Here is a 286,908-nt window from a genome sequence, read left to right as displayed (position 1 = left end):
TTCAGCTTACCACCCCCAGACGGACGGCCAAACGGAAGTCCTTAATCGTACCTTGGAACATTACCTTCGATGCTTTTCAACTGATAAACCCACCAAATGGTTCTCTCTTCTTCCTTGGGCGAAATGTTGGTATAACACAAGCTTTCAATCTGCCATTAAAATGTCTCTATACCAGGCCATTTATGGAATTGAACCGCCAACCATTTGCATGTATATGCCTGGTTCCTCGACGGTCCACTTAGTGGATGAGGCGTTACAAAACCGGGACAAGCTAATAGGCCTTTTGCTAACCAACCTCTAACTTGCCCAAAACAGAATGAAACAAGTTTGATACCAAGCATATTGAAAGGGAGTTTAACATCGACGATTGGGTTTATTTGAAACTGCAGCCATACCGTCAGCACTCAGTGGCTACTCGGCCAATAAACAAGCTAGTACCCAAGTTCTATGGGCCATTCCAGATAACAAAGTGCATCGGCTCAGTCGCATACCAACTCCGTTTACCTCCAGACTCCAAAATCCACCTCGTGTTCCACGTATCACTCCTCAAACCAAAACTCGGCAGTGCTTCTCCCCCACTCTCTGACTTGCCCCCTATTGACTCATCTGGGGTTCTGCAATGGCAACTAGAAGCAATACTGGAACGCGACATGTTCAAGAAGAAAAACAGAGCTGTGACAAAATGGTTGATCAAGTGGGCTGGCCTACCCACTGAAATAGCTATCTGGATTTCACGGCTTGAAGACAGGCCTGTTTTCAAGGGGAAGTTCTTGAGCCTAGCTACTTATGCGTGAAGCTTAATACTATTTCTCTTGCAGATGAGTCGTACCAGCCCTATCTCTAGGCCCATATCCATACAGCTAGGGTTACCTGTTATGGGGAATATATATATATATATATATATATATATATATATATATATATAATAAAGAGAGCTGAAAGACTCATGAAAATGATTGAATGAAAGTTACCTTTTTTTCCTCAATTCTTCTTCCCTTTCCTCTTTTAATTTTGGCATAAATGTCAAAGTGGTCCTTGTGTTATAGCTATATGGCCAATTTAGTCCCCTTGTTTTTTATTTGGCTAATTTAGTCCTTGTATTTGTCTATGTTAGCCAATTAAGGACATTTTATTCAATGTCTTTTAAAAAATTCATAAGAAAAATTATATGATATATAATTACCCTTTCTCTTTACAGAAAAATGAAAGTCAATGAGAAATAACACATATAAGAGATAAAACTTCCAATCTGAAAAATGATTAAGGTTGTGACATAGAAAATAGAGGGGGTAATGTTAAGGAGGAGGTCAGACAGTTGGGAGGAGAATAGATATTTTTTAATTTTTAAATATTTTAAATCAAAATAAATAATTTTATAAATAAGTTTATAATATTTTATAAATTTATTTTTTAGAAATTAGATGGATTGTACTTAATTGACTAACAGAGATAAACACAAGAATCAAATTAGTCAAATTGAAAACAGGGACTAAATTGACTCAATGACTAACATTTAAGCCTTTAATTTTTGTACTGTTTCCTATTAAAGTTATCCTTTTAGCCACTTGAGTCTACTGGGCGTACCAGAAATGGAGAGAATTTGAAGAACCTGTAGCAGTGGTAATAGGGGAGCTCTCTGATTTTAAAGAATCACAGGAGAGCTCTTCCCTACTGCAGAATTAGATTTTCGCCCTCAAATATGGTGTGATTTGAGACCAGTAGAATCGCTTCAACTGAGATTTGAAAGCAAAAAAGAGCGATAGAAGTAGATTTCGTGACTGAGATGGCAAGGTCGGAGTGGGAGAGAAGGCGGCGTTTTGAGAGCGAGACAAAGCGAGAGAGACCGAAGCAGAGAATTGTGAGAAAGAAAAACGGAAACGGAAGGAAAAAGTGGAGAAGAAAAGTCGAAGCAGTCGACGCACAGTTTTTTTCCCTTTGCTTCTCTTTTTTCGTCTCTCTGCTTCTTCCCTTATGCTCTCTGTCTTCTCGCCCTTTCCTTTTCTGTCTTCTCTCCCTTCCGTCTCGTCTTTCTTTTGTCACTGTGTCCCTTTTCAAAACCAACCCGTGGAAAAACGGACCAGGATCCTCTCCTGAGCTAAGGATGAGGATCCTCCTCATCAAGGGATGTGGGCCGTTGAATGAAAATCCAACGGCTACAATTATTATAACTTTAAAGGGACCCCCTGTTTGTAGCCGTTGGATTTTCATCCAACGGCCCACACTCATTGATGAGGAGGATCCTCATCCTTAGCTCAGGAGAGGATCCTGGTCCTGGAAAAACAAACACTTCTCCAACCACTTCCTCTTTTTCTTTTCTTTTTTATTATTTTTTTCTTTTCTTTTTCCACATTCAAAACTTTTCCTTTTTTTATTATTTTTTTCTTTTTTCTACATCAAAAGAAATATTTCATTGTAGCCGAAACACGAGTGGTATATCACGTGTTTATATAGAAGTGGTGATAAATTTTATTTTTTAAATTATTAACTTTTTAACACACATATCCCACTATTTGTATAGTGAAATATGATATACCATCAATGTACCGGTCACACTAAAGAATCTTTCCCACACCAGAAACCTTTCCCTTTCCCGTCCATTTTCCCATTTCTCTCTTTTTCTTCCACCTTTTGACCTTTCTTCTTCCTTTTGTGCATTTTTTTCTTCCTTTTGTCATTTTCTTGCATCTTTTGTGCATTTTCTCTGCTGCAATCACGCAGCTCGTATGATGAAATGAAGGCCAAAATGGCCAATTCACTATAAAATCCCACCAAAATAAGAAAACGGTGAAGCAAATGAGGAGCAAATTCGTCCACACACTATAGATCAATAGTAACTAAAAAACTGAATTTCTCAACTGCAGTGAAATAAATAATTAATGTGGCTATTGAAACATGGAGAACATAAAAATTTCAATGCCTGTGCCTCTTGTGTGTAGCTAGCTAGGATACCGAGACAGGGACTTGGATCCTCTCCTGACCAAATGACTTGGATGACTATAATTATTATAATTTTAAAAGGATCTTCTTATTTGTAACCGTTAGATTTTCATCCATCAGTCTAAATCCTTTAGTTAGGAGGATCCTCTCCTTGGGCTCATGAGAGGATCCAAGTCGCTGAGACAGCGTGATATAAGTACTTCGCAGGCTCATGGGAAGCTTAGGAATTTTTATTGCAGATATTTTTTATCACTTTCATAATTAATAAAACTCAAGAAAATTTAACTATATATAGGTTCACAAATACCAGAAACAACATTCTGATTAAGTCAGTTATTAATTCGTATTGCGTTTAAGCACGGCAAGAGAAACAATAGTCTTCCCCGACTCAAATTTGGAGGGTCGCTCTTCAACTTTCTTATGATATAAGTTGAAGAGTTCATCTATGATTTCTTCTCCAAAGTGCTGCTTGATGTGTTCTTCATGAACTGCTCTAACGTGAGATGTAGATAATAAGGCATTAGAGAGACTGCTATTTGGAAACATATTTGGTAAAACTTCCATTCTCTCAATGCTAAAGTATCCAGTTCTTTCTACAGCAACTTCTAGCTCTTGGGGAGACATGATATACACAGGTATGTTAAATGAATCTAATTTCCCTTCATCAACCACTCCCTGCATGTACAAAAAACATATTGAAGCCACAGAGAAAATATATGCTCTTGTATGACAAAAAATTCTCTTATTGGTAATTTTTACATGCATGGTTCTCTATCTTATAGCATTATTTGGTTTTTATAAAGATTAGTGATTATTGTTATGGTAAAAATATAGGGAATGAGTTTGAATTATTTATTAAGCTGATTTTGGATCTAGCATTTGTCTAGTAATAGAACATTTTGTTGTCAGTATGTTCCTATATATATATATATATAAGCTTTTTATGATAAGGACATCTTTCTAAGTGTACACCATAATATTTTTCAATGATCAGAACCGTCTATCATTTAGGTACTCATTCAAAGATCATCTTAGCAAAAAAACATCCAATTCTAAAATTGTTTGGTCATCTAAAATGAAAAAAAAAAAAAAAAGACTCTTAGATAAAAAGTAAAATGAAAATGCCGATAGTTAATGGTACGGATTTAGCTTACTTTTGGCATGGGTAACCCTTGAAAGAGCTTCCAAAAACTGAATGTTTGAGACCGTCAAATCACATCCAAAATATAAGATGCCTTTTGCCATTTAGTACTACGGTTTAATAATATTTCTCTTCACTTGTAAGTGAGAGGTATTAGGTTTTATTTTCGTCAAAGGCAAATTTGAATCACATTATTGCTAGCCTATTGTGAGACTTAGCCTACTTTCCCATCTAGCTCCCATCCCTTTTGTGTTGATAATATCGTTTGTTCAAAACAAAGAAACAAAGATGTCCTTAATTTATTAAAGTTAAAGTAAGGACAAAACGTAGCTGAGTGTTGATGATGGCTTACCTTTCTGGCCATGTCTATGAGGCAAGATCCCAAAGTTTCATAGGTTATATTTGCCAGAGTATGAGAATGAGGGGTACCATTGGGGCGACATGGAATGATAAGCACCATCAATCCTCCATACACAATCTCTTGTGCCCTTGCATTAAGAAAACGCTCCATGTCCAAAGCATGTTGAGTTTCATAAGCCCTTGTCACTTCAGTTGTGGAACTTGAGTAATAGATTTTTCCTTTATTCCAAGCTGGACTCTCTTTGTTCCCTATCTCTTTTGGTACTCTAGAAAGCCAGTGATTGGAAAAAGAACAATGAAAAAGGTGAATGGAAGCATTAGGAAATATCCTACCGTAGAACGAACCAGGCACACCTGCGGCATAGTATTGCCTGTTCTGAGGGAGGGATTTGAAGAGCATGTTAAAATCATTTGTGGTTTGATCGTTGAAGAAAACTTGAAATTTGGGGATTTGATGAGAACTCAGCCCCTGGCTTTGGTACTTAAGTTGCACAGTTTCGAGTATGTTGTCAACCGCGAAAAATGTATTTGGCCCAGTAGAGCAACCTAAATCTGCAATGCGAAAGGTGTTGCAGGATGATAAAAAGAATGTCTGTATGTCAAGCTTTTCTGCAATTTCCTCTCTTACAACTTCTTGGGAAGAATTCACCGCTATTTTCTGAAAAAAAAAGTTAGATCGGATGATACATGGTAAAATTTAGAGTAATCTTAGAGGTACCAAATTTGTGTATCAAATACGCTGGGGATGCCACATCATGCAATTAATTAATAAAATCTTCCTACATCTTCAACAAAAACATTAAAAAGCCATTTGGAAAAAGCATACTCCATCTATGAACATCACCATCCAAGTTCTGAAACATTCTTGAATCCTTATACTAACTAAAGTACCGTTGACAAGAAAAGAAAAAAAATACTAACAAAAGTACTTAAAAAAAGAGCAAGAAATTTTGTTGCTTTTGCATGCTAAGATTGAAGGTTACAGATTAAGAAGAAACCTGAAAAGTGGAGTTGTTGGCATAGCTGTTAGGGCCATCTCCTGCCTTCATCGGATAGGCTTCAGACAACTTGTTAGTATCCTCTACTGCAGCCATCTCTCCCTCTCTCTCTCTCTCTCTCTCTCTCTCTCTCTCTCTCTCTCTCTCTCTCTCTCTCTCTCTCTCTCTCTCTCTCTCTCTCTCTCTCTCTCTCTCTCTCTGTTTGTTTAGGAGTTGGGAAGAGAGAACAAAATTGGCAAACGGGCATTGAAATTGGATATTAGGGATCTTTGTTATTATATCCACACTACTTTTTTTTTTTTGGAACAAATAACCACACTACTATTGGAAACTAATAAAAACAAATTGTTGTTCTGATTGGTGATAAGGGTTAATAAAATCGACCCACGATAAGTGATGGTCGCAGTTTTTAATTAGCCTAAAGAATTTGTACGTGGGAGAGTTAGAAAGACTACATTTTGGTTTTACAAAAAAAAAAAAAAAAAAAGTTAGGAAAATCATATTTTATATAACATATTTAAATTATCTCTCAAATAGATGTATATGATCCACAATCAAGCAAGTCTTAGATCTATTAGAGAGGTAGTTTTTTTTTTTCTTTGACAAGCGATAGGTTAATTTAAACCACGGGGAGAGAATTCAAACACAGAACATTGGGTGTAAGAGCAAATGCTCTTAACCAACTGAACTATAAGTCACTTGCTGTTAAAGAGGTAATTTAGATGTGATATTCCTAACAATTACCTTTCTAAAACGCCCATTATATCCTATTTTTCGTTCATCGTAGTGGTACCATCAGTTTCTTAAACTTATGAATGACATCTTAGAAATGTTCTAGCTACATACTTTTTGGGCACCTCTTAAGTGGCCTTATGATTTATTTTGTTTTTTTGTATTTTTTTTCTACTTTTCAACTATGGAGTTAGATTAAATTACTTATAGGACTCAGTAATTGATAATAATTGATAAGATCGCTTTCAAATGAATAATGGAGAAAAGTACTTAGAGAAAAATAAGACGAAGAAGAGTGATGTAAAATTTAAAATATATTAGTATATATGGAGCAAAAGAAAAGAAGGAGAATTTATCGTTTATAGCCGAAATTTAACACTTAAATTCAAAAATGTCACTTTTTATAAAAATTATTTTTTATGGCTAAAATCTCATGTCAATTTACCAAAGTACCCTCAAAAAAAAAAAAAAAACCAAACGCCAAAGAGATTTTCTTTATGTTCCTTCTTCTTTGATCTTTTTCATTTTAATGGTTTTATTATTTTCATATCCCAATTCGAATTCGGAAAAGATAGAAAGAGGAGCATGATGAAATTAAACATTTTATGAAGAGGTATTTATTCTGATGAAAATTAAGTTAATAAAATTATCAATTTCATTTCTTAATTTACAAGCCTACAATCAAGATAATGATGGAAATTCACATACACTTTTTTTTTTTAACGAACGATAACAACTTCTTATTTTGGCAGCTTTATAGCACAAGTCTCAAAGGATAGGCTTATCCCGATGTCCATCGCGCCACGTGGTAGCCCTTAATTAGTGGTAGAGACCTAGAATGAGACGTAAAAGTAGTCAAAGTAGCACTCGGGAGGCACGGTTGGATAACCAAGGCCGAGTAGGATGCTTGGCCTACATCATTTTGACAGAACACACCTTTTTGGTTGTAAACCTGTCACTTTGTCGTCGAATGTTAAGTTGATAGGTGGAGGTGTGTCAGCATGCTAGTCTACATATGTGACACGTTGAAGAGATCCAAGGTTGGGAGGTTCATTAAGTGCCAATAAAAGTGGTGAGGGCCTCCTGTATTGGGGTCGGACAACTAGAAAGTGAGAGAGCACATGTTTTAGCCAAGCGTTATTTTAGTTTTGAAATCAATAGAATCCGAGCAACATAATGAATGTAGCCCAATTTTAAGGGGCGGACCACTTAAATCTTTGGGTCAATTTTGTTGCAGTCCATACCCAAAGCCTACCAAGGGTCCGGTATTTTAATTTGTTAACCTGCAAATTTTGAGCGTTAACAACCCCCACCACCACCACAACTAGCAGAGCCGCTCCTGTTTCTCTTCAGCCTCTCATTCAACTCACTAAAACTCTCCATCGATAGTGGTGCCCACGAAGCAACTTGGAAACTCGCTCATTGTCGTTGCAGAGCCAGACCTTCTTCGCTTCTCGCTTCTTCACTGCCACTTCGTTCATCAATATGTTAATTGGGACGGTGAACAGGTTTTTCAGCTGGATGTATGGGATTTAAAGTAAATGTTTTATGAGGATTGAAATGAACTAACAGATGTATGTCATTTAATTTAAATAATAAGTAAATGTATGATGTTGAAATGTTTAAAGATGTTGTATGAAGTTGCAATTGAACACAAACATGACTGGACAATATGTAAAAATGCGGATGTGCAAGGTTGGGTTGAGGACATGAAACGGTAGCCTGATTCTGCAAGCAGTTTTGCGGGAGGAGTCAGTTAGATGGACAGGTACTTATTCAAAATTCAAGGGTAGTGCAAACAGAAGCAGTTTTGTAGCTTATTTTATTCAAAATTCAATGCAGCTAATGTTATTCATTTTTTTATTTTTTTTTTGCAGGAAATGCTCAATATGAAAGGTGCAAGAAAAAAAGAAAAGAACCGACAACGCTTTACAAAAATTATTGTGGTGGCAAATTTCCGCCATCTTCAGTCTTGACAAAATTGTACTTACAAAACATATAAACACCATTGATCAACGGTCAAAGCCACACTACCAGAAATTTGGCATTGCTCAACGAAATTTTGCTTGACGAACAACATTTCGTCGGACAACGATATTGGACCCAACAAATTTTACAGTTGGTCGGGCAAAAGTGGTCAACGTTTTGATTTTTTGATAGAGAGGTTTTAGGTGACGAAGCCAATTCGTTGGGCAAGGATTGGCTCTAAGGACAAAATTGGTGCGTATTACTCCACATCTTGGTCGACGAAATTTAAGTTCGTGGGCTAATGTTATCTTGCCCGACGAATATTTTTGGGCAAAGTGTAACAATAACCTATAAAAAAACACGGATACTTTTTAAGTCGACGGTTAAACTATATGGTTCCTCTTCTCGTACTTAGTCTTTTGATTTTTATCGCCAATGCTACTCCTTTCTGTAATTTCAGCGGCCGTCATGAAAGGTGGAGACTTTATATTTATTTTTTTAATAAAAAAACAAATTTAGCCAGACGAATATTTTCGTCTAGCAAACTTTATACATATATTTATTTATTTATTTATTTTTAATTTTGGTTTTCAACAATTGTCCAACGACAATTTCGTCAAGTCAAGTTTTTAGTATTATTTAATTTGGTGCGAGGCAACGAAAACTCGTAGTCGGGCAAGATAATTTCGTTGGGTCAAAACGGTCAACGCATATTTACCTGATAACATTATTCGTAGGGCAAATTCTGTTTCACCTGACAAATTGCTATTTTTGTTGGTTAAAACTTCGAGCGACGGGTTTTGCACGACCAATCTTTTCCGACGAATCCGTCGGCTAAAGTTTATGGTGATGAAAACCATTTTGACCCGACAAAACTTTTCCATCTAGGAAGGTGTTATTTTTGTAGTGATAGCTTTTGAAATAAATAATTCAAACCCAATATTAGCTAATCTGTTGGTCCCATTCTATCTATAGCTATCAAGTTATGCTTTCCATCTTTACTGCTTAATTAGGGTTGACGATGAGGGTGCAATCAAATTTCTATATATGTGAGATCTGGTTTTGAGCAAGTGGTGATGATCGTACGTAGTGATGAGGGGAGTTTCAATTCATACTATCTTGGTGCAAAAGCAAAAGCTACCCACATATTGGGTTGGATTAATATATATCTATCTCAAACTCAATGTTATCTCATTTTTAATTGTACAATCATCATTACCATACATGGCTAACCTTCCGCCTCAATCCATCGTTTCTCTTTAAACGAAGCAATATGTCTACAATCATCATTACTACAAGAAGGTTGGTGGTTATTATTGAGAGTTGTCCCACATTGCTGAGGGACAAGGTTTGCTATGTGCTTATATAATCTTGGGTTATTCCTCATATGGCCAATTGGTTTTATGGTGGAACCCCAATTTCATCATGGTATCAGAGCAAGGTTGTCCACGTGTGAAGCCCAACGGCCACACGTGCTCCACGTCACCCAGTTGTTGTCCACGTGTAGGCTTGAAAATCCGCCACATGTGAGGGGGCGTGTTGAGAGTTGTCCCACATTGGTGAGGGACAAGGTTTGCTATGTGCTTATATGATCTTGGACTACTCCTCATATGGCCAATTGGTTTTATGGTGGAACCCCAATTTCATCAGTTATATGGTAAATGTCATATTACAATGTCAAGGTAGGTTATTGGTTATACGGGATTATATTACACTAGCAATGTTGATGATTGCACCATGGACATCTTATTACAAAATAGGCAAGTTATTACAAGGGGACGTCATGAAATTACACAACATCTTAATTCACTTATGGTCTCCCTACCTTAATGTATAATGGGATTACAACATAACGTTAACATTTAACGTATGAATTACAAGAAAGGTAATGTTATGCTATGTAATTGTTCAAACTTACACTCCAAAATTACATAATAAACAGATCGTTGTATTTAATTACACATAATGAAGTCGGTATTACTATAACAAGGTTGGCCTTTACGTTGTAAACATCATAATACACTGTAAAGTAAGATATATATATATATATATATATATATATATATATATATATATATATTATACATGGACGTGATTGCATTACACTATCAACGTTCAAATTAAATGATACCGATGATACCCCTTCCTTATTAGAACACCATAGACTAACCCTAATTTAAAAAATAAAAAAAATTCTTAATTACTTTTAGTATATATGTCTTAAATTTTTAACTTTTGAACTTAATAATGCACCAAGTAATAACCATCTTTTGTGTTAACTTGTTTAACTAACTTTTATTTAATTGATGAATGAGGAAGAGGAAATACTCGTTGGGTGTGGCTGAACTTAATCCCAGAATAAGCGTAGGTGATTGACGACTAGCTAATAGAATTCTCACACCTCGATAGGGTCAGGTATAAGAGCCAAATTAAGCAATGAGAAGACTCTAAGTGGTAAGTCGTCGGTTCCATGTCTCATCTTTGTTTTAGCAGGCATGGGAGAACTTGTGATATTTAATATATGCCTGCAGCATTACCCTCTGGCAGTTGTACTCGACTCGCACAGGTACTGGTTTTATATACTACGTATAACTAAAGGGACGTGCACATTATATGATCATAAACTCAATTATGGTATATCTAGTATTCAAAGTTTGCCTCAATTTGATACTGGTCTCGTGGGCAGTGCTTTACCCCTAGATGTCCAATCATGATAAAATTCGCAGCACACTGGTACTACCTTTTTTCCAATACAAGTTCAGGGGAAAGTCGAACACAAATGGAGTATGAATTAATGAATGTGTAAACTAAAGATGTTATATTATTCTCAGCCTTTTACTGTTGTTGAATTAAAGAAGAATTCGATGTAAAGCAAAGACTAGGAACTAACTTGATCAAAAGGTTCTCCCGTAATTCTCGCATTACATTTCGAAATGTATCGAGAATTGGCTCCAGTTGGCTCCAGTGAGCATGGTCAGGGTCATTATCATTCAACAGATTTTCTTTGCTTAGGTAGGGACATCGAATTAGAATAATTAACTGAAAGTTCTCCTCTTTCTTTTTTATACGACAGTAATTAGAGTTAGTCGAGGTGGAATAGCTTTATATGGCGGATTAATCGAAAGTATCAAAAGTAATTAAAAAGAAAGAAACTGATCATTTTTTTTTTCATTAAAGAATAAATTGATGTTTAAAAGTATCAAAAGTGATCTTTCGACATAAAAAAAAATTACTTTGTAAGCATAGTTGTGGGTAACATATACACACTAGGGCTATGTTGAAAAAATTGGTAACTCCTACATGTAAGCCTAGTGGAAAGTGAGCAAAAGTTTGGAATCTGAATCCAAGCTTGAACTCCAATAGATGCATTCCTTGAGCTGGCCACCAATGCTACTTTCGCATGCCGTTTGATCTGAAGACCAGAAATACATAGTTGCTTCTTGTGGTACTAGGGAGGCATGAAAATGAAAATTAAGTTGCTATAAATGTGTGGTGGGAGGCTTCCAATGTTAAAAAAAAAAAAAAAAAAAAAAACTGTAGTATTAGTAATTTTCCTTTTTGGATAAGTTCATAATTTATACATATTTTACATCAAATTCACTAGTCTTTTGTTAGTTAGTTTCTTATCTTTTTGAACTATTTACTTTGTTCTTGTGTTTTGTAAGATTTTTCAAGCAAATAAGAGAAAAGAAGCACCAGGGAGATTTTAAATAACAAATTCGTCAAAACCACCTCTGTAAATCAGCTAAATTTTACAGTGAATTAATAACAACTCATAATGAACTAGAGAATAAGCCTTTATGCTTGAAAAGTCACCGTTGTCTATTTTCTAGAGCATTTTACAGTTTTCTAGAAGAAATTATGTCAATTTTAATATTGAAAGGTTACCAAGAAGCAGAGCAGTTTGTAACTGAAAAAACAATAAATACAATAAATCCTAAGAGCCAAAACTGTTACAGCCTAGAAACCAAAGGCTTCATTCCTAATTGGCTTTAATTAGAATTGAATCCTTATGATGGTGAAAAAACCCTATAACACAATCGAAAAGGCAGCAACCGAAAGAGGGGGACGAATGAGCAGACCTCATTGTATTCTTTTCTTTCAGTTTTTTCTAAACTCCTGAAACTTTTGAATTTCTTTTGCTTTCGTAATCATGTAACTAAATATGATTACAAATTTGTTAAGACATTTTGTTTGAATTTCTGTTTGCTTCCTAAATCCGCCATGGTGCCTTGCGGGCATGCCGGGGATTTGCTCACATACGAGATTGGTGGGGTGCGGGCGTGCCACTACTAGATGCCGCTAGTAGACGGGATTTGAATTATTGAGGTTGCGCCTGAGTTTGACTTCGAACCAAGAGTTTGTGCCATTTGAGTGGGAGTTGCTCAAATTAAGGTTCTTTGTTTGCCTTAAAAATAAGGACTTTACTTATATGGAGAGATAGAACAATATGTAAATGACAAGGTTGCTTGGAAATATAAATGACAGAGGAAAATGACTAATATTGCAGATTGCTTGTAATTTATATGACTGGAAATGAGTACATAAAAGCTACAAATCAGATCGATACTACAAGTGAGTAGCAGAGCTAATAAACAAGAAAAGCAAAGGATGCCTGGCTAAAAATAAATGTCTACAAGGAAGCTGATGAGCTAATTTGAGTAGAGTTTTGATTGGTTGTTTTGAGTGTCCATAATCCTTGTGCTTGTGCTCCTTTATATAGAGGTCTGGAAGAAACCCCCTGCTGAGGTTTTTGTACTTGCCTGAAAGAAGCTTGGGCAGCTTGTATTGTGAAATATTTAGACTAAGCAAGTTTGAATCTCCACCACATATCTCCACCACTTGTAATAAATTAATAATAAAAAGAAGCAAGTTGTCTTCTTTCACATGCTTCCTGCAAGAATGCCTGCATGTTTTTCCAATCTACTGGAAGGCATGCAAATCTCCACCACCCAAACAAATTGGAGAAACAATATTATAATGTCCACTTCCAGGCAATTTTCCTAAGCTAGCCTTCTTGCATAATAATCCTCCAAATGCCATATTTTACCCCAATGACCCAAATAAGTAAAAATGGGCATATTTTGAGTGCAAACAGTGCCCCCCAAGTTTTATAAATTTGAGCAAAGTTTGTGAAACTTACAACTCCACTGCTGCCAAGAATGATGTCGAAGGAAGAGGCACGTCTACCTCTTCGGTCTTTCTGTTGTTGATAACTTCGGCAAGAGGAGCAAGGCAAATTGGAAAGAATGTTGTCTAGCTTGTGCTCCTTCTCGTTGATACCAAAAAAACGTGGGAGCATCCTTGTTGATTACAAAAATGGTAAACTAAAAAAATGCCCGAAGTCGGGCAAACTGGAAAAGAAATGAATAACTTGGGCAACTATTTCCTATATCTTTTTCTTTTTGCCTCTTTATATATATATATATATATATATATATATATATATATATATATATATGGTATATAAAGTTCTTTCGGGCAGAGCACCTTTTTTTACTCTTTAATTATAAGATATATATAGTACTATTGGGTAATAGTGACAGACAGACAGGGAGAAAGAGAAAAAAGGGAAAAGAAAGAAAAAAGAGAAGGGAAGAGGGACCGACACTCTTTCTGGCAACAAAGATCATAAGAGACAAGGAAAACAAGAGGAAAGATAGAGAAATAAGAGAAAGAAAATGAAAGAAAATGACAGCCACTTGGGCTTCGGGCTACAAGAAGAAAAGCAGCCAGTCTTATATTATAATATAAGATATATTTTTTTGTTTCTTTTCAGTACTTTTCTACTATATGTATATATATATCCCACTTGGTCAAAATAAAGACAACAGACTTTAACAGACACGGAGAAAGAGAAAGGAAAAGAAATAAAAAGAGAATGAGACAGAGGAAGAGAAAGAAATAACAAAAAATAAAAAAGAAGAAAAAGGGAGAGACCCTCTTTCGGACCAAAGGAAAACAGAAGAGATAAGAGGGAGAAACAGGAAGAAAAATGAAGAAAAGGAAGACGACAGGGAAAGAGATAGATCCTTACAGTCTTGTATGATTAGTGCTCACACACTCCTCTCCCTAGCCAGCAAAAATCCAGATTTCTCTTCCCATACTGAAAGATAATCAGATTGCATTTGTTGCTCACTTATCTGTTCTATTGAGCTGTACTGGAATTTGCTCTGCTGGTTGATGTTCTTCGCCCAAGCTGCGACTCCAAGACACCACCCATGTATTCGTTCTGGAGCCACAACGCCACCCCAGGCTCATGGGATTGCCTCGCGCTGTCTTCCCCATTTTTGATTTTTTCGCTGCTCGCCTCATTTTGACAGATTCATCTTTCGCAAAATTTCCATCTAGTCGTTAAGGAAAAGGCCTGCTCCATTGAAGCATGAGTCATAGTTTGGGAAGAGTATAATATCCTGATGGCGTCATCTTGGATGGCAGAAGGACCGAGAAAAGCTCCGTCGGTCATTCAGGAAAACTTCAAAAACAGTTTTCTGTACTCTTCCTCCAACCCCGGCTATTCAACTTAATCTGAGAACCCAAATAAGAAGATCAGGTGGCCATTGATTTTTAGACGACTTGTTGATGGGAACACCGTTGATCAGAGCTGGTGAATGGTTACCAACAGCTCGTTTTGTAATGGAGGAAGCATGTTGCTGTAACTGCCGCATGTCACTAATCTTTGATTGCTGCCTAAGCAAAGACTACATCGTGCTGGAATGTGGACCGTTTATGTGCTCTTGACCAATGAATTGGGGATTCTAAAGCCTTTTAATTTCATCAAATTACTTTTATGCCCAGGGCCACTTCCTCTTTGTGATTTTGTCGGGCAAGGTTGTAACTCCATTAGGGATTAGCGGGCAAGATAGCCCAGTCGGGCAAGATATTCATGCTCTAGTGACAACGGCTTCCAATGGGTTCATTCTTTCGTACGGCTCCTCCTTTTACAAATGGCCATGACTTCTTATCTTTGGGATATATGAGTGATAGGAGCATATTTATGCGACTTAGTTGGCTTGTTCTTGTGCATTTATGTCGTGTTTCCTTAGTTATTTTAATGTTTAAAGTCATTTTCGTGTGTTTTCAGATTTTAAGGACAAAGTAGGCAAGAAGATGCATTTTGGAGCATTTTGGAGCAAAATGGAGCTTGGAATGCATGTCACATATTTGGAACCAAGGTTTGGACGAAATTGAAGACTTAAAGAGGCTAAGAATGTGAAGAATTAGTGTACAAAGGATCAAGAACTCAGCCACAAAAGGACACACATCCTTGCCGTGCAATCCACATAGCATTCCCTTTGGATTCCCATGCATGCTTAATCATCCTTGTCCCCTAAAATATTTCTGATTTCATGCCTCAATACACTCAATTATCACACTCAATTGCTGCATACCTCTTGTTCCCTTCACCCATCAGATTTCACACAACTTTCACAACCATTCCATGCACCAATTGATGCTCCATCATCCACATTTGGGATCCAATGCTGTGTGCAACACATGTTGCTGCACCTTTGACTAATTTCTGAAACATTTCACCTCCCCTTTTCATTTCCATGCAATGAACACAATCATTCATGCTCCCTAGCTGAAATACCACTCCATTTTACCCTCCATACTTTGCATCATTGCTCCATTTTCATCCTTGGACCATTGCACACCACAAATTCACCCTCCTTGCTGTGCATTTCCCCCACTACCTAATCTGATTCTCTAGGGTTTTTGGGGCCTATATAAACATGTTTACAACCCTTGGCAAAGGGTTGAACCTCCCATATTCATCATTCATGCAGAAAATTCGTCAATTCTCACCCTAGGCAGCAAAACACCCTAAAAACACCATTCTAGTGCCCAGAAAACATAACAGCCATTCCACCCTTTTTGCCGAGTTTTCCACCACCCTCCAACCATCAAACACTCCTCCACACTCACCCTAAACCTTTCCATACCATTCCCCATCCATTCTACACCATAAAACTACCCAAAACCTGTCCACAACCCAATCTGCCGCAAGCAAGGGAAAGGAGGAATCTTGGATGCACTTGCTGCCAAGTTGGAGCATTCTAGGTGTTTTCTTTCTTTGGATTTTAATGTCTAATTCATGTAATCTTTGTGTTGCTTTAAGTATGATTGGCTAATTTTGTTTTGGTTAAGGGTGGATTCAAAACCATGATTATATATGTGAAATAAGTTGATTACTTTCAGTTATCGTTGTATAAGTTGTGAATACAATTTGCTTAACCGTTTGATTTAGAACTTATTCTTGTATGTTGGTTGAGAGTGCACGCTTAATTTGCATGCTTGAATTTGATGCTAGGATATAAATTTGTTTCACCTAATCGTTATGAATTTATATTCGTAAGTACTGAAGGTCGCTAGTCACGATCGTGTTAAGTAGATTCCTGGCAAGAGTATCATGCTTTTCATAGTTACGAATGCCTTGTTGATGCTTACGATTTCCAAAGAACGTAATGATTCTAACTTGTGTCTTTATCATGCTGTTCATATAAAGAACTTGTTAGGAATAATTTGTTTGCGATGCATATTCATCCAATTCAATGATTCTAGGGAAATCTGAAGGTTAATTTAAGCAGACCTAATTAACTTGGAGTGTCGAGATTCATAACTTATTCAATTGATAACTGGAAATCGATTTAGGTTGCATATATTTCATGTGTGGAGAAGAACCCCTTAGCCATTCCATCATCCATTGATTCTTCATAACTTTGTATTACAATCTGTTTCTCTTACAATCTGCCATTTAAGTTTATTTTCGTCCAAATCAATTCCCCAATTATTTTGAATTCCTAGATTAATTGGAAAGTGTGTTGGTTTATGTTTTTAAGTGTTTTGGTACAAGTTAAAACCCAAATTCGTCCAATTTGATGCTTTGTGTTCAAAACTGCCCAGAAAGTGTTTTTAAGGCAATTTTGAATCTTTTGATTGCTGTTTTGAGTTTTTGGTTTGTTTTAGTATTTTAAACGTGAGTTTTGCATTCTTTGAGTCTAATCTAGTGCTTTAAACTTTGTTTTTACATTTCTAAATCAGTTTTCAAGTGTTTAGCAATCCCTCCTAATCCCCGGTCTAGAACGATCCCTATTTACATACTTTGCTACAATTGATAAAAAGAGGGTTTAATTTTGTGTGTTAACTTATTTTTCACATCAATAAGCATCATATATTTGCTCCACTTCCCAAGTCGCTCGATTGCTGCCATTGTCTTGAGTTCCACCAAGAATATTGCCAGAACTTCTTCAAGAGTGGTTGATCTCCATACATTGTTCGCCAAAGCCCTCCGGCAAGATTGTGGCTTTCGTCGGGCACCAACAATTGGGCAAGATAACCCTATGCTCCTTTTGCAATAGCCATTGAGAAGCTATTTGATAAGTTTTTTAGCAGGAAAGCCATAGTTTTGGCTCTTATGAAGCTCCTCATTCCATGAATCAACTGCTCAGATCCTTATATTTTCTGTTTTTTTTTTTATATATAGCTCACAACCCAATTTGGGCAACATAAAGAAAGAGAGAACAAGAAAAAGAAAAGGAAAGAAAAAGAAAGAAAGGAAAAACAAAAGAAAGAGAGAGAGAGAACGCCCTTTCGGGCTGACTGAAACAACAAAAGAAAGGAACAAAGAAAGAGAAAGACAGAGCCCCCCAGCAAGAAAGCCAGACAAAAACAAGAAAGCAAAATCTTTTTGTGGTTTTTGGAATTTTTAAATTTTTATATCTTTTCTTTGTGTCTTTTCTTTTCAATACATATATATATATATATATATATATATATATATATATATATATATAAAATCTCCATCCCCCTACTATAACATATATGTACATACAGCCCCTGTCGGGCAAAACACTTTTATCATATAATATAATATAATAAATATAGATACATAGATATAAAAGTAACCCTTTCGGGCAGCAGAAAGACATGTGAGAGAGAGACAGGAAGGAAAAGAAAGGAAGAAAGAAAGAAAGAAAAAAAAGAAAAGGAAAAGGAGAAGAAGGGTACTGGAGAAAATGCACAAAAGAATAACACAAAAGAAAGCCATTTGGGCAAATTGGATGAAGCCCCTTGGCTGCTCAAGTGTTATTTTTCTCTCAACACTCAAATCTTTTTCTCTTTTTAAAATTGAGTGTAGAGAGATCATACCCACCATTTAAATTGGCCATGCCATATAGCTTGGGAACCATAGGAGGTGGTCATTCATGTTTGATCCCAAGCTTTGTCCTCTTTGAGATCTCGATGCAGACAACATGCTCGTGTTGGCGGGGAAGAATGTAGGAGCTATTTTCTTCTTCTTCAGGCTCCACATGAGGTGTGGGCTCGTGCCCCCCGAGCGTTGGTGTTTGGCCTACAATAGCCACAAGCTCCATCTTAGCCGTTATCGGTTTTGATATGTCGGCTTGGTCTTCTACAACCATATCTATTTTCATAGATTTTCATTGGGTGGGGCCATTGTTTGGCCTTCATCAACGTGTATGATCTGTTCTTCCTTGGTTGTAGTAGGGTGAGTGTGCTTTGTAGAGGGGATTTGACACATTTGATCTATCAACTTTCTCAAAGTTTCTCCAAAAGTTGTATAGCTTTCCTCCACCTTTCTAAAACACTTAGTCACCTCTTCACCATATTCGATGCTTGCCATATGGAGTTTGGACACCTTCTCTAATTTGCCCACATCTTCTCTGCAGAGCTTTTCATCCGGATGATCATGAGTTGGCATTTCATATATTGGCTCTATGTACTCATTGGAAGCCTTTTGATACTCAAAGCCATTGGTTGGCCTATCATAGTATTCAAAAGTGTGATTGTCTTCAAAAGAATAATAACCTTCATCATAGCCATAAGTTGGCCAATCTTCAAGATTATTATTTATTTGATGGCCATTAGTTGGCCGACAATCATATTCCAGGGGACTTGAGTATTCTTCAGCCATGTACCCATAAGTTGGCAACTCATAGGTTGGCTCTATGTGATAGCCATAGCTTAGGCGTTCTTCAACACCGCCATCCTCCTCATACTCCGAAAAAACAGAAAAATCATGAACATAAGGATTGTTCATGATCTAACTTCATATAAGGATCCCACCGGGCGTGCCAAAATATGTTTGCTCCGTAAATCCGCCATGGTGCCTTGCGGGCATGCCGAGGATTTGCTCACATATGAGATTGGTGGGGTGCGGGCGTGCCACTATTAGATGCTGCTAGTAGACGAGATTTGAATGATTGAGGTTGCGCCTGAGTTTGACTTTGAACCAAGAGATTGTGCCATTTGAGTGGGAGTTGCTCAAATTAAGGTTCTTTGTTTGCCTTAAAAATAAGGACTTTACTTATATGGAGAGATAGAACAATATGTAAATGACAAGGTTGCTTGGAAATATAAATGACAGAGGAAAGTGACTAATATTGCAGATTGCTTGTAATTTATATGACTGGAAATGAGTACATAAAAGCTACAAATCAGATCGATACTACAAGTGAGTAGCAGAGCTAATAAACAAGAAAAGCAAAGGATGCCTAGCTAAAAATAAATGTCTACAAGGAAGCTGATGAGCTAGCCTTCTTGCATAATAATCCTCCAAATGCCATATTTTACCCCAATGACCCAAATAAGTAAAAATGGGCGTATTTTGAGTGTAAACAATTTCTTCTATCAATGGATGGAAATTGACTCACTATCTATATTAGTTAGTGATTAATTCTTAAGTATATGACTTCTTTGTATGCATACTTAGTAAGCATATATAAAATTCTAGTGCTATGAGTGCCTGCCCTTACCAAATGAGATCCTACATATTTTCAAGAGTAATGCTTGATAATTACAATTAACAAGTGAACCAATTTCTATTAATTATGATGCCCAGTGATGATTCAAACTCTTTTACTACTTAATGATTTCTACTTGTTAATCTGTAACGGCGATAGAGAGTGTTTCCGAAAGTTGTTTTGAAAAACAACATAAATACAACTTCTACTACGATATTTTGGGCGAGCATAAACCATTAGGCCAGTCGGCCGGTCATTGCAACTTCTTTGGCACCTACGGTAGAGATCGGAGGTATTTGGCCCCCAAAAGGGATTGGGGTTTTAGATCCTTGGCTCCGAGGTATACTCAAATCTTTAGTTTTATACTTGTTTGGGTTAATATTTAACTTTGGGCTTAGAGGAGAGAAAGCCCAAAAGAGTTCAATAAGAAGAGTTTCGCTCGAAGCCCAGACCGTCCATCTCAAGACCAGTTGGCGTTCCCCCATTAATGCAAAAGTTAGGTGCTTACAAGAGAAGTGACAACTGTTGAAAATCAACCTACTCTTAGCCCAAAAGTACTTTTTAGTGGCAATACAAGTAAAATACTGATGAGTCACTATCCTTCAATTGCTTTTGGGCAAGAACAAAGCCACAGGCGGTCGGACTAATTCGTCTATAAAAGGAGGAAGAGGGCCCAGAGACAAGGACACTCAACCAATCAAACAAACAAACATACAACTTGTCTATCAGCCAAGCAAATACCCAGAAAGTAGTGCTTTGTCTAGACTCTGCACCCTGTTTAGCCTTAGATTTCCTTTGAAAGACATCTTTTGTCTATGTAAATGCTTTGCTACATTTTCCTAAATGTTGTAGTATCGATCCATCGTGTATAAACTCATTTCCAGTCATCTCCTTTAATACTCAATCCTTTTGTAAACTGCAAAGAGAAGACACCGCAAGATGTTTAACCTTGCCCGACAAGGTGAAATCTTGCCCGACTCTCTTTGTTTTTGTCTTTCAATTAATAGATCTGTTGTTATAATGCATTCCCCAGTTTATATTCAAGTTATTTCTGGTCATTTGATGATCCAAAGCCCAACAGTTCTCAGATATGGTTCACTTAGTCTTTTAATTAAGATTGGAATGAATTAAACTGATGACTTGATCAGATATGGACCTTCACCCCTCGAGCATACAAGATAACTAAAAGTCTTTGATCTCAAGGCATAGAAAAGAACTTAATGTAAACTTAACCCACCTACAACAATCCTTTGATAAACAAGAAGTCAGAAATAACTTGGGACGCAAGTAATCTGCTTAAAACACACTTGTTTTACATCCGCCTAAACACCTAGTTGGTTTTGATTACGAGTCTCAAGGCCTACACCTAAGGCCCCATAAAGGCACCTTTTAGAACTAACTTTGTTCTCCTCTTGCAGTATTGTGACAAGCAGGAACCCGACAATCAACCAAAGTGCCAACTCCTCGAGGAGCTGTGTGCTCGAGCTAGGAACGCCCACCAGTCAGATTTCCTGCCCGAACAATACTCTACTCGTTCCTTGAAGGTCCAATTAATTAATAGTAATTGGAGGACGGTTAGTGTCTGTTCTGCATGACTCTGGAACGTTATAGCTAAGGAGCGGATTTCAGGGTCCCTTGACTTGCCATCTTTCTCTTATATTAGTATTATAAGTCACTTCTATGTCTTTGTATGCAAAGGGGTGTAGGTTGCTTTCTATGATCTTATATGCTTATTAACACCATTCTAGATTACATGCTTGGAACTAAATTAAGTCTACATAAGAAAGAGTAATAAGTTGTGTCCTAGCATTGAATTAACCTAAGCATCTTTATCTAGAAACAGAGGAATTTGAATGAAATAGAACATATTTGCATGATTATGTGGTGGTGGATAGCAATCCCCCTAGCTTGTTTTTCTTAATTTATGAACTAAACCTTTTTTCATTATTTCACTTTTGTTTATGTCCTGTTTTTATTGGATTTTATTAAAATTACCAAATCAACTCATAAAATCCCAAAAATTTGTGTGAGTGTACCTCCTCTGTGTATCTAGTATATGCATACAAATCTTCGTTGAATTTATATAAGTGAAAGTCAGTTTAATAAAGAATTTTCGGTGACTAGTCAGTAGGAATAACAATCCAGTTTTTTGTAACATTTCAGGTAGTTAGATAAGATAATCCTTTGGGGGAAGTTTTTCTATGCTACTGTTGACAAATCTTACTGTTAATAAGGACCATCAATAGGTGGTTGGTGTATTATTTTGTGGTATGCTTTTATTACTATTATGATGATATTCTTGGAGGCGGTGAGTACAAATGAAGCTAATTAAGACCCATGAAGAGAGTTCAAACCCCAACCCACCCCCCCCCCTCCCCTCTCTCCTCCTCCTCCTCCTCCAACCATGTGTTTTTCTCTTCAAAAAATTTGGGGGTCATCTACTTTCATCATCCAAAAAAAAAAAAAAAAAAAAAAACCAAGAACTTGTTTGATAACTATTTTTTTTTTACTTTCTAATTTTCTTTTGCTCATATATAAAAAGCAGAAACTTGTTTGATATTTTAAAATTAAAAATAAAAAATAAAAAACTGGTTTTAGTTTTCGTTTTGTAAGAAAGTTGGAAATGATGTTTTTTATTTAAGTTAAAATTGTAAATGTGAGGACATAGAATGAAAGGGCATGTCATAATGAGTCTGGAGTATTTTGTTAATGAATTTTGAGTCGTTAGGTCTCGACTCTCGAGGCCTGTCTGAAAGTCTAGGTAGGCTTGTCAATTTGTTGCATGACCAGTCAATCGGACGAGAAATAATAAAAAACAATAAGTTTCGAGTTGACTCGTTAATAAGTCAAGTCGTTATTCGGTCTTCCGGTAACATTTTGGATTATTATTTGGTCATTCGTTATCATTTCGGGTCGTTATAGTTCACAAGTTAATTAACAACCCGTTAAGCTAAAATAACGGTATAAAGCATAAACAACACAAACACAAACTATTTGTCAGGTCTAGACAATATGCACGGCAATTTATTGTATAACCCACTAAACTGATACGAAATGACACCCATCAACGAGTCGGTCCATTATCCGGCCACCTATTAAGAACATGTTAAGACAATGGGCTTGACGTGACATAATCTATCAAAATAACGGGTATTATACAAAAATAATACGAACACGACAAATATGACATGTTTGTCAGGGCTAAATCCTGAGCTCTTATTGGATCATAATTAATTGCAATAGTCAAGCCGCAGAGTCACTAAGTCACATGGTTCTAAATAGTTGGGTTTTGAGACTACAGAGCGATCCATGTTTACCGAATTGGTGACTGAGAAAATAGACCATAAAAAGATGAAAACGAAAACAAAAGCTTGAAATTTATTTTAGAGAGAGAAAATTTGGCTTGATTTTAATTTTTTTTTCTTTTGATAACTGAACAGTTATTAGATAAGTTTTAATTTTCAATAAAGTGAAAATGATATCTCAAAAGGAAATAATTACAAGGCAGATCTTAAATTTAAAAATTTCATAGTTGAATGATGAGCCATAGTCTAGGTGGTGAGGGATGGCCGGTGAAATAAAATTAGAATCTTTGATGAAATAAAATTAGAATCTTTGTTTAATACATACTTAGATTTTAGTTAAGCACACATAAAGATTTGTGAAACAATTTGCTATTATTTGTGTGATATAATATGCATGAGGCTATTTCTAATGCACCAAAAATTTGGTAGCAAGAGTTGTATTTGATTCTCAATTTGACTTAGGGGTGTGATATCCACACACCCCATTTTACTTCTCACACACCTTTTTAATTTTCGACCGTCGGATCGGATGAATTGAAAAAGATCAACGAACATAAATTATCATGAGATATGTGAGAAGTAAAATAGGGTATGTGGATAGCACACCCCTTTGACTTAATATGTCTACAACGTATGGAAAATGTTGGGACCCATATAACCTTCGTTCTATATGCAAAGTCTCGTTTGAATTTGGATGTAACTTGCGAGTTAAAAAGTGAGAACTCCCACTTTTCAAAGATATATAAGTTCTGTTTTTTTATATTGGAGATAGTCTGAGAAAATTAATTTTTAAGTTGATTGGGTCAATTTTTATGACCATGCATAATTTGTAGAGGTACAATGAAGTAACATTTTTGTTTAAACAAATAAAGTAACGTTCTTAAAAGGGTAATGTCAGGAAGACTAAATTTGCAAAATAAATGATGTGTCACCAATAAGAATAAGCATATTTATCAATGTGTAAGTAATAAATCAATCATCAACTTTCATGTTTTTTAGTTTTCAAAATTTTATCTACAAATTTAGTCTCTATAACATTACTCTTCTTAAAACTTAAAAGGGAATAGAAAATAAAACGTGATTATTATTATTATTATTATTATTGCTGTTTTGCTGTTTGTAATAATGAAAATTTGTTTGATTACTGATTGTGCTCAATGGTTTCAATCTTTCCTACTAAGCGAAGCATTCTTTGGCTCATATACCCTCATAGCCTAGCCTACTAGCCAAACCCCACACAACAAAACAAAGCAACCTCTCTCTCTCTCTCTCTCTCTCTCTCTCTCTCTCTCTCTCTCTCTCTCTCTCTGCAGTTTAAAAACCTTCCAAAAACCCCATTCCCATGTAAGAGGGTTAGAGCTCCAAATCATATATCTCTCTCTTTCTCTCTCTCAATATTATTTATGGAGCATGATCAGGACCAAGAAGCTCTATTTCATTCATACCCTTGTGCATACTACGTGCAAAGCCCATCCACCAACTCCCATTCCAACAGTGCTGATATCCGAAACCCCATCCCGGAATCTGAATTCCACTCCCCAACACGACCCGATCCAGCAAACCCAACCCTTCATGAAGAGGCCACTCGCTTCACTCTCTCGCACTACTTGTCCTCCCGTGGATCCAGTCACTCATTCCTGCACCAAAAAAAGATCTCCTTTGATGCACGTAGTAATGGCACAGGGACCGATAATTGCGAAAACCGTCTGGTTATCGTCAAAGGTAGTGATGATCACTTTGGCGATGAAGATGATGACGAGGAGTATTATTATGTGGTTGGGAAAAGATCGGGGTGGTGGAAGAGGTATTGTTCATATCGATATTCGGATTCGTTTGTATGGATACTTTTGCAAATAAGTTGGAGGGCTATGTTGAGTTTGTGTATCGCACTGCTTGTGTTTTACGTTGTTACAAAGCCCCCACCACCCAAAGTGTCTATTCAGGTACGTTCATCAATCTCTCGAAAAAGTACTCTATTTTAGTTTCAAAACTATGCGTATGTATTAAATCTAGCACTTATATATCACAAAAGATTCACCATACTAGGTGTATGTATTGCATGATTTGCTTCAGCTGGATTTGCAAGTGGCTAGCTAGTAGCATGCACGCCACATATTATTATGGTGGTAATTGAGGACACATGATTATGGCGAATAGAATATAAATACCTAATGAAGAACTATAAAGTGAACGTATGATCACAAATATAATAACACAATATATTTTCACCTTAAAAAAAAAAAAAAGAGAACTAGGAATTATGCCAATTGAATATATGATTAGTGGCCTTTCTGCCCAATTTGTTGCCAGAAGTTATTTTAACTTGTCTTGTAAAATAGGAAATTTAGTTTATACATATCAGAAAAATAAAATTGAAATTACGAAATGCAATGACCATTTTTTCATTTTTAAGTCTGATCAATAGTGATTTCCTTTCTTTTTTATTAGTTTGAGTTCAAGTTACCTTTCAGAAAGACAAATATATATATATATATATATATATATCATTTTTTTTCCCTTTTGATAAAAAATTATGTGATGTACATTTAATTTATTAGCCTATGTTTGCAGGTGTTTTAGTTAGCATCTTGTTTGCTTTTTAAACTTTTACCGAAACCTAAATAAAACAGAATTCATTAGTTCCTAATCTTGAAAATATGTTAAATGAAATTTGCCCTTTGTAAGTTGAGGATTATCTTTTCTACGTTGTACTGTTGTGTATGAAGAAAAAGAAAACCAAGAAATTATGATAAGATTGGAAACAGGCATTAAATTACTTCATATTTGCTGGATATGAGCTTGGGATACGCGCGTTAAGCCGAATAAAGAAGAAGCACAATCATGAGACTCAAAGCATAAAGCCAATGGTAGACATTGACTTAGTCAAGTTAATTAGAGTAGTTTGCATTTTTTTTACACTCAAGTGAATATTGCTTTCTATAATTTAAATAAGTTTAATGCAGATATCTTATTATATATAAATAAAATTAAAAACACAAAACAACTAAACTTGAATCACCTAAAATAGCTCACATATTGCTAAAATATCCTCTTGGTGACTACATGATCAAGAAATGCATAATGAGTCGCCCTTAGCTAGGCTACGTTTGGTGTGGAGACAGAGAACTTGGAAATGAGAAAATGTTGCCTTCTAATGTTTGGTAAGTTCATGTTTGAGAGATGATTTTCTAGCCATAGGAAAATAGGGAAAAAGTGAAATCCCACCCCTCCCCCCCCCCCCCCCCCCCCCCCCGCGGCGCGCGCTTGCGTATTCACTTTCCTTCCTCATGAAAAAAAAAAAAAAAAAACACTGATAGAAATATGTATCGTTACCAAACATAGGAAAGGAATTTTGCATTTTCTCTCTCCCAGGAAGAGAATGGGAAATCATTTCTCATGAATTCCTTTTTGCGTACCAAATGCAACACTAGATTGGATATCAAGGGTTAAGTTTTTTTTTAGTAAAACAACAAAGTCAATCCCACCTCAATATTGCTATCATGAGAAAAAACAATGAAGTAGATTATTAAAAAAGCAGAAAAGTACAATTTGTTAAGTGGGACATAAAGTCTAAAAACTCTGAGAATGATATCAACCATAACAAACAAAACCTCCAACAATCAATGCAAGTTATGAAAAAGGTAACAAAAGATAACCTATTGAAAGTGAGTGTGGAAGACCTCAATAATCACGATGAAAATACTACAAAAGAATTTAGGAGAGTCCCACCAAACAAGACCAGTAAAAAAGAAACCATGATTGGCAAGGGCATCAACAACTTGATTACCTTCCCTATATATGTGAGAAGGCCAAAATGCATTTGGAAAATTCTATGCGAGTTCTTCCACTCCATTCTCAATTGCCAAGTTACCAGTTGCGAAGAGCGTAAGAAGTCAGAACCAAAGCAGAATCAACTTCCTACCAAATAAAATCCAAATCCCGAACTGAAGCTAATTCAATAGCTTTAATAGCACTATTCCCTTTGCCACAACAGAGCTAGGAATCTTCGGTTAGAACAAAAAGCTCCAAGAACTGGCATTTAAAATCCCGAAACACACCACTAGAACCAACACGACTGAAACCACTCTTTCATCATCACTATTTAAATTAACCCACCATATGATTGGGAAGAAGCCAACACAGCTCTAAACTAATGGGGGCTCGACGAGCCTTAAATGTAAAACCAAATCTCTTCAACACACATAAATCATGAAATCATTATTCATACAACAAGCTTCTATTTGAATAATGGATCTGACCAACAATAAGCTTAAAAGCATAATCAATATTCATTCTAACTTCTTCATGCCGGGCTTGGTTTCTCTAGTACCAAATACACCAGAAAGTAGAAACAAAAGTTGCCAACCACAAACCTCGTAATTGAGAACTCTTATTCAAGGCCAATCCGCGCAATGAAAACTTTCTAATAAGGAGCCATGAAGTGTATCCATTATCCAAGCCAAAAACATTCCAAATATGTTGCCTAACTGACATGATAAAAGTGCATGTAACAAATGTTGGGGCTTAAAAAGTCTTCACTACTTTGGAGATGTTTATCTCACGAAGAACAATGTAAAGCAGCGGAATTGATAGACAAGAGAAAGAAAGAACACTCAAAATATTACACAAATTTTTTATTCTCACACAAACATTTTTTTTTACAGAAATAATAGTGTATTTCATTAATCAACATGAATCATTACAAGGGTGTCATTGGGTACATAGCTTCAGTGACAAAAAAATTGATCTGAAGTGAATTACACAAATAGACAAATAAGAAGAAACCCCTAAATGACAACCACAAGAGCTAACATACAACCGCCAAGCCCACAAGAGCTACCAATACAGATCTGTTACAATAAACGATAGCAGCAACAGAGAAATACAGACAACCACAACGGACATAGCTAAAAAGCAAGGCCACAAAAAATCATCGCGAAAAAGCGAGATCACATCAAGTCATCGTTTTGTTAGCAAACGAGACTACCAAAACGGATCGCACAACGAAGACCAATTTGACCAAAACAAACAGTGACACCACGGTTGTTACATTTATATGCAATGACTATGACTAAGAGAACGTAACCTTATAAATTGTGCTTCTAATTGACCCGAACTTCTCCCACGAATTTGTTAAAGACTCCCAATGATCTGCCTCCATTACTAACTTCATAATTAATGTGCTTGAGTCTTGTTGATGCACAAAACCGGAGGTCTTGGAACAACGTAAATCCGACCGTGAATCTGCAAGTAATGTAAATAACACAAGATATATCGTGGTTCACCCCAAGGTTTGGGCTACGTCCACACTGATTGTATTATATTTCTCTGAAAAGTGAGGGAGAGAGAGAGCTTAGAGCTTAGGGGATGTGAAGAGGCTTCATCAATGGCCTCCCCTAATTGTGAGGGTGAGGGGTCCTTTTATAGAATAAGGACTCCTCACTTATTATATATTTGCCCATTCCTTTATCACATAATTACATTTAAGTCCCCCGAGTATTTATACGAGGCCCTAAATATGGTATAAACAGTAGTCCCCCAAGTCTTCAGTCAAGAGAGTCTTTTGGCTGGAGACTTAAAATTCAGTCCATGTGTGGGCCGAAGTAACTAGATATTGTCTTGAACTGATGCTCAATATGAGGCGGTGCTCAATCTGAAATGATGCTCATCTAGAAGTAGCACATGCTGCGAGGCTGCTTGACTTGTGGCTTATGTTGCTTTGGTTGGCTCAGCTTGCGGCGTTTGAAGGTGAGGGAGTCCCTTTTTATAGAATAAGGGCTCGCTCCTCAATACATGAATGATGGGCTAAAGTTGATGCTCTCTAATGATGGTGAGGGAGTCCCTTTTATAGAATAAGGGCTCGTTCCTCAATACATAAATGATGGGCTAGAGTTGATGCTCGCGGCGAGACGGTTGCTCAGTAGGCGGCGATGCTCTTTAATGGTGATGAGGGAGTCCCTTTTATAGAATAAGGGCTCGCTCCTCAATACATAAGTGATGGGTTATGAGTGATGCTCGCGGCGAGGCGGTTGCCCAGCTGGCGATGTTGCTCTCTAATGATGGTGAAGGAGTCCCTTTTATAAAATAAGAGCTCGCTCTTCAGTACATGAATAATGGGTGCTCTCTAATGAAAGTGAGGGAGTCCTTTTTATAGAATAAGGGCTCGCCCCTCCATACATAAGTAATGGGCTAAGTCCCCCAAGTATTTTTCATGAGGCCCAGTTGAGGCCCAATATATGGTGTATAGTGTAGTCCCCCAAGTCTTCGGTCAATAGAGTATGTTGGCTTGAGACTTCAAATTAAATCCATGTATAGGCCGAAGTGGCGGTGGTTCGGAGGCGGTATTTGTATACCTTGCACTGAAGCTTTGTAAGTGAAGCTTTGAAGCTAGAGCTTTGTAAATGAAGCTTTTGAAGCTAGAGCTTTTGTAAATGGAACTTTTGAAGCTGTAGCTCTGTAAATGAAGCTTTTGAAGCTGATTGACATGAGTGATACTCATGAATGTTTATGTTGACTGACATGAGTGATGCTCATGAATGTTGTCATGAGTGATGCTCATGAATTTTAACATGAGTGATGCTCATGAATGTTGACATGAATGATGGTCATGAATGTTTATGTATGATTGTCATGAGTGATGCTCATGAATGTTTTATGTATGAATGTCATGAGTGATGCTCATGAATGTTTATGTATGAGTGACATGAGTAATGCTTATGTATAATTTGGAGTACTGGGCGTACTTTTAATCACCTGGTTGGTGGCATGAAGGAAAGTACGGGTTGTACATTTCATTACTTGGTTGGTGGCATGAATGACTAGTTGCCAAATGATATTAGAGTACGGGTTGTACATTTCATCACCTGGTTGGTGGCATGAATGGCTAGTTACCAAATGATATTAGAGTACGGGTTGTACATTTGATCACATGGTTGGTGATAATAGCGGCGGGTTACCAAATAATTATGGAGTACTGGGCGTATTTTTGACCACCTGGTTGGTGGTAATAGCGGCGAGTTGCCGAATAATTGTGGAGTACTGGGTGTACCTTTGATGACCTGGTTAGTGCTATTTCGAGCTTATGGGCTTTCGCCTTTTGCAACATGCCAGCCCATTTGTTTTGGGCCTTAGCCTTTTTTTTTTTTTTTTTTTTTTTTTTACACTTGGTATGATACTGGGGATACAGATGGTGATAACAGTACATATACCAGCAAAAAATAAAAATAATGTCTGCGGTGCCCGCGTATGCATGCATATCTTCGCTTTCTCCACTTTCTCTTCTTTTGTGCTGTCCACTCTCTTTGTGCTTTTAAAGATACATCACAGATGACCTATCATCACACCTCCACTTTTCTAACAGTGCTGCCCTCTTTCTTTTTCCTCTTCTTTATGGTAAGGCATAATGAGTGGGATCCTGAGTAATGGACCCATCCACTGGTTTTTTAGGTCAGGCATGGGAACAAACCAGAGCTGGCACCCATCTCGAATGATTGTCCCGTCCAATACATTTATCATGGGCAGGGGAAAGGCAGGCTGAAAACCTGGCTTCTTCGGGTTTCACCATTGGTTTCCACGGGAGGCCCACTTCCACACTAATATTTGAAGAATAAGTATAATAATAGATATTATTAAAACTATCTTGCTTTAAGAAAACGTGGCCAACATCTTGTAATAAAAGAAGGCTTATCTTCTATGGTTTGGAGAGTGGGATTGTGGGCTGGTAGATAGTGGGATAGTGTCCAACAAACAAAGTTGATGCCGTTGATGCTTTGTCAGTGCTGCAAAGTTGATGCTCTATCGGTATTTCATGAGCCCACCGTTGCAAGAAAGCTCTGCTTTCAGTTCATAGGAAAATAACATACCGCTTCGCCACTCTTCTCCAAACACTCGCAGCTGACTGAGCAGATCATCACTGGCTTTGATTTCCACTTGTTGAAGGACAATGAACCGAGAATCCCAGCTTTCATGAGTTGTAGTTTTCTTACGCCCAGATAAACTAGAACTTCTATCAAGAGAAGAAGACAAAGAACCGGTTTTCAGCCCACTAGTGACTGTAGGTGTTCGAGCTGATGAGGAAGAAAGCTTTGAGGCCGACTTCCTGACTCCACTGCTAGCACTACTTATCCAATGAGGAAGTCGCCCTTCTTGAAGAGGAGGATGAAGTGGACAGTGCAAGTTTGACAGCAGGCTTCCTGACAGTCTCTTGTTTACTTACACTCACATTTGACAAGGATGATTTATTCAGACTCCGGTCTAATGGCGATCCTGAAACCGACTTTCTAACTTCTGAAACACTGATTCTAGTCGAAGATTTAGTAGTAGCAGCTGAATGCAATGAACTCATTCTAAGCTCTGGGAAAGACAGCCTGATAGGATCCGCGAGCCAGACCCATACAGGAGGTCGTCGAATCTTGGAGTATGAGAGGACGCCGTTTTGGGGAAGGAAACACCTGGATCTCCAGCCCCTGCTGTAATTGGTCCACTTGTGGAGGACTCCGACAACGGTGGCCTCAGATCCCGATGCTCGGTCGGCGGTATTAGCTTCAGATCTGACCTGCGCCAGACTCGTCGGGAGGCTCCGGGTCCGGGACAACGAGATCTCCGACGATTAGTCACCGAGACCTTCGAGCGTGATGCAGCAGAGCGGGAGCATTTCTTCGACCCGTATTTTTGCAACTGGGGGTAGACACCCCCGCTTCTTCTTTGCAATCGCCCGTCGGTGGTAGCTGGTTCACGTCGATGCCCCCCAGGAACGATCGGGGCCCACCCCGACACCCCTCCGAGTTAGAATTTAGATCTCATATTTAGCTGAAAGCGGTTGCTGCTTTGATTGTTATGGGTGTGAGGAAAATTCAAGCTGAGACCAAGACCCAAACGTGTATGCTTCCAAGTGGTTGTGCCACATTTTGCTGCAGTGGTGTAGTAGTACGGGTTTTGCAGTGACTGTTTATGTGTTTGGTTTTTGGGTTTTTGCAGATTCACGGCGGAGGTGAAAAATTAAGAGAAAACCGACATAACTTTTTGTGTCGATTCCCACAGACGGCGCCAAATGTTGATGCACAAAACCGGAAGTCTTGGAACAACGTAAATCCGACCGTGAATCCGCAAGTAATGTAAATAACACAAGATATATCGTGGTTCACCCCAAGGTTTAGGCTACGTCCACACTGATTGTATTATATTTCTCTGAGAAGTGAGGGAGAGAGAGCTTAGAGCTTAGGGGATGTGAAGAGGCTTCATCAATGGCCTCCCCTAATTGTGAGGGTGAGGGGTCCTTTTATAGAATAAGGACTCCTCACTTATTACATATTTGCCCCTTCCTTTATCACATAATTACATTTAAGTCCTCCGAATATTTATACGAGGTCTAAATACGAGGCCCTAAATATGGTATAAACAAGTCTCACAAAAGAAAAAACCGTAATGTTCTATCATGGGAACACAATGTTCTAATTCCCAGGCTACAAGGATTAAAAGCCACAAAATGAACTAAATCAATAAAATTAGTAACACTCACAAGCTTACAAATCCTAAGAGCATCTTCAAGGCAAAGATGTAAACCTGTAATAACACTTTTACCTTCATATGACATCTTTATTGAACTATTTTATTGTGTAAAACTATTTTGCTCTAGTGAAAGTTTGTGAAGTCTCGAAACTGCAGATGGCAGGAATTGACCAATTTGGGCTTGGGGAAGGAGTGGATGGCTCGGGCGTCACAACTAAGTTCCTTACCTGCAATTGTTCCATAAATCTCATAATAGAGAACAAGTCTAAGCTCTTTAGCCTCCACATTCGTCCTCCAGCGATGGAAATGTGCTTCGGCCGGCTACCTTTTGCACTATCACATGTAAGTATACGTGTGTGTGTGTGTGTGTATTTGCTCAATTTTGTGCCTCATTTAACTTGTCACATACATTTAAATTTAATTACATTGGTGTTTGCTTAAATTGCCTGTTTGTAAATAGAAAGACTCGTGTCTGATTGTGTAGTCTAGATTAACGGTTTGACAAAAGAATTTTCCACACGCACACACACATGTGTTCATGATATGTCAATTTGTTCCGGTCCACCAGTCATTATTCAAAGTTTTCAGGGACCAAAGCTATATGCTGAGAGTGGGTCATCAAAATTCAAGTTATATGTTGGAACAAGGAATAAGCCTGTGTATGGTGCTGGAAGAAGCATGGACGATATGCTCAAATCAGGGAAGGGTTTGCCGTTGGTGCTTCGTGTGAAACTGAGCTCAAGTTTTTGGGTCGTTAGGAATCTCATAAAACCTAAATTTCATCACCAAGCAGAATGTTTGTTGGTCCTTGATAGGGCATATGACAAAAAGCATCGTACTCAGGCATACAGTAGCACCTGCATGATGACTTGAAAGAAGATGAGGGATTCATATATATGTTGTCCGGACACAAGCCAGTGCCGTCCGGTTAAGTAAATTCATATGTTGTATTTGTTATGTATTTAAGCCTGATGTCGTTAATTTTATAAAAGGATTTAAACCCAACGTCATAAACAAATTATCATATTGGATCCTAATTACATTTTTTTCCCTTAAGTTTGAGACTTTGAGGTACAAATGTCGGCATTTCTATCCACTATGCACAATTTAATTAGTGAGTGGCTCATACTCATAGTAAATTATTAGATTGCTTTTTTCGTTGCCACTATACATTAGTTGGCTGTTGTAGGTAGGTAAATTGAGAATGAGTTTTTTTTTTTGGCGCTCCAAAAAAATGTCATGAAAATATAACAAAAAATTTGTATATGGAATACTATTTGTAAGGATATGAATTTTTTTGGAGTACTATTTATAACAAAAAATTGTGATGTCATTTTGTTCAAAATTATTCTGCTTTGATTTAGTGCACTTTATATTATTTTCAATCAATTTTTTTTTAAATACTTCTACTTTCATTGTTTTGGTTTGTGCTAGTTGTGTGGTTGTAACTCAAATTGTCCATGTATCAAGTTTTCTATCTTCTTGTGTTTGCATCTAAATATAGGTGAAATTGGACTATTTATTGTAAATTTAGCCGTTTGCAATTACGAAGCTTTTTGAGTTTTAAAGTACAAATACAAAAGTTTAACTTACTTTTGCATACAATACATATGTAGCAAAAATAAATAAATAAATCATTTGATTTTAAGATATTTTTTTTAGCTAGCCCACCCATAAAATAATTTATGGCTCCACCAAGCGGGTCGGAGTGGCGTAGTGGCGAATTGGTAATGGTTTGGCCGGCGACAGGTTTGGCAAGTAGAATGGTTAGGTTGGTCAGGACGACGAAGGCTGGTGGTCTTGTGGGAGATGGTGGTGGTGCATAGTAGGTGCATTCAACAGCGTTGCGGTTCTAAATTTTTCAGAGGAACAACGGCTTTGCAAAGAGGAAGAGGTTTTTGGGGTTGTTTTTTAATAACTTGGCTACAACGACGTCCTTTTAAAAAAAATTAAAATCTGCTAAATGCATTACTGGCTACTTCTTCCACCTCTAGTTTGTTATTTTCTTTTTTGGGACAGCAAATTGCACGGAAGAAAAATTGATATATATGAATATGAGTGGTTTTCATCTTTTCAATGTAGTGGAAATGGCAACATTGTGTCTTCCACGCGATAGTTGTATGCAGTCTTCTTAGTTTAATCATGTAGTGTGCTGATATCGTGGCTTCCACACGAAAGTGGAATGCTTTTCTTATTTTCCCTTTTAATTCTAAATAATGTTAGGAAGATAAAAATTTCAAATTAAATTAGTAAATTAGATGATTTGTCATTAATATAAAATAAGCACGTTAATTAACATTGTCATTATGCATATTTTTTCGATAAAATTTCATCTTCTCTCACAACATAGTCTGATTAATTTGAGTATTAATTTAATTCGAACACCCAGTTTTGGTCATAGTTATGGTGGGTTTTTTAAATTATGTGTTATCGTAGGTATAAGAAATTGGCATACGCACATTGTACTCCTAAGACCACTATATCTGTTATGGAAATTGTTGTTGTTGTGAAGCCAGGTACTCATGTCATTGGGTATTGACATAAACAATGAATTTAACGCATCTTGTTTATGGACTAGCCAATTATATAATACATGGCTCACAATGCTTAGCCGGTAAAATTAGGTCACCACGGGAGAATGGCAATGAATTCCAGGCATGGAGTATTGGAAATCCTACGTAGCCCACATTTGGAAAGAGTTCCGATAGCTACCAGCTAGAAGCACTTCAATTTGCACAAACTATACAAATATAAATAAAAACATACTTTATAGCTAGCTTATGTTGATGGTGGATTATCCACCTTTTCAGAATCTAACAAAAAATATTCGTGAGTTTTACCAAATGTATGCACGGTTGAAATATCACAAATTAACCGCATTTATGAGAAAAGAAAAGTTTAAATATCTCAACCTCACTTCTACTAATACCAAGATATTTTATAATAAAACTCCACACTTATCAAACTATGCATGTGGTAATTAACAAGTTTGAAACAATACCGGTGTTAAAGTAGGCCTATGGCACATCTCTCTGATAATTCGACGTGCACTCTTTGGCCAAGGTATTGCGATGCTGTCTTTCAATCATTTGACACTTATTCAATTCACTAGTGATGTTTCTGAAGTTTATTTCTTGTGTGCCACTTTTTCTTCTCTTAAAAGGATGAGTTTTGTTCCCTCTGTGTGTTCGTGTGGGTTGAGCAATATTCATTTTTTATTTTCCTTTCATTTTTTTAATTTGGGAGGGATTAGAAAGGTAGAGGAAGAGTACTTATATAAAGCGAAGGTAGGAGGGCTTTTGTGGTAGTGAGCTATCTATCAAAAGGAAGTTGGTGAAAAGGAAAGCTTCGCAATTGCTAGCCCTCTCAGTACAAAGAACAGTAAGAGCAAAGGTATGGCCCGTTACTTGCAAAAGAGAAGCTCCTTTCCCTTTCTTTCAATCTATTTACATTCCAAATTTGGATAGGTATATATGTATAAGGATTATTATTGGCACACCAAAAATCTAAGAATAATCCTAGCTGCACCTTATGCATCAAATGATGTGACACCAATTAATTTATATTTTAGGGTGAAGTGTCGATTTAGTCCTTAAACTATCACCTCAGTGAAAATTAGGTCTCTGAATTATTTTTTTTTTTGGTAAAATAAGTTCCTAAATTCATTAAAAATTGCTAATTTCATCCCTACTATTATATTCAAAGCTATTTTATCCAATTTTTCGTCAACTTGAGGTGGCACTTGACACACGTTAGAGTGTAATACCTTCATTTTCTTGCCTATAAGCCCTTAACATTTCATATAAGTTACGAATTTAACTTCTAATTTACCCTACAAAGTTAACTCCATACACTATTTCTTTATGAAAAATTATTAATCTGCCCTCTAATGTGTGTTACATGCAAGTAAAGTGACTTAAATTGACGGAAAATTGAATATAGTAGCTTCGAATCTAATATTAGGGATGTAATTAGTAGATTTTTATAATTCAATGACTAATTTTTCTAAAAAAAATAATAATTTAGAAACCTAATTTTCACTCAGGTGATAATTCAGGGACTAAATTGGCAGTTCACCCTATATTTTAATTTAAGTTAGAATTTGATTAATAATTGTAATTAAAATTTGATTGGTTCCACATTTTGGTGCAAGAATTTGCCGTATGTATCACACCTAAAATCTAAATGTGCACTCCAAACTTCTATAGTTAGAAAAAAAAGTACTCATAGTGCACAATTCGACTTCTAGAGTGTCAATAATAGTTTTCTATTGTTGGAGTGCCAATTGGATGTTTTAATGATTTTGAATTTGTCTAATTTTTTGCATTGATGATCTATGAATGATGTATAAAAATATTGATAGTTTAGACAGTTAAAAAAATTACAAAATGAAGTGTTCAGTTAAAAAAATTATAAAATGAAGTGTTCCTTGATAAGCTTATTTGATGAACACTCAAACTATATATTTATATATGTGTGTGTGTGTGTTTCTTTCATGTTCTTTCTCTTCTATGCATGCATAATTCATCTTTCCTGGCATATACACATGCATAATATGCATTGATTTGTATATGCGTTGCAAGCCTTGCAACGCTAAGAAGCTCCAATTCAGGGGGCTAGCTACTACTGTGGTAGAATTAGAATTTTAAGTTTGTGTTGATTTGTATATGTGTTGCAAGCCTTGCAACGCGAAGAAGCTCCAATTCAGGGGACTAGGGATATACTACTGTGGAAGAGCTAGAATTTTAAGTTTGTGTAGAATCTATGGTCCAGGGATAATATCGGGTATACAGTTTGTATGTGGCGTAACTAGACACTTTAATCCCAAAGCATTGGTGGGCCGTCCACAATAGTCTTCTAAAAATCTATCGCTTTGGGGTCCTACAAAACACAAGTGCTCCTCGGTCTATTGGAACCCATACGCACGAATCCCGAACTGGACGGTCCAGTACAGAGAGTTGAATATAGGGCTAGGGTGAGTAGAATACTATAATCATTTGAGTTATAAAATCTTCATTACTCCTGAAAAGTTTAAAATTTTGGATATATTTATCAATATTATTCACCATCATATTCGATTGCCGATAACATTATTGTTTGATACTGAAATATTGCCGTCTAATATCATAACGCACTTATAAATTATAAACATGATTTTACACCACACGTAGCAATGCTATGGTCTCGCCCAAAAAAATTAATTGTACATAGTCCTCTTTTAATTAAACCTAGTTTCACATAAGACAGGTTGAAGCTACTTTTTCATGGAAGGTTCAGAAGACATATGGACATAAGTATCGTTCTCTCTCTCTCTCTCTTTCTCTCATCTTTTAAGTGTCATAAGTTTTGTTGGTACTCGATATAGAAAACACCTGCCGTAATGCTTTCTGGTACTAACCAGGGATTGTAAACCCAAGGGAGGTATATATGTGCAGGAATCGAGATCCTCTTCGATTTAATTGACTATTGGAACCCTTACGTACGAATCCCGTACTGGACGGTCAAGTACGGAAATACCTGGTTAATATAACTAACTAAATAGACTCACTGTAGTCAATGATGAGTTAAAAATGTTCTGTACGCCCGTCTCTCTAGAGATTGCCAGTTTTTGAGTTAATAATTATGAGCGTGCGATTATATAATGACTTTTTTCGTTGCAATGTTTACTGTTTTTTTCTTTTCCTTCACAATCACAATGCTGCTGGGTTACGTAGCTTCCATGCACTACTTACATTCTTGGCCAAATCCACTACTATATAGTACATAACTATATGCAATGCGCATTGTGGAAGTTTGAAATAACTTTTTGTTACATGTGGAATAATAAATTACATAGCTTGTGTTCTAAATATTGATAAATAAAAAAAAATATTCCTCTAGGGCTCAAACAATCACCTTCGAAATTCAAATGCTCCTTCCCTAAATTAATTAGTTTGAAAAGCAGAAAAGTAAACTCAGAATGTAGCAACTCTTTTATTACATGGAAATTACCTCATAACAAATTTCCATGATATCTGGCTTCATAATGAACAATTTTTTTTGATATAGTAAAATGAAACGACTGTAAATGATAATTGCTTACTTGAATATTGTGATTTCTTTTAGGAAGTGATTATTTATTTGTACTTTTAAACTCTTACAATGATGAAAAAATAAAAATAAATAACTTTGCTTTCTTTTTATGTTCCCCTCAACTATTTTCACCATGATAGAAATATGGCTTTATCAAAACACATGTTCAATGGTTTTGAAAGGGTCTTATTTTTATTTTAAAAAAAAACTAATATATATTCCTAAAATATAACCCACTGCTTAATAGATTTATAAACTAAAAAAAAAAAAAAATTAAATACAAATGATATTGAGTGAAAGGAGAGTTGAATATTGGACTAGGGTGCATGATTACACTTGAATTATAAGCTCCTTGCTACACCTGAAAAGTTTAGAATATCTATTAATAATAGTCATGATCATATTCTATAATCGATAACATTATTGTATGATACTGAAACATCATTGCCTAATGTAATATTGTACGCATTAATTTTACATGCGCGAATTTATACCACATGTAGCAATGCTATAGTCTCGCACAAAAAATTACTTGTAGATAGTCATCGATTAATTAAACCTAGTTTCACACAAGAGACAAGTCGAATCTTCTTTTTTCATGCAAGGTTCGGAAGACATAATTAAACCTAGTTTCACACAAGAGACAAGTCGAATCTTCTTTTTTCATGCAAGGTTCAGAAGACATGGACATGAGGATCATTCTGTCTCTCTCTCTCTCTCTCTCTCTCTCTCTCTCTCTCTTTAACTTTATGTGTGATTATTTAGATGATAAATAAGACTCATGTTTTGTTGGCATTCAATATAGAAAACACCTGCCGTAATGCTTTGTGGTACTAACCAGGGATCGTAAACCCAAGGGAGGTATATATATGTGCAGGAATCGAGATCCTTACGGATCTATTCGGACCAGTTATTTTAAATTCTATCTATTTCATTGGTTCATCTTACACAAATTAAGGGTTCAGATCTCTCTCTCTCTCTCTTTCTTGAACTGTCCAAATTTTTCGATTCGTTGGTTTCTAACTACGATCTTCAAAAAAGATCTGAATTCCATGTGCACAATATCCAAGTTTGGTCACACCTATATATCTTGTCCCTTCCCTCTTCGACATTGCATGATCCTAAAAGTGATCTAGTTCATTGTGAGGCTAAACTCACCCCCTCCCTTTAGTGTAGATAATATTTTTTCTAAAAGAAAAAAAAAGGGTTATTATATGATATTTGTCCTTGCCCGATCCCATTTTGCCAAGTGGAAATTTGTAACACTTTAGGCACAAGACTCAAATGTAAGTCTTAAATGTACAAAATTAATATTTAAAAATTTAAAAACTATCATTGACACTTTGTCATGGTCTAGTGGTATTCCTCTTCACTTTTAAGTGAAATGTCTTAAGTTCTATTCTTGCCAAAAGCGAATTTGAACCACAATTAATGCTAGCTCATTATAAGGCTAAGTCCACCCCTTCTCCCTTAGTTATCACTCTAAATAGTTATCACTTCTCCCTAATTAAAAAAAATAAAAAAATACGCGATGACCATTTGAGAATACTAATAGATTTTTCCCCACAAACTTTGAATTATCACCAGTTAATATATGGATTACCTGCCAATTACATATTTATTAGACTGTATACATGGAAGGTAATCTTGCAGGTTTTTATAAAGAGTTGAATTACTCTATATAATTTATAGTAGAATTTCTTATAGTATAAATATAGGTCAACATACATGTGAATCACATGCTCCATGTCACCCAATCTGTGTTGTTCGCATACTAGGCTTGAACATGTCTGTGAATCAGGCTTGAGGATGCGAAGAGTGACCCAAATTAGAAGTTTACCAAACCTTAGATGTGCTTATAATGAGTTGAGTTACTCCACATATTTGTTTGATACTCCCTCTGTATATTTGGATTACTTGCCAATTATATGCAAAATTGATAGTTTTATTTGTTTATATATTTATTTATTTTTGTCAAAAGCAATTTTAGTATCTAATTGGCATGGCATGTAATCTTTACCTATATATATGAGACGGATCTGTGACATCACTTTTTTATACAATTTTTTGTGTGCCCACTTTGTAATGTATTTTGACGATCCAAACCGTCTATCTCTTAATACATCATTCATAGATTTTTTTTAAATACCTTTTTTTTTAAATTATTACTATTAATGGGAAGAGGAAGAATTTGAAACTATTACAAGGATTTAGAAAATGGGAGAGTTTCAAATTGGGAACGCATGGGTAGAAACCCAAAACCCAATCCAGTAGGATATTGAACCACATGCAACATCATTCATAGATCATCCTTGCAAAAATTTAGACAAATCCAAAACCATTAAGACATTCATTTGTAGTCAAGAAAATGGACAAACACGGTTCCACAAAGAAACCCTAAACTCTTAACCCAACGGTCATATGGTTTTAGATTTAGGTGATTTTGGTAGACATAAGCTTTGAAGGAAGACCTAAAAGATAAACGATTCGGATTGTTGAAATACATTATAAGTGGGCCCCACAAAAACCTCGTTTTTGTCTTTGTTTTTTTTGTCTTTTGGGACTCAAATTATGCTATACTTATCTACACTTGCTAGGCATTATAATTAACCATTGGTAACATTCTTTTTTCTTTTCAATAAATTTGGGATGCAATGTTGTCAAATTATCAATTTAATATATATGGTGACATAACATACCATTTTGTATTTACAAATGGCTTGTATCTCATTAGTTAAGAGTATCCACTCCTGTCCCTCTTACTTTTCCTCCTCTCCTTTAGCCTGTATATATGTATATATATTCAGGAAATTTTTCTTTGAAGCATTTCGTCCACTTTATTAATTATTTTGTGGTGGAAGCTGGTTTTTACTCTTAACTCTAGCATTGAAAGTTCGTTACTGAGTGAATATACAATTCACACAACGCGTCTTTGCTCACGCACTTGAAGCAAATGCTAGCAGAGTCCCTCCTCCAACTTTGATTATCTCACAAAGATTGGCATTTTTATAAGCAAAAAGAAATCATGTTGGAACTTAGAACAGCTGCTTCTGTTGACAGATGTTCAGTCTACCCGAAACATCATAACTGAGGAAGGTTCTATCACTGATATGGTGCTATAAAATCCAACTTGAGCTTATACTGTTTTGTGTGTCCTCCTGGAGTCATTTCTCAGGCATTACATTTACATAGAAGGTTTATTTATTTTCTCTCTTAATTAATTTGAGGTTTGCATTTGGTATGTGATTCTTGCTCTTGGAGAATTAAACTGAGCTTGGATTGTGCAGACCTAGGCTTATCTAAGTTTGCGAAAGCAGTGTGGCTCTCTATCTGCACCCAAGTTTGAGTCCCTTTTTCCATAGCTTAGATAGTTTAGTGGAGATTGTCCCATTGTTTGTCGAAAAAGAAACTGAGGTTGGACTGTGAGACAGTACTGCATTTGTATAGTGATATCAAAAGCTCAAGTGAATTGGCCTCATTAGAAAGTTTTATTTTATTTTTGAAATTGCAGTATCAACTTAAGCATGGCTGAGGAGCAAGATGTGCATGAGCCAGTGAGCAAGTGGAAGATTCCTGTTGGTGTTTTCTTCAAAGATGCAAGGTATACAGTTTCACATTTACCATATTTTAATTAGTACTTTGCTCTCTCTAATTTTATTTCTTCTTTGGGGACACCCTTTGTTACTGTTGGTGTTTTCTTCAAAGATGCAAGGTATACAGTTTCACATTTACCATATTTTAATTAGTACTTTGCTCTCTCTAATTTTATTTCTTCTTTGGGGACACCCTTTGTTATCTTTATTTAAGGCTATAAGGGTAAAGTGCTAATTGATGTTTGCTTTTTTGAACGTGATTGCAGGCGTGTTTTCAAATGGGATACGCTCGGGAAGGAGATATTACAGATTGCATTCCCTGCCGCTCTCGCTGTAGCTGCTGATCCAGTTGCTTCTTTGATTGACACAGCATTCATTGGTCATATAGGTGAACATGCCTTTGCTTCATGTCTTGATTATTAAAGGTGCTTACATTGGCATGCATTGTAGAATTATCAAACAGACGGGCTATAGGCCCATGGCTCACTTCCAACAACACCGATACTGTCCCCATCTTGGTAATTACCACCTACACAATCTATCAGGTGTGGAGTTTTATCACAAACGGCTTCGGTGTTAGTTGGAGTGGGGTGAGGATATTTAAACTATAATTTCTCTTTTTGTATAGCCGATGTGGGATTCAACATGCATCAATTTTTAGGAAACAATTTTGGTTAATTATAAGTAATTGTCTGCATGTTCACAATAAAATAAAATAAAAAATAAATAAAAACCTTGTATCGTACGGAGTTAGGCAACATTGATCAGTGTTGTACTAAAAATTCACTAGTTATAGTATTATCCAAAGCCACTGTCATCAGTTCTGTTCGAGTGACCTTTGCTTGATGTGGAGTGACTTGAAAGATATATTTTGTGTTCTATAGGTCCAGTGGAGCTTGCAGCAGCAGGAGTATCTATTGCCCTATTCAACCAGGCTTCAAGGATTACTATATTCCCATTAGTCAGTATTACGACTTCCTTTGTTGCCGAGGAAGATACTGTTGCGAAAATGAACGTGGAATCTGCGAAAGGTGAGAAGCGGGAAAAGAATTCAGATATGCTTGATGGCATGGAAAAAGGGGCTTCCAAACCAAAAGGTGATGATACACCTCAAAATGGTAAGCATCTAGGAAAGTTTTCACCTCAAAACAGTGGGATGGAAGAGGCTTCAACTGATGATATTGAGCGTGGGGAAGCGGGAAAAGGTGCCGCTGAAGCGAAAAGTGAGAGCTCGGACGAGGGACTAGCGAAAAATACTGATTCAAAGAAAGTCATATCGGAAAATGTTAAGCCTGAGATTGCAGAGAACGGTGCTGCTAAGAACAGTGTTCAACTAGAAAGTGGTACTCTTTCTCTCTCTTAAGCTCTAGGCTCTAGCTCACCCCCATTAGAACCCCAAGGTCAAATTAAGAATATCTTAAATAAAAATATGCATTGTTGTTTCTTGATTAGGTTCCAAAACCACTATGGAAAAGCGTCCGTCAGATCTGATGAACAACAGTTTGAAGATAAAAATCAGGAAAAAGAAGCGACATATTGCTTCAGCGTCAACAGCACTCATCTTTGGGGCAATATTAGGCCTTTTACAAGCTATTTTTCTCATGCTTACAGCCAAAGTTCTCCTTGGTGTGATGGGGGTGAAACCGGTAAGTGATTCATTTTTATTAGCTCCGTCTATATTGAATGAGGGAAAGAATTACAGCTCATGTTATGGAGCAGGGTTCCCCTATGCTAGCCCCGGCAAAGAAGTACTTGACAATAAGGTCGATCGGTGCACCTGCAGTTCTTCTCACATTGGCCATGCAAGGGATCTTCCGCGGCTTTAAGGATACAAAAACTCCTTTATATGTCATTGGTAGGCCAAAATCTCTGTTCCGATTTCCCAACACCCCAACACCACCCCCCACCCCTCCCCCCCCCCCCCCCCCTCTCTTTTTCCTCTCTCATTATCCTCAGATATGATTAAACACAAGAAATAGAACCCTATAGTGATTGAAAAGTCTAATTACTCGAGTTTATTTGTTCATTTGTTTCGTATTGTAGTTGTCGGATACGCAATTAACATTGCCTTGGATCCATTACTCATCTTTGTCTGCGGTTTGGGCATCAGAGGTGCAGCTATTGCACATGTTCTTTCTCAGTGAGTAGTGTCACTCTTGTTGCATATTTTCAACTGCTGTAGAAATCTCGCTGTTCATACATTTTTAACTCGATTTGGTGCATCATTTCTAAGATTAAAATGTTTGAAATGGTTTTAGGTACTTGATGGCACTGGTACTCTTCATAATCTTAACCAAAAAAATTGATCTCTTACCTCCAAGTCTTAAAGATTTGCAGTTTGGTCGGTTTCTGAAGAACGGTAATGAGCTTAATTCTTGGTAACTCAAACCAGTATTATAGTTAGCATAATTCATCTGACCTCCATCCCTCAATATTCCAAAAATGATAATTGGAATGCATATTTAGACAATATTTATGGTTGTTTGAGTACCAATTTTTCCTTGAACTTGGCCACAGGAACTCTATTGTTGGCTAGGGTGGTTGCTGTGACATTCTGTGTGACCTTGGCCGCATCCCTAGCAGCGCGGCTAGGACCAACTCCAATGGCTGCATTTCAGACTTGCTTGCAGGTCTGGTTGACATCATCTCTTCTTGCTGATGGTTTGGCGGTTGCAGGACAGGTATATCTTTCCTTTTTTTTTTCTTTCTCATTTAAAACAAGAGCATAAATATAAGCGTGACTTAAAAGGCAGAAATGTTTACTACTTATTCAAACAATCTTTGTGTGTACTTTCTCATTAGGCTATTCTAGCATGTGCATTTGCTGAGAAAGACTACAAAAAGGCCGCAGCTACTGCAACCCGGGTTTTACAGGTTCCTCATTCTCTACACGCAGTTGAAAAATCTATCAACCATAAACGCTTCATCATTTGAACAACCAATTTATTTACTTTTTTGCACTAATTTGTGAAAATGTTTTGCAGATGAGCTTTATTCTTGGTGTGGGGCTTGCTCTTCTTGTTGGAATTGGTCTGTATTTTGGAGCTGGAGTCTTTTCTAGAGATGTTAACGTTTTGCACCTTATAAAGATTGGCCTCCCGGTATTTAAATTCAGCTCTTCTAAAACTCCAAATCTTCATTTACTATAATTATTACTTTTATTTTTTTTAGGATGAAAATAGTCATCAACTAATTTGTTTTCTACTCACCAGTTTGTTGCAGCTACGCAACCGATCAATTCGCTGTCTTTTGTGTTTGATGGTGTGAACTTTGGAGCATCTGATTTTGCATATTCTGCATACTCATTGGTAAGTTTCTTTACAATGAACCTTTCCAAATTCCCTTTTCACAAGTTGAGTTACTAGCTAATTATCCAAATTATTTCTTTGTTGCTTCTCAGGTTCTGGTTGCCATAGCAAGCATTGTATCCTTGTTCCTCCTCTCAAAATCCCATGGTTTTGTTGGGATCTGGATTGCGTTAACCATTTATATGGCGTTACGTGCATTTGCTGGTGTATGGAGGTAATTATCCTTCCATCTATTTTTTTAGAACTAACAATGGGAGTGGAGATTCGTAATTGTTATCTGTTACAATATTAGGAAGAGAAATATCACTAGAACAATAATTTCATTATTTTATCAATTGATCGAGGAAGGGAATTCAAAATTGAGACCTCTTCCAACAATTAATGCTTTCCACGTTATGATTTGAATTACTTGAACTGAGCTAGGTTGCTATATACTACATTTGCAGGATGGGGACTGGAACAGGACCTTGGCGTTTTCTCAAGGGTCGTTCACCACAATAGGTTTGTCAGCCTAGTAATACAGGAATACTTAAGTTTAGGGTCGTTCACTCGTTACGCTTGTCTTTTTTTCATTCCTGTTATGAGTACAGGCATAAACACTCGACTTAGTTTCTATGCATTTTTGCCTCATTTTGTATCATGGTGACCTGTCAAAAGATGTTTGTGTTTATGTAATATTGCACTATATAGTTTTTAGTCATTATACTTGGTGCCTCTCTTTGGAGGAGATGGATTCATTGGAATAAAACGGCCGACCCATTTTTTTTTACTCTATATGATCTACCAATGACAAAAGAAGCAAACAGAGGATCATTCATCCGCAACCCCCTCTCCCTCTCTCTCTCTCTCTCTCTCTCTCTCTCTCTCTCTCTCTCTCTCTCTCTCTCTCAATAATATTTGCTAATCAATCTATTCTAAATCATGAAAAACGTAATTTTAATTTGGATGCCGTGAGAGCAAGTCCACCCCTAAGGACTTTGTGCCAGCACCCAGCGCATTTATCCACTCAAGTGAACAGTAATAGACTGGAGTGAACAGTAATAGACTGGATTGAACAATAATAGGCCAAGGCATCTCCACCCCTAAAAAAATGCGCTGGCACCCAGCGCATTTATTTGGTGTGTTTTTTTTTTTTAAGTTTATTTCGAATAAGAATTTTTAACCAATTTCAGATAAAATTTCAAATAAACTTAAAAAAAAACACACTAAAATAAAATTACATAAACTCATCAAATAAACTATAAAAAAACACACTAAAATGAAATTACATAAACTCATCAAATACACTTTATTCTTCAACCACAAGCTTTTTGGTATTTTTTTTCACACAAAAAGTATATGAAAGCTTTGGTAGAAAGTGTAGAAAATATTGAAATGTGGTGTAAGGTGGAAGATGAGGGTTAGGTATTCATAAATAAAAAAATAATTTTTTTTTAAAATTTTATGTATTTTTTAATAATTTTTCTGTATTTTTTAATAAATATTAATTTAGTTAATTAACGTGGACCGTTGATCTGTGATCGGACGGTCCAGTTTAAAAGTCAAATTTAAATTTTTTTTACCATTAGAAATCCAACGGTCTAGAAAAACTAGCCGTTGGAAATCCAATGGCATATAGCGTGACACGTCGCCTCTCCTTTGAGAACTGAGTGGGCCTGCGCTGCGGACCCCACCTGTCGGCTAGATGGACCGGGCCACGCCTCAGTCAATTTTGGACTTGGCTAGAGACCGGCTTGGGCTGGGAGCTGGGCAATTGGGTCGGCTGGAGGGGATTCCTTGTGTGCTGGCCTATTTATTCGGCTGGGTGCTGGGCAAAAAGCCCTCCGGTGGAATTGCTCTGAATAAACACACTGCTTTAACCAACTTGACTATTCATATTTAGGCCACAAATAAAATTTAAGCCTAGTACTAGGCCTTCTAATTTTCATTTCACCAAAGACATGCGACATCGGCCCGTTACAGTGCAATCCAGTTTGAGCTAGCTCATCTAGGCTCGGACTACCTTCCCCGTACATGAGATATTCCCTCACGAGCTCGAGCTCGAGCTCTCAATCGTTCATTTAGAAACAGATAATCCACATGGACAATCAAGCCCCAAAACTTTCCCTAATTAATATAATCTAAATTATGAAAATCGTAATTCTAATTTGGATGCAGAGAATAAGTATATGGCCCTTTACGACAAAAAAAAAAGAATAAGTATATTGCCCTAACAAGCTTAACCATTCATGTTTTGGGTCCCAAATAAGCCTAGTACTAGGCTATCTATTTTCATTTCACAAAAGACATGTGACATCCCCTTTACAGCATAATCCAATTCGGCCTAGCTCATCTATGCTCGGACTACCTCCACAAAACACAAGATAATCCAATACGAGCTCGAACTCTCGATCGTCCATCTCGAATCGCATAATCCACATGGCCAATCAGGTCCTGAAAATTATGCGATTCCTTAAATGCTCAAGGGATGCGTCGCCACACATGGCATGGCCCATCACTGTACAAGCGTCGAAAACGCAAGATCAAGCTAGCTCACAAGAAATCCAGTTATTGTCATAAATAAATGACCAATGTACCCTCATTCTAGCTTAGCGATAAGAATTAGGGGTGAAATTTTTTACCAAATTACCATACCAACCGTACCATACTAAGGTTGTGCCAAAAAATTTATACCATTGGTAATGGTACAGTATTTGTACCGTACCACACATTTTCAGTACGGTAAGGCCGTGTTTGGCACACCGTATAAGGAATCGGATAGGACTAATAGTACGGACCCGGTTGTTTGGTGTCCTCTCGTACTAAATAGTCGCTGGACTAATTTATGCAGTCGGATAGGATAGTCGGGTATACACCTTCTTAATAAACCATTCCAAAAGGAGTGGATTATTAGTCCGGTTCCCTTTCCTTTGAGTCGCTGCGATACTGATGGTGCTCATGGCGATTGGCTGGCAGTGACCACCACTGGCGTCGACTAAGACGAACATCTTCTTCTTCGTTTCCCTTCCCTCTGTTCTTCCCCCTCCTTCCCACAAATCCCAAAACCCAATTCCTCCGCTGGCCACCATGAACCACCACCACCACTAGGTTCCATCCAACCACCCAGAACAAGGGTCTTCTCTCCCTGCATCTTCTTCTAGTTACCGGATGTCCCTCCCTCTTCTCCGCCGCTGCATCTCCGACCCCTACAAACAAAGCCCAGGATGTCAAATTTTTTTTTTCTTTCCCTCACTGCCTTTTGAGTTTCGGCTTAAACAAAACCCAGCTGTGGAGATTGGCAGTAGAGCTTTTCTTTTGCATGATTTCAGTTTTTTTTAATGTCTGGGCAGTAGAGATTGGCAGTGGAGATTGGTGAATCAATGTTAGGGGAAAAAGAGATGATTTCAGTTTTTTATTTTATTTTAAGTTTAATTTTATTTTAAGTATGATTTCTTCTATATGGTATAATACTAAACACAGTATAAATAATACGGTCATTAGTCCGATACTGCACCAAACGCCCGACTAATTTAGTCAGTACTATCCGGTGACTATTTATCCTATCCGACAGAAATAGTCAGTACAGTCCGAGCTGCCAAACGAGGCCTAATGGTATTCAAAACCATTACTAATGGTATACCGTACCGTACCACTACTATTAATATTATATCATTTATTTATTCATTTATATATATAATTAAGTATTATTATCATTATATATGCACTTTATATTTTTTTTCCCTAGTCATTTATCCAAAACCATCCTCTTACCCTCCAACCTCTACTTTCCCAATAAAAAAAACCTAAGCCTATTTGCCTTTGTGACTTCATCTTTTCACTCACCTTGCCATCAACTTCATCTCCGTGGCTCCCGTTCCGACGACTCTCTCTCTCCGCAGTCCATCTCACATTCTCCTTCATCAAATTGGGTTGTCTTTCTACTTGGCTTCGTCTATCAAGTTAATTTTTGTACAATTTTAAAGAATGTAAAGATGGAATTTAGGAATCTTTGTACTATTTTTTTTAGGGATGTTAGGTTCTTTCAGCAATTCTTCCATCTATTTACTTTTTTTTTTCTTAAATTTTCTTAAATGAATATCTGTGAAATTCTCATAATTAAATAAAAAAAGTTTTAGAAACCCAAATAGAGTGGCCAAAACACGTTTGGGCCTTGAATTAGGTTGAAAAAAAAAACCAAGTTTTGGCCCAAAAGAGTAGCCCAAAATAAAGTGGTAATTACCATTATTATACCATGTCAACCAAATTATTTAGCATGCCGAAATTCGGTATACTAAAAGTTTGGCACGATAATGGTATAAGATTTTGCCATACCAAAAATTTGGTATGGTAATTAGTACATGGGTTTTGGTACGATAATCGTACCAATACCACCCCTAATAAGAATGAAGATGCTTTCCAAGATCCCAATAAATGGAGGTAGATGACTCTAAGCTCAGGAGTCAGGACCTTCGTCAAATTCAATTTCTACGATTACGAACTTCAAGTGATTTTTCAATCAAACCTTAAAAAACCTAAACTCTTCAGCTCAATCCAAAGCTTTCTTCAAAGCATCACTGCCTATGATTCCTGACAACAACAACAACAACAAAAAATCACTTACAGCATTGCTACCTTGTAATATGATTCGGTTGACGATCATTCTAATCACCGTTGATCACCGATCAAAGGCAATGTTTCCTTCTTAGTCAATCCTAGCACTATCATGTCCTAGCTTGAATCTTGATAGTTTACTGTTTTTGTTTTTTTTTACATTTCGAAGTGCATCTACTTTTCAATGTTTCAAGTTTATAGTAGAGCTCATCAGCCCACCAGATTGTAGTCTTGCTTCAATCATGAAATGATTACATTCAGTTCTTTGTTTCTACTTTTATTCCACTTACGCTCCTAGGTAAAGCATATATAACACACTGGAATTAAGTCCTCGGTCCCAGAGACATTTAAAGGAACATAACCAAATCAGCGTCTCATTTGGTGCTCAATCGTTTTTGTTAAAGAGTCAGATATAATCGCAAACCTACAAACCATTACATGGTGTCAACCTCCAACAGTGGCATGCTTACTCTCATATTTTCTCTTGGGCCATCTCTTGACACTGAGAATGAAAACATCTGAGACAAATCACGTGTTGACACAAGTCAGGTTCTATTTGATTTTGAAACCAACACACCCAGGTTTGCTCACTCATTTATGTTAATTATTTGTATCTTTACTAACTCATTGAATTTTCAAAGGTTTTTGGAGGATGATCCATTATATGATTGGAATGAGAACCTACGGGAACTTTTGGTGTTCCAAGCACAAGCTGATACAATTATCAATTTTAAATGAAATTCAGATTTGTAAAGAAGTGACCATACTTAGAACATGAGAGACGTTATAATCACCCTCATATTATTCATCAGTTCTAGTGTAAGTCTTTTTCTTTTTTTGCTCTCGCATAGGCGTGGGCTAGAGGACGACCCTCAAACACCAAGCCTACCAAAATTTATTAGATAAGAAAAAATGACAACAAGGAAGACAATTAGCCAAAACCTCGAAGAAGAAAAATACAAAGAAGGTTATAAAATCTTATATGGAACGGTAGTTAGGCATGCGCAAATCTCTATGACAAAAATAAGAACGGAGGTGAATCCCACCAAGTAAAACTCGAGCTCATAGCACATGATTTGCCAAATCATCTGTGGCTTGATTACCTTCTCGTAAAATATGAGTCATGTGTAAGTTAATCAGTGATGAAGTTAAGAATTTATAATGATGGGGTCAAAAAATAGCTTTCAAAAATTGGTTAGACTTCCATTTATAATTGCCACGACATGTTCTCATATTTTGAAAACGTCGTATCTCAACATCATTATTAATAAAATTAAATACATCTTTCTCCATGTATACAGACTAAACTATCATTCAACTATTGATCTTCCATTCTATTACGATGTGAATTCTTCACAATATTCATCACTAAAAAGGTTTTTTCAACAAAAGCAGTTGCAACTGGTAAAATTGAATGCTAATTTGAGTAGCAAGTACACCAAGGGTATCGTCTATCCCTCTTCACCTCCGTCTACTTTTGTGCAAGACTATTAGTTCCTTTCAACATAGAAAATTTATTATGCAAACGCATGTTAGAAATATAATTCCTAAGTTCAGAAGCGAACCGTTTAATCAAATATACTAAGTTACCATAGTGTGAGTCCCAATATGTATCACTTGCATTGCACATTTGACACTAGTGTCTTGATTCAAGTCTTACCCACTTGAAGGGGTGGATTTATGTCAATTAAAAATATTAATTAAAGATCCTTATTATTTAATCTGCATGTTGGTACAGGGGTAAAAAAAAAACTCGGATTCTTTTTGTGAGAATTTCGGAGATTTTTTAATCGTGTCCATTTATCGTATATCGTGCAGTCATAAATTATTTTAAATTTTTTTATTTAAAATTGAACATAAACAGTATCTGACGAAAACTGACCACACGATATATGATAAACGGATAAGATTTACGAATTTCTAGAATTCTCACAAAGAAAATCTGAAGAGAATTATGTTGGGAAAAAAATTTTCAAAATGGCAGATTTACAAACTTATTGGGATCAACAGATGCCAATGTCCCTGTATTATCCGCTACTGAGTCTGATTAACCCTTTTTAATTAGTGGAAATTCTTAATTAGCTTAGGATACCCTTAAGTTGGTAGTTTATTTATGCACGTGGAGATTTTCATACGAGATTTCCTTCGAGGAAGTCAACTTATGTAGCAAGCAGTAAGGTGCAGGTGCAGCCTGGCTTAAAGCCTAGAAAAAATTTGTTAGGATTTATATTCAAAATTAAAAATTATGTATACTTTCGGTTAATTATTAACATGTGAGTCAGCCCCATCTGTTAACAATTAACAGAGAGTTCTGTTTTAGCCTAATATATGTATGGAGAGTTCTATTTTAGTCTAATATGTGTGACTCACGTGCTAATTATTAACAGAAAGTTGACAGATTTTTTAATTTTAAGCATAAATCCTAACAAACCTCACCACAAAGGCTTAAATCCTAGTTATTTTATCACAAGAATTATCTTCTAACTACCTTGTCACCATAGGAACTAATAATCCAATTAGGTCTTATTATTATTATTTTTTATTATATTATATTATTTTGTTTTGTTTTATTTTATTTTATTTTTTTGTATTGCTCTCATGCAGTTCTAGTGACACACCCTGTGGGGATGGACGGAGGACAGACTGGGTCAGGCTCACCCGTATAACTTTTGAAACTAAAATAATATTGTTAATTAGTAAAAGTTGGAATTTTTAATTTTTGGCATAAATTCTAACAAATTTCACCAGAGCTTAAATTCTAGTTTTTTTACTACATAAACTATTTTCAAACTACTCTGCCATCACCAAGACTAATAATCCAATTAGGCCTTATTATTATTATTATTATTATATTTTTATATATTTTTATATTTTTTTGTATTGCTCTCATGCAGTTCTAGTGAGACAGGACAGCCTGTGGGGGGGATGGACGGAGGACAGACTGGGTCAGGCTCACCCGTATACTTAGCAGGTTAATTAACCAACCTCGATAATTAATGTTTATTACCTTTTGAAACTAAAATAATATTGTTAATTAGTTGAGACGTGCTAGCCAGGCTCGAACGTAATATTTTATTGGATTCTTTAGATATAAACCCTCACAATTCTTATTTCTTAAATAAAAACCCACCTAGTTACAAATATCAAAATAAAACCCAAATTTGAAAATGACTGCCAAGTAGAGAAGTAATTAACCTATTATTACAAAATATTTACAACTTGTACCACAATAAATAAATCAATAAATGTAATTACTCACCTTAATTACAATGAACAAATAGTTATTCCACATATTATTACCCCTAACATATATATATATATATAGTACTACTATATGTTCAAACATATTAACTAATTAATCTACCTATATGTAAATTTATGATGAGCAATAACGCATATTTTGTAGGTAAATTAATATTGAAACAAATAACATTCTTTTATTTTGTAGGTAATATATTTTCCATGTATTATTACATATATTTGGCACATTTTATTATTATAAGATATATGTACAAATAATAGGTAAACTAATTTTGAATCAAAATAAAATTGCTTTATTTGTAAGTAAATTAATTTTGAATCAAATAACATTTTTTCATTATGTAGATATTTTATTTTGTATGTATCATCATATATATTGGACACATTTTATTATTACATGTACAAATAATAGGTAAACTCATATTGAATAAAATAATATTATTTTGTACGTATATACATTATTTTCCATGTATTTTGGGATTTACTTTATTTTGTAGGTAAATTATTTTGGATGTACTTTACATTTATTGGGTAAATTATTTTGCTTTTTTTAAGCAATCTAACATTTTAAATTTTGAAATTTAACATCTTTTCGACTAAAAAAAACATTTTAAAAGTTGAATAGTAGGTGCATTGAATCAAATAACATTTTTTTATAGGTAAATTATTTTGCTTGAATTTTTACATATAGCATGCATGTTTGCTTGTTTTGTTATATATGTGTGTGTGCGTGAAATAATTTACCTACATTTATATGTAAAATATAATTTAATTGACTAAACTAAGCATGTGTTATTACATATATTGGGCAAGTTTTATTGTTATTATATATTAGGCAATGAATTTTTTTTTTTTTGTACAATCATTCACTCTCCTTTACAATCCGTGTGGAATTATTTGTGTACATCAAACATTCAAATAGGGGTATTTTCATCAAAAAAATTTAAATGTGTAAAGTCTAATATAATTAATGAATTTACTAATGTGAAATCTTGTCAATGAGTTTTATTCAAGTAAAAAACTTATGTCGGATTTTATATGGAGAAAATTAAATTTTAAGGGCTAAAATCATATTTTCAGTATTTTATTCACAATTGTTGCATGTTGCTGCGATCTCCATAACATAGCACCGCATTGGAATTTGGGACACATACCCCTCTAAAAAGTTGGTAAATAACTTGTCGATCGTTTAGGGAAAGAAATAGCTCGGAAAGTTATAAGTGAAGTCACTATTAGATGAAAGTTTGATCGACGAATAGAAGATGCAATTGTGCGAATATCATTCTTTTTTATAGAAAATAAATTTATTAGAGAAAGAACCTTTTGAAACAACCAGTATCAATACAGTCTAAGTTCAAAGCCTCTAAAGCCAAAGCGGGAAGGCAATAATCCCCAAAATGGGGATTCGAGACTAAAACTCCAAGGGAAATTTTATTTGAAACCATGTAATCTCTTTCTACATCTAACTTACTCTCTTCACCCATATTATTTTTTATTAAAGAATTAATCTCTCTTAAACCCAAATTTATTACCTAAACTACCCTCTCAAATCCAATTCAAAATGTTAAATTATCTTTACACCAATAACATCTGTATTTGAATTTTTTTTTTTAAATACGCGTCCTTGCCCCACCCCCTCTTCCCACTAGCATTTCCATGGCTACCTTTTTTTCTTTCTACTACCAAACCCAAACATTTGCCTTTTTTATATCTACTGATATGCATAAGTAACAAATCAAACAATTCATCCCCTTATATTTATCAACAAGCAAGGAAGTTTATAATCTAAGAATATTGGTAAGAAGTTTTTTCTTAGAATTTTCCAATTGTAGAAAGTTTAACAAACCATTCGGGATTGATGAAAAAAATTGAAACCCAAATACTGATCTTCTAAACTTAAAAAAAATTGAAATCAAACAAACCAAATATTCATAAATTGAGTCATACCTTAGTTGGAGGATTCAAAACTTCAAAATCACCATCAATAAAAAAACTTGTTTTTCTCTACAAAACCTATTAGGGTTTTAGCCAGAGTGAATGTAGGATAACAAGAAGTGATGGTAGGGTTTAATGGATTTATTGATAAATTTGAGTTTTATTATTAATTTCATTTTGTACTTAATAGTAATTATACAATAGGGTAAAATAGATAATTAACAATTTAAATTTAAGTTGAGGGTAGAAAGAAGTTACATGTGTTCAAATAAAATTTCCCAAACTCCAACATTAGCAAGCTTATCAGCCACAAAATTGGTTTTCCTAAATATATGTCGCCATTGAATAGTTGAGGAACCTAGAAGCCAACCATTTGATGTCTTAGGTAAAATTAGGGTTTTTAAACTTTAACGTTCGAAAAAGATTGATATTTCATTAAAATATGGTGTAAGATTATATATTAATTATAGTCCTTTGATGTGTACTTTAATTCAAATTCATATTCTATTTTTGTTTTAATATTTAATATGTATTTTATTCAATATGTCCAATAATTAAATATTCAAATTTATTAATAAACACGTTTTAATTTATTAATTTTGTTTAACTCCCTCCAAATATATCCCATAAAAGTAACTAGAACATAAACACTAAAAAACCGTGACAAATAAGAAAAATATGTAAAAACGTGTACCGGAGATATATTAACATGAATTGAAGTACCTAGTGTATTTAGCGAAATATATATAATGAATTATTGTACCCAAACATTTGCACCGAAATTTATATACCAAAATATCAAAATTTATGCACCAAAATGTATGTATCGAGATATATTATATTGAAATAATGTACCTAAATGTCAATAACAAAATGTATGTACCAAAATGTACTATAAATAATTAATGTACCTAAATGTCTATATCAATGGATATATATTGGATTATATCAAATGAATTAACGTACCTAAATGAAGAACACAAATTGTGACCTAACCCAACTTTTACAATTCAGACTCGGGTTCGGGTTGGTTTTCATTTGGGTTCATTTGGGCTTGGGTTTAATTGGGTTAGGGTTTACTTGGGTTGCGTTCGGATTGCCCAACTTTTTCAAGTTTAATCTTGTAACAACTTAGTTTCCAAGAATTCTTAAAAAAAAATAAGCCAAGTAGCATCAAAGCTAGCTAACTTTAATTTCATTAATCCATCTACTATAAAGCTTTAGGATTTAGAGACTACAAATATGCGCTGACTAATCAAAGCCTCTTATTCCCTAAAAGCTTAAATAATTACAAAGGGTAATTTATTAAAAAAATATTAGAAAGCGCGTTGGTTTTTGGACTTGGCTTACTTGGGTGTAGTATGAGCATTAGTTGATATGAGTTACAATCTGGTTAGATTGGGTGTGGTTAGTCAGGTTGGGTTGGGGATGGATAGGCAAATGATCATCCCAACTCAACCCAATCAATGAACGGGTAAAGATTGGATTGGGTTCAAGCGCATTATAACTAAAAAAAATACTCACTTGTTTGGGTTTAAAGTCGAGTTGGACATGGTCGGGTTTGGATTGGCCCAACCCAAGTTGCACCCTTAACTTTTTCTCACAAATGACCCCTAAAATTGACCATCATCATCAAGATGGTCCTTGAAATTAAAAATCAATCAATGTAGTCCCTGAAAATATGTGTCGCAAATCAATGTGGTTATTCCATCACAATTCTATTAAAAATTACATTAAGTGATGATGTGACACATAAATGAATCCCACAAGATTTACAGGTTTTTATCACAAATGGTCCCTGAAATTGACCCACACCATCTGTCACATCCCAGCCTAGGTCTTCACCACATCCCGGGCTCGACTTCGCCGTAGCATGATATTGTCCGCTTTGGGCTCCAACCACGCCCTCACGGTTTTGTTTATGGGAACTCACACGAGAACTTCCCAGTGGGTCACCCATCATGGGATTGCTCTCGCATGAACTCGTTTAACTTGGGAGTTTCGACGGAACCCGAAGCCAGTAAGCTCCCAAAAGGCCTCGTACTAGGTAGAGATGGGAATATACATATAAGGCTTACAGGATCCACTCCCCTGGGCGATGTGGGATGTTACACCATCAATATGGTCCCTGAAATTGAAAATCAATCAATGTAGTCCTTGAAAATAGGTGTCGCAAATCAATATGGACACACCTCAGTTATAACCTCATTATCTCAAAGCAAACCTCGTCGTTCTTTGCATCACCAGACCACTAGGGAAGCGCCAAACAAGCTCTCCAAGATTAAGGTTGTGAGGATGTTTGATTGCCTAAATGTTAACGAGGATGTCCCAGAAGTCATTGCCAATGTGCCAAGTTGTCACCAATGGTGATCTCGATCCCAGTTTAATTCGATGAAGAGTGTCGAAGTGTGTATTGAGATTTTTTTAGAGAATAAAGAGCAAAAGAGGTATAGAAGTGTGGACTGGGATCAGAGGTAATTGTAGGATTAGGGTTTTGGGTTGACAATTTTTTTATTAACTATTAAATTATTAAGCATATTTGTAATTTTTTAAAATTTAATTAGACTTGTGTGACCCATTTATGTGTCACATCAGCACATAATAGAAATTTTGATTGAATTGTGACGGAAGAACTACATTGATTTGAGACACTTACTTGTGAGACTACATTGATCAATTTTCAATTTTATGGACCATTTAGATGTCACAGGTTAATTTCAGGGGGCGTTTTGATGTCGTGGGTCAATTTCAAGGACCGTTTGTGAGAAAAAAAAGACTTATGGTGCCCATTTATGTGCCACATAAGCACTTAATAGATTTTTTTTAATTGAATTGTGATGGAATGACCACATTGATTTGCAACATCTATTTTCAGGGACTACATTGATTCATTTTTCAATTTCAAGGATCATCTTGATGGTGAGGGTCAATTTTAAAGACTATTTGTGATAAAAACCCTTAGAATATATTATATAAAAAAATTAGTTTACCTAGATGTCTCAAAAAAATTATAATAATAAATGAAATGAAAATTAGAATTAAAGGTAATTGATACATTAAAATTAGAAGGAAAAAAAAAAGAGAAATAAAACACCAAAATATAATTGAATTATTAATAAATGAGGAGATTAAATATATCAAGAAAAGAAAATTAGATATTAATTTTACATTAGAGTCTAAAAGTCATTTTCTCCAAAAATTAAAATGAAGTTTTTTATTATAAATCTAATAATGCCTACTTGCAGTCTTATCTTTCCCAGTAACCGTACTCATTTTAATTTAGGCTTAATTGGATTAATAGTTCACTTGGTGATAGAGTAGTTGGAATATAGATTAGGATTCTCTCCCCTCATCTCACATTCTCTATATTGTCTTTCTCTTTCTATAAAAAAAAATTAATATAAGATGTTGACGTGGTTCAAATAGGAGGGGAGGGAAAAAAAGAGGGGAGTAAAAAAAAAAAAGGATTTAAGCTTCTGTGGTAAAGTCTGTTTGGATTTGTGCCTAAAATTGAAAATTCCATCAACTTTCTGTTAATAATTAGCACTTGAGCCAGCCCCACGTGTTAACAATTAACGGAGATGTCCGTTTTAGTCTAATATGTGTATGGAGAGTTCCATTTTAGCTTAATATATGCAGCTCACGTGCTAATAATTAACAGAAAATTAACGAAATATTTAATTTTGGGCATAAATCCTAACATACTTTACCACACAAACTTAATTCCTAGTTTTTTTCATCACAGGGCTATCTTCCAACTATCATATCACCACAAAGACTATTAATCCAATTAGACCTTTAATTTAAGTTATTTGGCCTAATTTAATAAATAATTTTATCTTTCCGTACAAGGTAATACTATTTTATTTTTTAGAATAGGTCAACTGAAACAGCTCTCATCTTCTTCGACAAAAAAAAAAAAAAAAAAAAAAAAAAACAGCTCCAACTACAGTTAAAAACAATTTTTATCTAAAACTAAGGTTAATACCACTTGCTAGCCTACTTCTTAAAGACACAAATATTGATTGGCTCAATCCAAATATCAATGGTTTAATTGCATTTTGCTCGATATTTTGGTCATTTTATCAAATATTTTCTTAAAGAAAAAAGCTTAAAAAGTTTACTATATAAATTGGGGACAAATTGCCTTGTTAAGAAAATGTTAGGAACTATATATTATTAACAAATTCAGATACAAACTTCACTACTTGGGCACACCCCAGATACCAACTAATTAATACACCTCCAAATCCAAAACAAACCCTCATCTCTAAATCGCCGCCCTCCTATATATCGCACAATATTTAGCATTAATCTTTTCTACAATCAGTGAAAACAAATATGAAAAAAATTGTACCCTTGATCTTCTTCTACATGGTTTTGCTAATTAAGTCAAAAACATGGATATCGACAGTGACGAAGTATATGATGCCGTTGGAGTTTGCTTTGGCGTCTTCGCCATAATCGTACTCATATTCTGGATCTCTTTCCGCAACCGGAGACAATCTTCGGTCGACCCGTCGGAGCACTACGAGAGCTCCGCAACCATTGAACAAGGCCTTGATGAAGCAACAATATGTAGCTACCCGAAACTGCTCTACTCTGAGGCCAAAGTGCAAATGGAAGGTTCAGTTTCAGCACCTTCTTGCTGTTGTATATGCTTGGCAGATTATGAAGACAAAGATATATTGAGAGGTGTGCCTAACTGCGGCCATTATTTTCATCAAATTTGTGTGGACAAATGGTTGCAGCTCCACCCGACTTGCCCGATTTGCAGAAACTCGCCACTCGATCCGTCTGTGTGCTTGATGATTACTTCTGATGTGTAATTAGTTACTGATTAGATGGAATGAAGTTTAGGATTAGTTCATTTTCTTTGACTCATGTATCAGTTAAAAACAATTTCAAGAGTTCTTGTGCAGCAAGAAACATTGATAACAATTTAATTGCCATTTGCCAATTAACTTAGATAAATCATGCATCTTTTGATCGGATCTCTCTCTTCTTATTGATTCGACCACAATGTTGATTTGATATTTCATGTACTCGTGTCTAAAAAAAATACTAGAAAGATGGAGTGGAGAAGAAAAGGAAATTATAGTTGATAAGGAAAGTAGTTCTTAAAATTATAAGTCAAGCTCAAACGATCAAGCCAAGCTGAAGCCTAATTCGAGCTAGTTCGTTTTAAAATTCTAGGTGCTTGACCCGCTTTACAGCCTCTAGAGAAAGAAACGCAAGATCCCCAGGGTAGTCATTAGGCATGAAATCTTCACGCATATCTCCACATTCAGGTCCAGTGACACAGCAAAATCGGGTGCAGAAAAATCTTCTGTTGAATTACTTTCTCAAAATTGCCACCCAAACTGTCTCGGTCACCTTCCGCCACCGTATCCTCCTTCTGGAATAGCGGTGCTCTCATGGTTCCGGATCCAGATTTCTTCAAACCAAAACACCTTATGCGAGAATTTGGCCCTTCAACGTCATCTCAAAACCATTTTCCAAAGGGTTTGTCAATATCTTCCATTGGAACTCCAGTGTACCTCTCACACTCTACATCACGTTGTCGAATTTCCCACATAGAGAACATGTGTTTGGCAACATTTCGTACCTTAAATCCACCCATTCCCAACCCCCATTGCCACCCGAGAACTTCATCCTCATCCCTCACCGTAACGGTTTGGACACATCCAATCCCACCCAAATCCTCAGCACTCTCCAAGCAATCTCCTCCCCTGTTGCAATCAGTAGTGATATGTGTACCCAAAGGTCTCTCAATATCCTCCCCCATCACTTGTGTCATCAAAACCAGTGGTAGCCCCTTTACTTGTATCCAGAATTCCTGCGCGGTAAGAGGAATTTTGTACGGAGTTTCCAGGTTATCGACTCTGCCAAGACCACAACTATATCTTGAACGTCCATGGTCCACCTCGCAAGATAGCCCTTCGTTGCGCCATGGAATTAAATGCGAACACAAACAAGTTATCTGCCAAATTGACAATACTGACTTGCGCTATTGACCGCCACAAGGGCTGCATATTTTGTATGAAAGCTGCCTTATTAAAATACTTGTGGCAGCGATGGCACTCAAGCAAGCTGGAATTTCTTCGCCTCTAATGCCGGAGGTGATGGCAGCTCGTTCAGCAGTAATGTTTGCAAGAGATATGCATGCCGCATCGGTGGAGTTGGAAGGAGGTGCAGAGTTGGTTCTTACGGTGCTACAATGGAATACAGAGGATGATATGCCTCCTTTGGGGCATTTGGTGAATGATGCTCGACACTTCTTCCGTTGAATTCCCCACATAAGGCTGACTTTTACTAAAAGGGAGGCTAACAAGGTTCCACACAGGTTGGCTAGATTGGGTTCATTCTTAAATGAACAAATGGTGTGGTTCGAGGAACCTCATGATGTAATCACTGATCTTATGTTTGAGCATATAGTATGGCTTTATAATTTTATTGGTGTGGATGCTCTTTTTCTTTTGACCGGGTTGAAATCTGCAGCAAGGTTTTTATCAAGACTCTTTTAGTGCACCTTATCCTCTATTTGTACACTTATTTCATTATCGCATCAATGAATATCGTACTTTTTCTTAAAGAAATGCTTGTTTAAGCTTTCCTACCAACAAGAATTTCGAAATTTTGAAATCCTCAGGGTTCTTATCTCCCACAACCACCACCTGGTCCTCCTCTTCAGTCAATGCAAATTTCGCAGCAAAACTTGATGCAACTGTTAGCTGTTAACCTATGTAGAATGATGTTCTTGTATACTGTAGAGAAGAAGGAAATGCATAGCGCAGAGAAGAAGAAGAAAAAAGAAAATGTATGTTATTGAATATATTTCTTAATGAATAAGTAATACAAGGAAAGCTACTACTTATACTTTCTTACAACAATCTTATCTAACTACTTAACTAATTCTCTAATCTTATTACAAGTAGCACAATCTCATTCATCAATACTTATACTCTATCACCCCCTATCAAACTCATGTCTTGAGGATTCAAGCATGAGATTGTTACAATGAGCATGGAACAAAGGTGCACTCAATTCTTTTGTGAATATCTGCAAATTGTTCTTTAGAAGACAAACAACACAAAAAGCTGCTTCCTGGCTACCCTTTTCCCTGACAAAATAGACTTCAATTTTAATATGACTTGTCTTTTGATGTTGCACTGGATTGAAGGACAGGGCAATGGCAGACAGATTATCACAAATAAAACTAGAGCATAAGGCAAAGATACTGGCAGAAAATTGAGATATTGCTTGATCCAGTCAATTTCTGTAGAAGTAGATGATAGAGGCATGTATTCTACCTCAGTAGAAGATCTGGAAATAGTATGTTGCTTCTTGGATGACCAGGAAATGGGATTTGAGCCTAAGAACACTACTAAACCAATAGACCTTCTATCATTGGACCTCCTACTCAATTAGCAAAACTAAAAGCCTTCTAAAAAAAATCTCCTCTGGTATAAGAAATGCCAAAGTGCATAGTACCCTTCAAGTACCTCAAAATCTTTTTTGCAGTGGTAAAATAAGAAACCATTGGATCTGCATGAACTGACAGACCTGATGCACAGAGACTGCAATATCAAGTCTTGTGAATGTTAATTATTGTAGTGCACCTACAATGGTTCTATATAGAGCTGGATTTCCATATGACTGACCATCATCCTTAAGAGTAACAATATTTTCACGACCCCTAACAACACATCTAAATGTGTTACACTCATGAGGCATGCCATTTAATGCAAGGATTACAATGTCTTCATCAGCAAAATAAACCTCTGCAGCTGATAGATAATCCCTAGCCTCAATGATCTTATGCAGATATTGAGATATAGTATCAAACTCTTTCTTAATGGTTAGTTCTAGAGACAGTTGATAATTGTTCTTTCAACTTAGTCAAAAGATCCTTAGAGCTTGAGCTACCAATTGCGCATGACATGGCAATAGGGGAAAGAGTTGCAGTAATAAGTTGCATATTGGCACGGTCATGCATTTTCCAGACAACAAAAGCATTACTTTCCACAGAAGTAAAAGAGTCAGTACAATTTATACCAAAATCACCAAATTGTGATGTATGATATGTAGGACACGGATTAAAGCCTTCCACAAATCTCATGATGCCATTACTTTCCAGCAACAATTGCATTTCGAAGTGTCAATTCAAGTAAATGGAGTCATCCTATTTCACATTCATACAGAGGTGAAAATCATAGAGATTAGAGACGTGATTGGAGATTGGAGATTGAATGAGTTGAAGTTGCGATGCAGTCACCATTTTTGCAGCAATCAAACCAACAAAGCTTGAATCTTGATTGAAAATTCACTGAAGACTGGTCAGAAACACCTGGTGTGCACGATTGAGAAAACATAGAAGAAGATCGATCATGATGAAATTGAGGTTCCACCATAAAACCAATTGGCAATATGGGGAGTAGCCCAAAACCTTATAAGCACATAGCAATCCTTGTCCCTCACCGAGGTGGGATAACTCTCAACACGTCCCCGCACACGTGTGGCAGATTTTCAAGCCTACACGTGGACAACAATTGGGTGACGTGGAGTGCGTGTGGCCGTTTGGCTTCACAAGAGGACAACATGCTCTGATACCATGATGAAATTAGGATTCCACTATAAAACCAATTGGCAATATGGGGAGTAGCCCAAGACCATATAAGCACATAGCAAACATTGTCCCTCACCGATGTGGGACAACTCTCAACATGCCCTTGCATGTGTGGCGAATTTTCAAGCCTACACGTGAATAACAACTAGGTGATGTGGAGCACATGTGACCGTTTGACTTCATAACGAGGACAACCCGCTCTGATACCATGATGAAATTGAGGTTCCACCATAAAACCAATTGGCAATATGGGAAGTAGCCCAAGACCATGTGAAGAGATTAGTGTAGTAGTTTACTAAGTGAAGAGATTAGTGTAATATTTCGCATCGCTTGTGCAATGCTTTAGTTGAGATCAGGTCAGAAACTTCAATATATGGAAATTGAAGCAGTTTATCGAAATAAAAATACAAGTAGTCTAATTAATAAACACCAGTTGTACATGTTCTCGCTTGATTAATTACACTCTCACCAATCAATCCCCAAACTAAAGCAGAGAAGTTGGGAGGACTAAAATAACGGGAAAAAAAGCAACACAAACAAAAGTTCACATAGGAAAAGAAACCCTAGCTAATTAATCAAAGGTTTAGTTGATTTATTGGATTTTCCTTTTCCCATAACACACTGTCTAACAAGTTCCTTCAGTCCCTTCTTCTTCTTCTTCTTCTTAATCACATCAATTTGAGTCCTCTCAATCTCACTGATAACAATCTTCTCCTCTTTCTCACTCCTCCTGGTCATCTCTGCTCTCTCTTCTCTCTCTCTCCTCTTGACCATTTCGGCACTAGTCTCCATAAACTCCTCCTCCAGCTGCACGCACAGCTTCAGCACACGGTCCTCCACGTGATCCAGCCGCTCGATCAGCGACCCCTTCGCTTCGGTCTCCATCATGACGTGCTCGATCGGACGGCAGTGCTTCTCCAGGCTTTCTGGGGAGATCAACTCCTCGGACGGTGGAACGTGCCCTCCGTCGCTCGTGAGGGTCCCGCTCGTCCGCGTAGGTGAAGAGGTGCACGAACTTCTCTTGGGAGAATGAGTATGTGAATGCAAATGCGAATGCGAGCCTCGGATTTCCTCCAACTGCCTCAGAATGGTGTCGAGCCGGTCCATCCTCGACAGAATTGGTTCCTCAGTAGTGTTGGCCATCGTCATTGCCACCATTATCTTCCCAGGAAACAAACACTCCTGCGATTCTTTCTTGTTCCTTTTTTGTTCTAGATACTAGATAAAGATGTGGAATCGAGATGATGAAGACAGAGGTTGCTTATATACCGAAACGATACGTTGGACAACTGTAAGAATTGCCAGACAGGTGCTGGATACGTGTTGATAACACGTGTCGTCAATATGAGCTACAAATAACAGTGGCGCATGCAAAGGACGAGGATTGGCCACCCGTTTCGTGACGTCATGCTGCGCCGGCCTACTGTCAAAGATTGGATTACGATGCAGATTGGAAGATAGAGATGCTCAGATTAGAGAAGAAGGAACAACATTTTTTAGTGTCGTAAAATACGATTCAACACGTCTAAGTGTAAAAAATTTAAGAACTTTAACGAAAAGCCCTCGGTACTGTTCACTTTAACGAAAAACCATATTTTTACACTAAAAAGTCAATGCTGGTACTATTCACTTTACCCTTTATTTTGTCCTTATCATTAAAACTCAAAGTTTTCGAGCTCTTTTCATTAGTTTTCCTAAAAATTTATTTGTTTGAAAATTTAAAAAAAAAAATTGACCAATTGTACTCTATCAGTTGTATACCAAGTTGTGTTCTCGTTGTACTAAAAATTTCTCCGATTATAAGTTGCATTTTCCTCAATAATGCATTGATACATGTTGATATTTTTATATAAACCACTATTAGTCAAACATCAGAATTCATCTCATGTACGTAGGTCTCTCAGATGAGGACGTAGTTACCTCGTTGCTTCACGGTTAACAGTTAACACCGATATTTTTCTGAAATATAAGCAATCAGACGTTGATACGTGGCATAGCGCGCGGCCGCAGGAAGTGAGGGAGATGCAAATTTGTCCTAGTTACTTGGTCGAGGTTAGGCATTGGGATTTGGACCTAAAAACACAACCAATCCCGTAGTGGACCGTCTGTCATTGGGATCTTCTGCCCAATCTGCATCACTAAAGGCCTTGAGGTGTAGATCTCCTCGAGTATAGGTGTCACCCACATTCATAGTACCTTTTAAGTACCTGAGAATTCGTTTTACAGCAATATAATGAGCTACCATAGGTTTCTGCATAAATTGGCATACCTGATGCACTGAAAATGCAATGTCATGCCGAGTGAAAATAAGATACTGTAAAGTTCCCACAATTCTCCTATAAGCACCAGGATTAGCATAAGGATCTCCATCATCTTTAAGAAGTCGATTATATGGAAGGCATGGTGTGTCACAGGCCCTTGCTTCAAGCATTTCAGTCTTCAGTAACAAATCATGAATGTATTTAGTTTGGGACAGAAACAAGCCACTTATAGTCTTCGAAATCTGAATGCCCAAGAAAAAATGTAAGGGCCCCAGATCTTTGATATCGAACTCAGTAGTAAGAGCACTGATAACCTGTGGAATTGAAGTTGTAGCACTCCTAGTGATGATTATATCATCCACATAAAGCAGAAGGATCACAACTGTATTTTCAACATATTTGACAAACAAAGAAGAATCTGCATATGTATTGACAAATCCCAACTTAGGCAAGAACTTTGTGAATCTATCATTCCAGGCTCTAAGAGCTTGCTTCAAGCCATAGAGTGATTTATGAAGTTTGCACACTAAATTAGAATGAATGGGATCCTGAATCCAGGTGGTTAAGCCATATAAACTTCTTCTTCCAAAACTCCATGCAAGAACGCATTTTTGACATCCAATTGTCTAAGATCCCAACCAAAATTTGTAGCAAGAGCAAGTACTAACCTCACAGTAGTAGGTTTAACCACAGGGCTAAATGTCTCACCATAATCCATACCAGGTTCTTGACTAAACCTCTTAGCTACCAAATGAGCTTTATGTCGAGCAATAGATCCATCAGAGTGTCTTTTGATTTTGAAGATCCACTTGCAGCCAACAAGATTTTTAGTAGATGACAAAGAAACCAGAGTCCAAGTACCTTGAGCTTTGAGAGCATCCAGTTCTTCTTGCATGGCCTTGAACCATATAGGACTTTTGAGAGCTAACTTATCAATCCCCTCAAAATCTTGAATAGATGCTAGTAAAGCCTTCATCTTAATAATGCCATTTTTGCTTCGGGTTTGCATTGGATGCAAATTGATTGGAGGAATATTTAAAACAGGTTGCAGAGTATCAGGATGAAACTCAATGTTCTCAATACATATTGTAGTATTTGGATCAGGTACCACAGGGAGCTGAGATGAGAATTCAGGTGCACTAGTAATGGACTGAGGACTACGTGAAGGATTTGGATGAATATTTGGTATATTAAATGAAGAAGGTACTGATGCTGGTATATTATAAGATATTGGTGATGGAGACACAATGACATTGTTTGTATTAACCACTGCTATGGGAATGGAAGATAGAGTGAGAACTGATGCAGTAGGTTTAGTAATGGTGGATTGTATCAATAAGTCTGCATATGGAAACTGTTGTTCATAAAAAATAACATGCCTAGAAATGTATATCCTTTTCTTAGGCACATCATAACACATATACCCCTTATACTTAGGAACATATCTTAGAAAAACACATTTGATGGTTTTGGGTTGAAGCTTGGTGCTGTTGAATGGTTTTAACAAAAGGAAACAGGCACAACCAAATATTCAAAGATGTGATATTAATGGAGCTCTGCCAAACAAAAGTTCAAATGGTGACCTATTTTTAAGAACAACAGTTGGCATTCTATTTATAAGATAGGTAGCAGTTTGACAAGCATAGGACCAAAATTGAGGTGGCGGTTTAGCAGTTTGCAATAACGTCACAGTGGTTTCTATAATATGCCTATGTTTGCGTTCAGCTAATGTCACGCCCCGCCCTCGAAATATATGTTTTCGGGAGTTAATTATAGGCCCAACTTACAATCGTAGTTAATTTATTTCCATTAGTCAGATTCCACTAAGTTAATAATTAGAATTTTTACAATCTATCCATATTTTCCTAAATGTCCAAACATATCTTTAAATTAACATTTGAATTCACTATCATATGTTATTATTCTCCAAATAATTTCCTTCATCCCACATAATCCATAACCATTTATCATTGACTAAAACATACAATTTCATTTCAAATTTAGAACCATTTCCTTCTCTTAGATCCAGATTCCATCTAAATATTAATTCTAGATTATTTAATCTTACTTATTGTATGGATGCATCTAACGTCTCGTTAGACTGCCTACGTACCCTAAACAGGGATCAAGCCATTCGTAGTTCACATTTCCAAAATTCAAACCAAATCCGAATATATTCATTTAATTCCAACATATACCACAATATTAATATTTAAACCACAGCAGTTAGGTCTCAAAAGCATAATTAGAATAAAGAAATTCGCATAAAAACACAGTGTCGGCTCCCTGATCGTACACCGCCGCACCCGTCGATGCGGGTGGCGGTCGGCCGCCCCAGCTCGTCGGAAAATTTGATTATTTCTCAAATTTCTTAAAAATTACAGAAATGGAGATCTCAAAGAGTAGAGCCCTTTATGCCTGCGGCCAAGGCCAATTTGGCCGGAAAACACCTCAAACTGGTCACGAACCGCCGAAACCCTTGTTTTGGGTGTGATTCGATTCAACCTCCAAACTTGCTTCGACACTTCCACCACTGCTTAGGCTTTGTTCATGGGTTCTAGGAGAGTGTTTTGGTAGTGGTAATTGAAGGAAAACGTTTTACAATTGTGGATTTCGAGAAGAGTTCCCCGCGGCACCCATTAGGATTTTTGTACCAAAATACCATCAAATTCCCTTAAATTTTTTGTGGAACAGGAATAGAGAGGGCTAAGGTGATGATTGAGAGCGGTTTATAGGTCCAATTCATCGAAAAATTGGATGAAAAACGGTGAGCAACCGCTGGCTCGTATGTCGGGTCACACAGGTTACACGGGTCAAACCCTCGATCCCCCTTGTCTCTTTCTCTCCTTTCTCCTCTCGGTTCCCTCTCCCCATTGGTCCCTCCTCCTTTTCCTCCTTTCTATTCTTTTCTTTTAATCACAACCACCCATCATTTGTTTTTCTTTTAAATCACAGCCACACACGTGGCACAGCTTATGGCTCCAGATTTTTGAAGCCTTCTAGATAGAAATAAAATTACCAAAATAGCCCTGATTTTAGACGTTAATAACTATTTCATTATAACTTCGTTTCACGAATGGTTTGCGCCTACGCGTTCGTGAGATCGGGTTCTATTCAAAAATATAAATTGTAACCTCAAAAGGTCTACGAATTTTAAATAATAAATTCCCAAATTCCAAACTTCATAACTAGTTTAATTTAAGACTAAACTCAATAAATTAATATAAATTCTCGAGTCTTTCCACATATTCCCGATGATGAATATGTAATTCATGTATTTAAAATTTTCAAGGTGTTAGCTAACCCATTTTGTTCTGGTGTGTATGGACATGACTTATGATGAACAATACCTTTGTTCAGAAGAAAAGATTGAAGCCTATGACTTATGTACTCTCCCCCTCCATCACTTTGTAAAATCTTAATTGTAGTATAGAACTGATTAAGTACAAAGGAATATAATGCAAGAAAGGTAGAGTACAGATCAGACTTGTTTATCAATGGAAAAATCCAACAATGTCTGTTATATTCCTCAATGAAGATTACATAGTATTTGTAACCATCAACAGAAACACAAGGTGCAGGACCCTATAGGTCACTGTGCACAATTTCAAACGACATAACAGACTTATGGACATGAGTTGGAAATGGTAGTTTGCTCAATTTGCCTTCAAGGCAATGGTGGCACAACACAGGTGACTTAGAATGGGTACTAGGTACATTGGCTTTATTTAACATAAGAGAAACGACATTGTTGGTTAGGTGACCTAACGTATGATGCCAAATCTGAGATTGAACAAGCTATCCCAGAAAAGCTTTTGCAGATGGTTGACTTTGTGAAGTACCAGAATTGGTATAGGTAAGTGAATGAATAAGATATAGTCCATTACTACACAGCCCTTTGTAGAGAATCCTCCATGTGGTCTTATCCAGAATCTAATAACAAAATGCATCAAAGATAAGCCAACAATTATTATCAAAGCAAATCCTACATATTGGCAATAAATTTTGTGTTAACTGGGGAACATATAACATAGAATTTGATTTGATTGGTTTTGCTGGAGTATGAATGATAGAATTCCCAATATGAGAGACTTGTAAACCTTCACCATTGGCAGTTTGCATGGTCTCACTGGTAGGATAGGGTGATGCCAAAGATAAGTTGCTCATGTCAGCAGTCATATGATTGGTTGCTCCAGAATCAGTCAACCAAACTCGTGAAGGTGCTGATGGAGTTGCAGTTTGAGATGTACAATTTAACACATTGTGCATAGCATGCATTGGAGATTGTTGTAGTTGACGTGTATGTTGTTGTGGGAACCCTTGATATGAATACTGAGGTGGAGGAGGTGGCATGTGAAAGTTTGAAGGTGCAGATTGGAACCCATATGATTGTGGTGAGCTAGGAGGGCCAATGTAGTTAGGTCCTTTATCATTGTAGAAACAGAACCAAGCACATGATTTGTTTTCCCACATATTTGACAGCCTTGCCTGTCTTGAGGCTTTGCACCACAAAATGGAGCAGTGTGACCACCACTGTTACATAACTGACATGTAGGAAACATAGGTGTAGATGAAGACCCTACTAAAGATATGGGAAAGTGACCAAGAATTCCTGGTGCAGGATGAGAGAAAACATGCACCCTGATTCGAGTACATAGGTCTGGGATTGAAGAATATGTGTCCCTGATACTTGCCTTTGCCCTTATTTTTATTCCCATTGTAAGCTTTGTAACCTCCAGAGGCAAATTGGGATTGACCATGAGTATTGCCAAACAACTGTGATGAGGATGGTGCATTTTTAGAATTAGAATTAGCAACCATAGCAATCATAAAGGATGCATTTGAATGATTGTCAACAATAACTTCTTCAGCAAGTAATTGTGCCTTAAAGTCTTTCAGGGAAATGACATTTTCACGACCTCAGATGACACATCGAAAAGTATTGTATTCAGCGGGCAAGCCATTAAGAGCTAGTATTACAATATCCTCATCCTGAAAGAACACTCCAGCAGCAGACAAATAATCCCTAACTTCTTTAATTCTTTTCATATAAACAGAAATGGAATCAGACCTCTTTTTAATTATTTGCAAGTTAGACTTCATCTGAAAGATACTTGTTTTAGATACAGTGGAAAATTGCTCCTTTAAACGATTCCAAAGATCTCTCGAACTTTGACTCCCAATAGCACATGACATAGCCACAGGTGATAGAGTCGCAGTAATCAATTGCATTATAGCCCTATCATGCATTCTCCAAATCACAAAAGCATCATTCTCAGTAGAAGTAGATGAGTCATAGGGATTGATACCAGATTCACCAATTTGTGAGAGATATTGAGATGGACAAGGGTTCGAGCCATCCACAAATCCCATAATACCATTGCATTCTAGCAAGAGTTGCATCTAAAAATACCAATTAAGATAGTTGGAATCATCAAGCTTGACATTAATGAAGGTCGAGATCGACAAAATAAGAGTCGTAACCGAAGATTGAAGCAGCTGTAGCTGAGATGCAGTCACCATCTTTCACTCAAGATTGCAGATTCTTGAGGCATAACCCTAATTTCAGTCAGAAATTTTCACAAACACGTAACGTGCAGAGGTTGCACACAATGAATCGAACCAGAAATTGAACCAGAAATCGATCACAATGAATGATAGACAACCAAACCCTAGAAAAAGAAGAAGATTGAGTCCGATCAGAGAATCCGAGGATACCAAAGATGAAGGAGGAAGAAGTGGAAGCAAGAAGGATCGAAGATCACGCGTCAGCAATAATGGCGAGTGATACCATGTTAATCTTCATGAATTGAACTGTATATCTTTATGTAATCTTTCTATAGTATGCAAGAACTAGAGAGAGAAAGTAGAGAGAAGAAGGAGATAGGAGAGAAGAGAGTTTTCTGGAAAGTATTATTTCTTTCTTACTAAGTAATACAACAACCTTGCCTTATATAGGTAGGTAGTTACAAAGCTAATCACTAACTAACCAATACACCAAGATTGTGACAAGTGTTACAATCATGGACCATTGAATATATACTCTAACATGAATTAGGGAGGGAGATGCAAATTTGTCCGAGCACGTTATTGATGACACACACTATAAAAAGAAAATTACTAAGCAGATCACATCTTTAAATCACAGTGATGTATTATTTATCGTGGCAAGTAACGTGTGCAGGTCACGTTAATAATTGAATCTATCTAATTAGATGTTAATTGTATAATCACTAGCCATATGAGATAATAAGCTAATATGATTTAAAGATATAATGTCCTTAGTTAAGTCCTTATAAAAACATGAAACAACTTGCATTCTATTCCAACACTTCTGCTGACATTTTAAGTGGTGATAATATTCACTACCTATCTTTCAAAAAAAAAAAAATTATTCACTACCTTTCTACCGTACATTGTCATTAGATTAGAGTAATTATTAATTTATCTTCCACACAAATCTCGAAGTTTAAACTCAGATCATCTAACGATAATCATAGAGTGACAACCATAGTAACCATTTGATTTGTGAGTGGTGAGCAAAAATATTCACATAACTGAAGTAGAGTGAGACTGCGATTGAAGATTTCCATGGAAGTTTTTAAGAGTCTTGAGATCTCTCATAAATAAGTTGGCTAGTTATGTTCAAATATTACATGAAATTCACCCCTTTTACATTACAACAAAACATATTCTTCTTTCACCTCCTACCATCTACATACAGTGTAAGCTTCAAATGGACAAACCAGTTGACAGAAACAAATATCAAATCAAAATATAAGAAACTCCCACCTCTCGAGCTTAAGTTGGGCAAACGAACCAAATAAATTTGAATGTGAATTTTCGGACAGTAACATTGTCGTCTTTCTGTCTAGCAGTTGATTCCACACTCATCAATATTTGGTCCGGTGACTCTTGTGGTGAAGGGATCAACCCTCACCCACAACAAAGAGAAAATTGAAGCAAGGAGAATCGACCACACGATGACAATGGTGGGTGTACGGTTCTGACGTCCCATGAGACCTTTGAGGAAGGGATACAAATGGACAATCACCCAAAAGGCAAAGAAGAGCTTACCAAAGAGGGGACCCCATGATTGGTAACCGCTATTGACAGCATACGATATACCTGCTACAACCCCTACCAAGTTTATGATGAGGAGAGTTGTTGGCGGGATCAGAAGTGTTGTCCATTTAAACATGTAGAGTTCATTAAAGTCCCCGTCTTCGTCTGATGCCTTGGAGGTGACAGTGAAGTTGGTGTCAATACCAGCAAGTACTTTGAGAAGACCTTGGACAACGGCAAACAGATGGGCAGAAACACCACCAATAACCCAAAACTGTTCATTTCTCCACCACTCGTCGATTCCAACACCACTCCACCTCATCTCTAGAATACCAGTTGCGAAGATAGAAAGAAAGAGGGAGATAAACCATATACTCGCAAGATTGCTAATCTGCAACCAGAATGGGCCAACAAATTTAGTGAAATCTTACATAAATTTTCTAACAAAATTTCAAATTATACACAAATTGGCATGAACTTGGGGAAAAATTATATATTTCAAGGTGCATCAATATACAGACCATATCGTATCTCTCATGGATCAAAGGGCATGACCAATTACTGAATGCTTGTCATGGTTTTCGGGAAAGTTATATTTATTATGGTGAATCAGTTAAAACAGAAGGTTTTGTGGGTAAAACAATCACAGAGAAACAGTGCTCTATAAAGAAGGGCCAAAAGAACCAAAAAAACAAAAAAGAGACAGAGTATGCATAGAGGGCAATTATGGTGAAATTACAAACCTGTGGAATGATGAATTTGTTGGTAAGAAGACAGACAGCCGGCAGTGTACAGTACATGAGAAGAGGTATGGAAGTGATTGGGTAAATGGTAGTGTTCACATACGCAAATCTCTCCAGCCATTTTAGCCTCCCACTGTAACCATACCAGATAGGACAATGCCGACTAAGAAGAATTTCCACGGATCCCAAAGCCCATCGAAGCACTTGGTTCAGACGATCTGAAAGATTAATAGGAGCAGACCCTTTAAAGGCTGGGAGCTTTGGCATGCAGTATATAGACCTCCACCCACGGGCATGCATCTTGAATCCTGTAAGAATATCTTCTGTGACGGAACCATAGATCCATCCAATCTGTGGGAGACATATAATCATTCTCTTAAGAGTGAACAAAAATGACAACAGGAAACAGAAAATAAAGGTAGGACATCGAGTCCAAATTAAACCAATGACAACTCCTGAAAACCTTTAGAAAGTATATATAAAAAGCAGGGAGAAGAATTAGAATTTATATGAAAGTTGATGAGAATTTGAAGTTTCAAAGAGACTCCAGTCAGTGGCACATTTCAACCACACAAAATTAAGGTAGCTTAATTTTGTAGTCGTCTAGACAAACGGATTTCAAAGGTGATACTAAGCAACATTTTCTATTCTTTCCTCGTTGCATTGGAAATAAAAGGATACTACATAAGGTAACAGAAGAATTGAAAATAATGACATACCTCATTTCCCCAATCAGATTTGTCTTCATATCCACAGCTGATAACATGAATAGCTTCTTTAAGAAGAGTTTCTGGTGTCGCAGATTGAGGAACACCGCCATTCTCCATCAGTGTAGAGGCAACAAAAACAGAAGACTGACCAAACCTCTTTTCTAGGCTCATTTGTGACATCAATAATGACTTCTCATCGTCAAATCCAGCACCTGATTTTGAAAGTGCGTATGTAAAATGTTGAGTGTTCCAACTATTAAAATTAAAAATGGGACAATAAAAAAAATTCCTGCATTGACATTATTTATGCCAACTGGAAGTAGGCATGATATGTAGTGGACACTACCTCAATTACATACAAATGAAATATGTACAAGCTTACGATTCAAAAAAATTCAAAATTACCTTCCACCCCCTCTTCAATATCCTCTAGACTGAAAATTGGCACAGTAGGATCAACATTCTTAGATTTCTTTTTGTCTGATCCCTTTTTACTGGATTTTGAACCCTCCTTCCGTGATCCACCACAAAGTGAAGATAGAACTCCAGTTTTCTTATGCTTAGGCTTGACAGGAGGTTCGTAACCATATAAAGCTGTTCTATTGAAGACACACCCAGTACCCACATAAACTGGTCCTTGAATACCGTCTAAACCTCTCAAGTTAATCTGAAATCCAGAAGTAAACGTATAAGCACTAATCAGTCTATGCAAGCCCACGGTGAAAGACTTGTAACCGTTTAATATGTTTAATAATTTTATACAGAAGCAAAAACAACATTAGTTCAGAATTAGTCTCTTTTCTGTGATCAATGTAAGGAATATAGAAAACTTACATCAAAGAAAACAGTGTTACGATTGGCATATCGATCGTTTCTATCAATACCATCAAACCTCTGTGGAAACTGAACATAGCACACATTTTTTCCAAGGTTAGGATCCATTAGAAAGCACATAGCTTCCCTCAAGGCCTTACTGTTGTTAATGTAATGATCACAATCAAGATTCAACAAGAAAGGTCCATTAGTGAGGACCGCTGATACTCGAACCTACAAGAGAGTTTCATTGACATCAGAGGAAGGAAAAAACTTAATTCTAAAGAGATAAAGTGATAAACTAACTTTAAAACATAAAAATAAAAAATACTCACAAGTGCATTCATAGCACCAGCCTTCTTGTGATGTTGGAAACCTGGACGCTTTTCACGAGAAACATACACTAAACGTGGCAGTTCATTACCATCAGTATCGAGCCCACCACTTTGGCCTAAGAAAACCTGAAAGTGGAAAAAGAAATACAGATCTTAGTACAAAATGAGGCCATATACTTTAAACTCTGCTTCAGCATTCCAAACGAGCGTCAACTAGTCAGTATCGACTTCAATAACTATCGCCCATAGCTTATAGAGATCTGTCATGTAAGATATCCACCTGAATCATTCCTGGATGGTCTCTAGTATTATTTCCAGGCCATGGAGTACCATCTTGCATGATCCATCCTTCTTCGGGTATTTTTGTGGCCTTTGCAACAAGCCCGTTAACACGAACTTTAAATTCTTCATATTCTCTCTGAAACCAAAAAGGAAAGAGTACCAGTAAGGAGGGGCACTTTTGTTATGAGGCAGAGTGTTTTAGATGTGTGTGCTAAAGGCCTACCTTCATTGCTCTACGCTCTTTGACAAATGATGGTTGAACTTTATCCTTTAAGTAATCAATCTTCTGTGAAAAGTACCATTCCGGAGCCCGAGGCTCAATAGCATACTTCTTGCAGAAAGGGACCCATTTCCTAGCAAATTCTGAAGTTTCAGACAGAGCTTCAAACGTCAACATTGCAGCTCCATCATCAGAAACATAGCAAGAAACCTTGTCAACTGGGTAGTCAACTGCAAGAATAGATAGCACAGTATTTGCTGTCACCATAGGAGGCTCCTTCAACGGATCGACAGTACTGACAAAGATGTCAACAGCAGCTAAATTTGATGGTTCTCCTTCTCGGTCATATCTGCAACTCAAATGAAATCGGAATTAAACTCAAAATACAAGGGCAAACAAATTTGGAACGACACTGCTAATTGGTGCTTGCAAACGAATATAATCACTGAGAGTATTTGCAAAGAAACTTTCCCACCTCAAAGAAAGTCTATCAAGATATGTTTCACGATTAACGGGGAGCCACTTAGGGAACTGATCGAGAATCCAGGAAATTGCAAACCAAATCTCACAAATGACTGATATCAGCCACAGAGCATAGGCATTGAGCACAGGATTTGTTATTCGATAGTGCAAGAAAATGCACAGAATAATAAGCCGCAGAACAATGACCATTCTATAAGGATTTATTCTAGATGATGGAATCGAGACCTTTCTGGAGAGAGGCTGCCTTGCTTCATCATTCCTGCAAAACGGGAAAGAGGATCCACATGAAAATCAACTCTTCCTACACTGTAATTTGAAAACAAACAAAAAAAACAAGTCCATCAAATTTAGGCGACAGAAAACAACTGTGCTACAGAGCACTACGCAGTACGTTCACAACTACTGCTATAACAAAGGTTTGCCTTATACCAGCCTAGCCTCTCCACACGGTTAGATTGTGATTTTCTAATAGCAGGAAAGCTTATGTAACCAAAATAAGTCGCAAATTTTAAGGTTCTCAGCCTTGCTAAAAACTATCAACAAAGAATAATATGAAACTTTGCAGTTCAATCAAGACAAAACCCACAAGAATGAGTCACCAACAAGCAGATCATTGCTGGTGTCAATAGAGTATTAGAACTTGAACACTATAAATATACTGTTATAGTGGGAGGTCTTCCTAGTCTCTCCATCTATTATTAGATTTTAAATTGTCTCGTGGCAGTAAAACTCCCGTCACCAAGACAAAAGCAAAGTTTAAATTTTTCTATTTTGGCAATCAAACTATTAACAAAACAAAGAAAATGAAGACAGAACCTACAGTAAAGAGTCATCCACAATCACATCAGATCTGGCATCAATATCTCCACCGCCTCTTTCAGAAGTAGCTTGGCCAGTGCTCATTGGAATGACATTCTTCTCTTGCTTCATCTTCCAGCCATCCACTCTCTCTTTCCATGCTACATTTCCTATCCCGGGAGAACCAAACTCCCTCACAGGATCCACAACCCTTATATTAGCTGCAGAAAGAATATAATGTAAGGACCTTGTTGTCAGGAACACATATAGAAACTAAGAACATGTCACATAAGATGTGCGGAGAGACATACGGGATTGGTTAACATCTGATCCATAAGAATGATGATGCACACGCTTTCCAGCACCAACTCCAGGAGATGCCATCGAAAGGCGCTCTGGTGAAGCTGCAGACAGTTCTCCGGAAACCTACAAATTGGCGATTTGCAAAGGTTAAATTCCAGAATAAGTTCCTTATAAAAGAATGAAAGTAGCTTTCCAAATGTATGTTGGCCTACCTCTTGTCCACTAGTGAGTAGAGGGATGTGATTATGAGAAACCTCTTTATCATAATTTGGAGCCGAAACATCCTCTCCCCGGCCATATGTCATATGCCAGCTTAGCATGCGTTCAGCAATCTTTTGCTTCTCGTTTTGATTTTCTGAAGCATAGTTGAAATCACTGGTACCATCATCAGGAACAGCATCCTCTTCTCTATCACCAAGAATTGCAGGGCTCCCTGAAAACAACCACCCAAAAATAATAAGTGATTACATACACAAAATGTTTGATAAAAACAATCAAGGTCTTGCAACATTGCATAAAATCAAGTTGTGATGAAAATTTATTTCCCATCAACTAGCCAAAGAGAATTACCATCAATTTATAAAATTCAAGTATTGCGGCTTGTTTAGACATATTTGTGATTGTAATATGTATAAGCAACTAAAAATATAAAGATTAGCTAACAACTTCACTATTTCATGATATCGAAAATAATGAAACTAAACTAATTACAGGTCTTACAAACCTTTGTGCCTCTTGTATCTGGTTTTGCATTGAGGGCAAGACTGATTTCCATCCTTCCTCTCGTACTCATAGCATGGCCTGCAAACAGGAAAGGCACAGACATCGCAGGCAATGAATGGTTCCCCATCCGCAGTCTTCCCAACATTGTCCCCACAGATCTGGCAGACCTGACCCCCGAGGCTCTTCATGGGCTTTGCCTAAGTAATTATCATTCATATAGATAAAGTTTAGAAAATGCATTGACGATGGCTGCAATGACATGACTCGTGGAGCACATGCTAATCGTGATAATGATAGTGAACAACCAAACTTAATTACAATATCAATCTGAAAAACTCAAAACCCCACATCCTCCCCAAAATTAAAAGACAAGGTCACTGTGCAGGAACTAGTCAAAATCTTTCTAATCCCTCCTATCTAACTTTTTGTGATCCATTTCTTCATTGCTTTACCTAAATCCCTTAATTTGAAAGTACCTCACCCAAACATACCCTGAATGAACTAATGCCCCATTTGTTTGCTAGGAAATTGTGGTGAAGATTGACAGGAGCTTTCAAAAGCTTTCATCACTCGGGACTTAAATCGCAACACTATCCGCTCAAGAATTTCACTCAGCAAGGGAACATCTGTTACTTTCTCCCAATTTCTTATCAAAAAGAGGGAAAATTGCAAAACCAATAGAATGCTTATGATGCTTACCGCAGTTTCTCCTTCGGATTCCATTGCCAGCTCCTTCTTTGCTCAGATGTGAACAATGGTTCAAAATTCTAGTTTAATCTCAACAAGATCGATGCATGTCTAAAAGCTCAGTAACTTTTTTCCACTACGAAAACCCAAGATCTGGATTAAGCACCTGGAAGAGGGAAGGTAAAAAAAAAAATCAGATTTTACCACCTATCAGCAAGCATTTTCTACACCATAGATCACTGAATCTATTATTCAACTGTGGCAAATAAAAATACGATTCTTCCTCGGTTTTCTCAGCAACCGAACAGATTGTAATTAGTGATATCCGGTGGAGAACAGCGCAGTCTACATTTCCAAACCTTATCTTTTAATGTAAGAAGAACATAAAGCCGAAGAATAAATGTAAAACAGAAAAGGACCAAAACTAAAATCCAACCACAAAACATACCTTAAATAAAAAAAAGAACCGATCTTTATCACCAATTCTTCAAATCCAGAAAACCCAATTGAATATAAGCCCAAATCGATCCAATTCTCCTGCAGATCTCAGAAACTAGACAAATTGGAAAAACCCCAGATGAAAAGTTCACTGCTTGAATCCCAGAGATCAAGAGAGAGAGTGATCTTATTGATCCACTGGAACAGACAAAACCACAATGCCAATCACAGCTCTCTCTCTCTCTCTCTCTCTCTCTCTCTAGAAAGTGTCTCAGTCTGTGTATAGCTGTATATATTTATAGAATTTGTGGGAGAAGGAAATGGCTTAAGACTTAAGAGGGACGAAAGAGACAAGAGGAACAACTACAAGCTTTTTAGACTCTCTTCTCTCACTACGACCGACAGTTTTAGACAGAGATGCATTGGCTGTGGAGGAAGTAAAACACATCGGCTACCTCAATAATTTCATCTTCTCATTACCTCATAAAAATTATAATTCTCTGTTACTAAATTGTTTAAATAATAAAAGTTGCAAAATAAAATAAAGAAAACGTAATTATTAAAGTGAAAGCAAAACTTGTGAGGTAATATTACTGACAGTGTTTTGTTTGTCTGTCTTGAAGACTTTGATTTGCTCCTCCAGTTGTACACGCCACAAGACTAGTACTAGGTTTTTGACCGTGGTTAATTACCCAATGAGGTCCTGCCACGTTAATTCTAGATGTTTTTGCTAAAAAAATATTTGTGGTAAGAAAATACAAAAACTGCTTTGAAAACAAGGAAAAGATAAATGTTTTACAGAAATTGCTTTTGTAAAAATCGATCGAAGGAAACCTTCGTAGGAATTTGTAGCTTATTACAATATTTTTAAAGAATATGTCAAAAGATAAATATTAAATATTAATTTGATAGCTGACATCGTAATGTTAAATTTTTTCTTTTTCTAACCAATATATTTTTTTTGTTATAAATTATATTTATGAGATCCATTTTTAAAAAAAAAATCAAGTAAAATAAATTTTCAAGATCTATAATAAATGCATTAATGGGACTCGCACAATAAAACAATTAAAAATTATTTGACATCACATTTTCTCATATGTCAATCCACATAGGATTGACATATCGTTTGGAGATTACTTATACCTTCAAATTTGATTACCATTCCACTTAGGATTTGACATTTCATTTGGAGATGATCTTAGTAATATTACCCTTAATTCACATCAATTGTAGCTTATTAGCGTCTTTGGACCCAATCAATGGAATGAGATCAATTCCAGATCTTTGCGGGGGCTTGCGGACTGAGAGACCTAGACCATTCAAGAGAGGGAGAAAGAGATTCAGACCAGTTAAGTTTTGGATTGTTGTGAAGTGAGACAGTATGATGAGTTAATAGAGGTCATAACATTAAAATTGAGTGGTATAGATCTTTTATTTAACGAAGTTTTACCATAACATTAGAACCAATATGTAGTTGATTCAATTATGGAATCTTGAATAATCATCGATTCAGTCGGTACATAATAATCTATACTTTTTTCTTCTATATGAAGAATGAATAATGTATGACGAAGTCTCAACAAGAATTCAATCAATTTAACCCTATTGTTTATATTATTTTTTTAATTATAATTAACATAACATGAATAAATAAACACGAATAAACAAGTTATTTTGAATCTCTATCTTCAAGTAATGTGACAAGATAAATTCAACAATTTCACATTTCTTAAGAGTACCAAGAACTCATAAGAAATTTTATCTACGGACTCCGAATAAAGAGATCCACTACCACCCAAGACTAAACAAGGCAAGCCTGAAACTGAGATTCAAGAGCACGCTACATAATGCACACGAAAATGGTTTGTGAAATTCAGAAGTCCGCACCCACCTGCATGTGCCAACAACAACAAAGCCTTTTCCCACTAAGTGGGGTCGGCTATATGAATCCTAGAACGCCATTGCGCTCGGTTTTGTGTCATGTCCTCCGTTAGATCCAAGTACTCTAAGTCTTTTCTTAGAGTCTCTTCCAAAGTTTTCCTAGGTCTTCCTCTACCCCTTCGGCCCTGAACCTCTGTCCCGTAGTCACATCTTCGAACCGGAGCGTCAGTCGGCCCTCTTTGCACATGTCCAAATCACCGGAGCTGATTTTCTCTCATCTTTCCTACAATTTCGGCTATTCCTACTTTACCTCGGATATCCTCATTCCCAATCTTATCCTTTCTCGTGTGCCCACACATCCCACGAAGCATCCTCATCTCCGCTACACCCATTTTGTGTACGTGTTGATGCTTCACCGCCCAACATTCTGTGCCATACAACATCGCGGCCTTATTGCCGTCCTATAAAATTTTCCCTTGAGCTTCAGTGGCCTACGACGGTCACACAACACGCCGGATGCACTCTTACACTTCATCCATCCAGCTCGTATTCTATGGTTGAGATCTCCATCTAATTCTCCGTTCTCTTGCAAGATAGATCCTAGGTAGCGAAAACGGTCGCTTTTTGTGATCTTCACTAGATTGCTCCGGTCATTAGTGTGGATAAGTATATAAATGGATAGAGATAGGAAAGCAAACACAAGATGTACGTGGTTCACCCAGATTGGCTACGTCCACGGAATAGAAGAGTTCTCATTAATTGTGAAGGGTTTACACAAGTACATAGGTTCAAGCTCTCCTTTAGTGAGTACAAGTGAATGATTTAGTACAAATGACATTAGGAAATATTGTGGGAGAATGATCTCGTAATCACGAAACTTCTAAATATCGGAGTGTGGTGTCGTCTTGACTTGCCTTATCTGTCTCATAGGTAGATGTGGCATCTTCTCTGGAAGTACTCTTCCTCCATCCAGGGGTGGTATCTTTAACTGGTGGAGATGCACAAGGTAATGTATCAATTTCACTTGAAGCTTACTTGTAGTTTCAGGCTTGGTCAAGCGCGATACAAACCATGTAGTAGGAGTCCCCCAAGTCGCCGAGCTAGGGGGTCTGCTGAAAGAGGTGACAGACAAGGTAAGCAATCAGAGCTCCGACTGATTGTTCACCTTCTCCCCATCTTGCAGCAGCATGAAGGATAAAGAGAAGAAAAATGAGAAGAGATGATATGAGATACTTTTGCTTTTGAAGAAGTAACTTTCCACAGGCTTATTCTTGAACTGAGCTGGAGGGTTTTCTGGTTTCCTCCAGAGTATAAGGCCGACTGAAGAATTTGAGGGTCAAAACAAGTCCATCAAATCTAGAGTACGTTCCACCCTGCTGATATGGGATACTTTTGCTTTTGACAGAGTAATGGATGTATCGGCACGTGTGCTGTTACACTTGTCTCCACATGCTTCCTTGTATCCTTCGCACTTGCCTTATCTGTTCCTCAAGCAGATGCGGAATCTTCCCTGGAAACATAAGATGTTGAAGATGAGTACTCGAGAGCAATGCCAGGTAAGTAATCAGGTAAGGGGTTCCAGGCAGTCAGTTCCTGGCTGGAAGCTTGATTCCAAGTGCTGACTGATTGCTCTCTTTCTCCTTGTCTTGCAGGTAAAAACAAGGCCAAAGGAAAAGACAGGGAAAAAGCATGATATGGGATACTCTTGCTTTTAACCCTGATGATATGAGATATTCTTGCTCTAGTATAGCTTGTTTGCAGAGGTATTATCGGGGGGAAAGAAAGCTGAATATTTCGAAAGGCTTCGTTGGGAGTGCCCTCTCAGATATGATGAAGGGTTGAGCATTTTTGCAGGTCTGCCTGTCTGTTGGGGATGGAGGTCGACATATATAGGAGTCTCCCTAACAACAAGTAGTAATGCTATTCCTTTACCCTGCTTGGTCATAGCACGGTAGTGGGAGCTGCCAGTTTCACATGTTTTAACTCTGTCAGAGCACTTTGAAAAAGTGGTCTGTGGTATCTGGCTCTCGAGATTCGAAGAACGATGCCTCTTCGATTTTTGAGAAAGCAATCATGCTGGGGGTCTGGCTCTCGAGATTCGGAGAGCAGTGTCTCTTCAATTTTTGAGAAAGTAATCATGTTGGGAGTCTGGCTCTCGAGATTCGGAGGGCGGTGCCTCTTCGATTTTGGAGCAAGCAATCCTGTTGGGAGTGTTGTCTCGAATGTGAGTAAAGGTTGGGCATGTTTGGTAGTCTACCTTGCCACGAAGCACAAAGGTTGACACATAGGGACTTTCCAATTATCCAGCAATGGTACTGTTCCTTTACCCTCTCTTCGCTTTTGAGAAAGTAGTCATGTTGGGAGTCTGGCTCTCGAGATTCGGAGGACGGTGCCTCTTCAATTTTGGAGCAAGCAATCTTGTTGGGAGTGTTTTCTTGAATGTGAGTAAAGGTTGGGCATGTTTGCTAGTCTACCTTGCCACGAAGCACAGAGGTTGACACACAGGGACTTTCCAATTATCCAGCAGTGGTACTGTTCCTTTACCCTTGTGGGTAATAATATGGTAGCTAGACCTTCAAAATTTATGTGTCTAAACTTTGCTAGTGCTGTTTCTTTGCTATTCTTTTACCTTTCTTGGTCAGAGCGATGTAGTGGGAGCTGCAAGCTTCACGTGCTCAACTTTGGCAGAGAACTTTGGCAAAGTTATCTGTGGTACCCATAAGTTATTGTTGCGTGTGGGAAGTGGGTGATTGAACAGTAAGATTCATGTGCTTTCTACTTCACCAGAAGTCTTCGACAGAATGCCCATAATTTCTGCAAAGCTGAGTGTGCGTGTGACAGGTGCTAACAAGGCTAGAAAAGTAGGTGACTCTTCGATTTCTGAGATCGGCCCTCGTGGTCTCTGAGCAGCCCAGCTTTTGAGAAAGCGAGCGCCTCCCCAGCTTTTGAGAAAGCGAGCGCCTCTTCGATTGATTCGGAGAACGATGCCTCATCGATTTTTGAGAAAGCAATCATGCTGGGGGTCTGGCTCTCGAAGATTCGGGGAGCAGTGTCTCTTCGATTTTTGAGAAAGTAATCATGTTGGGAGTCTGGCTCTCGAGATTCGGAAGGCGGTGCCTCTTCGATTTTGGAGCAAGCAATCTTGTTGGGAGTGTTTTCTCGAATGTGAGTAAAGGTTGGGCATGTTTGCTAGTCTACCTTGCCACGAAGCACAGAGGTTGACACACAGGGACTTTCCAATTATCCAGCAATGGTACTGTTCCTTTACCCTCTCTTCGATTTTTAAGAAAGTAGTCATGTTGGGAGTCTGGCTCTCGAGATTCGGAGGACGGTGCCTCTTCGATTTTGGAGCAAGCAATCTTATTGGGAGTGTTTTCTCGAATGTGAGTAAAGGTTGGGCATGTTTACTAGTCTACCTTGCCACGAAGCACAGAGGTTGACACATAGGGACTTTCTAATTATCCAACAATGGTACTGTTCCTTTACCCTTGTGGGTAATAATATGGTAGCTAGACCTTCAAAATTTATGGGTCTAAACTTTGTTAGTGCTGTTTCTTTGCTATTCTTTTACCCTTCTTGGTCAGAGCGATGTAGTGGGAGCTGCAAGCTTCACGTGCTCAACTTTGGCAGAGAACTTTGGCAAAGTTATCTGTGGTACCCATGAGCTATTGTTGCGTGTGGGAAGTGGGTGATTGAACAGTAAGATTCATGTGTTTTCTACTTCCCCAGAAGTCTTCGACAGAATGCCCATAATTTTCGCAAAGCTGAGTGTGCGTGTGACAGGTGCTGACAAGGCTGGAAAAGTAGGTGCCTCTTCGATTTCTGAGATCGGCCCTCGTGGTCTCTAGGGAGCCCAGCTTTTGAGAAAGCGAGCGCCTCTTCGATTTCTGAGATCGGCCTTCGTGGTCTTTGAGCAGCCCAACTTTTGAGAAAGCAAACGCCTCTTCGATTTCTGAGATCAACCCTCGTGATCTCTAAGCAGCCCAGCTTTTGAGAAAGCAAACGCCTCTTCGATTTCTGAGCAGGCGCCTCTTCGATTTCTGAAGCTCCGTCGAGTGCAGATTTTTATAGGGGCTGGCATTAAGTTCCAAAGCACACTTGAATCTCCACCAGTAGAAGCTTCATTCTTGCACTTCTAAGATCTTGATTTGTTCGACCTCTTCTCTCTTCAACACCTTTGAAAATGTCTGGCCCCTCCGACCGTCGTTTTGACTTGAACCTTGTTGAAGAGGCAGCCCCGCCTTCTCCAGACAACATATGGCGCCCATCCTTCGTCTCCCCTACTGGTCCTCTTACCGTTGGGGATTCCGTGATGAAGAATGATATGACCGCTGTGGTGGTGGCCAGGAACCTTCTCACTCCCAAAGATAACAGACTACTTTCCAAACGGTCTGATGAGTTAGCTGTTAAGGATTCGCTGGCTCTCAGTGTTCAGTGTGCAGGTTCTGTGTCTAATATGGCCCAACGCCTATTTGCTCGAACCCGCCAAGTTGAATCATTGGCGGCTGAAATGATGAGTCTCAAACAGGAGATTAGAGGGCTCAAGCATGAGAATAAACAGTTGCACCGGCTCGCACATGACTATGCTACAAACATGAAGAGGAAGCTTGACCAGATGAAGGAAACTGATGGTCAGGTTTTACTTGATCATTAGAGATTTGTGGGTTTGTTCCAAAGGCATTTATTGTCTTCGTCTTCTGGGGCTGTACCGCGTAATGAAGCTCCAAATGATCAACCTCTGATGCCTCCTCCTTCTAGGGTTCTGTCCAGTACTGAGGCTCCAAATGATCCCCCTCTGGTGCCTTCTCTTTCTGGGGCTCTACCGACTGCTGAGACTTATCCTAAGCAACCTTTGTGAAGGCTCCCTCTTGTGTGTTTATTTTGACTCATGTATATGTACATATTTGTAGCTTATCGGGGATATCAATAAATAAGCTTTCCTTCATTTCAACGTATTGTGTTAAATACACCAAAGCCTTCTTCGCTAAGTTCTTTGAATTTTCTTTTGTTGAAGCTTGTATGTTGAAGCTTTCTGAGTGGAGCATGTAGGTTGGGGTAGTGTTCCCTTAATTTCCCGAGTGAGGAAAACTTCTCGGTTGGAGACTTGGAAAATCCAAGTCACTGAGTGGGATCGGCTATATGAATCTTAGAACGCCATTGTGCTCGATTCTGTGCCATGTCCTTCGTTAGATCCAAGTACTCTAAGTCTTTTCTTAGAGTCTCTTCCAAAGTTTTCCTAGGTCTTCCTCTACCCCTTCGGCCCTGAACCTCTGTCCCATAGTCGCATCTTCGAACCGGAGCGTCAGTAGGCCTTCTTTGCACATGTCCAAACCACCGTAACCGATTTTCTCTCATCTTTCCTTCAATTTCGGCTACTCCTACTTTACCCCGGATATCCTCATTCCTAATCTTATCCTTTCTCGTGTGCCCACACATCCAACGAAGCATCCTCATCTCCGCTACACCCATTTTGTGTACGTGTTGATGTTTCACCGCCCAACATTCTGTGCCATACAGCATCGCCGGCCTTATTGCCGTCCTATAAAATTTTCCCTTGAGCTTCAGTGGCATACGGCGGTCACACAACACGCCGGATGCACTCTTCCACTTCATCCATCCAGCTTGTATTCTATGGTTGAGATCTCCATCTAATTCTCCATTCTTTTGCAAGATACATCCTAGGTAACGAAAACGGTCGCTCTTTGGTATTTCTTGATCTCCGATCCTCACCCCTAACTCGTTTTGGCCTCCATTTGCACTGAACTTGCACTCTATATATTCTGTCTTTGATCGGCTTAGGCGAAGACCTTTAGATTCCAACACTTCTCTCCAAAGGTTAAGCTTTGCATTTACCCCTTCCTGAGTTTCATCTATCAACACTATATCGTCTGCGAAAAGCATACACCAAGGAATATCATCTTGAATATGTCCTGTTAACTCATCCATTACCAACGCAAAAAGGTAAGGACTTAAGGATGAGCCTTGATGTAATCCTACAGTTATGGGAAAGCTTTCGGTTTGTCCTTCATGAGTTCTTACGGCAGTCTTTGCTCCTTCATACATATCCTTTATAGCTTGGATATATGCTACTCGTACTCCTTTCTTCTCTAAAATCCTCCAAAGAATGTCTCTTGGGACCCTATCATACGCTTTTTCCAAATCTATAAAGACCATGTGTAAATCCTTTTTCCCATCTCTATATCTTTCCATCAATCTTCGTAAGAGATAGATTGCCTCCATGGTTGAGCGCCCTGGCATGAACCCGAATTGGTTGTCCGAAACCCGTGTCTCTTGCCTCAATCTATGCTCAATGACTCTCTCCCAGAGCTTCATTGTATGACTCATTAGCTTAATACCCCTATAGTTCATGCAATTTTGTACGTCGCCCTTATTCTTGTAGATAGGCACCAAAGTGCTCGTTCGCCACTCATTTGGCATCTTCTTCGTTTTCAAAATCCTATTGAAAAGGTCAGTGAGCCATGTTATACCTGTCTCTCCCAAAAGTTTCCACACTTCGATTGGTATATTGTCTAGGCCTATTGCTTTTTTATGCTTCATCTTCTTCAAAGCTACAACCACTTCTTCCTTCCGGATTCGACGATAAAAAGAGTAGTTTCTACACTCTTCTGAGTTACTCAACTCCCCTAAAGAAGCACTCATTTCATGTCCTTCATTGAAAAGATTATGAAAATAACCTCTCCATCTGTCTTTAACCGCGTTCTCTGTAGCAAGAACCTTTCCATCCTCATCCTTGATGCACCTCACTTGGTTTAGGTCCCTTGTCTTCTTTTCCCTTGCTCTAGATAGTTTATAGATATCCAACTCTCCTTCTTTGGTATCTAGTCGTTTATACATATCGTCGTAAGCCGCTAACTTAGCTTCTCTGACAGCTTTCTTCGCCTCTTGCTTCGCTTTTCTATACCTTTCACCATTTTCATCGGTCCTCTCCTTGTATAAGGCTTTACAACATTCCTTCTTAGCCTTCACCTTTGTTTGTACCTCCTCATTCCACCACCAAGATTCTTTTTGGTGTGGGGCAAAGCCCTTGGACTCTCCTAATACCTCTTTTGCTACTTTTCGGATACAACTAGCCATGGAATCCCACATTTGGCTAGCTTCCCCCTCTCTATCCCACACACATTGGGTGATTACCTTCTCTTTGAAAATGACTTGTTTTTCTTCTTTTAGATTCCACCATCTAGTCCTTGGGCACTTCCAAGTCTTGTTCTTTTGTCTTACTCTTTTGATATGTACATCCATCACCAACAAGCGATGTTGATTAGCCACGCTCTCTCCTGGTATAACTTTGCAATCCTTACAAGTTATACGATCCCCTTTCCTCATTAGAAGAAAATCTATTTGTGTTTTTGACGACCCACTCTTGTAGGTGATCACATGTTCTTCTCTCTTCTTAAAGAAGGTGTTGGCTAAGAAGAGATCATATGCCATTGCAAAATTCAAGATAGCTTCCCCATCCTCGTTTCTCTCCCCAAAACCATGGCCACCATGAAAACCTCCATAGTTGCATGTCTCCCTGCCCACGTGTCCATTTAAATCTCCTCCTATAAATAACTTCTCCGTCTGAGCAATTCCTTGCACCAAGTCTCCAAGATCTTCCCAAAATTTCTCCTTCGAACTCGTATCCAACCCTACTTGAGGTGCGTACGCACTAATCACATTGATAAGTTCTTGTCCTATTACAATCTTGATTGCCATGATTCTATCTCCTACCCTCTTGACATCTACAACATCTTGTACCAAGGTCTTATCCACGATGATGCCAACACCGTTTCTCGTTCTATTTGTGCCCGAATACCAAAGTGTTTCCATCTGGGTCCGTCTGAAGGCACAACATTTTCTTCCCCTTCCCCTGCTCCTTCCACCTCCATTGTCATTGTTGATGAAGAATCCAAGTTGTCCTGTAAAATTGAGATTTTTGGGGATTATAGTTGGGAGGCACCCTATTATTTTTGTTCCTGTTGCAGTTCATCCTCCACAAATAGAGGTGTCACAATTAAGTGGTTCCCTACAACCCCAAAGTTGACGGATCAAAATTGCTTTTGAAGCTGGCGCCAAGGCCCTTGGAGATGTTTTAGCTTATATAGGAGATGTTTTAGCTTTATATACTTCACAAGCGAAGCGATTGGACACTAGGGAATGGAACTTACAACCTTCCTCCCCTTTTTTTTTTTTTTGTTTTTTTTTTGGTAAATTAAGAATTTTCATTCCAGGGCAAAGATGCCAGAACATACAGAGAAAGCCTACAACGAGGCAAGCAAGGCTAACAAAGATATAAAACAGTGTAGAGGGGTACAAGTCGGGGGACGCTGCAACCATGCAAAGGCGTCGCCCCCTACTGAAACACCCCAACCCCCCTTTTTATATTTTAAAATTTGTTTAGTCCTTAATTGGTGAGCCCGTGGGGCCCACCTTGTTTTATTTTATGTTTTCTGGTCTCTCTCTCTCTTCTCTCAGTTCTCTCTTCTCCCTCACCTCTTCCGCAACTCTCTCTCCCTCACTCTCTCGGCCCTCTCTATCTCAACCCATCCGAGAGTTTTTACTACCAACAAACATCACCATCGTCTTTATCTCGTCGCTACGAACTCAACCATAGTATTGGCATCTTGAAAGTCGAACCACGAAGCCCCGTACACGAGCTCCGCCGAGCACCGCCCCTTTCGAGGCCATTTCCGGCCAAACCACGGCGAGTTGGCCGGCGTGTAAGGTATCAATCTCTTCGTCTCGTCGAGTACTACAACTTTCCTTTTTGTTTCACTCAATTTCATTGAGTATTGAAGAAGTTATACTCATTTGAAACTTACCCAGTTTCCGGCGACCTCCGAGGCTTTCGAGGCATTTTCCGGCCAAACCACGGCGAGTTAGACGTCGTGTGAGGTATCATTATCTTCGTCTCTTCCAGGGCTACAACTTTTGTTTTTGTCGCGCTTGATTTCGTTGAGTAATAATAAAGTTATGGCCGTTTAAAGTCAGGTAGTTTTCCGGCCGAATTTCCGGCCTTCTCCTTCGACAAACCCAGGCCATCCAGCCTTTTTCTCACCCACGGGCCTTAGCCCGTTTTGGACCAACCCAATCCCCTGGCCCGTTTCATTTTTATTTTTATTGTTTTAAAGACCCAAAGGGCCTTGGGCCGGTTTATTTTAAAGGGCTTAAAGCCCTGTCCTTTTTAATAAGGCCTTAGGGCCTGTGTATATATGTGTATGGGCTGTGTGTGTGTAGCCCGTGCATGTGTGTGTGTGTTTGGGCTTAAGTCCAAACCACCATTTTTCATCCTAATCCTTTTTAACCAAAAACCTTAGAAAACCCAAAACCCAATATATCCTAATCCTATTTAACCTAAACCCTAATCCGAATTTCAAGCATAAAACCCGTTAGACCTAATTTGACCGTTGACCCCCGGTCAACGTTGACTTTAGGGTTGACTTTTCGGGTTTTCGTCCGAGACTCTTTTTAGGGTAATTCGACGTTCTGAATCCGTTTCCAATGTCCATTTTCCCAAATTCAATAGCTATTATATAGTTTTATTTATTGGGCTCTTTATGTGGTTAGGGGCAATTATTGTGACGTTTCCGTCTTCGCTAGTGGCGCAGCTTTTGGCAACTAAGTACTGTGAGTGAACCCCTTCTAAAATTACATGATTTGATAATTTAATTGCATAAATGATTAGCATGCCTACGAATTTATGATTTGATTTATGTGAAGCCTGATGATTTAATATATTGATTATCGTCTCGTGTTTTGGTGAGGAATTATTTGTTAGCCTATATTGAGCTATATTTTAATATATCGTATTTTCTATTAAAACCAAGAACTGGTAGACTATCTGATAGATGACGATAGGATGCTAGAACATGTTTTTTAACCCCTCTTTATAGTGTAGACGATGATCGGTAACCTATGCTATGAAGTGGTTATTTATGAGAGACGTAAATATTTGTGCGTACCTAGTAGACACTATGCCGTCTGGGGCGAGGATCTGGTGTTAGCAGTTAGGCCGGGAGAAATAATCCCTAGCGAAAGGCTGAGGGACACGGTGACAAGCATTGGGCCGGGAGGGAGTTATCTCTAGCTACGGGCACAGAGACTTAGGTGCAGGCATTGGGCCGGGAGTTATGTTTATTCGGTGATCTTACTAGCAGCACACCGCGTTTACGAGATGATCTGTGAGACGATTCATGCTTTGATTTTACGCGATGATATTTCGCGATATGGCTTTTGAGATATTTTGGCATGCTAGGATTTTTATTAAATCCATCACTTATTATGCTAGTAGTTTTCATTATATCTAAACTTTGAGGGTTAGTACATTGATAATTGTTTTATTATTATTATATATATAAACTTGGTCCACTCACCTTTGTTTTGCGCTCCCATTCAGGACTTAGAATCAAGGCACCTAATCCCAGCGTGAAGGCACTTCCGCAACAGCATCTTCGAATCCTCTCGATGCAGGACCCACTCCTTTATTCATTAAATTTTATCTTAATTCTTGTTAGTGATTAGATTTAGTTGTATGTTCTGAACACGTTCCTAAATTGTTAATTCATTGTTTTTAAATTCATAACCCTTATTTATTTCTTATTCTTAGCTTTTGTATCAATTAATGGCTTTCGTCACCCCCGGGTGTCGGCCAGCACGTGTCGGTCCTGGTATTCAGGGAATATCAGGGTCGGGGCGTGTCACCTACACTGACAAAATAAAAACTAATGAGGACAAGGTAAGCCATCATTGTTCAGCACATTCACCAACGAAGATGGGGGTTGATCAACCCAAATGACATCACACATCTCCAGATTGCTTGCCGAGCTATATTGGCTGATCTTAGAACCCAAGACCAGCGACAGTCCTGAAAAGACTCACTCATCTCCTTGACTTCCACCAAGATCGGAAAGGCCTCCCAAGAACCATCCTCCATCGAAACAGCAAGGCACGAAATAGATTCCAGGTAGTCAGACTCAAATACAATCGAGCTAAGACCCAAAGAAGAAACCATCTCGCACCCCCAAAGCAGCGCATAGGCCTCAGCCGCGGCGACATTCGGAGCCACAATGGAGTATTTTGCCGCTGCAACAAAATTTCCTTCCGCAATCCTCACCACAACCCCAACAAACCCAGTTTTGTTCAACCTCGACCAGCATGCATTGACATTTGCCTTATAAAAAGGAGCAGTTGGAGGAGACCATCCGAGGTCCTGCCCGTAGCCAAGATCCCAGTATCATTCATATTACCCCGCGCATCAGCGAATTCCCCCAAGGAGTTCGAGATTGTCCCAATAACTTTTGTGGGCTTAATGGGCACCTGGTTGAAAACAAACTAACACCGGGATTTCCAGATATGCCAGCAAGAGAATCCCACAAATGCTCGCACCCAATTGCAGTTCGCATTTGAACCCAGGTTAGAGGAAAAAACAGCTTGCAGCCACTGCACCCAATTTGTACTACCATATCTGATCACTTGATAATTTAGTGCCCCACCAAGCCAAATGGTAGCAACCCAAGGGCATAGGAGAAGATGATGTTCGATTGTTTCCTCATGGCAACAACAGATTGGGCAAATAAGGGTGGTAGAGGAACACCTTCTGTATAAAGCAGCCATAGTTGCAATCGCTTCTTTGGAAAGCATAAAGTCAATAGAGAGATCAAACATCATAACAGAGAAAATCATCTGCCCATCAGGCTTTCTCTAGTGAGCAATGGACCAAAAACAGTTGGATCAATTGGTCTCACAAGAGCCAAAAGTTTTCTTTTGTATCCAAAACCAGTACAAGAAAATCAAACCCAAATACAGTATCTATCTGCCAGCCATCAGTGACTATGGACGGGGCGGGTGAGCTTACTCAAAGACATACGTACAGACTAGAGTGCTGAAACTCAAAGCAAGTAAAGACGAAAGCAACAGCCCAAGACTAGATAATCCAACACCTTCCTCGCCATCAGCAAGATTATGAGGTGGAAGGAGGTGAACCATGACAGCCCTGGATTATTGCCATGCATCAGCTGTCGTGCGGGCACTTTTCAGCCTCGTGTTCAACCGGCACCATACAGTTAAGACAATAAATCGGAGCAGCATACCTCCCATAGCGGCCGTCATGTATTTCATAGCCCTTGCCAACCTTAGTTACGTTGTCTGGGACAAATTTCAGGTCAGGGCATAAATCAGTCCAGTGCCCAAACACATTGCAAATTCGACAAGGGTCTGTGAATAGGAAAGTTCTACCAATTCTGACTGCAATGCTCGTTCTCTTCTTTTCTGCAATGCTCGTTCTCATCTTGAACTCAAAAACTTCACCCTTTTAACTCTAGTGATAAAGAAACTGGAAGTTGGTATGATGCTCAAGTCCTTGAAACAGTTGGATTGAGCTTTCGCATTACAATTCCTGAATTCTTAGGATCCCCTTGAGGAATTTGCAGCATCTAAAGTTGTCATATTATGGATCGAGTGGTGCAATTACCACAAGTTGAGGAAACTTCTTCTCTCCATGTCGTGATTGACTTGTGTTATAGATTATCTGCCTTTATTCCCTCTCTCGCTACTGTAAAAATTTACTTCTTTTGCTGTGATAGACTGATTATAAATAACTTTGATTTGGAAACACCAAATTGGCTTATAAATGTCAGCAACCTTGTATCTGTAAGCCTAAGCTATTCCGATTTGTCCATAAAGATTCCGCTTGGTTCCGGTGAGCTACCAAGCATGGATCTTTCCAAGAATGCAAAATCTTACAGCAAGTTGGTTCACCAACCAAGCTTCCAATAACTTGCACGGCAAAACTTGGATGAAAAATTTATTAATTTTCGTTGTTTATTTTGGAAATGTAGATTGTTCTCATCATGGATGAAAAATTGGGAGAGAAACTTGCAGACGAGACTGGCACTGTCCTTGTTGCAATGCTTCTTTCTTCTAGTGTGGCCATGGGTGGAGATGCTAGGGCCACCTCTGTGACTGATTATACAAGTAATTTTTTCTTATTTATTTGTTTTCTTGAAATTTTGTTTATACATTGTATTTAATCATTTTCTAGTTAAACATCCTGAATGCAAACTTTTTGAAATTAGGAAAAATCCGCCTATACTTGCGTCTTGGAGCTATAGTTCTTCGGCAGGGTAGTACTTTATGATCTATTTAAAAAGGAATGCAAGAAATCAAACCATTCATCAACTTCTAGAGGATGGTACATTACATTTGAAGGAAATTGACCAGAAGTTTGATGTACAGTGTTTCGTGTGCTCAATTGTGAATGGGGCATGACATGCTATTTTATTTCTTCTTCAATTTCTATTGTTTATGATTGTAATTTTTAGTTTATGGTTTTTTTCATTTGTATCTGTTTTCTGTTTTGTAGGAGCCAATAGGCTATCTTATAAGTAGATTTTGTAATATTAAGCATGATAAAGGTTGTAAGGGTAAATTTAGGTCTAGTGCTAAGTGCAAATGTGAAGGGTTTCATGTTGATTGCCATTATAAGCTATTGGAAATAAGGGTGCATTGCATAGGCAGCAGTAACAAATCTGCGTATACTAGTTTGAAGAAGGATTTCGAGGGGAGAAAAAATTATTGACAATTTACGTATGAGGGGGACATTGAAGGATTTCAAGGGTTTCAATTTTTTAATGTCCCACTCATCTGTAAATCGTCGATAATTCTTTCTTCCCTTGAAATCATTTTTCAAACTAGTATACGCAAATTTATTACCGCTGCCTATGCAATGCACCCCTATTCCCGGTGGTTTATAATGGCAATCAACATGAAACCCTTCACATTTGCACTTAGCACTAGACCTAAATTTACCCTTACAACCTTTATCATGCTTAATATCACAAAATCTACTTATAAGATAGCTTATTGGCTCCTACAAAACATATACAAATAAAATTACAATCATCAACAATAGAGATTGAATAAGAAATAAAATAGCATGTCATACCCCATTCACAACTGAGCACACAAAACATTGTACATCAAACTTTTGGTCAATTTCCTTCAAAATGTAATGTAACATACTCCAGAAGTTGATGAATGGTTTGATTTCTTGCATTCCTTTTTAATTAGATCATAAAGTACTACCCTACCGAAGAACTATAGCTCCAAGACGCAAGTATAGGCGGACTTTTCCTAATTTAAAAGAGTTTGCATTCAAGATGTTTAACTAGAAAATGAGAAAAAATGATTAAATACAATTTATAAACAAAATTTCAAAGAGTTTCCTTTTTAGGTATGATTTTTCTTTTTGTTTACATTTTTTTTAAATTCTTATAAATCCACAATTTATTCTGTTTTATTTTTTGGTTGATTGCTATCGTATTTTGGTTTGGGAATTAATTTTATTTGGTATTTTTTTTCTAGGTTGCCAATATGTTAAATGCAACAGCCATTTGGGCTTTCATTTGGCTTGCCAAATTTTCGAACCATTTGTTCATGGCCCGCCAACACGTACAATTCGACAAAGCCAAAACCCTTGTTCAATTTGCTTCTGCTCTCCCTTGCTTGATGAGAGTCGAAGCTTAAATTTGTATCACAATTCCAAACCCTAGGTCAGGAGAGGCAGAGCTTAAATTTACATTAGAGCCATTTCTTTGCCGTCGTTATATTCATCCGCTCAATCCTTGGCATTAATTTTGCATCCTCTGGTATGTTATTAATTGACATTTGGTTTTCTTTTTCTGCATTCATTCTTCTCCCTGTTTTCAGTTTCTTTTCCTAATTTGAATAATTTTCGTTGTTTATTTTGGAAATGTAGATTGTTCTCATCATTAATGAAAAATTGGGAGAGAAGGTTGCAGACAGGACTGACACTGTACTTGTTGCAATGCTTCTTCCTTCTGGTGTTGACATGGAGATGCTAGGGTCACCTCTATTACTGATTCTATGAGTAATTTTCTCTTATTTATTTGTTTTCTTGAAATTTTGTTTATAAATTGTATTTAATCATTTTCTAGTTAAACATCCTGAATGCAAACTCTTTGAAATTAGGAAAAGTCCGCCTATACTTGCGTCTTGGAGCTATAGTTCTTCGGTAGGGTAGTAATTCATGATCTAATTAAAAAGGAATGCAAGAAATCAAACCATTCATCAACTTCTGGAGGATGGTACATTACATTTGAAGGAAATTTATCAGAAGTTTGATATACAGTATTTTGTGTGCTCAGTTGTGAATGGGGTATGACATGCTATTTTATTTCTTATTCGATTTCTATTGTTGATCATTGTAATTTTATTTGTATATGTTTTGTAGGAGCCAATAAGCTATCTTATAAGTAGATTTTGTGATATTAAGCATGATAAAGGTTGTAAGGGTAAATTTAGGTCTAGTGCTAAGTGCAAATGTGAAGGGTTTCATGTTGATTGACATTATAAACCACCGGTAATAGGGGTGCATTGCATAGGCAGCGGTAATAAATCTACGTATACTAGTTTGAAAAAGGATTTCAAGGGAAGAAAGAATTATCGACGATTTACAGATGAGTGGGACATTAAAAAATTGAAACCCTTGAAATCCATCAATGTCCCCCTCATACGTAAATTGTCAGTAATTTTTTCTCCCCTCGAAATCCTTCTTCAAACTAGTATACGCAGATTTGTTACTGCTGCCTATGCAATGCACCCTTATTTCCAATAGCTTATAATGGCAATCAACATGAAACCCTTCACATTTGCACTTAGCACTAGACCTAAATTTACCCTTACAACCTTTATCATGCTTAATATCACAAAATCTACTTATAAAATAGCTTATTGGCTCCTACAAAACATATACAAATAAAATTACAATCATAAACAATAGAAATCGAAGAAGAAATAAAATAGCATGTCCTACCCCATTCACAACTGAGCACACAAAACATTGTACATCAAACTTCTGGTCAATTTCCTTCAAATGTAATGTAACATACTCCAGAAGTTGATGAATGGTTTGATTTCTTGCATTCCTTTTTAATTAGATCATAAAGTACTACCCTACCGAAGAACTATAGCTCCAAGACGCAAGTATAGGCAGACTTTTCCTAATTTCAAAGCGTTTGCATTCAGGATGTTTAACTAGAAAATGATTAAATACAATTTATAAACAAAATTTCAAGAAACAAGAAAACAAATAAATAAGAGAAAATTACTCATAGAATCAATAATAGAGGTGACCCTAGCATCTCCATGGCAACAACAGAAGGAAGAAGCATTGCAACAAGTACAGTCAGTCCCGTCTGCAACCTTCTCTCCCAATTTAACATCCAATTTTTCATAATCTACATTTCTAAAATAAACAACGAAAATTAATAAATTATTCAAATTAGGAAAAGAAACGGAAAATAGGGAGAAGAAAGAATGCAGAAAAAGAAAACCATATGTCGATTAATAACATACCAGAGGATGCAAAATCAATGCCAAAGAAATCGATGCCAAGGATTGAGCGGATAAATATAACGACGGCAAAGAAATGACTCTAATGTAAATTTAAGCTCTGCCTCTCCTGACCTAGGGTTTGGAATTGTGATACAAATTTAAGCTCAGACTCTCATCAAGCAAGGGAGAGCAGAAGCAAATAGTCGCAAATTGAACCAGGGTTTTGATTTTGGCTTTGTGGAATTGTATGTGTTGGCGGGCCATGAACAAATGGTTCGAAAATTGGGCCAAGCCGAATTAAAGGCAAAGCCCAAATGGCTGTTGCATTTAACATATTGGCAACCTAGAAAAAAATACCAAATAAAATTAATTCCCAGACCAAAATACGATAACAATCAACCCAAAAATAAAACAGAATAAATTGTGGATTTATAAGAATTTAAAAAAAAATATAAATAAAAAGAAAAATCATACCTAAAATTTGAAATCTGCAATTAGCACTTTTGAAAATATTCTGTGGCAAAGCAATTGGGGAAGTGATAGCAAAACAAAATAGTTCAAGAAAGGGCCGTGGGTTTTGATTTCGTATTTGTGAAATTCTATTTGCGGGCAGACCAGGAACAAAAGGTTAAAAATGGGCCAAGCAACAAATCACTGTAAAATTTACCATAATGACAACCTAGAACAAATCAAACAAAGTAATTCCCAGAAATAATAAGAATCATAAATAATAAATAAATAAATAAAAATAAAAACCAGATTAAATTGTAGATTGATAAGAATTAAAAATTTAAAAACAAAATTATGTGTACCTATAGATTTCGAAAGTTAACGGAATTGAAATAATTTGCACACTTGAAAATCATCTGGGCCATAACGATTGCGGAGTTGATAGATGTACAAACTTGAGGAAATATAGAATAATCAGACCTGAGAAAGAAATAAAGCACATGAAATTCTCCAGATCTGTGAATTAGCAAACTTGAATTCATGAGGTAAAATGGAATAAAAAGATCTGAAAAAGAAGTATTGAACTTCAATTTTTCCGATCTGCTTATTTCATGATACAACATGACTTGCCTATTCTCAAGTAACATCTTGTTTTACAAAATAAAACTTAAAAGAGTATAACCACTAAGATCGAGTTCAAACACAAACCAAATGTTTGTAGGATATACTTTTCTGCATCATCTCTAGAAAACAAGCTCGTGAAGCTTCATGCCTTGCTTGAGAGAAAACCTTGCAGCCAAATATTCCTTCATATCTGCAATTGCATTGATGCATTCAATCAAGGGTGTATCAACAGCCTTCTGGTCTTCTTTTCTCACCTGGGGAATTACATTTTTGTCCTACAATTTGAACAAAGAAATCAGAGGTTAGAAGACAACAACAAAAATACTGCCTAATGAATGACCATCTACAGTATTCCCTCAAAATACAAAAAAGATCAAATGACCCAACCTCCATCTCCACTTCAAGGAATTCACCTTCTCCCTTCTTCTTTTTCTTCTGGACTTCCTTTGCAAAATACTTGTCATCAAACTTATCCACATTAACCCCAGAGATGTCAATCTTAGTTGAAGTTCCAATCACGTAAGACTGGTTCACACGCCTTTGAGGAACACCGTTAATCTTGAATGGTCCTGTAATGACAACAACAGCCCAAAACACTCCAATACAGTGACACAAGGCACAGAGGATATATTAGGGGGGGGGGGGGGAAGAACACTCAATAGAAACTGCACTTCCCAATCAACAAGAAGCACAGCCCAAGTGGCTGTCTTAAAGTTATGCTCAAGCACAACACTAACAAAATTAATCACTTCAATCACACAACGTAAATAATGACCTATTTCCATGTGCTAGCCAGATGAAAGCTGCTTCAGAAACACAACCCTCTTCCCCATGAACCCGGCAAGAATGATCAACATGGCACCAGGAGTAATGCTAGCCCTGCACGATTATTAGATATCCACAGAAGAAAACGCATAAAAGGTTACCACAACTCAAAAACTTATATGAGATTATACAAACAACATTTCCATCTTGCAGTTTGTGCATGTTAGCTCAAAAAAAAAAAAAAAAAAAAACAAACAAACAAACAAAGTGATCCAATTATTACTCTCCATGTTTTAACTTCTACTCTATGTATCTTCACTTTATCCTCGTGATTGAAATGGAGTGTTGAAAATCATAAATAGAACCCCAATACGACAATGTTAGACCGCATACACGCACATTCATACATCACATTTCAACATTTTCCACTTTTCAGGTGCCAATCTTAATGCAAAGCCATAATACCCATGCGTACCCACTCATATGCCCCATCTGTGCTTGCAAAATCCCACCTATTTCTCACTTTCGACCTTCTTTTTTTTTGTATTTTCTCGCATAAAAATGAAACCTCACTCCCTAAAACTACATACACGGTTGAGAAAACAATAGTCATTCAAAAAATATACAAATTAGAATGCGTTTGAGAAGTGGTTTTCCAGAATTCACTAGCATTTTTCCTGAGATTGGTTCCAAAAACATTTTGGGCCATTAGATAGATAAAAAAGTCACAGAATTCAGACAATAATCACACAAGAGCTAATATTTTCTCAGAATCCAAACACACCAAGGCGACAATTCAACACATTTTTGTCGTCAATCAAGGGCCAGAAAGAAATACACTCGTACACATAATCTATAGATATGAAGATGATTGAGAAACAGTGTAAAGATAGGGACCTGAGCCTTGTGAGCTTGGCCCTTGTTGACGAGAGGCTTCTTGACATCGTCGGCGGGGTAAAACTTAGGGGGCTTGACTGCCGGGGCGTCGGCGGCTGCTTTCTTATCGTGGCGGGGGAAAGCGCCGCCGTTAATGGCCTTGATAGCCCAAAGTCATCGCTTGTGGTACATCATGGACCTCGAGTATTTGCCAACCCCTCTAATCAGATCTGGGTTTCTGACCACCACTACAATGCTCGGCTCCGGCGCCATCGCTAACACACGGAGGTGAAGGTGAAGATTCTCTCTCTTCTACCAGTCGCTCGCCGTCTACGAAAGGCTCGGCCACAAAACACACTGGGGAAGAAGGTTGGGGTAGAGAATTTATCAAATTACTTTAGTCTAAAAGAGGGATTTCAACTGCACCATTCAAATTTAGACCCGAATTTCACTCTATTTACGTCCATGCCATTGGTTCATAATAATGGCCTTTGTGTGTTTGGTTGCTATCAATTTACTTGAGTCACCGTCACGGACAGAGAGCAGGGCTGGCCTGCAGATGGCAGAGAGAAGAGCAGGGCTGACCTGCAGGGATGGCAGAGAGAAGAGGAGAGAGGGAAGAGTCGTGTGGTTTGGAAACGAGGGGTGGGAGGAAAGCTGGGAGGAGAGAGAGAGGGGTGGTTTTTCAACACTAATTGTAAACTATTATTTTCGTTGTTGTCATGTAACTTACTGCTGATGGGTTTGCTGTGTTTGTGATTTTCAGAAATTTGGATCGTTAGAGGGAGCACATGACCCTTTGGTTTTTGAGGTATATTTATTTACGGCGATTTTGTGACTATGTTGTTACATTTTTTTCATGCACGTTGGGACTGGATTTGGCTATATACGTATGGCTGTGATAATAGTGGAATGTGTAATTGCTATCTCTTAAGCCGGTTTAATGTTAATGGTTTGCAAATGCTTGGTAGGCTATTTGATAGGCTATTTGTATAGGGTCCACTAACATGCACAGCCGCAGTCGGATTGCCACCCTTAGTCGGTGGTATTATCTTTACAATGAATTTAGATTAGGGATTTAGAGAATCCAATAACAAAACTGAATTATATGTTCCATGCTTTTCGTTTTCATTTTGGGTTAAAAAGTTGGAGCTTTGGATCAGAATTTTTCTTTATTGAAGTATAATTTTGTGCTTAGGAGACTATTTAAAACTGCTTAAATTTGTTTGCATAGGAACTATTTTTTTCTTTTCGCTGTAATCTATTTTGTTAAAGGTGATGATAAAGATTTATCAATATTGTTTGTTCAGAGTTAGGTGGAAATTGGAAGGGAGTAAATTGTGATCGTTTATGCAACATTTGATAAAATTAGGAAATAAAATTAGGGAAATAATGTTAATGGTTTGTAAATGCTTAGGCGACTGTCTGGGGCTGCTTAAATTTTATATATTCAATTGCATATAGTCGACATGACATACACAACCATGGTCAGCTTGCCACCCTTAGTTGGTGGTATTATCTTTACAACACAATTAAGTTGAGGATTTAGAAAAGGGAACCCTAACGAAAAGCTCCCGGTACTGTTTACTTTAACGAAAAATCACATTTTTACACTAAAAAGTCAATCCTTGTACTATTCACTTTACCCTTTATTTTGTCCTTATCGTTAAAACTCAAAGTTTTCAAGCCCTTTTTATTAGTAACGAAGAGCTCCCAATATTGTTCACTTTAACAAAAAACCATATTTTTACATTAAAAAGTCAATCCTAGTACCATGCTTTTTGTTTTCATTTTGCGTTAAGGGTTGGAGCTTTGGATTGGGATTTACCTTTATTAAGCTATAATTTTGTGCTCGGGAGACCATCTTAGGAGTTTTAACATGATTGTTCTTCTATTTCATAGATTCGAAATGTGTTTAGTATCTCATTAAATTGGTGTACCTTTGCTCATTTAACTCAAATTTAATCAGATTTGGTCCTCCAATTTCGTTGAATTGCTAACGGATTTACTTTCTTTGGAAATTCCAAGAACAAGTTGTGGGAGGAAGAAGTCGGTTCCTTGCTATTTTTAGGTATACGATTATGCACCTTGATTGCATGTTCAAAGCCTAATTGAATATATAAATTTTTTATTTATCTTTGCAAAGCTTTCGTACTTGGATTTTAAATATATGATTGGTTTGTGAAAAATAAACGAGAAAACTAATCATGGGGACATTCTTATTTTTGGATTTTCTCCTCTGCATTGTTTCTTGAATGAATTTGGATTGATAGGTGTAGGGGTAGAGCAATGGCGGTGGTGTAAATAAAAGGTCTAGGCGTAATGATTTCTAGGTTTAGAATTGATTGGAAAATATGAAAGAATGTTGCGTTCTCTAATTTTTTATGTTGTTTGCTGTTCTAAACTTTTAAATTCCTTTTTGGATTGATCTTTGTTAGTTTTGTTTTTGGGGTAACTGATAGGCCAAGGTTGCCAAATCTTGGTTGTACTTTTTTCCAAGACATGGCACATTTGAAACTTTGAATTCTTGAGTTTATATTTTAATTCTCATTAGTTAATGCTTAACATTTGGCCTTTTGTTTCGAGATTAGAATGAAATCATTCCAATTTTTTGGTGTATTTTTAAGTGGGATTTGGGATTTGGTATACGTTTGGCTTGTGTGAATGACATTTTGCCTGAAGTTTGATTAGCTTATCAAATCTCTTTAAGCTACTTGCTCTATGTAAATTTTGATTAAAATAAGGCATTTAGGATTGTTTTATATATTTTTTAAATGGGATTTAGCATTTTATGTGTTGTGCCTAAAGTGTCTACTGATAGTGTTGTGCCTAAAGTGTATATGGCATTTGACATGTGATGTTTACCTTTTTCTGCCTCTCGTTTTATCTCTTCGTTCGCGATGCTATAATCTGCCTTCCCCCGCCCTTTCGTTCGTAAAATGTTTGAATATAGTCATCTCGGGAGACTTAATATTACCGTTCTGTGACAGATTAAGTTCATGTCACGGCCTCAATACATTTTATGGGTGGGGATGAGTGGTACAAATTTTTTGTTTTAGCATGTTTTTGTGTTTGTTGGAAGGTCTCAATTATTTTTTTTTAGATAATCTATCATCTCATATGGAAGAGTTGAATGAAAAAAAGGTCATGATGACAAATGATACCTTCTCGTTATTAGCTGCTTTTCTTTCGTGAAATGTAATTATGTCGTAGATTAAGTTCGTTGCACTGTCACCAGTATTCTAAAAATCGGCCTAGGCACTGGGCGGCGGAGCTCCGACCCGATTTAGACCAAAACGTTCAGTTAGGCAGGGAGGATATAGGTGGCCGCCTATGCTCTCGCTAGGCGCCTGAGGCGGGCTAGGCGGCAGTCTAGGTGGTTTGAATCTAGCTGCAAATTCCAAACTTGCTGCAATTTTCACAAAGGATCTACAACTTCCGATCTCGTACGTAGCAGCAAAGACCCGGAAAATTTTATGTAGCTCGTCTCTGTGAAGATGAGGGAAGAGAGTGCGAAGAGAGAGAGAGATAGAGAGAAAGAGACTGCCAGTGAAGAAAAAGTGCTGCCAGATAATTTCTGCAGCTCATTTGTGAAGATGAGAGCAAAGAAGAAAGTGCGAAAAGAGAGAGAGAAAGAGACTAACATTTCAATATGTGTTGGTGGTGCAAGTTGAGGACTCAAAAGCTTGGGTGATGTGAAAGAGCATGGACGGTTTGTGATTTTAAAATTGAAAACCATGGACTTTGATGGTTTTGTGGACGGGTGATGTGAAAACCACCTTGGGTGGATGGGTGATGGACAGTTTGATGGTTTTAACAATGAAAACCACCCACTATGTGGGCTTTTTATATTTTTAAAAGTTTGGGATATATATTATGTGTGTATATATATATATATCTTATATAAATTATAAATTACTTAGAAAATATTTTCTGTTTTTTTTCCTAGGCAAGCATTTCATATATATGTACATAAAACATTCACATATGTATGTTCTTCTATCAGAAATAGCATATTAGTCAATAATTATTTACATTTTATATAGTAAATTTAATTAATTTATATAATATATAAGAAATTTACCTAAATCCGCTTAGGCCGCCTAGGCGCCTGCCTAGACCCCACCTAGCCGCCTAGGCGTTAGGCGCTAGCCCACCGCCCAACTAGCACCTAGCGTTTTTTAGAACTTTGACTGTCACAAATTAAGTCCATTGCACTGTTACAGATTGAGTTACTTTTCCTGTGTCCGTTTGTTTGCGCTTCGAATTCTTACTCTTAATCTCATTGATTTTTTTGCAGTTTAGATCGGACTATCATCACAACATCATGATCTACTATTGCTGTTGCCTTTGATCTAGGGGTTCGGAGCGAATGCATTTGAATCAAGGCTCTGGTATGTCACCTAAACTTCGATGCATTGTTTCCCCGGGCTTTCCGTTTGAGGCAACACAGATTTATGATTTTTTAATCGATTGTTTCGTTTTCTCGACTTATGTCGTTCATTTGCTCTCTACTTTGTTTCTCATTCTTGGTTATATCTGTGTTCCTCTGATTGTTCATAAGTTCGTTGGTTTCTTTGTTTTTTTGTTGGTTTTAATTTAGTCTCTACGATTCTGTTATTGTTCAAATGTCCCTTGTTGTCATCTGTGCTTTTGGTCTAACCCGATGTTCTTAATTCTTCGTCGAATGTTGTTAGGCATTTTGTATGTTTTTTTGTCGGTTGCTTTCTTTCTTTGTTTCATTTTTAATTTTCCAAACCGTTGTTTAGACGTTAGTTGCTTTGCTTGGTTGGTGTTTTCGTTAGGTTTTCCTGGGAGTTAATCCTCTCATCCTTCCCGAAGTGCTTTAATGAGTGCTATTGATAACCGCGCTCTCTCAACAAACCAAAAAAAATTATGAAAAAATCACAGCTTCTGTATTTAAGAGAATCACTGGCCTTTTAATGCATGAATGCAGCTTACATGTTCAGAAAAAATTAGGAATGTTTACATTCAACCTGCACGTATTATTAACGCATAAAACTTTAATTTATGTACTCTTCTAAAAAATAAAACTTTAATTTATGTATCTTCTTAGTCGGCTATCACTTTCGAATTTGATCTAGGAACACTGTGAAAATGGTTTTTGGTTGCATTTTCTTTATTCATTTAACTTTCACAAAATTTTATATATTTTCGTTTGTTAATTTGACTATTTAGCGAAAATGTTGTCCAACGTCTAGGGTTCAAATAAAGTGAACACAGGCTTTAATTTTAGGACTTTCTCATTGTTGCAGTCTTTGATGAGTTAGTCAATTATGTTAACCTGATAGATCAATTAAAAGATAGGTTTACCTTTGTTGCCTCTCGCTTCGTCTCTTCGTTCACAATGCTATAATGTGCCTTCCCCGCCCTTTCGTTCATGAAATGTTTGAATATAGTCATCTTGGGAGTCTTAACATGATCGTTCTGCCACGGATTAAGCTCATGTCACACTCTCAATAGATTTTATGGGTGAGGATGAGTGCTGGAGAATTTTTATTTTAGCACGTTTTTATGTTTGTTCGAACATCTCAATTCAATTTTTTTTTTAGAGTATCTATCGCCTCAGATGGAAGAGTGGAATACAAAAAAGGTCACAATGAGAAATGAGACCTTCCCGTTATTAGCTGCTTGGATGGGAAGTGCCATGTTCTTTGTTCAAATGTAGGGGATGAAGTGAAAATTGATGTTTTGAGACTTACCCTTTGTTTGGTGTGCTGCCACAGATTGAGTCCATTGGACCATCACAGTTTTAGTTACTTTACTGAGTCCGTTTGTTTGTCACTGATTTTTTGCAGTTTAGATCGGACTCTCATCACAGTATCGTAATCTACTCTTGCTGCTGCCATTAATCTAGGGATTCTGAGCCATTGCATTTGAATCAAGGCTTTGGTATGTCACATGAACTTCGATGCGTTCTTTTCTTGTGCTTTCTGTTTGAGACAGCATGACTTTATGATTTTTTTTTATTAATTGTTTGATTTTCTCAGCTTATATTATTCATTTGCTCTCTGCTTTGTTTCTCATTCTTGATTGTCTTTGTGATCCTCTAATTGTCCAGAGGTCTAATGGTTTTTTTTTTTTTTTTTAGGTTTTAATTTTGTTATTGTTTGAAGGTCCCCTGCTATCTCTGTGATTCTGGTTTAACCCAATGTTCTTAATTCTTTATCGAATGTTCTTAGGCATTTTATATGTTTTTTGGTGGTTGCTTCCTTTCTTTGTTGCGTTTTCAATATTCCAAATCGTTGTTCGGAGGTCAGTTACTTTGGTTGGTTGGTGTTTTCGTTAGGTTTTTCTGATAGTGAACTTTCTCATCCTCCCCGAAGTGCTTTAATATGTGATGTCGATAACTGCACTCTCACAACGAGCCATAAATATTTTTAGACAAATCACAACTTCCATATTTAAGAAAATGAGTGACCTTTTAACAATGCATAAATGCAGCTCACATGTTCAGAAAATGAGTTGCGTTTTCTTTATGGGGTGTGATATCCACACACCCATTTTACTTCTCACACACCCTTTTATTTTTCGGCCGTTTGATCGAATAAAGTGAAGAAGATCAATTGACAGAAATTAAAAAGGGTGTATGAGAAGTAAAAAGGGGTGTGTGGATAGCACACCCCTTTCTTTATTCATTATCTAACTTTCCCAAACACATATATTTTCTTTATTAATTTGAGTTTTTTAGATTTTTGACAATGTTATTCTTCAACATACAAGCTAAAAGACTTTTCTAAAAAACATAAATATTTACGCTATATTTAGTTTGTGATTCAGGGTAAATAAAATGACGAAAGAGATTGATCAAAGAAAACAACAAATTCTAGGAGGAGTTTTGGTAAAAAAATTAAGGGCACCAGTTAATGCTCGAAATGATGAACGAAATCGAAGGATAGCGTTGAGATATTCAAACACTGCCATGGGACCTGGTACAAAGAGAGCAGTGAGAATAGAAAAAACAAGGATGGGTTTGCGTGTTTATGGTAAAGGTCCACACTATGTATTCGCCTGAAAACCGTAGTAATTCACCAAAGAAAAAGTTTCGTTGGATGACAAAGTTTCACAACGTTTTTTGGGGTTTTTCAGTGGGATCTACAAGTTTGGTCTCTGGAAGAAGGTTAGAGCATCTGAATACAGGCAAAAGTAAATAGACGACCCTTCTTTAATTACTTTTGCGTTTATATTTCTTCGTTTAATCTTTCTCACCCTAAACATGCGCAAAATTGGTTTGAGCATCTGAGATCGCGTGTTCAAATCTTGCCCAGCTTAGCTGACATGTACACGGGGTGTGCTATCGATGCTAATTCTGAGTCAAAAACAATAGAAAAGTTGCTTTTACTTGATCCTGCGTTGCACAGGGTTAGTCTTTCATCACCAACCTGTTAACAAAAATCACTTATTTTTTAAAAATATATTTTTTGTGGTGCATCTTGCTTGGCTGCCACTTGGTTTGTTTCTCTATTCATTTATACTCAATGTTTGCGAGGTAATGGTTAAATGTCTTTGATCATTTGAAAACTTGTGATTCGATAACAAAATGAAAGTTTCGCACGCCAAGCGACTTTTGTTGGATTTGATTTGGCCAGGGGTTGGTGGTACAAGTTATGCCCATCCTACCATAAAGCTGTAAAGAAAACATATGGATCGTTTGAGTGCAACGAACATGGTTTGATAAACAAATTACCCAAACCAAGGTAATATTCTTTTGCATCTATTTTATATTTAATGATTATATTAAGTTGCTGAGTCCTTTTTGAATTTCTTATGATTATGAAATTCATACATAATAAAGGTTTTATACCTATGATATTTTATGCAACAAGATTGAACGTGTGACGAAACTACCGCTACATATGTGTTTGAACTTTGTACAAAGACTTTGCATGTGTTATTAAACTACCATTTTCTATGTTTATGAATTTTTAAGTTTGCTATGCCGAACACTGTCTTTCGGTATATCTTTTTGTGTTATTAAACTACCATTTTCTTTATGAATTGTTAAGTTTGCTATGCCGAACACTGTCTTTCGGTATATCTTGTTAAGTTTGCTATGCCGAACGCTGTTTGACCCTTGGGAGTGTATTAGTGACTTTATCGTAAATGTTCCTGCTATAATGTGTTGGGATAGTCTACACCTATAGGGTGCGTTTGTTGCATTGGACTATCTCGGACTGAACTAACTTCAGAAACTAAGCTGGATTGGCTTGGCTTGGACTAATCAGGATAAAAATAATGAAGTATTTGGTGCAATGTCGGACTAAATCTCAGACTAACATGTTTTAGATCCAATATTGATGTCTTTTTCAAATTTTCAATATAACTAAACTTTGATAATTTGCATTTATCTATCCAATTACTTGTCCTCTTCCTCAACACCTACCATTTCTCTCCCCCTTTACAGAAAAACACCAACCACGCGACCTCTGATTTTCAAAACGCAAATTCTCAAAATTACAAATAAAAAACACAATTTTCCTCCAAAATTACTCAATTTATCCCCACAATTCCCTACGGAATAAAAAAAATAAATAGCAAATTGATTGATCAACCACAAATCTCAAATCAGATATCATATACAAAATAAAATCTACTTATCAAACATGATACAAAGCTTAATTTACTTTCAGTTCGAAAAGACATGCAGATCCATGAGTTATAATACAGAAAAACCCATAATTCAGAAAAATTGAAAATAAAAATCACAATTCCAAGCAATTTTTCTTTCCAAGTTTCTGATTTCGTATCCAAATAGACAACAACCAAATTAATTGATTGATTATAAATCTCAAACATCAACCAAATCAATCAGAATTTTCAGTTTTCCAACAATATCCTAGCAAACAAACACGTAATTACCAAGAAATAAGAGAGAAAGACCATGTCTTTGAAAGGCCCAGGAGGCTTCGAGAGAGAATTGGATCAGATTGTTGAGAAGCGCAAAGTCAAACCACTGTCATCTTCCCAGACCCCAGATCCGGCCGACCTAGACTTTTCTCGGAGCGGGAGTCCGGCGATTTGAGACCCGTTGGGGGAGTTGGCGTTTTGGGTCGGCGATTCGAAGTGAAGCAAAGCAGACGAGCAAAGGAGAGGGAGTTCGCGAAGCGATGCAGACGAGCGAAGGGGAGGAACAAAGCAGGCCTTAGCTAGTCCCATGGTTGTCGGGGACTCTCGTTAAGAACCTACAGTGAGGGTTTTAGTCCATACGAATCCTACTTAGTCTCATTAATGTGAGTCCGTGTGATACCAAATGTTGGACTGGACTAAGAGTTAGTCCAATCTAATCCAATGAAACTTAGTGAAGCCAAACAAACGGACCATAGTGTTTTCCCCCAACTTTAAAGAAGAAACTTAAAAATTTCCATAATGATGATACGTCATATATGGAAAGAATGCCCATGTGACGTGCATCCTAGACCTTGCTTCTCCTGATAAATTTGAGTATGTCACTATTATCGTGGACTCATTCCATAAGCCTATAAAAAGATGTTTTGAGAATCATCTAGAGAATTCCTCTTTGATTCTCAGTTTCTGCTTAGGAGCTCTGGTTCTAGACAATGGTAACATATTCTTTTAAATTGGTTCCGAGTACAATACGTTTTGTGTCTCTTTTGGTTGTGGCCAATTATTTTATTTTTGTTAGTTTGGAATTAAATTTGCAGCGCACACCTTTGGAGCCTCATATAAATCGCTAGAGTTTACCCTAAGTTTACCTTAAGTTGGGGAAGCATCGTTTCCATTTGCTTTTGTTTTATAAAACTGGGGGACAACAACTGTATATTTTGTTAAACTCAAAACTTTCAAATAAACGCTTTTCATTCTGCAGTCTGTTGATGTAAAGTCATTTGAATCTCAATATTTTTGCCCTTCTATCCATATTATTCAAGCATCGTTTCCATTTGCTTTTGTTTTATAAAACTGGGGGACAACAACTGTATATTTTGTTAAACTCAAAACTTTCAAATAAACGCTTTTCATTCTGCACAGTCTGTTGATGTGAAGTCATTTGAATCTCAATATTTGTGCCCTTCTATCCATATTATTCACGCATGCCCTGCATTTACGGTGGTTCTACTGCATTTTGCTAGATTGCTCACAAGATTGGTATTAGCAATAATGGTTGTTTCACACAAAAATATTATCCTCTTGCACAAGTTCAAAATCAATCTTATTGTTAAAAACAACACGAATCAGTACAACTTCCTCATGATAGGAAGGCACATCGAAAAGATGCTTCGTGTTTCTTGCCACAATTTGGCGATAGAGGACGGATATGAGGATCCTTTTGTGGTGCCGCCAATTCTTAAAAATTTGGTCGACAAGTCAAAAACATTTCAACTTTCTTTTGGAAATCAAAACAGCAACTTCGGAAAAACAGACTTCATCGTTCATGGACTGCTTCAAGACCAAGCGCCCTCCAACACGTGATGCCACCGCAGGAAAATAATTATCAGTCAAGCGACCCACAGCCCATTAAAGCCTTCCTAATGACTAGATCAACAACCCCAATCAGTTACACCCACCAAGATTTCAAAGATAGCATTGTTCCCTAATCAAGCGGAAAAAATCTTACGTAGGTTTACCTGTCAAGACTTCAAAAAGAGCATTGTTCCCAGCCAAAACTTTACCTATCAAATTTGTCCGCTTGATCAGGGAACAATGTTCTGTTTGAAGTCTTGGCGGATGTAAGTAATTGGGGTTGTTGATCTAATCGTTGGGAAGGTGTCAATTGGGGGGGGGGGGGGGCGCTTGATTGATAATTTGTTTTCCTATTGTGACAACGAGTGTCTGTGGTTTGACTAAGGCAAATGCTGGGTTGAAGAGCGCTTGGTCTTGAAGCAGCTCTTGAACGATGTGCTAATTCGTGTTATCTTCCACAATAAGACTGATTTTGAACATGTGCAAGAGGAGGATATTTTTGTTTTAGAAAACCATTACTGCTAATACCAATCTTGTGAGCAATCTAACAAAATGCAGTAGAAATACATAATGGAGGGCATGCATGAATAATAGACAGTAAGTTACAAATGACTTTACATTAACAGACTCAACAGAATGAAAAACGTTTATTTGAAAGTTTAAGTTAATGAAACATGCAATAACAAAATTTACAATCGTTTGTTTTCTCTTAATTGATGTTTTAATCCTAAATATACAGAATGATATTGCTGCTACAATTTTTGTTCTCTTAATTTATGTTTTTTGTCTATGTGATTACAATTTTTTATATTCATATCTTGTGTTCTTATAGTTTTTAATATGATTCAGTTTCTTTATGATTATAATTTTTATTTCGATTTCTTATTTTCTCATAGTTTTTTAATTATGTTTCTGTAATTCATTTTCTTTGTGACTTCTGTTTTTATTTAATTATCATGTTTTGAATAGTTTCTAATTTATTTTTATGTTAACCCTAGTTTCTACCATCTTTAATAAAGAAGATATCAATGCATGTTGGCTCGCAACTTTTGGAGTTCTATTAAGGAATTTTTTGTTTCTTATGATAAATAACATAGAACAATAATTTTTCTTATATATTATCGTTCAGTTGAGAGATCTGATTATGGAAAAATTGTTGTTAAGAATTTGTGAGTAAAAATACTTTTTTGTTTGGTATAATTTTTTGACGTGTTTTGGTGTTGTATTAATTTTTTTTTGGTAGGATTCCTCCTCAACATGTAAAGACCTTGAGTTTTGTTTTTATGTTGCCGAGTTGCCTGGAGATCGTGTTATACACTTTGTTACTTTGAAAAGGGAGAAAGATGTGGATGAATTATGTTCTGCTTTTGACTTGATTTTATTGATGGAAAATCTTGATGTTGTTAATGAATTTTGTAGGGTTAAGGGTAATTTGAGGTTTTCAAAAATTGATCTCTCTAGCCATAGGGTGAATAAACATGTAGTCTATGTTGTGAATGACTTATATGCTGCTTATTCACAACATCGAATACATGTTTATTCATCCTATGGTTAGAGAGATTAAGTTTTGAAAACCTCAAATTACCCTTAATCCTACAAAATTCATCAATAACATCAAGATTTCTATCGATAAAATCAGTCAAAATCAGAATATAATTCATACATATCTTTCTTCCCTTTCAGAGTAACAAAATGCAAAACATAATCTCTAGTCAACTCAACAACATAAAAACTCAAGGTTTGAGGAGGAATACTACACACATAAAAATACAACACCAAAACACATCTAAAAAAATTATATCAAAACATGAAAAAACATATAATAAAAAACAAAATACTTTTACTCGTAAATTCTTAACAACAATTTTCTCATAATCAGATCTCTCAGGCGGACGACGATGATATATAAGAAAAGTTATTGTTCCATGTGATTCATCATAAGAAGAAAAAAATATTCTTATAAGAACTACAAAAGCTGCGGGCCAAACTTGATTTTTCTTTATTAGAGATGGTAGAAACTAAGGTTAACATAGAAATAAATTAGAAACTTAAAAACATGATAATTAATTAAATAAAAACTGATGAATCACATAAACATAATTAAAAAACTATGAGAAAACAGGACATTGAAATAAACATTATAATCACAACGAAACTGAATTACAATAAAACATAAATTTAAAACTATAGGAACACAAAATAGAAAAATAAAAAAATTGTAATCACAGAGAGATATATAAGAGAAAATTACTCATAGAATCAGTCACAGAGGTGACCCTAGCATCTCGACCCATGACAACACCAGAAGGAAGAAGCACTGCGCTAGTCCCGTCTGCAACTTTCTCTCCCACTTTAACATCCAGTTTTCATCCATGACGAGAACAATCTACATTTAATAAACAACGAATATTAATAAATATTCAAATTAGGAAAAGAAACTGAAAAGACGAATGAACAGATTAAATAAATTAATTCCCATAAAAAATAAGAATCAACAGAAAATGAACAGATTAAATTGTAGATTGATAAGAAAGAAAAACTAAAAAAAAAATATTATGTGTACCTAGATTTCTAAAGTTAACAGAATGCAAACAATTTGCACACTTGAAAATCTTCTGGGCCATATCGATTGCGGAGTTGATAGATCTACAAACTTGAGGAAATATAAAATAATCAGACCTGAGAAAGAAATAAAGCACATGAAATTCTCCAGCTCTGCGAGTTAGCAAACTTAAATTCTCGGCCGGGCAGCGGGCGTGACGGACGTTCTCTCGGAGGCGCGCTGCGGATTCTCCCTTGAGGGATGTCTATATCTACTTTCTCTCTGACTGCAAATACTCGGATGGCTTTGGTTTTATAGCAAAACGGCATGTACGATTGTGAAACCTAACCTAACCCTCGTTTTATCCCCAGCGTTGAAAGTAAAAGCAACGAAATTAATCCTACGGCTCTGCGTGTTTTCAGCCCACGCGTTTTCTGTGGCCTCTCTCAGTATGCGACACGTGTCCATCCACTCAACCAAAGTTAACAGCGTCAACTCCCTGTTATCTCCGAATTGGACCTTCATTTGTCATTCCCAACCCTAGCCGCTGCCATCTCCATCCTCAGACCGCCGCAACTCAAAACCATCCGACCGGTACCATATCCCAAATTCCGGCGAATATAAAGCTCGGAAAATCCTCTGCACTAAAAAAGGACTATTCTACTAAATCCTCTCCCAAATTCCGACGAAACCGCTGGCGAACACGAGTGCGATTTCGAAGCCTTCACCTCCCTTTTATTTTTACTTTCTCCATGGTTTCTTCTTTGAACGCTCGAATGTTTACAGCTGCAATCGATTTCTACAAGGATTTGCAGCAATACCTTCACCATTTTCAGGTGGGTCAGCGCCACGATGCCTGATTCAAGAAGTTCAAGTTTGAAACGGCGCTCTCACTGAATCAATTCCATCGATTTTGTTCCAAATTTATCCACATTAAACTTATCATCAAACTTATCCACATTAACCCCAGAGATGTCAATCTTAGTTGAAGTTCCAATCACGTAAGACTGGTTCACATGTCTTTAGAGGAAACACGGTTAATTTTGAACGGTCCTGTAATGACAACAACAGTCCGAAACACTTTAATACAGTGACACAAGGCACGGAGGATACATAGGGGAAAAAAAAGGAAAAAGGGATCATTTTCGGATCCCTTCTTACCAATCCACAAAATTTGAAGATTCGAATCATTGAAATTTGATTGAACGGTTACAAATAGAAGCCCATTTTAAAAATTATAATAATTTTAACCGTTATATTAAATTTCAATATCTTAGATTTCCTAACTTAGTGGATAAGTCCCTTTCCGGAAAAAAAGACCACTCAGTAGAAACGACACTTCCCAATCACCAACAAGCACAGCCCAAGTGGCTATCTTAAAGTTACGCTCAAACACTCAACAAAATTAATCACTTCAATCACACAACGTAAATAAGGACCTATTTCCATGTGCTAAATAGCCACCGCTCCATCAAACTGCAACAACTACAAGTTCATGACCACGTTTTCCTTTGTAATATATTTGTATTTAATATTAATAATACAGATTAAACCGCAGAACAATTGAAATCAGCCAACAGAACAATTGAAACGAGGAATAAGAACAAAGAAATCAACCAAGCCAATTCGGTAATGAAGAACTGAAACAGATGAAACAACGTGTAAGGAGAACAAGAACTTACCAGTGAGCAAAAGCAAGCCAGATGAAAGCTGCTTCAGAAACACAACCCTCTTCCCCATGAACCTCCCGGCAAGAATGAACCTCCCTACATGATATCTGATAAGTTTGATTGTCCTTTTCGTTGTAGGACTCTATTACTTAGGATTGTTTTGTTTTCAATAAGTTCCTATTATGTAGGAAGACTTGTTCTACGTAGACTATTTCCTTGTGCACGTTATCACTTTCCATTAGTGTGGATCGTGGGCTGTTTTTAGGGTTTCGTTAACTATGTAAGGCTATATAATAGCCAACGTTTCTATTTAATAAATAAGTTATTCTCCCAGTTTGCTTGAGTCAGTTGCAGTATTGCTCTTGGTTTTTGTTCTGGTTCCCAACAAACTGGTATCAGAGCCCCTCACTGGGGCCTGAGAACCGGAAAGCTGCAGCTTTTGAGTGACTTCAAACACAAGAGAGAAAGAGAGGAAAAATGACTTCTGAAGGAAGCTTCGTATAGCCTTCCATTCCACGTTTTGATGGTCATTATGACCATTGGAGCATGCTCATGGAAAATTTCCTTCGCAGCAAGGAGTATTGGAGTTTGATTGAAACTGGTTATGAAGAACCAGCAAAGGGAGCGCAACCTATATCAGAAGCACGACAGAAGAAGCTTGATGCAGTGAAACTCAAGGATCTCAAAGCCAAAAATTATCTTTTCCAGGCAATCGATAAGAGCATCCTAGAGACGATGTTGGAAAAGGACACCTCCAACAAGATTTGGGATTCCATGAAGACGAAATATGAAGGGAATGCACGAGTGAAGCGCTCAACTCTTCAAGCCCTACGGAGAGACTTTGAGACACTTGAGATGAAGGTTAGTGAAACAATCACTACCTATTTTGCTAGAGTGATGACAGTAGCAAACAAGATGAAAGTGTATGGGGAGCCTATGACTGACGTCACGATCTGTGAAAAAATCCTGCGATCTCTCACAGACAAATTTAATTATATAGTTTGTTCGATTGAGGAATCTAGGGACTTGGATGCAATTACTGTTAATGAGCTTCAAAGCTCGCTCACTGTACATGAGCAAAAATTTCACAGAAGTAGCGGTGTGGGGCAAGCTTTGAAGGCAACAACTGATGCCAAAACTGAGGGAGGTTTCAGCAATCATAGAGGACGAGGGCGTGGAAGAAGTAACTATAGAGGACGAGGACGTGGAAGAGGAGGCCAAGAGGTGTTCAACAAGGATACGGTGGAATGCTACAAGTGTCATAATCTTAGGCACTTCTAGTATGAATGTCCTAAATGGGATAAGGAGGCTAATTATGCAGAAGTGAATGAAGAAGATATGTTGTTGATGTCATATGTTGAGGTACATGAACGGACTGATGCTTGGTTTCTTGACTCCGGATGTTCCAACCATATGTGTGGCGATCGGGATATCTTCACAAACCTAGATGAAAGCTTTCTTCATTCAGTTAAATTGGGGAACAACAGTATGATGAATGTGGTTGGCAAGGGAAGTGTCACGCTGTTTTTCAATGGAATCAATCATGTTGTCAATGAGGTGTACTATGTTCCAGAGCTCAAAAACAATCTCTTGAGCATAGGACAACTTCAAGAGAAAGGCTTGGCTATATTAGTTAAAGAAGGAGCATGCAAAATATATCATCCGACTAAGGGTCTGATTATTCAGACTAAGATGAGTAAGAACATGATGTTTATACTGCTAGCTCAGACTCCAGTCTCTACAAGTGCTCCACCAGAAAGGTGTCTTCACACAAGCTCGCAGGATCTCTTTTATCTTTGGCATCGAAGATATGGTCACCTAAGCTATAAAGGATTGAGAACGTTGCAACAGAAGAGGATGGTTTGTGGACTTCCTCAGCTTTAAACCTCAAATATCACATGTACAGACTGCATTTAAGGTAAACAGCATCGTAATGACATGTCAACAAGAAGTACGTGGAGAGCAAGTCAGCCTTTGGAGCTCATTCATGCAGACATATGTGGGCCCATCTCTCCCATATCAAATAGTGGAAGGAGGTATACTTTATGCTTTATTGATGATTTTAGCCGTAAAACATGGGTGTACTTGTTAACAGCAAAGAGTGAGGCACTGCATTGCTTCCAGTTTTTCAAAAGCATGGTGGAAAAGGAGAAAGGGCTAAGTGTCAAGTGCCTACGAACAGATAGAGGGGGTGAATTCACCTCAACTGAATTCACTAATTTTTGCAAAGAAAATGGAATCAAGAGGCAGTTAACCACTGCCTACACGCCGCAACAAAACGGGGTGGCTAAAAGGAAAAATCGAACTGTCATGAATATGGTTTGTTTTATGTTGTCTGATAAGAAGCTCCCAAAAACGTTCTGGCCAAAGGCGGTGAACTGGACTATCTATGTTCTGAATAGATGTCCCACATTATCAGTGAAGGATATCATTCCACAAGAGGCTTGGAGTGGAGTAAAACCCTCAGTCGAGCACTTCCGTGTCTTTGGAAGCTTAGCACATGTCCATGTTCCAGATGTCAAGCGAGGTAAATTAGATGATAAAAGTTTTCCTTGTATTTTATTAGGAGTTAGTGAGGAGTCCAATGGATATAGATTGTTTGATCCTATAGCCAAGAAAATTGTTGTGAGCAGGGATGTTATTTTTGATGAAGAAAAACAGTGGGATTGGGATGTGAGTTATGAGGGACAGATCATGTTAGATTTAGAATGGGGAGAAAATGAAGAAAACAGTGAAGGAGAAGAAAGGGTGAGTGAAAATGAAAATGGCAGTAGGGCTAGAGAAGAAAGAATTGTGGGTGAGAGCAGTGGTAGTGGGGCTAGAGAAGAAAGAAATGTGGGTGAGAGCAGTAAAGACACACAGGGTTGTGAAGAGAGAAATTCTAATGAACTTGGCGAGGATGAAGGGAGGGTTTATGCAGGAAGAGTTAGACGTCCTCCTTCTTACTTAAGTGATTATGTCACTGGAGAAAGGCTAAGTGACGACGAGGTACACATGGTTCAAATCGTGCCAACCGAAGATCCTCTCCATTTTGAAGAAGCAGTGAAAGAAGAGAAATGGAAGCAAGCTATGGACAGTGAGATCATCGCCATAAAGAAGAATAAAACATGGTCTTTAAGCGAGTTGCCGACTGGAGCAAAAAAGATTGGCGTCAAATGGGTCTACAAGACCAAGTACAACGAACATGGAAAGATTGACAATCACAAAACATGTCTAGTAGCCAAAGGCTACTTACAGAAGCATGGCATAGACTACACAGAGATCTTCGCACCAGTGGCAAGAATGGACACGGTGAGGATGATTATCGCCTTGGCAGCACAAAAAGGTTGGAGGATTTTCCAGCTAGATGTCAAGTCATCATTTCTTCATGGAGAGCTGAGTGAAGAGGTCTATATTGAGCAACCAAAGGGTTACGAGAAGGAAGGAATGGAGCACTTGGTCTACAAGCTACACAAAGCATTGTATGGATTAAAACAAGCTCCACGAGCTTGGTTTAGTCGGATCGAGGCGCATTTTATCAAGGAAGGTTTTCAGAAGTGTGACAGTGAACAAACTTTATTCACAAAAAAGAATGAAGCAGGAAAGATCATCATTGTAAGTATTTACGTTGATGATTTAATTTTTACTGGTAATGACAAAGACATGATGTGTGAATTCAAAAAGTCCATGTTGAGAGAATATGATATGACTGATTTGGGAAGCATGAGATTTTTTCTTGGCATTGAAGTACTTTAAAGAACAAATTGTATTTTCATATATCAAAAAAAATATGCCCTGGAGGTCCTAAAGAGATTTGGAATGTTGGAAAGTAATGAAGTAAGCAGCCCGATTGTCCCAGGTTTTAAGATCAGTAAGGATGAGAATGGAATTACTGTGGATGAGACATACTTCAAGCAATTGGTGGGAAGCTTAATATATTTCACTGCCACAAGACCAGACATGATGTTTGTCACCAGTCTCTTAAGTAGATTTATGGCAAGACCAACTGAGCTTCATCTACAGGCTGCAAAGAGAGCTCTTCGATATTTAAAGGGGACGGTGAATTATGGTATTCAGTACAAGAAAGATGGAGATGATGGACTGTTTGCTTTCACAGATAGTGATTATGCAGGAGATGTAGAGGATAGGAAGAGCACCAGTGGTTATGTGTTCTTGCTAAGTTCGGGTGCTGTGACATGGAGTTCAAAGAAGCAACCTATTGTTACACTGTCTACTACAGAAGCAGAATTTGTAGCAGCTGCAGTGTGTGCATGTCAAGCAATATGGATGAAGAGGGTGCTGAATGAGCTTAAGTATAACAATGAGGCATGTACTCTAATTAGATGTGATAACAGTTCAACCATTAAGCTGTCGAAGAATCCGGTGATGCATGGTCGCAGTAAACATATTGACGTGAGATATCACTTTTTGAGGAATCTCACAAATGAGGGTTCGATTGCTTTGATTCACTGTGGGAGCGAGGATCAGGTGGCAGACATAATGACCAAGCCGTTAAAGGTTGATGTTTTCCAGAGACTTCGAAATATGTTGGGGGTTTGTGAGATTGTTAGTATAAACTAACTGTTTGATGACAGTAAGTTTAAGGGAGAGATTGATAAGTTTGATTGTCCTTTTCGTTGTAGGACTCTATTACTTAGGATTGTTTTGTTTTCAATAAGTTCCTATTATGTAGGAAGACTTGTTCTACGTAGACTATTTCCTTGTGCACGTTACCACTTTCCGTTAGTGTGGATCGTGGGCTGTTTTTAGGGTTTCGTTAACTATGTAAGGCTATATAATAGCCAACATTTCTATTCAATAAATAAGTTATTCTCCCAGTTTGCTTGAGTCAGTTGCAGTATTGCTCTTGGTTTTTGTTCTGGTTCCCAACAATATCAAGAAAGAAAATACCTAAACATTATTAGAGATCCAGAGAAGAAAACACATAAAAGGTTACAACCAAGGAAGAAAAAATCGATAATATCGGCGAAATATCGCCGATATTATCGTTTTTTTAGAGATCCGAAATTTTTTTAACTATCCAAATGATTTTCGTCAAAATATCGCGATATTATCGATAATATCGCGATATTTTTAAAATTATCGATAATATCGCAATATAATATTCAAAAATATTTTAAAATGTTGAAAATATCAACATATACTACACTTGATCAAAGCCCCAAAAGGCTAACCAAGACATGATTTTCTCACCGAGTGAATGTGCCTTTTATAGGCATTCTTGGTATGCTCACTGCCCTCACTGGGCGATGTGGGACTCGACCAAGGAAAAAAAATAGGAATTTCGGCCGAAAATTCATACCCACTTTAAACGGCCATAACTTTGTCAAAACTCAACCAAATCAAGCAAAACAAAAACGAAAGTTGTAGCCCGCGAAGAGACGAAGAGAATGGTACCTCACACAACATCTGAATCGTCGTGTTTTGTCCGGAAAATGCCTCTAAAGTCACTAAGGTCGCCTGAAACTGGGTAAGATTCAAATGAGTATAACTTTTTCAATACTCAACGAAATTGAGTGAAACAAAAATGAAAGTTGTACTACTCGACGAGACAAAGAGATTGATACCTTGAACGCCGGCCAATTCGCCGTGGTTTGGCCGGAAATTGCCTCGAAAGCTACTGAGATCGCCGGAAACTGGGTAAGATTCAAATGAGTATAACTTTTTCAATACGCAACGAAATTGAGTGAAACAAAAAGGAAAGTTGTAGCCCTCGAAGAGACGAAGAGAATGGTACCTCACACGACGTCTGACTCGTTGTGGTTTGGCCAGAAATTGCCTCGAAAGCCACTGAGGTCGCCGGAAACTGGGTAAGATTCAAATGAGTATAACTTTTTCAATACTCAACGAAATTAAGTGAAACAAAAAGGAAAGTTGTACTACTCGACGAGACGAAGAGATTGATACCTTGCACGCCGGCCAACTCACCGTGGTTTGGCCGGAAAACCAAAACGTATTGCCTCAAGGGCTGGTACATGTGAACTTGTGACTCCAACTAGGTAAGAGCCAAATCTAATTTGGGGCCTTCTATCCTATATTTGTGGACAACCATCAAATGCTAAAGATTAAACAAACATAATATGTTCTACTGCTTAGCAAAAAAAGCTACAAACCCTTTGCTTATCAGCAAAAAAAGACAAGTCCTTGCACTAGATATACTTTCAAATTACGTTGAGTAGCAACCTGATATATGTATTCAGACGAATTATAAAACAATTGACACACTCCTGACTTCCAAAATTCAATTCTTTTACTTTATATAAACTTGAAAAAACATAATCGGCATCCAAATTAAAGTTTAGTTTTATTCAATGTATTGATTTTCAATCGTTAATTGATATACTATAATTTGGAACTTCAATGCCTAGACGCATGCTTATGTGTAAGAAATTTAAAATGTCAAATTCGGCACATTAGTCTTCATCATTTTATTCACTTCCCTTTTTTTTTTTTTAATATCCTAAATAAAACCTCCAAATATTGTACTAATTCATTATATATAAATGATTATGGTGTGTTTAGACTTCTTTCATTAATTACTACATATTTTCTACACTCATAATGTTTGTCAGCTCGATATATAATCAACTTGATAATGTTAAATCCATCATGCAATGCATTTCCTTCCAATTTTTTGTGATAAACTAATAGATAATTGACTAAATAAACATCCTACAAAGTTTCAATAAAAATTTCCAAGTTTTTCTTACAATTTCCGTGGTTTCCATGTAATTTTTATCGATATCGATATTTTACCGATATTTCCATCGATATTTCCGTGTTTTCGGACTACCGATATTTCCGATATTACCGATATTTTCTTCCTTGCCTGATATATGTATTCGGACGAATTATAAAACAATTGACACACTCCTGACTTCCAAAATTCAATTCTTTTACTTTATATAAACTTGAAAAAACATAATCGGCATCCAAATTAAAGTTTAGTTTTATTCAATGTATTGATTTTCAATCGTTAATTGATATACTATAATTTGGAACTTCAATGCCTAGACGCATGCTTATGTGTAAGAAATTTAAAATGTCAAATTCGGCACATTAGTCTTCATCATTTTATTCACTTCCCTTTTTTTTTTTTTAATATCCTAAATAAAACCTCCAAATATTGTACTAATTCATTATATATAAATGATTATGGTGTGTTTAGACTTCTTTCATTAATTACTACATATTTTCTACACTCACAATGTTTGTCAGCTCGATATATAATCAACTTGATAATGTTAAATCCATCATGCAATGCATTTCCTTCCAATTTTTTGTGATAAACTAATAGATAATTGACTAAATAAACATCCTACAAAGTTTCAATAAAAATTTCCAATTTTTTCTTACAATTTCCGTGGTTTCCATGTAATTTTTATCGATATCGATATTTTACCGATATTTCCATCGATATTTCCGTGTTTTCGGACTACCGATATTTCCGATATTACCGATATTTTCTTCCTTGCCTGATATATGTATTCGGACGAATTATAAAACAATTGACACACTCCTGACTTCCAAAATTCAATTCTTTTACTTTATATAAACTTGAAAAAACATAATCGGCATCCAAATTAAAGTTTAGTTTTATTCAATGTATTGATTTTCAATCGTTAATTGATATACTATAATTTGGAACTTCAATGCCTAGACGCATGCTTATGTGTAAGAAATTTAAAATGTCAAATTCGGCACATTAGTCTTCATCATTTTATTCACTTCCCTTTTTTTTTTTTTAATATCCTAAATAAAACCTCCAAATATTGTACTAATTCATTATATATAAATGATTATGGTGTGTTTAGACTTCTTTCATTAATTACTACATATTTTCTACACTCACAATGTTTGTCAGCTCGATATATAATCAACTTGATAATGTTAAATCCATCATGCAATGCATTTCCTTCCAATTTTTTGTGATAAACTAATAGATAATTGACTAAATAAACATCCTACAAAGTTTCAATAAAAATTTCCAAGTTTTTCTTACAATTTCCGTGGTTTCCATGTAATTTTTATCGATATCGATATTTTACCGATATTTCCATCGATATTTCCGTGTTTTCGGACTACCGATATTTCCGATATTACCGATATTTTCTTCCTTGGTTACAACAACTCAAAAACTTATATGAGATTATACAAACCACATTTCCATTTTGCAGTTTGTGCATGTTAGGTCAGGAAAAAAAAACAAGGGTAAAAGACTGTTTACCACCCTCATGTTTCGTGGTTTTTAACATTTAGTACATCAAGTTTTTTTCGTCCCAAAGTCATACCTAAAGTGTAAATTTTGGGACAGTCTCATACATCTGTTAGTCAAACTGTTAGTTCTCCCGTTAAGTGATGACGTGGCGCTCTGATTGGACGCCACGTGTCATTAAAAAAATAAAAAATTTATTTAAATAAAAATAATATTAAAAATATTTAAATAAATATTAAAATATTAAAATATTAAAATAATAATAAAATTTTTTTTTTCTTCTTCTTCTTCTTCTTCTGGGTTCGGTTTCTCTTTTTTTTTTTTTTTTTTTCTTCTTCTTCTTCTTCCTCCTCTTTCTCCTTCTTCCTCCTCTTTCCTCCTCCTTCTTCTTCTCCTTCTTCTTCTTCTGGGTTCGGTTTCTCTTCTTTTTTTTTTTTTTCCTTCTTCCTCCTCCTTCTTCTTCTCCTTCTTCTTCTTCCTTCTCCTTCCTCCTCATTCTTCTTCTCCTTCTTTTTCCTTCTTCTTCCTCTTCTTTTCTGGGTTCGGTTTTTTTTTTTTTTTTTTTTTTTCTGTTTTTTTCCTTCTCCTCCTTCCTTCTTAAGAAGGAAGAAGAAGGAGAAGAAGAATGAGGAGGAAGGAGAAGGAAGAAGAAGAAGGAGGAGGAAGGAGAAGGAAGAAGAAAGAGAAGGAGGAAGAAGAAGAAAAAAAAGAAAAAAAAAGAAAAGAGAGAACCGAACCCAGAAGAAGAAGAAGAAGAAGAAAAAAAAACAAAAAAGAAGAAGAAGAAGAAGAGAAGAAGGAAAAAATTTTTTTTTATTATTATTTTATTATTTAAATATTATTTAATATTATTTTTATTTAAATAAATTTTTTATTTTTTTAATGACACGTGGCGTCCAATCAGAGCGCCACGTCATCACTTAACGGTAGAACTAACAGTTTGACTAACAGATGTATGAGACTGTCCCAAAATTTACACTTTAGGTATGACTCTGGAACGAAAAAAACTTGATGTACTAAATGTTGAAAACCACGAAACATGAGGGCGGTAAACAGTCTTTTACCCAAAAAACAAACAAAGTGATCCAATTATTACTCTCCATATTGTAACTTCTACTCTATATATCTTCACTTTATCCTCGTGACTGAAATGGAGTGTTGAAAATCATAAATAGAACACCAATATGACAATGTTAGACCGCATACACGCACATTCATACATCACATCTCAACATTTTCCACTTTTCAGGTGCCAATCTTAATGCAGAGCAATAATACCCATGCGTAACCCACCCATATGCCCCATATGTGCTTGCAAAACCCCACCTATTTCTCACTTTCGACAATTTTTTTTTTTTTTGTATTTTCTAACATAAAAATAAAACCCCACTACCTAAAACTGCATACACGATTGAGAAAAACAATAGTCATTCAAAAAATATACAATATAGAACGCGTTTGAGAAGTAGTTTTTCATAATTCACTTGCATTTTTACTGCAATTGGTTCAAAAAACATTTTGAGCCATTAGATAGATAAACAAGTCACCGAATTCAGACAATTATCACACAAGAGCTAATATTTTCTCAGAATCCAAACACATTAAGGCAACAATTCAACACATTGTCTCGTCAATCAAGGGCTAGAAAGAAATAATCTATAGATATAAAGATGATTGAGAAACAATGAAAGATAGGCACCTGAGCTTTGTGGGCTTGGCCTTGCGTTTGTTGACTAGAGGCTCTCAGAAATTATAATATACTTCATTATTATTTGTTTACAAGAAGGAAGTCCTCTCTTATAGAGGGCCAAAACTACACAACTAGTCCTAGCAAGTGGACAAGCCAAATGATGATTACATGAGGAAAACACCAAAGAGAAAAATAAGGAGAAAAATAAAGTAAAACAAAGTAATGATGGCTAGCTATAAAGTAAAGTGATGATGGCTACCTATAAAGTAAAGTAATGATAGCTAGTTAGAGAAATAATTACAAGTCTATTGTTTATACCAATAATGTCTAGCAGCTATTGTGGATTTGTTGACACTCCCCCTCAAGTTGGTGCATAGATGTCATGAATGCCCAACTTGCTTAGTGAGTTGTGAAATACTGTACTTGTGACTGCTTTGGTGAGCATGTCTGCTAATTGATCTTTAGATTTAACGAATGGAACTTCAATAAGTCTTGCCTCAATTTTTTCTTTAATAAAATGTCTATCCACCTCCACATGTTTGGTTCGATCATGTTGAACCGGATTGTGAGCAATGTCAATTGCAGCCTTGTTGTCACAATGTAGATGCATAGCATACTTGGGCTTAAATCCCAAATCTCTCAGTAAATTCTTCACCCAAAGCAGTTCACATACTCCATGTGCCATGCTTCGATATTCTGCTTCAGCACTTGATCTAGCAACAACCTTTGGTTTCTTACTACTCCAAGAGACTAGATTTCCTCCAACAATAACAAAGTATCCTGATGTTGATCGTCTGTTAGTTACATCACCAGCCCAATCAACATCAGTGTAGCCTTTAACGTCTAGATGATCATGTTTTGAAAACATTAATCCTTTCCCAGGAGCTGACTTTAAATACCTTAAGATACGGTTTACAGCATCCATGTGTGTTTCACTTGGTGCATGTATAAACTGGATTACCATGCTGACTGCATATGCTATATCTGGTCTAGTATGTGCCATGCTCCGATATTCTGCTTCAGCACTTGATCTAGCAACAACCTTTTGTTTCTTACTACGCCAAGAGACTAGATTTCCTCCAACAATAACAAAGTATCCTGATGTTGATCGTCTGTTAGTTACATCACCAGCCCAATCAGCATCATTGTAGCCTTTAACGTCTAGATGATCATGTTTTGAAAACATTAATCCCTTCCTAGGAGCTGACTTTAAATACCTCAAGATACGGTTTACAGCATCCATGTGTGTTTCACTTGGTGCATGTATAAACTGGCTTACCATGCTGACTGCATATGCTATATCTGGTCTAGTATGTGCAAGATATATTAGCTTACTAACAATTCATTGATATCTTTCTTTGTTGGTAGGTATCTGATCAGGATATTCACCAAGTTTGTGATTCAGCTCAATTGGGGTATCTGCTGGTTTGCATGCTAGCATCCCAGTTTCCGTTAAAATATCAAGAACATATTTCAGTTGTGATAGAAACATGCCTTGTTGTGAGCGGGCCACCTCAATGCCCAAGAAATACTTTAAGGCACCAAGTTCTTTAATCTCAAATTCACTTGCTAGATACTTTTGCAGTGCTGCCTTCTCTTCTGGATCATTTCCTGTAAGCACCATGTCATCCACATATACAATAAGAGCAGTGATTTTACCTTTCTTATGCTTTACGAAAAAAATATGATCTGAGTTGCTTTGCTTGTATCCGAAAAATTTCATCGATTTGGTAAATCTTCCAAACCAAGCTCTCGGTGACTGCTTTAAACCATACAACGACTTTTTTAGTTTACAAACGTTGTTGGTCTGATTGGGATCCAGCTTGCATCATGGGGGAAGCTCCATATAAACTTCTTCTTCTAAATCTCCATGCAGGAAAACATTTTTTACATCGAATTGTTGCAAAGGCCAGTCAAGGTTTGCTGCTAGGGATAAGAGTACACGAATAGTGCTTATCTTAGCTATAGGGGCAAAAGTCTCTCCGTAGTCAATGCCATATATCTACATATAACCTTTTACCACTCATCTTGCTTTGTATCACTCAATAATGCCATCTGCATTGAATTTTACTATGTATATCTACCTGCAACCAACTGATTTCTTCCCCTTGGGTAGGTTAGTTAACTCCCAAGTGGAATTTTTCTGGAGTGCCTCCATTTCTTCATTCATTGCACGAGTCAACCTAAGATCTTTCATAGCATCCTCTACACTACAAGGAATAGATACAGTGGATAATTGATTTACAAATGCCTCACATGATGTAGATAGCCTAGGGAGGGACACATGGTTAACAATTGGGTATTTAACCTTGGCTCTAGGATCAGGATCATATAACTGTTTAGGAATCCCTCGAGATTTTCGATGGGGAAGTTGATAATTAGTGGACTCAATTTGACTTGACTCAGGTACGATCTCAATAGAATTAGATTGATCAGTTACCTGTTGATTGTGTTCAGGAGCTGATTGATCATGTGGTATTGTCGAAGAAGGCAATCCCAAGCCATCTGGACTTAATGTTATTGAATATTCTTATGTGTCTAATGTTGGAGTCAATGATTATGTTTCTGCATGTATTGTTTGATTACAGTCGTCTGCCGACTTATCAACATTTATCTCGGTTTTTGAAATTTCTGTAACAATTTTAATGTTGCTAATGTCTTGGGTATCCTCTTCAAACATACTATTCTCCTCCTGAAGGGGATATTCAATGTCTCCCTTAGAAAAATATGTTTCTCCTTCTTGAAACTGGACATCTGCAGTGATGTATAGGAGGATGAAAACATTTGTATCCCTTTTTTGTATAAAAAAAACCCAAGAATACACACCGGAGGGCACATGGATCAAACTTCCCTCGTTGATGTGGATAAACCTGTACATAAGCCACACACCCAAAGACACGTGGTTCTAAGTTTGGGATAGATGGAATGGTGAGAAGGTGGTTAAGTGTTTGGAATGGTGTTTGATATTGGAGAGTACCGGATATTGTTCGATTTATGAGATATGTTGCAGAACACAGTGCCTCCCCCCAAAACTTATGATGCATGTTGGCACCATATAAAGATGCACGAACCACTTCTAAGAGATGTCGATTCTTCCTCTCTGCTACACCATTTTGTTGAGGTGTATAGGCACATGTGGTTTGATGAACAATACCATGCTCTTGCAAATAGTTATGCAAAGCATGATTGACATATTCTCCTCCATTATCAGACCTGAGTGTCTGAATTTTCTTGTCAAACTGAGTTGCAACATATTGATGAAAAATATTGAACTTGGTAGGAACTTCACTCTTGTGCTTCATTGGAAACACCCAGGTCATTCTAGTACAATCATCTATAAATGTCACAAACCATCTAAATCCAGAAGTGGTAAGAATTCTGGTAGGACCCCAAACGTCAAAATGAACGACCATGAATGGCGTAGAACTTTTATTTAATCTTAATGGATAGGAAACACGATGACTTTTGGCCAAAATACAAATTTCACAATGGAAATTGGATTCTTTGAATTGGGGAAAAAGTTCAGGGAATAAAAGTTTAAGATAACCAAATGAGGGATGTCCTAATCGTTTGTGCCATAACCAAATCTTCTTCATTCGGGTTGATTCGTCTCTGCTTACATGATGCACTTAACTCAATCTATTGCTGCATTCTTCCGTTAAGTCCAAATAATATAGTTTGCCCCTTCTAGTACCACAACCAATCACGGCCCTGGTGATTGCAGTGGGTTTAGTTCCTCTTAGGATTTTCAGCTCGCCACTTGTTATACAGTGGGTCTATGATTGCAGGCTGTTTGGTATCACTGGAAAGATGCCCATGCCTTTCTCGACCAGCAATTTTCATCTCTATGACTTGATGCCATAGAGAATAGTTGTTCTCATCAAGTTTAATTCTTGCAGAGAAATTGGAATTATCATTTTGAATGGTGACCTCTTGTGTGGTGGAGTTTGATTCACCTGGTGTGAAGGACTGAATTGGTGGGTCTGATACTTCATCATCACTAGCCATTGTATAGGCTTAAGATCAGTGAAGTTGAAATAAAAATAAAACTGATATGATGATTGAGATATGATATGGCGGAAGCTTTTTTCTATTTTTGAGGTTCAAGAGTCAGTCATGATCGAATGCTCTGATACCATCTCAGAAATTGTAATATACTTCATTATTATTTGTTTACAAGAGGGAAGTCCTCTCTTATAGAGGGCCAAAACTACACAACAAGTCCTAGCAAGTGGACAAGCCAAATGATGATTACATGAGGAAAACACCGAAGAGGAAAATAAGGAGAAAAAGAAAGTAAAGTAAAGTAATGATGACTAGCTATAAAGTAAAGTGATGATGGCTAGCTATAAAGTAAAGTAATGATGGCTAGCTAGAGGAATAATTACAAGTCTATTGTCTATGCCAATAATATCTAGCAGTTATTGTTGATTTGTTGACACAGGCTTCTTGACATCGTTGGTGGGGTAAAACTTAGGGGGCTTGACTGTCGGGGCGTCGGCAACTGCTTTCTCATCGTGGCAGGGGGAAACGCCACCGTTAATGGCCTTGATAGCCCAAAGTCATCACTTGTGGTACATCATGGACCTCGAGTATTTGCCAATCCCTCTAATCAGATCTGGGTTTCTGGCCACCACTGCAATACTCAGCTCCGACGCCATCGCTAACACACGGAGTTGAAGGTGAAGATTCTCTCTCTTCTATCAGTCGCTCGCCTTCTACGAAAGGCTCGGCCACAAAACACACTGGGGAAGAAGGTTGGGGGTGGAGAATTTATCAAATTACTTTAGTCTAAAAGAGGGATTTCAATTGCCCCCATGCGCGACCTGAGATTGAAAGGAATATTCCGTCGCTGAGATGGAATATTTCGTTAAAAACTGACGGAAAGATGACGTCATTACTTGGCGGTGTTAGGGAATCTTCTAGAGAGTTACCAGCATATCCTTCTTCTCCTCCCTTACTTTGGTCTTTGGCGTTGCCGTCGTCCACCGTACACCACTAACACCATCCTTTGCCGTTCACAGTTTGCCCCCATCACAGTCGCCAAAAACTGCGTGCCTGTTCAACCGTAATCGTATACCTATTTTCTAATTACCAATTTACCGTTTATCACCCATTTACCATGTTTTCTACCCATCTACACGTTTTTAACCCATCCATACGTAAATAGAACTAAAATGTTCATTAGCTAACATTGTGGACCAAGCTTATGTAGAGAAAGCAATGTATGGAAGACACCTGAAAATTGTTCTTCTTCCTCTGTCAAAGCTTGTGGTAGTATTACGTTCCGTTCAAATTCATCAATGCTCAATGTGAAAACCTTTTGGGCATCACCTATCCAAAACCCAAGTAGAGATAGAGTTATGACGGATTAGGACACGCTCGATGGGTCTATTACCTGCGATCATGATTGCTTCGGTTCAACAGGCTTTGAGCTTTAAATGTTGTAAAGTATCAGAGCCTTAATCCATACAAGTTATAACTAGCAAAAATTGATCAAAAAACAAAGATGTTGAAAATTTCCAAATTCCCATTACCACAAAGTTTACAACATTAAACTTTCGAATACTCTAATGCTTTAGTCCGTTCAATCACAAAGTCTCATCAATTTCGTTGTCACCAAAAAAGGCCTACAAAAAAAATGTAAACCGAATTACTATCCCCATTAATTTAGGGTTTTAAGGTTTTTTTTTTATATTTATTCATTTATTTTACATATATTAAAATAAATGGTTGAATAGCCACCTATTTATAACTACGGGTAATATCCATAACGGCCCATTTAAATTTCACATGTAGATGGTTATACACATAACCATTTATCTGTTTAAATGATTACCCATAATCGTAACTATGAATTTTAAATGAGCAGTTAACCACATTTATCCATATACATGGTTATTTTGCTTATCCCTAAATGTGAAGAGCTTCTAGCGACTCTGTACAATTAATGATATAATAAATAAATGAATACGCATTAAACATTAAATAAATAAATAAAATAAAAATATTTATATGTTGATGTGGAATTCTAATTAAGGGACTAGAATAAAATATTTAATCCAACAAAATATTCATCAATCTAATAGAATTAAAGTTCATATACCCCCAAAAGTTAATTTCAAAATAACTTCGTTTTCTCTTAGGATTGAAATCATTGATGTTATAACTTACAATATATTCATATTTCAAACAAAATAAAAGTGAAAATTTCTCTATAAATTAAATTGTCCCAACATATAATTTGTCTTAATCTCATTTCTTTCTCGCCTATGTGAGTATGAAGCTAAGTGTTTTTTCAAAGTGCAGAAAGAAAATAGTGTAGGTATTGTGAAATGCGGTATTAATGTCACACATGTGTTTCGTAAGAAAGCTAATAAAAGTGGACTTCGGTGTGTTTTGTGTAAGAAATGTGGACTTTGGTGTAATGCCACACATGGGTTTGTGGAAGAAAGGTAACCAAAGTGGATTTTGATGAGCATTGTATGAAAATGTCACACGAAGGTAAAATATTTTCTTGTATGTAAGAAGTTGTCTGATTAAATTCCTATAAATAGAAGCATGTCTGTAACTTCATTACAACACACCAAATCAAAAGTAAAAAGCAATAAAACTACTATGATACTATCCCCCTTCTCTCTTTATCTACATCCTTTATATAATACATTGCAACCGTTCTGCTTCTAACTCTGGCAAATGTTATCTTTCTCACTTTTGCATATTTATAACAGTAGGGTGGTTGGTGTTTGTCTTCTTTTAGTCGTTGGATTTTGTTTGTCCTATATGAAGCTCAGCCACCTTAACAGTGTTCCACGCCATTGACTAAATCACTCACACAGAAAAAAAAGTCTCCTATCTCCAAATCTTAATCTTAGTATCAAGAACAAGACGGATGTTCAACTCAAGGTTTAAGAACAAGAAATTTTCTTGTATTTTTTCCCAAACTTGTACACGAAAGCCCTATTTTGCGTGTGTTCGTAGTTCCTCCTCGAGACGGTTGTAAGAACAAGATGGTTGTTTGACTCAAGGTTTTTCCTCTAGGTATAATCCCTAATTCTCGCGTATTTATATATGTTGCATGTTCATATATTACGAACACTTAATCGAACTATAGCAATACCATCTCTGAACTCTCAATTCCATTTGCAAGGAAGAAATCATGGCTTTGGAGGTGGTAGGTGGAGCTGTTATGTCCGCTTTCCTTCAGGCGGTATTCGAAAAGATGGCTTCTCCGGAGGTCAGAGAGTTCATCAGAGGAAAGAAACTGACGCAGGGATTACTGAACAAGTTAGAGATCATGTTATTGTCCGTTAATGTTGTTCTTGATGATGCTGAGGAGAAGCAGATAAGTAATTCAGCTGTGAAGCACTGGCTTGAGAAGCTTAAAGAGTCAGTCTATGATGCTGATGACCTTTTGGACGAGATCAAAACAGAAGCGTTAAGCCGCAAGCTGGAAGTTGAAGCTGCTGGCAGTAGCACAAGTCAGGTACAAGAACGCATCTCTTCCTCGCATGGTGCTTTTGACAAATCGGTACTCCCTAAGATACATGAAGTTGTTGATAGACTAAACATCATCTCACAGCAAAAAGATGTCCTTAATTTGAAAGCACATTCCAGCAACAAAACGTCACACACACTACCTTCAACTTCTTTGGTAGAAGAATCCGCTGTGTATGGACGGAATGAGGACAAGGAAGCGGTCGTTAAATTATTATTGACGGATGATGTGAATGACAATAAAACAAATGTTATTCCTGTTGTTGGCATGGGTGGGATCGGGAAGACTACCCTTGCTCAGCTCATATACAACGACGATAGAGTGAAACAACATTTTGATATTCAAGCATGGGTGTGTGTCTCGGAAGACTTTGATGTGGTTAGTAAAACACAGAAAATTTATAGGTCGTTCACTTCAAGAACTTGTGATATGAATGACCTAAATCAGCTTCAAGTTGAACTCAAGGAAGCTTTGAAAGGAAAGAAGTTCCTTCTTGTCCTTGATGATGTTTGGAACGAAAATTATATTCACTGGGATCTGTTAAGGTGCCCTTTTGAGTCTGGTGAACATGGAAGTAAAATCATTGTGACTACACGCAATGGAGGTGTTGCATCTGTAATGGGTACTCTTCCAATTTACTGTCTAATGCCATTATCCGAGGATGATTGTTGGTTGTTATTCGTAAAACATGTGTTCAAAAATGGTGCACTGAGTGGAGACCCAATTCTTGAAGTAATTGGAAGACAAATTGTCAGAAAGTGTAAGGGTCTTCCTTTAGCTGCGAAATCACTTGCAGGCCTTTTACGATGTAAGTTAAATGTGGAGGACTGGGAAAAGATATTGAAGAGTGACTTATGGGATAAGTCAAATAAAGAGAGTAACATTCTGCCAGCACTATGGTTGAGCTACCATTATCTTTCTCCACATCTCAAACGTTGTTTTGCATATTCTTCGATATTCCCCAAAGATTATGAATTCAAGAAATCAGAATTGGTACTTTTGTGGATGGCAGAGGATCTCTTACAACCTGAAGTGAATGAAAGGGCAGAAGAAGTTGGAGAGGAATACTTCGATGATCTAATCTCAAGGTCATTTTTTCAACATGTATCAACTGAAGATGGGGAGTCGTTTTTCACCATGCATGACCTAATCAACGATTTAGCAAAGTTTGTATCCGGAGACTTTTGTGTTAGGCTGGAGAAGAATGTCTCGGTGAACATTGTGAGCAAGGCCCGTCACTTTTCATATATGAAAACACATGATCCTGGTTTTGAAAAATTTGACGCCAAACATTTGCGTACCTTCCTACCATTATCATTATCATATGATTCTTTTTCAGTGATGGGCAAGGTACTATATGATTTATTGCCAACCCTACAATGTTTGAGAGCGCTCAGTTTATCAGGATATGATGTCACAGAGTTGCCTAATTCAGTTGGCAACTTAAAACATCTCAGGTACTTGAACTTGTCAAATACCTTAATCGAAATGTTACCTGATACATTGTGTTCTTTGTATAACTTACAGACGTTGTTGCTGTCACATTGTCAAGCTCTTGTTCAGTTGCCAAGCAACTTGAGAAAACTAATCAAATTGCGCCATCTTGATATCAGAGATACAAAGTTAAGAAAGATGCCAATGCAGATGGATAAATTGAAAGATCTGCAAACATTAAGTGATTTTTTCTTGGACAAAGATACTGGACATAACATTGTAGAGTTAAAAGAGCTTCCGAATTTGCATGGAAAACTTTGTATTTCAGGGCTTCATAATGTTGCGCAGGTTGGGGATGTCATGAATGCAAATATCAAGGACAAGAAGCATCTGAATGAACTAGTTTTAAAATGGGGAGCTGATAGTAACAATTCACAGAAGGATAGAGAAATGCTTGGCAACCTCCAACCTCACACAAACGTTAAAAAGCTAACTATCGACTCTTATGGAGGTACAAGTTTTCCGAGTTGGTTAGCAGAACTAGTTTTTCTTAGACTTGTGAATTGTCGATACTGTTTCATGTTGCCACCACTACCCTCCCTCAAGGAACTTTTTATTGAAGGGTTAAATGGTGTGGTGTCGCTGGGCCCTGAGTTTTATGGTGATGATACAAGTGGAACGAAGCCATTTAGTTCTCTACAAATTTTGGAATTCTGCAATATGCAGGAGTGGCATGAGTGGTCATATAACGAAGAAGGTAAAGAAGCTTTTCCTAAACTTTGCCAGCTTCGTCTGTTGGAATGTCCTAAGCTAACCCGGATATTACCTTTGGACTACTTTCCAAAGCTGGAAACACTCGAAATGCGCTCAGCTAACGTGGAATTCCTTACTATTTCACAAGAATCAGAACTCTTATCCATCAGTAAACTGGATATATATTTTTGTCCAAATTTTGTATGTTTTTCCAATGGAGTTCTGCATGCACCACACTTGACCAAGATCAGTATTTGGGGATGCAAAAAACTGAGGTCGCTGCCAGAACAGATGCACACTCTTCTCCCTTCTCTTCGTAACTTGTGGATAGTAGATTGTCCAGAGCTGGAATCATTTCCAGAAGGGGGATTGCCTTCAGAATTAAGTTCACTTTATATCCGTTCGTGCAAGAAACTCATTGCAAATCGTATGCAGTGGGGTCTAGGAAGACTCACCTCTCTTGTAGACTTGGCACTGAGCTTCGAAGAATGTGAAGAAGTAGGTGCATTTCCAGAGGAGGGGCTGCTGCCCTCGTCTTTGACTACTCTCTCCATCATAGATATGTTGAATCTTAAGAACATAGACGGAAAGGGATTAAGACAATTGATCTGTCTTGAAAGATTGACAATATGGCGATGTCCTGAGCTCCAGTGCTTGCCGGTTGAAGGGCTACCCGCCTCTCTTTCTCATCTAAGCATCAGGAGTTGCCCTTTGTTAAAACTACGGTGCCAGAGACAGACAGGGGAAGATTGAACCAAGATTGCTCACATCCCCAACATAGAGATTGAATGGGAAGAGATATGACGTCTTCTTATGGTAATTTTCCCATTGTCTCTCAGTTACTTATTTTTTCAATTTTTCATTATTGTCTAATTTCGTTGCGAATTTGAATATGTTGATAGATAGTTTTCTTCTCCTTCTCATACTACAACCAGAATATACACACAGATATATATATATATATATGTGTGTGTGTATGTATGTATGTATACACGCGCACACACTTGCTTTTAGATATGTATTGACAATCTGCTATTATTTTTTCTTAAACTCACAGAAAATTTCGCCTCCCTTTCGTTAGTTGAATTTCGCTATTAAACCGCTTGAAAATTTGAGGCATTTGATTACAATGTTCTTATTGTTTAGTTATAACTTGTAACAGTATTTAGAGTTACTTCTTTTACCATACAATTTGCAGACGAGTCTAGTGCTAATTTTCATTCCGATCATTAAATTTGTATGGACACCGAAAGGAAATTTACTCGAGGTGACTCAAAAATTATTGTTGTTTTGGACTGAGACAGTTGAACCTTACTTCTTTCCAGATGCTTGAATTGTTTGCAACTATTTCCATCGTATGGCACTTCAGAAGTACATCACTGTTGGATAAGGTGTCTTTCAACTCTCACCTTTCTAGTCTTCTGAAAGTATGCATCAGTGACCGTGGGACCGCACGCGGATGTTGTCAGTTTCAAGATTCTCTCTTCAAGTCACTGCCAGAGGAATGTCGAAATTGGAAGGGGGATGTTCTCGCGTTCCAGACGTGGAAATCCGTTGGTCGCATTTCCGGTTGCGGTAACGGTCCAATTTTCTGTGTTTACAAGCTCAAATTCAACAGGGCATTGCAACCTTTGCTTCCAACTTCTTTGTCATGGTGAAATATACTGAACATAGGAAAGTACAAGAAACTTTTAATCTTCCAGTAGTTCTCTCAAGTGAAAATTGGACGGCTAAGATCACTGCTTTTCGATATAGACATTTTTAATCAATATTATTTTAAATAAATAATTTTTATTGATTAATTATTGATTCATCGTCATTATGACTCTTTAAAGTAGGGAGGATGGTTGAAGTACAACTTTTTTAGATAACTCCTAAAATAACATTTTAATATTTTTAGCTAAAACTTTGATATAAACTGAGAGCACGGTTGGAGAGGCTCTTAGTGGCTTTCGATCTCGGCCCAATAATGAATATTTAGTCCTTGTGATATTCTCAGCCCTTAAATGGATGTCAATGATTTTATCTAGTTTGGAATTTGATTGTAAAGACCATCTACAAAGGAAATGTTAAATTATAACAGTCAAATTACAATTGATGATTGATGTGGCAATCTGAAGTATTATGTCAAATTTTGTACGTCTCCAACCAAATTGTCAAATGTTATTTTATTATTTAAATAGAGCTTTAAATGGTTGTAATTATTTTAAAAAAAAATGTTAAAAACAAAATTCTTATTGGTTGAAATGTTAGTGGAATAAGGGACTCACCATTAAAATGAATTAAAAACAAATTTGACTCAAAATCACAAAAGATTTTTTTTTTATGTCAAATATGTGCAGTGGCATTCCATCTAGAATTTTGACATCTCCTAAAAGATCATATTTAGGCATGATGAGATAGAGATAGAGTCTCGTCAGGAGAGGGCGTCTGATGAGATAAGTGCCGAGATATCCATGTGTGTGTCGATAAGCCACAGTCCTAATAGGGTTCTACCACTCGGGACACTTGGTCATCACGAAATTTATCCTTATAAACAAATGGTTTTGCAATGTATAAAGAATCTTCAACTCAACACAAATAAATGCTATGACCGAAACTCTCTCACATTCTTGAGAAAAATACTAATTACTTCACTAACTTTCGTCAACACATATTCAAATCAGTTAAACATCACTTGGTTGAGAAACCGGCACCATATTCAATTTGGTTAAACATCATTTGAGTCGTAGATTCGTTCTGTCTAAGAGTATCTTTAATTTGGTTAAACAACACTACTTCTATTCCAGTTGGTTATCTATCCAAGTCTTTGTCGGCGAGGAGTCCTTGAGTCTCTCACTAGACAAGGTCACTTCACTAGCTTTCTTGGCAAAGTGATGTTTTACCAGGGTAATTAGTGTTTGGCACATTGAAAGCCGAACTATTATTGAGCATTACAATTGTTGATGCACAAAATCAGCGAAGACTTTGGTACAACAGAAAGTGTCAGGTTTTGTGACCTTCGCTTGGTTGCTTGGTTGCTTCAGTCACTAGTGAGGATAAGTACGTAAATGAATAGAGACAGAGAAGCAAACACAGGATGTACGTGGTTCACCCAGATTGGCTACGTCCACGGAGTAGAGGAGTTCTTATTAGTAGTGAAGGGCTTACACAAGTACAAAGGATCAAGCTCTCAATTTAGTGAGTTCTTGTGAATGATTTAACACAAAATGGCATTAGGCAATATTGTGGGGGAATGACCCCTATTTATAGAAAAACTTGTAGCTTTGTCACATTGACATGTGTCATGTTATGATTGGTTCTTGATGTTGACACGTGCTGCGCTCTGATTGGCTTCTAATCTTGACACGTGTCGAGTAGTGATTGGCCTCCTGGTCGGAGGGGAACTCTTCTGGGTCCTTGACAGTATAGCGTTGGCCGGTGCTCGGTAGTTTCGGGATTGGTCAAGTATGGTACAAACAGTGCTCCCCTAAGTTCCCGAGTGAGGGAAACTCCTCGGTTGGGGACTTGCAAGATCAAATCCCTTGAGTAATCACGAAACTTCTAAGTACCGAAGTGTGGTCTGATCTTCATCTGCCCTTCTCTGGAAGTACTTTTCCTCCATCCGGGAATGGTGTATTTAGCTGATGTTGACGCACAAGGTAATGTATCAATTTCACTTGAAGCTTAGTTGTAGTTTCGGGCTTAGTCAAGTGTGATACAAACCCTATAGTAGGAGTCCCCCAAGTCGCCGAGCTAGGAGATCTGCCGAAAGAGGTGACAGACAAGGTAAGCAGTCAAACTTCCAAGTAAGCAACCCAGGATCAGAGGTTTGACTTCGGCTTCCGGTTGATTGTTCTCATTCTCCTTGTCTCTCATTCAACTGCCAGGATAAGGAGAAGCAAATGGATAAGAGATGATATGAGATACTTTTGCTTTTGAAGAAGTAACTTTCCACAGGCTTATTCTTGAACTGTGCTGGAGGGTTTTCTGGTGCCCTTCAGAGTATAAGGCCGACTCAAAAATTTGAGGGTCAAAACAAGTCCATCAAATCTAGAGTACGTTCGACCTTGATGATATGGGATACTTTTGCTGTTGACGGAATAATGAATGTGGTATGGAAAGGTGTCGTGCTGTAGTGATCTGTTTCAGCTCACCGTTGAACCTTCTGCTTCAATCTTTTGCATGGCAGAAGTGGTGTGCAACCTTTGCATTTAAATGGTCCTTCCGAACATTCCTTCATAGTGACTCATCCACGCTTGGCAGCTTCAGTGTAAAGAGCCAAGATCTGATCAACTGTCATGAGGTATTTGCCGGTGGAATTCGTGACCTTGACAGCAGTTGAGGATGAGTACTCGAGAGCAATGCTAAGTAAGCAACCAGGCAAAGGCTCCAGGCAGTCAGTTCCAAATTGGAGGTTTGATTTCAGGTTCCGACTGACTGCTCTCTTTCTCCTTGTCCTGCAGGTGTGGACAAGGACAAAGACAAAGATAGGGAGAAAGCATGATATGGGATACTCTTGCTTTCGACCCTGATGATATGAGATACTCTTGTTCTTGGTGTGGCTTATTTGCTGAGGTATTATCGGGGGGAAATAAAGCTGAGTATTTCGAGAGGTTATGTTGAGGGTGCCTTTTCGAATGCGAGAAAGGGTTGAGCATTTTTGCAGGTTTGCCTGTCCGTTGAGGAGGGAGGTCAATGTATATAGGGATTTCCCAATAACAAGTAGTAATGCTATTCCTTTACCCTTCTTGGTCACAGCAATGTAGTGGGAGCTTCCAGCTTCACGTGTTTTAATTTTGTCAGAGCACTTTGAAAAAGTGGTATGTGGTATCTGGAAAGCTGATGTTACGTGTGAAGATTACAGACAAGCTTTATCTAAGGAAATCTGGCTCTCGAAGTTCTGAGAGTTGTGCCTCTTCGGTTTTCGAACAAGCAATCCCGTCGAGGATCTGACTCTCGAGATTCGGAAAGCGGTGCTACTCCGGTTTTTTAGAAAGTAATTATGTTGGGAGTCTTTTCTCGAATGTGAGTAAAGGTTGGACGTTCTTGCCAACCTGTCTTGCCGCAAAACCCGGAGGTCGACACACATAGGGACTTTCCAGTTGTCAAGCAGTGGTGCTGTTCCTTTACCCTTATGGGTAATAGTAGGGTAGCTGGAACTTCGAAATTCTCGTGCCTAAACTTTGTCAGAGATCTTTGACAAAGTTATATGTGGTACCCGAGGAGTTGATGGTGCATATGGAGAGCGGTGATTGAACAGTAAGATTCACGTGCTTTCTACTTCACCAGAAATCTTCGACAGATTGCCCGTAATTTCCGCAAAGCTGAGTGTGCATGTGACAGGTGCTGACGAGGCTGAAAAAGCAGGTGCTTCTTCGATTTCTGAGATCGGCCCTCGTGGTCTCTGAGCAGCCCAGCTTTTGAGAAAGCAAACGCCTCTTCGATTTCTGAGATCGGCCCTCGTGGTCTCTGAGCAGCCCAGCTTTTGAGAAAGCAAACGCCTCTTCGATTTCTGAAGCTCCGTCGAGTGCAGATTTTTATAGAGGCTGGCATTAAGTTCCACAGCACACTTGAATCTCTACCAGTAGAAGCTCATTTCTTGCACTTCTAAGATCTTGATTTGTCTGACCTCTTCCTTCTTCAACACATTTGAAAATGTCTGGACCCTCCGACCGTCGTTTTGACTTGAACCTTGGAGAAGAGACAGCCACGCCTTCTCCAGACAACATATGGCGCCCATCCTTCATATCCCCTACTGGTCCTCTTACCGTTGGGGATTCTGTGATGAAGAATGATATGACCGCTGCAGTGGTGGCCAGGAACCTTCTCACTCCCAAAGATAATAGACTACTTTCCAAACGGTCTGATGAGTTGGCTGTTAAGGACTCTCTGGCTCTTAGTGTTCAGTGTGCAGGTTCTGTGTCTAATATGGCCCAACGCCTATTTGCTAGAACCCACCAAGTTGAATCATTGGCTGCTGAAGTGATGAGTCTCAAACAGGAGATTAGAGGGCTCAAGCATGAGAATAAGCAGTTGCACCGGCTCGCCTATGACTATGCTACAAACATGAAGAGGAAGCTTGACCAGATGAAGGAATCTGATGGTAAGGTTTTACTTGATCATCAGCGGTTTGTGGGTTTGTTCCAAAGGCATTTATTGCCTTCGTCCTCTGGGGCTGTACCTGGTAATGAAGCTTCAAATGATGAACCTCCAATGCCTCCTCCTTCTGGGGTTTTGTCAAGTACTGAGGCTCCGGATAACCACCCTCCGGTGCTTTCTCTTTCTGGGGCTCTACCGACTGCTGAGACTTCCCCTAAGCAACCTTTGTGAAGGCTCCCTTTTGTTTGTTTATTTTGACTCATGTATATGTACATATTTGTGGCTTATCGAAAATATTAATAAATAAGCTTTGCTTCATTTCAACATATTGTGTTAAATACACCAAAGCCTTCTTCATAAAGTTCTTTGAATTTTTGCTTTTGTTGAAACCTGTATTGTTGAAGCTTTGTGAGTGAAGCATGTAGTTTGAGGTAGTGTTCCCTTAATTTCCCGAGTGAGGAAAACTTCTCGGTTGGAGACTTGAAAAATCCAAGTCACTGAGTAGTCACGAACTTTTGAGTACCAAGGCGTAGTAGCATATGGTGGGAGTCCCCCAAGTCTCTAGTCGAGGGAGTTGACGAATGAGGTGTCTTGCTAATAGTCCATGTCGTAAGTACCAAAACTTCATTCTTTTGTTTTCTAAGTGGTAGCCCCGGACTTTTTCTTCATAGATTTTGTTTATGAAGGTTGCTAGGCCCGAATAAGTGGAATTGCAGAAGGTGTAACCGTTGGTGCATTAACATCATAATGGAAGCATCACAATGATGGAAGCATCACAATGATGAAAGCATCATAATGATGAAAACACCATAATGATGAAACATCATAATGATGTTTCTTTGGTGGAATTGTTTTTCATTTCCCCTAACAACCGGAATTGTTTTTCAACATAACACCATCATCTGTAGGTCGAATCACAAAGTTGTCTTCATGAAAGTTGTTCGTTAATTCCTTAACTACAACATATCCAAATTGGAGAGCCATCGGAGCAGTACAACTCCAGAAATCCAGGTATGATGAGTGACTGTTTATCATTTGTCTGTCAACCCGTCAGATTTGTTGTGAGCTTTGAAACTCTATTTTCTCTTGCTCAGATCAGCATGCTTTCTTCATTGAAGTTGTTCCTCAGCTTGTGAACTACAACATATCCAAATTTGAGATCCCTCGGAGCTGTATAACTCAAGAAACTCAGGTATGATGAATGACTGGTTATTATTTTTCTGTCAACCCGTCAGATTTGTTGTGAGCTTCGAAACTCCATTTTCTCTTGTTCAGATCGGTATGCTTTCTTCATTGAAGTTGTTCCTCAGCTTGTGAACTACAACATATCCAAATTTGAGATCCCTCGGAGCTGTATAACTCAAGAAACTCAGGTATGATGAATGACTGGTTATTATTTTTCTGTCAACCCGTCAGATTTGTTGTGAGCTTCGAAACTCCATTTTCTCTTGTTCAGATCGGTATGCTTTCTTCATTGAAGTTGTTCCTCAGCTTGTGAACTACAACATATCCAAATTTGAGATCCCTCGGAGCTGTATAACTCAAGAAATTCAGGTATGATGAATGACTGGTTATTATTTGTCTGTCAACCCGTCAGATTTGTTGTGAGCTTCGAAACTCCATTTTCTCTTGTTCAGATCGGTATGCTTTCTTCATTGAAGTTGTTCCTCATCGACTCTTTCATAACATATCAAAACTTCAGGATGAACTAACGGTTAAATATTTCCAGATCTTCGAAACATCACAACAGCTTCGAAATCTGCAAGAAGCCGACTATCATGTTTGGAGCTTCAACACTTTAATTTCCGTCGCTCAAACAGAAATGGTTCCTTCTTGAAAGTTGTTCATATGCTCAAGAACTATAGGGTGTCCAAAATTCAGCTCCATTGGAGAAGAGCAGAGGTTGCAGAAATTTGATAGATGAAAGGAGGCGGAAGAGGGAGAGAGAGAAAAAGTCTCCTGGGTTGGATTTCTATTTTGGGGCAGATTCCAATTTTTGTAGCACCTTCATTATTGATGAATTGCTTGTACTTTTGTCCATTATGAAATTTGGGACTTTGGCTTGTTGTTGGATCTATTATAATATGTTTGAGAACATATATAAGTGAATAAATAAGAAGGAAAATTTTGGGCCCTTGTGGGTGTAAAACAAAAAATGTTTATGTTTACCCAAGTGTTTTTGTACAAGTTCAAGGGCATCTTGGGTTTTGTGAACAAAATTTGTTTATTTGGAGCAAGGTTTTGTGTTGAAGCTTTGTAGGTGAAGCTTTGGTGTTGAAGCTTTGTGGGTGAAGTTTTGGAGGTGAAGCTTTTCGGGTGAAGCTTGTTGGGTGAAGCTTTTTAGGTGAAGCTTTGTGGGTGAAGCTTTTTAGGTGAAGCTTTTCGGGTGAAGCTTTTTGGGTGAAGCTTTTTAGGTGAAGCTTTTCGGGTGGAGCTTTTTGGGTGAAGCTTTTTAGGTGAAGCTTTGATGGTGAAGCTTTTTGGGTGAAGCTTTTTAAGTGAAGCTTTTTGGGTGAAGCTTTTTAGGTGAAGCTTTGATGGTGAAGCTTTTTGGGTGAAGCTTTTTAAGTGAAGCTTTTTGGGTGAAGCTTTTTAGGTGAAGCTTTGATGGTGAAGCTTTGGAGGTGAAGCTTTTCGGGTTAAGCTTTTTAGGTGAAGCTTTGGAGGTGAAGCTTTGGAGGTGAAGCTTTTCGGGTGAAGCTTTTTTTTTTTTTTTTTTTTTTTTTTTTTGGCGCTTGACACGGTCTTCATTTGCTTGTTTTGTAGTGACTGTGGAAGACGGATTGCTTTTTGATTGAGAAGGGTTCTGGCATCGCTTGCTATGAATGTAAAAGAGTGAGGGCTGAGTTGGCTAAATTACCTCTTTATTGAATTCATTGCCAAATGGCCTTCATTACATAGGATGCCGAACGGCTATAGCTCAACACTTGTACATCGTGAGTCTATTTGTAGTAGTACTTCAAGTGATCAGCGTTCCATGGATGGCCAAGGGTCTTGCCATCGGAGCTTCTAAGTGTGTAAGAGCCAGGGCGACTGATGCCAATGACTTCATACGGTCCATCCCAGTTTGGACTAAGTGTGCCTTCACTCGGGACTCTGTCGCAGAGTAATCTTTTCTTTAAGACCCAGTCTCCTATTTTGAAAGAACGAGGCTTGACCCTAGAGTCATAATAGTTGGAGATGCGCTGCTTGTAGGCGACATTCCTCAAGTGAGCTTGGTTTCTGTGTTCCTCGACTAAATCCAAGTTGAGGGTGAGTTGTTTGTCATTTTCACTTTGAATGTAGTTCTGGACTCGGAATGTTGCTTGCTCGAGCTCAACAGGGACAACCGCCTCTGTGCCAAAGGCAAGTGAGAATGGAGTTTCTCCTGTTGAAGTCCGATATGAAGTGCGATATGACCAAAGAACTTGGGGTACAAATTCTGGCCAACAGCCTTTAGCTTTGTCCAAGCTGGTTTTCAAAGTGCGCTTGATTATTTTGTTGATGGCCTCAACTTGTCCATTAGACTGGGGATGAGCTGGAGAGGCAAAGCATAAGTTGATGTTGAACTTAGAGCAGAACAACCTGAACTTCTTGTTGTCAAACTGTCGCCCATTGTCAGTGACTATCGCATTGGGAATGCCGAATCTACAAAGGATGTTCTTCCACACGAAGTCTTCTATCTTTGCCTCAGTAATGGTTGCCAAGGGTTCTACTTCGGCCCACTTTGTGAAGTAGTCCACTGCAACGACTGCGTAACAGACTTTGCCCTTCCCTGCCGGCATTGGGCCGATCAAATCAAGTCCCCACTGGGCGAAGGGCCAAGGGCTGATCATAGGAGTAAGAGGCTCTGGAGGGGAATGAGGATTAGTTGCATATCGTTGACATTTGTCACATGAGCGGGATACTTTGATGGCATCCTGGTGGAGTGTTGGCCAGTAATATCCTTGGCGAAAAGTCTTGTGTGCTAGGGACCGAGATCCAGCATGATCTCCACAGACTCCCTCATGTATTTCCCGAATGACGATTTCCGCCTCGGCAGGCGTAAGACACCTTAAGTATGGCAGGCTAAAACCTCGCTATTGTGGCGATACCCTTGACGCGGGTTTGACCCACTGCATTGACTGCCTGGGGGCAAGCGCTATTGTGGCGATACCCTTGGTTATCGGGATAGTGTCCCTTACTCTTTTTACTGAAAGGAGAGTGGTGAGGATGGAAATCCTTCCTCTTGCCTTGAAATTGATATGTCTGTTGATTCGGTGAAGCATTATGCAAGGCATGGGGAGGTGCCACTGCTGTTTGGAAAGTCGAGGTCTTCTCATTTAGGTGAGTCTGGCTTCCACCTCCCACTTGTTGATAAAGGATGGTTGTAGGGGGTTTCTCCTGATATGTCTTTGCCTCGGCGGAGGCATGGTTATAAGCCTGCGCCATCACCTCAGAGTAAGTCTTCCAAGTATTGGCATTGATCATGTATTTAAAGAAACAATCACGTAGGCCTGCCGTGAAGGCTTTGAGGGCAGTCTTGTCGTCTGCCTCGGCACACCGGGAGTATTCATGGCTGAAGCGGCCAGCATACATACGTAATGACTCGTCTGGCTTCTGGCGGATAGTGTACAAGTCATCTGCAGAGTGCAAGCGATCGGTTTGGAAAATGTGTTGGGAAACAAATAGTTTCCTCAATTCCTCAAATGAGTCTACCGTCTCAGGTGTAAGACGACAATACCAATTTAGAGCTCCACTAGAGAGGGTGGAGGGGAAGAGAAGACATCGCTCTTCGTCGGTGTGCATCCGGTATGCCATGGTGGACTCAAAGAGGTTAAGGTGCTCAATCGGGTCCTCTTTTCCAGTATAAAGTTGCAAGCCAAGCTTTTGCTTTGTCTTTGCTTGAAGGGGGGTGTTGAGGATCCTCCTTGTAAGAGGGCCAGGCCTAGGTTGGTTCCAGTCAGGTATTTCAGCCTGACGTTCAGCCTTCAACTTGTTTACTTCCTCAAGAAGTTGTAGGACAAGGGGGTCCTGAGCGGAGTTATGTGTCACTGGAGCTTTCTTTCGTAAATCTCCATCTCCTATTGGAATTAGGAAGGTTTGATCAAGGGCATGTGATTTTTCCCTGGACTCGCTGTACTGGCTTCCAGGGTATGTCTGTCGGAACACCTCTGAGTCCCCTGTACCCTCATGTCTCTCTAGGACTTGTTGCCCCTTCCCCAAATTGGTGGCCGGCTTGGGCCGTGGCAGGGGACCGAGTCTCTCAGAAATCCTTGGGTCATTGATCTTTGAGCTTATATGGATGGAATTCTCTCGACGTTGCTTCAGGAAATCCCGACAATCGCGAAAGACGGCTTTCGATCCTTCTGCCCCTTCAGCAAAGAGGTGTCTCCCTCCACTTCTCATGGTTCGGGTCGAAGCAACTGGGTTAAGAGAAGCCTCATGTTGATTATCAAGTCGAGGGGTAATCTGTTCCCTATCAGGGATATCTATGTCGAATGCATGTGACCCTCCATGTTGGAGGGCACCCAGTTGATGGTTGACTTCCACGGGGGCAACAAGCTCTCCCACGGGGGCAACAAGCTCGCGTGTCTGAGCTTGCCTAGCTTTGTGGAGTGTCTCGAAGAGCTTCTCATATTGCTCCTGGAGGACCTCATTCCTCATTGCTATCTTGTTGTTCTGAGCTTCCAACTCATCGACTTTAGCTTGAAGAAGAACTCGTTTTCCTTCCTTCTTTCGTTGTTTCGCACTATGTGCAAGGGGGGTGTCATTCTGTGTGCTGTGGCTTCCTTCGCTTCCCATGTTGGAGAGGGATGCCTGATCAAAAGAAAGTGTACGAATGATAGAAACCAGCTTGACACAGCTGAAGAGAGTAGGAATAAGTGTCGTTTCCCACAGACGGCGCCAAATGTTGATGCACAAAATCAGCGAAGACTTTGGTACAACAGAAAGTGTCAGGTTTTGTGACCTTCGCTTGGTTGCTTGGTTGCTTCAGTCACTAGTGAGGATAAGTACGTAAATGAATAGAGACAGAGAAGCAAACACAGGATGTACGTGGTTCACCCAGATTGGCTACGTCCACGGAGTAGAGGAGTTCTTATTAGTAGTGAAGGGCTTACACAAGTACAAAGGATCAAGCTCTCAATTTAGTGAGTTCTTGTGAATGATTTAACACAAAATGGCATTAGGCAATATTGTGGGGGAATGACCCCTATTTATAGAAAAACTTGTAGCTTTGTCACATTGACATGTGTCATGTTATGATTGGTTCTTGATGTTGACACGTGCTGCGCTCTGATTGGCTTCTAATCTTGACACGTGTCGAGTAGTGATTGGCCTCCTGGTCGGAGGGGAACTCTTCTGGGTCCTTGACAGTATAGCGTTGGCCGGTGCTCGGTAGTTTCGGGATTGGTCAAGTATGGTACAAACAACAATAAAAGGGATAACCTTATCTTCAGGTTAGCAAAACCTCAGGCCAAAAGTATTCCTTCCTTGATAAAAATTGTCGGTATAGAAATCAGGATTGCGTTTCATCACCACATTACCCAATCACGTTTCATTACATTTAAATTTAGGCCATCTCTAACCTAAGGGGCTATGTTTAGCCCTTGTTTAGATTATAGTCATGCAAGAAATTATTTTTTAATAAACACTGCCAGACCATATTTATATACCATCTCCAACCAAAGGGATTTATTATTTTTAAGTTTGTTCTTTAACTTTATTGGATAATTGAATTAAACTACAATATTTATAAATAAGTAACTCTCCATATTTCTTATATTTATGTAATCTTAATAATTGTTCGGAATGCTATGTTTGTTTTGCTTACAAAAATTAGAAAAAATATTAACTAATTTTTCGGATAGAGGTTTAAAGAATGTGAAGAATAGAAATAAAATGAGATAAAGTAGTATGAAATTGTGAATATGATGTAGAAATGACTTAGATACCTATAGGAAAAAAAATTAGAATTTTTAATTTTATTTTTTTGTTAAGACAAAATAAAAAATAAAAAAAAATTAGCTGGCCTAGCATTTTGGGCTGGTTGGCTTCAATTGTCCAACCCGATGGCCATGGGCTGAAATTTGGCCCAAATGGGTTCCCTTTTTCCTTTGACCTGGACCTCTATTGGAGATGGTTTTTTCTTCATTAAGGGCTATAAAAGAGCCTATAGCCCTATAACCTAATGCATTGAAAATTACCTTTATATTATGTTTGAATGAAGAAATTTAAGATTATTAAGAAATTTTAAAATGATGGAAATTGAAATGAAGGGATTTAATTTTTTAGAATTTATGAATTTTCTTGTTTGGTTAACCTAAAAGAACAATGAAATTGGATATTAAATTTGTTATTTTAAACTCTCAATTATATAAATTGGGAAATGACACTTATTTACATAGATTTTAAACGGGAATTGTAGGTCATAAATTCCAAGTTTATTTTTCACGGGAAAATTCTAAATTTATATATTTATAAATCTAAACAAGAAAATTGATACATGTCAATTTATAAATTCTGATTTTTGTTCAATTGCAAGTTTATTTCTCGGTTCAAAAGTCTCAAAACATTTTCTATTTTCTATTTTCAAACAAGAGAAAAAGCAGCACACTTTTCAAACAAGAGAAAAAAAGGCACACTAGTGACACTACTAATAGGGTGTCCCTCACCTCCCTCCGTCTCCGTCTCTATTTAAAGTTCTCGGCGGTCAACCGCCGTGAATCGCATTCGGTACCCTTCACTCGGATAGGGATCATTCAGTCAATTAGGGTTTCACTGCAGCACAAGAAGGAAGCTCAGAAACTTCCATTTTGAAATCGATGGCGTCGTTTGGGTCTTTAAAATCTGCAATTTTCGAATAGAAGAGAGAAAACAGTAGCTTTCTCCCCTCTTTTGTGACTTTCTCTGTCCAATTTTTAATTTAATCTCTTGTTTTTTTTTTGGTAAATTTTCTGGCAGTACCAGGCTCATATTCTCGGCCTCAACGCTTACGACCGCCACAAAAAGTTCGTCAAAGATTACGGTGCCATTATACAATTCATATATTTATATATATGATCAAATTATAATTTGGGTTTCTACTATGAAGAAATGGTAAAGTTCAGAACTTTTTTAATTGTAAGTGAATTAGAGCTAATTAGTGTTAAGAAGGGACAGAAAGGAAGCATTCGCAAATAGTGAGCTCTTTATTTGTTGAATCCTAATGTCCTAAAGCAAATGGATGATGAACAGTCTCCTCCAATTAGAAGGAAGGGAGGCTACAGTTGTCCATACATATACTAAGAATTTATGTTAATGTTGACGGGGGAGCTCCTCCGTTGATGGTTGGTGCCACTCCTATCGACTTGTGGAGTAGTGTCACTGCTTTTATTATTTGGGATTTGCCATGAGACCCACATTTTCCCACTTTTTATAAAAACATGTGAGCTGAGTAAGCTACTGGATCGTTGGGGAAGGTAGCTATAGGACTAGTCATATGCTTAGTGGTAGACTTTGGAGTTATTATATGCTTTATAGCCATGTTGGACGCTTCACTATTAACGCCATTTGAGTATCAAGGTTTTGTTGTGTAATCTTTTTGTCCATGTGTAGTGTACGTATAAGTTTTTACCTTTTAAGCTTTCCTATTTATCAATGTGAACTGTTTTTTTCTCTCTTGGTGTTGTTTCATAAAAATGATTTTGTTGTAATCTCTTGCTTGTCTTTTGGTACTGTAGTATATGTACAGCTTTGTTTTCTTGTTCAATACTGTGTAGGCCTTTTGCTTTTGTCATTCCTGTTAGTTGTTTCTAAATGATTCAGCTTTGGCAACTCCTGATGAATACTTTATGTTGCAGTTAGCTTTTATGGTAGAGAAGCATCTTCACATGTCAAGCTGTCGGTTAAAACTGATCATGACACCCTAAGAGAAGGTCACCGGTATGTAAGTTGTATTCCTTGTTCTTTAATGTGGTAGGTTGCATCAACATTTTTAACGTTAATGCTTGTCTGAATAATTTGTATGTGATAGGTTCATAAGATCCGAGGAAGATGATATGGACCGATCTTGGGAGCAAAGACTGGTAAAGCGATACTATGACAAGCTGTTTAAAGAGTATCCTTTGCAAACTGTTGCTATTTTTCTGCAATTGGGTTGAAAATTGAAATTTATTATTATCTGCTTGTTTAGCCTATTGATGCTTTGTTACTTTGGGTATACTTGATAGATGTTGGTGAAGTATATCTTCAATTTGAGAGGAGGAATATGGGTGGGAACTGAATTCTTGTGCTTTTGCGTCCTTCTTGTTGTCATGTATACTGTTGGGAACGGGCAGGTTGGTATAAAAAATAGTTTGTTGCTTCCACATTATATCTGGAAAGTAGATGGGCTGAAAATGAAATGGATTGCTTTATTGATTATCTCCTTAACCTTTTTCAAGATACTGCATAGCTGACATGTCACATTACAAGAGTGGTAAGGTCAGTAGTTAAACGATACACAAAATTCTGAAGATCATGTTTTTGTTTTTGTTGTAGTTCGAGTATAGGAACTTCTTAAATTCTATTGCCTATCTTTTTATCAATATCTACTCCGCAAAGAGAATCTTATTTTCTAGTTTTTATGTTTTAGCCCTTGTCAGAGGTTTTTCACCTTTCTGACCTCATGGTTTACTTGTTTTTTCTGAGGTCAATTTCTCCAATTCACTTTTAGAAAATGCAAAATATAACTGCTATGTGCTAGTCTTGCTAGATATTGCATGTCCAAATGAAATTGTCAGAGGTTATCAATTTTACTTGAATAAGGAAATTGAAGTTAGGTTATGATGTTTTAACTCTAAAGAAATGGTTAAAATACAAAAGATCCGTTTAAATGCTAGATAATACATTTTAGTTCGATTACTTGATAGTATAAAGTCGTTTATTGTGACTCTAATGAGGTCCTTAAAGAGATAGCCTTTGAGTCATTGTTTATCCATGATTTTTTTTCCTCTGATGTAAATGACAAGTGACGTTATGTTAAAAGTAATGCTTTCTGATTTCCTAAATTTTTTCCTGTAGATTGGTCTAAGGTGGAGGCCAGAAAAGGAAGTCACATCTGGTAAAGGTAATGTTAATCTCTTCATTGAGTACAAAGGTACCCCTATCATCTAACTTCTCTTAGATGTTAAGTGGATTTCTTTTGTATAGAAAACTAATAATTAAGAACAAATATAATTTGAATATAATTATGATCACGTGGTGTTTATTGGAAGACAATATTTAGTAGTGTGTGAATCTTCCACTTTCTAGTATAAGTAGATTGTCACATGTATATCGGAGGTTGTTTCCTTAAAAATTTTCAATTTAAATTATGTAATTCTTTTTCCTTTGTTTTGAAAACGGTGATTTTTGAGTTTTTCAAAATTATTTCTCTTGCATTTAGTAGTTGACATGGCACCATATTGTTGCTGCATAGAATAACGATTGCCAATTGGCCTCAATAATGGCCGAGATGCTCTTATTATTTTATTATTCTTGACTCTCAAGAAAGCAAAAGGAAAAGAGGCTCATCCACTTCCAAGAGAAAACGTTCCACATGCAAACTTAAAACTTCTAGTTCGACCCTGTTTGACTAAATTCTTATTTTGCAACGTTATATTATGTATCAATTTATTCAAAGTGGAAGATTGACTTGATAATGTTTTCTGACAGGGCAGACCTTATGTGGTAACAAACATTGTGATGTAAAAGATGGTTTAGCAAGCTATGAGGCAAGTTTCTGCATTAGTCAGTCATGGCTAACTGATCTAAGTATTTGATGGGGTGTGAAATTAATTGAATCATTTTAAAAGGCAATCGTTTAAGGGTACTGCTATCCACACACCCCTCTTAATTTTCGGCCGTCAGATCGAATGAATTGAAGATCAATGGCCAAAAATTAACAAGGATGTGTGGGAAGTAAAAATGGGTGTGTGAATAGCACTATCCTCTATTAATTGTCCATTTAATGTTAATGTTGGAGGAGTGTGTTGTGGTAAAAGTTTGTATATAAATGTAGCATTCCATGTGATTATAATTTTCAAGTCTGCTTCTTCTTCCAGTTAACAGTTTGCTTATGGTTATTTTCATTAGAATCTGAACTATTTTAGGCATTGTGCTCATTTGTTGGTTTATATATATGGAGGGGTGTCAACAAAAGAGTAGAGTAGCTTCTATTTGAATTGAAACAGCTACACATTTATTTCAAATAGCTGTAGTCTGGTTTCAGGGTTAGATTCAAGTGTAGTAGGTGAATTGGTTGCTTCTTATGGTGGACTCCTGTAAATTTTCATTGTTTGGGGATGTTCAACTTTCTGATGCATAGATAGAATATCCAGTATCAAACAGCACCGTGCATTTTTGCTTGCATATGTTACCGGTCTCCTGTTACACGTTTTATGACTTGGTTAGACAAGAAGTATACAAAGGAGTTGGTTGAAGTCTAAGTCAATAAATAATTTTGATAAGATGAACTACCTTGTGGCGTCTAGACTAAAACTTTTTCCCCTGCACTGAACGTCTATCTTAAATGAGGAAATGTTTATTCATCTTTTGTATTCAATCCTCTGGATTAGGAGTCCCAAAGATCGCTTTCCCTGCATCTTTTATCTATATTTATGCCGCATAATAAGTTTGTGTCTTAATTGTTTTAGGTATTATATATTTTGCAGGTGATGAAGCTGGGGAAAACAAACAAGCCCTTGTCAAATTGGTAACTTGTCAGAGTTTAGTCCGTGTTTATCATTACTGTTTTAGGCTCTTTCTGTATTTTTTGTCATTTCTTTTTACATAAGTTTAGAAGGTATTTTGCTGGCATCATCAAGTATAATTTGCTAATTAAATTTTGTTATGCCTGCTGTTAATTCCATCGCTGGGAGTCATTAGATGTCGTTTTGTTTGCATCTTGATCAATTTGACATATTACAAAAGACTCTTATTGTCTTCTTTTTGATGTTTGGATTAAACGGTTCTCTTAAATGATAGGCTTGAAGATCATTTATATCATTTTATGGTTTTCAAAAACTAATAATTTTACATGCGGAGATGACAATGTTTTATATCAAGATTGCAAATGTATGAACATGTTTCTTTAGATTACGGGTTTTTAGAGAGAATATGTGTCCCTTGGTTCTGCATGTTTCTGGTCAAGGAGAATCGCATTCTTTTAATGGGATCGTTCAACATGGCTACAAGGATGAGACATCTTTCTTCTTTTTATGTCGTTTCATACTCATAATTTTCATTTTACACCGGTTTGAATTTTTAATTTTTAATTTTTTTGCAGGGAGAAAGGCTTCAATCTCCGCTAGTGAAGATAGAATTGATGACGAAGACGATGATACAGATAATTTTGAAGAGTATCTCGAGGGAATGTTTCCTTGATGCTTGCCAGTCGAGGGCCGTCATATCTGGAGTTCAGTACAAGAGAAGGAGATGCGTTCAGTGTCATTGCAAAGCCTATTGAACAAATAAACAGTGTCCTCCTTTGTCAACTCGGTGTATATAATTTGTTTGTGAATGAGAGAGTCTAAATCTTTGGTAGACTTGATAAGATGGTTGAAAAGCATGACATAAGACAAAATGCAACATTCATGGTGCCTCACTGAACACTGTGAAGACGGATTCTGTGTTGACTTGAATTATCATATGTGGAATTTCCATCACACCAGTAATGGGGTTGACGTCCAACTTAGGTTTCATATAGGATGGACATTGAAATTTGACTCCAATTTCCTCAAGATGTGTCACTAGGGGAAAATCTCTTACTTGGTCAAGAAAATGTCTGATTTCTATCGTCTTCGTGGTATGAGACGTAATGAAGTAATGTGTGCCCCAAGATAAGCTAGGATAACCCATTTTCGAATCCAACAACTCTGTTTTGCGAGGGTCCCCCGTGGGGCGGGGGGGGTTGGGGGTGGGGGTGGGTCTATTGTATTTCTTTCTTTCAAGAAAATATAGTTTGTTCCATAAGCTAATGTTAGAGGAAAATCATTCTTTCTTTCAAGTAAACATAATTTGTCAGAAAAACCAATTGGGATTTTATTTTAGATTATTCGCGCTATTATGTGAACGTTCTTTTATGGTTTAAGTATTCTATGTTCGATATTATGCGAAACAAATGTTACAATCCTAAAGGAAAACCTTCAACAATAAAATTTGGATCTGGAAATTAGAATAATAGTAGAAGAAGAACAAGAGTAAGACCATCAAGTTACAGATAGAAGAAGAATAAAAGAAGAGGAGATGGAAGGAGCATTAATTCACGACCGAAGAGTTGGAAGAAACCAGATTGACTTTTGCTTGGTCATATTCAATAGTGTCAAAGCAGGTGGGGTGTAAGGCTTTGAAATGCTTTGAGTCTTTAAGTTGTACACACCATAGTCTTGGCGATTCCATTCTACACAATGCCAATCTGAGTTGAAGTATATGCAATCCGGTTGACATCCTGGTAACTTTGAGGTCAAAACAGATGCCGAATCGTTTGCCCCCACAAAGAGAGCAACATCACCCAAACTTTTCATCTCGATCCACTTACTTTCTTCAAAGTTCCATTTAAAAATTTCAAATTTTTGTGTCACAAAGCTGGGGTATCGCCGTCTGATCCTTTTTTTTTCCATCTTGAAGCACCTTTTCACCATTAAAACTTCTTTCCCGTTGAGATCCACGAGATATCTCTTGCGAACTATACGTTGTTCAATAATTTTCCCATCTAGGTTAAGTCTACCAGACGTATTGACGCAATAAACTTTATCTCCAACATGAACAAAATCATCAATGAAGTGCCGCGTCCTATGTTCACGATAGGTCCAAGTTTTATCTTTACCAAGTCTAACAGAAGCCAATAGACAACCATCCCCGAATATGACCTCAACAATACATTCATCTGCATTTAAAACCGGATCTGCTGAAATAGTAGCCTTGTGAACATAACGGTCGTATCGTCGAGCCCAGTAGTCGGTGCGTGTAGGACAAGGAGGCATCAGTGAAGGAAGGCGAATGATTGAATTTTCATTCTCTTCACATCCTTGAATCCTTGCGAACGGATTCATTAAGGTCACCGCGAAAGTTTCATCGACGGTTACAAGCCATCCTTTTGAAGACCCACAAAATCGTTTGTTCGGCAACCTTAATTGTAAATCATAAACCTTATCCTTCTCGACGTTGTATACATTCCATGTATCCTGTTTGCCACAACTGGAAACTAAGAGCATTGGGGCTGGCCGTCGAGGATTATCCTTTGTTACACTACTCCATGACATACAAACAAGACTGAATCTCAAAAAGTCATCCGATGCAAGTTTCTCTAACACTAAATCCAGAAGGTGGTTAGGCAGATTTTTCCAATCTGAAAAGGCAAAATTAAGGAAAATTTGGATAAGAAAGAAAGATGATGGAAATTAAGCAACTAAAAAACAAAAAAAATTGGTCGAGCGGATGCAGCATCAGTGATCGATGTACAACTCAGTCATCATAACAATGCATAAACATGGAAATTAAACAACTAAACCAGGAGGCTTAAACAAAACAAAAACGCCTCTGATGTACAACCTATTTTCTACTCGTTTGAAGAAGAAGAGAGAGAAGAGAAACATAACATACCTGAATCCATAGCTCTCAGAAAAGGCTTTTGGTTCTGCTTTTTTTTTTTTTGGTGAGAAAGCGTAGGAGAAGATTGAAGGGTTCTAAGGTTTATATGGAGAGAAGAGAACCAATGTGCAGGCAGTTCAGTCCCTTAAAGAATAGGAATAACTCCCCTATTAGAATTAGGAAATATATCTGCCAAATTAAATAGTTTATATTTCCCAACCACAAAAAAATTATTTCCCAACCAACAGAATACTGAATACCTACTGGCTACCGGGGAAGGCGCACATGCGATCCATGTGGTCCGAGTTAAAAAGAGAAATACAAGCAATTACACAAAGTATTTCAAAATTCCACATATAATTCTGCACAAGTCGAATATTTATAGAGAACAATATACAAGCCTAAGCTTGAAAGTTTGTTTTGATCTTCTCTAAAATTATGGCAATTTAATTCTGATATATGTAAACAAATGTTCCAGAAGGCCAAATCGGGAAATCAATATTATATATATATATATATATATATTTTTTATCTTCCTTATGCTTTCTTTTGTATGATTTAAGACTCGTATTCACTCGTTATGACGATGACTTCATCAACTGTACTTATTTCATCGTTGAAGACTTGATGCACCATTTACACACTCAAAGACAGAGTGTTAATTAAAGTCCTAATTTGATTAACACTTACTGACCCCCAATTGTTACTTCAAAAATTGAATATCAAAGAGGATGCCTTCAATCACAACATCAGATTGCATATTCCCATTGAGTATGTCTGCATGACATTTGGAGTCTGACTCAACCCGAACCACCTCAAAGCCCTTATCAATACAACCCATCACCGCCGCCGCTCGTACCGCTTCCGTCTCCGCCATTAAGCTAGACTCATAAAGCAATCCACCTTAGTTACGTGTGCGTCCAGTACTGGCCACTGGCCACACATCAATGTTTTCTCTTATTTTAATTCATTTGCTTTTATTTTAATTTATTTTGTTTTGGATTTTATGTGAAAATATTTAATTGAATATATTATAGGGAACTTTAATGAAAAGCACCCGGTACTGTTTACTTTAACGAAAAACCACATTTTTACACTAAAAAGTCAATCCTGGTACTATTCACTTTACCCTTTATTTTGTCCTTATCATTAAAACTCAAAGTTTTCAAGCCCTTTTCATTAATTTTCCTTATATTATATGCATACTTGGAAATTAGCGAGGAATGTGACTTTCCAACGAGTCGTCTCGATCACGTCGTTAGTATCTACTAACTAGGGTTAAAAAAATGACACACATACTGCAGACTGGCCGTTTCATCAGAAAGCATGTTTTATTTCTCTCCCAAGAACCCCCTCCCCCTCTCTCTTTCCGTTTTCTCTTCTGAAACTCTTTTGTTTTGTGTTCCGATGTGATGGAGGTTGCCTTTGTCTCCGACGGAGAATGCTTCATGGTGGGTGATGCGTGCTCCGATCCGGTGGAGGATGTTCGCTTTGAATTCACATATTCGACGGACGTTGACTGGATTTGCCGGAGGTGGATCATTGTTTCATGATTATATATCAAATCTACAGATAACATCCGTCGGATATGCGAATTTTACAGACGACAAAGTCCCTCCATGGAATCGGATTCGACTGACGACGACGTTCATCAAGTCTCATCACGTGCAACGAATAACCAAGCCCTCAAAGCCCTAACCAAAGCATAGATTCAATTGGTGAGATTTATTTGTTTATTTTCTCATTCTAGTGTGAATTAATAGTTGGTGTGTGATAAGTATTGGATCTTTTTACGACTTAAAAAATATGTAGAATCGTTCCAAATTTTGAACTCAACGGAGATTTTTTTATGCACAATTAAATCAGCACCCTTTTAAATTTTGTTAGTTTGTTCTGAAATGAAAATGAAAACACAAATAAATAAAATGCAAAAGAAGAGGATCAAGCTTCAAGCCATTTGAATGGTGGGGTACCTAATCTGGGGGAATAATAATAATAATAATTATTATTATTATTATTTGTTTTTCTTTAAGCCATTTGAATGATGACTCTTTTTTGTTTGTCAAGACTGTTGGTAGTGATATTGTCATCCTTTTACTCTATGTGGATGATATTATTATTTCTGGGAGTACTACTATAGCTATTCACCAGGTAATTCAGTCTTTAACTACTGAATTTGATATCAAGGACTTGGGAGAGCTTCATTACTTTCTGGGGATTCAAATCACTAGGACTGATCGAGGCTTATTCTTGTCACAGTCAAAGTATATACAGGATGTATCGGAGAAAGTTGTGATGGTGGAGTCTAAGGCTTGTGACACTCCATGCCTTCCCTACAATAGACTGCTTAAGGATGATGGTACTCCTTATAACAATCCAACTGCGTATAGGAGCATAGTTGGAGGATTACAATATCTTACCTTCTGTTTGTGGCTAGAATTTCCGTCGGGGATGTCTCCTAGCCGACGAGCACACAGCTCCCCGAGAGGTTGGCGCCGGTTGATGCTTTTTGTCGGGCTTCTACTTCACTGGCGGGCTTGTCGGGCAAAGCTTGTCGGGCAAGGCTAAAAGAGAAGGACCGAGTGAACTTTGAAAGGTGCCTTTGTGGAGCCTTAGGTGTAGGCCTTGAGGCTCACAATCAAGATTAACTTTTAAGTGCTCAGGCGTGCCACAATCAAGATTAACTTTTAAGTGCTCAGGCGTGCCACAATCAAGATTAACTTTTAAGTGCTCAGGCGTGCCACTGCCATCTTTAGCATGGCAGATGTAAAATGGATGTTGAATTTTAGTTGGACATATACCCGAGAGACCATGTTAGTTATGACAGGTGCCTTTGTGGGGCCTTAGGTGTAGGCCTTGAGGCTTCCGATCAAAAACTAACCCAGTACTCGAATATACGATGTCTGTTTTATTGTCTGCAGAAGTGTTATAACCATTATACTTCTGATTATCCGAGCCCGTAGAGTAGAATGAACACAAATAGGTGCCTTTGTAGGGCCTGAGATATAAGCCTTGAGGTTTCCCATCAGAATCCCTTCTATACTCAAATGTTCTACTATAATCATAATATAATAGAAGTAAAACTAAGAAATAGATCGATTACTTGCGCCCCAAGTAACTTCAGACTTCTTGTTATCAAAGCTTGTCGTGGATTGGTTAAGTCCACATAAGGTTCTTTTTTATGCCTTGAGGCTAAGGACTTTTAAATGATCAAACTTACATGCCCGAGAGCTTAGAACTTGGATCTAGTTTGAACTGTGAAGACATATTCAAATCGGATTCAAGCACTGAGAGAGTCTTTTAATAGTCATCTTACTAGAAATAACTTGAATATAACTTGAAGTATACAACATATTGCTAGGCTAATGAATGAAAAGACAAAAACAAAGAGGGTCGGGCAAGGCTGATCGTTTTGCAACTTCCTCTCTTTGTGGTTTATCAAGGGGTTGGAGAGCTTTTAGAAAAGGGGGTAGGGAGATGAGTTTACAGAAAGAAATCGATACTACAGCAAGCTTAGGACAAGTTAGCAGAGCTATTACAAAGGGTGTTGGTAAGGGTTTATCCCGAAAGGGATGAAGGCTTGGGCTGACTACAGCTTCGTTTGAAGGCAAATATGGCTTTGAGCAGAGTTTGTGCTTCTATTAGTTTGTTTGATTGAGCGTCATTTGCTCTGATTTCTCTTTCTTCTTTTATTGACACTTCGGTTTGGCCTCTTGTAGCAATAATCTTGCCCGAATGTATTTTGAAGGGTAGTGACTCATCAACTATTTTACTTGCACTGCCATTGTAAAGTACTTTTGGGCTGATTAGCTGGCTGGTCTATACCACTTGGTCTTTGGGTAGGTGAGCAAGTGGTGCAAATGACCTGCACCTAGTCGGGAGAGGCCTTTTCTGCCTTCTGGGCTTCGGCTAGGCTTCGGGCTTCTCTCCTCCTTTTGGGCCAACTCCCTTTTGAGCCTAAAATTTAAGTTTTAACCCAAACACCTTCACTCGCCCCGATATTGCCTTTTCAGTTCATCAAGTTTGCCAACTTATGCTGTCTCCAATGGTGTCTCACGTCACAACAGTTAAACGTATCTTGAGATATCTCAAGGGTACATTATCAGTTGGCATTTTTTATACTCGGCGTGATTTATCATTGAAAACTTTTAGTGATGCAGCCTGGATAGACGACCCTAATGATCGACGTTCAACTACCGGCATGGTTGTGTTCTTGGGCAACAACCCTATTTTGTGGTCCTCCAAGAAACATAATACGGTTTCCCGTTCTTCCACAGAGATTAAAATTCCTACAAGCTCCTCTGTTTTGTTTATGATTTGGTTGTGGGGCATGTAAGAATATAAGGAAAAAATACAAGGAATTTTAATCGGCCACTTGTCATAATATTGTAACCCTTAGCTAGGTAGAGATTTTATTCTCTATGTATAAAATCTTCTAGTGTAAGAAAAGAAACCATATTAGATTTCTATAATCTTTCTCTCTCTACAACCTCCTCTCTTCTTCTTCTTCTCGATCTCTCTCTCTCTAGTTCTTGAAATCTCTCTCAATTTCTCTACGTTAACACCCCGGGCGAGTATTTCTTTTTTGGTGGCGAAGGTTTATTGGGCTTTACCCGTCATTTCGGCTATCAAAGACCTAGCCAGCGTCGGTGCTAGAACCTCCGGCCAGCCATGGGTGACGGTAAGTTCAGAGTGATGATTTTGTTACATATTACAATTCTTGTATTTTCTTTCTCATTTTTTTGTAAACGAAAATGCTTCTGTTTACACGAAAATTTACAGATGAATTGATGATTTGTTTTCCATTTGTTTCGATGCATCATGCTTTTGAGAATATGTATTGGGTTCTGTAGGTTTTTGTTGTAAAAGGGCATCGTTGAGTTCAGAATTATAATTTGTTTTTGTTTATGATTTGGTTGCCGATTAAAATTCCTTGTATTTTTTCTTTTTTCCATCAAAATTTTCTCGGTTCTACACAAGGGCGACGCTAAGGAGGAGCAAGGTGGCCCTCTGTTCGTCGGAAATCTCTACCGAAAATGAGAAATAAACATAAAAAAGTTTACAGATGAATTGAACTAGTACTCTTACATGTTGCGTCTCTACTTTTCCTAATTCAGATGATGGCGTAATTCAGCGCGTACATAAGCATGATCACTCTGTCCTAGTTGGTTTGGATGACCAGAAAGGTGATTTGAGATTCTTTCATTCTGCATTTGTTTTGTTTCTTATTGGGTGTCTCTGTATTGGTTGAAAGATAAAACATTGTTGCATCACTGGTTTAATTATGCAGAGAAGTGGAAGGAAATGGACGGGAAGCGACATCTGAATGTTGCTTTTTTTGGCCACACTTGTAAGGCTCGTTTTTTTTATCACAATTTTACTTTCATTTGTTGTGGAGTCCTGATTTTTATTTGATATCGTTTTTCGTTGCAGGGAGTGGGAAGTCAACAATAGTAGGACACATAGTATCCATGACTAATCAGATCGATGCCGAGACTGTTAAAAAGTATGAAACAGTTGCAAAGGACAAGCGGCTGGGCAGCTGGTAAGTACACTGTTGATATCTCTGTTCTGTCTAAGCATGCATGGGGAAACTGACATATGGTTCCAATGTAATATTTTAAATGTGTTTGGAATGAGCATTGTCGTACTTTATTGTGGGCACTCTCTAGCAGGTGTAATTTAAAATCGAAACTGGAAGGATGCCTTAACTTGTAGCCGTACATTGTAGGTTATTACACAAGCAACGTAGAATGGAAATTGTTTTTTGTCCCCTCATCATTCCTCGAAAGACCAGTACCGTTCTTACATGTTTTTCCATACGTGTGCAAATTATCAGTCAGTCGTGTTATGTCTCTTGTGAGGTTTGACAGGTTATCACTATACGCCTTTAGTGGTATCTCGTATTCTTCTGTCTCTGTCCCCTTCTCTTTGTTGTCTTAATTCTTACTGCATTAAATGTAATCAGATGCATTAATGGACCACTGCGTTTGCCGCATCTGTTTTTTATGTTTTTCGTCACTCTCATTATCTATGCCTGTTTCATTTCTACTAGGTTTACTGCCTATGGTATGGACACCAACAAAGACTGGTGGCGCAAGCTATGATTTGAAATAGTTGATTAAAATGTGTTTGCAATGTATGATTTGAAATCGTTGAAATTGTTGGTTTCGTAATGATTTGAAATCGTTGAAATTGTTGGTTTCGTAAAGTGACTGCTAGATGCTTACATTAGCTTGTGTTGGAAGAAGAGAAGCTTATTTTGGCTCTAATTAATTGTTATTTGAAATTTTAATGCAGGGTAAAGTAGGAGTTGGACGAGCTCATCTGGAAACAGAGTCATCGAGATATACAATCTTGGATGTGCCTGTGAGTGAATTTTATTTCCTTAGCAACTTGGCTGTGCTGCCTTTTCCAGTATTTGGATGATTGGTTTACAGCCCCAAAATTACATTTGTATTTAGTTGTCTGTTTGTTCTTTGTTCATAATTTTTGTGTTGTTTGTTTGTTTTATCATATGTATGGTCTTCATAAATATATCTTCGCTTTGCTTTTGCTTGTGGTTGTGGGATTGTTTTGAGTGGCGTGTGTTTGTTGTCAGGGCCATGATTGCTATGATTGCTTAAATATGATCAAGGATATTGAGGAGGATGTTGGTAAAGTCGATATAGGTGTACTGGTGAGTGAAATTTGCGATGATTAATTACTGCATTGATCTTTATCTGTTTGATACGCTACACCTACTTAATATCCTTTCTTTTTATAGGTTGTATGTGCTCTGAAAGATCCATGCGATATATGGGAATATGCGTTTAAGAAAAATGGAGAAAAGTGGACCCGTGACCACATCACCTTTGCTAAAGAACTGCACGTGTCAAAACTGTTTGTTGTTATTAATCAGATGGATCGCCCTTCCGTGAACTGGTCACAACAGAGGTACTCTGTTCTCTCTTGTGTGTGCCCTGCCCATATGTTATTAGTGGTTCTTTATGGTGCTACTTTCCTCAGGTATGATGATACGGTGTCGAGGATGAGAGAGATTATCAAACCTTTACGTTCCTACAGAAATAGGGGTGTGTCACAAGTTCTATAGTTTTCTTTCTTCTTCTTTTTTCGGGTTACCAATCTAACAAAATAGTGTAGGCTTGTGTAATAATCATAGTGAAGATGATTAGATCGTTGGTAGATTCATTTTAGGCAAGTATTAGAAAGACAACCGCAAAAATTGTACAGGTCTATCTTTGACGCCGAATCAAATGTTTATCACATTTATTCATTCATAACTGACTTTGTACTTTTAATTGCACAGTACAATATTTACCTTTGTCTGGTATAAATGGCTCAAACATGAAAGAACCAGTAGATGATGCTGTTTGTCCATGGTGGCACGGACCCACTCTGTTTGAATCATTCGATTCCACTGAATATTGGTGGACAAGTTGTGCTGCTCCATTCAGGTACGTTTGTTCTTCTCTTAATCTTGATGTTTGTTCTTGCTGTTTGGATTGTTTGATTCTTTTAATCTTTCTTTTTTTTTTTTTGGTTTGTTTGTAGAATGCCTATCTGCGAAAGAGCGTTTGAAACTAATACTACAGCAGCGGCTTATATTGGTTATGTGGAATCTGGGTCCGTTCGAGTTGGTGATACACTGATTCTTATGCCTCAGCAGGTGGTCTTTTTATCTTTCAGAATGGTTTTGCTATTTCCTCTCTTCTTCTTTATGCTTAATTGAGATTTAACTATTTGTTTTACAGGTCCCAGTTTCTGTTGATGCGATTTTCATCAATCCTGATTGGAGGGATAGAAGGGTTGAACGAGCAAGGTACGGTGAATATATAATGCTCAACCTAAGTGGCATTGAGGTGGAGGCAGTCACGTAAGTATATCTTCTTAAAAATGAACTTTGATATTTGTATTGATGCCATCTGGGTTTTTTTTTTTTTTTTTAACACATAGTTATGTATCTTTGTAGGGATGGAGAGGAAGTGGCCTGCGTCGCATGTGAGCACGAGGAAACTGATTATGAGGGGACTGATGATGACAGCGATACCCAGGTTGAGGTGGCTGATGATAAGATCAATACCGAGAAGGTTGAGGTGGCTGATAATGAGGTCAATACTGAGGAAGTTGAAGGTGATGACAATGTGCTCTACTTTTTGTGGTCTGGTATGTCAACTGAAGTATATTTATTTTCATTTTGGTTTTACATGTTGCATTGCAGATCTGGGGTTGGAGTTGTTGGAATTAGTCTGCATGTTTTGTGAAGCTGGGCCTTTCCCAACATATGATGCCCTGGAGGTCCATCAGAACAGCCATAGTTATGTGGAATGCGATGTTTGTGGGAGGAGATTTCGTAATAGTTTATACTTGGATCTACACATGTATCGTTGTCACGAGTGGTGACTGGTTTTGGTTTTAAGAGTAGTAACCCATGGAGACCTGTGTCGGTGATCTAAACATTCAATGGTTGCGTGGATTTTTTGAAAGTTTCAATTCTTTCTCTGCTTGGGAGGACTTTTAAGCCATCACCGTTTGCTATAAATGGTTGGTTGTGAACAGATTATGAATGATGTGGATTTATCGGATGTTTCGTCTCTTTCTCTGCTTTTCCAGTTTCTCTTTCCTTCAGCTCTGGTTTTCCTTTTTCGTATAAATTGCTAGGTGTAAACAGATTATCATTGATTCATTATTGTTACGATGATATTGAGAGCCACCAATTGTTTACGTGAATAGCCTTGATGGTGCGATTCTTGGTCTGATCTCCACGACCTCTGGAAAATTTTGGTTACATCATCATGCTTGTGGCGATTTGTATCAGGTTGTGCTAGATTATTTGAAACACTCTGAGGTCTGGATCTCTGGTAATTGAGCTGAATCGAGAGATGTTTCAGGTACCGTGTTTGATTGGTGAACTGACATCTTCAGAACTTAACTTGAATTTGCTTTCTTTGCTTCAGTTTTCCTGAAATTAGGGTATGTCAATTACTTTTGATCTCGCATGCTGATATTTTGTCTCTGTTATGTGTGTACTTTGAAGGAATTTGCGGTAAAGCTTTTAGTATTCTGGTGTCAGCTTTGTGGAATTGGATTGTAAATCCTTTGTTTGAAATTCTTCTCTCTGTCATATTACTCAGTTTCCCTGTGTGTTGATTCTCCAGTATTTACTGGATCTTTTCAGTTTAAGACTATTGAAAGGTTACAAACTGTTTTGATCATTTATCTCTTCGGTTTCTTCTGCATTTATATCTTAAGAACAGTTTTTAGGGGGAGAGAGAGAGGGGTTAGAACTTAAAACATTTTGGTCTTGGTTGTTGGCATAGTTGCTAGTGTATGCCTATAACTAGATGCAATATTTGTGCATTTAGTAATGCTTAGAATGTGGGAAGGTAAGCATCATAGAAGCATCCAAGGGGAGAGCATCCGGCTCTCCCATGGGAAAGATTGAACATGGGTTGAGAGAAAATCAAGAGAGCTAGAGTGAAAAGTATTCTAGTGAAAGAACTCTTGGGGTAGAGTGAGGTTGTTGGGAAAATTCTACGAGTGCGTGTGCAAGAGATTCAGGATTGAGTTATGTTGATTTAACTCATGTGTACTTGTACTAGTTATTCTCATAGTGAAGAGCAATCTCTCTCTGGGGACGTAGACATGTTTTTGCCGAACCTCGTAAATTTCAGTGTCTTTATTTCTTGTATTTTATTCTGTTCAACTGAGTGTGACTTGGTGAGGTTGTAATCTGAATCTCGTTTCCGCATTAACAAACGAGCCAAGGCACAACAATTGGATGCTTTATAGCCATGTTGGATGCTTCATTATTAATGCCATTTGAGTGTTAATGTTTTGTTGTGTAAGCTTTTATGTCCACGTGCACGTATAAGTTTTTGCCTTTTAAGCTTTCCTATTCATCAATGTGAACATTTTTTCTCTCTTAATCCTATATTGTGAAGTCTTTTGCTTTTGTCATTTATCTCGTCGAAACATAGTGTTAAGTCCCAAAACATTTTCTATTTTCAAACAAGAGAAAAAGCAGCACACTTTTCAAACATGAGAAAAAAAGGCACACTACAAATAGGGTGTCTGTCCCTCACCCCCTCCGTCTCCGCCTTCTATTTAAAGTTCTCGGCGGTTGGACTGCCGTAAATCGCATTCCTTCCCCTTCACTCGGATAGGGATCATTCAGTCAATTAGGATTTCACTGCAGCGCAAGAAAGAAGCTCGGAAACTTCCATTTTGAAATCGATGGCGTCGTTTGGGTCTTTAAAATATGCAATCTTCGACAGAGAAGAGAGAAAACAGTAGCTTTCTCCCCTCTTTTGTGACTTTCTCTGTCCAATTTTTAATTTAATCTCTTGTTTTTATGGGAAATTTTCAGGCAGTACCAGGCTCATATTCTCGGCCTCAACGCTTACGACCGCCACAAAAAGTTCGTCAAAGATTACGGTGCGATTATACAATTCATATATTTATATATATGATCAAATTATAATTTGGGTTTGTACTATGAAGAAATGGCAAAGTTCAGAACTTTTTTAATTGTAAGTGAATTAGAGCTAATTAGTGTTAAGAAGGGACAGAAAAGAAGCATTCGCAAATAGTGAGCTCTTTATTTGTTGAATCCTAATGTCCTAAAGCAAATGGATGATGAACAGTCTCCTCCAATTAGAAGGAAGGGAGGCTACAGTTGTCCATACAAATACTAAGAATTTATGTTAACGTTGACGGGGGAGCCCCTCCGTTGATGGTTGGTGCCCCATCCTATCGACTTGTGGAGAGTAGTGTCACTGCTTTTATTATTTGGGATTCGCCATGAGACCCACATTTTCCCACTTTTTATAAAAACATGTGAGCTGAGTAAGCTACTGGATCGTTGGGGAAGGTAGCTATAGGACTAGTCATATGCTTAGTGGTAGACTTTGGAGTTATTATATGCTTTATAGCCATGTTGGATGCTTCACTATTAACGCCATTTGAGTATCAAGGTTTTGTTGTGTAATCTTTTTGTCCATGTGTAGTGTACGTATAAGTTTTTACCTTTTAAGCTTTCCTATTCCCAAGCCCGGATAAAGGAGGAGGGGGAGGGCGTCAGGTAGTCGACAGCCGGCACTCCATGATCACGTCGAATCCTTATGAAAATGAATCCAGAACAAAATCGCGCTAAAGCTAGGGCGTCACCCGTAAGTGGCGCGCTGTGTGGCCCGAGCACAGTGATAAGTGAGCAAGGGTCGCTGTATCTCCATCAGCACCCGGATGCAGTGTTAAATGAGCAAGGGGGCCATAGAAACTTCTTTTCGAACGACTCCACTCAAAGTTGTTTGGGAGCATATGCTCCTATCAACTTTACCCGGGACACACAAAAGAAGTACTTTGATCCTATTAGACGGGGGAGGGTGAAGAAGCTAGGACAGAAGGGTAGAGTTCAAGAGAGCAAAATGCGTTTAGGAACGTGGAATATAGGAACCTTAACGGGAAAATCTATGGAAGTAGTGGAAGTTATGGTGAGGAGAAGGATAAATATTATGTGCCTACAAGAAACTAAGTGGGTTGGTAGTAAGGCAAAGGATCTAGAAAACTCAGGGTTTAAACTTTGGTATTCGGGCACAAATAGAACGAGAAACGGTGTTGGCATCATCGTGGACAAGACCTTGGTACAAGATGTTGTAGATGTCAAGAGGGTAGGAGATAGAATCATGGCAATCAAGATTGTAATAGGACAAGAACTTATCAATGTGATTAGTGCGTACGCACCTCAAGTAGGGTTGGATACGAGTTCGAAGGAGAAATTTTGGGAAGATCTTGGAGACTTGGTGCAAGGAATTGCTCAGACGGAGAAGTTATTTATAGGAGGAGATTTAAATGGACACGTGGGCAGGGAGACAGGCAACTATGGAGGTTTTCATGGTGGCCATGGTTTTGGGGAGAGAAACGAGGATGGGGAAGCTATCTTGGATTTTGCAATGGCATATGATCTCTTCTTAGCCAACACCTTCTTTAAGAAGAGAGAAGAACATGTGATCACCTACAAGAGTGGGTCGTCAAAAACACAAATAGATTTTCTTCTAATGAGGAAAGGGGATCGTATAACTTGTAAGGATTGCAAAGTTATACCAGGAGAGAGCGTGGCTAATCAACATCGCTTGTTGGTGATGGATGTACATATCAAAAGAGTAAGACAAAAGAACAAGACTTGGAAGTGCCCAAGGACTAGATGGTGGAATCTAAAAGAAGAAAAACAAGTCATTTTCAAAGAGAAGGTAATCACCCAATGTGTGTGGGATAGAGAGGGGGAAGCTAGCCAAATGTGGGATTCCATGGCTAGTTGTATCCGAAAAGTAGCAAAAGATGTATTAGGAGAGTCCAAGGGCTTTGCCCCACACCAAAAGGAATCTTGGTGGTGGAATGAGGAGGTACAAACAAAGGTGAAGGCTAAGAAGGAATGTTGTAAAGCCTTATACAAGGAGAGGACCGATGAAAATGGTGAAAGGTATAGAAAAGCGAAGCAAGAGGCGAAGAAAGCTGTCAGAGAAGCTAAGTTAGCGGCTTACGATGATATGTATAAACGACTAGATACCAAAGAAGGAGAGTTGGATATCTATAAACTATCTAGAGCAAGGGAAAAGAAGACAAGGGACCTAAACCAAGTGAGGTGCATCAAGGATGAGGATGGAAAGGTTCTTGCTACAGAGAACGCGGTTAAAGACAGATGGAGAGGTTATTTTCATAATCTTTTCAATGAAGGACATGAAATGAGTGCTTCTTTAGGGGAGTTGAGTAACTCAGAAGAGTGTAGAAACTACTCTTTTTATCGTCGAATCCGGAACGAAGAAGTGGTTGTAGCTTTGAAGAAGATGAAGCATAAAAAAGCAATAGGCCCAGACAATATACCAATCGAAGTGTGGAAACTTTTGGGAGAGACAGGTATAACATGGCTCACTGACCTTTTCAATAGGATTTTGAAAACGAAGAAGATGCCAAATGAGTGGCGAACGAGCACTTTGGTGCCTATCTACAAGAATAAGGGCGACGTACAAAATTGCATGAACTATAGGGGTATTAAGCTAATGAGTCATACAATGAAGCTCTGGGAGAGAGTCATTGAGCATAGATTGAGGCAAGAGACACGGGTTTCGGACAACCAATTTGGGTTCATGCCAGGGCGCTCAACCATGGAGGCAATCTATCTCTTACGAAGATTGATGGAAAGATATAGAGATGGGAAAAAGGATTTACACATGGTCTTTATAGATTTGGAAAAAGCGTATGATAGGGTCCCAAGAGACATTCTTTGGAGGATTTTAGAGAAGAAAGGAGTACGAGTAGCATATATCCAAGCTATAAAGGATATGTATGAAGGAGCAAAGACTGCCGTAAGAACTCATGAAGGACAAACCGAAAGCTTTCCCATAACTGTAGGATTACATCAAGGCTCATCCTTAAGTCCTTACCTTTTTGCGTTGGTAATGGATGAGTTAACAGGACATATTCAAGATGATATTCCTTGGTGTATGCTTTTCGCAGACGATATAGTGTTGATAGATGAAACTCAGGAAGGGGTAAATGCAAAGCTTAACCTTTGGAGAGAAGTGTTGGAATCTAAAGGTCTTCGCCTAAGCCGATCAAAGACAGAATATATGGAGTGCAAGTTCAGTGCAAATGGAGGCCAAAACGAGTTAGGGGTGAGGATCGGAGATCAAGAAATACCAAAGAGCGACCGTTTTCGTTACCTAGGATCTATCTTGCAAAAGAACGGAGAATTAGATGGAGATCTCAACCATAGAATACAAGCTGGATGGATGAAGTGGAAGAGTGCATCCGGCGTGTTGTGTGACCGCCGTATGCCACTGAAGCTCAAGGGAAAATTTTATAGGACGGCAATAAGGCCGGCGATGCTGTATGGCACAGAATGTTGGGCGGTGAAACATCAACACGTACACAAAATGGGTGTAGCGGAGATGAGGATGCTTCGTTGGATGTGTGGGCACACGAGAAAGGATAAGATTAGGAATGAGGATATCCGGGGTAAAGTAGGAGTAGCCGAAATTGAAGGAAAGATGAGAGAAAATCGGTTACGGTGGTTTGGACATGTGCAAAGAAGGTCTACTGACGCTCCGATTAGACTATGGGACAGAGGTTCAGGGCCGAAGGGGTAGAGGAAGACCTAGGAAAACTTTGGAAGAGACTCTAAGAAAAGACTTAGAGTACTTGGATCTAACGAAGGACAGGATCGAGCACAATGGCGTTCTAAGATTCATATAGCCGATCCCACTCAGTGACTTGGATTTTCCAAGTCTCCAACCAAGAAGTTTTCCTCACTCGGGAAATTAAGGGAACACTACCCCAACCTACATGCTCCACTCAGAAAGCTTCAATATACAAGCTTCAACAAAAGAAAATTCAAAGAACTTAGCGAAGAAGGCTTTGGTGTATTTAACACAATTCGTTGAAATGAAGGAAAGCTTATTTATTGATATCCCCGATAAGCTACAAATATGTACATATACATGAGTCAAAATAAACACACAAGAGGGAGCCTTCACAAAGATTGCTTAGGAGAAGTCTCAGCAGTCGGTACAGCCACAGAAAGAGAAGGCACCGGAGGGGGATCATTTGGAGCCTCAGTACTGGACAGAACCCTAGAAGGAGGAGGCATCAGAGGTTGATCATTCGGAGCTTCATTACGCGGTACAGCCCCAGAAGACGAAGGCAATAAATGCCTTTGGAACAAACCCACAAATCTCTGATGATCAAGTAAAACCTGACCATCAGTTTCCTTCATCTGGTCAAGCTTCCTCTTCATGTTTGTAGCATAGTCATGTGCGAGCCGGTGCAACTGTTTATTCTCATGCTTGAGCCCTCTAATTTCCTGTTTGAGACTCATCACTTCAGCCGCCAATGATTCAACTTGGCGGGTTCGCGCAAATAGGCGTTGGGCCATATTAGACACAGAACCTGCACACTGAACACTGAGAGCCAGCGAATCCTTAACAGCTAACTCATCAGACCGTTTGGAAAGTAGTCTGTTATCTTTGGGAGTGAGAAGGTTCCTGGCCACCACCGCAGCGGTCATATCATTCTTCATCACGGAATCCCCAACGGTAAGAGGACCAGTAGGGGAGACGAAGGATGGGCGCCATATGTTGTCTGGAGAAGGCGGGGCTGCCTCTTCAACAAGGTTCAAGTCAAAACGACGGTCGGAGGGGCCAGACATTTTCAAAGGTGTTGAAGAGAGAAGAGGTCGGACAAATCAAGATCTTAGAAGTGCAAGAATGAAGCTTCTACTGGTGGAGATTCAAGTGTGCTTTGGAACTTAATGCCAGCCCCTATAAAAATCTGCACTCGACGGAGCTTCAGAAATCGAAGAGGCGCCTGCTCAGAAATCGAAGAGGCGTTTGCTTTCTCAAAAGCTGGGCTGCTTAGAGATCACGAGGGTTGATCTTAGAAATCGAAGAGGCGTTTGCTTTCTCAAAAGTTGGGCTGCTCAAAGACCAAGAAGGCCGATCTCAGAAATCGAAGAGGCGCTCGCTTTCTCAAAAGCTGGGCTCCCCAGAGACCACGAGGGCCGATCTCAGAAATCGAAGAGGCACCTACTTTTCCAGCCTTGTCAGCACTTGTCACACGCACACTCAGCTTTGCGGAAATTATGGGCATTCTGTCGAAGACTTCTGGGGAAGTAGAAAACACATGAATCTTACTGTTCAATCACCCACTTCCCACACGCAACAATAGCTCATGGGTACCACATATAACTTTGCCAAAGTTCTCTGCCAAAGTTGAGCACGTGAAGCTTGCAGCTCCCACTACATCGCTCTGACCAAGAAGGGTAAAAGAATAGCAAAGAAACAGCATTAACAAAGTTTAGACCCATAAATTTTGAAGGTCTAGCTACCATATTATTACCCACAAGGGTAAAGGAACAGTACCACTGCTGGATAATTGGAAAGTCCCTGTGTGTCAACCTCTGTGCTTCGTGGCAAGGTAGACTAGCAAACATGCCCAACCTTTACTCACATTCGAGAAAACACTCCCAATAAGATTGCTTGCTCCAAAATCGAAGAGGCACCGTCCTCCGAATCTCGAGAGCCAGACTTCCAACATGACTACTTTCTTAAAAATCGAAGAGAGGGTAAAGGAACAGTACCATTGCTGGATAATTGGAAAGTCCCTATGTGTCAACCTTTGTGCTTCGTGGCAAGGTAGACTAGCAAACATGCCCAACCTTTACTCACATTCGAGAAAACACTCCCAATAAGATTGCTTGCTCCAAAATCGAAGAGGCACCGTCCTCCGAATCTCGAGAGCCAGACTCCCAACATGACTACTTTCTTAAAAATCGAAGAGAGGGTAAAGGAACAGTACCATTGCTGGATAATTGGAAAGTCCCTATGTGTCAACCTCTGTGCTTCGTGGTAAGGTAGACTAGCAAACATGCCCAACCTTTACTCACATTCGAGAAAACACTCCCAACAAGATTGCTTGCTCCAAAATCGAAGAGGCGCCGCCCTCCGAATCTCGAGAGCCAGACTCCCAACATGATTACTTTCTCAAAAATCGAAAAGACACTGCTCCCCGAATCTTCGAGAGCCAGACCCCCAACATGATTGCTTTCTCAAAAATCGATGAGGCATCGTTCTCCGAATCAATTGAAGAGGCGCTCGCTTTCTCAAAAGCTGGGCTGCTCAGAGACCACGAGGGCCGATCTCAGAAATCGAAGAGGCACCTACTTTTCTAGCCTTGTCAGCACCTGTCACACGCACACTCAGCTTTGCAGAAATTATGGGCATTCTGTCGAAGACTTCTGGTGAAGTAGAAAGCACATAAATCTTACTGTTCAATCACCCACTTCCCACACGCAACAATAGCTCATGGGTACCACAGATAACTTTGCCAAAGTTCTCTGCCAAAGTTGAGCACGTGAAGCTTGCAGCTCCCACTACATCGCTCTGACCAAGAAAGGTAAAAGAATAGCAAAGAAACAGCACTAGCAAAGTTTAGACACATAAATTTTGAAGGTCTAGCTACCATATTATTACCCACAAGGGTAAAGGAACAGTACCACTGCTGGATAATTGGAAAGTCCCTGTGTGTCAACCTCTGTGCTTCGTGGCAAGGTAGACTAGCAAACATGCCCAACCTTTACTCACATTCGAGAAAACACTCCCAACAAGATTGCTTGCTCCAAAATCGAAGAGGCACCGTCCTCCGAATCTCGAGAGCCAGACTCCCAACATGACTACTTTCTCAAAAGCGAAGAGAGGGTAAAGGAACAGTACCATTGCTGGATAATTGGAAAGTCCCTATGTGTCAACCTTTGTGCTTCGTGGCAAGGTAGACTAGCAAACATGCCCAACCTTTACTCACATTCGAGACAACACTCCCAACAGGATTGCTTGCTCCAAAATCGAAGAGGCACCGCCCTCCGAATCTCGAGAGCCAGACTCCCAACATGATTACTTTCTCAAAAATCGAAGAGACACTGCTCTCCGAATCTCGAGAGCCAGACCCCCAGCATGATTGCTTTCTCAAAAATCGAAGAGGCATCGTTCTCCGAATCTCGAGAGCCAGATACCACAGACCACTTTTTCAAAGTGCTCTGACAGAGTTAAAACATGTGAAACTAGCAGCTCCCACTACCGTGCTATGACCAAGCAGGGTAAAGGAATAGCATTACTACTTGTTGTTAGGGAGACTCCTATATATGTCGACCTCCATCCCCAACGGACAGGCAGACCTGCAAAAATGCTCAACCCTTCATCATATCTGAGAGGGCACTCCCAACGAAGCCTTTCGAAATATTCAGCTTTCTTTCCCCCCGATAATACCTCTGCAAACAAGCTATACTAGAGCAAGAATATCTCATATCATCAGGGTTAAAAGCAAGAGTATCCCATATCATGCTTTTTCCCTGTCTTTTCCTTTGGCCTTGTTTTTACCTGCAAGACAAGGAGAAAGAGAGCAATCAGTCAGCACTTGGAATCAAGCTTCCAGCCAGGAACTGACTGCCTGGAACCCCTTACCTGATTACTTACCTGACATTGCTCTCGAGTACTCATCTTCAACATCTTATGTTTCCAGGGAAGATTCCACATCTGCTTGAGGAACAGATAGGGCAAGTGCGAAGGATACAAGGAAGCATGTGGAGACAAGCGTAACAGCACACGTGCCGATACATCCATTACTCTGTCAAAAGCAAAAGTATCCCATATCAGCAGGGTGGAACGTACTCTAGATTTGATGGACTTGTTTTGACCCTCAAATTCTTCAGTCGGCCTTATATTCTGGAGGAAACCAGAAAACCCTCCAGCTCAGTTCAAGAATAAGCCTGTGGAAAGTTACTTCTTCAAAAGCAAAAGTATCTCATATCATCTCTTCTCATTTTTCTTCTCTTTATCCTTCATGCTGCTGCAAGATGGGGAGAAGGTGAACAATCAGTCGGAGCTCTGATTGCTTACCTTGTCTGTCACCTCTTTCAGCAGACCCCCTAGCTCGGCAACTTGGGGGACTCCTACTACATGGTTTGTATCGCGCTTGACCAAGCCTGAAACTACAAGTAAGCTTCAAGTGAAATTGATACATTACCTTGTGCATCTCCACCAGTTAAAGATACCACCCCTGGATGGAGGAAGAGTACTTCCAGAGAAGATGCCACATCTACCTATGAGACAGATAAGGCAAGTCAAGACGACACCACACTCCGATATTTAGAAGTTTAGTGATTACGAGATCATTCTCCCACAATATTTCCTAATGTCATTTGTACTAAATCATTCACTTGTACTCACTAAAGGAGAGCTTGAACCTATGTACTTGTGTAAACCCTTCACAATTAATGAGAACTCTTCTATTCCGTGGACGTAGCCAATCTGGGTGAACCACGTACATCTTGTGTTTGCTTTCCTATCTCTATCCATTTATATACTTATCCACACTAATGACCGGAGCAATCTAGCGAAGATCACAAAAAGCGACCGTTTTCGCCACCTAGGATCTATCTTGCAAGAGAACGGAGAATTAGATGGAGATCTCAACCATAGAATACGAGCTGGATGGATGAAGTGTAAGAGTGCATCCGGCGTGTTGTGTGACCGTCGTAGGCCACTGAAGCTCAAGGGAAAATTTTATAGGACGGCAATAAGGCCAGCGATGTTGTATGGCACAGAATGTTGGGCGGTGAAGCATCAACACGTACACAAAATGGGTGTAGCGGAGATGAGGATGCTTCGTGGGATGTGTGGGCACACGAGAAAGGATAAGATTGGGAATGAGGATATCCGAGGTAAAGTAGGAGTAGCCGAAATTGTAGGAAAGATGAGAGAAAATCAGCTCCGGTGATTTGGACATGTGCAAAGAAGGCCGACTGACGCTCCGGTTCGAAGATGTGACTACGGGACAGAGGTTCAGGGCCGAAGGGGTAGAGGAAGACCTAGGAAAACTTTGGAAGAGACTCTAAGAAAAGACTTAGAGTACTTGGATCTAACGGAGGACATGACACAAAACCGAGCGCAATGACGTTCTAGGATTCATATAGCCGACCCCACTTAGTGGGAAAAGGCTTTGTTGTTGTTGTTGTTGTTGTTGGTGTTGTTTCATAAAAATGATTTTGTTGTAATCTCTTACTTGTCTTTTGGTACTGTAGTATATGTACAGCTTTGTTTTCTTGTTCAATACTGTGTAGGCCTTTTGCTTTTGTCATTCCTGTTAGTTGTTTCTATATGATTCAGCTTTGGCAACTCCTGATGAATACTTTATGTTGCAGTTAGCTTTTATGGTAGAGAAGCATCTTCACATGTCAAGCTGCCGGTTAAAACTGATCATGACACCCTAAGAGAAGGTCACCGGTATGTAAGTTGTATTCCTTGTTCTTTAATGTGGTAGGTTGCATCAACATTTTTAACGTTAATGCTTGTCTGAATAATTTGTATGTGATAGGTTCATAAGATCCGAGGAAGATAATATGGACCGATCTTGGGAGCAAAGACTGGTAAAGCGATACTATGAAAAGCTGTTTAAAGAGTATCCTTTGCAAACTGTTGCTATTTTTCTGCAATTGGGTTGAAAATTGAAATTTATTATTATCAGCTTGTTTAGCCTATTGATTCTTTGTTTCTTCGGGTATACTTGATAGATATTGGTGAAGTATATCTTCAATTTGAGAGGAGGAATATGGGTGGGAACTGAATTCTTGTGCTTTTGCGTCCTTGTTGTCATGTAAACTGTTGGGAATGGGCAGGTTGGTATAAAAAATAGTTTGTTGCTTCCGCATTATATCTGGAAAGTAGATGGGCTGAAAATGAAATAGATTGCTTCATTGATTATCTCCTTAACCTTGTTCAAGATACTGCATGACATGTCACATTACAAGAGTGGTAAGGCCAGTAGTTAAGTGATACACAAAATTCTGAAGATCATGTTTTTGTTTTTGTTGTAGTTCGAATATAGGAACTTCTTAAATTCTATTGCCTATCTTTTTATCAATATGTACTCTGCAAAGAGAATCTTGTTTTCTAGTTTTTATGTTTTAGCCCTTATCAGAGGTTTTTCACCTTTCTGACCTCATGGTTTATTTGTCTTTTCTGAGGTCAATATTTCCAATTCACTTTTAGAAAATGCAAAATATAATGTGCTAGTCTTGTTAGATTTTGCATGTCCAAATGAATTTGTCAGAGGTTATCAATTTTACTTGAATAATAAGGAAATTGAAGTTAGGTTATGATGTTTTAACTCTAAAGAAATGGTTAAAATACAACAGATCCGTTTAAATGCTAGATAATACATTTTAGTTTTGATTACTTGATAGTATACAGTCGTTTATTGTGATTCTAATGAGATCCTTAAAGAGATAGCCTTTGAGTCATTGTTTATCCATGATTTTTTTTTCCTCTGATGTAAATGACAAGTGACGTTATGTTAAAAGTAATGCTTTCTGATTTCCTAAAATTTTTCCTGTAGATTGGTCTAAGGTGGAGGACATAAAAGGAAGTCACATCTGGTAAAGGTAATGTTATTCTCTTCATTGACTACAAAGGTACCCCTATCATCTAACTTCTCTTAGATGTTAAGTGGATTTCTTTTGTATAGAAAACTAATTATTAAGAACAAACATAATTTGAATATAATTAAGATCACTTGGTGTTTATTGGAAGACGAGATTTAGTAGTGTGTGAATCTTCCAATTTATAGTATAAGTAGATTGTCACATGTATATAAGAGGTTGTTTCCTTAAAAATTTTCAATTTCAATTATGTAATTATTTTTCCTTTGTTTTGAAAACGTGATTTTTGAGTTTTTCAAAATTATATCTCTTGCATTTAGTAGTTGACCTGGCACCATATTGTTGCTTCATGGAATAACGATTGCCAATTGGCCTCAATAATGGCCGAGATGCTCTTATTATTTTATTATTCTTGACTCTCATGAAAGGAAAAGAAAAAGAGGCTCATCCACTTCCAAGAGAAAACGTTCCACATGCAAACTTAAAACTTCTAGTTCGACCCTGTTTGACTAAATTCTTATTTTGCAACGTTATATTATGTATCAATTTATTCAAAGTGGAAGATTGACTTGATAATGTTTTCTGACAGGGCAGACCATATGTGGTAACAAACATTGTGATGTAAAAGACGGTTTAGCAAGCTATGAGGCAAGTTTCTGCATTAGTCAGTCATGGCTAACTGATCTAAGTATTTGATGGGGTGTGAAATTAATTGAATCATTTTAAAAGGCAATCGTTTAAGGGTACTGCTATCCACACACCCTTCTTAATTTTCGGCCGTCAGATCGAATGAATTGAAGAAGATCAATGGCCAAAAATTAACAAGGATGTGTGGGAAGTAAAAATGGGTGTGTGAATAGCGCTATGCTCTATTAATTGTCCATTTAATGTTAATGTTGGAGGAGTGTGTTGTGGTAAAAGTTTGCATATAAATGTAGCATTCCATGTGATCATAATTTTCAAGTCTGCTTCTTCTTCCAGTTAACAGTTTGCTTATGGTAATTTTGATTAGAATCTGAACTATTTTAGGCATTGTGCTCATTTGTTGGTTTATATATATAGAGGGGTGTCAACAAAAGAGTAGAGTAGCTTCTATTTGAATTGAAACAGCTACACATTTATTTCAAATAGTTGTAGTCTGGTTTCAGGGTTAGATTCAAGTGTAGTAGGTGAATTGGTTGCTTCTTATGGTGGACTCCTGTAAATTTTCATTGGTTGGGGATGTTCAAGTTTCTGATGCATAGATAGAATATCCAGTATCAAACAGCACCGTGCATTTTTGCTTGCATATGTTACCGGTCTCCTGTTACATGTTTTATGACTTGGTTAGACAAGAAGTATACTAAGGAGTTGGTTGAAGTCTAAGTCAATAAATAGTTTTGATAAGATGAACTACCTTGTGGCGTCTAGACTAAAACTTTTTCCCCTGCTCTGAACTTCTATCTTAAATGAGGAAATTTTTATTCTTCTTTTGTATTCAATCCTCTGGATTAGGAGTCCCAAAGATCGCTTTCCCTGGATCTTTTATCTATATTTATGCCACATAATAAGTTTTTGCGTCTTAATTGTTTTAGGTATTATATATTTTGCAGGTGATGAAGCTGGAGAAAACAAACAAGCCCTTGTCAAATTGGTAACTTGTCAGAGGTTAGTCCGTGTTTATCATTACTGTTTTAGGCTCTTTCTGTATATTTTGTCATTTCTTTTTACATAAGTTTAGAAGGTATTTTGCAGGCATCATCAAGTATAATTTGCTAATTAATTTTTGTTATGCCTGCTGTTAATTCTGTCGCTGGGAGTCATTAGATGTCACTTTGTTTGCATCTTGATCAATTTGACATATTAAAAATGACTCTTATTGTCTTCTTTTTGATGTTTGGATTAAACGGTTTCTCTTAAATGATAAGCTTGAAGATCATTTATATCATTTTATGGTTTTCAAAAACTAATAATTTTACATGCGGAGATGACAATGTTTATATCAAGATTGCAAATGTATGAACATGTTTCTTTAGATTACGGGTTTTTAGAGAGAATAGGGACACATATTCTCTTGCATGGTTCTGCATGTTTCTGGTCATCTCGATCAGAAACATGTCCCTTGGTTCTGCATGGTTCTGCATGTTTCTGGTCATCTCGATCAAAATCTAGTGAAAATCTAGTGGTTTTTGAGAGAGAATATGTGCCTATCATGTCCCTTGGTTCTGCATGTTTCTGGTCAAGGAGAATCACATTCTTTTAATGGGATCGTTCAACATGGCTACAAGGATGAGACATCTTTCTTCTTTTTATGTCGTTTCATACTCATAATTTTCATTTTACACCGGTTCGAATTTTTAATTTTTAATTTTTTTGCAGGGAGAAAGGCTTCAATCTCCGCTAGTGAAGATAGAGTTGATGACAAAGACGATGGTACTGATAATTTTGAAGAGTATCTCGAGGGAATGTTTCCTTGATGCTTGCCAGTTGAGGGCCGTCATATCTGGAGTTCAGTACAAGAGAAGGAGATGCGTTCAGTGTCATTGCAAAGCCTATTGAGCAAAGAAACAGCGTCCTCCTTTGTCAACTCGGTGTATATAATTTGTTTGTGAATGAGAGAGTCTAAATCTTTGGTAGACTTGATAAGGTGGTTGAACAGCATGACATAAGACAAAATGCAACATTCATGGTGCCTCACTGAACACTGTGAAGACGGATTCTGTGTTGACTTGAATTATCATATGTGGAATTTCCATCACACCAGTAATGGGGTTGAAGTTTACGTCCAACTTAGCTTTCATATAGGATGGACATTGAAATTTGACTCCAATTTTCTCAAGATGTGTCACTAGGGGAAAATCTCTTACTTGGTCAAGAAAATGTCTGATTTCCCTCGTCTTCGTGGTATGAGACGTAATGAAGTAATGTGTGCCCCAAGATAAGCTAGGATAACCCATTTTCGAATCCAACAAGACTTTCTACTTTGCGAGGGTCTCCCGGGGGTGGGAACGCCTATTGTATTTCTTTCTTTCAAGAAAATATGATTTTAGAGCAAAATCATTCGTTCTTTCATGTAAACATAATTTGTCAGAAAAGCCAATGGGGATTTTATTTCAGATTATTTGCGGTGAACGTTCTTTTATGGTATAAGCATTCTATATTCGATATTTTGCGAAACAAATGTTAAATAATAGAGCTACAATCCCAAAGGAAAACCTTCAACAATAAAATTAGCATCTGGAAATTACAATAATAGTAGAAGAAGAAAGATCATCAAGTTACAGATAGAAGAAAAATAAAAGAAGAAGAGATGGAAGGAGCATTAATTCATGACCGAAGAGTAGGCAGAAACCAGATTGATTTTTGCTTGGCCATATTCAGTAGTGTCAATGCATGTGGAGCGTAAGGCTTTGAAATGCTTTGAGTCTTTAAGTTATACACACCATAGTCTTGGCGATTCCATTCTACACAATGCCAATCTGAGTTGAAGTATATGCAATCCGGCTGACATCCTGGTAACTTTGAGGTCAAAACAGATGCCGAATCGTTTGCCCCCACAAAGAGAGCAACATCACCCAAACTTGTCATATCGATCCACTTACTTTCTTCAAAGTTCCATCTAAAAATTTCAAATTTTTGTGTCACAAAGCTGGGGTGTCTGTTCCCTTCTTTTTTTTCCATCCTGAAGCACCTTTTCACCATTAAAACTTCTTTCTCGTTGAGATCCACGAGATATCTCTTGCGAACTATACGTTCTTCAATAATTTTCCCATCCAGGTTAAGTCTATCAGACCTATCGACGCAATAAACTCTACCTCCAACATGAACAACATCGTCAATGAAGTGCCACGTCCTATGTTCACGATAGGTCCAAGTTTTATCTTTACCAGGTCTAACAGAAGCCAATAGATAACCATCCCCGAATATGACCTCAACAATACATTCATCTGCATTTAAAACCGGATCTGCTGAAATAGTAGCCTTGTGAACATAACGGTCGTATCGTCGAGCCCAGTACATAGTGCGTGTAGGACAAGGAGGCATCAGTGAAGGAAGGCGAATGATTGAATTTTCATTCTCTTCACATCCTTGAATCCTTGCGAACGGATTCATTAAGGTCACCGCGAAAGTTTCATCGACGGTTACAAGCCATCCTTTTGAAGACCCACAAAATCGTTTGTTCGGCAACCTTAATTGTAAATCAGAAACCTTATCCTTCTCGACGTTGTATACATTCCATGTATCCTGTTTGCCACCACTGGGAACTAAGAGCATTGGGGCTGGCCGTCGAGGATTATCCTTTGTTACACTACTCCATGACATACAAACAAGACTGAATCTCAAAAAGTCATCCGATGCAAGTTTCTCTAACACTAAATCCAGAAGGTGGTTAGGCAAATTTTTCCAATCTGAAAAGGCAAAATTAATGAAAAATTGGATAAGAAAGAGAGATGATGGAAATTAAACAACTAAAAAAAAAAAAAACAAGTTGGCCGAGCGGATGCAGCATTAGTGATCGATGTACAACTCAGTCATCATAACCATGCATAAACATGGAAATTAAACAACTAAACCAGGAGGCTTAAACAAAACAAAACAAAAACGCCTCTGATGTACAACCTATTTTCTACTGGTTTGAAGAAGAAGAGAGAGAAGAGAAACATACATACCTGAATCCATAGCTCTCAGAAAAGGCTTTTGGTTCTACATTTTTTTTTTTTTGGGTGAGAAAACGTAGGAGAAGATTGAAGGATTCTAAGGTTTATACGGAGAGAACCAATGTGCAGGCAGTTTAGTCCCCTAAAGAATAGGAATAACTCCACTATTAGAATTGGATAATACTTGGGAGTACCCAACTTGCTGACTATATTATGTGACCCAATAGAATTATACCACCTGTTCATTTTATACTCCTCCAGACTATTGCAATCCTCATATACTGAAAGCTTAATTCTATCAGACGTATCGACGCAGTAAACTTTATCTCCAACATGAACAACATCATCAATGTAGTGCCACATCCTATGTTCACGATATATACGTCCAAGTTTTATCTTTACCAAATCTAATAGAAGCCAATCGCTAACCATCCCCGAATATGACCTCAACAACACATTCATCTGCATTTAAAACCGGATCTGCTGAAATTGTAGCCTTGTCAACATAACAATCGTATCATCGAGCTCAACACTTGACACGTTGAGGATGAGGAGGCATCATTGAAGGAAGGTGAATGACTGAACTTTCATATTCTTCATATCCTTGAATCATTGCGAACGGATTCATTAAGGTCACCACGAAAGTTTCATCAACAGTTACAAGCCATCCTTTTGAAGACCCACAAAATCGTTTGTTCGGTAACCTTAGTTGTAAATCATAAACCTTATCCTTCTCGACGTTGTATACATTCCATGTATCCTGTTTGCCACTACTGGAAACGAAGAGCATTGGGGCTGGCCGTTGAGGATTATCCTTTGTTACACTACTCCATGACATACAAACAAGACTGAATCTCAAATAGTCATCCGACGCAAGTTTCTCTACAACTAAACCTAGAAGGTGGTTAGGCAAAATTTTCCAATCTGAAAATGCAAAATTAAGGAAAAATTGAGTAAGAAAGAAAGATGATGGAAACAAAACAACCAAAGAAAACAAATTGATCAAGCGAATGAAGCATTAGTGATCGATGTGTACAACTCACTCATCATAACCACGTATAAACATAAAACAACTAAACCAGGAGGCTGAAACTAAACAAAACAAAACGCCTCTGATGTACAACCAATTTTCTACTGGTTTGGAGAAGAAGAGAGAGAAGAGAAACATACATACCTGAATCCATATAGCTCTCAAAGCATTAAGCAAAGGCTTTTTTTGGTGAGAAAACGTACGTAGGACAAGACTGAAGGTTCTAAGGGTTGCTCCCGTTTTATATAGAAGATAACTCATGTGCCACGCAACTATAGGAATTACCGGCACTTTCCAATTAGAATTAAGAAATATATATATATCAGAGGCGGAACCCTGCCACCACTTCTTTTACACAACTTTTGTCACAAGTTTTGTGGGGCTCATTCCGTAATGTATTTCTACAATTCGAACCGTCTATTTTTTAGAACATCATTCATAGATCGTTCTTACAAAAAAATTAGACAATTCAAAATCATTAAGACATTCATTTGTAGTGAAGAAAATGGATGAAAACCCTTAATCTAATGATCATATTATTTTAGATTTTGGTGATTTTTGGTAGACATGATATTTGATGGAAAACTTAAAATTAGATGGTTTGGATCGTTGAAATACATTACAAAAGGGGCTCACAAAAACTTGTGTCAAAAGTTGTGTGAAAAAAGTAGTGTCACGAATCCGGATATATATAGGCCTTTTTTTTTTTTAACAAACGTATTATCTACACTAAATTAAAGGGTAGGTTAAGCCTCATAATGAACTAACAATTCATCGAGAAGAAGAAACATATATAGATAATAAAAGTCAACACATGCTAACTCTCCAAAGATGCTTTAGTGAGGCGAAAGGTATTTTCAGCGAGAGAAAAGGAGAAGCACATATACAATAAGGGTTTCCTTTTAGAATAAAAGGACACAAAATATTCAGGAAAGCTTTCTGTTTGTGTGTTGGTTTGTCCAAATCCAATGGTAATTGACGACGGCCATGGAATGGAAGGACAGCCATTACTTCAAGCCCTTGAACACAAATCCAACCTCGGATCCATGCAAATGTTCCAAGAAACCAAGACGTCGTTTGGGGTGTTCTAAATGAGGTATGGCAACAACTTTTGTACTTAAGAAGAATGGTGTATTTTTGCTCAACACCAATGGCGGTGAGCATCATCATTGTTTTAATTATTTATTGATGGGCGAGTACAGTTTAATCTATTTACAATATAAAATTAGATATTTAAATTCATCCAATAACTATTAATATGGAACAAAAACATGCTTTTAGAATAAGATCTAGCTCTTCTAACATTGCATAAACATTACATTTGGATCCTTGAAGAAGACTTACCTAGATCGGGTGTGCTAAGGTGACAATTTCACAAATCGATAATGCCGTTATATTTTTAAGTTATTGACGTAAGATACATACCGTTAGTGCACTTTGTATATTGAGATAATTACTTACATTGAACGAATATCCAACAATAGCGACCATAACAATAAAATAAAAACATGTGTGAGATTTTATTTATTTATTATTCATATACTTTTATTTCATTAGCAATGTACACAATATTGCATGACGATATACCTATATCAAAATTATTCTCGTCTAGTCATATCTTATGAATCGTTTTGTGCTTTTTTAAGCAGGTGATAAATATGTACACAAACGAGTGATGTGAATTAAACACTATAGGGTGTGTTTGTTTGCCCTCCTTAACTCTCACTGGACTGGATTGGATTGGATTGGATTAAAAGCTAGTGAAGTCCCATGTTTGTTATTGGAAGGGACTAGTTTTAATGGGCTTAGCTCTCAATCGCTCCGACTACCGACTTCACTAAACGGTCTTAGCTAGTCCTCCAGCAAACCATGGGACTGCTAAGACCACATCTCTCGCGTCCTTCATCTCCGATTGACAACTCATATCACATCCTCGTCATCTTCGGCTCCTCAATTTGCAGAGATGGCCAACTCGATCATCAGCCACAACAGCTGCAAAACAAAAACCAAATTGCAACTGCCGAGAGCTCCGACTGCTAAGCCAACTCCTCCCTGCTTCGTCCCTCCTCGCTTCGCCCCTCCCATCTACCATTTCCAAATCCAGATCCCACAAAATTCGAAGCAAAATAGGCAAAAAATTCTGCAATATTTCCACTTTCAAAATCCAAAATTCTAAACAAAAAATTAGGAAGAAAAGAGGAAGATGAACAAAGAGAAATACGAAGAAAAGGATGGAGATGAAGAGGGAGATGGAAGAATAAAAATTTGGAAGAAACGGAGGGAGAGGGACGGAGCAAAATAAGGAAGAAAAGGGCATTAGCCGAAAAGAATTGGGAATAGAACCGGACAGTAGTAGTAATAAAATATTACTAAATATGTATTAAATAATATAAAATATTAATAAATATGAATTAAATAATATAATATTAGAATATATTATTATTTAACTTTTTAGTTTGACACTGTACTAAACGTTTAATTGAGATAGTCCTGTTTAATCTAGTCTAAACCAATTCAAATTAATCCCCAAAACTAATTCAATTCAAAATCGTCCGATACAACAAACACACCCTTATATATACAAAGTAGTTGGAAAAAGGCCTTACTGACAAGGATACACGTGGGTGCCCATCATATTCCCACGTCCATTGCGTGGCAGAAGTAGCACATGTGTTTGACTGCTACCCTGGTTCGTTGGGAAAATGCTCAAATAGCTTTGAGTAGTGGGACCCACTGGACACGCTGCTAGGCCGACACGTTGCGCGACCTTTATTTTCATATTTGTCCTTTTCTTAATTCTGAATCTACTTGTTGAAAGAAAATAAATTTCTTAAAAATTTTAACTTGGAATTGTATACAAAATTCACGCTGGCCAAGCTTCTAGACTTCAAAATTAGTTTGGAGAGCAAATGGTGGACATTGCCCAAATTACCCCCTGCCACTTATTTTCATCACTTTTTTTTTTTAAAATTGTATTTGTAAAAGTATCGAAAAAAACAAAAAAACAAAAAAAAAAAATTTGCAAGTGGCCCTTTATCACAATGGTAAAAAAGTGTTAAACTCTTGTATGACAACATAAGTTCGAATCTCGTCGGAAATTAATCTAACAAAATCTATTATTTGACAAAAAATATATACATATATATATGTGGGGAAAAATTTGAAAATAAAAATCATACTCCAAAGTTACCTTTTTTTTTTCATTCGCGTTTTCTTTTTCGGTTCCCCATGCATCAAATCTTCACTATATCTTTGGAGATTGAGAATTCAACTAAGCTATACAACGAACTATACATAATTATTTGGTATTGAAATTCTCAAAACGTGAGTCAGATTTATATATCCAAATTACATATTAATGAAATTCTTTTTGTCAACAAAAAAAAAGTGAAAATATATTTTTATCTTCTATCACAACAAAAAGTTAAGAATAGTAATGTAATTTTACAAAACAAAAATTTTATTTTTTTGTTTAAATCTCACTTACAGGTAATTTTATCATTTCTAATTTAAAGAAAAAGATCTCTTCCTCTCTTCCCACTCTCACGTTCTCTCTCTCGTTCTCACTCCTTCAATTTTAAAAACAAAAGTAAAAAATTTCACACACACTTTGTATGTAGGCATATACTAGTAAAAAGAAAAGAAAGAGAAAATTGTAAGGTTAATTTTGTCAAGTCATCTTAACTTCTCTTTAAAATTTAAACTAATGAATATTAATTTAATTTCCAGAATAATATTTTAAAAATGGTTATCATATTTTTAAACTGTCTGCGTCACCTTCCACTGTCTCTCTTAAGGTTGCAAAGAGAAGGTAGAGAGAGAGAGAGAGAGAGAAAATGAGACTTGCATCGACGACTTCCCATCCCTGAAATCAAAGCTTCTTCTTAGGGTTCTTATCCTGCTACTTGGCTCACCACTGTAAGATTTTCCCTCCCAATTTTTTGCTCCAAAGTGTCTGCATGCTTGAAATTGTTGTTTTTCTTAGAAAAGCTCCTTCTAATCTCTGTTTGGTCTGCGAGAAAATATTAGAAAGTTTCGAGCTTTGGTTTTGGATGTAGAAAAGTGAGCTCAAATTTCCAGCTTTGCCCCCTAATTTTTGGTTTAATTGAACATTTGATGCAAAAGCTTTTGAAAATTTAGCCTGGTTTAGTGGAGTAGGACAGTGTATTTCACATGTATTTATTTTGATTAGGAACGATGTTGCTACTCTAAGCTAGATTAAGGGGAGGCGAGGTTTGAACCCGCTATCAACCAGGGCAATCCACCATTTGCGTGTATTTCACATTTATAAATTTGAATTTTTTGTTCATGCTTTTTTATTTTTTTATTTTCTATAATTGCGTATGATTAAAGATATAATTACATGTTAAAGATACCCAAATGATTTGTGCTTATATTTTTGTTTATTTCGTATATAATTGCTTAATTCAGAGGGACTTACAGAATATTGTTGAGGGCATAAAATTCCCTCCTATGTTTCTTTTTGGCTTGAAAATTAATTATCTTTACGATATCCCTGTCTGTGTTCCTCGAGTTCATGGTAGGAACTCTACGGTTACCCAAAAGGAGGGGAGATTGCAATACCCCATTACGCCACCGCTTTAACTTTTTGATAGCAGTGTTTAGGGTATTTAAACCTGGGAGTCTAAATGTCAGCTGGAGTTAGTACTATTAGAAGAGGCCTGGGGTCATCAGATATAGTGTAAGAGCATCCCAACCCATTTCCTATCGGTCAGTTGGGGAAAAGAGTTATAGCAACTGATCCCTGCTACTGAGAGAAAAGGCGCTGACCCTCTATGCAATGGGATAATGGATGTGGGACGCGAGAGCTAAGACTCCTTTTGAGTAGTTGTACATGGGTAAGTAAATTGTTACGTCTCAATTCACAAAGGTCCGCCCATTTGTTATGCGTGCAATTTTCTTCCTGGTGCAAGTGCCAACGCCAAGGAAGGGACGTTGTGATACCCAGAGGGGAAATCATAATATTTGTGAAGGAGGGAGGATTGTGATTCCCCTGAATCACATTGGGTATGCAGTAGGAAGATCTAGAGCATGCAAGTGAGGCTTGGGAATCCAAAACTGTAGTGGAAGTGACATTTTTGGGAGAGGTCTTCGGCTGTTACAACGTTTGGTTGATGTACTTACGCCTAGCTTTGTCCTCAAGAAATTTGGTAAAAGGCTTATTAACTAGGAATACTATGATTTAAATGGAACATCAATCTTTACCATTCTGTTCGATTTGTTTCGCTGAATTATTTTATGATCCATGTATGTATTTTTCTATAACTGAATGATGGTTTGGTTTCTGTCTTCGGATATGATTTCATGAATGTGCGCCTAGTGGATTTACATATTGTAGGGGTTTTCTGTCCTTTCCTTTCTGCCATGACAGTTGATCAGTACTTTCTTTTGGTTTCTGTCCTCATCTTCCTTACTTATGTTAAATGTTAAACCTATGCTTATATTCTTCTCAGGAGAAAGTGGTGAATGATGCCAGCTAAATCTAATGAAGATCTGCATATAGAGCATGGTGCTGAGACTGCGCTGCAACCTATCTACTCCCAACCTTGGTGGCGTGGAGTGGGGAATGGTACAGCATCATCTATGGTGGATCATAGTAGTAGTATGGTCATGAATGGAGCTATGCAGGCACAAACTAATGCTAGGCTGGATGGTCGGGCCAACTTCAATAAAGAATTTCGGACTACAGTAGAATCACAGTCTGGTAGTTACTTTTTGAATTATCATATCCCTCGAAAATTTCATGTGAACTTAGTTTTCATATGTTCTGGGAGATTATATACACTTGCTGATATAAGAAATTAAATATAAAGTAGCCATTCGGAAAAACTTTTCATTTTCTTTTACTATAACTTTGTGTTCTTTCTGAGATTGAAGGACAGAATGTATCATCAGTTTGACATACTGATCAAGACCTTTTAATCTGTGATATAAAGGAAAAGTTCAATGTTTTTACGATCTAAGCTGAATGCCTTAATACAACTGAGTATTTTTTGGAGAAAAAGAAATTAAGTAGGCCGTACTTAAACAATGGTGTTAGATATTACAATCTTTGTCCTACTAACTTATTTTGTTTATGAGCCGGTTTATTTACGAAAAACTTTATCTAGTTGAAAAAAAAATAAGGAAGTGCATTACGAAAAAATTATGTCTAGTTAAAAAAAAATAGACTTATGTGTTAATGCAAGTTTCTTTTTGTTCAGATGGGAATGGTGGTAGCGAAAACCAACATACCAAAAGCGTTTCATCCTCAGTGGTTCCTGCAATGGGTCAACACATGGATCCAAACTCACAAATGGAACTTGTTGGCCACTCAATTGTAAGTACTTTCTCCTTTCTCCTCACATTCTACGCGTACAAACCTTAAAACATATGGAAAGAATTACAGACACATGAAGAACAGGAATTTGCATCCATTACTATGCATCCAATTTCTTCTGGGAAAAATGTCTGCTGTTCAACAAGAGGGTTTACAAGTTCATTAAACTATGCAGGTTATGTCATCGTATCCGTATGCAGATCCACAATATGGTGGGATGCTGACTCCTTATGGGCCACAAACTATGGTATGCAATCTGCAGTTGTTGATATTGTTTCAGTACTATATATTGTATATAAGTTGGCACGGCAGGAAACCTTCAATGAACTGTGCCAGTTAAAATGAAGCTTTTGTAAATATAGGATTTCCATAATGCTCTTGTAAATGTGTTGAGAAAGCAAGAGGAAATGAGATACATTAATCATATCAATAGGTCTTTGAGCCAATGATGCTCTGGATACCATGTTGAGGAAGTAAGGAGAATGAGATAAAAGGGTTCAAATAGTGTCCACGTCTAGCCAAAAATGGAAAACTAAATTATAACCAAGTCAATTAAATTATTAATTAAGTAATTTACCCCTATAAACAAATTGGGAAAGCAAATACTTTTATCTGGAATCCTAATTACATCACACCTTTTATTCTCCAAAGCTTGCATTTATGCACATTCATACTTCATACCAATATTTCTCTCATCAATTCCGTTAAAATATACAAGGGACGAAATTGATGAGCTTGAAACACAAGGGACCAAACTGATGAGTTGGTAAAAGATAAAGGACCATTTGTGATAAAAATATGTATTTATGTTTTTTCTGTCGGGTTTGGTACCATATATACATGTTTGCTAATCAATGTTGTAGTCCACAATAGATGCAACTGTTGCACTTTCTAGTCTTGTATAAGCAATAGGATGAATATTATCATACTGCACTGAATTTAGTGTTGAGAAAAGTTGTCATTTCATATCTGATGGTTTTTAGCGTGATGCTAGTTGCCTCCCCACTTCTATGGTATGCATCCTGGTAGAATGCCTTTGCCTCCTGATATGGAAGAGGAGCCTGTGTATGTAAATGCCAAGCAGTACCATGGTATTTTGAGAAGAAGACAGTCACGTGCTAAAGCTGAGCTTGAAAAGAAACTTATAAAAGCTCGAAAGGTAAATGATTTCAATTCTTTCGTTCTTCAAACTCATGGGGAGTTGGGTACAAGAAACCAGCAAGGATGAAATATGGAGTTTAATGAATATTTGTTCTCTATGTCTAATTTCTGAAGAAAATGCATCATTACAACTTTAATTAAATTAAATAAGTAAACTACTCATGCCCAGTAGTATGACGTGTAGGGTGACTTGTGAATATAGGATCAACTAGTAGCAAGTATGAACTTGAAATCTAAAGTCTAAGGTGGATTAACTAGTAGCAAATTTGATAAAGTTATACAATTTTGGAAGTTAGAAATATGGAAATATCAATAGAAACACTGGAACTCTGGAGATGTATTATCAGAAATATTGGTAAATGTCGGTAAGTAGCAGTCATTTCTGACTCATCTTCACCAGTGTCGTTTTTTTGGGTATGTAAATTGGTGATATCAAAGTAATGTTGGCGATATGCTGAATGAAAATGTATTTCATTCCATGTTCATATTAGCATATACTTTTTACAACCACATTGGTGGGTCTATCGATTTTTTCACTCCCGGACACTTGCTTTAGGCTTAAATTTGGGTGGTAAAGCCTTGATGATACATGGTGGTTCCTTTAGGTTTTATGTTCATACATCAGTAACTACTTGATCTGCTTCTTCTGCTTAGTAATTTGTCCTTTAGGGCCTGTTTGACATATGATTTTATTGCCACTGTACAGCCATATCTTCATGAGTCTCGACACCTGCATGCATTAAGGAGGGCAAGGGGGTGTGGAGGTCGCTTCCTTAATAAAAAGAAACAAGATGATAACGACGAAAATTCCTCACTAGAAAAGGGCATGAATTATGATGGAAACCATTCAGCTGAATCTGCCAAATCTGGTTTTGAGTGCTGTCCAAATACCAGCAATGGGAATTTTGATTCCTCAAATGTCCAGCAAGACAGATCAGGTAAATGGCTCAGGACACAGAGCCACCACACACACTCTAATGGTAATGGCAATGGTCATGGCCCATCATCAGCATACCCTTCCACGTTTGGTGACAGCAAGGAAAGTGTGTTCCTGGGTCAACAGAGGGAAAACATGCAGTTGAATGGGTTGTCTCGCGGCACCATCCCCAGTAAATGAGATCCCTCTACGAGGTTTGGGTCCCCTCTTGACAGGGTTTCAGTTCATGTGGCAAGCCGTTTTTATCAGTTGTCCATCTTGTATTACATAGAGGCTTATATCTTGCAGGAGATGCTCAAGGCGTGCAGAGTCTCTCTTGGAGGACACCCGGCTGTTCAATGTCAGTATCCGGCAACTCATTCTTGGCTTTGGTTACCTTGTAATTATTGGGGGTGGGGCGGAAGGAGATGGTGGTGGAGTTCATGTCGTCTTGAGCCTGCCATCGCTTGCACTCACTCCTGTTGTAGAAACAGTATCAAAAGGCATCAGTTGGGAACTTAAAACCAGAAAATTAGTTGTGAATGTGTAGATTCTAAACACTGCAGGTATTTTGATTTTCGAAAGTGTGTTGTGACTTGGGTTTCGGACGAAATTTAGGGTTGTGGTGACTCCTGAAAAGACTATTTCCCATCCCTGGAGGGGAGAATTTGATCTGTGTTTCTAAATGTAGCTATAATTATCTGGTTTTCTTAACAGTCCAACTACTTTTTGAGGCACTACTGGGTTTGATTATTGTTACGTATTTTTACAACACTCCAGTTTAATTGTGCAAAAACCAAACTAGTTTCCACAATTTTGAATGAGGATGTGAATAGGGGGAGCTGGGGTGTTTTGAGTAAATTTAGCTTTAGGATGTGTGTTGTGACTTGTGAGTAAATTAAGTAGAGTTGTAACCAAAGGAGGAAAAGAATAAATTAAGTTTTCATGTAAATATTTTTCCATTTTGCGAAATGATGATTTTGCAAACTATTCTGGTCTATGGAAAGACGACAAATTGACTTATCTTATATCATGAACGACGTATTGAGAAACATATAAATTTCTGGTTATGACAAGGTTACATTGTATTAATTTATACGAAAATTGAATGTTTAAGATTGAAAATAAAAAGGAAAATTTAACGAAAAACTTCTGATACTGTTCACTTTAATGAAAAATCACATTTGTACATTAAAAAATCAATTCTGGTACTATTCACTTTACCATTTATTTTATCCTTATCGTTAAAATTCAAAATTTTTAAAATTTTTTTTATTAGTTTTCCTAAATAAAAAACCTAATAGTTTTGGAAATCAGATTTCAGAACCCAAAAACTTCCTCTGAAAATGTAGAATTAAAAAGAATTTTGGAAACAAGGCATAAGAAAACAAAAGGTTTTCTAGATCTCAATGAAGCCCAGCCCAAAGTGCAATATCTGGATGGAAGGCAGTGGACCACGTGATTACCAGTCCAAACGAACCTGAAACCCTAGCACACATCTTGCAATCTAAAACCTACCTTCCTCCCGTCCCTCCCCGCCTTCTCTCTCTCGATTGAAGTTGTCTGTCTGTCTGTAAAAGCAGCTAGAGATGTCCCAATGATGAACAATTTAGTAATCTGAGGAGAATGCATGAAATTACAATTAAAAAGATTGGTGCTCCCTTTTCTGCAGAGGTTGAGGAGCCAATTCTTAATTGCTTTCGTGCTCTCCAGGTTGAAACCAGGCTTTCCTGAGGGATTTTCTTTCTTTTTCTTTCACCATATTTTGCTTTTTAGAAACATTGATTCATATATGCTTAATTTGTTTGAGGTTTTTCAATTTTCTAGTTTTTATGTTTTTTTTTTTTTTTTTGGTTTTTGTTTGCTTGTTAAGCAAATTAGTTATTCTTTGTTCATCCATTGTGCTTGTAGCTATAAATCAAGAAGATGCTTTGTTTAGGATTAGTGAGTTTGATACAAGTAGGAACCAAATTGCTGAGATAAAGCAATGCTTATTTGGATTGGTCAAAGTTATGAATCAAGGAAGTCATAAATAAAAACTAATGTTTTTGGGCAAGGCTTCTCGCTTTGGAGGGTTGAAAAATGAACGTTTTTTCGTACATAGCCTTATCTTTTTTTGGCAATGAGGCTGTTTTCACAACTTGAATCCGTGACATTTTGGTCATAAAATGAGCAATCTTTTAGACTTGATCGTTGACATTAATCAAAATTAGTGATGCCTCGATCTTTTTGTTTTTAGGTCCACGAAGCGGTTCAGGCCAGATAGCCATAGAATCAAACACCTTACGTTACTTGGCCAAAAATGTGGTCTGTCTAATCTGGTCATATAGACCTCCAATTTCTTGTAATTGTGATTGATTTGAGCTGAAAACATAAATTGGATGGTGATGTTGTCATTTAGGTTCCTTTGACATGCCACATTAATTAGTGTGAATGTGATCTCTTATGCACTCAAGTTTGAATTTCCATCCTCACAGTTTAGATTAGTTTAAAATAAAATATCGTTTGTTCAAAAGAAAGAAATAGATTGAAAGATTTCAAACTTCACATTTTAAGTCAAATTGGGAGGATGGTAATATTGTCATTTGGGTTCCCTCTTTGTTATATCAACATTGTAGACGTTGAAGCCTATAGTTCAATAAGCTTGCCAATTTTGCCCCATTTGTGATGACTTGGTACCTACCTTCAATCTTCAAGCTATCACTTTCAAGTATCAAGATGACTTGTTGGACAAGAAAAGATTTAGCCGTCGTATACACCAAGAGGGAGATAATTAAGATTTGTAAGATTTAGCCGTCGTATACACCAAGAGGTAGATAATTAAGATTTGTAAGCTAAAATCACAACAAGAGAGACAAAAATTAATTACCACTTAACTTGTTGCTAACAAATTCGACTGCAGTCGATATTGCAATCATAAAAACGACCCCATGCAAATAAGAAAAACGGAAAATGCATCCAAGTATATAATTAACATTAATCAAGATGGTATAGGTATTGATTCATTTTTGTTCCAAGTAATTAAAACACAACAGACTAATAGAGTAGTTTAAATACAGAGGTGTATACATTTTGTTCGATCATTATATTATCGATTGCAGTCGAATTTGTTAGCAACAAGTATAAATCACAAGAGTAGTTTAAATACAGAGGTGTATACATTATATTACAGTGGCCTGCCTTCCCTTGCGGGTTCTTCCAATGATCGAACAATTAGAGCTTCGCTTGTTCTTGCAATTGCTCCTGTTCAAGAAACCGTAATTTACATCAGAAGCGCGCTACCAAGAAAAGGAATGGTAAGAGTAGGAGAACGAAACATAAACGCAAGCAAGCACCGGGTTAGAACTTAGAAGGCAGTTTTGAGTCAAATTAAATCAAATAAAACTGATCTGCATGATCCCAATCTTCGTGTGAATATGTGCACTGCATGATGCAGAATGAAGTAAAGATTAAGGTGCATCTTCGGAACAATTGAAGTGGCGCTGACCTCTGTCACGAAGATAGCATGCAAACCGTATGGAACTCTGTGTGGCAATTCCACAACTGCAACGGGGTCTGGTGACATTGTCTTTGCATCAACTACATGAATTGCTGATTTTCTGCATGATCAAAATGCAAGTTTAGATTGCAGTCTGTCCTCAAGAAGATTGAACTTCACACGCACGTCACTGCATAACCGCTGGTAACACCGGTTTACTCAGCTTCAAAAGCATAAGCACGGAGAGGTATAAAGAAACTTATATTATGGTTTATAAGAATATCCAGCGGAAAAAAAAAAAATAGTCTGAGAAATGAAAATAGTACCCAGTGTTCTCGTCATGAACAAAGAGTATTAAGTAGCCATCATCTTCTTCAGAAGTAACGCCAGGAGTGCGAGGGACAAAAATAGCCTCAGAACCAAATCTGCCAGGTCCCAGGTCATAGAGGCCTTGGACATTTCCTCCAACCTCAATTTGTGTTTTTCCAACCTCTGGTTCAGCATGCAGATCAAACTTGGCTACTCCTGTAACCTTGAAAATGCTGTCCAGCAAGGTTCCGTACACATAACGCTGCTTCCTGATTTCACACAAGTTAATTGATGAAATAAGTAAACATGAATGTTACACTAGCCTAAAAGAACACTAGGCAGCTCCCAGGGAAAGGATATGCGTACCTTCCGGTGTAGCTCTCATTCACCCTGGGAAAATCTACAGCCGCTTCTGATAGTTTCTTTTGGGATGCTAGACCAGTTTTCAAGTTGAATCTCATTTCGTACCTGAAAATAATTAGAACAGTCAGAAGCACCATCTCTCAAGGAATCAAGTCAGCAACATCTGTCAAAATCTCTTACAGCTCATTTCTGAAGTTTTCAAGCTTTTCTTTGAACATTTCCAAATCAAAATTCTCAAAGCGGCATGTGATTAAAACAACTTCATCCTCCTCCTCCCAAGCATTAGCTACATAAAAGGGGAAAAAAGGGCAAACCATCAGAACGTAGACAAGAAAGAGCTTTAAGCATAGCGTAAACACGAACCATGCATGATCATAGGTACTATTGTTGAACCAATCGACAGTAACTATAAGTTACACATTTTGAACAAAAATCCGGTCATTAGTAAAGTTCCGGGACTGAACAGGACAAACTAACAGAGCCATTTCATTTCTGTTTTCATTACATGCACATGAATAGACAGAAAACCACTTTGCAGACTGTTGAACTATAAATTATGATTTGCAGAAATCTAAACTACTTCCAGACTGAAATGAATAACGTGGAGTTACAATTGTGCCATATCAACTAATATTCTTCCAAGTCAGTCAAGGATATACCAGAATTTTGGCATATTGGTTAATCCAAAAAGGTCCCAATTTACATTAAGGAAAAGTTACCAAAAAGAATAACAGATGTAATGGTTGATCGGTTATTCGTCGGTAGATGGGAGTCAGAGAAGAACAATTCCCTCCTAGTCAGCATATGATGCAGACAAACCTGAACTTAATCAAAGGGGGCTAAAATAACTTCCGTAAGCCTTGATAAGTTCAGGTGGTCTGGAATTTTAGCTAGAGGAATTCAAGGATAATATGGAACTGGAAGTTAGATCAGTACTACTCTATGAAACCGAGAAGAAAAACTGAATTAACATAAAGATCAATGGAACAGAAAGAAAAATAATAAAAATTCTAGATAGCTGGTAGGATTTTTGCGGCCTGAATCAGACAGGTGGTATGCATAGGAAGGGAGCTGATAGGCAGAAACCTACATAGAACATATTGGTTTGAACCCAACTACAAGTAGCAAGGAAAAAAAACTGCCAAAACAGCAAGGATACAGGGCTCAATTGATACACCGTAAAACAAATTTAAGATTTCAGAAAAAAAAAGGGTGAAAGTCACAACATTTTTTTAGTAGAAAGTGATCACGCTCCTCAGATGATAACCCTTCTTAGTAATGCCTCAAAAGAATAATAAAAGTAAAGGAATTGCAGCACTTCTTTAACAGTGTATGCTGTGCTTCACCAATTAAATTTTAATAGCATGCAGGTATTTTAAATATATATTGAACTTACTAAAAAAACAATACTTGTTTCAAAGACATTGTTTTGTTGCACTACGATAGGAAGCAAATATGCGCACCATTATGGAAAATGAAGCAATTTGGAAGCTCGAACCATCTGATTAGCAACTCATCCTTTGCATACCGTGGAAGTAAACCAAAGCGAGCTTTTTTTGTTTGATCAAATGTGAATATCAACTTTTGTTCCTTAACCATTTCCTGGAAAAAAAAGAAAAATAATAACATGTTAAATCTCATTTTAATGTGATTGTTTAATGTTCAGAATAATTACTGTTAAGTTATTCATTGATCCAAAACTTAAGTGGAATAGAAGTGGGTAGTGCCACTCAATGTCCATGAATCATTTGGATCAACACTCGAACACAATACCATATTGAGTAATGTTGATCGAAAAAGCTTAAGCTTTTAGCAACAAGCCCAAGAATGCATAGAAAAAACTAGATGAAAATAATTTCAGACCTTTGGTTTGAAGATCAGGGGGAGATCCATGAAAATTGCATAGTTCTCAGTAATTGCAAAATCATGCATCATGACAGGGTCTGGTATTGTTATCGGTATAGGGTCATGCATGAAACCATCCTTCGAAATAACTCTGTAAGTGACATATGGCGGAGTCCATGAATAGCCAAATGTAAACATCTCACCTGCATTATGTACTTCATAAGTTGACAGGAAAATCTCCTTATAAGGCTGAAGAAATACATTATTATGAAAATGTACTTACCAGTGAATGGGTCAACCTTTGGATGAGCAGTGAAGGAATGTGTCAGTCTCTTATCATAATCCAGCAAGCCAACCGTTTGCAGATCTCCATCTTCCAAAACTTTGAGGACATCTGCATAATGCAAAACGAACAGTTTCCTTTACAAACTAGAAATAGACAAGAGTACCAATATGTTTGAGTCCCGCAGAAATATACGAGGCAACACAAATTGTTTCTATTTCATTGCTAATGCAACATAAGCAACTTCAGTTCCACTGAAACAGAAAAGAAAAAAAAAGTACCAATATGTCTTAGTCCTGGAAATATATAGGAGGCGACACAAAGGTTTCCATTTCAAGGCTTTTTCTTTTTCTCAACCACAAAAACCAGTCATCTATATTGCATCAAAAGAAGTTGTGCAATCCAAGAACAAGTAATCTCTTCATCCCAAAGGATCCTTGAATTGATTGAAATTGAAAAGTAGATGCAAGAAAATGGGTGAGTTCTGCTTACAAGGTTTATCCGCCTCGTGAAGAGCTAGAAGCTTCCCATGGTGATATGTGAGAGCTGTGTTACCTGGAAATGTAGAAAACAGTTATTTATGTTCACTGCTTTCTTAGGCAAGTAAAAGGACACGATTTCTTCATTAGCCAGGATTTCAAGGATAAAATTTAAGAGGCATGAAAATTTCATAAATGGTAACATGTAAATTTTAACTACGCAAATTTCAACTATGTAAATTTTACTTCAATCAAGGTGTCGTCATACCCAGTGCACAAGGCTCCCGCTTTACGCAGGGTCTGGAAGAGGTGAATATTGGCTAGCCTTACCCCCAACTTTCACAACCGGACGTGTCCATGCATACTAAATTGTGGTGTATGGATTTAAAATCCTATACAAATATCAGTAACCAAAGGCATTAAAGCCAAGAAATTGTCGCAGTTTTGACATTAACTTTAAAACAGGATAATGCATGGAAAACTGCTTTCAAAATTGTACAGAAAATAAAAATTGTTGCGGTTAAAAAAACATTTCGCACAAGAACACCTTACCAGTCCCAAAACCATAAGACATATCTAATATTTTCAGTTTTTCTCTTAGCATTTGCAAGCTCTTCATGAATAAGCCGAGAAACCCCTTAAGGTCTCCAATCTGGAAATGACACATTGAGGAACGTAAGAAAGGAATCTCCCAACTAACGTGTATGGCACAAGCGTAAACCAAATTGCAATGATATACCTTCATAAATTTAGAACCTCCAAAATATTCTTCTTGCTTAAGACGTGACGTCCTTACGTAGCGGGAGACATAAGTTGCTTTTCCATCTTTGATGCGCATACCATGAACCATACTGCAAAATGTTAACAATAACATGTATACCTTTACTTGCTTTGTCCAATTTATAATTTGATACACACAATTAAACCAAGGAAATATCATAACTTATAACAATCTAAAAGAGCAATAACTGTAAATCTTAACGCTGAGCCGTAAAATAAATCATTGAATGCAGTACCAGAAATGAAGGTGCGTAAACAATCAATGCGTACATGCTGGAAAACAGATGCATATTTCACCAAATGCACCGAGAAACAGTTCTCCGAAAAGTCTACCTCGAGAAAGCAAGCAAGCAAATAGAAAGTGGAGAACACGACGAAGATAAGAGTAATTAGGGAGTAATGAAGCACAACTAGCCACATTTTACAATAGCAAGAAAAAACAGTCGTACTGAATCCTTAACAGAAGATACTCTTCCAATATTCCCCAACACTGATTCAGTGACTTTACCAATTCGGCCAACGACACGAATACTGAACAGAAGCAATTTAAGCTATTTATGGCTTATCTCAATTTTAGCATGGAAATTGAATTCAATAACATAATTACCCTACAAACAAATTGTTCAGAAAACTTGAAATCAAAACATAAATATTGATGTGAAAAATGGAAAGAAAAAAAAAACAGGGGAATCACTCACCCATCTCCATCAAACCTGCAAGGATAGCAATAAGGAACATCAGCACAAAATACAGATGACTAATCTCTGAAACATTATTTCCAACAACTAACAGAGACATACCAGTGATATCCAGCAACTGGTGCAAACTTTGGGTTGGGCCCCACCCTGACAAACTCTCCATTTAAGCACTCCTGCATTTCATACATGGCATGTCATTGGCAGGACAATTGGCAATTGAGAGAGAGAGAGAGAGAGAAAGAGAGAGAGAGGTACAGGAAGATGGCCGATGACAGGGAGGTTGGTGGTGGGAGGAGTTTCATCAGCCACCGGAGCAAAGTTGCCAGCGAGGTCGTGGTGAGGCTGAGAAGAGTCGTACATCCACTTCACGATCAGCTTCTCGATCAAGTCCACCACTTTTGAAGAAAAACCCTTGTTGGGTTTTGGGTTAGGGACCACTATGGCGCTGCTCTTGAGCTGCTGCTTCTCGTCGTTAACTTCGACCTCCGCCATTGTTGTCTGGTTTCTGATCCTTGGTCGAAGTCAGCGAGTCTGCGTGGTGGAAATGGAGGGAAGGGGGGTGTTTATCGCGTGTTGGTAATGGCAGTGCTACGTTTAACGTTTTGTCGTGGAACGTAGGAAACAACATATTGAAGTAAATATGTTTTTATTTAAATATTTAAATATATTTATATTTTGTTTTATTATCATTATTCTATGCATAACAGCCAATTGATTTATAAGATAAGGAGTTACAGCTTTTTAAGTTTGAAACATGCCGTTGACTTTTCAATTTAGTAGTTATCTCCTTTTAAGTTTGAAAGGCGCCATTACTTCTCTGAATAGAGAAGAAAATTCTGACATGATACGCAATCAAACTATTTTATTTGACTTACGTTTTGATTTTGTCTTGCTTTCAATTCTCTCAAATCTTCAACGTCTCTTTATTCTAAATGTATATATAGGTGTCCCCGGAATCATTGGAAATATACGAAAAAAATATATATTTTATGATACATAGTTTTGGTAAGCAACATTGAGAGGGTGTGAGTTCGAAGGTTCTTCCACTGTACAATGAAGAATTTTATTAGAAGAAGAAGGTTCTGGGTTGTTTTATCCTGGCGACGATGTAGTGTTTGTGAACTACTTGCACAATTTGGACAGAGCCGTAAAACATCTTAAAGAGAACGACTTAATCAACGACTTATCATAAGAATCATTCACCACTCAAGGCTTTTACATTTTTCGGATAACTCGTTCCTTACTATTTCAGTTTTCAACATAACAGAGTGCAGAGGTTGAGATAACTTAATAAAGATACTGCTTTCTCAAACTGTAAAGTGCTGCCGTTACTGTACATATAGTTGCTCCTATTGCCAACTCGTCAACTCTCTATTATATTATTGGTTTCCTGTGGTACAAGATGCTCTTTAAATTTATGAGTTCCAGTATTCATCTCTGGTGTGCCCAAAATCCTTCTGCTCACCGAGAAAATGACTTGTACAATACGAATAGACTGTTATAACGATGTTTCCTGCTAATAAAACTAAAACATGTGTTTTTATCCCAATTTTTTAAAGAATAATCCCCAAATTTAGTAGTCCATCCATTTCATTCTATTCCAATATAATCGTAGGTACCAACCATGCATGGTTGTTAAAGAGCAGACCCATGGGAAGGGGAAAACAAGTCTTCCACTTTGACTTCACGTTATCAAACCAATAATTAATCCACCCAAATTAGGGTGTTTTGCTATTGGGGTCTTCTGTCCCACGTTCGATAATTTCTTTTTCTCCTCTCCTCCTAGCCACTATTTAGAGGGTTTGGGAAAGGGAGAAGAGACACCAAGAGCAACAATTCACTTAGCTCAAGAGGAGAAGAGAACCCTTGGACCTACTCCAACCCTTGGAGTAAAAACTCAAATTTTAGGTTCTAAACTTACCTCAATTTGCTCCAACCCTTGGGGCTAAAATGAGTTAAAACTCAAAACTCATTTATGGCCCAAATTTAGCTCAAGATTATTTCTTTCCTAGGTTAGTGAGGCTGACCCATCATATATGTATATTTTTGTAGTTATATATTTATAAATTCATTTAATCCAATTGTTAAGATCTAATTTGATGAAATCCAACAGTAAAAAAAATTATCTAACGGTCCAAATTTAAATATAACAGCTAAAGTATTTAAAAAAATTATTTTATGTGTTTCATATTGTTTCATAGTGTTTCACGAGTTTCATGGTGTCGGTTAGTGATTTTTCAATATTTGTCGGAATCTAAATATTTTTTTGTTAACATGTTCATAAAATTAAATTAGGATAGTCTACATAATTTTTTCTTTTAAAAAAGTTACTTTAATAAAAAAAAAATAATCTAAATTCATTCTTTAATAATCTGGGCTAAAATTTTAACCGAGAATGGTTGGAGCAAAAAAAACTGTTTCCGGGCTAAAAATTTTAGGTTTTAACCAAGAGTTGGAGATGGTCTTAGTAATATTTTTCTCTCTTAGTTTAGCCTCTAGGGTATCATCTTTGCCCTAGGAGTAGGAGACTACTAAGATCCATGGAGGTTTGATCTCTATGCTAGAGCATAAAGTATGTAGACAAGCTAGCTGGGCTAGATGAACCGAATCCAACCTTTGGTGACACTCTTGTTCGTGGTTCATGCAAATGAGACGACGATACAAAATTCGTTAATTACGTTAGGTATGATCCTAATCAAACTCCTTTATATTATTTGAATATACTGCCAACATCATCCAAATCAGCTGTCTCTCTTATGGAATCCGACATCTTTTCTCCAAAGACTTCATAGCACATTTGCCTATCTGAAAGGGAAATAAGTATGTAAGCAAAGTGATAACAGTGAGTAAAAGGGCATCTGGGAAACCTGACTGATGATGACTACTACGGACGTACCTTCTCGGGCCTGATCTCTTCTAAAGTAGCCAGAAGTTGTATTATTGTTTCCTCGTCATCGTCATAAATAGATATGAATTCCATCAATTCATTACGCAATAGGATAACAGGCGGTGAGTGCAAGGCAATCCAACAAAAAACAGCAAACAAGAAGCACAACAGCTACGTTTTACGTACCTCCTTTATGCTTTACATACCCCAGTGGGTATGTTCGGGTTCAGAAACCCAAGCGCCGACCTCAAAAACAAATTCTGAATTTCGTTGGTCATCCCTAATCGTGATCTTACCCGAGCACAAGGTACAACCGATGTGACATTGATATATTTGATATCCAAAAATAACGTCTGTAAAGTAAATAATGATAGAATAATTATTACATATGTTACTGTATGTATAGTGGTAAACCTAATACAATACAAAAGAGATATGATAGACATCAAGCCACAAAAGAAAGACCAACTAAATAATTCTTCTTTCTTGCTATTGGAAATTTGGAATGAAAACTAGAGAAGTATCCATTCACTTTGATCTAGCCACTATTACTTTTTTTTTTGTCAGAAGGTAGAGAACATTCATAAAACAAAGTCCAAATGGACAGAATACAACGGAGCCCTATAAAGGATTGGCATACAGATTACAACGTAGGTAGCCACTATTACTTCTATTAAACACAACACTGAGACAATTGGATCTTTGGGGGTCAATCGGTTTCTATGACTGACACAAACTAGGATGCGACTCTTTGATTCCTACTCGGGGCAAAAGAGGTGCAATCGCTAAAATAGATATCAATCTCATTTTATAATGAATGGTGTCGGTCGAAGAAATTTGAATCATGATAAAGTGATGACCCTATTTTTGCATTTCAACTAGTTTATCGTACTCGTGTTTCCTTAAATTTGATAAGGAGAAATTCGATCACAATGCTTTTCTTGATTTTATCATAGAAATCATGTTTCCCTAAAGTTGATCAACATGAATTCGATCATGATGTTTTCTTGATGTAAAACCCTTTTCACGATTAGAGGCGTATATTTGGGTCTTTGATACGTATCGTCCCCTAGTTTTGCAATTCTGTGATTAGCAAAAGATCCCTTCATATGCCTAGTTCATCTAACATATATTTAATGCATTAAATAAAATTCAATGCTTCCAACTCTTCTGTTTCACATATTTCATGTTTCATTTTCCATCATGCATCATCCTCACTAGTTCAAAGAGAATTCTCTCTCGAATTATGAGTGTCTTGTGTTGAAATTATACGAACAAAATGTTTCTTTACATAAAAGTAGATTGTTGGCATTGAAATTGAATTCTTCCGTTTCAAACAAATAGACATTTGGAATATCTAGATTTTGTCCACCCACGAAGAACATGGTCTTCACCACAGTCGCGAAATGAAGGTTCTTCACATGAATCTTCATCTAATTCACAATATCATCCAATTTCGTCCCTTATCTACTGTCTCACTCATCAATGTAATCCTTACCATTAAATTCCGTTAAAATAGATAAGGGACGAAATTGATGAGCTTGAAACACAAAGGACCAAACTGATGAGTTGGTAAAAGATAAAGGACCATTTGTGATAAAAATATGTATTTATGTTTTTTCTGTCGGGTTTGGTACCATATATACATGTTTGGTAATCAATGTTGTAGTCCACAATAGATGCAACTCTTGCACTTTCTAGTCTTGTATAAGCAATAGGATGAATATTATCGTACTGCACTGAATTTAGTGTTGAGAAAAGTTGTCGTTTCATATCTGATGGCTTTTAGCGTGATGCTAGTTGTCTCCCCACTTCTATGGTATGCATCCTGGTAGAATGCCTTTGCCTCCTGATATGGAAGAGTAGCCTGTGTATGCAAATGCCAAGCAGTACCATGGTATTTTGAGAAGACAGTCACGTGCTAAAGCTGAGCTTGAAAAGAAACTTATAAAAGCTCGAAAGGTAAATGATTTCAATTCTTTCATTCTTCAAACTCATGGGGAGTTGGGTACAAGAAACCAGCAAGGATAAAATATGGAGTTTAATGAATATTTGTTCTCTATGTCTAATTTCTGAAGAAAACCCATCAATACAGCTTTAATTAAATTAAATAAGTAAACTACTCATGCCAAGTAGTATGACGTGTAGGGTGACTTGTGAATATGGGATCAACTAGTAGCAAGTATGAGCTTGAAATCTAAAGTCTAAGGTGGATCAACTAGTAGCAAGTATGAGCTTGAAATCTAAAGTCTAAGGTGGATCAACTAGTAGCAAAGTTGATAAAGTTATACAATTTTGGAAGTTAGAAATATGGAAATATCTATAGAAACACTGGAACTCTGGAGATGTATTATCAGAAATATTGGTAAATGTCGGTAAGTAGCAGTCATTTCTGACTCGTCTTCACCGGTGTCCTTTTTTTTGGTATGTAAATTGGTGATATCAAAGTAATGTTGGCGATATGCTGAATGAAAATATCTTTCCTTCCATGTTCATATTAGCATATACTTTTTACAACCATATTGGTGGATCTATCGATTTTTTCACTCCCGGACACATGCTTTAGGCTTAAATTTGGGTGGTAAAGCCTTGACGATACATGGTGGTTTTTTTAGGTTTTATGTTCATACATCAGTAACTACTTGATCTGCTTCTTCTGCTTAGTAATTTGTCCTTTAGGGCCTGTTTGACATATGATTTTATTGTCACTGTACAGCCATATCTTCATGAGTCTCGACACCTGCATGCATTAAGGAGGGCAAGGGGGTGTGGAGGTCGCTTCCTTAATACGAAGAAACAAGATGATAATGACGAAAATTCCTCACTAAAAAAAGGCATGAATTTGGATGGAAACCATTCAGCTGAATCTGCCAAATCTGGTTTTGAGTGCTGTCCAAATACCAGCAATGGGAATTTTGATTCCTTAAATGTCCAGCAAGACAGGTCAGGTCAATGGCTCAGGACACACAGCCACCACACACACTCTAATGGTAATGTCAATGGTCATGGCCCATCATCAGCATACCCTTCCACGTTTGGTGACAGCAAGGAAAGTGTGTTCCTGGGTCAACAGAGGGAAAACATGCAGTTGAATGGGTCGTCTCGCGGTGCCATCCCCAGTAAATGAGATCCCTCTACGAGGTTTGGGTCCCCTCTTGACAGGGTTTCATGTGGCAAACCGTTTTTATCAGTTGTCCATCTTCTTGTATAACATAGAGGCTTATATCTTGCAGGAGATGCTCAAGGCGTGCAGAGTCTCTCTTGGAGGAAACCCGGCTGCGCAATGTCAGTATCAGGCAACTCATTCTTGGCTTTGGTTACTTTGTAATTATTGGGGGTGGGGCGGAAGGAGATGGTGGTGGAATTCATGTCATCTTGAGCCTGCCATCGCTTGCACTTACTCCTGTTGTAGAAACAGTAACAAAAGGCATCAGTTGGGAACTTAAAACCAGAAAATTAGTTGTGAATGCGTAGATTCTAAACACTGCCGGTATTTTGATTTTCGAAAGTGTGTTGTGACTTGTGTTTCGGACGAAATTTAGGGTTGTGGTGACTCTTGAAAAGACTATTTCCCATCCCTGGAGGGGAGAATTTTATCTGTGTTTCTAAATGTAGCTATAATTATATTTTATGTTTTGATTACTATCTGGTTTTCTTAACAGTCCAACTACTTTTTGAGGCACTACTGGGTTTGATTATTGTTTAGTTTTTTTTTTTTTATAATACTCCAATTTAATTGTGCAAAAACCAAACTAGTGTCCACAATTTTGAATGAGGATGTTAATAGGGGGAGCTGGGGTGTTTTGAGTAAATTTAGCTTTAGGGTGTGTGTTGTGACTTGTGAGTAAATTAAGTAGAGTTGTAACCAAAAGAGGAAAAGAATAAATTAAGTTTTCATATAAATATTTTTCCATTTTGCAAAATGATGATTTTGCAAACTATTATGTTCTATGAAAATATGACAAACTGACTTAACTTATATTATGAACGACGTATTAAGAAACATATAAATTTTTGGTTATGACAAAGTTACATGGTATTAATTTATACAAAAATTGAATGTTTAAGATTGAAAATAAAGAATGTTTAAGATTGAAAATAAAAAACCTAATAGCTTTGGAAATCAGATATCAGAACCCAAAAATTTCCTATGAAAATGTAGAATTAAAAAGAATTTTGGAAACAAGGCATGAGAAAACAAATAGCTTTATAGATCTCAATGAAGCCCAGCCCAAACAAAGCTGAAACCCTACCACACATCTTGCAATCACCTCCCTTCCTCCCTCTCCCTTCCCCGCCTTCTCTCTCTCGATTGAAGTTGTTGTCGTATTTTGCTCATCGCACACAGAGATGTCCCAATGATGAACAATTTAGTAATCTGAGGAGCATGCATGAAATTACAATTAAAAAGATTGGTGGTCCCTTTTCTGCAGAGGTTGAGGAGCCAATTCTGAATTGCTTTCGTGCTCTCCAGGTTGAAACCAGGCTTTCCTGAGGGATTTTTTCTCTTTTTCTTTCACCATATTTTGGTTTTTAGAAACATTGATTCATATATGCTTAATTTGTTTGAGGTTTTTCAATTTTCTAGTTTTCATATTTTCTTGTTTTTATGATTTTTGTTTTTTGTTTTTTTTTTTTGCTTGTTAAGCAAATTGGTTATTCTTTGTTCATCCATTGTGCTTGTAGCTAGAAACCAAGTAGATGATTTGTTTAGGATTTAGTGAGTTGATACAGGTAGGAACCAAATTGCTGAGAGAAAGTAATGCATATTTGGATTGGTGAAAGTTATGAATCAAGGAAGTCATAAATAAAGGGGAAAAGGAATGTACATGTCAAATTTACTTTTTCTTGGAAAATTCTAGAAATATAAAAAAAATAAATCTAATTATTAATAAATTTATCTATTGTTTGACCAAAAAAAAAATATAAAACCACATGAAAGAAATTAGAGTTTATGATAAACATGGGTTAATCTTTAGTCAAATTATTAGTATAAAAAATAAACTATGTGAAGTTAATCATGAGTAGTAGAAAAGTTCACGAGACTAAAGGCTCGTTTGGATGTGCTTTTAAAATAACTGAAAGGGCTTTTAAATAAAATGTTTTTGGGTTCCAAAAGGACTTTAAGTGTTTTATACAAGAAGCACTAGTTTTGTGCTTCTTCCAGGAAGCACTTAAAGTGCTTTTCAAGGATTTACTAGCATTTTTACTAAGGATTGTTTTCAAAAATATTTTTCACCAAAAGCGTTTTCAGTCATTTTAAAAGCATATCTTAATGAGCTCTAAGTGTGTTTTGAAAATTTATCAACCTAAAGTTAATTTTTTTATGTCAACTTTTAGCGTGAATCGATTCTTGTCAAGTGTTTAGATAAATTATGGTCTTAAGTAACCAATTATTCATGATATGGTCATAAATTAGTTGGATTATTATTTTTCATTTAGTTTTGGGGTGAAGGTAGTTTACTTGCATAGTGTAAAACGCTAAGGATTTGATAACTCAAGTTATGTGTCACAAAAAATGGTAACCTTCTAAAAAAACTATTATTACAATTTTAGTAAAAACTAATGTTTTTGCGTCACTTGTGAGGCTTAACTCACTTTTCCTATTCTATAATGTAGATTATACTGTTTAAAAGGCCACCACAAGCCAACAAGGCTTTCCGCTTTATGAGGGTCGAAAAATGAACGTTTTTTCGTATGCAACCTTACCTTTTTTTGGCAAATAGGCTGTTTTAACAACTCGAATCCGTGATCCTTTGGTCATAAATGAGCAATCTTTTAGACTTAATCGTTGACATTAATCAAAATTAGTGATGTCTTGATCTTTTTGTTTTTAGGTCTACGAAGCGGTTCGGGCCAGATAGGCTTAGGTTCAAACACCTTGCGTTCCTAAACTTGGCCAAGAATGTGGTATGTCTAATTTGGTCATATAGACCTCCAATTTCTTGTAATTGTGATTGATTTGAGCTGAAAACACAAATTGGATGGTCATGTTGTCATTTAGGTCCCTTTGACAAGCCACATTAACTAGTGTGAATGTGATCGCTTATGCACTCGAGTTTGAATCTCCATCCTCACAGTTTAGATTAGTTTAAAATAAAATATCCACTTAAACTTGTTGCTAACAAATTTGATTGACTGCAATCGATATTGCAATCATAAAAACGAACCCCATGCAAATAAGAACAAAGGAAAATGCATCTAAGTATATAATTAACATTAATCAAGATGGTATAGGTATTGATTCATTTTGTTCCAAGTAATTAAAACACAATAGACTAATAGAGTAGTTTAAATACAGAGGTGTATACATTATATTATTGGTGGAGACGCGGAGTAGACCGTCTACACGACAACAGGTTCAATTTACAGTGGCCTGCCTTCCCTTGCAGGTTCTTCCAATGATCGAACAATTAAAGCTTCGCTTGTTCTTGCAATTGCTCCTGTTCAAGAAACCGTAATTTGCCTCAGAAGGAGAACAAAACATAAACGCAAGCAAGCACTGGGTTAGAAGGCAGTTTCGAGTCAAATTAAATCAAATAAAACTGATCTGCTTGATCCCAATCTTTGTGTGAATATATGCACTGCATGATGCAGAATGAGGTAAAGATTAAAGTGCATCTTCGGAACAATTGAAGTGGTGCTGACCTCTGTCACGAAGAATGCATGGAAACCGTATGGAACTCTATGTGGCAATTCCACAACTGCAACGGGCTCTGGTGACATTGTCTTTGCATCAACTACATGAATTGCTGATTTTCTGAATCATTAAAATGCAGGTTTAGATTGCAGTGTGTCCTCAAGAAGATTGAACTTCATATGCACGTAACTGCATAACCGCTGGTAACACCGATTTATTCAGCTTCAAAAGCATGAGCACCGAGAGCTATAACGAAACTTATAATTTGGTTTATAAGAGATATCCAGCGGAAAAGGACGAATAGTCTGAGAAAAGAAAATAGTACCCAGTGTTCTCGTCATGAACAAAGAGTATTAAGTAGCCACCATCTTCTTCAGAAGTAACGCCAGGAATGCGAGGGACAAAAATAGCCTCAGAACCAAATCTGCCTGGTCCGAGGTCATAGAGGCCTTGGACATTTCCTCCAACCTCAATTTGGGTTTTTCCAACCTCTGGTTCAGCATGCAGATCAAACTTGGCTACTCCTGTAACCTTGGCAATGCTGTCCAGCAAGGTTCCGTACACATAACGCTGCTTCCTGATTTCACACAAGTTAATTGATGAAATAAGTAAACATGAATGTTACACTAGCCTAAAAGAACATTAGGCAGCTCCCAGGGAAAGGATATGCGTACCTTCCGGTGTAGCTCTCATTCACCCTGGGAAAATCTACAGCCGCTTCTGATAGTTTCTTTTGGGATGCTAGACCAGTTTTCAAGTTGAATCTCATTTCGTACCTGAAAATAATTAGAACAGTCAGAAGCACCATCTCTCAAGAAATCAAGTCAGCAACATCTGTCAAAATCTCTTACAGCTCATTTGTGAAGTTTTCAAGCTTTTCTTTGAACATTGCCAAATCAAGATTCTCAAGGCGGCATGTGATTAAAACAACTTCATCCCCCTCCTCCCAAGCATTAGCTACATAAAAGGGGGAAAAAAGGGCAAACCATCACAATGTAGACAAGAAAGAGCTTTAAGCATAGCGTAAATACGAACCATGCATGATCATAGGTACTATTGTTGAACCAATCGACAGTAACTATAAGTTACACATTTTGAACAAAAATCCGGTCATTAGTAAAGTTCCGGGACTGAACAGTACAAACTAACAGAGCCATTTCATTTCTGTTTTCATTACATGCACATGAATAGACAGAAAACCACTTTGCAGACTGTTGAACTATAAATTATGATTTGCAGAAATCTAAACTACTTCCAGACTGAAATGAATAACGTGGAGTTACAATTGTGCCATATCAACTAATATTCTTCCAAGTCAGTCAAGGATATACCAGAATTTTGGCATATTGGTTAATCCAAAAAAAACTCCGCCTATGTCTTACATGGCCGGTCCCAAGCCCGGATAAAGGAGGAGGGGGAGGGCGTCAGGTAGTCGACAGCCGGCACTCCATGATCACGTCGAATCCTTATGAAAATGAATCCAGAACAAAATCGCACTAAAGCTAGGGCGTCACCCGTAAGTGGCGCGCTGTGTGGCCTGAGCACAGTGATAAGTGAGCAAGGGTCGCTGTATCTCCATCGGCACCCGGATGCAGTGTTAAATGAGCAAGGGGGCCATAGAAACTTCTTTTCGAACGACTCCACTCAAAGTTGTTTGGGAGCATATGCTCCTATCAACTTTACCCGGGACACACAAAAGAAGTACTTTGATCCTATTAGACGGGGGAGGGTGAAGAAGCTAGGACAGAAGGGTAGAGTTCAAGAGAGCAAAATGCGTTTAGGAACGTGGAATATAGGAACCTTAACGGGAAAATCTATGGAAGTAGTGGAAGTTATGGTGAGGAGAAGGATAAATATTATGTGCCTACAAGAAACTAAGTGGGTTGGTAGTAAGGCAAAGGATCTAGAAAACTCAGGGTTTAAACTTTGGTATTCGGGCACAAATAGAACGAGAAACGGTGTTGGCATCATCGTGGACAAGACCTTGGTACAAGATGTTGTAGATGTCAAGAGGGTAGGAGATAGAATCATGGCAATCAAGATTGTAATAGGACAAGAACTTATCAATGTGATTAGTGCGTACGCACCTCAAGTAGGGTTGGATACGAGTTCGAAGGAGAAATTTTGGGAAGATCTTGGAGACTTGGTGCAAGGAATTGCTCAGACGGAGAAGTTATTTATAGGAGGAGATTTAAATGGACACGTGGGCAGGGAGACAGGCAACTATGGAGGTTTTCATGGTGGCCATGGTTTTGGGGAGAGAAACGAGGATGGGGAAGCTATCTTGGATTTTGCAATGGCATATGATCTCTTCTTAGCCAACACCTTCTTTAAGAAGAGAGAAGAACATGTGATCACCTACAAGAGTGGGTCGTCAAAAACACAAATAGATTTTCTTCTAATGAGGAAAGGGGATCGTATAACTTGTAAGGATTGCAAAGTTATACCAGGAGAGAGCGTGGCTAATCAACATCGCTTGTTGGTGATGGATGTACATATCAAAAGAGTAAGACAAAAGAACAAGACTTGGAAGTGCCCAAGGACTAGATGGTGGAATCTAAAAGAAGAAAAACAAGCCATTTTCAAAGAGAAGGTAATCACCCAATGTGTGTGGGATAGAGAGGGGGAAGCTAGCCAAATGTGGGATTCCATGGCTAGTTGTATCCGAAAAGTAGCAAAAGAGGTATTAGGAGAGTCCAAGGGCTTTGCCCCACACCAAAAGGAATCTTGGTGGTGGAATGAGGAGGTACAAACAAAGGTGAAGGCTAAGAAGGAATGTTGTAAAGCCTTATACAAGGAGAGGACTGATGAAAATGGTGAAAGGTATAGAAAAGCGAAGCAAGAGGCGAAGAAAGCTGTCAGAGAAGCTAAGTTAGCGGCTTACGACGATATGTATAAACGAATAGATACCAAAGAAGGAGAGTTGGATATCTATAAACTATCTAGAGCAAGGGAAAAGAAGACAAGGGACCTAAACCAAGTGAGGTGCATCAAGGATGAGGATGGAAAGGTTCTTGCTACAGAGAACGCGGTTAAAGACAGATGGAGAGGTTATTTTCATAATCTTTTCAATGAAGGACATGAAATGAGTGCTTCTTTAGGGGAGTTGAGTAACTCAGAAGAGTGTAGAAACTACTCTTTTTATCGTCGAATCCGGAAGGAAGAAGTGGTTGTAGCTTTGAAGAAGATGAAGCATAAAAAAGCAATAGGCCCAGACGATATACCAATCGAAGTGTGGAAACTTTTGGGAGAGACAGGTATAACATGGCTCACTGACCTTTTCAATAGGATTTTGAAAACGAAGAAGATGCCAAATGAGTGGCGAATGAGCACTTTGGTGCCTATCTACAAGAATAAGGGCGACGTACAAAATTGCATGAACTATAGGGGTATTAAGCTAATGAGTCATACAATGAAGCTCTGGGAGAGAGTCATTGAGCATAGATTGAGGCAAGAGACACGGGTTTCGGACAACCAATTCGGGTTCATGCCAGGGCGCTCAACCATGGAGGCAATCTATCTCTTACGAAGATTGATGGAAAGATATAGAGATGGGAAAAAGGATTTACACATGGTCTTTATAGATTTGGAAAAAGCGTATGATAGGGTCCCAAGAGACATTCTTTGGAGGATTTTAGAGAAGAAAGGAGTACGAGTAGCATATATCCAAGCTATAAAGGATATGTATGAAGGAGCAAAGACTGCCGTAAGAACTCATGAAGGACAAACCGAAAGCTTTCCCATAACTGTAGGATTACATCAAGGCTCATCCTTAAGTCCTTACCTTTTTGCGTTGGTAATGGATGAGTTAACACGACATATTCAAGATGATATTCCTTGGTGTATGCTTTTCGCAGACGATATAGTGTTGATAGATGAAACTCAGGAAGGGGTAAATGCAAAGCTTAACCTTTGGAGAGAAGTGTTGGAATCTAAAGGTCTTCGCCTAAGCCGATCAAAGACAGAATATATGGAGTGCAAGTTCCGTGCAAATGGAGGCCAAAACGAGTTAGAGGTGAGGATCGGAGATCAAGAAATACCAAAGAGCGACCGTTTTCGTTACCTAGGATCTATCTTGCAAAAGAACGGAGAATTAGATGGAGATCTCAACCATAGAATACAAGCTGGATGGATGAAGTGGAAGAGTGCATCCGGCGTGTTGTGTGACCGCCGTATGCCACTGAAGCTCAAGGGAAAATTTTATAGGACGGCAATAAGGCCGGCGATGCTGTATGGCACAGAATGTTGGGCGGTGAAACATCAACACGTACACAAAATGGGTGTAGCGGAGATGATGATGCTTCGTTGGATGTGTGGGCACACGAGAAAGGATAAGATTAGGAATGAGGATATCCGGGGTAAAGTAGGAGTAGCCGAAATTGAAGGAAAGATGAGAGAAAATCGGTTACGGTGGTTTGGACATGTGCAAAGAAGGCCTACTGACGTTCCGATTAGAAGATGCGACTATGGGACAGAGGTTCAGGGCCGAAGGGGTAGAGGAAGACCTAGGAAAACTTTGGAAGAGACTCTAAGAAAAGACTTAGAGTACTTGGATCTAACGAAGGACATGACACAGGATCGAGCACAATGGCGTTCTAAGATTCATATAGCCGATCCCACTCAGTGACTTGGATTTTCCAAGTCTCCAACCGAGAAGTTTTCCTCACTCGGGAAATTAAGGGAACACTACCCCAACCTACATGCTCCACTCAGAAAGCTTCAACATACAAGCTTTAACAAAAGAAAATTCAAAGAACTTAGCGAAGAAGGCTTTGGTGTATTTAACACAATACGTTGAAATGAAGGAAAGCTTATTTATTGATATCCCCGATAAGCTACAAATATGTACATATACATGAGTCAAAATAAGCACACAAGAGGGAGCCTTCACAAAGGTTGCTTAGGAGAAGTCTCAGCAGTCGGTAGAGCCCCAGAAAGAGAAGGCACCGGAGGGGGATCATTTGGAGCCTCAGTACTGGACAGAACCCTAGAAGGAGGAGGCATCAGAGGTTGATCATTTGGAGCTTCATTACGCGGTACAGCCCCAGAAGACGAAGGCAATAAATTCCTTTGGAACAAACCCACAAATCTCTGATGATCAAGTAAAACCTGACCATCAGTTTCCTTCATCTGGTCAAGCTTCCTCTTCATGTTTGTAGCATAGTCATGTGCGAGCCGGTGCAACTGTTTATTCTCATGCTTGAGCCCTCTAATCTCCTGTTTGAGACTCATCACTTCAGCCGCCAATGATTCAACTTGGCGGGTTCGAGCAAATAGGCGTTGGGCCATATTAGACACAGAACCTGCACACTGAACACTGAGAGCCAGCGAATCCTTAACAGCTAACTCATCAGACCGTTTGGAAAGTAGTCTGTTATCTTTGGGAGTGAGAAGGTTCCTGGCCACCACCGCAGCGGTCATATCATTCTTCATCACGGAATCCCCAACGGTAAGAGGACCAGTAGGGGAGACGAAGGATGGGCGCCATATGTTGTCTGGAGAAGGCGGGGCTGCCTCTTCAACAAGGTTCAAGTCAAAACGATGGTCGGAGGGGCCAGACATTTTCAAAGGTGTTGAAGAGAGAAGAGGTCGGACAAATCAAGATCTTAGAAGTGCAAGAATGAAGCTTCTACTGGTGGAGATTCAAGTGTGCTTTGGAACTTAATGCCAGCCCCTATAAAAATCTGCACTCGACGAAGCTTCAGAAATCGAAGAGGCGCCTGCTCAGAAATCGAAGAGGCGTTTGCTTTCTCAAAAGCTGGGCTGCTTAGAGATCACGAGGGTTGATCTCAGAAATCGAAGAGGCGTTTGCTTTCTCAAAAGTTGGGCTGCTCAAATACCACGAAGGCCGATCTCAAAAATCGAAGAGGCGCTCGCTTTCTCAAAAGCTGGGCTCCCCAGAGACCACGAGGGCCGATCTCAGAAATCGAAGAGGCACCTACTTTTCCAGCTTTTTCCAGCCTTGTCAGCACCTGTCACACGCACACTCAGTTTTGTGGAAATTATGGGCATTCTGTCAAAGACTTCTGGGGAAGTAGAAAACACATGAATCTTACTGTTCAATCACCCACTTCCCACACGCAACAATAGCTCATGGGTACCACAAATAACTTTGCCAAAGTTCTCTGCCAAAGTTGAGCACGTGAAGCTTGCAGCTCCCACTACATCGCTCTGACCAAGAAGGGTAAAAAAATAGCAAAGAAACAGCACTAACAAAGTTTAGACACATAAATTTTGAAGGTCTAGCTACCATATTATTACCCACAAGGGTAAAGGAACAGTACCACTGCTGGATAATTGGAAAGTCCCTGTGTGTCAACCTCTGTGCTTCGTGGCAAGGTAGACTAGCAAACATGCCCAACCTTTACTCACATTCGAGAAAACACTCCCAATAAGATTGCTTGCTCCAAAATCGAAGAGGCACCGTCCTCCGAATCTCGAGAGCCAGACTCCCAACATGACTACTTTCTTAAAAATCGAAGAGAGGGTAAAGGAACAGTACCATTGCTGGATAATTGGAAAGTCCCTGTGTGTCAACCTCTGTGCTTCGTGGCAAGGTAGACTAGCAAACATGCCCAACCTTTACTCACATTCGAGAAAACACTCCCAACAAGATTGCTTGCTCCAAAATCGAAGAGGCACCGCCCTCCGAATCTCGAGAGCCAGACTCCCAACATGATTACTTTCTCAAAAATCGAAGAGACACTGCTCCCCGAATCTCGAGAGCCAGACCCCCAGCATGATTGCTTTCTCAAAAATCGATGAGGCATCGTTCTCCGAATCAATCGAAGAGGCGCTCGCTTTCTCAAAAGCTGGGCTGCTCAGAGACCACGAGGGCCGATCTCAGAAATCGAAGAGGCACCTACTTTTCTAGCCTTGTCAGCACCTGTCACACGCACACTCAGCTTTGCAGAAATTATGGGCATTCTGTCGAAGACTTCTGGTGAAGTAGAAAGCACATGAATCTTACTGTTCAATCACCCACTTCCCACACGCAACAATAGCTCATGGGTACCACAAATAACTTTGCCAAAGTTCTCTGCCAAAGTTGAGCACGTGAAGCTTGCAGCTCCCACTACATCGCTCTGACCAAGAAAGGTAAAAGAATAGCAAAGAAACAGCACTAACAAAAGTTTAGACACATAAATTTTGAAGGTCTAGCTACCATATTATTACCCACAAGGGTAAAGGAACAGTACCACTGCTGGATAATTGGAAAGTCCCTGTGTGTCAACCTCTGTGCTTCGTGGCAAGGTAGACTAGCAAACATGCCCAACCTTTACTCACATTCGAGAAAACACTCCCAATAAGATTGCTTGCTCCAAAATCGAAGAGGCACCGTCCTCCGAATCTCGAGAGCCAGACTCCCAACATGACTACTTTCTCAAAATCGAAGAGAGGGTAAAGGAACAGTACCATTGCTGGATAATTGGAAAGTCCCTGTGTGTCAACCTTTGTGCTTCGTGGCAAGGTAGACTAGCAAACATGCCCAACCTTTACTCACATTCGAGACAACACTCCCAACAAGATTGCTTGCTCCAAAATCGAAGAGGCACCGCCCTCTGAATCTCGAGAGCCAGACTCCCAACATGATTACTTCCTCAAAAATCGAAGAGACACTGCTCTCCGAATCTCGAGAGTCATACCCCCAGCATGATTGCTTTCTCAAAAATCGAAGAGGCATCGTTCTCCGAATCTCGAGAGCCAGATACCACAGACCACTTTTTCAAAGTGCTCTGACAGAGTTAAAACATGTGAAACTGGCAGCTCCCACTACCGTGCTATGACCAAGCAGGGTAAAGGAATAGCATTACTACTTGTTGTTAGGGAGACTCCTATATATGTCGACCTCCATCCCCAACGGACAGGCAGACCTGCAAAAATGCTCAACCCTTCATCATATCTGAGAGGGCACTCCCAACGAAGCCTTTCGAAATATTCAGCTTTCTTTCCCCCCGATAATACCTCTGCAAACAAGCTATACTAGAGCAAGAATATCTCATATCATCAGGGTTAAAAGCAAGAGTATCCCATATCATGCTTTTTCCCTGTCTTTTCTTTTGGCCTTGTTTTTACCTGCAAGACAAGGAGAAAGAGAGCAATCAGTCAGCACTTGGAATCAAGCTTCCAGCCAGGAACTGACTGCCTGGAACCCCTTACCTGATTACTTACCTGGCATTGCTCTCGAGTACTCATCTTCAACATCTTATGTTTCCAGGGAAGATTCCGCATCTGCTTGAGGAACAGATAGGGCAAGTGCGAAGGATACAAGGAAGCATGTGGAGACAAGCGTAACAGCACACGTGCCGATACATTCATTACCCTGTCAAAAGCAAAAGTATCCCATATCAGCAGGGTGGAACGTACTCTAGATTTGATGGACTTGTTTTGACCCTCAAATTCTTCAGTCGGCCTTATACTCTGGAGGAAACCAGAAAACCCTCCAGCTCAGTTCAAGAATAAGCCTGTGGAAAGTTACTTCTTCAAAAGCAAAAGTATCTCATATCATCTCTTCTCATTTTTCTTCTCTTTATCCTTCATGCTGCTGCAAGATGGGGAGAAGGTGAACAATCAGTCGGAGCTCTGATTGCTTACCTTGTCTGTCACCTCTTTCAGCAGACCCCCTAGCTCGGCGACTTGGGGGACTCCTACTACATGGTTTGTATCGCGCTTGACCAAGCCTGAAACTACAAGTAAGCTTCAAGTGAAATTGATACATTACCTTGTGCATCTCCACCAGTTAAAGATACCACCCCTGGATGGAGGAAGAGTACTTCCAGAGAAGATGCCACATCTACCTATGAGACAGATAAGGCAAGTCAAGACGACACCACACTCCGATACTTAGAAGTTTCGTGATTACGAGATCATTCTCCCACAATATTTCCTAATGTCATTTGTACTAAATCATTCACTTGTACTCACTAAATGAGAGCTTGAACCTATGTACTTGTGTAAACCCTTCACAATTAATGAGAACTCTTCTATTCCGTGGACGTAGCCAATCTGGGTGAACCACGTACATCTTGTGTTTGCTTTCCTATCTCTATCCATTTATATACTTATCCACACTAATGACCGGAGCAATCTAGCGAAGATCACAAAAAGCGATCGTTTTCGCTACCTAGGATCTATCTTGCAAGAGAACGGAGAATTAGATGGAGATCTCAACCATAGAATACGAGCTGGATGGAAAGAGTGCATCCGGCGTGTTGTGTGACCGTCGTAGGCCACTGAAGCTCAAGGGAAAATTTTATAGGACGGCAATAAGGCTAGCGATGTTGTATGGCACAGAATGTTGGGTGGTGAAGCATCAACACGTACACAAAATGGGTGTAGCGGAGATGAGGATGCTTCGTGGGATGTGTGGGCACACGAGAAAGGATAAGATTGGGAATGAGGATATCCGAGGTAAAGTAGGAGTAGCCGAAATTGTAGGAAATATGAGAGAAAATCGGCTCCGGTGATTTTGAACATGTGCAAAGAAGGCCGACTGACGCTCCGGTTCGAAGATGTGACTACGGGACAGAGGTTCAGGGCCGAAGGGGTAGAGGAAGACCTAGGACAACTTTGGAAGAGACTCTAAGAAAAGACTTAGAGTACTTGGATCTAACGGAGGACATGACACAAAACCGAGCGCAATGGCGTTCTAGGATTCATATAGCCGACCCCACTTAGTGGGAAAAGGCTTTGTTGTTGTTGTTGTTGTTGGTTAATCCAAAAAGGTCCCAATTTACATTAAGGAAAAGTTACCAAAAAGAACAACAGATGTAATGGTTGATCAGTTATTCGTCGGTAGATGGGAGTCAGAGAAGAACAATTCCCTCCTAGTCAGCATATGATGCAGACAAACCTGAACTTAATCAAAGATGGCTAAAATAACTTCCGTAAGCCTTGATAAGTTCAGATGGTCTGGAATTTTAGCTAGAGGAATTCAAGGATAATATGGAACTGGAAGTTAGATCAGTACTACTCTATGAAACCGAGAAGAAAAACTGAATTAACATAAAGATCAATGGAACAGAAAGAAAAATAATAAAAATTCTAGAAGATCCTAAGTTCGAATTTTCCTACCCTAACGTGACTTTTGTTGAAAAATTATATATATATAATACACCAATGACTAATCCAATATATCAAAAAAAGAATTTTTTGATCTCCAACCAAAGTCCACGGTTAACTCTAAATAATTCGGCCAAGCACCTCAAATCATTGTTTTATATGGCACATACATATATACACTAAAAAATTATTATTTTGATAGGTTATATATATATAAGTAAGATTCTCCATGTATTTTCTGTCATTTCATGTTTTTGCACAATTTTTATGATGTTGGCACGAGAATCGACATTAAACAGTGAGATGACAGAGAATCTATAGAGAGAGTTTCACTTTTGAGAGAGTCCTCTTAGCAAGTATCAGACAGGTGGTATGCATAGGAAGGGAGCTGATAGGCAGAAACCTACATAGAACATATTGGTTTGAACCCAACTACAAGTAGCAAGGAAAAAAACTGCCAAAACAGCAAGGATACAGGGCTCAATTGATACACCATAAAACAAATTTAAGATTTCAGAAGAAAGAAAAGGGTGAAATTAAGTTGCAACATTTTTTAGCAGAAAGTGATGATAACCATTCTTAGTAATGCCTCAAAAGAAGAAATTGCAGCAGTTCTTTAACAGTGTCTGCTGTGCTTCACCAATTACATTTTAATAGCATGCAGGTATTTTAAATATATATTGAACTCACTGAAAAAACAATACTTGTTTCAAAGACATTGTTTTGTTGCACTACGATAGGAAGCAAATATGCGCACCATTATGGAAAATGAAGCAATTTGGAAGCTCGAACCATCTGATTAGCAACTCATCCTTTGCATACCGTGGAAGTAAACCAAAGCGAGCTTTTTTTTTATGATCAAATGTGAATATCAACTTTTGTTCCTTCACCATTTCCTGAAAAAAAGAAAAGAAAAATAATAACATGTTAAATTTCATTTTAATGTGATTGTTTAATGCTCAGAATAATTACTGTTAAGTTATTCATTGAGCCAAAACTTAAGTGGAATAGAAGTGGGTAATGCCACTCAATGTCCATGAACCATTTGGATCAACACTCGAACACAATACCATATTGAGTAATGTTGATCGAAAAAGCTTAAGCTTTTAGCAACAAGCCCAAGAATGCATAGAAAAAACTAGTTGAAAATAATTTCAGACCTTTGGTTTGAAGATCAGGGGGAGATCCATGAAAATTGCGTAGTTCTCAGTAATTGAAAAATCATGCATCATGACGGGGTCTGGTATTGTTATCGTTATAGGGTCATGCATGAAACCATCCTTCGAAATAACTCTATAAGTGACATACGGCGGAGTAGGTGAAGAGCCAAATGTAAACATCTCACCTGCATTATGTACTTCATAAGTTGACAGGAAAATCTCCTTATAAGGCCGAAGAAATACCTTATTATGAAAATGTACTTACCAGTGAATGGGTCAACCTTTGGATGAGCAGTGAAGGAATGTGTCAGTCTCTTGTCATAATCCAGCAAGCCAACCGTTTGCAGATCTCCATCTTCCATAACTTTGAGGACATCTGCATAATGCAAAACGAACAATTTCATTTACAAACTAGAAATAAACAAGAGTACCAATATATTTGAGTCCCACAGAGATATACAAGGCAACACAATTTGTTTCTATTCCATTGCTAATGCAACATAAGCAACTTCAGTTCCACTGAAACAGAAAGAAAAAAAAGGTACCAATATGTCTTAGTCCCGGAAATATTTAGGAGGCGATACAAAGGTTTCCATTTCAAGGCTTTTTCTTTTTTCTCAACCACAAAAACCAGACATCTATATTGCATCAAAAGAAGTTGTGCAATCCAAGAACAAGTAATCTCTTCATCCCAAAGGATCCTTGAATTGATTGAAATTGAAAAGTAGATGCAAGAAAATGGGTGAGTTCCGCTTACAAGGTTTATCCGCCTCGTGAAGAGCTAGAAGCTTCCCATGGTGATATATGAGAGCTGTGTTACCTGGAAATGTAGAAAACAGTTAGTTATGTTCACTGCTTTCTTAGGCAAGTAAAAGGACACGATTTCTTCATTCGCCAGGATTTCAAGGATAAAATTTAAGAGGCATGAAAATTTCATAAATGATAACATGTAAATTTTAACTACGTAAATTTCAACTATGCAAATTTTACTTCAATCAAGTTGTAAGGAAGAAAAATATGAAATACTTAAAACTTTCACAACCGGACGTGTCCATGCATACTAAATTCTGGTGTATGGATTTAAAATCCTATACAAATATCAGTAACCAAAAGCATTAAAGCCAAGAAGTTATCGCAGTTCTGACATTAACTTTAAAACAGGATAATGCATGGAAAACTGCTTTCAAAATTGTACAGAAAATAAAAATTGTTGCAGTTAAAAAAACATTTCGCACAAGAACACCTTACCAGTCCCAAAACCATAAGACATGTCTAATATTTTCAGTTTTTCTCTTAGCATTTGCAAGTTCATCATGAATAAGCCGAGAAACCCCTTAAGGTCTCCAATCTGGAAATGACACATTGAGGAACGTAAGAAAGGAATCTCCCAACTACCGTGTATGGCACAAGGGTAAACCAAATTGCAATGATATACCTTCATAAATTTAGAAGCTCCAAAATATTCTTCTTGCTTAAGATGTGATGTCCTTACGTAGCGGGAGACATAAGTTGCTTTTCCATCTTTGATGCGCATACCATGAACCATACTGCAAAATGTTAACTTTAACATGTATACCTTTACTTGCTTTGTCCAATTTATAATTAAACCAAGGAATTATCATAACTTTTAACAATCTAAAAGAGCAATAGCTGTAAATCTTAACGCTGAGCCGCAAAATGAATCACTGAATGCAGTACCAGAAATGAAGGTGGATAAACAATCAACGCGTACATGCTGGAAAACAGATGCATATTTCACCAAATGCACCGAGAAACAGTTCTCCGAAAAGACTACCTCGAGAAAGCAAGCAAGCAAATAGAAAGTGGAGAACACGACGAAGATAAAGAGTAATTAGGGGGTAATGAAGCACAAGTAGCCACATTTTACAATAGCAAGAAGAAACAGTCGTACTGAATCCTTAACAGAAGATACTCTTCCAATATTCCCCAACACTGATTCAGTGACTTTACCGATTCGGCCAACGACACGAATACTGAACAGAAGCAATTTAAGCTATTTATGGCTTATCTCAATTTTAGCATGGAAATTGAGTTCAATAACATAATTACCCTACAAACAAATTGTTCAGAAAACTTGAATTCAAAATATAAATATTGATGTGAAAAATGGAAAGAAAAAAAAACAGGGGAATCACTCACCCATCTCCATCAAACCTGCAAGGATAGCAATAAAGAACATCAGCACAAAATACAGATGACTAATCTCTGAAACATTATTTCCAACAACTAACAGAGACATACCAGTGATATCCAGCAACTGGTGCAAACTTTGGGTTGGGCCCCACCCTGACAAACTCTCCATTTAAGCACTACTGCAGTTCATACATGGCATGACAATTGGCAATTGAGAGAGAGAGAGAGAGAGAGAGAGAGAGAGAGAGAGAGTGAGAGAGGTACAGGAAGATGGCCGATGACAGGGAGGTTGGTGGTGGGAGGAGTTTCATCAGCCACCGGAGCAAAGTTGCCGGCGAGGTAGTGGTGAGGCTGAGAAGAGTCGTACATCCACTTCACAATCAGCTTCTCGATCAAGTCCACCACTTTTGAAGAAAAACCCTTGTTTGGTTTTGGGTTAGGGACCACTATGGTGCTGCTCTTGAGCTGCTGCTTCTCGTCGTTAACTTCTACCTCCGCCATTGTTGTCTGGTTTCTTATCCTAGGTCGAAGTCAGTGAGTCAGCGAGTCTGTGTGGTGGAAATGGAGGGAAGGGGGGTGTTTATCGCGTGCTGCTGGTAATGGCAGTGCCAGGTTTAACGTTTTGTCGTGGAATGGAGGAAAGAAGAGATTTTTCAGTACGAACAATACATTGATGATATATTACCTGTCACAAATGATGGGATATGTATGCTGAAAAGTTAATAATTTAAAAAATAAAATTTTCTATCACTTCTTTTAAAACACGTGATGTATTACATGTTACAACTAAAAATTTCTTGCAGGAAAGAACAGATTGTAAAGATGCTGCTTTCTCAAACTGTAAAGATGCTGCCGTTACACTACATATAGTTGCTCCTATTGCCAACTCATCAACTCTATTATATTATTCGTTTCCTGTGGTACAAGATGCTCTTTAAATTTATGAGTTCCAGTATTCATCTCTGGTGTGCCCAAAATCCTTCTGCTCACCGAGAAAATGACTTGTACAATACGAATAGACTGTTATAACGATGTTTCCTGCTAATAAAACTAAAACATGTGTTTTTATCCCAATTTTTTAAAGAATAATCCCCAAATTTAGTAGTCCATCCATTTCATTCTATTCCAATATAATCTTAGGTACCAACCATGCATGGATGTTAAAGAGCAGACCCATGGGAAGGGGAAAACAAGTCTTCCACTTTGACTTCACGTTATCAAACCAATAATTAATCCACCCAAATTAGGGTGTTTTGCTATTGGAGTCTTGTCCCACGTTCGATCGTTTCTTTTTCTCCTCTCCTCCTAGCCACTATTTAGAGCGTTTGGGGAGGAAGAAGAGACACCAAGAGAAACAATTCTCTTAACTCTTGAAGTAAAACTTAAATTTTAAGTTCTAAACTTATCTCAACTTACTTCAACTCTTGGGGCAAATATGAGGAAAAATTCAAAACTCATTTATGGGCCAAATTTAGCTCAGGATTCTTCCCTAGGTTAGTGGGGTTGGCCCATCATATATGTATTTTTTTTATAGTTTTATATTTATAAATTCATTTAATCCAACGGTTAAGAACTAATTTGATGAAATCTAACGGTAAAAAAAATATCTAACGGTCTAAATTTAAATCCAACGGCTAAAGTAATTAAAATTTTTTATGTGTTTCATATTCTTTCATAGTGTTTCACGAGTTTCATGGTGTCAGTTAGTAACTTTTCAATATTTGAGTAAAAGGGAATCTGGGAAACCTGACTGATGATGACTACTACAGACGTAGCTTCTCGGGCATGATCTCTTCTAAAGTAGCCAGAAGTTGTATTATTGTTTCCTCATCATCGTCATTATCATTGTCATAAATAGATACTAGCCTTCATGCACGCGTGTGCAGATTATATTTTTTGAATAACGTTGTGCTACATGCAACTTGCACGTTTTAAATGTGTTTATATGCGTAAATTAACAAAAGGAAAGTAAAATATTTAAAGTAAATGAATAATTTTAGATCATGCTAGAACAAACCCCTCATAAACCAATTAAAATAGTTGGATCCACATAATAAAATTGGTCTCTATAGAATTTACATTAAGAATAGAGAAAATTATATTTAATAAACAACTAATTGAATCACATTATTACTAGCCCATTGTGAGGCTAATCTCACCTCATCCCCCCTAGTGTAGATAATACCATTTGTTAAAAAAAGAAAACAATCATTTGACAACTAATTTATTCACATTATTATTAGCGTGCGAAATATCTTTTCTATAACCGGCATTACACGCCTCTTAAGATGTTTTGAACGTGTTTAAAAATAGAAAAAATAATATTTAATAAACAATTGATTGAATCATATTATTACTAGCCCATTATAAGGTTAAGCCCACTCTCCCCCTCCCCCTTAGTGTAGATAATATCGTTTGTTAAAAAAAATAATTATTTGACAACTAATTTAATCACATTATTATCTGCGTGCGAAAAACTTTTTTTATAACCGGCATTACACGTCTTTTAAGATGTTTTGAATGTGTTTTAAAATAGAGAAATTGAGTCATATTATTGCTAGCCTATTGTGAGGTACTAATTCAAAAAAAAAACAAAAAAAAACAAAAAAACAAAAACAGCACCAAAAAAAAAAACTAATTAAAATGACAAAGCCATTTTTTGAATCATGGCGTGTTACTCGCGACTTACACGTTTTAAATGTATATGCGTATATTGATAAAAGGAAAGTCAAATATATGAAGTAAATGAATAATCTTAGATCATGCTAGAAGAAACCCCTCATAAATCAATTAAAGCAACTGAATTCACATAATAAAATCGATCTCTATAGAATTTACATTAAGAATAGAGAAAATAATATTTAATAAACAATTGATTGAATTACATTATTGCTAACCCATTGTGAGGCTAAGCTGTCACATCTCAGCCTGGGCCCCCACCATATCCTAGGTTCGACTCCACCCTAGCACGATATTGTTCGCTTTGGGCCCCGACCACGCCCTTACGATTTTGTTTCTGGGAACGCACACGAAAACTTCCCAGTGGATCACCCATCTTGGGAATGCTCATATACATATAAGGCTTACAAGATCCACTCCCCTGGGAGATGTGGGATGTCACAATCCACCCCTCTTAGAGGCCCGACGTCCTCGTCGGCACACTCACACCTAACGGCAGAGTGGCTCTGATACCAAATTGTCACATCCCGATCCGGGCCCCCACCACATCCTGTGTTTGACTTCACCGTAGCACGATATTGTCCGCTTTGGGCCCCGACCACACCCTCACGGTTTTGTTTCTGGGAACTTACACAAGAATTTCCTGATGGGTCACTCATCATGGAAATGCTCTCACCCGAACTCGCTTAACTTCGGAGTTCCTACGGAACCCGAAGCCAGAGAGCTCCCAAAAAGTCTCGTGCTAGGAATAGATGAGAATATACATATAAGGCTTACAAGATCCACTCACCTAGGCGATGTGGGATGTCACATAAGCCCACACCCTCCCTCTTAGTGTAGATAATAACGTTTGTTAAAAAAAACAATCATTTGACAACTAATTTAATCACATTATTATCCGCGTACAAAAAACTTTTTTTATAACCGGCATTACACGCCTCTTAAGATGTTTTGAAGTTGTTTAAAAATAGAGAAAATAATATTTAATAAACAACTGATTGAATCACATTATTGCTAGCCTATTGTGAGGCTAAGCCTACCCCCTCTTCCTTAGTGTAGATAATATCGTTTGTTAAAAAAAACACAATCATTTGATAATTAATTTAATCACATTATTATCCGCGTGCAAAATACTTTTTTTATAACCGACATTACACGACTCTTAAGATGTTTTGAACGTGTTTAAAATAGAGAAAATGACACACCCCGACCTAAATCAGGGCATGATGGCCGTCACGTGAGAGCGACATAACCATGTGCACAATGCGGAAGAAAAATTGATATAGAGAAATACGAGAAAATAAAATCCAAACTACTAGTAGTACTAACTAAGATAAAGTGCAAGTGCGAGATTAAGTGTGAGATACACCATCAGAGCATAAATAGCTTAAGTGCAGTCAGGCAGAACAAATACTAATTATACAACACCCAAAGGTGATCCTACATTTGTGATACTCTATCAGAACCACCGACGAAATCCTCATGATCCACCAAAGCACTTCTACCTAAAACCTGGAGGCGCGCAAAACATAAAGTGTGAGTGGGCAAAAACAAAGCTTTTCAAAATCATTTCATTTCTCAAAAGTTCTAACCCCTCGTCGTAAAACCTGTATAATTTCCCAGAAAAATAATATATGTTATAACAGAAATCATGCTCAGGATGAAAATCCATAGATATATACCATGACAAAGTATCTCAATGAAATGCTATAAGTAATCCAATTAAAATATAACAATGCCAGAGACCATATCAGCCAACTCCACCTACATGACCTGCACGGCTGAGTCTATAGCTCATAACCAATCTCAATCATATCAAATCAAATCCTGCACACGAGTCGGAACCACCTAAAGTGGTCTGTACGACAAGACTAGGTGTAAAATAAATATGCTTTAGTGCTACAATCACGTGAAGACTATGCAAAAGATCACGGGTCACCTACGAGTCAGAACCACTTATAGTGGTCTGTACGACAAGCATGTGCACCTAACTTGGATCCAAGGTGAGCATATGGTGCGGGAGGTGAACATCACATGAAGAACTGTACCCTAACTCTAGGCGGGAGCACTAACACCGGGGTGCAGGTTTATGAGCTCTCAATACATCACACATAATCACATCATCTCGCATAACTGAAGCAATATCATATCATTCATTTATGAACTTACTTGGCACTTACCTGTGCGTCCGCAACACCAATAATAAGTATATGCAATCACTAATGCATAAATAAAATAGGTAGATATTTTGCACGACATTTTAAAAACGTATAATCATTCAAATTCATTTTCTGGGAGAAATCTCAAGTATATAGGTATATACGGAAAACCAAAAACCCACTCATTGGTATGTCGAATGGTCGTAGCCCCCGAGTCTCGATTAATGGTGCTCGTCCTCAGGATAGGTCTCACCTATATACGAAACAACTATATAAACGTTATTTAAAGCATATACACAAACTTAGGAAATAACTTCTCATACATTGCTCAAATAGGGTATTTGAATATACCAACATGACCTACTCAACCTTAGGAACATCCCCATATTTTTAGAAAAAAATTTTGAGCACCCACGCGCCCTCACGCGTCAGCCAAGGCATGGCTAGACGCGCGGCTCACGCTCAGGCACGTGCCTGGCACACCAAACAGATTCCCGAACGCCGTTAGGGAATATTCCGTTAAAAAGTAGCATATGCCGTTAAAGTTACCTGACGGTATCAGAAGACGGAATATTCTTCTCATTCTTCCTTGGTTCGCCGGAGTCCGGCACCGGTCACCACTGCTATCACCGAAAACTGAAAAATCTTAGAACTTCAATATCTTTTTCATTTCTCAACCAAAATTCATGAAATTTGAACCAAATTGAAGCTTACAACGAGTAAAACAAAACCTTACCAATTTTAAGCCCTGAAATCCACAGGATTTCGCCGGAGAAACCTCGATATTCCGGCTAAACTTGAAACTTGCCAAACTCAACTTCCCGACATCCAAAACACTTCATTTTTCCTTTCTGAGCTTTGCAAAGACGGCTTAAAATCTCCTAAAATCTTCACATTTACGATTGCATGAACAGTAACCCAAAACTGGGTTCTCAGGAAAATGAGGTCTTCACGTCCAACCAAGGGTATAAGTGAGCTCCTGAGCTCACAAGGATCACAAAGATTACCTTCACAGCCTTGATCTGTGACTGGAAGGGAGGGTTTGAAGTTTGTCCATACGCTTGTACGGAAAATGGAAAAAAACCGAGAGAGAAGAAAGATAGAGGGTCAACGGGTTGATTGGGTGTGAGTGTGTGGTCCTAGTTTGGGCTACCAACCAAAACAAACAAAATTTAAGTTCTAATTGGGTCTAAAAACTTAGGAACTTAACATATTGGTCCACGTCTAAAAGCATGTCACACACAACACACCTCAACATCCAAGGGTAAAATAGACATTTCACACTGACGATAAAATAATTCGGGACGGGCTGTCACAGAAAATAATACTTAATAAACAATTTATTGAATCACATTATTGCTAGCTCATTGTGAGGCTAAGCACATCCCCTCTCCCTTAGTGTAGATAATATCGTTTGTTAAAAAAATAATTATTTGACAACTAATTTAATCACATTATTATCCGCGTGCGAAATACTTTTTATAACCGGCATTACACGTCTCTTAAGATGTTTTGAACATGTTTAAAAATAGACAAAATAATTTTAATAAACAACTGATTAAATCACATTATTGCTAGCCCACCCACCTCCTACTTAGTGTAGATAATACCGTTTGTTAAAAAAAAAAATAAATAAATAAACTATCATTTGATAACTAATTTAATCACATTATTGCTAACCCATTGTGAGGCTAAGCCCACCCCCACCCCCTTAGTTAGATAATATCGTTTGTTAAAAAAAAACATTTATTTGACAACTAATTTAATCACATTATTATCCGCGTGCGAAAAACCTAACAAAAAAATCATTTGACAACTAATTTAATGTAATTTAATCACATTATTATCTGCGTGCGTAAAACTTTTTTTATAACCGGCATTACATGCCTCTTAAGATGTTTTGAACGTGTTTAAAAATAGAGAAAATAATATTTAATAAATAACTGATTGAATCACATTATTGTTAGCCCATTGTGAGGCTAAGTTCACCCACCTCCTCTTTAGTGTAGATAATATTGTTTGTTAAAAAAAATCATTTGACAACTAATTTAATCACATTATTATCCGAATGCGAAAGACTTTTTTTTATAACCAGTATTACATGTCTCTTAAGATGTTTTGAACGTCTTTAAAATAGAGAAAATAATACTTAATAAACAACTAATTGAATTACATTATTGCTAGCTCATTGTGAGGCTAAGCTCACTGTCACCCCCTTTAGTATAGATAATATCGTTTGTTAAAAAAAAACAATCATTTGACAACTAATTTAATCACATTATTTTCGTGCGAATGACTTTTTTTATAACCGGCATTACACATCTCTAAAGATGTTTTGAATGTGTTTAAAAATAGAGAAATTGAATCACATTATTGTTAGTATATTGTGATGTGCTAATTAAAAAAAAAACCACAAAAAAATTAATGATTAAAAAAATAATGTTTAAATGACCAAAATGCCCCTGCCTTATTTGATGCATTATTTTGGGATATGTTTGAAATTTTGTATTGGGGACATTTTTGTCCAAATTTTTTTGTTGAAGTTTGGTGACACCAAAAATCACTATTCACTTGTCCATTGGTTTTTTATATACTAGCCTATTAAGAGGTATTAATTTAAAAAAAAAAACCACAAAAAAATTAATTATTAAAAAAATACTATTAAAATGACGAAAATGTTTTTGCCTTATTTGATGCATTATTTTGGAATGCCTATGAAGTTTTTTGTCTTAGAGGCATTTTTTTCCAAATCTTTTTGTTGAAGCTCGGTGACATCAAAATCACTATTCCCTTTTCCATTGGCTTTATATATAAAATGAATTCAGTCAATTCATTACACAATAGGATAATAGGAGGTGAGTGTAAGGCAATCCAACAAAAAACAGTAAACAAGAAGCACAACAACTATGTTTTACGTACCTCCTCTATGCTTTACATCCCTCCTCTGGGGTATGCTAGGGTTCAGAAACCCAAGCGCCGACCTCAAAAACAAATTTTGAATTTCGTTGGTCGTCCTTAATCGTGATCTTACCCGAGCACAAGGTACAACCAATGTGACATTGATATATTTGATAACCAAAAAAAGGTTTGTAAAGTAAATAATGATAGAATAATTATTATGTTACTGTATGTATAATGGTAAACCTAATACAATACAAAAGAGATATGATAGACATCAAGCCACAAAAGAAAGACCAACTAAATAATTCTTCTTTCTTGCTATTGGAAATTTGGAATGAAAACTAGAGAAGTATCCATTCGCTCACTCTCTCTGTAGCAATGTATCTATCGCATTTGCTCTAGCCACTATTACATTTTTTTTTGTCAGAAGGTGGAGAACATTCATAAAACAAAAGTCTAAATAGACAGAATACAACGTACATAACCTTAGAAAGGATTGGCATACAGATTACAACGTAGGTAGCCACTATTACTTCTATTAAACACAACAATGAGACAATTGGATCTTTGGGGTCAATCAGTTTCTATGACTGACACGAACTCGGATGCGACTCTTTGATTACTACTCGGGGCAAAAGAGGTGCAATCAAAAATTCGAATCATGATGAAGTGATGAACCCTATTTTTGCATTTCAACTAGTTTATCGTACTCATGTCACGTAAGATCCATTTTCTTGGTGTATCTTGGTAGCACTCGTCACTACGAACTTGTAGACACAAGCGGAATCGAATTTGGAGTTACGATGAGAATTTTACGAAACTACGAAGTCAAGGGGCAAAATAGTCAATTCACTATTCTAAATACTAGGATTGGATATTTTAATTATTTTAATATTAATCTGTCATGTGGGGCCCACACCCTACTTCTCATTCTTCCCGTGCCATCCCCTGCCCCAATTTCTGGGACTCTTTCGAAATCTCTCCCCCATCTCTCTGTCATTCTCTCTCTCCGAGCTCTCCTCCCTCAGCCTTCCTTCACATCCCTATTCCCTCTACAACCACCAAGGTCACCACCAACTTGCCGGGACTACCATGATCTTCAACAATAAACACGTAGGACATCTAGGTCCTCTCGCTATGGTGACTGCTACCATTGTTTCTTGTCTCTTCGACGAGTGTTCTAGTGAACCTCGCACTCCTGACCTCGGTAAGGACTCGCATCACTCCGTTTCATTATGGTTTCCTATTTCTAGCTTGATTTCAACTCACACGCGAGTTTTGGGTAAGTTTTTACACAGAATCAACTCGAGATGTTAATTTCTAGATTTTCCGGCGAGGTCCGACGGCTTTTGAGCCATTTTTAAGCTAACGCTATCCACGGTCGAGAAAGCCAAAGGTATATTTTGACTCCTTGTTCTTTGGGCATCAATTTGGTATATTGAATGACTAGGTTTGGGAAGCTCCGACTTTCTTCTTCGTGGAATCTAGCTGACCCACGACCTGAAATCGGGTCAAACCCGACCCGCAACCCAAAACCGGCCCAACCCACAGCTAGGCCCAATTCCATAACTTGGCCCAAACACAGTCCAATAACCTAGCCCATTAACTCAGTAACCTAGGCCCAACCCAACATCTCAAAACCCAAATCCGACCCGACCAGGACTCAAGCCCAATTCCATGTCCGCGTGTGGAATGCTATCAGGGCCGGCGTGTTGAGCACATGCACCTTTGCCGCCGTCCATAGTAGCACTGACGACTTTTCCACAATGTTTTAAAAAATAGCCTAGGCGGTTTTTTTTTTTAATTAAAAAAATTCCTATCTACATTACTATATTTCCTTATTTCCCTCCTATTTTGCATTTTATGTGGTTTTAAATTGTGAACTTATTGTACATGTGTCATCCTACAATATTTCTCACTATGGTTATATGGCATATATGCTTAATGTGTTTTTAAATTTTGGACTTGTTGGATACTCTTTTTGCACTTTATCATTATTTTATTATCTTATCCATGGATTTTATACAAGTATAATTTTGTGTAAGTGTCAATATGCACTTATTTACAAGATATACAAGAAATTTACCTAAATCCGTCTAGGCGCCCGTCTAGACCCCGCATAGACATGCAGAAGAGAGAAATAAAATTATGATAAGGGTGTTATGATCATCACAAGCAAATGAAGTTGTGACATAAGAGAACTTTGTGGCCTTTTATGTCATAGAGATAAGATGGATAAGAGACAAAGCCTTGTTGGAATGGCAAGTAACGCCATATATATTTCACCAATTTTTTTCACTCCAAAACCAAACCAACCTCCCCATCCCTATACTTGTTCCCAAACACACCACTTCAATTATTAGGTGATGCCAAATACAAGTACTCTCTACTTGTTCTTCACCCCAAAAACCAAAATACACGCAAACCCCACTTCTCTTACCAGACCACAACCCATCTTACTTTCTCTCTCTTCCCGTTTTCCTACTGAAATACCTAATTGATCTAATTGCTTCCTAACTTCCCTGACTTTACTTTTTACCTCTCCTCTCTCTTTGACGTCATGATTATGCTTTGTTGCTTATGCCCATAATCATTTTCATTGGGACTTGGACATTTAGGTCCTCTCCGGATCTTTGTATTTGGAGTTGGCGGACCCAAGAATCTGGACCACTCACAACCCCCATTAGCCTATTCTACTGGCCATCTCACACACGGGTCCAAATCTCTTTCCCTCCCTTGAACGATCGGAATCTCTGAGTTCACTAGCTCTCGAGATCTAGAGAGGATCTCGATTTGACTTGGACAACATCATGTAGTACAATAGTGGTGGTGGAAATTAGAGTTAGAGAAATTATCAAGGAGTGAATGATATTTGGCATTAGCAAATGCTAGGGAGACTAAATTTGTAAACCAAATAATGTGTCACCAATAAGAAATAACCACGTTAATTAACACTTAAGTAATAATCCAATAATCAACAACCGTGTCATATGATTTACAAAATTAATTAAAAAATTGGTCTCCCTAGCATTAACCCCCATATTTAATCTAGAATGCTCTTTCTCATGGATTGACATTTCTATTTTGTTGTACTTTTATGCGTAAGCGGAAGCGAATTCTAACAAAGTATCAAATATCAATGTCATAGGCGAAAGCTAAAACAATGAACTCAAAAGAACATGAGAGTTAATGTGGTTCAGTGTAAAGTCAATGTCCATGGGCAAAGCATAACGAGGAATTTCATTGAATAAATTGAGATTACAAAAGAGTGTTTTAACTCTCACAACTCAAATCCCACAAATTACAAACCTTAAAACAAACAAGTAAAGAACCCAAAACAAATGGAGAATATTCTCCAAAAGTGTTCTCTAACTCACAAATTAATTTTCACCAAATTGCCAAATGAATGAGCCACGAGTTTCCCACACACTCATGATCCCAAACAGTGACCTCTACCTCAAAACCCAATACTAATGGTGACGGCACACAAAATAAACTTAACCCCAAGGTCCTATGTATAGGGTGAAGGAATTATTTTGAAAAACATGTTCATTTGAGCAACATCATATAGCATGCAATTAACAATTAAAAGGCGGAATCATGCTTGTATGTACTCAAAAACAAAACATGACCATGAAATTCAAAGCCTAGTAGATTGGTGAACCAATAATCAACTCAAAAACAAAGTGAGTTGAAATTAATACCTTTGTAGATTCCTCTTTGCATAAGCAAAGGCTAATCACCCAAAGAGATAGGGCCTTCATTCCTTGCTTCTTAGATCCATGGATTTGGATGGAAGAATAGGTTCTCCAAGTTCCCAAAATTGAGAACCTCTAAGTCTCTACACCAAGGAGAGATTGGATGATGAATGAGTGACCTTGGAGGATTAGATGACTAGCTAATCACCTCCAAGGTGTTGGCCTCTTTAGAGAGAAAATGGAGAGACAATTCTCACCCATTTTCCCCAAAAATAAACCCTTATTTCACTTAATGAATATTTAGTTATAAAGTCATTTATATAGTCACTTCTTTAAGTGACCTAAATAACCAAAACCCTAATTCATTTCATCATGGCTGGCCATTTAGGGGATTTTTGGGCTTTTGGGCTTTAATGAATCTTTATTCATTAAATTGTCATACAACTTAAGTTAATGGGCTTGACGTTCGAAGCCCATTGGGCCTTAAGGTCCAAAACTATCCCGAAGTCTTTAACGAACTTATTCGTTTGATTAATTAACATATTAATTAATCCTTGCCATAAATAAATGATTAAACCATTTAATCATTCTTACTCATTTCCGTTTAATCTCCAATCTCCACCTTTTACGGTGTGCGATCCATTAGGTTCCTTTTAGCGAGGTAGTGGGCGATTAAAACCATTTTACATCGATTGTGAATTGAAACTATTTTCAATTCTCCCTTTAGTGATTATACACGTTTAGGGCTTCCACAAACCATGAGTGACACCTAGCAGCATATCATGGTTACCCAAGCTAATCAGAAGAGGTTAGAGAACCTATTCAGTTCGAGATTACAAATGCAATACGGTCCTTCTCTAATCTAATACTCTTGACCACATTGTTTGGTTTGATAGTTTATTTTCTCATGTCTACTATCCAATGTGTGTCTTGTGCTTATATGATTACCTTGAATGTGATTCGGAACGCATTCCCTAATCTCATTCATACTCTGGCCAGAGATTCAAATCATATCAGAGAGTATTCTCCCTCAAACGGTTTGAAGGTTAGAGATCCCTTGTTGCGCATTCACTTGTCTCCATAGCTAAGCGGCTTAACCCAAACGATGCCGTGGACACCCTCCTGATGGAGTGACTTTGACATAATCAAAGATCAAGGTCTTAACCACAAGACAACTATGATGCCTCAGGTCAAAGGACTAATTTGCATTATCCCAACCATGAGTTCTCATGTGACATGGAATATGAGAACTCTTCGTTGATCGCGTTCAGTGAACTCATTCTCTATTGAGCACCTACCGCACTTGTCTTGATGTCACACACACCAATGATTCGAGACTAATCACTCTCCCTGAGAGAAGACATAGTACGTACTGATCTTAACGGACTGTCAACGCCCAATTGGCAATCCTATGATCAGGAACATTTAGGATGTGTCTACGAAAGAATGGTCTCAAGAATCTAACTTCATTAGATTACATTCTCCCAATCACATATTCCTTGGACTTTATCGTTTAAGCATATAACATTTATATGAGACGGCTCAAACAATAATCTTTGCCCTTTATATGTAAAACTAGATTAGTTTAACATGTGAAATGTCCGTAAAGTATCATCATATGATTGGCTTTAGGGCACATTTCCAACAATCTCCCACTTGCACTAGAGCCAATCAGCTTGGTCATCAGTATGATACCTCTTCTGTAGTCATTTCATAAATGGCTGAGTAGTAGGCCCAGTCAATGGATATCTATATGTTATCCATAGAAGCAACCTTGAGAATAACGACGTCACCATTATACATGATTCTCAATCATGTGGTTCAGTCTCTCATTTGTGTATGGACCTTGATGAAACCTTGATTCCCAGGCTTGAGCTATCGCCCCATTAGTGTCATACACTTTCTGGTTGGAACCGAATAGAGAGTTCATAAATGAACTTTCCCATCCAAACAACATTGTTGTAAACTTCTATATGGCAATATATCTTGCATTCATAATGGAACACACTAAAGTCATTACTTTAATGTTTCCATCCAAATATCTCTTTAGTCATAATAAAGAGATATCTGTTTATCTCTTCATTCATAATGAAGAAACATCCAATGATGGATTAGATTCATAATCTAATACATTTACGCTTCCATTACGTTACTCTAATTCTTCCTCGATCTTTGAGGAATTTATCCTTTAGTATTTCTTAAATACTTAAGGACTCACTTGACAGTTGCCATGGTTCTGATCCTGGGCTTGCACTGATATCATCTTGTACCGTTCTAGGTACAACTCATATCAATGTTTTTCATACAATATGAAATACATAAATCACCTTTCTGCGTATGCATAAAGGATTCTATTTACGCATTATTTCTTTGGGAGTCAAAGGGGCACGTTCCCTTTGAGAAGGGCAACTTACTAGTCTCACTAGAATCGTCCTTCTATTGAAGTTTATCATCATATGAGAAACTTCCTAGCATCCATTGTCTATTATTAGGGATTGATATAATCCAATTATATCATGAAATATATCATTATAGATTTCCATCCCATGTATATAGACTATATCTCCCATATACATTCTATCTTCATATAATGTATTAAAGTCATAACTTTAACGAAGAAGTATTCTTTTCATTTCCAAAATTAATATATCATATATATTTAAATTTTTAGGAACATGATTAACTCCCACTAATCTTTTGTAAAACTAGTAAACAAAAGATTCATTTACATCTTTATGAGAAATCAAACGATTTGATCCTTTTTCTCATAAAATGCAAATAGCTCCCACTAACTTGCTAAGATCCATGATGGATGGATCTCTACAACTTTCATGTCTTGTGATTCATAGTTTTAGACATATATTATCAAGACTATCTTAATAATGGTTTCGGAAACCCATATTATGTCAAAACATTGAATCACCATTTAGTTGTAGCTAACAATCTTCGAATTAATTGAAACTAAGACTACGTCAAAAATGGTTCCTTTAAAGTCAACCATTCTCTTTGATTGTAGTCACCTTAAGCTACCAATTAGCTTTGAAGGTTTCATTATTTCGAGTCAAATGGTACTTTACCATTTCCTTGAGTATATATCGTATATGCACTCAATGTAGTCATAAGGATTTTCATTCTTATTTCTTTCGAATTAAGAGGTGCAACTCTATGACATAGTCATAAAGTTCAAAACCATTCAACTGAGACGGTTTTTAAATCCTTATCGACTACCTTGGAGCTTGTGGTATAGGAACTAGGTTGTTATATTTGTTGATTACTTTCTTGTCTCTCAAAGAACCCATTCTTTGAGTTCTATCTCTCGTTCATTTGCTTTTAGGCAAATCACATTGTAGAATTACAATGAACTATCCAACAAAACAACATTTGTTAGTTGGTTTATAGAAGCGATATCCAAAAGTTATTTTAAGGATATCCTACAAGATTATTATCAAACAAATATTGCTTGTTAGCACACAACCCCAAATCTTTAACATGCTTAAGATTTGTCTTTCTTTCCAACTACATCTTATGGAGTCATGAAAATACTGGAAGATCTTCTCATTGACAATCATATTGTTTTAGAAGTATATATCCTATATATGGGTAATAGATAACATCTAACGAACTAAATCTTATTCGAGTTCGTTCTTCTCCTAATGGAGAAATATATTATCTTATGATGCTATTTTCCTTGATATCTTTCAAGGAAACTCATCTAAAGTGTTACCTTTCCTTGGATCAAATCTAAGGAGGTAAATACTTTAGATGTCTTACTCATCAACTTACATTACTTGAATTCTTTGAAACATTTTGCAAAGTATTCGGACTTGTGTTTATTCAAAATAAACTATAGTCCAACCGAGAGTGATCTTCGGTGAATGTTATCCAACATGAGTAGTAATATGTTTGTGGACAAGTGCCACTAACATCTAAGTGAATTAACCTCAACAACTTTGTGATTCTTTCTTCTTTCCAAAAGAATAAAGATTCGAACATTTCGCCTCCATACAATTTTAACAAGAAGGTATTGGATCCGGATCTAACGATCCAAAGCGTCCATCCATGACCAACTCGTAATTTATGTTTTAGAGGTATCACAACTTTAGTTGGGATTAGTCACTACCTTGCAATCTTTTGGGTTTTAAGCATCATTATTTTCTAAACAGTTAACACTACCATATTATCTCTACTATAGAGATAATTAATTAGATTACCATAATCCAATCATTGATTAATAAAGAACTTTGTTTTGTCAAACAAAACATTTATCCATTTCACATAGTGACGGAATTTAGTTCCTTAAAATTGGAATACAAAGACAATCTATGTTTTTCCAATTTCTTTGGTAGTTCATATGAGGAAGTAAGTACCATCTGCTTTCGCAGAGATCTACATTTGATTCACGTTTCCGAATGTGAAGCACCTTCTCTTCTCTCATATATCTTCTACTTCTTATTAGTCACACTTTTACAACGATTGTAAAACTTTGTTACTAATACGGAATCATGCATTCAAGTAGAAGAACCAACTGTTTTGAACTATTCAAGAACAATTTACAACACCTTCGAAAGGTGTGTCCTTGACACTTGCAAGACATTTCTTGCAAATACCCCTTCCAATGTCCATCCTTTCATAAAGAAAGTTTGTTCCCTTGGAGTTATTTATCTTCTTTATTTGACTTTCACCTTTGACTACATTAGTCATGGTCCCTAAACTCCCACTATCTCTCTTGAAACCTTTTTCAATTGTGTTATACACATCAAACATTTTGGAGAGCATGTGGTTATTGTTCACTACATAGTTTACAATAAACTTAGTGAACCATTAGGATAGGGACACAAAGGTGAAGTCCTTGCCTAGTTTCCGTCTCATTAAGTGGTTTATCACTTCAACATTCAATGATTCAAAATCATCATAAGTCCATGTTAATGGACTATTTTTGTCAACCAACCATTATGTTCTAAACATAATTACAAACTTTAAAGAGTTGTACAAGCCAACTCTTATTTCTTCACACAACAAATTGTAAGTGAAGAATCATGGCACATAAAGTGTCCATGCCCTTGTGCTTACTTCTCAAGTTCTTTGTTCAATTAACAAAGAAATAAGCACTAAGTGTTTGTATTGACTAAGGGTTGTTCAAAGCAACTCTTATTTCTTCATACAACAATTTGTAATTGAAGAATTATGACATTAAAAGTGTTGTCCTCTCTATGATAGACATTTTCTAACATATTCTTCTAATGATACATTATCAATAGGAAGATTGTGAGGATGAGACTACTTAGGTACATTTACAAGCCATTAAAGACAATCTATGGTTTTGTAGTACCAAGTCCGTAAACTAAACGTTCGGTTTTGTCAAGTGTTGGATAGCGTTTGCAAATATATTGGTAAACAAATACATAACGAATATAAATTGATTGATTTTAAGCCATTTGATTCGGGTCTTTAAATCAAAATAGCACCACCCACTATTTTTGGCAAATTCCATATCCCTCATAGGAATTCGAGAGTTTTGGATGAAACTCCTAGTAGGTTATGGGAGGCTCACTATTACCAAGCCCACCTCACGATGATACGATATATGGCTAGCAACAATAATAATGAGAGAGTACGCTTACTCATTTGCAACTCATGCAAGTACCCATCTTATTTGGCCTCTAGAGAATGTAACCTCACAATGATATGATATTGGTTCCATTGCACTTAGTTAAGTTCTTCCCACCATGCTTAGTGCGTGAAGGGGTTCAAGAATAGCCTCACGATGATACGATATATAGCTATCCTCGTTGCCTACACTCACCTCATCATATGTATATGGATTCCTCCTGAGTATAAGCATGCACTGTGTACTCCCCCATGATAGGGTGAAGCCGGTGTACAAGTCATAAACGATTGGATCCCACCACGGTGGAAGGCCACGAAGAGATATTCTAAACATCTCTCGCTTATCAACTTAATATTGGTTTGGTTGAGGGTTTTTTAGGTCTCATCACATATAAACATTCATTTTAATCTCTATTAAAACAATTTTGGTCCTCTTACAACTATTGGTCCATCTCTTTGTTTTAGTTGTACATAATACTCCCACTATGCTTTTAAAACGATTTTTAAAGCAAGAGTATATGATACTACTAACATAAACTTTGCATTCATTTGATGGACTACATAGTTGCCTTAGGGCCTAAGGATGATTATGAACCTTTGTTTAGATTCAACACGAGCCTTGTGTTGAACCTCGGTCTAGGAATGAAGATTGATTTTAGTTACGCGTTTAATCACATTAAGGCGTGTTGTCTTAGGGGCGTTGGACCCAACTACTTCATTTTCATGCATATCATATAAAGCAAGAAAGAAGTACTTCAAAGTAAAGGTGAGCTTATGCTCATTACAACATTTGCATTTAACAAATTACTTTAAAGTAAAGAAGAGCTTAAGCCCTTTTACAACATTTGATCAAATCAAATTACAACCAAAATCTAATCTACACATTCCCATGGTTCAAACAAATTTGAAACGCCTTTCACATAACTCAATTATATTAGGCTTAGGTTCATAATCACCCTTTAATTAATTAACACTTTAACTAATTAATGAATGCAACATTTTCATTTGGTTTTTGTATCCATAAAATTGATTTAAATGGAGCTAAACAAAATGAAAATCCAATTCTCATTTAAAGAGACAAAACAATTTTGTTCTCATCCTATTTGGGCCATCATGCAATAACCACAACTTTTGGGCCATATTGCAATAACAAAAACTTTTGGGGTCACCTTGTACAATACACAAAAGTCACAACTTCATGTAAATACAACTAGAACCCAAACTTTTAATAATGCAAAAACTTCATTAAAGGAACAAAACAATTTGTCCTTTAGCGTTTTTGGACCTTAACGTAAAAACGTAAACTTTTGGGCCAAAGTGCAAATACACAAAAGTATCAAAACTTTATGTAATTGCATAAAAGCCCCAAAAGTACTCCCTTTGAGGGAGTGGCTGGTTTTAGGGAGGGATAAGGTTGGTGTGTGTGTTGATTAGTGAGTTTTGTCAAAAACATGCAAGTGTATGTAAGATAAGTTTATGAAATAATTCAATCACAATTATTTCAATCATCATTTATACAAATATCTAACACTTTAAATACATAATAAATCATTTAAAAACATATCACATATACTTTATGAAATAATTCAAAACTTTGAATCAATATACCAAACCTTTTTGTTCTTGGCAAGAACATCAAGAACAATGAAGAACATCCATGAAAAACCCAAATTTTTCCATGAACTTTTTCCACCCAAAAACATTCCAAAACCATTCTTACTTAAGGGAAATAACATCTAACCAAACTAGGGTACTTAGGGGTTCCAAAGAACACATTAAAACACTTTTAACAAGTCAAACAAGAACCCAAAAATTCACCCTTTGATTTTGGCCGAATTTTCCCAAAAGCATGGCACCAAATTTTAGCTCCAATATTCATGCTCATATGAACAACATCTACAACATTTGAGATAGCAAATTTTCCAACAAAATTTACTTTCAAAGAAGCAAGAATAAAGCTTGTAACAATTACAACTTTTAGATCACATACTATGAACTACAAAACCCAAAAGGATTCACCAACTACTAGACCTAGGCTCTGATACCACTTGAAGGAATTATTTTGAAAAACATGTTCATTTGAGCAACATCATATAGCATGCAATTAACAATTAAAAGGCGGAATCATGCTTGTATGTACTCAAAAACAAAACATGACCATGAAATTCAAAGCCTAGTAGATTGGTGAACCAATAATCAACTCAAAAACAAAGTGAGTTGAAATTAATACCTTTGTAGATTCCTCTTTGCATAAGCAAAGGCTAATCACCCAAAGAGATAGGGCCTTCATTCCTTGCTTCTTAGATCCATGGATTTGGATGGAAGAATAGGTTCTCCAAGTTCCCAAAATTGAGAACCTCTAAGTCTCTACACCAAGGAGAGATTGGATGATGAATGAGTGACCTTGGAGGATTAGATGACTAGCTAATCACCTCCAAGGTGTTGGCCTCTTTAGAGAGAAAATGGAGAGACAATTCTCACCCATTTTCCCCAAAAATAAACCCTTATTTCACTTAATGAATATTTAGTTATAAAGTCATTTATATAGTCACTTCTTTAAGTGACCTAAATAACCAAAACCCTAATTCATTTCATCATGGCTGGCCATTTAGGGGATTTTTGGGCTTTTGGGCTTTAATGAATCTTTATTCATTAAATTGTCATACAACTTAAGTTAATGGGCTTGACGTTCGAAGCCCATTGGGCCTTAAGGTCCAAAACTATCCTGAAGTCTTTAACGAACTTATTCGTTTGATTAATTAACATATTAATTAATCCTTGCCATAAATAAATGATTAAACCATTTAATCATTCTTACTCATTTCCGTTTAATCTCCAATCTCCACCTTTTACGGTGTGCGATCCATTAGGTTCCTTTTAGCGAGGTAGTGGGCAATTAAAACCATTTTACATCGATTGTGAATTGAAACTATTTTCAATTCTCCCTTTAGTGATTATACACGTTTAGGGCTTCCACAAACCATGAGTGACACCTAGCAGCATATCATGGTTACCCAAGCTAATCAGAAGAGGTTAGAGAACCTATTCAGTTCGAGATTACAAATGCAATACGGTCCTTCTCTAATCTAATACTCTTGACCACATTGTTTGGTTTGATAGTTTATTTTCTCATGTCTACTATCCAATGTGTGTCTTGTGCTTATATGATTACCTTGAATGTGATTCGGAACGCATTCCCTAATCTCATTCATACTCTGGCCAGAGATTCAAATCATATCAGAGAGTATTCTCCCTCAAACGGTTTGAAGGTTAGAGATCCCTTGTTGCGCATTCACTTGTCTCCATAGCTAAGCGGCTTGACCCCAACGATGCCGTGGACACCCTCCTGATGGAGTGACTTTGACATAATCAAAGATCAAGGTCTTAACCACAAGACAACTATGATGCCTCAGGTCAAAGGACTAATTTGCATTATCCCAACCATGAGTTCTCATGTGACATGGAATATGAGAACTCTTCGTTGATCGCGTTCAGTGAACTCATTCTCTATTGAGCACCTACCGCACTTGTCTTGATGTCACACACACCAATGATTCGAGACTAATCACTCTCCCTGAGAGAAGACATAGTACGTACTGATCTTAACGGACTGTCAACGCCCAATTGGCAATCCTATGATCAGGAACATTTAGGATGTGTCTACGAAAGAATGGTCTCAAGAATCTAACTTCATTAGATTACATTCTCCCAATCACATATTCCTTGGACTTTATCGTTTAAGCATATAACATTTATATGAGACGGCTCAAACAATAATCTTTGCCCTTTATATGTAAAACTAGATTAGTTTAACATGTGAAATGTCCGTAAAGTATCATCATATGATTGGCTTTAGGGCACATTTCCAACATAGGGCACAAGACTTAAGTTACAATGAGGATTCTAATCCTAATTGGAAATAAATCCAAATCCTAATAATCAAATAGGTAATTAACTAAATCTATCCACCAAGCAAGGAATCCAACTAAGAAGTCAAATCCGATCCCAAATAGGACACCAAACGACATGTAGCACAAACTTAATTTTTGCATTATCCTAATTTCGAGTCACAGAACCCAACATATTTCACATTAAAATTTAAAAAAAAAAAAATCCTTGGGTGGTGCTATCCAAACATCATTTTTTACCTTTTACACATGTTAATTTATGTCATTTGATCTTCTTCAATTCATTCGATCTAACAGCCGGAAATTGAGAAGAGTATGTAGAAGGTAAAAAAGAGGCATGTGTATAACATTACCCTTTTTCTTTTGGTGACACTATTCTGCAGTTTTAAAAGCCTTGTTGGATGGCAACTAACGCCATATTTCCACGATGATCGTGTATTACTGGTACAACGTATCAACACAAACTCAAGACTATTTATACATATTCAAATTATTCAAGTTTTGAAAAATTGGTTAGAATTTGGAGTCAAATCCAGTTTCAGTTGGAAAATGGGATTACTATTACTAATATTAATATAGGTTTTGGGGAAGAAAAGAAGAATAAGAAGGACTGAGTGCGTTTCTAAGGTTTATGACTGAAGTTCAAGAAGGCTGAATTGGTTCCAAAGTGAGATATGATTGAATGAGATGAGTTCATTTGAAATTTGGACCCTCTCCGAACTTTAATGTCCGGATGAATGAGGATGATTTCGTTTGGAATTTGGATCTTCTTTGGGCTTTAATGTCCAAAGTCTAAGGATTATGAAATCCAAACTGTCCAAGAGAAAGAAAAAAAAGAAGTGCGGCCTTTGATTTGTGTAAGGTGGGTCAGCGGAATGAGTTAATGAGGCCGTCAGACTCAATTTGAGTGGTCCAAATTTTCTACTCTTTGGGCTTCAGACAGTGAGGTCTGGAGATGATCCATGTCCCTTCATTTGGTCCAAAGTGAGATTAATTAATTAATTAATTAATGACTTTTATAATTTGATTAAATTGCAGGACCAAGAGGAAACAGAAGAGGAAGAAAGAAAGAGAGGATGGAAGGAAGATCAAAGATTGAAGAAAATGAGGGAGAAAATTAGGGAGAAAATTAGGGATTTCGGTGTTGTCAAAGTTAATGAATCAAAGTATGTCCAGACAAGGATTTTATTAGTGTCAAAATCTGACGAATTTCAGCTAAAATCTTTACCGCACATTATGTAAGTGAAAAAAAAGTTTTTCATACCTTATGATCAAAAGTCACAATGACAAAATTTTAAGGTTTATTTTAGATCGGTTTTGTAACTACTTCTTATCTTTTTTATTTTATTTTAGTTTTTGCTATTAATAACAGGGAGAAAAATGAAGGATAAAGTTGAATGAAGGTTGATAAGAGGAACGTGGAAGTATAATAAAAAAAGAAAAGAAAACTAAAGATGAAAAACAAAAGAGAAATCAATAACAAAAACAAAGGTAAACAACCTAATAAAGAGAGATTTTTCGGTGTACGAAGAACACAGAGAAGTTGTGGGTTTTTCCCACTCAAATTATTATAATATTTGTATTTGCTTGTCCATGTATATTATAACATTTGTATTTGGTTTCAAGTCTCTTGTCTTACTTTCCCTTACTATAGCCAATTTATAGATATCTAATTCTCCTTCTTTGCTATCTAATCACTTATACATGCAGTCAAAAGTCAATAGCTTTGCTTCTCTTACGGCTTTCTTTGCCTCCTTCTTTGCTATCTTATACTTCTCACAATTTTCATTGGTTCTATCATTTTATAAGGCTTTACAACATTGCTTCTTAGCCTTAACCTTTTCATGTACCTCCTCATTCCACCACCAAGATTCCTTTTGATGTGGAGCAAAACCTTTCAATTCTCCTAGTACTCCTTTTGTAATTTTCAGATAAAATATCCACAAGATTGTCAATATTTTTGTTGAAATATCTGAAAAAAATTAAGGAATCTCACATTTGGCTAGCATTCCCATCTATATCCCAAACGCACTGAGAATTTGGATGGAAACTTGAAAAAAATTACTAACCAATTATATTATTACACTTGATGTATCAGGCCGTGTTCTTGGCAGGCTAACAAATCTCTCCTAAAACTCTAAGCCTTAGTTAGTGCGTAGCCTCCTCTCCTCCGTTTGCCTCCACCATAATAGTGATGAAGGATATTTCGGCACAACTCTAGGCTTAGTGCGTAGCCTCCTCCCCTCCATTTGCCTCCACCATAATAGTGATGAAGGATATTTCGGCACAACATATGGTAAAATTGTTTGACAACTTTTCCAGAGGACTTGACAAAGCTCTTAATTTAGATGAATTTCATAATTTTTTTGTTAATGCCGCGGGAGTTCCAAGTCAATATCATAATTTAGTTGAATGTCCGCGGGAGTTCCAACTAAAAGTGGATAAATACCTGCTATTAGCATCATCATTCAACAATGCTAACTGCCAGATTATACCTAACACAGCTACTAACTAAAAGGAAGATTACCATAACTTCCGCTTGCTCATATAGAAAAAGTGTTCCAAATATTGGGCCACTTTGATTTTTTAATCCATATTTCTTTCAATAATCATGACTCTTATGAATCTGACTTAAGTTTGACTTGTAATCAGTTATGTGTATCATTACCTCTTGTTTGAATTTATGAAAATTACGCCTTTTTCTACAAGTTCACATTCATCAAACACGGTATTTGCGAAAAATCGACATACTGATACATGATGTTTAAAATTTACTCTTATGTTTATGATTTACTTTTAGAATATATCTCAAACGTTTTAATAATGGGTTTGGTTAATTTCTTATTTGGGTTTTTTTTTTCCTTTTTTTTTTGTCAAACAATAGATTTGTTAGATTAGAGAGTTGACGGGTTTCGAACCCACGTCATAGTTGCAAGGGCAACACTCCTCTCCACCACTGTGGTAAATGACCACTTTCTTATTTCCTAAATCTTTAATTGATGTATATTTTTTGGCTTTTTGTATTAGCACCCCACAAAATATTGAATACACCCCACATTAAAATTTAATATTAAATGATTTATTTACCCTACTATGCAACGGCAATTTTGACCTTCTTAGCTTTAAAAAAAAATATTTCTAAATACACCCCAAATCAATTTTAACGTATTATTTATCTTCTTCAACTATCAAAATCCCTCTGACCCTCCATTGTTGAACAAAACCTTAACCAATGAAACTAAAAACATGTTGATTGAGAAAAATTATTTTTGACGAATAAAACATGAAATCGATGTTTCAGAAGCTTCACATGAGGTAAGACTTTATATTCTTTATTGTTTTAGTGATTTTGATGACATCGTTATTCAAGCTTCTATGTTCGTATTCATCTTTTAGGGATCACAGGGATTACATGAAGAATTAAACACCTAAAATTATCACCAAATATTAAAAACAGACGACATGGGTTTTAATGGTAGAATTGAAAATAAGCCACATATGCTTAAATCTCAGGCGGCATCTTTTGTCAAAATTCCAGTCGGCATTTTTTGTCCAAATTAAAAGCTGTATAAGATTTGAGAAATGTGGGGTGTATAGAAAATATGGGGTGCATGTAGAAAATGTAAGATGTATATTGAGAATGTGAGGTGTGAGGGTATTATGGAGAAATACATGGGGTGTATTAAGATAATTTTTCATTGAAAAAGCAAATGTGGGGTGTATTAAGTATATGAGGTGTATTCAACAATTTGTAGAGTGTTAATATAATAAGTTTAATTTTTTTAGGGAGAGTTTTTAATTGGTGTAGGATTTGTATTTTCTGGTGTGTTGGTAAACAAACACCAGTAACCAAACTAAACTGGAGCGTTATGATTCATATTTCATCATATATTTTCCTTCAGTGGATCAATTATATATATATATATATATATATATATATATATATATATATATATATATATATATATTTCCTTCAGTGGATAGAAAACTAATTATATGAAACCAGAGTCGACTACCTGCCAACCAAATCCTTTCTTCTCAATTTTCTGCTTCTCAATCTCCATACCTCTCTGACTCATGAAGATTCTCTCTATGTCTTCATTGCTTCTAATTTTCAAAGTCCCTCCCTTCTCTCTCTAGAAAACTTTGACTACTCTCCTATATATATTCATGATCACATCCCACATATGATCCAAGCGTCTGTCTTGAACGTCTGGAATTGTGGACATGCAATTGTGTCTGCACCCAAAAGTGAAAGTTAAAATGTTTTCACAAAGCCATTTTCTCTGTGTACTTCTCATAATATTAGTCTCCTTTTCCTTCTCTTTTAGTAGTGACCCCGAGAACCCACTAGTTGTACATGATCTTCATCGTCACCATCGAACACGCCGGCTTCAATCACCTTCAGCAATGGATGTTACTGTAAATGTGGATAGCTTTGGAGCAAAAGGAGATGGATCGGATGATTCCCAGGTAACCCATTTGTACAGGAGAGCCGCAGTCGTAATACTCCTCGAGCTCTTCTCCTGAAGATTATGTGTTTAATCATGAGTAGTATTAGTGAGGGTTGTTAACTGGTTGGCGTTTGATAATTAATTGTGTTTTATATAGGCATTTACGGAAGCTTGGAAGAAGGCTTGTTCTTCTAAAAGTGATGTTGAGCTCGTGGTCCCTAGGAATAGGGTCTATCAACTGAAGCCAATGGATTTCTCTGGCCCTTGCAAATCTCAAGTCACGCTCAAGGTTAGTCACATATATACGACATTAAACACACATATAACATGCAAACTATATATCCATCCATCTACAATCGACCTAATATATATGTTTGGTGCGCAACTAGAATCATATAGTTGGATGGTGAGGAGAGGTTCTTGTGCGAGGCTACCGGATGTGGAGGGAGAGGGAGATGGGACACAAATGGGGACGAGGTGAATATGAAAAAATCCCGGGGTGGATGGGGAAAGGGGAGTTTTTTGTGTGTGGGCCGGACAAGCCAAACCCCGTACATTATACTTTCTCGGTGAGGAGGGGGTGGGTGAATATAGAAATACTAGTACAAAGAATATATATACACACACACACACACATACTACTTTTTGTCGTAGGTGCAAATTTAGAGAGAGAAAGAAAAATGGACGACAAGAGATAGAGAAGGGGCTAAAGAATTTTTGTGTGTTATTCCTATGTCTTGTGCTTTTATTTATAATAGTATAGAGATAGAATTACTTGCTCTTCAAGTAATACAATTATAAATATAAAAAATATTATAAAGAGATTATATACATCCTGCATACATAATTTCTACTTCCGATTTACACAATTGCACTTAATGTCAAATACTAACTATATACATATATATAACACTTTTGAATTTTTCATTGTTGAAGGGGGACATTTACATACGTATATAAAATCAACAACATCCCTATAACTATTTACATGTTACGTCATCGTATGATATATGTATGTTAAAAAATATGTAAATTACATTCGGGGATAAGAAATGCATGCATGTATTGTCCATAAAGTATCTCGTTCGACAGCTTGTTTGAAGATTTGAACTTTGAGGTTTAGATTCGGTGTGCTGCAATAAACCAAAAACATAAATTATAATCATATATTCTAATTGCTACTGTATGACTTGTTGACTTAGTTCATAGCATGCATATTTCCTACTGCAACTGCCTGACTTGTTCATGACATCTTTCGTGAGACCTGAATATCAAACCTAATGAAACAAGATTTGTATCAAAATTTTGGTACACATGTACGTAAAATTACTTGTACCTTTTACAATTTAAATTTTACAGTAAAAAAACTATTTGCTCTTATTAATTGGATTCATTTTACTAGATATATGGAACCATCGAAGCCTCTGCCAAACAATCAGATTATAAGGACAGCCGGCATTGGATTCTGTTTTCAAATTTGACTAACTTTAGAGTTGAAGGTGGTGGCACCATCGATGGCAATGGAAGGAAATGGTGGCAAAGCTCATGCAAAGTTGACGATTCGCATGTAAGTTATGCCATAACTAATTCTATTGTTGTGCATGACTTAGAAACCGTTTTCACAATCGTTTTAGTTTTTACGTTTTATAATTTAAAAAAAAAATTTATTTGGTAACTATTTTTTAGTTTTAAAATTCAAAAATTGAAAGCAAAAATCAAGCTAAATTTGAAAACTAAAAAAAAGTAGTTTTTAGTGTTTAGTTTTCATTTTTCAAAAAAAAAAAAAAAAAAACTTTGAACACAAAAATAAAAACGAAATGGTTTGATATTTTTTCAATTTAAAAAAAATGTACAAAAAAATGAAAACTAAATGATTATCAAACAACTCTTAAGTTATATTAACTTTAAACTTTGATTACCCATTTCTATATGCAAAGACTAACATATTTTATTTTCTTTTGTGGAACCTTGCTTTATCTCACAGACTTGCACGACCGCACCAAATGTAAGTTTTTGGGTCCTATTTATTTCCAAGTACTAATGATTATACCTAACAAATATTATATTAAATGAAAAGAAGCACTCTTAGGATGTTGAATTTTCGATTCTGCCTATTAAATACTGACATCTGTTTCGTTGTTTCTTTTTCTTGTTGATGAAAGGCCGTGACTTTCTTGGGGTGCAACACTTTGGAAGTAGATAATTTGAAGTTCCGAGATGCCCAAAAAATGCATCTATCCTTTGAGTCGTGTGTGAATGTAAAAGCTTCGAATCTCATAGTGACCGCACCAGGGGATAGCCCTAACACAGATGGAATCCATGTTTCAGGAACACAAAATATTGGGATTAACAACTGTCTCATTAGGACAGGTACATATCGTAAACTCATCTCGAAAATTTTCTAACATTTTATTACTGTCAGTTTAAAATATAATTAGAATTATTAATGGAGAGATGCAAATTTGAGATACAAAAACAATATTTATATCCTATTTTATGCTTCCAAGAGATGTAGATGGGAGAGCTTGCCGCCTTTTGGCCAATAAAAAAAATGTAACATACACAGTTTAAGATCTTTTGCATCTTCCATTAGAGATGCCCTAATTTAGTGTCCAACATAACATGACATAATCTTAGTCGACATAAAAATCATGAACCTAGTAATTCATCAAACTAATACAATTTATGTTTTCTTTCTTGTTATTGATCAATTGAAGGTGATGACTGTATTTCGATAGTAAGTGGGTCAAAAACTGTTCGAGCTGAGGATATAACATGTGGACCAGGTCATGGAATCAGGTAAGATTTCATCCGATACATTTACATGATATTAATTTTTCGATTATTTGAACTAATTAATTTCATACTCGTTCTGGTGATGTCATATTGCAGCATTGGAAGCCTAGGAGCTGGAAATTCACAAGCAGAGGTTTCAGATGTGATGGTTTCTAGAGCCAACCTTATGGACACCACTAATGGATTGCGAATTAAGACTTGGCAGGTAAGACTTCGTTTTCAACTATATATGTGTAAGATTGGGAATGCATAGACACATTACATATACAATGCAATCAATTAACGGTTTGACAAGGAAAAGAAGTGAGATCATCTCCGGATCTCACGTTTCAAAACTCGTGGACTGAGCAATTCGGACCGTTCAAGTGAGATATATGGGCATTAGAGAGAGAGAGAGATTGTGTGTTAGATGGACCAATAGACTAATGGAGAACGCATGATTTAAATTAAACAGTCCGACTTTCTCGGTCCTTGGGCTCCGGAGAGGATCTCTATAAGAAAAAAGTTTTTCATTTTATTTCATGTACATGTATAAATCAAATGACATTGGTCAACTTTGTTTGGTAAATAGGGCGGGTCTGGATATGCAACAAACATCAGATTCAAAAATGTGGTGATGGCCAACGTGAGCAATCCAATTATCATAGACCAACATTACTGCGATCAGGATAAACCGTGCCTAGAACAGGTAATGAATTTCATCCACAACATTACATGTTAGACAGCTTAACAGTAAAACCATAATTTGTTAGTTATTAAATGGCGGAAAAGTTTAAGTATTCTTTGGAATGCATATCATTATAAGCTGTTATTAGCACTTTACACCAATGTCATCATTCACCCAAAACAACATGTATATATGGAAAGGAGAAATCCAATTGGAGAAGTGCAAGTTGAGTTTTTTAAAGTGCTAATAACAACTCTTGTAATAGTATAACACGTTATCTTACTGCCGTAATAGTATAACGCGTTATAATACCAATTATTTTGTGCAGGATTCGGCGGTGGAAATAAGCAACGTGTTATATGAGAATGTAAAAGGCACGAGCGCTTCAAAAGTGGCAGTGAAATTTGACTGCAGCAAGGACTTCAGATGTCAAGAAATTTTGTTGAAAGACGTAAACCTAAAACCTCTAGCCGATGAAACTGCCCAAGCTTCGTGTGAGAATGTCAGTTTAAACCGCATCGGAACTGTTTCTCCAACATGCTCTTAATTAGTTTAACGCGTAAACTATAAAATTGGTTCCTGAACTTTCACCGTATACAGTTCAGAATCGAAACCAAAATATTGTAGGCTTCCCTCTTCCCCTCGTGTCCGTCGGTTAATTCCGGTGCAGCAACAAGCAAAGGCTACTGGAAATTGCCACGCCCATTGCTAGTCACCAGACATTTTACTCGTCCATTTTTGGGTTCCTTATATATATATATATATATAGAGGATTATGTAACGTAAAAATAATAGGAGTTTGAACAAGAGATCTCGTTGCAAAGAGTGTTCGGCCTTGGGGCGCCTAACAGTTATCTTGCCATTCAGTGGGTCACTGCTGACTGAGCATTTCACTTGTTCGGCTGGCCACACTCGAAATATCTATATATTTTTTTGGTCAATCGAAATATCTATATTAGTTCTATGCCGATTTGCAGACCAAGTCGCGAACCCAGAATCTTGAAAAATTGCAAAATGACTTGTAAATCCCGAAAGAAAAGGTTTGCATCCCTAAACGACGTCTTCGCCATCCATTATTCGAGAGTTTACATCGATGCATCAAGATGAAATGAGGAATAGGATGAAGTTGAATGTAAAACAGAAGCTCCCTTACTAAACATATCCTTAACTAGATCTCTAAATTTGATTTCCAAAACGCTTGGATGTGTTAATGGATTCGTCCGTTGAAATACTAAAAATCAAACACTAATCGACTACAATCTTGTGTTAACGTTACCAACAACTATAATACAAGTATGCTAATCAAACTAAACAAGAGTTCCAAGAACTTTTACGGACGAGAGATACTCAAAAACATTTCCGATGAACAACAGAAGGTCCAGTTTCATCGTAGTCTGCTTTTGTTATATGTTGGTTTTGTGGAAACACGACTTTGGCAAGTATGGCACCTCCCACCCACGCTGAATACATTGATAAATTCTCTGGCATATACTCTGGAGGCTGCAATGAACACGCACCCAAAAAAACAATCAGAAGAAGAAACCGGCAGTCCAGTTAGTACAGAAAAAATAGTGTTGCGGAAAAGTTATGTAAATCATAAAGTATCTTGCTCACAAACATTCAGTCCGGCTAAGAAAATGAATCAGTGATTGCTTACCTTGTTGACTTTAATACAATTAACATTATCGCGGTGAACAAATTAAGAAAAATTAAGCGATCCTTTATGTGTTAGTTCACTACGACTGTATAGACATTTCAAGCATATAATTACAAGACCGTGCAATAACAAACGTATCCAAATATTCAGCTCACTGTACACCAGATCAATGCAATTCCTTTTCACAAATTCCAAGTTGTAATAGCACTTTTCCAGTCGAGCTACACCGGCAACAAATCAACTAAGAATATTTCTATTAATTAATTTCATATATAATCAATTTAAACTTCTTTTTTTATATCCAGTCAAAGCCTTCATGTCAAGAATCACTTCCAAATCAATGAACATGTTAATCATTTTAAATACAAGTTCAAGGCTGAAGCACAAAATCTATCAAATATAACAGTAAAAAATGTCGTACCCAGTGCACAAGGCTCCCGCTTTACGCAGGGTCTGGGAAAGGTGAATGTCGGCTAGCCTTACCCCCATTTATGGAGAGGCTGCTCCCAAATCAAATATAACAGTAGCAATAAGAAAATATAACCACGAGTGCATGAGTACAAAGTTTTATGAAAAATAGATAAACCAATAAGACATTATGATCACTCGTTCACGTGTAGCAAATAAGATAGGGAAATGCCATAAAAGTAACCAACACAACCTCTGGGCTGTGAACTGTATACAGCCTCAGAAACAATTAGGAGACCGACTATAATACATTTAGAGTATCTGGACCTCAAATTTTACCTTGGAAGCTTATTTCATCAAGATTACTAAGAATTTGCACTTCCTATACAGGGTTCAGTCTGATTACAGTAAACAAATAGGTACGATGCAATGACTCGTGGAGATGACACCATGTGAAAGAAAGTTGACTATTTAACCCAATCACTTTCAGATTTTTTGCCTGGGAAGATTTGAACTTAGCCGACCTCACTTAGTGGGAAAATGCTTTGTTGTTGTTGTTGTGGAAGATTTGAACTACAAACCTACCCCACCCTGAAGTCTGAAGCTAAAACCCAACTGCAGTTTTAATGGTACTATAAATTACCTTAATTAAAGCAGGACGAACAGCTGATGAGCATAGACCAGCTTCTTTCTGAAACCTTTCTTCAAAACCTGAAATAAACAGCAATCAAACTACCAATAAAAAAGGTCGTACCCAGTGCACAAGGTTCCCGCTTTACGCAGGGTCTGGGAGAGGTGAATGTCGGCTACCAATAAAAAAGTCATACCCAGTGCACAAGGCTCCCCCTTTACGCAGGGTCTGGGAGAGGTGAATGTCGGCTACCAATACAAACAAAACAAAAACAAAACAAAAAAACAAAAAAAAAAACCAAAATTTCCTATTTCTTTTGAAACAAGGACAAATTCAAATTTCACCATGCTCTTAAATCTGTTGCCTTGCACTGTAATATACTTCCAAAGAAGAATCATCTAAAAGGAACTCTGAACCCAAGGATTCCCAAAACTTGGTGAATCCATTTTGTTAAAAACAATAAGGATGATAAGGATAATAAAACGATAAGGATGATAAGGATAATAAACCAACCAAAGAAAGGGCTCACAGAGATGTACACAAAAATTCGTCTAACAAGAGTATTCAAGAGAAGAAAAAAGGAAAAAAACAAAGAAAAAGAAAATATATCGTACTAGTTATTAATTACTGTACTCACCAATCATAGAAGTGGTGCCACCACACAGTACCGTATTTTCCAGCAACTGCCGATGATTATCAGACGATACTGTTGAAATACAACGAACAAGCTGCTCAACAATTCCATGAGCCTCTAAACCCAATATGGATGGTTGAAATAAAGCCTCACCAACAGTATATCTTTCTCTTCCAATCCTAATGACCTAAACCAATGACCAGTATCACATAAAGTTATTATACATGTAAACCATAATAACTATACCGGAAAAAGCAGAATGATGAAACAAAAGGGGGTGGGAAAGAAGGTTTGGGGAACATAAATAGATGGCTATGACAATAACTGTGACCGAAATGCCTTGGGATGGGATTGCTGTCATCTTGCGTTTACGTATCGAAGAATAAAAAGGAAAACGTAAGGTAGAGATAAAAAAGAATCCACCTTAAAAAAAATATATCTAAAGGATAGAAGTGTTTGAATGTATACTAGATCTTATTTTTAGTATTCAACATTTAAGATGGGAGAAGATTTTAGTGAGGATAACTTTTCAATAAACTCATTATACATTTCTTATTAACACATAATAGATTGACACCAAACAAAACCAGATAACTGCGATAAGTGCAAGCAAGTTACATCATAAATAATAGCAAACTACAGGCATAATATGATATTCTGAAGTCAATGTATCCTCAGCTGAAACATGCCAAACAACTATGTGCCTATATCTGTGTCTTCTCCATCTATCCCAATCAAAATTTCGAACAATGAACCATACCTGTCCATCAGGAAGGGTATGTTGCTCTATCTGGCATGAATTTTTGGTCTTTTCATAAGCAAGTTCATCTTCAGCACAACATGAATATTGCTCTTTTATTTTCTCTATATCAGACATCTTGATATTCACTAAAGGATTAGATTTCCCAAGCTCTTGAGCAAGTAATTTTGTCAAATCAGTACCTCCAATTTCAAACCTTCTTGAGGCAATGTGCTGAACAGCACCTTCAATGACTGGTGCAATATCTGTTAAAAATTGGCCAAAATACAGAAAAGGCACAAATGAAAAAGCAATCAGTTTGCTTACATTTTCATATCCCATATTGACTAACTGTTTGCACAGAGATGAGTCAATGCCATTAACAGGTCAGATGTGTTAACTAAAACTTGCCCCCTTTAGTTCAGCTATCAGTGCATCTTTCATGACCATTATCATCATATGGTCACCCAATGCACACTATGTAGATGGTTATAGCTTGGGATAGCTATCAACTATCAATAATATATTTCGTTCTAATATTACAAGATCTGTAATATAATAAAACATTATAAATTTTAAACAAAATGAATGTTTGCATAGTGAAGGTGGTCAAACGACTGGTTTTATGCTAGACAGGATAAAATGAATTCTGAATATATAGACTTATTAGATTGCAAAAAACTTGGCCTGCAGTATAGAAACGAAAGAATAGCTCAAAAAAATTATGTATTCAATACACAAGATTCCACTAATAAAGGTTCCCTTCTGCAAGGTGTATATACCTATTTTTCCATGGCCAATATCAACAGTGCATCCCGAGATACGTCCAACAGCATAAAGTGACAATACTGCTTGCTCTGATGCATAGAAGCCTGAAGTGTTAAATGTCTCAAACATAAGTTGCACCAACTGCTCTCTGACAGACTGGCAGAAAAAAAAATTATTTTAATTTTTCTTTAGAGAAAATATATTATCTGCACTAAGACAAAAAGGAATTATGAAGAGCAAGTTCTATTTCTAGGATTTTTCTCTCCAAGAGAGATAACAAGGCTTCCTTACTCCTCCCTACAAGATTTTTATCTCTTGTGAAATAATGTCAGAAAGATAAATTTAACACTGTGCAACAACAACATAACTGATTCACAAAACACAAACTTGAGGCTGTAGAATTTTTTTTTCAAGTATAATTAAACAAGAATACTGGTAAGAACAATTATAAAATCATATCTGAAAGTTTAACTTAGTGTGCTCAATGGAACCAGCCTAGACTACAATATAACATATAATCGATTGACATGTTAACTTAAACTATACAAAAATATATTAAAAACCGTGAAAATAACCACTGTACATGGATTTTCAGCAAAGTATTGCATAATGTTACCAGTCTGGTCTATATTAAATTAATAAAGAGTGTTCGGAAAGAAGCATAGTAGCTAACCTTGGGAGTACAAAGTGGATCAGTAAATAGTATCTGCCCTTCGTTGCCCATTTCCCATCCAAGGTCAGTATATAGAACATGATGCAACAGGTCTTCCATGGCATCCCAGTCAGTAATAAGACCTCGCACAACTGGATCAACAACGATATCTTCAAGTGATGAAGTATCATTCATTGATCCAAAATCAAGCTGTTTCATTTGGTTAGGAATTATCTGAAACATATGACAGAAGACAAACGTTAATGAAAAAAAAAAAAAGAAAGAAATCAGTATTTAATCACGTTGATTCATCACCTACTACTGGGTTAGCCGAATCGGATTTTCATTGTGTACAATGCAACCATTAAATTTAGCATAAGTGATTCACCACTTCCTTTCCAGATATGTAATTTCAGATAGAAATGATTTTCATGGTCAAGTCCAAAAAAAAATTGTTGGTCTTTGTTTCCAACAACAACAACAACAACAACAACAAAGCCTTTTCCCACTAAGTGGGGTCGGCTATATGAATCCTAGAACGCCATTGCGCTCGGTTTTGTGTCATGTCCTCCGTTAGATCCAAGTACTCTAAGTCTTTTCTTAGAGTCTCTTCCAAAGTTTTCCTAGGTCTTCCTCTACCCCTTCGGCCCTGAACCTTTGTCCCGTAGTCACATCTTCGAACCGGAGCGTCAGTCGGCCTTCTTTGCACATGTCCAAATCACCGGAGCCGATTTTCTCTCATCTTTCCTACAATTTCGGCTACTCCTACTTTACCTCGGATATCCTCATTCCCAATCTTATCCTTTCTCGTGTGCCCACACATCCCACGAAGCATCCTCATCTCCGCTACACCCATTTTGTGTACGTGTTGATGCTTCACCGCCCAACATTCTGTGCCATACAACATTGCTGGCCTTATTGCCGTCCTATAAAATTTTCCCTTGAGCTTCAGTGGCCTACGACGGTCACACAACACGCCGGATTCAATATTCAAGTTAAAAGTTAAAACAAAACTTTACTTTTCAAAACATCCACCTTTGTTGTTTTGAAATCAAAAGTTTATCTCTTTTTGCAGAATAAAGACCAACCATGACCTGAAATTCACTATTTGATTGATTTTCTTTTCCTCAGACTTCCCAACAATCATGGATTAGTTGAAAAGTTGAGCACATATCAAGCCCAAATTACCTTGAAATTGGATAGAGACCAAATCAGCTGGAAACTGAATACTAATAGTCTTTCACATACAATAATTAATAAGTATTTGCAAAGGTCAATATCAATTTCTCTATCTGGGACATATACAACTTCTACGAACACAAAATTTTACTAGAATACAAAGTAAAATGATGTGCATATTCATTGTTTATGATAGAAAGAATCAACTGTTTTTCATCTTCGGTTCTGGAATATATTTTTAATATTGTTGGGCTGGAAAATGGTGTGCAAAGGCATCATTTATGTGCAACTTCATAAGGGTTAAAAACTTGAAAGTAAGATAGGAGGAGGGATATATACATGTGATAAGAGGAGATTGTTGGGAGGGAGGGAAATGAAAAGTAAGAAGCAATTGGAAATGTGACAATCCACAATTACCATGCCAACTTCAGTTTTTGAATATGTAGTTTGGAAAGTTGAGATATATTAACATTCCCATCATACCAATATCAAAAAGGGTTATTTTAACAATCGGGTGCATATGCATGACGATAGTCTTCAGAGCTCAAACTTGAGTTACACAGTCGTCTCCTCAACTCACCCTAACACAACCATACAAAGTTTCATTTCCCCCAAGAGGATAACCGTGAGAAAATCGCATTCTTTTCTCCTAACAACTGATGAGCAACAACAAGAGGATATCCATGCCACGGATGCAAAAGAAACAGAGACCCTCACATTTGAAGTCATTATTCTGCTGTAATATTGATTGGAGCTACAAAAAACTACAATTTTCCTTCTCTTTCCCACAACTTTCCCAGAAACCAAACAGATTCACTCCCCCCCCCAACCCCCAAGCCATTGCTAGTACATTTCCCAATTAGAATTCCGACTTTAAGAAATCAAAACAAATCCTAGCTGGCAATAGGAAACCAACAAACAAGCCCAAACCTTCACATATTTGGAATTTTCCATCTTTCCCAAAAGAACTTTCACACATTTGGCAATTTCCATCTTTCCCAAAAAAAACCTAAAGCATTTTCTGAGCAACCAAACAGAATATACGAAACGAGACCAAGAAAGTGGAGCATACGGTTTGACAATTACCATGGAAGGAGCTTGATCGGGAATGGCGGATCCCGCTTTGAGGAGCTTGGAGCCGACGTCGACCACGGCAGCCTCCATTCTGGTCTTTCCCCCAAAAACCCTAACCCTAGAATTTCAAGAAACAAAAAGGGTTTTAGCTGAGCAGTTGAACTGTAGATACGCTCTCAGTGTTAAAGTTCAACAGACAAGTACTCCACTTTACCTCTCCACAAGCGGCCAACCGACCGCAGTGTATTTTCAAATTTCAGAAAATTGTGGAAGGAAATATTGCTAATATGCTACCCTTTCTGCTTTATTCCATTTTTTTTTTCGTTTTCTATTTTTAATTTTTGGGATCTGATGGAAGGGAAGGTGTACACGTGGGACAGGCACATTTGGATCTTGACACATATTAATAAAAAAAAATTATTACAAGCATTAATATTGCTATAAATTAGATTAAACAAGTTAAAGAGAGTTTGAATTCGAGTGCAGTCAAATTAATGCACCATTTGCCATTATGAGTTGGCAAAACATGTTCTTTGCCAAGTTCAATATGGATTGAAGATAGGTCTAACAAAGTCATATGACTTAATCAATAAGGGTAAAACGTGTGCGCCTATTTAATACCGGCCAGTATTTAAAATCCAACTGAAATTTTGATAACATCTATCAAACAGTTAAATCTTTTCTAATTTGGTTGAATTTTTGTATAGTTGATCTTCAAAGAGTAATGTAAAAATTAGACGGTTCTCAAGCAACGTTATAAAACAAAATGAGTGTTGAAAAGGTCCGCTTAAGATTTATTTGTATTATTTAAAGCTCTTTAGATGCCATTTGATTTGATGACATTTTTCTCTCGACTTTTCCTAATTACTAAAAGAAGAAAAACGAACAAACCAAATCAAACCAAATGTCTTAAGACTAGATAGATGCATAATGCATTTGGTACGCTTATTCTACTAGTTTGATGCATAAACCGAAACTATCCCGACCCCGGTCCGCGGTCCGCGGTTTGAATCCTAATCCGAACCAATCGCACCTTGCCCACCCGTCCAAATGTGCCTCTCAGCTTTGGTTTGTGAGTAATGAAGGAGAGGAGAAAAGAAACAGTCAGTACAGTACGTCTAGCTCAAATCAAATATATGTACATAGCAACAAAGTTGTGAACAAATTTATGCACTATCAAATGAGACTAGCTGCAAATGTCTCATGGCTATTGCATGTCTGATCACCCCACAAGCTCAAAGGTTCTCCGATACTATAGAAATCCATATCCACAGAAAAATTACCCTCAGGGGCGGGACCAACTGGCTCCCCGTCCTCCACCAAAATTAAGTCATGTCCGTCAGAGCCAACTGGGAGCACCTCGTCACTTTTCTTTACGGAAGGAGCTTCAGTCACTGATTCTGGCAACTCGGTTAAAAGGGCTTCGAGAGAAAAATAGCCATTGTCACAGCTATCCTGAGAAGTGAATTCCACATGCAGAACTGGAATATCAAAATCCACCACAGAAGCAGCATGTGAAAAATCGAGGATATTCTTCAAAGCATCTTTGTCGGATTTCTCTTCTGTCACTTCCTTTGGAGGCGTTAAATCAGAATCTGTATTAGCATCTTCCTGCGTGTTATCATATCCATCATCAGTCTGATGTTGGGGCAACTGGTTTCGAAAATCAGCGTTATCAGGGTCCAGAATGTTGCGTATCTCAGTGCTGATGTCTCCATTTTCAATATCTTCTGTTATCTGACAAAAATCAGTTCTAGACATGCCACCATTGGCTGGATCAAATGCATTGTCAATGCTCTTGTCATCATCAAGTTTTCCTCCTTCTCCACCCTCATAATGCTGGTCCAGTCCATCGACTAAGAGTGTTTTATCAGTTTCCTCATCATTAGGTGATTTTATTACATTCCCCTCACCCTCTGAAGAATTTTTCGTCAAATCAGCAAGTGAACCTTTTATGTTCTCTGTCACACCAGTTTCACCAAGGCACATGGAAGAATCAGTGTCTGCTTCATGTTCCACTCTTGTTGATTCTTTTCTCTCAATGCTACCATCTTCTTCATTTAAAAAATCAGGAGCTTTAACCGAAAGAGTTTGAGCATGTTTCTCTGGTTGGGTTGAAGTCAAAGACATGAATCCAGCTAGTGCAGATGCTAAAGCATCATCAATTGTCAAAGCAGGCCTTGGTTTTTCTGATGAACCTATCACTACATCTGATGTATGATCTTCTTCGTCCTCCTCATCGTCATCATCACCGTTTGAAAATTCAGGAGCAGTTACTACCAGACTTGGAAGCAAATGAGTAGAATATACTGAAGCAGACATGTCATTAGGTGCAGTCAAGGGTGCATCTGATTGAATGTCCTTCTTACCTGATTCAAATGCCTCACAACGGGGATAATCATTTCCACTATTATAGAAAGAGTTAGACTCAGACTCATTGCACGAGAAAGAAGAAGCATAGAATCTTGAGCATGTTGGCAATCCAGAATTCTGCGATTTGTTTACCAGTACTTCAAGTTGCTGCTCTACCCTTTCAAGCCTTGCCTCAATGCTGCTCATTGGTTTTAGCATCTTTTCTTCAAACCTTAAAAATAGATCCTCTATTCTGCCCATTCGAGAATACAGCTGGTTGACAGAGCTTTCAACTTGTGACGGGATACATAACTGAGCGGTACTAGTAGTAGCCCTATTAACATCTGGAACCTTTACTTCTTGTTCTTGGTGATCAGGTATACTGGCTTTTCCTTGCTCCTGAATCTTAGTTGTCACACTGGTAGAATCAGTTTCTTTTGACCCAATCACTAGAGAGTTCTGTTTTCCCCATGTATCAGAAATTGGCTTGTCTTGTGTTCCGTTAGCACCCCTTGTTTTAGAAAATTGTAAAAGAGTAGGCACAAGCATGGCCATGAGAGAACTCCCAACCGAATTTTCCACAGTATTAACTTGGTTTTCTGAATCAGATGTATCAACAGGATCAGCAAATACATACACCTCACCAACACATACACAATCTTTCCTCTCAAGAGACAGTAGACGAAGTGTGAGGGATACACAAGGACTTGCATCACTAATCTGTGCTGTAGCTTCATAAAAATCCTGATACACACACAAGAACTTGATCAGCAAAGATAATAATCAATATAGATTAGTGCCCTCACGTTTAGACTACCCAGCCCATTATCACCAAAACTCTCTCTCTCCTCCCCTTCCCCCTCTCCTCGCAAATACGAGCACAGAAGGGGCACTAACAATTGCAAGAAGTATCTGAAGAAGCGTTGAACCAGTAATGATATGTTATTAACTTGGAAAAGTGCAAAAGAGATTGGCCAAAGAACAATGCAAAGGAAATTGCACTCATAAATACAAATTTTTTGTCCTCTCAACCACCATGGCGCGCACAGGGTCCAGACTCCAGAACACAGGCTTCTCAATTTTCAAACTTGTGTCTTAGTGTTTCTTCGTAAAGGGATGATGGCCAAAAACATAATTAAATGTGGGCACAAGCAAAAGGAGCACCATATAAAGAAATTGACTAGACAGGAAAAAAAAGAAACAGAAGAAAAACAAAGTGGGAGGGGGTTCGATGGAGAAAAACAACATACCTGTGCAGATCCCAAATTCGATTGCAACGAATTGATTTTGTTATCAAGCACATTACTATCTGAGACTTTCACTTCAACCCAGTCATCTTCACTGCTGTTCAGACTATTTCCATTTCTTGACTTATCTTCGGATGGGTCCTTCAGCGACCCATTTGAATTTGCAGAACGAACATCTTCATTGTCACCCGTGTGAAGCACTTCTTCATCTCGGGCAGCAATGCCACAGCGAACAGTGCAGAGATATTCATTGCCACTCTGTATATCGGGTGCATAGTATATCTCATAGACTCGGGCAGTACTTCGAACATAAACCTGCTGGACCTCATGTTTTTGTGTAAAATTAACTGCAGTGGAAAACATTGTTGGTCAATTGCAATCAGACTATAAAAGTAAGTTGTTTCTCTCATACTTCAACCATTTGTTTATTCTTTTTTCATTACTAAAGAGTCTTTGATGCATTTTATACGGGGTGTTTATTGATTACAATAGCATGTACTAAGTAAATTGCCACGTTGACCTTCGCGCAAAACCAGCGCAGTGGTTCATACAGCCGACCCCACTTGGTAAATTTTGTACTCCAACAGATATTACTTCCACTTCTAGCAACCAAATGCCGCTTTTCACAAATATTATCTAGTTGAACTCATACTACACTGCAAAATCCTGCTTTTATCTTCGTTTTCGAGTACAAGATTGGCCCTCTAATTAGCTTCGTTTCATCTTCGTGGTTCTAATAATTAGGCAATCCTAATCCTAATTGAAAATCCACTTTGGTCCCAGAAATTATTAGTCAAACTCTTAATAGCACTATTCAATCTCCTAACCTACAATAATAATATAAAAGGACAAGGATTCATACAATCAGGGGTTAAAGCTCAGATTCAATAAATTTGGGGCCCAAATGTAAAGTTTTCAGAGAAAACAAGTTGTGGAACATACCGGTGATCTCGCAAGGGCCCGAATCGGGTGATGGAGGGTGCAGGATAAGAGAGGATGCAGGGGTGGATTTCGGAGTCTCGTCATCGATCGGAGAGAAAGAGGATTCGAATGAGACGCAATTCGTGAGGGAACCGCCTGCGACGGTCCAGGTTGTGGCGGAGGTCCAGGAAGCGGTGGTGTCGTGGTTGTCGATCTCGTCCTCGTGTGTTTCCATGTTCTTTGGTCTGCCTTCTGTCGTGGTGAGGAGGAGAGAGCTGCTTAATGGAGAGAAGCAGTGTGAGGTAAAGTCGTAAATTTGGGATTTTTTCTGGCCACCTGAATCGCATTCCTAATGCACCGCACGTGTGGCGTTTCTTAGACGTTGCACACGTTCGGTCTTTTCGAAACGTATTAGTCTCAAATTTTAATGTTTAGTTACCCCTTTTTTTCATACGAACTTCAACCGCAAAAGTCGTTCTTATCAAAATAGAATGACCTTAAAATTTGATTTTGTTATTCCTCTTTTGGTTTAAATATAAAATGGTCCTTGTGTTTTAGTTATTGGATCAATTTAGTTCATTTGTTTTTAATTTGACCAATTTGATCCCTGTTTTTATCTACGTTAGTCAATTAAGGATATTTTCATCTAATTTCTGTAAAAAAAAAATATTATAAAGAGAACTTTAATAAAAAGGAATTCGGTTAACTTTTATTTAATGGAAAACCACCATAAACTATTATTTAATAAAAAAAAGCTTAAATTTTAATCATAAGGACACAAAACTTTTATTCTAGGCCCTACTAAAACTAAAACACACGAGCTCACCAAAAAGCCCAAACCGCATAACAATTAATATTTCAAAATTGCCCCTAACGGAGCCTAACCCAGGCCCGTTAGCGAAAGTTGCAGTTACTAAAATTCATCATCCCTCCCAACGCCATTAATGTTCACCAACCCCTTCACACCGTACCAAAAAATCGAAACCTCCATTGCTCGAAACGTCAAGATCTCAAAGCATTTTCAAGTTTGATTCAAGTTTTCAAACAATAATCTACACATCAAATCCGGAATTTCTCAACCCAAAAACTCCATTTGAAGACGAAAAACTAAAAACATTCGAACTATATGTTTGCAGAGTCGAAATTAGACAAACACAGGTATGAACCTATAATTTCTGATATTCTTGATGATTTCTTACTTTAATTTACTAAATATGTACATTTGCATGTTTGAGATTCTAAAAAATGAATTATGTTTCCAGTTCAGAGTTCTAATTTGCATCCAGACTAAAACACACAAAAAAATTGGGAAATAAAAGCAACAGAGAAGAAACAGAGGTACGTACCACAAAATTTCTGATATTTTCTGTGATTTTACAGTAATATGTAAGTTTGCATGCTTCGAATTCATTGAATGAGCAATGTTTCTGCAAAATGGTATATTTTTACTTCACTTTGATAACTGCTCGTTTTCTTATAACCTTTAAATAGTATTTTCTTGCCCTCATATGTTGGTTTATTTGCTTAAATAACTTAAATATAATGAACATTCTATTCCAGTGGTGTTTTAGTTTAATAGACAGTGTTTACAAAATAGTTCACGATTTTTAAGTTTAATAAACAATGTTTACGAAATAGTTTACAGTTTTCTTCATTTGTAAATAGAATTGAAATGTAAGGAAATAGTAAAATATGGGATGCATTCATGAACGAGTATAAACATATATTACGTTATTACACGAACTAGTGTGATTCTCTGTTAATAATTTATACATTCAACAAACAGTATAGTTTGATAAATAGTGTAGTTTTTTTGTTTCTGTTTGATAAACAGTATGGATTCAGAATCAATATGGTGTTTTAGTTCATTTTCATAAAAAATTTGAAAATCTCTCTGAAACTGGTCTGCAAAAATTAAAATTCAATTAGTTTATAGGTTCGGCTAACCCCAAATTGACTAATCTAACAGAATAGTTAAATTAGGTTAACCACATCCGTTAGGGGTAAAATTGACAAATCACTATGTTATTTAGTATGGGCTATTGTATTTGGGCTAATATAAAAATGGGCTTTATACTAACCATTAAATAAACTTTCAATGTGGTTTTTGGTTAAAAGTTAAAATTTTCAAATCCTTTTGATTAGTTTTCCTTATTATGAATTTATAATATATTTTTTTTGTTGAACAAACAATGTTATTTGGACTAAGGAGACGGTAGTAAGTATAGCACTAATAAAAGAGGAAACGGTTTTTTCTTTTTAAATAATAAAATGGTCAAAAACTTTCATGGTCCCTGCAATGACACGCCGTTTTTAATGTCACCTCATAGTTAAATCGTTGTAGTGAAGTTTGTTAGCAATTGAGATCCAAACTCAAACTTCCATTAGTCTTTCATTAAACAAACTCACATGACTTTCACATGGAGGGGCAAAATTCGTCATTTCAATCCAAATTACTTTGTATGCCATGTGGATCTAGTATAACTTAGGCTTTAACTGAAATTGGATTTCCCAAAAAAGAAGCTTGAACATCTTCGCAAGGTGAAACTAAACTTGTAAAACCACGTCAATTTCAGTTAAACTAGATGTCCATGACATAAGATACAATTTGGAGTGAAATAACGAATTTGACCCATCCACGTGATAGTCGCATAAGTTTATTTAATGGAAAACTAACGGAAGTTTGGATTTGGATCTCAATTGCTATCAAACCTCGCCACAAGGGCTTAATTAACAATTTTTTTCATCACGAGAGTGAAATTGAAAGCATCATTTCACCACCAAATAGACCACGACAACAAAAAATTGCCTCTTTAAAAAAAAAAAAAAATCATCAACGAGCACGTTTTCTTTTTCCGAAATGCGGAGGGATTTCCTACCAAAAAATTAATAAAAGCGGGAAGGATTTGAATTAATAAAAAATTTCTGCCAACCGTCGAATATTTTTCTTGCGAATGAAGAATTTCCCAGAGCAATTTGGAAACCCCAACCCCCACGTAAGGAAACCCTTCTATATAATACCAATTCTTGCACCGAACTAGCACACAAGCTCTAATCTTCTTCTTCAACTTTCCACTTTAGTTTTCTGTTCCGAGTTAATTCCCGATTTCGCGATCGAAGTTTGTCATGGGCGCTGGTACCATGGCCAGTGAACGTTGGGAAGTGGTGGGTGAAACTTACTGCAACACACGTCTAAGAGGTGTTTTCGTACCTGAAACCGAGTTGCCATGTCCCATGTTCTTAATCACCATCAAGGTCGTCGTCAAAAGGCCCCGAATCGATCACCACAAAGATGGCAATATATTGTACGAAGAAGAAAATTGGAGCGTAGATGTGAACGCAGCCACAGTTCTAGTCCGCTACGACAACATGGTGATCGGCATATCCCAAACCCTTTCTCAGCTCCAAGTCCCTCACCTCCACACTCATCCCTCCTCCGTATCCTTTGTTGAGAAAATCGTCTTCGACACCAGTTGCGCCGAGAAGGACTGCTATTCTTCTAGGCCTTGCCCCGCTTTCAAAGTTCTGTGTATGGAGACTTGTATCGAGATTTATGTTGCTGACGAGTACGTGCCGGTGCTGGAAGAATTGCTGGGCATGAAGAACGTCATGGACCAAGTTGGCAGCCGATGGACTAATTTCCTCATTGCTTTTGAATCTTTTGATTGCCAGTGGATGCAATTGGAAGCTTTGACGTATTGATTTGTTTGTTGTAGATTGAATAAATTGATGATGATTGTTCCGGTAAATACTTCTGCTACGACAAAAGGTTGTGATAAGACACGCTCAATTTTTTTGTGCTTTTACAATGGTTAAGTATGCACTAATTTATAGTTTAGAAGCCGATCGACAGATTAATTTCCAAAACTTAGCAGTTAACAGAATAAATTATAAAACTAGTTTCCTAGACTTCTATCAACAAAGAGTGGACTTTATCAAATCACAAAACACAAATAACAAATCGCGATGTCTGAAGGTTATTATTGGATTTTCCTACCAAATCAGTGAACAGATTGCACAAGTCTAGAGCGAGGTTAGTGTACAAGCAAATTTCTAAACGAAACACAATTTCCAAATCGGTTGTTAGTATAAAAGCAAATAATCGAAATCGTTTAATTTCTTAATTTTTATTAAAAGATCATTCTTATAAAAAATCATTTCGAATCTTAGATCGTTTATGCATCTAAATAGATGGAATAAATCAATGTTGAATATAGCAACATGTTCATGATAATTGTCTATTTATTTGTTACATTTGGATAAGTGAAAGATATCCAATTCAAATATTTTTTTTCATAGGAATAATCTTCAAATGAAGATCGTTTTGATCATAGAATGCATATGATGCAAGTATTATCCGTGGTTTTAAATTGATCTCAACATATAAAAGTAGTTCAAACAACTTTCTAACGTTTTGAAAATTAGATAATTACTAGGTCGCTATCGTTAAGTAATAGAATGACTAGTACTTAAACATGTTTTCACTCTCATTCATATATAGAGCTCTAAATTATCAAATTAACCCCCTTTTAGCCAAGTAATTTTAGGGTTCAACTTGGCTAAAAGATGTCCATTTGGGTATCTAAAGCGTCATAAAATGAAGTGCTAATGAAAACCACATTTGGTAATTGTTTATATCGTGACTTAACGTTAGTGACCTAGATGAGTAGTAATTCTTCAAAACATTAGATAATTATTTAGAATGTTTTAAAGATTATGACCAATTTCAAACTACCCCTTAAAAAAATTATTCGTACTTAAACTCTAAAAAATTAAGATAACCCAACAACCGTATAAGAAAAAAGTTAAGTAGACTGTTGTCTTTACAGTGATTCCTCTTCTACCCGAAATTAAGTAATTTTATACACCAGTTAACATGCTTTCACTTCACAATGACAGTATGAAAACCAGTGTTTATGAAATGAAAGTCACCTATTCACATTTTTAATTTACATTAAATTATCTCTGCACATTTTTTTTTCACGAGTTAACGGTTGAAACAAAAAATGTGCGGGCGAGCAAACTCTTACTTTACAATATCAAAACATGTAAAGGGAGGGAGTGCCCAAAAGATACATAAAATCAACCTCCCTAATCAACAATTGATGAATAAATGAATGGAGGCAGTCAGTAGAGACATGAACAGAAAACAAGGTTGAATCTGGGACAACACAAAGTTGTTGCAGACACAACTGCCGCTCGCTCCAAAGCTGCTGACACTTGATTTCTTACGTGCTACAAGGGCTACCAAACCTCCTCCACACTGATCAACAGCCAGCAGCCTTTAAAAAGTTATCGTAGGGGCTTGATGCCGGTAGCTGAAAGTGTGGATAGTACTGATACTCAGTTGCGCAAAGCATCGAAGAGCCGTTGCCAACAGATTGGTTGAGTGAAACGGCACTTGATTCAAGGAATGGATTTCCACTCTGCAGTCCCAGATGGTTTTCGGAAACTCAGAATATGCTAAAAACACAATGCGCATGCAGTGCAATAATATCTAACAGAAGAAATGTGAAAACAGATGGTAAATTAGTGGAAAATTTTAGATGTCAGGATTATGATTGAAGGAAAGGAAATACCGTAGGAGCGCCCAACGGAAGAAGAGAGGGAGTTTCCTTTTCCTGCTGGTTGCAATCATTAGAAAATCTAATCAAACTTTCTTGTCTCTGTTGAGCAACTATGAACGTCGACAACTTCTGCTGCTTCCCCATTTGAAGGGCCTCACACTGGCCAGCCATTTCCATGTAAGGCATGTTTGTCGCAACTGACACTGATAATCGTCCAACTTGATGAGTTGTCTCCGAAACCTACACACCAATCACTTTCTTAATTAGCACTATTTTCAACTTGATGTAATGTCCATTTATTTACGTATTTTCTGTTCGATTTCTACAAAGGTCAAAAACCAGAAACAGTTTATGAGTGACCTCACTTACCGAATTTAAAAGCTCGTCAATGCTTATTAAGCTTAGACTTTCCACGGCAACTTTTGTGTCTGGTTCGGTTTGATTTTCAGATGCATTGGCTAACACATCATCTTCAATTGTGAATAATGGGGGCTCAGCCTGAACAATAGAATCATTTTGTACGCTTAAGCTTAATTGTTTGGACCTTACAAAAAAATAAGGAAGTTGTTCGAGTAAATTACCTTATCAGGTTCTCCGTCATCTTGTACGCCAACTTGGTCGATCTCTATTGGTGTTTCCATGCTCAACGGAGCTCCCAAAGGACATGCATCATCAGGCATAAAATCATTAAGCAACTGCTGTTTTATAATTGATGAATCCTGTAATAAAAACACCGAAATAATCAGAATCACAAAGATATAGTTCCAATAATCAGAATGTGATAGGAAAACATACCTCCGGTGAATTTCTAAGCGTCTGCACTATCATGGTAGCAAATGATTCCTTAGATTGGTTCTCAGATTTTTCTATGGCGGAAAGTGACCTTAAAGCATTCTCATCATCTTCTTTTGATCCATAAACTTTCCTTACTTGGTCAGGTCCAGAATTGACAGCTTGCAACTTGTGATCGTCAACCAGTCGTAGAAATGGATCAACCTGACAGCACGTCATCAAAGTATATGCGTCAGTATTGAGCTAGTTAACTTCAAAAACCTCAAGTCAAAGTAGAAATAAGTTAAAAGGTTCGCAAACAACATTCAATGGAAATGTCGTCTGGAAACTCTGTTGCACGTACTGTTTCATTTGTAAGTGCTGCTTTAGCACAAGGAGCAAGAGCAACCACATTGTAGGCTTTAGCTGAGAAGATGATCATCGATGTTGCCAAGGTAAAGAGGGATCTGCGTCTTGATGGCTGTAATCCTGCAATAATGAAATCCCGTAGTTAAAGATGGCATCAGAAAAATTACAAACCAAAATGGTTTGCAGCCGTCAATTACATTTCAGTGCAACTCGCAAACTAAAGTTGAAAATTTCATACTTCAAAAGGAAATTAGACCGAGATTTAAAAATTGCTACAGTTATACTTATAGGAAGCATGCAACTAATCTCCAGCTTATTCATCTGTTAATGTACCAGTAATTGAGCTGCTTTTCTGAACCTTAAACATGAAATCACTTCTACACAATTCCTAAATCTTATAGTTGTTGAGCAAGCAAATTTTATACAATCTCAATCTTGACATTTCTCTACGACACAAGCAATGCATTTATGTGGTTAAAACCTTAAAAGAAACTGTATGTTGCAGTGCAGTGAAAAATTATTTGTAAATAAATTGGACTCGATGGCTTACCTCCCCCAAGAGAAATGCTCCTTAAGGAAAAGGCTAGCTGAAAACTTCGGATTAGGGTCTCGTCGGATGTGTTCTACATGACATAGTGAATTCAAACAAAGAAAGTGAAAATTGGGGACAAACAAGAATGGAAGTAGTAGACCTTACCGATTAACATGCAAGAAAAAATGGAAGTTGTACCTTGGTCCGAGCATAAAGCAGCACAAGGCTGTAGGTATTAGCAATTGCTTCATAGTTCTCAGGTGTATTTAAAGGAGAGATGGATTGTGCCCAGATTGATGAAAGCAGAAGGGTAATCTGGCGAGTGCTTAACCTAAGGGACATTGTCTGCAAAATTAGTCAGAAGAAAAATGATCAAGCAATATTATGGTGTTCAAAGTATGTAGTCGCTATATGACAGGATAGAAGAACCACAAACCATACCGATTCTTTATCCGAAATACTAGTAGTTTTTTCATCATCAGAAGGTGTATTTGATGGATTCCTTCTAATACTGTAGGCTCGGCTATAAGTTGACTTCAACCGGTTCATCACAGAATGATTACTGACTGAAGCATCCTCATTACCTACAGGGTCACTTGTAGCTGATGGATGCCTTCTTGAACTGAATTTGGACTTCAATCTGTTCAGCATGGATTCATTAGGAACTTTTGCTTCTTCCTGAATTACAACTTTGTCCTTCAGCTCCTGACCAATGTTTTGTTGTGAGTGTGATCCCTTGTTTAGTTTTTCAAAGAGGGCAGCTGATGAAGAAAATACTGATACAGTTCTTGAGAGAGTCCTTCCAATATTATTTTTCTCTGTAGTAATGGGAGTAGCAGCACATGGACGAGGGCAAACAGATGAGGGAACAAGCACGACAGAAAATATACGGTGTGCGCCCACCCTGGTTTCATGGTCTACACAGACCATAGCTACGAGTAACTGATGAAATAATGCCTCAGGAAATGTCTACAGAAATTCAGACATTCAAATCACAGAATGAAAAGAAAGAAAATCAGATGGAAACTTGGTAAGTTTGTGCACTAATGACTGTAGATTGAAGGAAGTGATATAGCTGATGCATTCTTGCCTTGTTTTGATATGTCAAATTAGGTATTGTTGCCACAATTTGACCAGTACGGTAAACAGTAGAAATCAAGGTTCTAGCCATAACGGTAATGTTAGTCATGTTTTCTAACATCACGGCCATCATATCAAGAACAGGACCTGCATCTCCTACCTGCACAATATAAGAGCAATAAAACCTTGTGAGACAACTTGTTCCATCTTTAAAAAAAAAAAAATGTAAAGGATGTTACAGTCACCTTATGTATCAACTGCACAAGGCACTCATCCACTGCTGCTTGAAATTTTTGGTTCCATTCAATCACTTCGGCCCCCAAATTTGAATCATCAAGTGAGCAATGTATACTTTTCCGCAGGTGTCTCATCATATCACTCAGAGCACCAATTATAGCAACTGATGATTGAACCTTTGCTTCTCGAGCAAGAGAGGTGGCAACATCTACAATGTCCAGCTGCATATTTGGGTTTTTAAGAACATTCTTGTGATCAAGATGCTTAATTAAGATGGACAATATGAAGTGCCTGTTCTGCCCTGTGAGAAAAAGGTTCACAGGTCATCAAAATATCAGTTGGACGATTGCAACTAATTTCAGCACAAAAGAAGACTAGTCAGGTTCCCATAGACAAGTTCTAAGCAATTTGAAGAAATTTAAATACCATAATTTTCAATTATTATCTGCATATCCATCAAGACAGACAGTGCGAGCCCGTGTTTAGGAGACCAGAGATCTCCATTATCAAAATAGCGGAACAAAGATTCTAATACACGCCGCACGGTTGTAGCTTCCTTGGCTAACTTGGCAATGTTGTGCAGGCAAACCCTTGACCAAAATATGGGGTTATTCATGTCGTCCCTGCAAACAAAAACAAGAACAAATGTAGACATTAGCTATAACATAATGAAATAGCAAGAATGATACATAATGATAGTTACGCAATACTGTGCCAATAAAAACTACCCTGCCACAAGGACTTCGCCTTTTTCACTCACTAACAGCCTCCAGGACGAAATCCTTGTCACGGGTTCTAGTGAAGAAGAAACTTCTTCGGAACTCCCAGTCTGGGTGTCTTGTTTGTCTGACTTTTTCTTTGGACCTCCATGATTTTCCAAGACTACTGAAACAACCTGATTTACAAAAGAAAAATAGAAGATTGTTGGAAGCTAATGATTTGCAGCTTGAAGAAGAACGAAATTGGACTATTCCATAATTTGCCATTAGAAGTTTATGAAGAAGCCAGGCATGAAAAAAATACAGAAAGAACAAGAATTTGTAAACAATAGTTGATATCAAAAGGTGGTTCGTATGCGTTTTTTCCTTTCTTCCAACAGCTACAAGTTGAAACGATACTTAATTAAAATCTGTCTGAATCTATGAACTTAAATGAGCAAATTTTTCTAGTTAGATAAAATAGCAATGGAAAAAAGTGTGAAAACAAATTATATAAGAATTAGACATATAGTACCAAATAAACTTACGCTATCGAATTCTGATGAAATATGAGAGAATTCACCCATGAACCAAACCTGCACACAAAACACACTTGTGAGGGTGCATATGAGAGAATTTGTCACTCTTACAAGATTATAATTCCCCAAAAGATCCGGTGCCGCTCTTCATGAGTCACTAGTTATCCTTCTCACTGACATATAACAATTCTAATAAAGCTTTCACGTGTAAGTAACAATGTGAAAATTATGAATATCAGACTACATTACACTAAATTGAATATCCTATGAGAAACAAGTATCAGAGCATGAAGTAATAAACAAATTGAAATGGGGATGAATTACCATTGATGAAAGAACTTGAAGCCCAGCAGAACGCAAACGCTTATCCATCCCATCCTCCCTCGTTTCTTGAGCTAAGAGACAAAGTTTTGGAATCATGCCATCTAAGTTAAACATATACGTACCATCCTTCTGCAATATCGAAACAGCTACATGAGATAAAAAAACTTCCATAGGAGAAAAGCCTGCAGCTTCAAAAGAAAGTTAAGCCCAATCACCAAAAACAGAAACAAACAAACGACAATCTGAAAGAGAAAGAACATCCCGACGACTCCCACCTGATTATTTACAAACTCAAAAAGAGTTTCGCATCCTAAAAGACGTATTTCATCATGTCGTGTTTGATCAAGTAGAATCTGTACAATGCTAAGCACGCTACTTGCAAATAATGGCCTGCCATATATAAACAGATCACAACTTGTACATGAAAATTTCCGTGCAACTATGCATGAGCTAAATATAACTGCAGTGGATAGTCTTGTAATTTCATTTCATCAAGTCGTTCAATATCTTAATGGACAAGAATTCAAGGAAACTTTACCATACAACATAGATGAAAAAACTACTAGATACAAAGTGGTGTACAACTAGACCCAAGAAATTTACTTGAAATAGGTGGCACGATGAATCTGACGACAAAATGAGTTAACAGATAAGCATTGCTGTAAAGAAACTCTAAAGAATCTCATTGGTATATGCCTCCATCCAGCTTATACAGAATCACTTCTTTGATACTGAGATAATTCTAACCATTATGATAGTGTTTGAGTTTGTCTGTGTTCATGTTAGACTCACCGCTTCTTAGCCGAGGATAAAATATGTATACATATATGCCAAGATATGACTGTATCTATGATCTATGCCATATGAGAAAACTCATGGGATAAATCTCAGATTTTGGCATCAACAAATACAATATCAATAGATACACAAATGAAGGTTAGCTTGAATTTCCTAGCTAGGTGAAAAATTCCAGTCAATTCACCTCATGCAAAATCTAAATCGACCTATGAAAAGTATTGTTTGTGTTGTGAACATAAAGTCCTACATTGGACATTCAGCGCCTTGCACTCTGTAATCATGTGCCTGTAAATTGATGCCAGAGCAGGATGTACGCACATCCGATTGGCCTGATTTGGCCACAGATGCTCCATGTCATCCAACATAATTAATTCTCGTGTTTGGCAAAGTCAGCACACATAGGAAGATGAGTTGAGAAAGTAAAAATCCACAGATGCTCGAACATTAACAATTTGGAGACAATACAAGTGAACCGAGCTTCAAAAAACTAGTGCCTTCCTTTTGCTAATGTGGATTGACTTGTTGAATTTCTAAAGTTCGCTTAAGTAACCGTGGATGGTGCATTTTTCCTTAGTATAGAAGTGCCCCATAATTTTCACAGGTTAAGACTCAAATAGGCACATTATTCTGAGGTGAAAATTCACAAATTTGGTGTCAAGTAAGTTGTCATCAGTCTAGCACTCCAGCCAATTGATCTAGGCTTTCTCAATAATGTTTTGGAATCTGAAGACAGAAACATACTAAGCAACAACCTCGATAAAGAACTCACATTTGCTCCTTACAAGAGACCAACAACTTCCGGTAGATGCACATGACAACTTTCACTGAGTGAAAGTTTTCAGTCCTCAAATCCTTGTAACACCGTTGCTCCAGAGTAGTTGTGATCTGAATTATAAATTTAGAACCTCTATCAACTTGACAGAAGAATACACAAATGAAAAGTAAAATAAAATTTATAACTTTGAAAGGTCAAGAAAATGAATAAACATTATTTACTAAGGGGTGAAAAAACAACGATAGACCGGAAGAAAATTAAAAGGTAAGGAACCATTTAAATATAATGAATCCCTTCTGTTTAGCATGTTTCAAATTTAAATGTCATTACTTTCCATAATTAAGTTCATGCACATAATTAACTATCATTCTTCATCATCTTAGCCAAAACATAAGAGGTATTGTGTTTCAATTAATCTCAGATTTTGGGACTACACATATGCCTCTTACAAATTGACCATATCTAGTTACTTTACCAGTTCAATTTGGTGTAGTACTTAATACAAACCGCCCTTATAAACAACGGTCCCTCCTCCTGAAGAGTCCTCCAAACCAAAAGAAACTTCCACATCAGTAGAACTGTGACTAAATTCCACAAGGACCTTCAACTTTTCTGTTTAACCAGTTAAACTAGTATATCATTCTAAGAAAATCATACCCTCAGCCAAATTGACTTAAGTCAGCAGCTTCATATACGAGGATACATCACAATTTTGACATTAAATTATCACTTAAGTTCATGGCAACAATGTGAACCATATTTTACACAATGAGAAGAGGTTGCACCTTTGGAATACGGAGAGGAGTTTTTGAAGCATATTCACACAGTTTACTAATCTTGCGATCGTTTGGTTCTTCGTCCTGCCAAAATGGTAAAGAAATGATCCAATAACACAACTGAAGGAACAAACATAAAATAAAAACTTTGCATACAAACCAGTTGTGCTCAAACCCTGATTAAACAAAAAGTCCGAATACAAAATTGTGAGGAATTCATATTAAAGGAGGAAAAATTAAGAAGGGGAAATGCAAGCACCAAATTGTGAGCAATTTTTGGATAACACTATGGTAACGTGATAAGAACCGTAAATTTAACAATGTAATTTACAGAAGGCTTCACCATATTATCCGACCTCATTATATAGTGAATAATAAAGAGAAAATTGTTCGTTTCTTGCAACACAAGTTACCATTTTTTTCACAAGATCCCCCAATAACCAAAACGCCTCACATTGCTTCTGTATACAATTTACATGGTTCTTTTTTTCTTTTTTTTTTTCAATTTGCAGCATAAAATTAATCTTCAATTAGACATTCACATTAATTTTAAAAATACCCAACAAGAATAAAAATGTGAATAAAAGAGATCACACCGGAGAGCGAGGAAATATCTCGGCGAGCATCTGCTTGTATCGTTTGACGGGATGCCGTGATCTCGCACGCAATGCCGGACAGAAGAAACACAGGCTTTCACAAACAGGGAACACTTGCCTTGAAATCACACCCATTTTTTTTTTCTTCAGCCAAACTCCTCAATTTTCTCAAACCATCTACAACAACATATACGTATGAGAGGGAGTGGGAGTGGGAATCGGATTGTGTAATTGGAAGAAGGTGACGGTGGTGGTGGTTGTAGGGTATGCCTCCGGGGATCAGACGGTGGAGATGGATCGAGGGAGAAGAACGGATCACCGAAGCTCACCACCGGAGGAGGAAATGTATTGAGAAGGGAAGGAGAATAAATAAGTAAATAAATAAATTGTAGTCGCTCACTCTCTCTCCTTTGTCGTAAAAATAGTTTTGGGCGTTTTATATACCAAATAGTTATTACTGCCACTGCTATTTTTGGCACGCTCTCTTTTTATTGTGTTTGTTTTCGTTTTTTCGCTTGTTCGTCAGGCAGACGTGAGTGCAATTACATTGATTTTTATGGATTGAGTTTGAATTTCTCACTAATTTAAATTTTCAAAGAAAAATATTGTTTATACCATATTTAGGACATCGTATTTAGATTTCGTACAAATACTCGGAGGACTTAAATGTAATTATGTGATAAAGGAATGGACAAAAATGTAATAAGAGAGGAGTCCTTATTCTATAAAAGGACCCCTCACCCTCACAATTGGGGAGAGGCCAATTCCTAGGCCCTCGCACCCCTCTCAAAGCTCTCACTCTCAGAGCTCTCTCTCCCTCAAATAAATATATAATCAGTGTGGACGTAGCCCAAACCTTGGGGTGAACCACGATACATCTTGTGTTATTTACATTACTTGCAGATTCACGGTCAGATTTACGTTGTTCCAAGACCTCCAGTTTTGTGCATCAACATTTGGCGCCATCTGTGGGAAACGATACGAAAAGTTATGTCGGTTCTCTCTCAATTTTTCACATCCGCCGTGAATCTGCAAAATCTACAAAATGAACATTGCAAAATCTGCATAAACAAAAAACCTTCTTGGGCTTTTCCAGAAAACCCCCACAAACATAAAGCCACCAGGGCCACATTCCTCACTCTCTCTACTCTCCCTTACAAAAATGGCAGCCATGGCCGAACGCCACCTAACTTTGTTTCTCACTTGCAGAACGCATCCAACAAGATCAGCACTTGGAAATCCACCTCCGTTGACCTGTGTACCCAAGCTCGAAGAGAACCATTCTCTCAGTTCAATTGCAGATCTGAGCATGCAGAGGTCTTACCCGCCACAGCCAACTCCGCGACCTTGGTACTTGCAGCTCACGATCTCCAAGGGAACCTCCAGCTACTTCTTTTAACTTCATCCAGGCCGACTGTGCAGCATCTACCACTTCTGCCACGATGTCGTCCAACACCTGCTTTTTCTTCCTTAGCTTCTGTCACACATGTCGTCCAGTGGCAACCTCCAGCAGCTCACGATGTCGTCCAGTAGCTCAAGATGTTGTCCGTTCAGTTGCCTCTTCACTCTCTGACATGAGCATCCGAAAGGGCCACGTCGTACTCCTTCTGTCCCCAAACTCCATCTTCTTCCTGGTCGTCTGCCTGGCCGTTATGTCGTTGGGCACGATCATAACAACCACCAACCTCCTCAACACTACTTGAGAAATCGTCAAGAAAATCGTCGATTCTAAACCGGTGCTCGACATGTCTGGGCTGGGGAGACGGAGGACGCTCTGCATCTCCGATTCGACAAGTCTGGGCTCAGGAAAGTGGACGTGAAGATCTAGGTAGAACACAACAATATCCTAAGCATCAAGGGAGAAGGCGGGATAGAAGACAACGTCGGAGAGAAAGAGGATGGAGAAGGCAGGTGCAGCAGAAGCCATAGCCAAAGTCTCATTCAATCATTTTAGTTAAGAAGTTATCCTTTAAATCTGAGCCTGAGAGCATCCACTACTCACTACAATGGGGGAAAAGGAAAAGACCCAGACCCGCCGTGGCAAAATTCAGAAAACCCCCAAAATCAAACTACGCGGCAAACTGGCATAAAAAATATGGAGGGGAGTTCCGGCGCCGCTGCCGACGCCACAATCGAAACCCTAAGTACCAGAGGATGGTTCTTCGGCAACCTCGAACAAGTGGAGGAGAAGATCCTAATCTACCCCGCCTTGTCCGACGGCACGCGTACGGTAGTGAACTCAATGGAAGCCGAGCTCACCAACATGAACCTTAAATCCATCTCTGCCAGGTCCATGCCTAACTCGCATACGCTCCTAAGGTCCTCTCACCTACTCGGCCCCAAAGTTCTCCAGGTGAATCACACCTCTCTGTATTTCTCGTTAATTTTTCTGGTCCTCTGTTTGGTTGTTGAGAAAATAGATAAAGAGAGAAAATTATGGTCTTTCCTTTGTGTTTTGTTATCAAATGGCTTGGGTAAGGGACGTTGCTAAAAGCAGTATGGATGATTTTTTGAGGAATTTGAGTTGTCGGCGGCTTTTGATGCCTGACGATCCCTGACGATGGCCACAGTTGTGGAGTACTCTCATACCCCGGCAATCCCTAACGACGTCGTTCCTGGAACTAAGTCTTGGGTCTTCAGCTTTCCAGCTGAAAAATGAAGAAGAATGGATGGCAAAGTCCTCCAATCTGAAAGCAAAAGGAAAAATGAAAGAAAAGGAAAAGTAAAAGCAAAAGCAAGTGAATGTGTCTGGAGGTGGAGAGATCAAAGAAAGGAACCGAAAAGAAAAAGGAAAAAGATCATGTCGTTGGGAGAATATTTTAGAAAGCAAAAAAGAGGAAAGCAAAAGAGAGGCACATGGGGATAAAGAGAAAGCAAAAGGGATGCACATGGGGACACTGCAAAAGCAAGGAATAAACACTCCACCAGAATGATGCAATTTATTTTCCTTATCTTTCGGAAACATCTTTATAAACCCCATCAAAAGGTAATATGTATAAACCCCATTAGAGGGTAAAAAAAAAATCGGCAAAACCCAAAATAAATGGGCTGGCATGTTGTGGAGGACAAAGGCCCATGAGCCCAAAATAGCACCAACCAGGTAATCAGAAGTACGCCTTGTACTCCAAAATTATTCGGCAACCTGCCGTTATTACCACTAACCAGGTGATGAAATGTACAACCCGTACTCTAATATCATTTGGCAACTAGCCATTCATGCCACCAACCATGTGATGAAATGTACAACTCGTACTCTCCTTCATGCCACCAACTAGGTGATCAAAAGTATGCCCAGTACTTCAAATCATACATGAGCATTACTCATGTTAATCATACATAAACATTCATGAGCATTACTCATGTCAATCATACATAAACATTCATGAGCATCACTCATCCAATCATACATAAACATTCATGAGCATCACTCATCCAATCATACATAAACATTCATGAGCATCACTCATGTCAACATCCATGAGCATCACTCATGTCAATCAACATAAACATTCATGAGCATCACTCATGTCAATCAACATAAACATTCATGAGCATCACTCATGTCAATCAGCTTCAAAAGCTTCATTTACGAAAGCTCTAGCTTTAAAAGCTTCATTTACAGAGCTTCAGCTTCGAAAGCTTCATTTACAGAGCTTTAGCTTCAAAGTTTCACTTGCAAAGCTTCACCTACAAAGCTTCAGTGCAGGGTATACAAATACCGCATCTGAACAACCGCCATTTCGGCCCATACATGGATTCAATTTGAAGTCTCTAGTCAACAGACTCTATTGACCGAAGACTTGGGGGACTACATTATGTACCATATATTAGGCCTCAACTAGGCCTCGTGAAAATACTTGGGGGACTTAGCCCATTATCTATGTACTGAGAAGCCAACCCTTATTCTATAAAAGGGACTCCCTCACTTTCATTAGAGAGCACTCATGAAAAATACTTGGGGGATTTAGCCCATCACTTATGTATTGAGGAGCGAGCCCTCATTCTATAAAAGGGACTCTTTCACCTTCATTAGAGAGCAACGCCGCCAGCTGAGCAACCGCATCGCCGCGAGCATCACTCCTAACCTATCACTTATGTATTGAGGAGTGAACCCTAATTCTATAAAAGAGACTCCCTCACCACCATTGGAGAGCATCGCCGCCTACTGAGCAACCGCCTAATCGCAAGCATCAACTCTAGCCCATCATTTATGTATTGAGGAATGCGCCCTTATTCTATAAAAGAGACTATCTCACCTTCATTAGAGAGCAATGCTGCCAGCTGAGCAACATCCTCGCCGCGAGCATCACTCTTAGTCCATCACTTATGTACTGAGGAACGAGCCTTTATTTTATAAAAGGGATTCCCTCACCTTCATTAGAGAGCAACGCCGCCAGCTGAGCAACCGCCTCGCCGTGAGCATCAACTCTAGCCCATCATTCATGTATTGAGGAGCGAGCCCTTATTCTATGAAAGGGACTCCCTCACCTTTAAATGCCACAAGCCGAGCCAACCAAGGCAACATAAGCCACGAGTCGAGCAGCCTTGCGGCATGTGCTACTTATAGTTAAGCATCATTTCAAATTGGGCACCGTCGAGTATCAGTGCCAGACGCCATCTAGTTACTTCAACCCACACATGGACTAAATTTCAAGTCTCCAGCCAAAAAACTCTCTTGACTGAAGACTTGGGGGACTACTGTTTATACCATATTTAGGGCCTCGTATTTAGATTTCGTACAAATACTCGGAGGACTTAAATGTAATTATGTGATAAAGGAAGGGGCAAATATGTAATAAGTGAGGAGTCCTTATTCTAGAAAAGGACCCCTCACACTCACAATTGGGGAGATGCTAATTCCTAGGCCCTCTCACCCCCTCTCAAAGCTCTCACTCTCCGAACTCTCTCTCCCTCAGATAAATACATAATCAGTGTGGACGTAGCCCAAACCTTGTGGTGAACCACGATACATCTTGTGTTATTTACATTACTTGCAGATTCACGGTCGGATTTATGTTGTTTCAAGACCTCCGGTTTTATGCATCAACATTTGGTGAAAATACTTGGGGAACTTAGCCCATTATCTATGTATTGAGGAGCGAGCCCTTATTCTATAAAATAAACTCCCTCACTTTCATTAGAGAGCACTCATGAAAAATACTTAGGGGACTTAGTCCATCATTTATGTATTTAGGAGCGAGCCCTTATTTTATAAAAGAGACTCTCTCACCTTCGTTAGAGAGCACCACCGCCAGTTGAGCAACCGCCTCGCCATGAGCATCACTCCTAACCCATTATTCATGTACTGAGGAGCGAGCGCTTAGTTTATAAAAGGGACTCCCTCACCTTCGTTAGAGAGCATCGCCGCCAGCTGAGCAACCGCTTCGCTGCAAGCATCACTCCTAACCCATCATTTATGTATTGATGAGCGAGCCCTTATTCTATAAAAGGGACTTCCTCACCATCATTAGAGAGCATCAACTCTAGCCTATCATCCATATATTGAGAAGTGAGCCCTTATTCTATAAAAGGGATTCCTTCACCTTCATACGCCACAAGCTGAACCAACCAAGGCAACATAAGCCACGAACCTCATAGCGTGTGCTACTTCTAGTTGAGCATCATTTCAGATTGAGCACAGTCTCATATCGAGCATCAGTTCAAGACAACATCTAGTTACTTTGGCCCAAATGTTGATGCACAAAATCAGTGAGGACTTTGGTACAACAAAAAGTGTTAAGTTTGTGAACTTCGCTAGATTGCTCCGATCACTAGTGTGGATAAGTATGTAAATGGATAGAGACAGGGAAGCAAACACAAGATGTACGTGGTTCACCCAGATTGGCTACGTCCACGGAGTAGAGGAGTTCTCATTAATTGTGAAGGTTTTACACAAGTACATAGGTTCAAGCTCTCCTTTAGTGAGTACAAGTGAATGATTTAGTACAAATGACATTAGGAAATATTGTGAGAGAATGATCTCTATTTATAGAAGAGAGTTTCTAGTTTCATTCTGACATTGACATGTGTCGTGTTGTGATTGGCTTCTGATGTTGACACGTGTCGTGCTATGATTGGCTTCTGATGTCGACACGTGTCACGTTGTGATTGGCTTCCTGGTTGTAGGGAAACTCTTCTGGAAAGCTGATGTTGCGAGTGAAGATTGCAGACAAGCTTTATCCAAGGAAATCTGGCTCTCGAAGTTCAGAGAGTGGTGCCTCTTCGGTTTTTGAACAAGCAATCCTGTCGGGGATCTAGCTCTCGAGATTCAGAGAACGGTGTCTCTTTGATTTTTGAGAAAGCAATCCTGTTAAGAGTTTGACTCTTGAGATTCAGAGAGCAGTTTCTCTTCGATTTTTAAGAAAGTAATCTTGTTGGGAGTCTGGCTCTAGAGATTCGGAGAGTGGTTCCTCTTCGATTTTTGAGCAAGCAATCTTGTTGGGAGTGTTTTCTCGAATGTGAGTAAAGGTTGGCCATTTTTACCAGTTTGCCTTGCCACGGAGCACGGAGGTTGACACACATTGGGATTTTCTAGTTATCAAGCAGTGGTGCTGTTCCTTTACCCTTGTGGGTAATAGAAGAGTAGCTGGACCTTCAAAATTTATGTGTCAAAACTTTGTCATAGATCTTTGGCAAAGTTATATGTGGTACCCGAAGTAATGTAAATAACACAAGATGTATCGTGGTTCACCTCAAGGTTTGGGCTACGTCCACACTGATTATGTATTTATCTGAGGGAGAGAAAGCTCTGAGAGTGAGAGCTTTGAGAGGGGGTGAGAGGGCCTAGGTTTTGGCCTCTCCCCAATTGTGAGGGTGAGGGGTCATTTTATAGAATAATAACTCCTCACTTATTACACATTTGCCCCTTTCTTTATCACATAATTACATTTAAGTCTCCCGAGTATTTGTACGAGATCTAAATATAAGGCCCTAAATATGGTATAAACAGTAATCCCCCAAGTCTTCAGTCAAGAGTCTTTTAGCTGGAGACTTGAAATTCAGTCCATGTATAGGCCGAAGTAACTAGATGGCGTCTGGCACTAATACTCGACATGAGGTGGTACCCAATCTGAAATGATGCTTAACTATAAGTAGCACATGCCGCAAGGCTGCTCGGCTCGTGGCTTATGTTGCCTTGGTTGGCTCGGCTTGTGGCGTTTAAAAGTGAGGGAGTCCCTTTCATAGAATAAGGGTTCGCTCCTTAATACATGAATGATGGGCTAGAGTTGATGCTCACGGCGAGACGGTTGCTCAGCTGGCGGCGTTGCTCTCTAATGAAGGTGAGGCAATCTTTTTTATAAAATAAGGGCTCGCTCCTCAATACATAAGTGATGGGCTAGGAATGATGCTTGCGGCGAGAAGGTTGCTCAGCTGGCGGCGTTGCTCTCTAATGAAGGTGAGGGAGTCCCTTTTATAAAATAAGGGATCGCGCCTTAGTACATAAGTGATGGGCTAGGAGTGATGCTGGCGGCGAGGCAGTTGCTCAGCTGGCGGCGTTACTCTCTAATGAAGGTGAGGGAGTCCCTTTTATAGAATAAGGGCTCGCTCCACAATACATAAATGATGGACTAGAGTTGATGCTCGCGGCGAGACGGTTGCTCAGTAGGCGGCGATGCTCTCTAATGGTGGTGAGGGAGTCCCTTTTATAAAATAAGGGTTCGTTCCTCAATACATAAATGATAGGTTATGAGTGATGCTCGCAGCGAGGCGGTTGCTCAACTGGCGGCGTTGCTCTCTAATGAAAGTGAGGGAGTCTCTTTTATAGAATAAGGGCTCACTTCTCAATACATAAATGATGGGCTAAGTCCCCCTAGTATTTTTCATGAGTGCTCTCTAATGAAAGTGAGGGAGTCCCTTTTATAGAATAAGGGCTCGCTTCTCAGTACATAGATAATGGGCTAAGTCCGCTAAGTATTTTCATGAGGCCTAGTTGAGGCCCAATATATGGTACATAATGTAGTCCCCTAAGTCTTCGGTCAATAGAGTATGTTGGCTGGAGACTTCAGATTGAATCCATGTATGGGTCGAAATGGTGGTTGTTCGGATGCGGTATTTGTATACCTTGCACTGAAGCTTTATATGTGAGGCTTTGCAAGTGAAGCTTTGAAGCTAAAGCTCTGTAAATGAAGCTTTCGAAGTTGGAGCTCTGTAAATAAAGCTTTTGAAGCTGATTGACATGAGTGATGCTCATGAATGTTTATGTTGATTGACATGAGTGATGCTCATGGATGTTGACATAAGTGATGCTCATGAATGTTTATGTATGATTGGATGAGTGATGCTTATGAATGTTATGTATGATTGACATGAGTAATGCTTATGAATGTTTATGTATGATTGACATGAGTAATGCTCATGTATGATTTGAAGTACTGGGTATACTTTTGATTACCTGGTTGGTGGCATGAAGGAGAGTACGGGTTGTACATTTCATCACCTGGTTGGTGGCGTGAATGGCTAGTTGCCAAATGATATTAGAGTACGGGTTGTACATTTCATCATTTGGTTGGTGGTAATAGCGGTAGTTGCCAAATAATTTTGGAGTACTGGACGTACTTCTGATCACCTAATTGGTGCTATTTTGGGCTCATGGGCCTTCGTCTTCCACAACATGTCAGCCCATTTATTTTGGGCTTTGCCTTTTTTTTTTTAACCCTTTGATGGGGTTTATACATATTACCCTCTGATAGGGTTTATACAGATGTTTCCGAAAGATAAGAAAAATAAATTACATCATTCTGGTGGGGTGTATATTCCTTACTTTTGCAGTGTCCCCATGTGCATCCCTTTTGCTTTCTCTTTATCCCCATATGCCTCCCTTTTGCTTTCCTCTTTTCTGCTTTCTAAAATATTCTCCCAATGACATGATCTTTTTCCTTTTTCTTTTCGATCTCTTCACCTCCAGACACATTCACTTTCTTTTGCTTTTACTTTTCCTTTTCTTTCTCTTTTCCTTTTGCTTTCGGATTGGAGGACGTTGCCATCCATGCTTCTTCATTTTTCAACTGGAAAGCTGAAGACCCAAGACTTAGTTCCAGGAATGACGTTGTCAGGGATTGCCGAGGTATAAAAGTACTCCATAACTGTGGCCGTCGTCAGGGATCGTCAGGCATCAAAAGTCGCCGACGACTCAAATTCCTAAAAAAATCATCCATACTGCTTTTAGCAACGTCCTTTACCCAAGCCATTTGATAACAAAACATAAAGGAAAGACCAAATTTTTCTCTCTTTATCTATTTTCTCAGCAACCAAACAGAAGGTGCTGGACGAAGTCGGACAAGGCAGGGTGGATCATGATCTTCTCCTCAACTTGTTCGAGGTCACCGAAGAACCATCATCTGGTTTTTAGGGTTTCGATTGCGGCGCCGGAACTCCCCTCCATATTTTTTGTGCCAGTTTGCCGCATAGTTTGATTTTGGGGGTTTTCTAAATTTTGCCACGGCGGGTCTGGGTCTTTTCCTTTTCCCCCATTGTAGTGAGTAGTGGATGCTCTCAGGCTCAGATCTAAAGGATAACTTCTCAACTAAAATGATTGAATGAGACATTGGCTATGGCTTCTGCTGCCCTTGCCTTCTCCATCCTCTCTCTCTCCAACGTTGTCTTCTTTCCTTCCTTCTCCCTTGATGCTCATGATGTTGTTGTGTTCTACCGAGATCTTCACATCCCCTTTCTCGAGCCCAAGCATGTCGAATCGGAGATGCAGAGCGTCCTCCGTCTTCCCAGCCCAGGCATGTCGAGCACCGGTTTGGAATCGACAATTTGCTTAATGATTTCTCGAGTAGTGTTGAGGAGGTTGGTGGTTGTTATGATCGCGCCCAGCGACATCACGCCCAGGCAGACGACTGGGAAGAAGATGGAGTTCTGGGACAGGAGGAGGACGACGTGGCCCTTTCGGATGCTCATGTCAGAGAGCGAAGAGGCAACTGAACAGATGACATCATGAGCTGTTGGACGACATCGTGAGCTGCTGGAGGTTGCCACTGGACGACACGTGTGACAGAAGCTAGGGAAGAAAAAGAAGGTGTTGGACGACATCGTGGCAGAAGTGGTAGATGTTGCACAGTCGGCCTGGATGAAGTTAAAGGAAGCAGCTGGAGGTTTCCTTGGAGATCGTGAGCTGCAGGTACCAAGGTCGCGGAGTTGGCTGTGGCGGGTAAGACTTCTGCATGCTCAGATCTGCAATTGAACCGAGAGAATGGTTCTCCTCGAGCCAGGGTACACGGGTCAACGAAGGTGGATTTCCAAGTGCTGATCTTGTTGGATGCGTTCTGCAAGTGAGAAACAAAGCTAGGTGGCGTTCGGCCATGGCTGCCATTTTTGTAAGTGAGAGTAGAGAGAGTGAGAAATGTGGCCTTGGTGGCTTTGTGTTTGTGGGGGTTTTCTGGAAAAGGCCAAGGAGGTTTTTTGTTTCTGCAGATTTTGCAGATTCACGGCGGAGGGGAAAAATTGAAAGAGAACCGACATAACTTTTCGTGTCGTTTCCCACAGACGGCACCAAATGTTGATGCACAAAACCGGAGGTCTTGGAACAACGTAAATCTGACTGTGAATATGCAAGTAATGTAAATAACACAAGATGTATTGTGGTTCACCCCAAGGTTTGGGCTACGTCCACACTGATTATGTATTTATCTGAGGGAGAGAGCTCTGAGAGTGAGAGCTTTGAGAGGGGGTGAGAGGGCCTAGGAATTGGCCTCTCCCCAATTGTGAGGGTAATGGGTCA

General features: G+C 37.7%; 17 protein-coding genes, 4 long non-coding RNA genes, 2 other non-coding genes and 4 pseudogenes across 54 annotated transcripts; 12 read left to right on the top strand and 15 right to left on the bottom strand.

Annotated features, from left to right (window-relative positions):
• Positions 1–3,146: 3,146 nt before the first annotated feature.
• Positions 3,147–5,700, bottom strand: LOC126586444 (loganic acid O-methyltransferase-like). The gene is made up of 3 exons (XM_050251290.1): positions 5,437–5,700; positions 4,431–5,096; positions 3,147–3,612 (listed from the first exon to the last, which is right to left on the bottom strand). The coding sequence occupies exons 1-3, from the start codon at positions 5,530–5,532 to the stop codon at positions 3,274–3,276; spliced, it is 1,101 nt and encodes a 366-aa protein (XP_050107247.1). The 5' UTR covers positions 5,533–5,700; the 3' UTR covers positions 3,147–3,273.
• Positions 5,701–24,475: 18,775 nt separating this feature from the next.
• Positions 24,476–33,769, top strand: LOC126585936 (uncharacterized). Of its 3 annotated transcripts, none has more exons than XM_050250523.1 (4): positions 24,476–25,149; positions 25,972–26,073; positions 32,870–33,055; positions 33,311–33,769. In XM_050250523.1, exons 1-4 carry the CDS (start codon positions 24,610–24,612, stop codon positions 33,584–33,586), a joined length of 1,104 nt encoding a protein of 367 aa, XP_050106480.1. In that variant the 5' UTR covers positions 24,476–24,609; the 3' UTR covers positions 33,587–33,769. The 3 variants fall into 3 exon arrangements, with proteins under 3 accessions (XP_050106480.1, XP_050106471.1, XP_050106491.1); XM_050250514.1 differs by having other exon boundaries at positions 24,477–25,149; positions 33,302–33,769; XM_050250534.1 differs by lacking the exon at positions 25,972–26,073 and having other exon boundaries at positions 24,482–25,149; positions 33,302–33,769.
• A 2,207-nt stretch (positions 33,770–35,976) lies between these two features.
• Positions 35,977–46,455, top strand: LOC126586040 (protein DETOXIFICATION 43-like). Of its 4 annotated transcripts, XM_050250759.1 has the most exons (15): positions 41,815–41,980; positions 42,073–42,199; positions 42,297–42,386; positions 42,645–42,766; positions 43,263–43,721; positions 43,831–44,024; positions 44,098–44,233; positions 44,422–44,518; positions 44,637–44,737; positions 44,896–45,059; positions 45,181–45,252; positions 45,363–45,479; positions 45,591–45,686; positions 45,779–45,900; positions 46,133–46,455. In XM_050250759.1, exons 3-15 carry the CDS (start codon positions 42,310–42,312, stop codon positions 46,185–46,187), a joined length of 1,812 nt encoding a protein of 603 aa, XP_050106716.1. In that variant the 5' UTR covers positions 41,815–41,980; positions 42,073–42,199; positions 42,297–42,309; the 3' UTR covers positions 46,188–46,455. The 4 variants fall into 4 exon arrangements, with proteins under 4 accessions (XP_050106724.1, XP_050106716.1, XP_050106707.1 ...); XM_050250767.1 differs by lacking the exons at positions 41,815–41,980; positions 42,073–42,199 and adding an exon at positions 35,977–36,106; XM_050250750.1 differs by lacking the exon at positions 42,073–42,199.
• Positions 46,456–64,490: 18,035 nt separating this feature from the next.
• Positions 64,491–65,307, bottom strand: LOC126611988 (uncharacterized). The gene has a single exon (XM_050280278.1). The coding sequence runs from the start codon at positions 65,257–65,259 to the stop codon at positions 64,669–64,671; it is 591 nt and encodes a 196-aa protein (XP_050136235.1). The 5' UTR covers positions 65,260–65,307; the 3' UTR covers positions 64,491–64,668.
• Positions 65,308–72,948: 7,641 nt separating this feature from the next.
• LOC126598857 (cellulose synthase A catalytic subunit 3 [UDP-forming]-like) lies at positions 72,949–80,376 on the bottom strand. 2 transcript variants are annotated; one of them, XM_050265223.1, is made up of 15 exons: positions 79,973–80,376; positions 79,537–79,690; positions 78,839–79,034; positions 78,327–78,547; positions 78,123–78,237; positions 77,834–78,032; positions 77,006–77,272; positions 76,534–76,879; positions 76,309–76,446; positions 76,029–76,154; positions 75,715–75,927; positions 75,286–75,547; positions 74,890–75,092; positions 74,171–74,521; positions 72,949–73,818 (listed from the first exon to the last, which is right to left on the bottom strand). In XM_050265223.1, the coding sequence occupies exons 2-15, from the start codon at positions 79,558–79,560 to the stop codon at positions 73,234–73,236; spliced, it is 3,246 nt and encodes a 1,081-aa protein (XP_050121180.1). In that variant the 5' UTR covers positions 79,561–79,690; positions 79,973–80,376; the 3' UTR covers positions 72,949–73,233. The 2 variants fall into 2 exon arrangements, with proteins under 2 accessions (XP_050121180.1, XP_050121191.1); XM_050265234.1 differs by having other exon boundaries at positions 79,537–79,677.
• A 10,037-nt stretch (positions 80,377–90,413) lies between these two features.
• Positions 90,414–92,428, top strand: LOC126599050 (uncharacterized). The gene is made up of 4 exons (XR_007615038.1): positions 90,414–90,571; positions 90,673–90,741; positions 91,414–91,473; positions 92,243–92,428. It is a non-coding gene; the product is annotated as an uncharacterized LOC126599050 (long non-coding RNA).
• A 2,227-nt stretch (positions 92,429–94,655) lies between these two features.
• LOC126599039 (uncharacterized) lies at positions 94,656–97,897 on the bottom strand (the record flags this gene model as incomplete). Its single annotated transcript, XM_050265414.1, is given in 2 exon segments — positions 94,656–95,713; positions 97,679–97,897. Coding segments are annotated over 2 exon segments (603 nt in total), but the record flags the coding sequence as incomplete, so codon positions are not given.
• Positions 97,898–99,045: 1,148 nt separating this feature from the next.
• LOC126599032 (60S ribosomal protein L6-3-like) lies at positions 99,046–101,511 on the bottom strand (annotated as a pseudogene).
• An 8,028-nt stretch (positions 101,512–109,539) lies between these two features.
• On the bottom strand, positions 109,540–114,783 carry LOC126598982 (uncharacterized). 4 transcript variants are annotated; one of them, XR_007615035.1, is made up of 3 exons: positions 113,918–114,734; positions 113,606–113,740; positions 109,540–110,117 (listed from the first exon to the last, which is right to left on the bottom strand). XR_007615035.1 is itself a non-coding variant. In XM_050265377.1 (2 exons), the coding sequence occupies exons 1-2, from the start codon at positions 114,223–114,225 to the stop codon at positions 113,618–113,620; spliced, it is 315 nt and encodes a 104-aa protein (XP_050121334.1). In that variant the 5' UTR covers positions 114,226–114,727; the 3' UTR covers positions 113,606–113,617. The 4 variants fall into 4 exon arrangements, 1 of the variants encoding a protein (XP_050121334.1); XR_007615036.1 differs by having other exon boundaries at positions 114,034–114,714; XR_007615034.1 differs by lacking the exon at positions 109,540–110,117 and having other exon boundaries at positions 110,734–113,740; positions 113,918–114,783.
• Positions 114,784–132,294: 17,511 nt separating this feature from the next.
• Positions 132,295–136,958, top strand: LOC126598836 (putative disease resistance RPP13-like protein 1). Of its 3 annotated transcripts, none has more exons than XM_050265213.1 (3): positions 132,295–132,512; positions 132,622–134,426; positions 134,497–134,684. In XM_050265213.1, exons 2-3 carry the CDS (start codon positions 132,631–132,633, stop codon positions 134,546–134,548), a joined length of 1,848 nt encoding a protein of 615 aa, XP_050121170.1. In that variant the 5' UTR covers positions 132,295–132,512; positions 132,622–132,630; the 3' UTR covers positions 134,549–134,684. The 3 variants fall into 3 exon arrangements, with proteins under 3 accessions (XP_050121170.1, XP_050121163.1, XP_050121155.1); XM_050265206.1 differs by adding an exon at positions 136,595–136,958 and having other exon boundaries at positions 132,299–132,512; positions 132,622–135,972; XM_050265198.1 differs by adding an exon at positions 136,482–136,958 and having other exon boundaries at positions 132,301–132,512; positions 132,622–135,972.
• A 5,757-nt stretch (positions 136,959–142,715) lies between these two features.
• Positions 142,716–143,371, top strand: LOC126599056 (uncharacterized). The gene is made up of 2 exons (XR_007615039.1): positions 142,716–142,791; positions 142,967–143,371. It is a non-coding gene; the product is annotated as an uncharacterized LOC126599056 (long non-coding RNA).
• Positions 143,372–148,805: 5,434 nt separating this feature from the next.
• Positions 148,806–153,868, top strand: LOC126598995 (uncharacterized). Of its 5 annotated transcripts, XM_050265392.1 has the most exons (9): positions 148,812–149,076; positions 149,161–149,224; positions 150,039–150,120; positions 150,212–150,263; positions 150,408–150,515; positions 151,240–151,285; positions 151,873–151,931; positions 152,871–152,911; positions 153,485–153,868. In XM_050265392.1, the coding sequence occupies exons 4-9, from the start codon at positions 150,237–150,239 to the stop codon at positions 153,507–153,509; spliced, it is 306 nt and encodes a 101-aa protein (XP_050121349.1). In that variant the 5' UTR covers positions 148,812–149,076; positions 149,161–149,224; positions 150,039–150,120; positions 150,212–150,236; the 3' UTR covers positions 153,510–153,868. The 5 variants fall into 5 exon arrangements, with proteins under 5 accessions (XP_050121353.1, XP_050121349.1, XP_050121345.1 ...); XM_050265396.1 differs by having other exon boundaries at positions 148,806–149,224; positions 152,871–152,929; positions 153,489–153,718; XM_050265388.1 differs by having other exon boundaries at positions 148,812–149,224.
• LOC126614149 (small nucleolar RNA snoR137) lies at positions 152,458–152,594 on the top strand. Its single transcript, XR_007620306.1, has one exon. It is a non-coding gene; the product is annotated as a small nucleolar RNA snoR137 (small nucleolar RNA).
• Positions 153,869–154,342: 474 nt separating the features above from the next.
• Positions 154,343–155,924, bottom strand: LOC126598906 (probable F-box protein At1g65740). The gene is made up of 2 exons (XM_050265285.1): positions 155,800–155,924; positions 154,343–155,545 (listed from the first exon to the last, which is right to left on the bottom strand). The coding sequence occupies exons 1-2, from the start codon at positions 155,807–155,809 to the stop codon at positions 154,461–154,463; spliced, it is 1,095 nt and encodes a 364-aa protein (XP_050121242.1). The 5' UTR covers positions 155,810–155,924; the 3' UTR covers positions 154,343–154,460.
• A 3,369-nt stretch (positions 155,925–159,293) lies between these two features.
• Positions 159,294–164,372, top strand: LOC126599023 (eukaryotic peptide chain release factor GTP-binding subunit-like; annotated as a pseudogene).
• Positions 164,373–165,477: 1,105 nt separating this feature from the next.
• LOC126598947 (uncharacterized) lies at positions 165,478–179,512 on the top strand. Of its 9 annotated transcripts, none has more exons than XR_007615023.1 (8): positions 165,485–166,079; positions 166,157–166,224; positions 175,535–175,616; positions 175,708–175,791; positions 176,114–176,144; positions 177,360–177,418; positions 178,363–178,417; positions 179,129–179,512. XR_007615023.1 is itself a non-coding variant. In XM_050265342.1 (8 exons), the coding sequence occupies exons 1-7, from the start codon at positions 166,024–166,026 to the stop codon at positions 178,405–178,407; spliced, it is 420 nt and encodes a 139-aa protein (XP_050121299.1). In that variant the 5' UTR covers positions 165,490–166,023; the 3' UTR covers positions 178,408–178,417; positions 179,129–179,512. The 9 variants fall into 9 exon arrangements, 4 of the variants coding, with proteins under 4 accessions (XP_050121319.1, XP_050121327.1, XP_050121313.1 ...); XR_007615024.1 differs by lacking the exon at positions 179,129–179,512 and adding an exon at positions 176,728–176,773 and having other exon boundaries at positions 165,488–166,079; positions 177,365–177,418; positions 178,363–178,397; XM_050265342.1 differs by having other exon boundaries at positions 165,490–166,079; positions 177,365–177,418.
• Positions 171,461–173,492, bottom strand: LOC126599046 (uncharacterized). The gene is made up of 2 exons (XR_007615037.1): positions 172,871–173,492; positions 171,461–172,173 (listed from the first exon to the last, which is right to left on the bottom strand). It is a non-coding gene; the product is annotated as an uncharacterized LOC126599046 (long non-coding RNA).
• On the top strand, positions 177,948–178,084 carry LOC126614148 (small nucleolar RNA snoR137). The gene has a single exon (XR_007620305.1). It is a non-coding gene; the product is annotated as a small nucleolar RNA snoR137 (small nucleolar RNA).
• Positions 179,513–179,937: 425 nt separating the features above from the next.
• LOC126598917 (F-box protein SKIP23-like) lies at positions 179,938–181,682 on the bottom strand. The gene is made up of 2 exons (XM_050265296.1): positions 181,420–181,682; positions 179,938–181,158 (listed from the first exon to the last, which is right to left on the bottom strand). The coding sequence occupies exons 1-2, from the start codon at positions 181,427–181,429 to the stop codon at positions 180,077–180,079; spliced, it is 1,092 nt and encodes a 363-aa protein (XP_050121253.1). The 5' UTR covers positions 181,430–181,682; the 3' UTR covers positions 179,938–180,076.
• Positions 181,683–186,197: 4,515 nt separating this feature from the next.
• On the top strand, positions 186,198–205,597 carry LOC126598924 (nuclear transcription factor Y subunit A-4-like). 4 transcript variants are annotated; one of them, XM_050265317.1, is made up of 8 exons: positions 186,198–186,355; positions 187,912–188,162; positions 188,662–188,777; positions 188,953–189,024; positions 189,772–189,936; positions 190,645–190,876; positions 204,925–205,117; positions 205,210–205,597. In XM_050265317.1, the coding sequence occupies exons 2-7, from the start codon at positions 187,925–187,927 to the stop codon at positions 205,101–205,103; spliced, it is 1,002 nt and encodes a 333-aa protein (XP_050121274.1). In that variant the 5' UTR covers positions 186,198–186,355; positions 187,912–187,924; the 3' UTR covers positions 205,104–205,117; positions 205,210–205,597. The 4 variants fall into 4 exon arrangements, with proteins under 4 accessions (XP_050121274.1, XP_050121292.1, XP_050121265.1 ...); XM_050265335.1 differs by lacking the exon at positions 190,645–190,876 and having other exon boundaries at positions 204,693–205,117; XM_050265308.1 differs by lacking the exon at positions 204,925–205,117 and having other exon boundaries at positions 190,645–191,069.
• Positions 193,808–221,891, bottom strand: LOC126598866 (carotenoid 9,10(9',10')-cleavage dioxygenase 1-like). 5 transcript variants are annotated; one of them, XM_050265243.1, is made up of 14 exons: positions 199,345–199,681; positions 199,192–199,262; positions 199,090–199,104; positions 198,351–198,462; positions 198,164–198,263; positions 197,625–197,687; positions 197,133–197,243; positions 196,868–197,052; positions 196,468–196,606; positions 195,185–195,290; positions 195,008–195,109; positions 194,659–194,910; positions 194,342–194,453; positions 193,808–194,097 (listed from the first exon to the last, which is right to left on the bottom strand). In XM_050265243.1, exons 1-14 carry the CDS (start codon positions 199,579–199,581, stop codon positions 194,068–194,070), a joined length of 1,635 nt encoding a protein of 544 aa, XP_050121200.1. In that variant the 5' UTR covers positions 199,582–199,681; the 3' UTR covers positions 193,808–194,067. The 5 variants fall into 5 exon arrangements, 4 of the variants coding, with proteins under 4 accessions (XP_050121200.1, XP_050121206.1, XP_050121217.1 ...); XR_007615003.1 differs by having other exon boundaries at positions 194,060–194,097; positions 194,342–194,555; positions 199,345–199,682; XM_050265249.1 differs by lacking the exon at positions 199,090–199,104 and having other exon boundaries at positions 198,351–198,471; positions 199,186–199,262; positions 199,345–199,682.
• LOC126598896 (carotenoid 9,10(9',10')-cleavage dioxygenase 1-like) lies at positions 208,173–222,628 on the bottom strand (annotated as a pseudogene).
• A 24,312-nt stretch (positions 222,629–246,940) lies between these two features.
• Positions 246,941–251,825, top strand: LOC126610266 (polygalacturonase-like). Its single transcript, XM_050278280.1, has 9 exons — positions 246,941–247,417; positions 247,556–247,687; positions 248,801–248,965; positions 249,383–249,403; positions 249,561–249,768; positions 250,116–250,197; positions 250,291–250,399; positions 250,766–250,882; positions 251,190–251,825. The coding sequence occupies exons 1-9, from the start codon at positions 247,172–247,174 to the stop codon at positions 251,406–251,408; spliced, it is 1,299 nt and encodes a 432-aa protein (XP_050134237.1). The 5' UTR covers positions 246,941–247,171; the 3' UTR covers positions 251,409–251,825.
• A 185-nt stretch (positions 251,826–252,010) lies between these two features.
• On the bottom strand, positions 252,011–258,903 carry LOC126610275 (actin-related protein 7-like). The gene is made up of 8 exons (XM_050278291.1): positions 258,818–258,903; positions 258,616–258,721; positions 256,372–256,584; positions 255,713–255,854; positions 254,952–255,196; positions 254,195–254,378; positions 253,570–253,637; positions 252,011–252,361 (listed from the first exon to the last, which is right to left on the bottom strand). Exons 2-8 carry the CDS (start codon positions 258,691–258,693, stop codon positions 252,209–252,211), a joined length of 1,083 nt encoding a protein of 360 aa, XP_050134248.1. The 5' UTR covers positions 258,694–258,721; positions 258,818–258,903; the 3' UTR covers positions 252,011–252,208.
• On the bottom strand, positions 257,976–258,608 carry LOC126610284 (uncharacterized). Its single transcript, XR_007618453.1, has 2 exons — positions 258,499–258,608; positions 257,976–258,459 (listed from the first exon to the last, which is right to left on the bottom strand). It is a non-coding gene; the product is annotated as an uncharacterized LOC126610284 (long non-coding RNA).
• Positions 258,904–259,722: 819 nt separating the features above from the next.
• LOC126609505 (uncharacterized) lies at positions 259,723–263,448 on the bottom strand (annotated as a pseudogene).
• Positions 263,449–268,110: 4,662 nt separating this feature from the next.
• On the bottom strand, positions 268,111–276,586 carry LOC126583116 (protein SEMI-ROLLED LEAF 2). 2 transcript variants are annotated; one of them, XM_050247417.1, is made up of 19 exons: positions 276,186–276,586; positions 275,599–275,673; positions 274,808–274,923; positions 273,516–273,630; positions 273,241–273,369; positions 272,926–272,973; positions 272,408–272,574; positions 272,106–272,302; positions 271,688–271,980; positions 271,453–271,602; positions 270,804–271,331; positions 270,561–270,707; positions 270,381–270,453; positions 269,826–269,950; positions 269,486–269,686; positions 269,272–269,409; positions 269,060–269,188; positions 268,703–268,930; positions 268,111–268,549 (listed from the first exon to the last, which is right to left on the bottom strand). In XM_050247417.1, the coding sequence occupies exons 1-19, from the start codon at positions 276,318–276,320 to the stop codon at positions 268,391–268,393; spliced, it is 3,153 nt and encodes a 1,050-aa protein (XP_050103374.1). In that variant the 5' UTR covers positions 276,321–276,586; the 3' UTR covers positions 268,111–268,390. The 2 variants fall into 2 exon arrangements, with proteins under 2 accessions (XP_050103374.1, XP_050103380.1); XM_050247423.1 differs by lacking the exon at positions 270,804–271,331.
• Positions 276,587–286,908: the final 10,322 nt, after the last annotated feature.

This window comes from Malus sylvestris, chromosome 2 (genome assembly GCF_916048215.2).
Source record: "Malus sylvestris chromosome 2, drMalSylv7.2, whole genome shotgun sequence".
Lineage (NCBI taxonomy): Eukaryota > Viridiplantae > Streptophyta > Magnoliopsida > Rosales > Rosaceae > Malus > Malus sylvestris.
This window is presented reverse-complemented; position numbering and strand designations above follow the sequence as displayed.

Excerpts from the sequence above, each read along its gene's own strand:
- LOC126610266 (XM_050278280.1), top strand. The coding sequence starts at position 247,172 with ATGCAATTGTGTCTGCACCCAAAAGTGAAAGTTAAAATGTTTTCACAA. Across the intron at positions 247,418-247,555 it reads ATGGATCGGATGATTCCCAG|GCATTTACGGAAGCTTGGAA; the intron begins GTAACCCATTTG and ends TGTTTTATATAG. Across the intron at positions 250,400-250,765 it reads TGCGAATTAAGACTTGGCAG|GGCGGGTCTGGATATGCAAC; the intron begins GTAAGACTTCGT and ends TTTGGTAAATAG.
- LOC126610275 (XM_050278291.1), bottom strand. The coding sequence starts at position 258,693 with ATGGAGGCTGCCGTGGTCGACGTCGGCTCCAAGCTCCTCAAAGCGGGA. Across the intron at positions 255,855-256,371 it reads ATCCACTTTGTACTCCCAAG|TCTGTCAGAGAGCAGTTGGT; the intron begins GTTAGCTACTAT and ends TTTTTCTGCCAG. Across the intron at positions 255,197-255,712 it reads TATTGGCCATGGAAAAATAG|ATATTGCACCAGTCATTGAA; the intron begins GTATATACACCT and ends AATTTTTAACAG.
- LOC126598947 (XM_050265342.1), top strand. The coding sequence starts at position 166,024 with ATGGCGTCGTTTGGGTCTTTAAAATATGCAATCTTCGACAGAGAAGAG. Across the intron at positions 166,225-175,534 it reads AAAGTTCGTCAAAGATTACG|TTAGCTTTTATGGTAGAGAA; the intron begins GTGCGATTATAC and ends TTTATGTTGCAG. Across the intron at positions 176,145-177,364 it reads CATGTCACATTACAAGAGTG|ACCATATGTGGTAACAAACA; the intron begins GTAAGGCCAGTA and ends CTGACAGGGCAG.
- LOC126598857 (XM_050265223.1), bottom strand. The coding sequence starts at position 79,560 with ATGGAATCCGAAGGAGAAACTGCG. Across the intron at positions 79,035-79,536 it reads AATCCGAAGGAGAAACTGCG|GCAAAGCCCATGAAGAGCCT; the intron begins GTAAGCATCATA and ends ATAATTACTTAG. Across the intron at positions 78,238-78,326 it reads TACTCACTAGTGGACAAGAG|GTTTCCGGAGAACTGTCTGC; the intron begins GTAGGCCAACAT and ends GCCAATTTGTAG.
- LOC126598924 (XM_050265335.1), top strand. The coding sequence starts at position 187,925 with ATGATGCCAGCTAAATCTAATGAAGATCTGCATATAGAGCATGGTGCT. Across the intron at positions 188,163-188,661 it reads TACAGTAGAATCACAGTCTG|ATGGGAATGGTGGTAGCGAA; the intron begins GTAGTTACTTTT and ends CTTTTTGTTCAG. Across the intron at positions 189,937-204,692 it reads AACTTATAAAAGCTCGAAAG|CCATATCTTCATGAGTCTCG; the intron begins GTAAATGATTTC and ends GTCACTGTACAG.
- LOC126598982 (XM_050265377.1), bottom strand. The coding sequence starts at position 114,225 with ATGCCGTTTTGCTATAAAACCAAAGCCATCCGAGTATTTGCAGTCAGA. Across the intron at positions 113,741-114,033 it reads GTGCTTTATTTCTTTCTCAG|ATTGTTCTCGTCATGGATGA; the intron begins GTCTGATTATTT and ends TATTAAATGTAG.
- LOC126611988 (XM_050280278.1), bottom strand. The coding sequence starts at position 65,259 with ATGGTGGCAATGACGATGGCCAACACTACTGAGGAACCAATTCTGTCG.
- LOC126598995 (XM_050265392.1), top strand. The coding sequence starts at position 150,237 with ATGGACCGATCTTGGGAGCAAAGACTG. Across the intron at positions 151,286-151,872 it reads GGAAGTCACATCTGGTAAAG|GGCAGACCTTATGTGGTAAC; the intron begins GTAATGTTAATC and ends GTTTTCTGACAG. Across the intron at positions 152,912-153,484 it reads AACAAGCCCTTGTCAAATTG|GGAGAAAGGCTTCAATCTCC; the intron begins GTAACTTGTCAG and ends ATTTTTTTGCAG.
- LOC126586040 (XM_050250767.1), top strand. The coding sequence starts at position 42,310 with ATGGCTGAGGAGCAAGATGTGCATGAGCCAGTGAGCAAGTGGAAGATT. Across the intron at positions 42,387-42,644 it reads GTTTTCTTCAAAGATGCAAG|GCGTGTTTTCAAATGGGATA; the intron begins GTATACAGTTTC and ends ACGTGATTGCAG. Across the intron at positions 44,738-44,895 it reads TGGTCGGTTTCTGAAGAACG|GAACTCTATTGTTGGCTAGG; the intron begins GTAATGAGCTTA and ends ACTTGGCCACAG.
- LOC126598866 (XM_050265249.1), bottom strand. The coding sequence starts at position 199,581 with ATGGCGGAGGTCGAAGTTAACGACGAGAAGCAGCAGCTCAAGAGCAGC. Across the intron at positions 195,110-195,184 it reads GAAAACTTCAGAAATGAGCT|GTACGAAATGAGATTCAACT; the intron begins GTAAGAGATTTT and ends AATTATTTTCAG. Across the intron at positions 194,098-194,341 it reads ATGCTATCTTCGTGACAGAG|GAGCAATTGCAAGAACAAGC; the intron begins GTCAGCGCCACT and ends TTTCTTGAACAG.
- LOC126583116 (XM_050247417.1), bottom strand. The coding sequence starts at position 276,320 with ATGGGTGTGATTTCAAGGCAAGTGTTCCCTGTTTGTGAAAGCCTGTGT. Across the intron at positions 270,708-270,803 it reads GTATTTCGGATAAAGAATCG|ACAATGTCCCTTAGGTTAAG; the intron begins GTATGGTTTGTG and ends CTAATTTTGCAG. Across the intron at positions 268,931-269,059 it reads TTGACGAGCTTTTAAATTCG|GTTTCGGAGACAACTCATCA; the intron begins GTAAGTGAGGTC and ends ATTGGTGTGTAG.
- LOC126586444 (XM_050251290.1), bottom strand. The coding sequence starts at position 5,532 with ATGGCTGCAGTAGAGGATACTAACAAGTTGTCTGAAGCCTATCCGATG. Across the intron at positions 5,097-5,436 it reads CCAACAACTCCACTTTTCAG|AAAATAGCGGTGAATTCTTC; the intron begins GTTTCTTCTTAA and ends TTTTTTTTTCAG. Across the intron at positions 3,613-4,430 it reads TCATAGACATGGCCAGAAAG|GGAGTGGTTGATGAAGGGAA; the intron begins GTAAGCCATCAT and ends TTGTACATGCAG.
- LOC126598836 (XM_050265206.1), top strand. The coding sequence starts at position 132,631 with ATGGCTTTGGAGGTGGTAGGTGGAGCTGTTATGTCCGCTTTCCTTCAG.
- LOC126585936 (XM_050250514.1), top strand. The coding sequence starts at position 24,610 with ATGGAGCATGATCAGGACCAAGAAGCTCTATTTCATTCATACCCTTGT. Across the intron at positions 25,150-25,971 it reads CACCCAAAGTGTCTATTCAG|GCATTAAATTACTTCATATT; the intron begins GTACGTTCATCA and ends GATTGGAAACAG. Across the intron at positions 33,056-33,301 it reads TACCTTTTGCACTATCACAT|GGACCAAAGCTATATGCTGA; the intron begins GTAAGTATACGT and ends CAAAGTTTTCAG.